This window comes from Bubalus kerabau, chromosome 14 (assembly GCF_029407905.1).
Source record: "Bubalus kerabau isolate K-KA32 ecotype Philippines breed swamp buffalo chromosome 14, PCC_UOA_SB_1v2, whole genome shotgun sequence".
Taxonomy (NCBI): domain Eukaryota; kingdom Metazoa; phylum Chordata; class Mammalia; order Artiodactyla; family Bovidae; genus Bubalus; species Bubalus kerabau.
Window position 1 is genome coordinate 78,169,242 of NC_073637.1, and position 279,325 is coordinate 78,448,566.

A 279,325-nucleotide genomic window follows, 5' to 3' on the forward strand; every position below is an offset into this window, starting at 1 on the left:
AAATGTCCATCAACAGATGAATGGATAAAGAAGTGTGGTACATGTATGCAATGGAATATTACTCAACCACAAAAAAGGAATGATTTGAATCAGATACTTTTTATAGTCATCCTATTAATTACCTTTAGAAATCTTCCCCAAATCCTTAAGAGCTTGTTGTTTTATCTTCTATTTTGCAGATGAGTGCCAAAATCAATTTCTCAGGTGTCTTGAGTATCCAGTACTTTTTTTCTGAATTTTTATAACTGAAAAAATGCATAATTTATCTGCTTTCCTTCTTACTAAATGTAATGTATTCGGTACAGTGAATTTGGAAAACTCAGCTGTGGCCACAGGACTGGAAAAGGTCAATTTTCATTCCAATCCCAAAGAAAGGCAATGCCAAAGAATGCTCAAACTACCACACAATTGCACTCATCTCACACGCTAGTAAAGTAATGCTCAAAATTCTCCAAGCCAGGCTTCAGCAATACATGAACTGTAAACTTCCAGATGTTCAAGCTGGTTTTAGAAAAGGCAGAGGAACCAGAGATCAAATTGCCAACATCTGCTGGATCATCAAAAAAGCAAGAGAGTTCCAGAAAAACATCTATTTCTGCTTTATTGACTATGCCAAAGCCTTTGACTGTGTGGATCACAATCAACTGTGGAAAAATCTGAAGGAGATGGGAATACCAGACCACATGACCTGCCCCTTGATAAACCTATATGCAGGTCAGGAAACAACAGTTAGAACTGGACATGGAACAACAGACTGGTTCCAAATAGGAAAAGGAGTTCGTCAAGGCTGTATATTGTCACCCTGCTTATTTAACTTATATGCAGAGTACATCATGAGAAATGCTGGGCTGGAAGAAGCACAAGCTGGAATCAAGATTGCTGGGAGAAATATCAATAACCTCAGATATGCAGATGACACCACCCTTATGGCAGAAAGTGAAGAAGAACGAAAGAGCCTCTTGATGAAAGTGAAAGAGGACAGTGAAAAAGTTGGCTTTTCACTCAGTGTTGAAGCTCAACATTCAGAAAACTAAGATCATGGCATCTGGTCCCATCAGTTCATGGCAAATAGATGGGGAAAGAGTGGAAATAGTGACTGACTTTATTTTTCTGGGTTCCAAAATCACTGCAGATGGTGATTGCAGCAATGAAATTAAAAGGTACTTGGTCCTTGTAAGGAAAGTTATGACCAACCTAGACAGCATATTAAAAAGCAGAGAAATTATTTGGTCAACATAAGTCCATCTAGTCAAGGCTATGGTTTTTCCAGTAGTCATGTATGGATGTAAGAGTTGGACTATGAAGAAAGCTGAGCACTGAAAAATTGATGCTTTTTTGGAGAAGACTCTTGAGAGTCCCTTGGACTGCAAGGAGATCCAACCAGTTCATTCTAAAGGAGATCAGGCTTGGGTGTTCACTGGAACAACTGATGTTGAAGCTGAAACTCCAGTACTTTGGCCACCTGATGCAAAGAGCTGACTCATTTGAAAAGACCCTGATGCTGGGAAAGATTGAGAGCAGGAGGAGAAGGGGACGACAGAGGATGAGATGGTTGCATGGCATCACCGACTCAATGGACATGGGTTTGGGTAGACTCCGGCAGTTGGTGATGGACAGGGAGGCCTGGTGTGCTGTGTGGTTCATGGGGTTGCAAAGAGTAAGACACGACTGAGCAACTGAACTGAACTGAACTGAACAGTAAATTTTTCAGGACTTGGTCACACTTCAGTCTTGTTATCAGTTAATGATCATCTCCTAAAATGAAAACTGCTCCCAAAACCTAGAAAGGGAAATTCGTGGTTGTTTCCATTCAAGCTGTTGCTTTAGGCTATCTATTATAAACCAGCTATTTCCTTTATAACTTAGTGGCTACTATTCTTTTATTGAAATAATATTCAGATTATTTTTATTTAATTCAGAATGATCTCATAAAATTATCTAAATATTACTATCTTTGGTAGACATAGGGGAAAATATAATCTTAGTTTGTCTTCAATTTGTTTTTCAGCCACTAAGTCATGTCTGACTCTTTGTGAGCCCATGGGCTACAGCACACCTGGCTTCTCTGTCCTTCACTGTCTCCCAGAGTTTGCTCAAACTCAGGTCCACTGAGTCAGTGATGCCATTCAACGATCTCATCCTCTGTTGCCTCCTTCGTCTCCTGCCCTCAATACTTCCCAGCATCAGGGTCTTCCCCAAAGAGTCAGCTCTTCACATAAAGTGGGCAAAGTACCAGAGCTTCAGCTTCAGCATCAGTCCTGTCAGTGAATACTCAGAGTTGATTTCCTTTAGGATTGACTAGTTTGATCTCCTTGCAGTCCAAAGGACTCTCAAGCATCTTCTCCAGCACAATTCCAAAGCATCAATTCTTTGACATTCTGCCTTCTTTATGGTTCATTTCTCACATCTGTACATGGTTACTGGGAAAATCACAGCTTTGACAATACAAACCTTTGTCACAAAGTGATGTCTTTGCTTTTTAATATGTTGTCTAGGTCTGTTATAGCTTTTCTTCCAAAGAGCAAGCATCTTTTCATTTCATGACTGCAGTCACCATCTGCAGTGATTTTGGAGCCCAAGAATATAAAATTTGTCACCATTTCCAATTTTTCCCTCCTATTTGCTGTGAAGTGATGGGACCATATGCCGTGGCTGATAGCTTCATTGAGTTATGCAAGCCCCCTTTTCCATGACAAGGTTGTGGTCTGTGAAGGGGTTGTTTCCAATAGTCTGCCAAAAGGAAAGAAAGAAATTTCGTTCCAACCCATCCCCCTCTCAGAAGCAGAGGCTGTGATTTTAAGACTATTAAGAATTCCTCTTAATCACTCTTCAATGGGAATGTCTGAAATCCTGTCAACAAAGATTTTCTCAAAGAATGTCTGAATTTCTATTAAGTGGAAACTTCATTGTGCATCCTACAACATTGATTTGAATAATTTTGTAGGAATAAGATATAAATATGTTCAAACCTGGAACTAGATGTAAATTCCATTTGCTTGTATCTTTTATATAACTATAAAGCTAAAATCTACTTGTAAACTTAACAGAAAACTCAAAAATCAAAAAAGATTAATGCAAGCAACATTGCTATGATGGATAATGCTCTACTGAAGCTAAACAAGAAGAATATGGTACTATTTGCCACTAATGATTCTTTTTATTTTAGTAGGGCTCTGTTACCATCTCTGTGTACATATGTGTAATTACATATATTTGTATAGATATATACATATTCAGAACAACACAAAAATTACAGAATTTAGAGTTAGAATTATATATAAAATATTACTACATGCCATTTATAAACCATGCTCATCAAATCTAAAACATGGTTCATTGTAAAATCCATCATTATTTTATGTATACTTCTCTTAACCTACACCATGCTCAGCCTAAAATCAAGCCTTGCATACAATGAGTAACTACTCATTAAAGTTAATGAGACCATAATATATAAAGCTGAAGTTCTAGTACTTTGACGACCTGATGCGAAGAGCTGCCTCATTGGAAAAGACTCTGATGCTAGGGAAGATTGAAGGTAGGAGGAGAAGGGGCCAACAGAGGATGAGATGGTTGGATGGCGTCACTGACTCAGTGGACAGGAGTTTGGGTGAACTCAAGGAAGTAGTGAAGGACAGGGAAGCTGGGCGTGCTGCGGTTCACAGGGTTGAAAAGAGCTGGACACCACTTAGTGACTGAACAACATCTCTGTCCTCCAGAGACATTTTCTCTGCTTCTTACAAGCTGTTCCTGTCACAGACAACCTCTTTATAATTAATTCCGAGCTAAGAGATGGTCTAAACCAGCATTTTCTCATCATTAATTCAACAAACACTCATGTAGTATTTAGAATATACTAGCATTGAGTCAGGCAAAAGGGATTTGAAGGTGACCAAAATGTTCAGCCTCAACCTGAACAAGCTTACTCTTTCACAGGAAAGAGATCTGGAAATGGCTGTAAAATGAAAATTGATAAAGTGAAGGTGTGCATGTGGCACAAGGTACAATTGGAACAACAAAGAAAGGATTATATGTACACTTATTGGGAGAAAAGCTGAGAGAAGAAAATACCCAGCAAGGTAGATAGATAAGAAGTGGAACAGGATTTTAGGCAGGAGAAGGACTTGTGAGCAAAGACATGGATAGAGAAAGACATGGATAGTAAGAGAAAGCAGTGTGATTCAAGTTACCATGAATAATTAAGCGAGGGCTAAGAGTGGGTTATACATGAAATGAGAGAGTTAGGGAAGAATCGATTTTAAAGGGCAAGAAAGGTCAGAATGGTAGCCTAGACATGATAGCAAAAGCAGGAAGAGTCATTGAGGGCTTTCATCTAGACATATTGATCAGATTCATATTGGAGCATGATTGTCTTTACTCAGGCTGGCAGTCACTACTGCAGCAATTAACCTTGCACAAAAAATTTGGAGGGCTCTTGGTGAAATTCCAATAGCCAATTCACCCAGAAAAGCAACCCTCTTCTTTCTCTTGTCTTCTTCTGTGGGACACAAAACCAGAGAATTTAGAGTTAGAAGGAAACTTAAATATCATTTTGCCCCGTCATGTCAATTCCAGATTAAGGCAAGAGATTCAATTTAACTCACACATCTTTGTTGTTGTTGCTTAGTCACTAAGTTTTGCTGACTCTTTTGCAACCCCATGGACCATAGCCCACAAGGCTCCTCTGTCCTTGGGATTTCCCAGGCAAGAATACTGGAGTGGGTTGCCATTTCATTCTCCAGAGGATCTTCCTAACCCAGGGATCAAACTCACATCTTCTGCATTGGCAGGTGGATTCCTTACCACTGAGCCATCAGGGAAGCCAGCTCACACATCTACCCACTGAAAAAGAATGAGCCAAAATTCATATTTCTAATTCTAAAATTCTTTCCAGTTTCCCATTTGCTGAACTTTCAGAACTCTGCCTGAAGAACTATGGACAGAGGTTCATGACATTGTACAGGAGACAGGGATCAAGACCATCCACAAGGAAAAGAAATGCAAAAAGGCAAAATGGTTGTCTGAGGAAGCCTTACAAATAGCTGTGAATAGAAGAAAAGCAAAAGGCAAGGGAGAAAAGGAAAGATATACCCATTTGAATACAGAGTTCCAAAGAATAGCAAGGAGATATAAGAAAACCTTCCTCAGTGATCAGTACAAAGAAATGGAGGAAAACAATAGAATGGGAAAGACTTGAGATATCTTAAAAAAAAAATTAGAGATACCAAGGGAACTTTTCATGCAAAGATGGGCACAATAAAGGACAGAAATGGTATGAACCTAACAGAAGCAGGAGATATTAAGAGGAGGTGGCAAAAATAAACAGAAGAATTATACAAAAAAGATCTTCAAGATCCAAATAATCACAATGGCATGATCACCAACCTAGAGCCAGACATCCTGGAACATGAAGTCAGGTGGGCATTAGGAAGCATCACTACGAACAAAGCTAGTGGAGGTGATGAAATTCAGTTGAGGTATTCCAAATCTTGAAAGATGATGCTGTGAAAGTGCTGGACTCAATATGCCAGCAAATTTGGAAAACTCAGTAATGGCCACAGGACTGGAAAAGCTCAGTTTTCATTCCAATCCCAAAGAAAGGCAATGCCAAAGAATGCTCAAACTACCACACAATTGCACTCATCTCACACGCTAGCAAAGTAATGCTCAAAATTCTACAAGTCAGGCTTCAACAGTACATGAACCGTGAACTTCCAGATGTTCAAGCTGAATTTAGAAAAGGCAGAGGAACCAGAGATCAAATTGCCAACATCCATTGGATCATTGGAAAAGCAAGAGAGTTCCAGAAAAACATCTACTTCTATTTTATTGACTATGCCAAAACCTTTGACTGTGTGGACCAAAACAAACTCTGGAAAATTCTGAAAGAGAAGAAAATACCAGACCACCTGACCAGCCTCTTGAGAAATCTGTATGCAGGTCAGGAAGCAACAGTTAGAACTGGACATGGAACAACAGACTGGAAAAGGCATATGTTAAGGCTGTATATTGTCACCCTGTTTATTTAATTTATATGCAGAGTACATCACGAGAAACGCTGTACTGGATGAAGCACAAGCTGGAATCAAGATTGCCGGGAGAAATATCAATAACCTCAGATATGCAGATGACACCACCCTTATGGCAGAAAGTGAAGAAGAACTAAAGAGCTTCTTGATGAAAGTGAAAGAGGAGAATGAAAAAGTTGGCTTAAAGCTCAATATTCAGAAAACTAAGATCATGGCATCTGGTCCCATCACTTCATGGCAAATAGATGAGGAAACAGTGAGAGACTTTATTTTGAGGGGCTCCAAAATCACTGCAGATGGTGACTGTAGCCATAAAATTAAAAGACATTTGCCCCTTGGAACAACAGTTATGATCAACAGCATATTAAAAAGCAGACACATTTCTTTGCCATAAAAGATCTGTCTAGTCAAGGCTATGGCTTTTCCAGTAGTCATGTTTGGATGTGAGAGTTGGACTGTGAAGAAAGCTGAGCACTGAAGAATTGACGCTTTCGAACTGTGGTGTTGGAGAAGACTCTTGAGAGTCCCTTGGACTGCAAGGTGATCCAACCAGTCCATCCTAAAGGAAATCAGTCCTGAGTATTCATTGGAAGGACTGATGCTGAAGCTGAAACTCCAATACTTTGGCCACTTGATGCAAATAAGACCCTGATGCTGGGAAAGATTGAGGGCGGGAGAAGGGGACGACAGAGGATGAGATGGTTGGATGGCATCACCGACTCAATGGACATGAGTTTGAGTAAACTGCAGGAGTTTGTGATGGACAGGGAGGCCTGGCGTGCTGCAGTCCATGGGGTCGCAAAGAGTCGGACACGACTGAGAGACTGAACTGACTAACTGATTGAACTGATCTAAACAAAGTGAAAGTATTCATCTGTAATTTTAATGCCTATGTGAACACCATGCTACTGACAAAGATCAAGATACTGGAAGTATTTTAAGTTATTGATAAAGATCAATCTCTGTATCAATATCTGTATTGAATCAATATCTGTATCATTTTCTTATCATCTGTGATAAATCCTAAGGTTTGAATTGTCAAATCAGACTCCCCCAAATCACAGCAAACTGCATTAATGGTTCAATGGATACAGGCCACTGTCAAGCATTTATAAAACATCCTTTTTGGGAAAAGCTATAACCATCAGATGGTGACTGTAGCCATGAAATTAAAAGCCGCTTACTCCTTGGAAGGAAAGTTATGACCAACCTAGATAGTATATTGAAAAGCAGAGACATTACTTTGCCAACAAAGGTCTGTCTAGTCAAGGCTATGGTTTTTCCAGTGGTCATGTATGGATGTGAGAGTTGGACTGTGAAGAAAGCTGAGCGCCGAAGAATTGATGCTTTTGAACTGTGGTGTTGGAGAAGACTCTTGAGAGTCCCTTAGACTGCAAGGAGATCCAACCAGTCCATTCTGAAGGAGATCAGCCCTGGGATTTCTTTGGAAGGAGTGATGCTAAAGCTGAAACTGCAGTACTTTGGCCACCTCACGCAAAGAGTTGACTCATTGGAAAAGACTCTGATGCTGGGAGGGATTGGGGGCAGGAGGAGAAGGGGACGACAGAGGATGAGATGGCTGGATGGCATCACTGACTCAATGGACATGAGTCTGAGTGAACTTCGGGAGTTGGGAATGGACAGGGAGGCCTGGCCTGTTGCGATTCACAGGATCGCAAAGAGTCGGACACGACTGAGCGACTGAACTGAACTGAACTGACTGATAACCATCAGACCCAGCATTTAAAACTGTCCACTTTCTCCTGCATTTTGACACATTTTGATTTCAGATGTACAAGGAGGTTTTGAGTGTTGTATGCCCCAGCATTTAAAACTGTCCACTTTCTCCTGCATTTTGACACATTTTGATTTCAGATGTACAAGGAGGTTTTGAGTGTTGTATGCAAAAGTATTTCTCACAAAAGGAAGGCAGTGGGAGGGACTTCCCTGGTGGTCTGATGGTTAAGAATCTGCCTTGCAATGCAGGGAACACGGATTCCATCCCTGATCTGGGAAGATCCCGCATGCCACTGAGCAACTCAGCCCATGAGGAGCAACTACTGAGCCCAGGCACCCGGGAGCCCGTGGACCACAACCAGCATGTGCATCACAACAAAAGATGTCGCACGATGCACCTAAAACTCAACTCAGCCAAGAAATAAATTAAAATATTTGGGACTTTCCTGGCAATCCAGTGGTTAAGACTCAGCATTTTCACTGCAGAGAGCCTGGGTTCAATTCCTGGTCAGGATACTAAGATTCCACATGCTGCGTTTTTTTGTTTTACTCACTCAGTCATGTCTGGCTCTTTAGTGACACCACGGACTGTAGCCCACCAGTCTCCTCTGTCCATGGGATTTTCCAGGCAAAAATACTGTAGTCCTTCTTCCAGGAATCTTTCAGGATCAGGGATCAAATCCGTAGCCCCTGCACTGGCAGACAGATTACCACTGAGACACTTGGGAAATCCCATGGTGTGGCCAATAAAAAAGAGAAAGCAAGGTGGTTTGAGGATATCTCCAATTTAAGCTTCCTTACAAAGTTACCCCATCTCCAGCCAGCCATGCCACATAAATCCGTAAATTACAGGCTTTTCTGCAATAAGCAACCTCAGTTCAGTTCAGTTCAGCCGCTCAGTCGTGTCCCACTCTTTGAGACCCCATGAATCACAGCACGCCAGGCCTGCCTGTCCAACACCATCTCCCGGAGTTCACTCAGACTCATGTCCATCGAGTCGGTAATGCCATCCAGCCATCTCATTCTTTGTCGTCCCCTTCTCCTCCTGCCCCCAATCCCTCCCAGCATCAGGGTCTTTTCCAATGAGTCAACTCTTCGCGTGAGGTGGCCAAAGTATTGGAGTTTCAGCTTCAGCATCAGTCCTTCCAATGAACACCCAGGACTGATCTCCTAAGCAACCTAGACAGACCAAAAATGTCCTACTAAATACATTTCCTACATATAGGCTCTTCCTGGTATCTTTCCACCAGTAAATACCATGGTCAAATTTACAAGGAGGTCTGATGAATCTGTTTCTTCCTCTGAGGGTCCTGGGAAGGGGGAGAATCAATCACAAATCTGCTGTTAACATTTCCTTGCATGTTTATATCCTAAGTTCAAAAATCTAACTGGCCACAGGCATAGAGGATTAACTGAGAAGCTCCTAAAATGACCCCATACATATCTGAAAATTCATTCCTAATTGTTTCTGAAGCAAAAAATGTAATCAAAAAGAAAAGCTTGCCTTTTAAAACAATGAACATCCATTTTTTGAACAAAAATAAATATTGATAATTTTGTATTTTCAAGACATACAAATCAAATCATATAATCAATAAAGTTGGTTTTTACGTGTTTTTTTTTGATGAAATGATTGAATCTAAAATGAAAACTTATAGTTTGTTTTTTAAAAATCAATAAAAGACTTATGATTTTGATAATATGAAAAACTACTTTTTGATAATGTGGGAAAAAAAATGGGCCAAAGAACTAAGTAGACATCTCTTCAAAGAAGACATACAGATGGCTAACAAACACATGAAAAGATGCTCAACATCACTCATTATCAGAGAAATGCAAATTAAAACCACAATGAGGTACCATTTCACACCAGTCAGAATGGCTGCGATCCAAAAGTCTACAAGCAATAAATGCTGAAGAGGGTGTGGAGAAAAGGGAAACCTCTTACACTGTTGGTGGGAATGCAAACTAGTACAGCCACTATGGAGAACAGTATGGATATTCCTTAAAAAACTGGAAATAGAACTGCCTTATGATCCAGCAATCCCACTGCTGGGCATACACACTGAGGAAACCAGAATTGAAAGAGACACGTGTATCCCAACATTCATCGCAGCACTCTTTATAATAGCCAGGACATGGAAGCAACCTAGATGCCCATCAGCAGATGAATGGATAAGAAAGCTGTGGTACATATACACAATGGAGTATTACTCAGCCATTAAAAAGAATACATTTGAATCAGTTCTAATGAAGTGGATGAAACTGGAGCCTATTATACAGAGTGAAGTAAGCCAGAAAGAAAAACACCAATTCAGTATACTAACGCATATATATGGAATTTAGAAAGATGGTAATGATAACCCTGTATGCGAGAGAGCAAAAGAGACACAAATGTATAGAACAGTCTTTTGGACTCTGTGGGAGTGGGAGAGAGTGGGGTGATTTGGGAGAATGGCATTGAAACATATATAATATCGTATGTGAAATGAATTGCCAGTCCAGGTTTGATGCAGGATACAGGATGCTTGGGGCTGGTGCACTGGGATGACCCAGAGGGATGGTATGGGGAGGGAGGTGGGTGGGAGGTTCAGGATGGGAAACACATGTACACCCATGGCAGATTCATGTTGATGTATGGCAAAACCAATACAATATTGTAAAGTAATTAGCTTCCAATTAAAATAAAAAAATATAAATTTAAAAAAATAAAAAATCAATAAAAGACTTATGATTTTGATCATATGAAAACTAAATTAAAATTCTTCCTTAAAAATCTTTCCTGCATATTTTTCCCCTTACAAATACACTTTTAAATGCATAAGTATTTTTTTAGTTTTATTGAAGTATAATTGATTTAAAATGTTGTGTTAATTTCTGCTATATATTAAAATAATTCAGTTATGCATATTTTTTTCCATATTGTTTTCTTAAAATACATAACTGTTATCTCAAGGAAATCCCCAGGTTCCAGAAATCCAGAAGGAAGAAGTATTAGATGTGTTAACTCAGGCTGCCCTGGGTGTGGATAATGTGGAGGGTGGTCTTGGAGCTGAAAGGCTCTGGTTTTAATTGGCAACTGCACAAGAGAAGTTCAATAAAAACTCTATTGAAAACAAAGTCAAAGCACCCTTAAAAAGTACATTCTTACTGGACTGAAAAAAAATCTGTCCAACAGCACAGACCATCAAGGAAGTTTGTTTGGGCTCTGGGTAGGAAAATAAAGTTCTCCTTAACAATTCTTAATGTTGAATCTCCCTCACACTGATTTGGGATTCAAATTCACACACATAAATAGAGTAGAATAAGCAGATTTTTTAGTGATGCAGAAATAACCACCAGAAGTAATCATAACTAACAAGATTGTAAGTCGCGAGAAGAATCAAGCTTAAATGTGTCTCAATATACAACACAATGAAATGGTAAATATGTCAGGGAAAGGCTGCATTGTCTAACTTTACTGTGGAAGTCATTTTGCAATATATACGTGTATCAAAACATCATATTGTACACCTGAAACTTACATAATGGCATATGTCAATCATACCTCAATAAAGCTAGGCAATTTTACTTTTTAAAATAAGGCATGTTAAGGAATAAGATTCCACCTATTAATATGCAAGTATTTTTGCTTCACAAACTACAGGCCCAGATTTTATTTTATAAAAGTAGCTGTTTTTGCATTTTTGTAAAATATTTATTCTCCAGAAAACCAAGTAAAATGTAATTAACCCATCAGTATTTTAATGTTTCTGGTGTCCTTGGAACTTGATGTAGTAAGCAAGATCTCACTTCAAAAGGATTTTCCTGTTATGAAAAGAGCATCTTCTATCATTTAAATTACTTCAATTCTTTTTTTACAAGAGCAGAACAAAGTTTTGCAACTGAAATATTCGTTTCATCTTTTTTTCTACAAAAGTGTTTGATATTTTTTAAAAAGCTAAATGGTTAAAAGATAGTATTTTTAAAAAACTGCAATATTTCTTTCATAATTTGGTTAACAGCTAAATGTTAATCTGTCAAACTGTGAAAGAAATATTCGGATATTTTATATAGATGTTTAAACTGGATCACATACTATGAAAGAACACTATTTTTGATGACAAGGTGATACTCGAAGTGATGCAGCAAAGGTTCTGATAGAAATCATCTTTCCAGCTATTTAGGGAGACGGCAGAGATGCAGGAAAATATTAGTGAAAGAAATGGCATATTGTGGTGCCAAGTGTTGTTAAGAAATGCAAAATTTAGATTCTGTGAGTGTAATATATTTAATTAGTTTTGAATTAAAGCAGAGATATAGGGAAAACCTAGAGCTGTCAGATCACATAAAGGGCTTTCAGTTAAATTCTATTCAGCAGGGGTTGAGTTTCTACTCTATATGAAGGCTCTCTGGGGCCAAATAAATGATGCACAGTGTCCTCCTTCAAGGAGTTTAGGTTTATTGATTCAATGATTAATCAGAGAAAAAAATTAATACAAGTGAAAGATATATTTTTAATAATTTAAGAAACTAATAATCCAACAGAATTATCTAGACTTATAAAACTAAGAATCACATATATAGTATTCATAATATTTCAGCAATTTGTAAGAAAATAGTAAACTTGAAAGAAATTTTGGAGCAGATTGCTTCCTAGCAATAAATTACATTTCCTCTAAAGTGATATTCATCAAACATACTGTCTCTGTGTTATGGGCTCAGTAGTATCCCCTCAAAAATTGGTGATAAAGTTCTAATCTCTCCTACCTCAAAATGTGACCTTATTTGGAAATAAGAGTCTTTACAGAGGTCAATTAAAATAAGGTCATTGAGGTGGGCCTTAATCTAATGTAACTGGTGTTCTTATGAGAAGACAGAATTTGGACACGAACACGAACAGAGGAAAGACACAGGGAGAAGATGATCATCTACAAGCCAGGGAGAGAGACTGGTAACAGGTCCTTTACCACAGCCTTCAAAGGAAGCCCCTTGTTATCTTGATGTCAAACGTCTAGCCTCCAGAACTTCGAGAAAATACACTTATGTTGTTTAAGTCAACCCAGCCTGTGGCACTTTGTTACGGCAGCCCTAGCAAGCTAATAGTCTCTCTGCTTTATTCTAATGTAACCATCCTCGTGCATCGGAGATGGACGTTTAGGCTACTGGGAATGGGGAATACTGTCTCACTTTCCATTATATTTTCTAAAAAAAATCATTAATCTAATCAAATAATAAAATGCCAATTAAAGAAAATAATCACAGGAAGAAAAAAAGAGAAAAAGTAGTTACCTCACAGGTCAGAACCAGAAACGAGGACTTTGGGGGAGTTGCTTTATATCATAAGCACCTCATTTTTGTTCAGTCACTCAGTCATGTCCGACTCTTTGCGACCCCGTGGACTGCTGCACGCCAGGCTTCCCTGTCCTTCAGCATCACCCAGAGCTTGCTCAAACTTATCTCCACTGTGTCGGTGATGCCATCCAACCATCTCGTCCTCTGTCATCCCCTTCTCCTCCTGCTTTCTATGTTTCCCAGCATCAGGGTGTTTTCCAGTGAGTCAGCTCTTCACATCAGGTGGCCAAAGTATTGGAGCTTCAGCATCAGTCCTTCCAATAAATATTCAGGGTTTATTTCCTTTAGGATTGACTGGTTTGATCTCAAGAGTCTTTAATCATTTGCATGTATTATTTTAACCCTAAATTCAATAGATGGAGATAGGTAGGTGGGTAATTACAAAGAAAGAAAGAAAAATAAACCAATGGGCAATGTGCCCACATTTAAATAACAATTTAAACAATTTAAATCAACAATGAAGTTTTAATTCTCACTTCTAAATTATTCACAAGGGTATTTTGACTCTCTGAAGTTCATAAACAGAATTTAAATCACCCAAGCAGAAGTAATTTGCTGCTTTTAAGCCAAAGCCCTGACTAGCTAAAGAGTTGCCTCTAGGAATTAACCAGAACAAAATCCTGATTAAACAACTAATTGGCTTGTCTGCTAATGAAAAGAAAATCGAAGCACATTTCTCTACCTTGAGATACAGAGTCATAAAACAAAAGTTTTCAGAACCACCTCAGAGATGTTTAAATCACTGACAGTAAAATTCAACAAGGTGAAGCCTAGTGAAGGAAGCAATGAGAATGTCCAAGATCCTGATCCAAGCAGTGAGTCGCGGCAAGCCACAGGACAGGTATGCGCCCCATGTCCCTAAATCACTCCTGATTCGCTTCATTTCTTGGCTGGGAGAGGGATTTTCATAAACACTGGGATATGTGATTTCTCTGAAGTTTTACCTGCTACCGACTAAGCCATGGACTGTTCGTCTTTGGGGTTTATCCTCATCATTTTATATACTGCATATATTGGCTTTAAAATGGAGTAATGCGTAGAAGACTCTATTACAATTTGGAAAAACCAAGTAAGACTTCTCTTTGTTGATTTTCACTTCTGCCATCATCCAAAATGAAATTGTTTCTCAAATATTAAGCATGTTATATGATCTAGTTCCAACAGAGAAGGTCAAACATCCTGGTCTTAGTAAACCATATTTTAATGGTGGTTTCTCTAGACCAGAAGTTCTCAATGAGGAGTAGTTTGCACTGAGGACAACTATCAGTATTTGAAGATATTTTTTGTTGTCACAGTTTAAGGGTAGGAAGTTATTAGTATCTAAAGGGGAAAGGCCAGAGATGCTGCTATAAATCCTAGAATGTACAGGAGAACCCTTTACAACATAGAACTATCCAGGTTAACACTTTAATATTACCAAAGTGGAGAAACCATGCTCTGGAAAAAATATTTTCTTAAGTTCTAAGTCTGTTCACCTTTAAAATAAAGATAATACCTGCTTTGTAGCCTTGGTATACAAACTAGAGACAGTATAGATAAAGCATATAGTAGGGCAATTCTTATTACCATTATTAATCATTTGTATCCTTATGACAGATTTAAGTCCAAATGATAATCATATGATCAACATTCACTTACAGCTCTCTATAGAACAATTTTCATGAATTACTCACTAGATTTACCTAAAATCACAACATAAGATTTTTAAAGCAAGAATTATTTTCTCATCTAAGAGAACTGGATGAAAGATGTCAAGTACAAACAAGAAGGTACGTCAGGGACTGGCATAGCATGGTCTAATGATTCAGGTTTAAATGAGCCTAGAGTACATAAAATATCAAGATTACCTAATGTTAGCCCTGGAAAATTTGCCTTCCTTTTCTGATTAACACAGACTGTTTTTACAGTGGAGAGAATTGGAGAGCATGTGCTTAGCATGGCTTTACGAGAGTGTCCTTGACATCTTTCTAATTCTTGTGTCAAAATAAATAATCTCACACTTTACGAGTTATTTATATGTTTAAAAACTTATAGACGGTCACAAATGTTGAGCTGGGTACTTCCCTTCCGCTAGCCTTGTTGTGTTTCTCTCTGGGAAAGTCATCACAGCGATGCTTGCCAACTTGCCAACTATCACGATTATTTTCCCACAGAGCACATAAAAAATAGCTAATACATTATTCTCTGGGAGAACATAATAGCTAACAGGAATTACTATGTGCCAAAGTGTTATCCCTTTTCAAGCACTATTGTATTGAATACTCACAATACCCACGGGCCCTGTTATAATTTGCTATTTACACACAACTGACAAATTGCAGACTCTGAATTGGAACCCTGTTCTGTCTGATTTTAGTGCCTGAGAACTAAATCATTAGGTTATGTTGCTACAGAACGGGAGAAATAGTAGTTGAATCAACTTTTCAAAATGCTTAACCTACAGGAGGAAAAAAGAGATGCTAGAGACAAGGCAAAGTAAACAAAAATTCAGGAGTTGTCTGTCCTTCAGAAACATTAATACTGGAGAGCTAGTCAGAGTAGACCCCGGTAGAAGCGCTCTTACACATTCTGTGCATTCTGACGGCCATAATTTATGGATGCTCATCAGGAAGTCTGCTAGCATCACTTATCTTAAAAGTCATATTAGGGAATTATTTGAGTCTACTTTTTCCAATAATATGTCAGTAAAAGGAAAACAGTTTTTTATCCAGTTTCAACAGTGCTAAATGTTAAAATTGACACAAAGTTAAACCCCTATTTTCCTCTACAGAATATAACCTTTTAAAATGACATTTAAACAACATGTTTCTGAAATACAAATAGATTATTTCAGTCCTATAAGGAAATATCTAGGAATGAATAAATCAGTTTGCATTGTATTTTAAGTGTCATTTAAACAGTTAATTCTCAAACCAAAATATCATAGGTAATTCAGATTTGTAAACAGCCATTAAATCAAAAATTGCAAATTCACATTTGTCCAAACTCTCTCTCATACTCCAGAGTAAGGCATTATTCACATAAATTAATATTTATGTACACATAAAACTATGATGAAAATGTTAATGAATAATATGACGTAAAAGTACTTGATTGAAGTCAGAAGGCTTTGTCACTATTTCATAATCTATCCAGAGATCCGTTTTCTAGGCAGTTAATCAATTTCTTATTCAATAATATAAGAATAATAATAGCTGCCTTGCCTAATATGCATGTTGTTACAAGGCTGAAATTAAATCATCTAATTCATTTGCTTTTCAGTTTAAAGTGTGTCTGACATACAGTGTCTAAAAGTAATGTCAAGATTCATATCAAGGCTTATAAGACTCTCAAGACCCCTTCCTTCTTCATTGGCCTCATATCCTCACATTTTTCCCCTTCTGAGCACTTCTGTGGTCTCCCTTCACCTATACACACCTTAGGCTTTTGCTAAATATGCATCCTCTGTCTGGAGTATTTTCCATGCTTTGTCTATCTGGAAAACAAAAATCTCATCTTGATTTGTAAATTCAAGAGTCACTTTCTCTCTAACAGTGTCCATCCTTTCCCTTCCACTCCAGTAGAACTGACCACTCCACCTTTAGCCCCACCTCTAGGGTCCACAAACATTTTCTCATCACCTATAACATTTCATGTCAGTTACATTTGTGTGTGTTTATTCCCCCTGCAAGACTGAGAGCAGCTTGGAAGCCAGTTTTTAGGTGCTTTAACCTTATCTCTCGATTCACTCTGTCCCCATAGGAAAATCTTCAGGTATACACTGGCCACATCCAGCGAGATATACTTACATTTCAAGGAAAGCTTAAGTGTTCAGATAAATGAGGAGGCAGAGGCAAATGAAATCATGGAGGGAATAAAGAAGAGAGCTGTGAGTAAAGACACCAAAGTGCTTTCTTCGCTCCATCACTTTACCTTCTATCACCGAAGACTTAGCTCAGAACCAATGTTCAGGTTATGGGAAGTGAGAACCAGAATTGTGAGAAGCATGTGTCAGGGAGAATCAGCAACCACACCAGAAAAAACAGACTGTGACCAACAAACTGTTGATGTTGAAGCTGATTATCCAATAGTAGAGTCAGGAATATCCATCCAAGTGCAAGAACTACCACTTTTAGTATATCATAAACAAATGATCAGTTTTGATGATTGGCTTGATAATGAAATGAAAAACTCTTATAATTACATTCAACTTCATTTTTATGTAAAATCACATATTCAGTTTAGTTCAGTCGCTCAGTCGTGTCCGACTCTTTGCGACCCCACGGACTGCAGCACGCCAGGCCTCCCTGTCCATCAGCTCTCGGAGTTTACTCAAACTCATGCCCATCGAGTCAGTGATGCCATCCAACCATCTCATCTTCTGTCATCTCCTTCTCCCACCTTCAATCTTTCCCACCATCAGGGTCTTTTCCAATGAGTCAATTCTTTGCATCAGGTGCCAATGTACTGGAGTTTCAGTTTTAGCATCAGTCCCTCCAATGAATATTCAGGACTGATTTCCTTTAGGATGGACTGGTTGGATCTTCCTGCAATCCAAGGGACTCTCAAGAATCTTCTCCATCATCACAGTTCAAAATCACACATATAGTCTCTATTTTTTTTTCTCAAAGGGAGAAAACAAAAATGAAAAGAAATGTCTCAAAACCAAGATGCCACCAGTCTCAGCTGAAGAGTCACAGACCAAAATCCAAGGTAAGACCCAAATTTGTAGGAAAAAAAGTAAAAAGCATATTTCTCTGAAATGTATTGTCTGATGAAGCACACTATTCCTTGACTAGATATTACCTAGGGTGATGCTTGAGACAATGTGAAAATATGGATATTTACAAAAATTATTTCTTCATTCAGTCATTTATTCAATAGATGTCTTCTTTTTTACCTATCACATGCCAGGCACTGGCCTGTGAGTTAGAGAAACAGTGATAAATAATTTGGGTTAAGTTTATGTTAATATAGCAAATAGTTTTTCAGATAAGTGTTATGAAAACAATAAAATAGATGTGGCTTGTGCGTGTGTAAAGGTTCTGTGTTCCTCTGCCAACTCTCTCCTCTAGAAATCTTGTCTCCTCCTAAGGCTGCCACATTCATTCCTACATTGATGAGGGGAGGGAGGAGGGAGGAGGGAGGAGGGTTCGGGATGGGGAACACATGTATACCTGTGGCAGATTCATTTTGATATTTGGCAAAACTAATACAATTATGTAAAGTTTAAAAAATAAAATAAAATTTTAAATAAATAAATAAATAAATTCATATCAGACCAATTTCTTTTTTAAGACCCTGTTCAATATTTTCCAAGTAACCACTGGACAAATATACCTGAATGTTCTACTGCCATCTCAAAGAAAGCATGACTAAAATTGAATTCCTTATCTTCTCTTTCAAATAAGCTCCCTCTCCTGATTTATTTCTATTCCTGGTTCTATCTTTTTTTTCTTTTTCAGTCTCCTGGGCTCAAAACTTAATTGATGTTTTATTCCTCTGTCTAGGCTGCCCTATAAAGAAAATTAGCTACCAAATCTTCTTTCATAAGGGCTCTCAAACCCACTTCATTCCTTTCCGATCCCAACACCAATACTATCCTTATTAGTAACTCATGCCTGCATGACTCCCAGGCCCTAAGTGATCTCTTCTGATTAGAGCTCTATTTCACCCAATCTTTCTCCTTTTTGTCCAGCTCTCAACAGTATTAGCAGATTACTTTTTCAAATTAATCACTATTTTGATCTCCCATCTCTGCTAGTCTCTTCTAAAGAACCTTGAGTGCCTCAATATTGCCTGCACGACAAAATCTAAATTACTTCACCTGACTTTGCAGGATCTAATCAGATCTATTCCCAGTCCCTCTTTCCAGCCCTTCTCTCCTATTTCTCCTGAGTAGGAACACGACCACCAGGGAAACACAAAAATGGTAGAGGAATCACTAGAACAAAATATGCTATTGTTAAACAATAACATAATTATTGTCACAAAACTAGAGTAAATGTCTTAGCTTTTCATATATTGGACAAAGGTCTATCTATGATAATTTTTAATGATTCTCTAGTTTTACTAGAATAAATCTTGGGACTGAGGCACAATTGACTTTTCACTAGCCAAAATTCCTGTCTATAAAGAGGAAAAATAAGAAGAATATGAAAATTACAAACAAGATTGTAAATGAATAATCACAAGAAAGGTTGTAAGTAAACAAATTACTCCAAAGTAATATCAACACACTCAAAAGCTGAAGAAATGGTCCCACTGCCATTATATCTCACTGCTCTTACTTAAGAGAAAGACAAAGTGTCTATGTGAAGAAAATAAAAATTTAACAGAAAACTTTAGAATAATCTTGAATGACTGGAGGAAAATAATATGTTCCCAGTTTGAAAGATAACATTGTGGAAATAAAAATCTATTTTTATAGTTAAGTTATATTTCTATTTTTATTATCTCTCTAGTTTTATTGATTTTGTTTATTTATTTATTTTGAAGTATAGTTCTAGATTTTTATTGTCCTTATTAGAATAAAGAGAATACTTACTTTTCTCTATAGAAATCAGCTATTTTGTCCACTATCATTCTTTTGCATTTTCATCTCCTCCAAGATAACAAAAAAAAAAAAACAGTGTTTATCAAAGAGTCAGCATTTACCATTTATTTACCTAAGAAGAAAGAAAAAAAAAAGTGAATGTTCTGCAATGTTTTTCAATATAAATGTAGCTTAATATCACAAGGAATGATGCTAAAGCTGAAACTCCAGTACTTTGGCCACCTCATGCGAAGAGTTGACTCATTGGAAAAGACTCTGATGCTGGGAGGGATTGGGAGCAAAAGAAGAAGGGTACGACAGAGGATGAGATGGCTGGATGGCATCACTGACTCGATGGACGTGAGTCTCAGTGAACTCCAGGAGTTGGTGATGGACAGGGAGGCCTGGAGTGCTGCAATTCATGGGGTCACAAAGAGTCGGACACAACTGAGCAACTGATCTGATCTGATCTGATCTGAACTCATTACTAAAGCTAGGCTCTTCAATTGTTAGATTATTTGATTTAAAATATTTACTATGATGTGTCACTGAAAGGGAAATATTTAATAAGCATAAGACTCTATTTCTGATAAAAGTTCACATATATAAAATTTCCACAGATAGTAAGACTCCTATACCAAGAGGATATAATTAAAAAAAAAAAAAATGTGTTCTTGACATTTTTTTCCCTTCCATTTTTTGTTTTGCTGAAAGTTTTCACTTTCATCTCAGGTTCAGAGTTGTTAACAAAATAAGCCACTCATCTACAAATAAATAATACAAACATTTGCTAGAGAATTATCTAGCTTACTTTCAATAAACTAACATTAAACAGAAAGAGAAACAGAAAGAGCAGAAGATACACCACCAAACTGGGTTTTGACCAACATCCAGACTAAGTCCCAAGTCACAGCATCTGGAGTCCCAGCTGGGAAAGGGTCCCAGGCAGCGAGGCCGCACCCTGGGTGGGACTTCAAAGGCTGCAATTTGGGGTTCCAGCTTATAATCCCAGGACGCACACCGATTTCAGCATCCATCGGTGACCAGTTTGCAGCTCTGGTTTCATGTTAGTTTTAGCATGTGAAACTTGGACTGTTGCTAAGGCTGGGACCTGGTTGCCCTGGCCCCCTCCAGGTCTCAACAATCTCAAGGCTCCTCCCCCATCTTCTCTACGGTGCTGCAGGTCTTGCACTCCCAGCAAACAGTCTCTTTCAGTCTGGGCAGTGTCCAGGCAGGTTAGAAGCAAGGTCAGAGGCCCACTCTGCTTTGTCTCTGAAGCCTAAACAAGACTATTTATTTAATTTCCCTAACACCTTAATGAAAACAAAATTTCAACCGAAAGACACCTCTCTCGATCCTAATTCCTCTTTGACTATTGCCTCATTCCCACGTCCTCCTTTAGAGTAAGACTGCTTGAAATAGCTATATATACTTGTAGTCTCGGATTCCTGTGGTCCCTTTCTTTTTTATTGAAATATAGTTGCTTTAATGTTCTATTAATTACTTCTGTACAGCAGTGACTCAATTACACATATACATACATTCTTTTCCATATTATTTTCCATTATGGTTTATTATAGGATATTGAATATTGTTCCCTGTGCTATACAGGGACCTTTTTCTTTTTTTTTTATTTAAATTTGACTGCACCTGGTCTATCTGCGGCATGTGGGATCTACTTCCCTGACCAGAGATCAAACCGAGGCCCCCTGCCTTGGGAGCATGGAGTCTCAGCCACTGGACCACCAGGGAAGTCTCTGCACATCTTTTCTACAAAGCCACCCTATGGCTGGACCTTACTGCTTGTCCATTCCACATGGACTAGTCTGCATCTGCTGATCCCAGGCTCTCACCAGCCCTCTCCCTCTCTCTCCTTCTTGGCAAGCACCAGCCTATTCTATGTCCCTGCTTCGGTTTCTGTTTCATAGATAGGTTTATTTGTGCTATAATTTAGATTCCACATTTAAGGGATACCATATGGGGTTTGTCTTTCTCCTTCTTAGTGTGATAATCTGTAGTTGCATCCAGTTCAGTTCAGTTCAGTCACTCAGTCCTGTCTGACTCTTTGCAACCCCATGGACTGCAGCACGCCAGGTGCCCCTGTCCATCACCAGCTCCCAGAGTTGCATCCATATCACTTCAAATGGCATCTTTCATTTTTATGGCTGCATAGTATTTCATCGCATATATGTATCACATCTTCTTTACACATTCATCTGTCAGTAGACATTTAGGATTTTTCCATGTCTTAGCTATTTTGAATAATGCTGCTATGAACACGGAGGTGTGTGTATCTTTTTGAATTATAGTTATGTCTGGATATATGCCCAGGAGAGGGATTGCTGAATCATTTGTTAATTCTATTTTTAGCTTTCTGAGTAACCTCCATCCTGTTTTCCACAGTGGCTACATCAATTTACATCCCCACCAACAATGTAAGAGGGCTCCCCTTTCTCCACACCCGCTCCAGCTCTTGACATCTTCTTATCAACGATTTAAGAACATTATTTAATCTTCAATTTTTTTCAAAAGGAATAGAAGGTTTTTCTGTAGATCATATATGAATTTTCACTGCATACAATGAACTGTGGTTAACAAAGGGAGGTATTGAGGAAGAGAGAAACACCCTACAGTAGAAATCAAATCTACATAAGCCAAAGGAAGAAAAAACCCATGAAATTGTCAAGATGATTCAATTGATTCAAGATGATTCAACTATAATTCTGTTTTATTATCACCTTTTTTAGTTTTTTATTGAAGTATACTTGATATACAATGTTGCATTAGTTTCTGGTTTGCAGAAAAGTGATTCAGTTATACATAGATTGTATATATATATACACACACATTCTTTTTCATGTTCTTTTCCATTATGGTTTATCACCAGATATTGAAGATAGTTCCCTATTCTATACTGTAGGACCGTGTTTGTTATCTACTTTATGTATTGTACCTTGTATCTACTAATCCCAAACTCCTGATTTATCCCTCCTCCACCCCCTTACCCCTTTCGTAAACTTGAGTTTGTTTTCCATGTCTGTAAGTCTGTTTCTGTTTGGACCTGGAGAAGGGAAAGGCTCCCCACTCCAGTATTCTGGCCTGGAGAATTGCATGGACTGTATAGTTCATGGGGTCGCAAAGAGTCGGACATGACTGAGCAACTTTCACTTTCACTGGCTATCTGTATGTCTTCTTTGAAGATATGTTTATTTAGGCTTTCCATCTATTTTTTTTTAATTGGGTTGCTCATTTTTTCTTATTGAGTTCTATGAGTTATTTGTATATTTTGGAAATCAAGTCCTTGTCAGTCACATCATTTGCAAGTATTTTCTCCCGGTCTGTAGGCTATCGTTTAATTTTTTTTATGGTTTCCTTTGCTGTGGAAAAGTTTATAAATTTTATTTGGTCTCATTTATTTCTTTTTGCTTTTATTTCTATTTCCTTGGGAGCCTGACCTACGGAAACACTGGCATGATTTATGTCAGAGAATGTTTTGCCTAGGTTCTCTTCTAGGAGTTTTATATTGTCATGGTGTATGTTTGAGTCTTTAAGCCACTTTGAGTTTAGTTTTGAGTATGATGTGAAGAGGTATTCTTACTTCATTGATTTACACACAGCTGTCCAACTTTCCCAGCACCACTTGCCATAGAGACTGTCTTTTTTCATTGTATATTCTTGCCTCCTTTGTGGAAGGATTAATTGACCATAGGTATGTGGGTTTATTTCTGGGCTCTCTTCTGTTCTGTTGATCTGCATAACTGTTTTTCTGCCAAGATCATGCTATTTTGATTGCTGTAGTTTTGTAATATTGTCTAAAACCTGGGAGACTTATGCCTCTTGCTTTGTTTTTTTCCTCATGATTGCTTTGGCAATTCTGCATCTCTTATATTTATATGATTCCATATAAATTTAAAGATTATTCATTCTAGTTCTGTGAAAAATTCATGGTGAATTTGATCAGAATCACATTAAATTTATAGATTGCTTTGGGTAGCATGGCCATTTTAATAATGTTAATTCTTCAAATAAAACAGTATGAGATATCTTTCCATTTCTTTAAATCACTCTGTTTCCTTTATCAATGGTTTATACTTTTCAGCATATAAGTTTTTCACCTCCTTGGTCAGGTTCATGTCTAAGTACTTTGTTTTTTGATGAGATTTTAATAGCATGAGTTATTTTATAATAGTAATGGTCTCAAATCTGTGGTTCTCACATAAAAATATAAGCTTAATGGTATGAAACCAAGGATCACATCTTCAGGATTATAAGTTTATTCTTATTATATATTATTCAAAGTGTATTTGTAAGCTTAATTTTCATGATTGGTAATAAAAACTCTTTGTGGAAGCTTCATTTAACAGAGGAGCTATTTGAGTAGGAAGGAGAAAAACAAATTTGCAAACTAAGCATGTCTTCAAAAATTTTAATAGGAATAACAGATACTTTGTTTTGAAAAAGTGAAAGCAAAATTATTACTGCTTAAAGATAGCATCTTACACATGGTTGGTATTTTTGTGTTCTTCACTTCAAAACATGCAGGTGCAATGTCATAATATCTGCAGATGTTGATTTCTGATTATAGAACTCTTATCTTCTGCCGAGCATGGTTTAATTTATATCTGCATGGAAATGAAGAATGCAAGATACTTTGGATTCAAATAAAGATAACTTACTAAAGTCCTCTTTTGATTACAATCATCTTTCTTAGGATTACACTTCATTTATGTTACATTAAATGGTTCTTTAAATAAATGTCTTGGTACCAGGAGGGAATATGTAAATAACTTACCTAGTGATTCATGATGCTGTAAAGTGACTCTGTTGTGTGGAAGTGTATCAAAGTTAGGTGCCCATCGCCAGTACGATGTGGTAGGTTGAATAATGCCCCCCTCAAAGATGTCCACACCCCAACCCCCAAAACCTATGAATTTCTTATCTTACATGGAAAAAAATGCTGATGTGATTACGTTAAGGATCTTGAGAATGGGAATATTAGCCTGGGTTATCAAGCGGACCACAGTGTAGTCATAGGGTCTTTACAAGCAGAAAGCAAGAGGGCCAAAGGCTGAAGAAGGGGATGGGATGAGGGGAGCAGAGGTTGCATTGATGTATTCTGAAAATGGGGGAAGGGACCCTGAAAGGACCCAAGGTATACAGGCAGCCTCTACAAGCTGGGAAAGATGAGGAAGCAGATTCTCTCCTAAAACCTCCAGAAAGAACACAGTCTGTCTTAAAACTTCTGACTTACAAAATTTCTGTTGTTTTAAGCCACTACATTTGTGGTAATTTGCTATAGCAATAGAAAACTGACGCATATGGCTTCAAAACACTCCATACTTTTAAAAGTCACAATTAAAAACATTTTTTTCTGTACAGACAATCATGCAATTAATACTAAAGGCAGTGTTTTATACTAGAAAGGGCATTGATTTTAGAGCTTGACACTCCTGAATTCAAATTATAATTCCACTACTTACTAGTTTTTCTGTGACCTTAGTCAAGACATTGGAGAAGGCAATGGCACCCCACTCCACTACTCTTGCCTGGAGAATCCCATGCACGGAGGAGCCTGGTAGGCTACAGTCCATGGGATCGCGAAGAGTCAGACATGACTGAGCGACTTCACTTTCACTTTTCACTTTCATGCACTGGAGAAGGAAATGGCAACCCACTCCAGTGCTCTTGCCTGGAGCATCCCAGGGACGGCGGAGCCTGGTGGACTGCCATCTACGGGGTCGCACAGAGTCGGACATGGCTGAAGCGACTTAGCAGTAGCAGTCAAGATATTAAACATCGCTGACTCAGAGCTTGCTTATATATAAAATAAGGATAATACTGTCACGACTAGGTTGTGGGTATAAATTTAAGTAATATAGGTAAAGCATTGAGCATTGAGGTTTGTAAATTCCAGTGTTGACAGAAGTCAGGGTGTGCAAGTGACGATTGCTCATGCCTGATACAAAGAGCCCCGAGGGTATGCGGCTCCTACCAGCCACTTCCACGTGGGGATACGGGTCACATGCTTCCAGACATTCCATGTCCAGTCTAGAGAGACTGCAAAGACAAATCTTAGCTTGAAGTGTCCCAGTTTTTAAATGTTGACTTTTTAAATGTTCACACCCTTTTTTAAATTCCAGAAGGAAAAACTGAATTCTTGTCAAATTTAACCCATACCACCATCCCGTGGCCTCTAACCCACCACGTGTAGGTTCTCCATGTTGCTCAAACCTGTGGACGTTGACAGCCCTCAACAAGATGCTTTTAGTTCTCCTCTTACTCTTTCCTTCCTCTCTGCTCATGCCTTTCAGCCCAGACTGTGCTACGAACAGACTACAGCTGTGGGATCCCCCCAAACCTTCTGGGTCAAACAGCTCTCCACAACCAAGATCCCAGCGCTCCAGGTCCAGTACAGTGTAGGTCTGCAGAGCATCCCAGGCCTTGCCAGCTCCCTCCATCTCTCCAAACTGACATGGCCTGCATCTCAGCTGCTTCTTAACAGTTTGAACAGAGATCCAGAGAGATAACAGCTCTAGAGCAAAACTATTCTAAAAAATAAAACATGTTGACTTTTTAAAATATAGACCAAAAAAAGAGGGGCAATCCTAGCTTATTTAAACAAGAGACCCTTCTTTGGGCTTCCTGGGTGGCTCAGACAGAAAAGAATCTACCTGCAATGCAGGAGCCCTGGGTTCGATCCCTGGATCCAGAAGATCAGCTGGAGAATAGAATGGCTATCCTCTCCAATATTCTTGCCTGGAGAACTCCATGGACAAAGGAGCCTGCCGCCTATGGTCCATGGGGTTGCAAAGAGTCAGACACCACTGAGCAACTAACACCACTCTTTAGTCCTTGGCAGTAACAATTAACTTGTACAATTTAACTTGCCTTATGTGGGATAGGAAAATAGACAGACTATCTACTGAAATCTAATTTATAAGTATCAGTAAATTCCCCATGTAAGAGCAAACAGCTTGACTGGCATCCAGAAGAGGGACTACTATGGTTAATTTTAGCATTATAGTCCATTCTCTGTGACTGTCAGTCTATTCACCAGCTAAAGGAAAGATGGGAATATAGAAACCACAAAAACAACAACAAAAATGAGTTAAATTTTTATCAAAGTTGTTCCAAGCATATTTCTCTGCTAATAGTCTTATATAGTATATAACTAGAATTATAGAGCTCACTAAGGAATATTCTTTCAAAAATGATACCTAATGTAGTGATGGACAAAAGAAATGAGAAATGAATTAACTTGGCATGTGACATTTCTGAAAATTTAGTCTAGAAAAATATATATATATATCTATACCGTGTCTTTTATGGTTTGAAATGAGGAAGAAAAGTCCAAACCATGCTGGGTTGGCAAGGGACAGAGGAGTGATCAGGGCACCTTGGCTGACAACGGGTCACTGTGAGAAAACTTGCGGATAACTGGAACTGAAAAGGCACTCTGGGGATAGAAGCTGTCCTATGGGCTGATTGCCTTCTCTGACTCTTGTTTCACGGTGAACGTGGCTTCAGTTGTCAAGGTGGCTGTGTTCCTGTCTGCGTATCTCCTCTGGACTGCTGTCCCGCCATCTATTCATTTCGTGGTCCATAGTCCAGAGAGAGTGGTCTGCCGGACTCCGATAACAGCCTTCACTCCCAGTGCGCAGCCTCCGGTACAGCATGCGGGCACCCGGCAGCTGCGGGCGGCCACCCGCTCTTGCTCACCCCGCTCGGGGCGCCCTCAGGCACTGTTCCTGCTGGTGACGTAGCGGAAGTGGGGGGCTGTGTCGGCTAAAAGAGTAAGGTAGGCAGAGAAACCATACTCTGTTTTAAATATCAAACAGAAGAGCAGACTGGGATCAAATACCTCAGTTTCTTTCTTTTTTTTTCTTAACTAAAAACTTGAGACTGTAACCAATGTGAATTGGATGGGTGTTTTTGCTCCTTTATTATTTTTTGGACAAAATGCCATTTTTTGTAGCTTGAATGATTTAAATATATTTGCATAATTCAGTTACATCCAACTCTATGTTTTTAGGCTTCTTTCTACTAAAAAAATATAGGAAATCACATTCTGCTTTCCAAATCCCTGGAATCCTTTCGAGTAAACAAAAGGTCCTGTATACCCCACACACATTAATGCTGTGCAGACAGGAAGGAGTTAATGTAGATATTTTTTTTTTAAAAGATAATTTTAATTTATCGTAGTCTGGCTGGTGGAACACTTTGTATTTATATTGCATTTTTCTCAAATGCAGTCTTTATCTAATCCTCACAGAAATCCCCATGACAAAAGTATTTCTCATTTTATGGATGAGGAAACTGTTATAGAAAAGCGACTTATCTAGTCACCCAGAGAATTAGTGATGTAAGGATTAGAGCTCTCTATTCGGTACCTAGCACCAGTAAATCACCACTTTTGCCCTAATACCCATACATAAAATGTATTTTCTAGATGAATTATTCCCAACAAAATGTCCTGGAAATCAAGCATGACGTTGAGAAAGTACCAGAGCTGATTCTGACACAGTACCAAAGCTACCTTATGTGGATCTGTATTCTTTTTTGTTTGCTATTATTCATTTTTTTACTTATGGAGATGCATGTTAAAGCAAAATCTGCCTAAATGTAAAAATTCCTTCAGGACTTTTTAGCATGTTACGGCTGCCTGGAGGAACTCTAACCTCTGGCCAGATTCAGGGACCTCATCTGACACTCTTGGTCCAGGCTTCTGCCTGCACACCTCCAGCAACGGGGCCGTCACTGCCTCACAAAAATGTGTGTTTCACTGTTAGACAAGTTTAAGAATGTTTGAGGTTTGTTTGTGTGTTTTATAAATTCCATGGATGGATTCCTCCTGTGCCTTCTGGACTGTGTGAAATAATTTTATTTTCTTGTCTATTTAATGGCCCTTCAAAGAATTGGAAATAACGGCTAGGTCACTAGTTAGTCTTCAGTACCTTAGCTAAAGAACTTAAGTTCCTCAACCATTCCTCTAATAGGAAGGTTTCCAGAACTCTCACCTGCTCTGATTCCTTCTCCCTTAGATTTTTAAAAATTGCATGAGCACTTAATGTAAAGTACTCCATTTTTCTATTCGGTGGCACTTCAGGGCGCTCCATCAGACTCCATTGTACATGCATTGCTATAATGTTTGCCAGCGTCCTCCGTGTCATTTCACAATCTGCAAAGATGTAATAAAATTTCAAGTGTGATCAAAGTATTATGTTATAATTAAAATTATTCTAAGGATACTTATAGTCTAGCAACTATAAAATTAATCACAAGCTGAGCCATAAATATAACCTTGGGTGCCCATTAATCATATGCTTCGTAAACTGTGTTATTCACTTTTTAATGCCAAATGTTCATTCATTAACAGGAAAATAACAGTATCATTTATGCATCTAATCAGAGTACTCAGATTTAGTCTTTATTAATTCATCCAGCGACTAGCACTCAGGTATTGTTGGTATCTAATAAGGAGCAGAAGCAGAAGATATTAAGAAGAGGTGGCAACAATACACAGAACAACGGTACAAAAAAAATCTTCATGACCCAGAAAACCATGAAGATGTGATCAGTCACGTAGAGCCAGACACCCTGGAATGCGAAGCCAAGTGGGCCTTAGGAAGCATTACTATGAACAAAGCTAATGGAGGTGATGGAATTCCAGTGGAGCTATTTAAAATCCTAAAAGAGATGCTGTGAAAGTGCTGCACTCAATATGCCAGCAAATGTGGAAAACTCAGCAGTGGCCACAGGACTGGAAAAGGTCAGTTTTCATTCTGGTCCCAAAGAAGGGCAATGCCAAAGAATGTTCAAACTACCACACAATTGCACTCATCTCATATTCTAGCAAAGTAATGCTCAAAATTCTCCAAGCCAGGCTTCACAGTACCTGAAACGAGAACTTCCAGACGTTCAAGCTGGATTTAGAAAAGCCAGAGGAGCCAGAGATCAAACTGCCAACATCTGTTGGATCATCAAAAAAGCAAAAGAATTCCAGAAAGACATCTACTTCTGCTTTATTGATTACACCAAAGCCTTTGACTGTGTGGATCACCACAAACTCTGGAAAATTCTTAAAGAGATGGGAATACCAGACCATATGACCTGCCTCCTGAGAAATCTGTATGCAGGTCAAGAAGCAACAGTAGAACCAGACATGAAACAACATACTGGTTCCAAATTTGGAAAGGAGTATGTCAAGGTTGCATATTGTCACCCTGCTTATTTAACTTATATGCAGAGTACATCATGCAAAATGTCAGGCTGGATGAAGCACAAACTGGAATCAAGATTGCTGGGAGAAATATCAGTAACCTCAGATATGTAGATGACACCACCCTTATGGCAGAAAGTGAAGAGGAATTGAAGAGCTTCTAGATGAAGGTGAAAGAGGAGACCAAAAAAATTGGCTTAAAACTCAACATTCAAAAAACAAAGATCATCGCACCTGGTCCCATCACTTCATGGCAAATAGATGGGGAAACAATGGAAGCAGTGACTGACTTTATATTCTTGGACTCCAAAATCACTGCAGATGATGACTGCAGCCATGAAATTAAAAGATGCTTGCTCCCTGGAAGAAAAGCTATGATCAACCTAGACAGAATATTAAAAAGCAGAGATATTACTTTGCCTACAAAGGTCCATCTACTCAGAGCTATGGTTTTTCCAGTAGTCAGATATGGATGTGAGAGTTGGTCTATAAAGAAAGCTGAGTGCTGAAGAATTGATGCTTTTGAACTGTGGTGTTGGAAAAGATTCCTGAGAGTCTCTTAGACTGCAAGGAGAGCCAACCAGTCCATCCTAAAGGAAATCAGTCCTGAATATACATTGAAAGGACTGATGTTGAAGCTGGAATTCCAATACTTTGGCCACCTGATGGGAAGAACTGACTCATTTCAAAAGACCCTGATGCTGGGGAAGATTGAAGGTGAGAGGAGTAGGGGACAACAGAGAATGAGATGGTTGGATGGCATCATAGACTCGATGGAGTTTGAGCAAGCTCCCAGAGTTGGTGATGGACAGGTAAGCCTGGTGTGCTGCAGTCCATGGGGTCACAAAGCGTCACACCTGACTGAAGGACTGAACTGAAATGAACTGAACTGAATTAAAAGAGATTTGTTTTTGAAACAGAACCCGTAATGTATTTGCTGTTTTAAGAGTTAGAAATTTAACTAAGTAATAAGGTCCCCTGCATCACATATTCCAACCAATGAAAGCATTTTCAGGCCTTCTTTTTACATTCATCCAAAAAAGAGCCACTTGAACCAATGCCTAATTAAGAACCTTATTCCCAAATTAGTTTCTTTATTTGAATCCCTCCTTTTGCAGCAGTTATTTAGTGCCACTGATAAAATATAGAAGGTTGATGACTTTTCATCAATCGTTTCCTCTCTTGAAGAGGAAAGCAGGTGTTTCACACCTACACAGGCTGTCACCAAGCCCTGCTGCAAGGGGGTCAGACAGTCTGGAGGTGTATTGCTGAGGCCCGGGCTGGAGACAGAATCAGCCAAGTTTCTGGAGAGCACTCAGTACTCACCCTTGCGCATTCAGTAAAAAGCAGCCATATCAGAACACTCTGATATCTGCCATGGGTACACATTCCAGGGCCAAATTTGACCAAGTATCCTGATGAGATCTGGCAATTGCTCGACAGTGTGCAAAGAGCACAGTTGGCAGGAAGGCTCATTCCGTTCATTTGTGCAGCTACAAAAGAGGGAATCCTGCTGTCCATGTGCGAAGCTGGGAACAAGTACAATGCCCAGCTCACAGAACTCTACCCAGATGCCAATGCAAGGTTTGCCATGCATTTTGGATTTCTCTCTCATGACGGAGATGATGCCAACAATGTGACCATCTGTTCCCACAAACAAAATAACATGTTGCATGGATGAAAAGACACCCACGCTGACTGTGGTTGATGGAGAGCCTTTTGTTTTCAGTTCTCAGAGGTATTTTTTTTAGTTGTTCTGCTTTGAATCCAAGAATGGAAAATAACTGGTTTCTCATCTTCATCAATAAGCTATGATTGAAGATTTATTTTATAATTGAAATGCTTATCCACAAAGCAAACTAGGCTATAATTAATTTCTAAATAGCCCAGATTTGTCATAATGGAGCATCCTTTTAGAAAGGCTTGGTAATATCTAGAGGAGACCTGGTAAGATGTGAAGATCTGCTTACTTAGTTAAATCCAAATGTTGTGGAATAAAGATAAATTCTTTATTAGATTGGAAGAAAATAACTCCTGCAAAACGATTGGTCATATAATTGGTACTAGCAGAAAAGTAACACAGCAAAGATACATATGCTGTGGATTGAATTAGCAATGGAAGAGGAAGAAGAGGATAATATAACTTATACCCATGTGCCTCTCTAAGAAGTAGTCACTAAAAGTCTCCTAAGGAATATTCTGTTTTACAGATTCTGCCTCTTTTATATTCAGGAGGGCTTTTTCTGAATTCTTTTATTCATTTTTCATGCTCTACTTCAATCCTAATATTCTTTGGGGGACAGGTGTTTCTAGAAATTCATATGTGCACAAAATAACTCATAGCCCTTTTTTGGTCCAGACTCCTTTGATGAGCTCACGTTAACCCTAGTTCCTCTCCATGGGAAAAAAATGCATACACAACATATAGCGTCGAGTTCCAGTCCAGGAATGTACTGGACATCCAGAGCCAGAGGTTATGAACTCTGCTTTAAAATACCATATGGTGATTGCCCCCAATATTTGTAGACATAGGAAAAAGAGTTGGCCATCCGCTTTCTTAGGCAGCAGTACATGGCACAGTGTCAAAGATCTGGAAAATGATTGTGGGAGGTGGATAAAAAGAAATAGAAAGATATGACTTGAGCCAAATACATAAGGGAAATTCTTCTCTCTTATTTCTATCTCAAGTTTCTTAGTACAAAATGACATATGGAAAGTGTGTGTTTCCTATCTTCCAGCCGAAATTACTTTAATTCCAAAACAAAGGTAAATAGATGCAAAATGAAAAAAATCATCTTGGAAACTCCCGGAGTCTGTTGTATATTGTGTTAGTCACTCAGTCATATCTGACTCTTTGCGATCCCATGGACTAGGATCCTAGGATCCCACTCACTAGGATCCTCTGTCCATGGAATTCTCCACACAAGAATAATGGGGTGGGTTGCTATTCCCGCCTCCAAGGAATCTTCCCAACCCAGGAATCAAACCCTGATCTGGCCGCATCACAGGCAGATTTTTTACTGAGTCAGCAGAAATTTTTTGTTTTAATTGCAAGTAATGACTTGAATTTATTCTTTAAACATGTTCCTGAAAAGCTTAGTATATTGAAAAACTTTTAGATGGATCATAACAATTTTGATATTAAAGGACCTGTATGGTGAAAACTTTTGTAAAGTAAGCAATCATCTCCTGAATTATCAGTTTTGCAAACCCAAATCTTCAATACTGTGTTGGCTTAAGTTTTAAAATTATAATGTATTATAATAAAATAAGAATCATTATTTGGGCTTTGATTTCAATTTCCAAAACATAGTACATCCAATTAAAAATAAATTAGAAACTGTGAATAGTGAATTAAATTGTATTCATTTTATTTCTTTGCTCCCTCTGTGTTTTCTTTTTATATTAAGCCATTTACTTTCATTAAAATCTTCTCTAAAATTCAAATATTTACCCATGAATTGATTATTCTCTGGGTAAATTACAATTTAAACTATATTAATTGGAAACTGTATTTGTAGGTTTGAATGAAAAAATAAAAATGAATCTAATACATATTAGCTTGCATTGCTTCTTCAGAAAAGTGGTCATAGCTAAAATGATCAAATCAAAAACCATTTTTATCAATAAGCAAAATTAGAATGCAAAATTCTAAATACCAATGACATCCTTTTTGCCTGTTTTATTTTTCTGAATTTTTGATGAATCAATTTCAGCCATAAATTATGAATACTTTAGCAAACTGAAAATGCCTTTTGAATGTTAATTATTTTGAATATTAATCCTTATTAATCTCAGCTTTGCTAATATCAAAAAGAAATTATACCATGTGAAATTTCTGTTGCATAATGCACCACATTTAAGTGTATTTTTTAATCAGTCTGAAAGTTCTGCATGTTATTAATGTCTCCTGAATAATATCCTATTTTGTTCAGAGGAATCTGAGAGGAAGTGTTCTGGAGAAGACCATCCTGAAAAAACAAAAACAAGCATCATCTGCTGTCCAACACAGCTGTATTAAGAGTGGCATATAGTCTTCTATTTATATGTTGTTTCTTTTCCACAGACAAAGTCTCTGAGAAAAATACACATGAAGATAAGACCATAAACCCTGACTCTCAAAATGCAGCAGCATCAACTGGAGCAAAACCAGAGCAGAAGGAAATGGGGACAGGGAAAGAAGACCCAGTTAGGTAAGAGCTCAATAAAATACCTAACTCTGCACTCTGAACTTCAAACAGCTAGTCCTCAGGACACGACTGAGCGACTTTCACACTTTCCCATCCTCACTTGAGCTGGGCACAGGCCGGGAGGACTACATCAGTCACACGGCACGGGGACCCGGGCCAGAGCTACGGGCGGCGTCTGTCTGTCCAGCTCACTGTTCCTTCGCAGCCCGCCACGGCCGCGAACCAGGATCTTTAGGCACCCAGTTGGACATAGTCCATAGCACACCAACAAAAACATTGTCGTCACATGTCTGAGTCATTAATATCATCTTGCCAACAGCCTACATATTTATGAGACTTGAATTTTTTTAAAGGACTTGCAGAGAATGTATGATTTTTCTCTGAATTCACAAAGAAATAGCTACTTCAATACTGCAAACATTTTATTGTTCCAGAAGACTAGTGTTTCTTTTCATCTGCTAAAGAAAGTGTGATATGATAACCAAGAATAATTACAGAAAGAGATAATCTTTATGCCACTGAAGGAATACAGTTATATAAATACTTCCCACAAAATTACTGGAAATATCACAAAGGAAATGGCAATTTCCATGTGAATCAGCGAATCCACAATAAAACCCAGTTTGAAGCTCCTTAACTTGGCCACCGCTTGGCATGTTATTATGTGTCTGCTGATCCAATTTGAATTGCTTGACTATAGTCAATATAATTGAAATAAGCGTACCCTTCTTATTTAAGAGGCAAGAAGAGCTGTCATTTATAAAAAAGTTAAAAGTACCTTTGCTTCTCCTCCACCCCCTATTCCCACTTCTCTCCCAGCAGCTCTACTGCATTAAACTGTGAGCTGCCAAGAGGTGTTACAATGATAATTTGAGACCCAGTGTATTGAGTTGAACAACAGGCATCAGAAAAAGTGCATTTTCAATAAGCATAGATTTGACTGTATGAGAAGATAAAGTCAAGCTTACTCTACCACACATACAAAAAATAGCTTGACAAAAATTAAACATGACATTTTATTTAGGCAGAGAGAAGATACTTAAACTCTGAAGTAAATATTAGACTCTCAGAACTGGAATAAGTATTTATATTATATCTGTAACGGTTGACATTTATAGACAGTTTACAGTCCTTTTGGTGAGTCACTGTTGTCTTTACTGCAAAGACAAGCAGCCAAGGCACAAAGAGATTAATTAGTTTGCCTCTAGTCATAGGGTCAGCTCTGCCAAGATCAGACAGTGGAAAAGCCAGATCCTGGAGTGGAACTCTCCCTGCCTCCCACCAGTACACTCGCTGCTAATCAACAGCTTAACTTTCTGAACTGATCTCTCTTTCTAGCATTTATTTTATTTTTTGTAACAACCAGGATGATAGGTAGTTTTTCAAAGGACTGAAGTGGAAGCCATAACCAACATTTTTCGGGACACATTCTTCTTCACCTAATAGAGTACTTTAACTTTTCTGAAGTATGAAAATGCAGACATTTCAGTTACCCGGAAAATGGGTCATATCTTAAACACACAAAACTCCTGGACATGGCCTTGTCTGTTACCCCAGAGCGTAGTTCCTTCCCCTTCTTCCTATCTCTCTGTTCTAGTCACACCAGTCCCATTTCAGACTCTTGGACTCATGAACTGATTATTCTCTGGAATGTTTGATTATTCATTTTGCAATATGGGCTTCCCAGGTGACTCAGACAGTAAACAATTTACCTGCAATGCCGAAGACCTGGGTTCAATCCCTGGGTCAGGAAGATGCCCTAGAGAAGGGAAGGGCAACCCACTCCAGTCTTCTTGCCTGAAGAATCCCATGGGCAGAGGACCCTGGCGGGCTACATTCCACCGGGTCACAAGGAGTCAGACACGACTGAGTGACTAACACTTTCACTTTGCAATATAAGCAGCAAAATCTCTTGAGAATTACTGACAGACTGAGTAGACCCATGTTAGTTTAAAGCTCTGGCTTTATAGCCAACCACACTTTTCCTCAGGATGGAGGGAGAACCAGTTACATTGAAGGAGCAGCTTAAAAGGATGACTGGAAATTCCAGCGTCACTTTTGACTAATATGACTAGAAATCCTAATTTTAAATCCCGTGGAGGACTTACCAAAGCCTTCCTCTTTTGATTTCACAGGCATCAAGGGTACCACATCTTGAGTCCTAGAGAGCAGAGGTTTTGTACATAACTAGAAAATATCAATGGTAAAATAAATTTCTATTAAAAGTATTATTTCACAACATTCTCAATGAGTAATAATGATTTTGATATCTTCAGTTATTACAAATCAGCAACTTTAAACCTGGGCAAAACCAGGTTTTAAAACCAGGTTTTAAAAAGCTCCTTTTCCTTGAAAAACATTAAGGATTTGATTGATTGCAGGTGCTAAATATAGAAGCTGTGTGAATGACATTCTCACCTTAACTTTTTGAACTTAAAAAAGTTAGATTATTAATAAATAAAACTTAAAGTCAGGTTTTTTATTCTAAGTGCATATATTTTGTCCTCTGACCTAAGCCATGGGTTGAATAGGAATTATGTGTCCAAGCTGATCGATTAGTATTGGGGAGAATGCTTGTTGTAGATTTTTTCTGTCTTTGTGTGTAAAGTACACTGTGATATTATTGATTATGCCTTTAGTTTCTGTCACACTTAGCAAAAGATATGCCAGAGGTAGATAACAAGAGAACCAACAGGATATAGATATAAATATATTTTTAACAACAAGATTTTGTTGTTCAGTCACTCAGTCATGCCCATTTTTTTGTGACCCCATGGACTGCAGCATGCCAGGCTTCCCTGTCCTTCGTCATCTCCTGGAGCTTGCTCAAACTCATGTCCATCGAGTTAGTGATGCCATCCAGCCATCTCATTCTCTGTCATCCCCTTCTCCTCCTGCCTTCAATCTTTCCCAGCATCAGGGGCTTTTCCAGTGAGTCAGTTCTTCGCATCAGGAGGCCAAAGTATTGGAGCTTCAGCTTCAGTATCAGTCCTTCCAATCTATGTTCAGGACTGATTTCCTTTAGGATGGACTGGTTGGATCTCCTTGCAGTCCAAGGGACTCTCAGAAGTCTTCTCCAACACCACAGTTCAAAAGCATCAGTTCTCCAATGCTCAGCCTTCTTTATAGTCCAACTCTCACATCCATACATGACTACTGGAAAAACCATAGCTTTGACTAGACAGATCTTTGTTGGCAAAATAATGTCTCTGCTTTTTAATATGCTGTCCAGTTTTGTCATAGCTTTTCTTCCAAGGAGCAAGTGTCTTTTAATCTCATGGCTGCAGTCACCATCTGCAGTGATTTTGGAGCCAAAGAAAAGAAAATCAGTCATTGTTTCCCCATCTATTTGTCATGAAGTGACGGGCCCTGATGTCATGATGTTCATTTTCTGAATGTTCAGTTTTAAGCCAGCTTTTTCACTCTCCTCTTTTACCTTCATCAAAAAGCTCTTTAGTTCCTCTTTGCTTTCTGCCATAAGGGTGATGTCATCTGCATATCTGAGGTTATTGATATTTCTCCCAGCAATCTTGATTCCAGTTTGTGCTTCATCCAGCCCAGCATTTCGCATGATGTACTCTGCATAGAAGTTAAATAAGCAGGGTGACAATATACAGCCTTGACGTCTTCCTTTCCCAATTTGGAACCAGTCTGTTGTTCCATGTCTAATTCTAACTGTTGCTTCTTAACCTGCATACAGGTTTCACAGGAAGCAGTTAAGGTGGTCTGATTTTACCGTCTCTTTAAGAATTGTCCAGTTGGTTGTGATCCACACAAAGGCTTTAGCATAGTCAATGAAGCAGAAGTAGATGTTTCCTGGAATTCTCTTGCTTTGTCTATGATCCAATGGACACTGGCAATTTGATCTCTGGTTCCTCTGCCCTTTCTAAATTCAGCTTATACATCTGGAAGTTCATGTTCACATACTGTTGAAGCCTGACATGGAGAATTTTGAGCATTACTTTGCTACCATGTGAAATGAGTGCAATAGCGTGGTAGTTTGAACATTCTTTAGCACTGCCCTTCTTTGGGATTAGAATGAAAACAGACCTTTTACAGTCCTGTGTATAAACAAGACTTTATGTATATAAAGAGATTTATTATAAGGAATTGTCTCCGATGATAATGGAGGCTGGGAAGTCCCAACATCGCCAATCAGTGATCTAGAGACCCAGGAGAGCCAATGACATAGTTCAGGTCTAAATCTGAAACTCTCAGGATTGATGGTACAATTCCAGTTCAAAAGCCGGCAAGCTCAAGACCCCAGAAAGCACAAAGAGTCTGAATTCAGGAAGAGCTCTTGCCCCTGCCAGGAGGAGTCCCTCTCACTCATAGGAGGGTCCGCCTGTTTGTTCTGCTCATGCAGGCCCTCAGCTGATTGGACACACAGCTGTGTACTCCGGCTGTGGCTGTGAGGGTGCTTTGAATGACTTTAACATTTGAATGTATAGACTAAGTAAAGCAGAGTGCCATCTCTAATGTAAGTGGCCCTCATCAGATCAGTTGAGGGCCTGCATGAGTAGAACAAAACAGCTGACCCTCCTGGAATGAGAGACTCTTTCTGGCGGGGACAGGAGCTCTTCCTGCCTTCAGACTCTGTGCCTCCTGGGGTCTTGAGCTTGCCAGCTTTCAAACTGGAATTATGCCATCAATCCTGAGACTTGCAGATTTAGACCTGAACTATGTCATTGGCTCTCCTGGGTCTCTAGGTGGTCCTGGTGGTAAAGAACCCACCTCCCAATGCAGGAGATGTAAGAGGTGCGGATTCGATCCCTGAGAAGATCCTGTGGAGGAGGACTTGGCAATCCACTCCAGTATTTTGCCTGGAGAATCTCATGGACAGAGGAGCCTGGCAGGACATGGTCCATAGAATTGCAAAGAGTTGGCCTTGACTGTCATGACCTGGCTTGCTTGCACAAATACCTGGGACCCTGTGGCTCAGGGTAGGTGACACATACTATTAATTGTCACACCATCTCCATTACTCACATAAAGCAGTTGACACTATACAAGTCCTTGTTTTTCTGATGCTAAAATACGGTCTTTTCTCACCATTTCACAGCCCTCTCCTCTTACCTGCAATGGACTGAATGTTTGTGCTCCTTCAAAATTCACATGCTCAAATTCTAACCCCCAATGTGATAGGGTTAGAAGATTGGGTCTTTAGGAGGTGGACTCCATCATAAATGAAATTCTTGCCCTTATAAAGAGGCCCTTGAGAGCCCTCTTGTCCTCTTTCCACCATGAGAGAATACAAGAATCCTATAAAACAGAAGAGAGCTCTCACCAGGACCCAACTATGCTGGCACAGTGATAGACTTCCAACCTCCAGAACTGTGAGAAATGAATTTCAGTTGTTTATATGCTACTAGTCCATTGTATTTGTTATAGCAACCTAAACTGAGTAAGACATCACCCAACTCTTTAATTTACAGCCTCAGTATGCTTAGACATACACAACAATGACCGTCTTCATTATGCCACAGAAGAGAAATTCTAATGTTAACTACTTACAAAGTTATGCCACATGTTTAAAAAATATTCTCTTTTCTCAAATATAGTTTTGTGAGGATAGAGGAGTATGAATATATGCCAAAGCCAAACTGACATATTATTTATGTCTATTAGCTCTTTATACAAACACAAAAAGGTGAGTAAAGTTTATATTATTATTATAAAGATGTGAATTCATAAAATAAAATCACTACTGTGATCCTGTGATTTTTTTCATCCAACTCCCAAGAAGTTTCTAAATACAGTCTAAAATTAATTTTCTAGCCATAGTAATAATACTTATCTCAGATACATGTTAACCCAGGAGGAGATTTCTTTTCAAGATATCCAAGTATTACATGTCTACCTTTCTGACTCCATTCTGAATCCATTTGTGGTAAACTAGTTTATTTCTTTTTATATTTATTGTTTTTTATATCACTTCATAATTTTTGTAAACTGTTTAGCCAAGGGGAAAATTTTCTGTGCAAATATTCCCAGAAAAAAAGCAACCAACTCATTATCTTGTCAGATGAATCATTTAGCTTCTAAAAGACATGGGGTTCACCCCTGGAAAGTCCCAGTGATGCTGTTTGTCCATTACTAAGAAAAACAGCTTGTTTCTGGCATTCCATCTCAGCACAGTCTTATTTTTTAATATAAAAAAGTGTATTTTGATGGACGCTAATGAATAGCAAGCAAAAGAAGATGTGTTTTGCCTGGAAATGTCAAATAGCTATGTCTGAAAAGGAGACAAAGTTGAATGCCTGATAGGTTAAGTGGCTAAATGATGAACAAGCAAGTGAGTGAAAAGTTCAATGTCATGACTGGGGTGCACTGCAAAACTGACTTTTACCGTCTGGTGTATGGCTTTTCATCACCACCGCTACCCATCATGCCAAGAAGGAAGGTTATTTCTTTGAATAGTCTTCTGTGTTCATAATAGCAATCAGTCTCTATTTGGGTGGTTTTCAAATAGGCAGTACTTCACAGCAGGAACAATGAGTACAGAATAGAATTCAGAGTCTTATCAGCACTCATAAACACTGATGTTTATTGTCTTGTAGCTAGAAAAGGCAAGAATCACTGCCAGAAAGATACTTAAAAATCCATATGTGACTTTATAATTGCAGTAGAAAAGGAATGTCAGCTATCAAGTTTATAAAATAAAATACAATTGATACTTTAAAAATTTATAAGATTGTAGAAACCATAAAATCAGCTACCCATTCACTGATTTTATGAGATGAATAATAAAGAATGATGCACTATTACACTTAGCCCCAATTAAAAGCTGCCTCTATGGTAAGCAATACTTTTATAATTAGGCATTGCAAACACTTTTAACAACAGATTGGCAACTCATTAATAATGATTGCTAACTATATTTCTAGCAATATGGCAGACTAAATATTTATATTAATAGAAAACTCTTTGAGGAGAATTTAATCAAATCTACTAGGTAAAATGCAAAACCTACATTTGAAAGCATTCCCCAGCTAGTGAAAAATAAATTCTTCTGATAGAAAGTTTTAGAAACTGGATGTTTGCCTTGAGGATTTTTCGAAACTCTACAACCTAGATCTGAGTTGAAATATATCACTAGTGAAATAAAACCTGGGATTAAACTGGATGCAAAAACAGATTGGAAATTCTTTCATAAAACTAGAATTCCACCAGGTAACCCACCGAAGGGTAAACTATTTCTCAGAGAGAAAAAGCTTGAGAAATACTTGGTCTTTGTCCTGATTTTGAGTGGGAAAAATAGAAGAAATTTAAAATTGGGAAGGGAGGCAGGGGATGGGGAAGAAAAGAGAAAAGAACATGGGAGGAGATGAAAGGAAAAGGAAAAGGGAGAAAATAAAATATTAGCCACAAGTCAGTATTCATATAGGCCTGGAACCAAGATTCTTATACTATCTGTATCCTAAAAAAAATTGAAGCTAAAAAATATTTAAAATAATTAAGTTTAAAAGCCCAGATATCTTCAAAAATCCAACAAAATTTGGAAGATAGTAAACCTTAAAAACACATCTCAAAATATCCTTATTGATAAAAGTCCAATTTTAGTCAAATTTAGTCAAAAATTACTAAACATATGAGGAAATAAATAACTATGAGCAACACTGCAGAAGCAACAAACTGCAGAATCAGACTCTTAAAAACCTACAGAGGATGAAATTATCCAAAATAGTATATTGCATAAAATAAGTATGCTATATATATATATATTAAAAGAAAGAAATGATTGAAAATAAGAAACATCAAACAAGAATTTGTCAAAACTGACAAGGTATTTTTGCAAATTAACTGAGAAAAACATCTAGAAACAAAAAATATAACCTCTAAAATTAGAAAGTTAGTGAGCTAGACCACAGATTAGAGAGTTGAAGAGCTAGCAAAGTGGATGACAAATCGGAAGAAATCACCCAGACTTCCACCAGAAAAAAAAGGATAAAAGCTATGAGAGCTAGATTAAAATTAACTGTGGAGGCAAGCATGAAAAGATAAAAAATGCATATAATCAGAATTCCAAAAAAAAAAAGATAATAAATAGAATGGTGGAGAATAAATATTCAAAGAGATATTCAAAGAGATTTTATTCCAATCCCAAAGAAAGTGAAAGAAAGTGAAGTCACTCAGTCATGTCCAACTCTTTGTGATCCCATGGACTGTAGTCTACCAGGCTTCTCTGTCCATGGGATTTTCCAGGCAAGAGTACTGGAGTGGGTTGCCATTTCCTTGAAAGGCAATGCCAAAGAATGTTCAAATTACCATACAATTCCACTCATTTCACATTCTAACAATATGCTCAAAATCCTTCAAGCTAGGCTTCAGTATACATGAACCAAGAACTTCCAGATGTACAAGCTGGATTTAGAAAAGGCAGAGGAACCAGAGATCAAATTGCCAACATCCACTGGATCACAGAAAAAAACAAAGGAATTCCAAAAAAAATCTACCTCTGCTTCATTGACTATTCCAGCCTTTGACTTTATGAATCACAACAAATGTGGAAAATTCTTAAAGATATGGAAATACCAGGCCACCTTACCTGTCGTCTGAGAAACCTATATGTGGGTCAATAAACAACAGTTAGAACTGGATATGGAAGTGACTAGTTCCCAATTGGTAATGGAGTACAACAAGGCTGTATATTGTCACCCTCCTTTGTCCATGGGCTTCTCCAAGTAAGAGTACTGGAATGGGTTGCCATTCCCTTCTCCAGGGGATCTTCCAGACCCAGAGATCAAATCCCAGTCTCCTGCATTGCAGGCAGATTCTTTACTGTCTGAGCCACCAGGGAAGTCAGAATGTACATGCAGAGTACATCATGTGAAATGCCATGCTTGATGACTCACGAGCTAGAATCAAGATTCCCGGAAGTAATATCAACAACCTCAGATATGCAGATGATACCACTTTAATGGTAGAAAGTGAGGAGGAACTAAAGACCCTCTTGATGAAGGTGAAAGAAGAGAGTGGAAAAGCTGGCTTAAAACTTAACATTCAAAAAGCAAAGATTATGGCATCTGGCCCCATCACTTCATGGCAAATAGATGCAGAAAAAGTGGAAGCAGTTACAGGTTTTATCTTTTTGGCCTCCAAAGTCATTGTGGATGGCGACTGCAGTTATGGAATTAAAAGACACTTGTTCCTTTGGAAGAAAAGCTATAACAAGCCTAGACAACATATTAAAAAGCAGAGACATCACTTTGCCAACAAAGATCCATATACGCTATCATTTTTCCAGTGGTCGGGTACAGATGTGAGAGTTGGACTATAAAGAAGATTGAGCACTGAAGAATTGATGCTTTTGAACTGTGGTTCTGGAGAAGACTGTTGAGAGTCCTTTGGACTGCAAGGAGATCAAACCAGTCCATCCTAAAGGAAATCAGCCCTGAATATTCACTGGAAGGACTGATGCTGAAGCTGAAGCTCCAATACTCTGGCCACCTGATGCCAACAGCTGACTCACTGGAAAAGACCCTGATGCTGGGAAAGTTTGAGGGCAGGAGGAGAAGGGGACGACAGAGGATGAGATGGTTGGATGGCATCACTGACTCAAATATCATGAGACTGAGCAAATTCAGGGTATAGTGAAGGACAGGGATGCCTGGCGTGCTGCAGTTCATGGGGTCACAAAGAGTCAGACACGACTTAGATACTGAACAGCAACAAACCCTAAATATATTCTGCTGCTGCGGCTGCCAAGTCGCTTCAGTCGTGTCCGACTCTGTGCGGCCCCATGGACTGCAGCCTACCAGGCTTCTCTGTCCATGGGATTCTCCAGGCAAGAACACTGGAGTGGGTTGCCATTTCCTTCTCCAATGCATGAAAATGAAAAGTGAAAGTGAAGTCACTCAGTTGTGTCTGACTCTTAGCGTCCCCATGGACTGCAGCCTACCAGGCTCCTCCATCCATGGGATTTTCCGGGCAACAGTACTGGAGTGGGGTGCCATTGCCTTCTCCAAATATATTCTAGTAAAACTTAAAAGTACAAAAGATTAAAAAAAAAAAGGTATTTTAATTAAAAAATACAGGCCACATAAAATAGGAAAAATAAACTAATACCTGACTTAACTGTAACAGTGGAAACTAGTAGACAGGAGAATAACATTATCATGATTCTAAAAGTAATAGTCTAAGGTTGTCTACCTGGTGAAATTATTATTCAAAAATTAGCATAAAACTGAGATACTTTCAGTCAAGCAAAAAGAAGAGAGCTTAGAAATGTTTTAATGTATACTTTAGGGAAAAAAAAAAAACTATCTGAGGAGGAAATATTCACACAGGGGTAGTCAGGGATCAGACAAGAAAAAGAATTTATTGTAAATATTTCAATAAAAATACCAATTATTCATTTAATTAATAAATAGTTAATTTAAAATTAATTTATTATACTTGATTCTACATGATTATTCTAAATATTATACAAAGAATTCTGCAGTTTGAGAATTGTTGTAAGAGGTAGGAGAGCTGCCTGTAAGTTCAAGGGTGGAAATTGCAATCCAGAAATTAGCTGCCAAAGCCACAGCTGCACCTTAATTTCAAAGCTGGATACTGGCAGTAGAATATAGATTCTGAAGAAGGCTTAAGAAGATCTGCTGATTCTGAGGAAATATGCTCTGGTCTCCTGCCAGATGACAACTTCCTTTTAACTTTCAAATTGCCTACAAAAAGCCTCTCATTGGTGGAATGTAAATCAGAACCCTTCTGGCAGAGGAGTCTTAAAAATAAGGTTCCCAGGCCTTTAGACACTGCAATAACAAGCAAGAGTCAGAAATGCTGCTGATTGCAAACAGACAGTTCAGCACAGAGATTCGATAACAAACGAATGAAGGAAAACATGTGGACAAACGGAGATCAACACTGACACCATGAAATAATTACGGAAGTGAAAGTGTCAGTTGCTCAGCCGTGTCCAATGCTTTGCGACCCCATGGACGGTAGCCCGCCAGGCTCCTCCATCCGTGGAATTCTCCAGGCAAGAATACCGGAGTGGGTTGCCATGCCCTTCTCCAAGGGATCTTCCCAACCCAGGGATCAAACCTGGGTCTCCTGCCCTGCAGGCGCATTCTTTACCATCTGAACCACCAGCAAAATAATTATAATAATGTCTAAACTGAAGGTAAAAAATGAGATAGAACTGAACTATTCCCTCTATAGTAAGGTGATTACATACAAAGAATTAAGAATTCGATCAATTTTAGAACTTCCTAATGAAACACTCATGTTAAAATATATTTGAAAAACACTAATTTAATTAAAACATACACTAAATCTATATGATTTTAATATTATAAGATGATAGACAAGAGACAGAGGGAACACTGAGTAATTACGTCAATTACAAATGAAATTAATGATTCCAGCTCCTTGATGGCTGAGTTTAAAATATAAATTTTTGTTTATTAATAGTTTTTAAAAATTCATTAGGTATATGGTATAGTTGAACAACACAACTGACAAATTAAACATAAAAGAAATTTAGAGAACCCTTATATCCATTAACTGAAGGATAAACGGTTAATTCAAGCTTAAATAGAACATTACAAAAATTCACAATATACTGCCGAGGTACGCTATAAAATCTCCCAGGAGCTCCTTAAAAATACAAATATCTGTGTGCTACTCCCAATGATACTGATTTTACTGGTCTGGAGTGGGTCTTTAACATGTCTAAAAACCTCCTCAGGTAATTCCACCATCCATCCAGAGCAAAGAACCATTTCACTAGGAGTGACCACTTCTCAAGTCTAGACTTACCATGAGTCTTAAATTTTAAAGATTTCACATTGAATATATTTCTAACTACTATGCAGTAAAGTTAGAAGTTAATTTTTAAGAAACTAAAATTTTGAAAAAATGTCATAATAAAAGAAATTTAAAACAAACTTTTAAGTGACCCTTGGGTCAACAAATACATCATGAGTGAAACTAGAAAACATGTAGAAAGGAACAACAATGAAAATATCCCACACCAAACTTACAGAATAATAAAGATACTATCCCCAATGGATCAGATGGTAAAGAATCAACCTTCAATGCAGGAGACACAGGAGACACAAGTTTCATCCCTGAGTCAGGAAGATCTCCTGGAAAAGGAAATGGAAACCCACTCCAGTATTCTTGCCTGAAAAATCCCATGGACAGAGAAGCCTGGAGGACTATAGTCCAAAGGATCACAAAGAGTTGAATACAACTGAGCAGCAAACACACACAGACACACACTCCACAAGTTGTTATTTAGTTGCTAAATCATGTCCAACTATTTTATGACCACCAGGTTTCCCTGTCTATGAGATTATCCTGGCAAGACTAGTGGAATGGGTTGCCATTTCCTTCTCCAGTGGATCTTCCTGACTCAGGGATCCAACCAACATCTGCTGGCAGGTGAATTTGTTACCACAGAGCCACCAGGTAATTAGCATAGAGTAAAACCATTATGTTATGTAATCCCAGAAGTAAAACAATAATTCTGACACTCAATATGGTGCAATTTAAAACTCCATCTTGATCTCAAATAAAGTAATTATTAGTATATATATTATGTATACATTATTCATATCAACATTCAGAAAACCAAGATCATGGCATCCGGTCCCATCACTTCATGGCAAATAGATGGGGAAACAGTGGAAACAGTGGTTGACTTTATTTTTCTGGGCTCCAAAATCACTACAGATGATGACTGCAGCCATGAAATTAAAAGACGCTTACTCCTTGGAAGAAAAGTTATGACCAACCTAGACAGCATATTCAAAAGCAGAGACATTATTTTGCCAACAAAGGTCCGTCTAGTCAAGGCTATGATTTTTCCAGTAGTCATGTATGGATGTGAGTGTTAGAATATAAAGAAAGCTGAGCGCCAAAGAATTGATGCTTTTGAACTGTGGTGTTGGAGAAGACTCTTGAGAGTCCCTTGGACTGCAAGGAGATCCAATCAGTCCATCCTAAAAGAAATCAGTCCTGAGTACTCATTGGAAGGACTGATGTTGAAGCTGAAACTCCAATACTTTGGCCATCTGATGTGAAGAACTGACTCACTTGAAAAGATCCTGATGCTGGGAAAGACTGAAGGCAGGAAGAGAAGGGGACGACAGAGGGTGAGATGGTTGGATGGCATCACCGACTTGATGAACATGAGTGTGAGTAAACGCCAAGAGCTGGTGATGGACGGGAGGCCTGGCGTGCTGCAGTCCATGGGGTCACAAAGAGTCAGACACGACTGAGTGACTGAACTGAACTGATTCATATACATATAATAAATGTGTATGTGTGTACTAAGTCGCTTCAGTCATGTCCAACTCTTTGCAGCCCTATGGACTGTAGCCCACTAGGCTTCTCTGTCCATGGGATTCTCAGGCAAGAATACTGAAGTGGGTTGCCATTTCCTTCTCCAAATAAATGTGTATATTTGGTGACATATTACCTGCTAGAGTCTACATCTGTGCTTTCTACTCTTAAAATACATTAATACTGCTGCCAGAAATTAGATGCGACATGTGAAGATGGAACAGACCAGTATCAGAAACAGCAAGAGCGATGTACTGGTAGGAAGTCAGACATGAGTCAGCACACAAAAGACAAATTTAAGAACATGCATAGTTGTCTTGAGAGAGGTACAAGCCTACAGACATGGTTTGTGGTCCTATTTTAATCACTTCAGTCTTTATCATGGATTAATATCACTCATTATCAGGCAAATCAGCTGCCTGTTGCCATAGAAAACCAGAGCAGACAGAACTTGTGTCTACCTTCTTTTTTTATTTGCCTTAAAACTAAGGAAATTAGACAAATTTTGTAATAATTTTTTCACCAAAATTATGATTTAAAAAAAAATGAGTCTTCTTACTTACTTGGTACAGTGAAGGAAAACATAGGATAATTAATGGATTGATTGAAAGCTTTTTAAAAATTATGCAAGTGGACAAATTCAGATTACTACGAGGCAGGAGAATAGTACCCATGAATGAAGCAGAGAATATGGAAACAAAGGAGTGAGCAGGGTGGTAAGAGACAAGAGGAGGGGACACTGAAGTGAACTTGAGTGTACCCAAGTGCTCTTCCTTTCCACAAAGAGACAATCAAGCTGAGTGCTGCCATATGGAAAAGTGAGGCCAATGTTGTGAATATCATCTGACTTTTTCAAAAAGAGCCCAAAATGAATACTACCAAAATAAATTGAAATTATGTTCAACTACGGGCCAAACAGAACACAGCTACCATCTCTGCTTTAAAAGGGTAGGCAAGTTCTAAACAAGTTCACTGTTAAAAAATATAATTCCACTATAAAGTTAGAGATGTGGTCCACAGGGAAAACATTCATTAATGCTGTTCCCAATGTGAAGCCCATAGAGAAGACAGAATCAAAGTGGTAAGAACATTTTGTGGATTAAAATTAATAAATTTGTGTGTTTCCTTTCAGTATTCTTTTGCTATTTTTAGGATTTGGATTTATATAGTAGTATTTTTAGATATTGTATTTCAGATATTTTGGATATCTTTTGTCTGACATTATTTAATAAGCAGTCTTCCACGTGAATAGCATGTTTTTGTAGCCAAACACATTCTCTTAAATGCGTTTGTAATAGTCCAAATGTGCATCAATAGCAAGAGTCTAGAAAAAAGGTTTTGTTGATTTATTTGAAAGTTCATTGACTGATGGAAGTTGGAAGACCTGGTAAAAACAGGTAAAATGGAAGCTCCCTAATGTGAGAGAGTAACTAGATGACTCATCAAGTTTTTTAAAATCTTTATCTCCTTGGGAAGAAGAAAATGATGGATCTGCCAAGGACTGGCATTAGTAGGAGACAAGAAAATGCTAAGACCAAGGTCTAGAGATGGGAAGGGAGTGCCTCCCTACCTGGTCACAGCAGCAGACAAAAGAGAGGAATGACCCGAGAAAGAGAAAACAGAGATTTCAGTCACGGGGAGCAGAAAAATTGGCAGTGACTTGCAGCAGCCAGAGTCTCAAAAAGCAGCAAAAATGCTATACAGATAAGCCGAGGGAGCAGCCCCATAAGCAACCTAAAAGATAAGTAAGTTAGCCTGTGGGGGTCAGGATGGGAAATGGAGGCTATCAGAGACTCCTATACTTTTTTCCTACCTTTTTGAACAAGGAAGGGACTTGAATGTTTCAGCAAGTCAGCAAAGGTGAGCAGAATTACTTAGCTGTTAGAGTGGGGCAGTTATCAGAGGGGTTGACGATTTTATCTCAGATGTTTGGCGCAGGGTCTGGCACCTAACTATATGCAGAGGAGCTTGACGGGCTACAGTCCAAGAGATCGCAAAGAGTTGGACATGACTGAGCGACTAACACTTTCATAGGCACTTAGAGATAATTGCTTTGTGAATAAGACATCATGCATTTAGTCTACTCCAAGTAGATTTCCAGAAATCTAAATCTAAAAAAAAAAAAGAAAGAAAAAAAGTGAAAGTGTTAGTTGCTCAGTCGTATCTGACTCTTTGTAACCCCTTGAACTGTACCTTTGTCCATGGAATTCTCCAGGCCTAGAGAGGGTAGCCATTCCCTTCTCCAGCAGATCTTCCCAGCCTAGGGATCAAACCTGGGTCTCCTGCAATATAGGCAGATAGATTCCTTACCGTCTGAGCCACCAGGGAAGCCCAGAAATCACAAAGTCAACCATGTGCATGGCATACTAAGTTGTTTCAGTCGTGTCCCACTCTTGGCGACCCCGTGGACCATAACCCACCAGACTCCTCTGTCCATGGGATTCTCCAGGCAAGAATACTGGAGTAGGTTGCCATGCTCTCCTCCAGTGGATCTTCCCAACCCAGGGATTAAACCTGTGTCTCTTACCCACCTGCATTGGCAGGTGGGTTCTTTACCACTAGTGCCACCTGGGAAGCCCAAAATGAACCATAAAACGTATTTTTAAAGATACTGATGGAAATTTTATGAGTACATATAATATGAAACACTGTCAGATTTTATTTTTGGGGGCTCCAAAATCACTACAGATGGTGACTACAGCCATGAAATTAAAAGACACTTACTTCTTGGAAGAAAAGTTATGACCAACCTAGATAGCATATTGAAAAGCAGAGACATTACTTTGCCAACAAAGGTCTGTCTAGTCAAGGCTATGGTTTTTCCTGTGGTCATGTATGTATGTGAGAGTTGGACTGTGAAGAAAGCTGAGTGCTGAAGAATTGATGCTTTTGAACTGTGGTGTTGGAGAAGACTCTTGAGATCCCTTGGACTGCAAGGAGATCCAACCAGTCCATTCTAAAGGAGATCGGCCCTGGGTGTTCTTTGGAAGGAATGATGCTAAAGCTGAAACTCCAGTACTTTGACCACCTCATGGGAAGAGATGACTCATTGGAAAAGACTCTGATGCTGGGAGGGATTGGGGGCAGGAGGAAAAGGGGACAACAGAGGATGAGATGGCTGGATGGCATCATCAACTCGATGGACATGGGTCTGAGTGAACTCCAGGAGTTGGTGATGGACAGGGAGGCCTGGTGTGCTGCGATTCATGGGGTCACAGAGAGTCGCACACGACTGAGTGACTGAACGGAACTGAACTGAAGGCTTAAATACTGTTGTCATTTTAAGTATAGGAATCTTTTCAACTATGGCTATTTTCACCAGTCATGATATGTCTCAACAGTTTTTCTTTTATGCAGCAGGTAATGTTTTCATTTATTGTTACTGTCTTCCAGCATCCCATTGTATCTGGTGAATTTGTTATGTAATGTGGTGAGACAAATCTGAAAGCTTAAATCTCTAGTAATCTTACACCAATAAAAGGTTCTAGGGTTAGTAGTTCAGTTATGTGTAGCTCTTTGCAACCCCATGGACTGTAGCCTGCCAGGCTCCTCTGTCCGTGGAGTTCTTCAGGCCAGAATACTGGAGTGGGTAGCCATTCCCTTCTCCAGGGATCTTCCCACCCCAGGGATCAAACCCAGGTCTCCTGCACTGCAGGCAGATTCTTTACCAGCTGAGCCACAAGGGAAGCCCATACCAATAAACATTCACCCTATTTCTGTTGAGATAAGAGATAGTCTCTCAACCAGTTTATGCGCCAACCACCAGCTAGGTAATTCACTTCCACCTAGCCTGCTGGTTCATTTCATTCTAAGTGTCCACATGCAATTGTTCACCAGAGGTCTTATCTGGGCATCCAGCTCACAAGAGGCATGTCTGAGCCCAGCCAAGCCCTGGCCGTGCAAGACATTGATAGACAGTAGAGAAAGAGCGACACAGAAAGGAAAAAGCAGCACAGGGGCAAGTGAACAACACAGGAGCAACCAGGAGAGACGCTCCACGCGCATCCATCATCCAGTGTAACACATGTCTAGGTCGGGACCCTTTTAATCAGTCTTTGCTCCTATTACAGTGGATGGGCTGAGCACACCGTGTCTCAAGGTGACTCCTTCAGGCGTGCTCCCCACCGCCACCTACTCAGGACATCATGCTGGCAGTGTTCCCTTTCTCTCCTGAAACATCTAATCTCTCCTTTCCCTGCTGGATCACTTCTGTACATTTCTATAAGCATATAATCATGTTGCAGCATTTCTCACATTTAAACAACAGCAACGGAATGCCTCCTTTAATTCCAAATGACCATCAGCTATTGTCCTATTTGTCTGCTCCTCCTTAAAGTCAGTCTCCTCAAACCAATGACCTATATTCACATTTTCTACTTCCCATCCTGTCCTGTCTTCCTGAATCTGTTTCAACCAGGATTTTATTCCTTCATTCCACTAGGGTTTTTTTCTACTTTTAGGGGTGTTTTTACTGGTTTTGTCCATTTTTATCAAAGTCAAGAATGCCCCCTACATTCCCGGAGCCAATGGGCAGGCTCACTTTTGTTCCTTTCTGCTCATCAACAGCAGCCCAGGGTTGACCTCTCTCTTTTCCTTGAAACACTCCCTTCATCCCAGATGCCTCTCTCTGACTGATGCCCGACCTCCCTGGACATTCTCACCACTGTTCATTGGTGATTAGGGTCTCCCTAAACTTGGAAGTCCCCAAGCATGATCTGCAGACCCCTCCTCTGCCCTTACTAAATTCTTTGAGTGTATTATTTTATCTGGTTCTATGGTTTTAACCAACACTGATACCCTCATGAGTCCTGAATTTGTATCTCCAATCTGTCTCTCTCCCTGAGACCTCGGTTTCACATACCAATTACCTACTTAATATCTCCACTATGGTATCTATTAGACATGTCCAAAACCAACTCTTAATTTCCCTGTCTTCCTGCAAATCTTTTCCTCTTACAGTCTTCCCCTTCTCGGTACAAGGCACCTTCATTCTTCCCTTTTCTCAAGCCAAAAAATCACCGTATTTTTTCTCTCATAAAGTCCAGCCGAGGCAATAACAACTTCTGTTGGCTCTTCCTTTGGGACCTGGTCAGAATCTTGCCACATCTCAGCATCCCACCTATAGCTGTTGCAATATCATCCTAACCATCACTGACTTGCACTATTCATCCCTGTAATCTATGTTCAACAGAAAGCCTGACAGATCGAGTTGAAATGCAAATCACCCCTTTCTCCTCCAGACTCTCCAGCGGCTTCTCGTTTCATTCAGAGTGAAAGCTGTCCTCACGATGGCCCAGAAGGCCCTACATTCCCTGTCCCCAAACCTCACCCCCACTTCTCTGCCCTTAGCCCCCAGCACCTTCACTGCCTCACTCTGACCCAGCCATGCTGGAACAGGCTTCCCTCACATCTCTGTAATTCCTCCCTCACTGTTTTCCAAGTCTCAGCTCAAATGTCACCTCATTCATTGAAGGGACCTTCCCTGGCTACCTGATAGGAAATGGCAGTCCCTTTCACTTCTCCCATGCCCTTACCCTGACTTGTTTTGCTTTGTAGCATTTATCATCACTTCACATAGTCTGTATTTTTTAAATGTCTATATTGTCAGTCTCTCCCTTCTAGAAAGTAAGATACCTGAGGGAAGGATTTCATTAAGCTTATTTCCAAATTCCTGTATACTCAATGTCCAGAAGACTCCTGGCATATAGTAGGCCTATGATAAACCAATGAATGACTAATTGAATGAGATCCCCAAATTATATAATTCTGGAGGGATAATAATGTTTTCCCCATAAATATTTACTTCATTCGGAAATGTAAACCATTGCCAAGTTGATTTCTCTTAAGCAACTGAACATTTTCCTCCATTAATATATTTGGTCAAGCTCCATGTCTGATTTCACAACATTTTTATCACAAAATACCATCAAGTCTTTTCCAATGACTCAGAGCAAATTCACAGTTTAATGTGCTTTTAAGCTATTTGGGGTCAAAAACAAAATTGGACTCATGCTTTAACTGCTTCCACAAGTATAAGCGGGAGCTATGCATCTGATTTCCTCTCTACAATTGTTGATTTCAACTGCAATCGTTATAATGACTCGTGTGACTCAGGTCTGGAGAAAGCGCTGTAATCAGGAGGTGACTGCTTTCAATATTCACCTCCAGAGTCTAGGATATGAGTTAAGACTCCAGTGAAAGGAAAACAGTGGTTACAGTCTGGACTTCAGTAGGCATCTGTCCACGTAACAAAAGCACCAAGCTATCGGACAGAGGAGGTTTCCTGCTCAGGGCAAAGCTAATTAGAGAAAGGCAAAGCGAACCAGAGAGAAGTATGGTGGCCACATGCTTGAAGAGCTCTCAAGGCTGTTGCACTTTTCCCCACTTGGAGCTCAACATGGTGTTTTCCCTGCACTAATGAGCAATGCATTTACTCTCATGTTTTTAAAATTAGAATCAGAGGGTTTTTTTTTTTTAAAGTAATGAATGTTTTGCTTAAACTGTACCAACATGTGTTTTGAAAGGAACTGGAAATGTAACATATGGTTCACGTAGATGGAAATAGGCCTTGTTGAGACATTAATCTGAGGGGAAGAGGGGCTGTTTGCCTAGCCATCCCCCCCCGGCACAGCAATCTCTACTCAATCATCAACGATTCTCCTTAGATCGGATATTTGGTTTTAATGGAACCTGACAAAATACTTCACCCTCAACTTTTAAAGACAATTTTGAAAAGACTAACTGAGGAATGTAAACTACAATATGGAAGAAACTGTGTTCTGATTAACAGGCAATTTATACAAGCAACTACCATTAAATTACCATACTTAGCTCACTCCTGATAGAGGGCCTCAATAAAGAAAGTTCTGAAATCAACAACCCTTGCTCATCAATAACTCGGTGAAAAATTTAACCAGGTGTAATAAGTTTCTGTCTTGGTCTCTTCAGATCAGCATCTGGGCCAACACCATTGTTATTATTGTTCAATTGCTCAGATGTGTCTAACTCTTTGCAACCCCATGGACTGCAGCACGCCAGGCCTCCCTGTCCTTCACCAGTTCCTAGAGCTTATTCAAACTCATGTCCATCCAGTCAGTGATGCCATCCAGCCATCTCATCCTCTGTCGTCCCCTTCTGGTCTTGCTTTCAACCCTTCCCAACATCAGGGTCTTTTTCAATGAGTCAGCTCTTCACATCAGGTGGTCAAAGTATTGGAGTTTCAGCTTCAGCATCAGTCCTTCCAATGAATATTCAGGACTGATTTCCTTTAGGATGGACTGGTTGGATCTCCTTGCAGTACAAGGGACTCTCAAGAGTCTTCTCCAACACCACAATTCAAAAGCATCAATTCTTCGGCGCTCAGCTTTCTTTATAGTCCATCTATCACATCCATACATGACCACTGGAAAAACCATAGCCTTGACTAGACAGACCTTTGTTGACCAAGTAATGTCTCTGCTTTTGAATATGCTGTCTAGGTTTGTCATAGCTTTTCTTCCAAGGACCAAGCGTCTTTTAATTTCATGGCTACAGTCACCATCTGCAGTGATTTTGGAGCCCAAGAAAAGAAAGTCTCTCACTGTTTCTATTGTTTCCCCATCTATTTGCCATGAAGTGATGGAACTGGACGTCATGATCTTAGTTTTTTGAATGTTGAGTTTTAAGCCAGCTTTTTCCGTCTCCTCTTTCACCTTCATCAAGAGGCTCTTTAGTTCCTTGGGATCAGCTCCCTGAACTGGGGCAAACATAAATTTAGCAGGCCTAGTAATGAAGCATCTCACCGCCCACTGCAGGCTAAGCCTCTGGTGCCATTTATAAACCATCAGCAGCAGTATCCCAGAAGCTCAGGCTCTAGGTTTTCTCTGGATCCACATATGCTCATGTCAGGTATGTCCTTGTATTTGGATTTGATGCTCTCTTCTGCTTGCAACCAGAGGAGGTTTTCCACTTTTAAGGGCTCATGTGATTAGACTGCTGCTGCTGCTGCTGCTAAGTCACTTCAGTCGTGTCCGACTCTGTGCAACCTCATAGATAGCAGCCCACCAGGCTTCCCCATCCCTGGGATTCTCCAGGCAAGAACACTGGAGTGGGTTGCCATTTCCTTCTCCAATGCGTGAAAAGTGAAAAGTGAAAGTGAAGTCGCTCAGTCATGCCCGACTCTTAGCGACCCCACAGACTGCAGCCTACCAGGCTCCTCCATCCATGGGATTTTCCAGGCAAGAGTACTGGAGTGGGGTGCCATTGCCTTCTCCAGTGATTAGACTGGGCCCACCCAAATAATCTCCCATTTTAAAGTATATAAACTGCAAAGTTCCTTTTGCCACTAACAAGAATTTCCCAGGTTCCAGAGATGAGAGCGTGGACATCTTTGGAAGGGTCACCTTTTCTTTTATTCAAGTTTACAGGCCCAAGCATAATTTTGACAGGTAAATACAGTAAAAGACTGAGCAAAAATTAAACAATGACAATGAAAAGTTTCCAAGACTTGAGTTTTAATTGGCCAAAGAAAAAAGCTGCCTACTCACTGACAGAAATACATATGAGAATTCCACTCAAAATGAAATACTGGCAAACAGCTTCAGAAGATAATTAGAATTCCTAGGCAATTTCCTTCTTCCAAGATGCTTTTTGAGAGGTGTGGGGAGGGGTTTATCATCTCTGGATAGCTTTAAATACTTAGACATGGGCTAATTTAAATTACAGATCTAATTTTAACTCTAATCTGTCCTTAATGTAGCTGCTGATACATTTCCAGTTCCTGGTATGCTAATGACCCCTGAATGAAGGAGATCAACTACCCTCTGTCATTTGCTCATATAGATGATCCCCCAGGTTTAAAAAAAAAAAAAAATAGATGGTGCTTTGGAAGTCCTAATGCATTTTTTCATTGTAACAATATTAAAAGCAACAGATGCCAAGGTAGATCTATAGAATTCAATTTAGATTATAATTTCCTTAAGACCAGTGCTATTTGAAAAGACTGTAGAGCTAATTGTGAGAAACTGTATTCCAAGTTTCAGCTTGGAACTCATCAGTGCTACAGTGCCCTGCACACAGAGCTTCTGTCTCAACTCCCGAGGTGGATCAAGCCACCGAGAGCAGAGGTCCCCAGCCCCCAGGCCGCAGACTGGTACCAGTCCATGGTCCATTAGGCAAGGGGCTGCACAGCAGGAGGTGAGCAAAGCTTCCTTCGTCTGTATTGACAGCCGCTCCCTGTCGCTCGCATTATGGCCTGAGCTCTCTGCCTCTTATCAGAGCAGCGGTTGCATTAGATTCTTGCAGGAGCAAGAACCCTGACTCTAAAGATGGAATATCTGAGATGGCCACAAAATAACGTGCACAATAAATGTAATCCACTTGAATCACCCCCACACCATCCTCCCCCCTGGTCCATGGAAAAACTCTCTTCCATGAAACCGATCCCTGGCGCCAGAAGGACTGGGGACCTCTGACCTAGAAAGTAGCCTCTGATGTGGTTCCAAAGCCCAGGCAGAAAGTCCTTCAGAGCACCGTCGGCAAGAAAATGGCAAAAGCAACAAGGGTCTTGGCTTTCGGGAGTGAGGCAGAACTTCCCACCCAGGCAGCCTCAAATGTCTAATTTCTAGGGACTCACACGTTCCTTGTTTCCAGTGCTTGATGGCAACGTTTTCAGCATCCCTGGTTTACAATATAGGAAAATGTAACTCGACGGATCTCTCTTCCCCTCTATCTGCATCATTAAAGCACAGTCCTTTAGTAAATTTACAGTCAGTTTTGACTGCTAGGAACAGTGGATGTGTGACTCTGGGCGACCCCATGGACTATAACCCACCAGGCTCTTCTGTCCATGGGCTTTTCCAGGCAAGAGTACTAGAGTGGGTCACATTACCCTCCTCCAGAGGATCTTCCTGACCCAGGGATCAAAACAGGGTCTGTGGCATTGCAGGCAGATTCTTTACCCTCTGATCCACCAGGGAAGTCCCTGGGGACAATAAGAAGTATCAGTTTGTACGGCATATATTCTTTTATATAATAATTTTACACATTGCCACTAGGAAATCTGATAAATAGCACATAATGAAAGTAAAAACCATTCATGATCTCAATAGTTGGATATAATACCCGTTATAATAGTCCTTGTTGAAAAGTACAAATGAAAGAATGATTGGATGAACAAGTTCACAGTGTAAGACCAAAAGGAGGTTTGACTCGCTTGTACAAGCTCCGTGGCAGTCTGCGATAGTCTGCCTAGCCCTGGCTCCTACTGTGCTGTGGACTGCTGAACCAAATCATGGATTAACTTAAGAAAAAGAGGCACAGCGCCAATCAGTCACAGCAAAGTTTGAACTTTGCTCAGAACTGCCTGTGAGCAGCGTCAGGGCTTGCGCCCGTAACGTGCATCTGCACTGCCCCCTAGTGCCCACCCATCGGATGTGACGCAGCGACCGGCGTTATCGGACTAACCACAAAGCTGAACGCAGATCAAAGGAAAGCAGTGGCTACCGGGAAGAAGGAAATGATAGAAAAGAAATCAGATCGCGTGCACTCAGCAAACTTCTATTATGGAAAAATAAATGATCAAAAAGCTCTCCTTTTCTCCTCCTCCCCACCCCAGCCCCACCCCCCTCTCTCTTTACCAATACAATACACGTGCTGTTTTTCATTCTGGCCATGTCTGTGGGTGGAATGAAAAGGATCCTGCGATAAAGCTGTGAATTAAAACTTAAATATTATTTATTAATATTTGGATGTAGCTGAAGGATTAAGTAGCCTTGTTTAAAACAGAAATCTGATTGATAGAAAAAGAATAGTATATTAATGGAGAATGAAGATGACATCATAAATCACAAAAAAAATGAAAGACTATTCAAAGAATAATGCTGGGTGGTGAGCTAGTTTTAAGAAAGGGAGTTAGGTCTTCACATAAGTCCAAAGAGCCAAGTAGATTTCAGATGCGTAAAATTTAAACCAAAAAGTGATTTCCAAAAAAAATAGGAATATTGAAGTGAACATTTGGTACATATATAGAGAACTTTCTAAGCTGGAAGAAATGACAAAGGGAAATGTGGATAATTTATATCAAAATAAAAACTTCATTATTTAAAAAACTGAGCAGGAACACAATAAGCTGAGAAAATGTCTACACTTATATAGCCTATGAAAAGCTCATACAAATATATAAGAAACAATACAATTTCTAAACCAGCAGTTAACAAGTAAAAAATGGCTTAAAAGAAAATGTGAAAGCATTTATCTTGAGAGTAACAAAAAAATGCTAATGAAAATTATAAGCCATTTTTCAACCTAACATTAACAGAAATGCTTTTATAAGAATATCCAGTGCTGAAGAAGAGGAGGTAAAAGAAACATTCTCAAATATTGGTTGCATACCTTTAGAAAAATAATTCGCATGTATCAGAAATATTCATGCTCAAAAAATATTCAACCCTACTATTTTGGATAATTTATCTTAAGGAAATATTTAAGAATTCTTAAATGTGTAAGAAGCTTTATGGTCAAAGATGATATTGCAACATTATCTATAAGGATTCAAATTTACAGGCATATTACATGTCCAGCGATAGAACAATACAGAAGAGCCTTAAGAATTGCTCACTGGTGGCTCCTGTCACACTGCAAAATGGATCACGCAATCACTTACCCTCTCTGTTCTCAAAGATGATCACAGGGTCTGTCTCTGACCCTCAAGCCACCTTCATCTATTCACCTTAGAGGGTCGTAAAAATAGTCATTTTCTAGGTGTGCCATGATATGAAAAAGATTAGGAAGCATTTTATAGTGTAAACATTAAATGTGGTTACTAACCATTAAAAAGTTTACAAATTCTAATGTAAAAAATCAGATTACTAATAACAAAAAAGAGAGCACAAAGTTGTTTATATCATATAATCTCAAATACATTTTTCAAATCTATACAGAATAGACACCAAAATGTTAATAATAATTTTCCTTGGCTACTAAACCTAAAATTCATATTATTTTTCTTCCTTCATGTTTTTGTATTTTCCAAGTTCTCAAAGATGATTACTCATTTTTAAGCATTAAAAAAAATGTTTAAGTCTTAAATTGTAAAATCCATAACAAAAGAGTACAAATATACCACAGCGGAAGTAGCCATTTCCAAGGGTTACCTATTGATTTTTTTTTTTTTTTTTTTTTGGTTATATCATGAGATGGCATGGTAGTGTTTGTCCAAAAAGAGAGTTGTTTTAGATAACACACTACTACAGCATAATCTTCCTGTTTTTCTAATCTTTTAAATTACTTCCTCAAGTTAGCTGTGGACACACCTAGAAAGAGTGGGTAATTAACTCTAGATATAATGTGGAAAGGATTCTTGCTTCAGAAGAATCAAATCAAAGGTCTTCTGAGATGTCCTTCAATTTAAGTCTGAATTTGGCAATAAGGAGTTCATGATCTGAGCCACAGTCAGCTCCCAGTCTTGTTGAAGAAAGTAGGGAAAACCACTAGACCATTCAGGTATGACCTAAAACAAATCCCCTATGATTATACAGTGAAAGTGAGAAATAGATTTAAGGGCCTAGATCTGATAGATAGAGTGCCTGATGAACTATGGAATGAGGTTCATGACATTGTACAGGAGACAGGGATCAAGACCATCCCCATGGAAAAGAAATGCAAAAAAGCAAAATGGCTGTCTGGGGAGGCTTTACAAATAGCTGTGAAAAGAAGAGAAGCGAAAAGCAAAGGAGAAAAGGAAAGATATAAGCATCTGAATGCAGAGTTCCAAAGAATAGCAAGAAGAGATAAGAAAACCTTCTTCAGCGATCAATGCAAAGAAATAGAGGAAAACAACAGAATAGGAAAGACTAGAGATCTCTTCAAGAAAATTAGAGATACCAAGGGGACATTTCATGCAAAGATGGCACAATAAAGGACAGAAATGGTATGGACCTAACAGAAGCAGAAGATATTAAGAAGAGATGGCAAGAATACACAGAAGAACTGTACAAAAAAGATCTTCACGACCCAGATAATCAAGATGGTGTGATCACTGACCTAGAGCCAGACATCCTGGAATGTGAAGTCAAGTGGGCCTTAGAAAGCATCACTACAAACAAAGCTAGTGGAGGGGATGGAATTCCAGTTGAGCTATTTCAAATCCTGAGAGATGATGCTGTGAAAGTGCTGCATTCAATATGCCAGCAAATTTGGAAAACTCAGCAGTGGCCACAGGACTGGAAAAGGTCAGTTTTCATTCCAATCCCAAAGAAAGGCAGTGCCAAAGAATGCTCAAACTACCACACAATTGCACTCATCTCACACGCTAGTAAAGTAATGCTCAAAATTCTCCAAGCCAGGCTTCAGCAATACGTGAACCGTGAACTTCCTGATGTTCAAGCTGGTTTTAGAAAAGGCAGAGGAACCAGAGTCAAATTGCCAACATCTGCTGGATCATGGAAAAAGCAAGAGAGTTTCAGAAAAACATCTATTTCTGCTTCATTGACTATGCCAAAGCCTTTGACTGTGTGGATCACAATCAACTGTGGAAAATTCTGAAAGAGATGGGAATACCAGACCACCTGACCTGCCTCTTGAGAAATCTGTATGCAGGTCAGGCAGCAACAGTTAGAACTGGACATGGAACAACAGACTGGTTCCAAATAGGAAAAGGAGTATGTCAAGGCTGTATATTGTCACCCTGTTTATTTAACTTCTATGCAGAGTACATCATGAGAAATGCTGAACTGGAAGAAGCACAAGCTGGAATCAAGATTGCTGGGAAAAATATCAATAACCTCAGATAGGCAGATGACACCACCCTTATGGCAGACAGTGAAGAGGAACTAAAAAGCCTCTTGGTGAAAGAGGAGTGTGAAAAAGTTGGCTTAAAGCTCAACATTCAGAAAACTAAGATCATGGCATCCGGTCCCACCACTTCATGGGAAATAGATGGGGAAACGTGGAAACAGTGTCAGACTTTATTTTTTGGGGCTCCAAAATCACTGCAGATGGTGACTGCAGCCATGAAATTAAAAGACACTTACTCCTTGGAGGGAAAGTTATGACCAACCTAGATAGCATATTCAAAGGCAGAGACATTACTTTGCCAACAAAGGTCTGTCTAGTCAAGGCTATGGTTTATTCAGTGGTCATGTATGGATGTGAGAGTTGGACTATGAAGAAAGCTGAGTGCCGAAGAATTGATGCTTTTGAACTGTGGTATTGGAGAAGACTCTTGAGCATCCCATGGACTGCAAGGAGATCCAACCAGTCCATTCTAAAGGAGATCAGTCCTGGGTGTTCCTTGGAAGGAATGATGCTGAAGCTGAAACTCCAGTACTTGGGCCACCTCATGCGAAGAGTTGACTCATTGGAAAAGACCCTGATGTTGGGAGGGATTGGGGGCAGGAGGAAAAGGGGATGACGGAGGGTGAGATTGCTGGATGGCATCACCAACTCGATGGACATGAGTTTGAGTGAACTCCGGGAGTTTGTGATGGACAGGGAGGCCTGGCGTGCTGCAATTCATGGGGTCGCAAAGAGTCAGACATGACTGAGCGACTGAACTGAGATGTCCTTCAAAGCTTGCCTTCTGCACCTCAATCCACCAATAGTATGGATCATCAGTGGGTGCTAGAGGCCCACATTTCCGGGAACGTGGGCCTCTTTCAACACTGAAAGAAACTAAATCCCAAGAAATCTGTAATATTACTAATGTTAACATATTTTACCATCTTAGACTTGAAAATTTGAAGTTCCAGCTCATAATATGTTTTCTTTTGCTTGCCAAAGAGATTTTTTACAACTAAGGAACATCTGAACCTAAAAGAAAAGAGCAATAAGTGCTATGTGCATAAATTGTGATTAGGAAAATTATGAAAGTGTCGACAGTGTTAGTCACTTAATCATGTCCAACCCTTTGTGACCCCATGGACTGTAACCCACCAGGCTCCTCTGTCCACGGGATTCTCCAGGCTTTCTCCAGTGGTCGAACCCAGGGGTCGAACCTAGGTCTCCCATATTGCAGGCAAATTCTTTGCTGTCTGAGCCACCAGGGAAGTCTATGAGCTCATAGCTATTAAAATATAAAAATAATTTATTTTCATAGACTATCAAAGTGTAAAAAAATAAGGCATTCTTTCCAGGCTAAGGAGGTAAAGGTTTTAGTAGAGTTAGGATTCAATATTTGTAATATTGTTTATATTTTAAATTATATTGAAATGATAATTACCCAGAAGCTAGAAAACATGATTTAGAAATATCCAAAACATTCTTTCCATTTGCTCTACCAGTTCATCTGCTTTGGGGCTGTTCTGGTTTTGATTCATATTATAAACAGAAGGCATTGGAGGTAAGCAGTTAGAATTTAAACAGTTTAATCTTATTCACTGTAACTGGAAGACATTTTGCAAATAGAAAATAACATTAAAGGGATGTATATTCTTTATCAAGAAAATTTTCCAGAATGTTTACCATAGCTCCCATTTTTAATCATTTCTTTGTTTATCTGGCTGCCTCAGGACTTCCCTGCGCCACGTGGGCTCTTTCACTGAGGCATGTGGACTCTGGTTGTGGGGCACAGGCTCAGTAGCTGTGGGTTTGGACTTAGCTGCCTTCTGGCCTGTGGGATCCCAGTTTCCCAACCAGGAGTTGAACCTGCATCCCTTCGTTGCAAGATGGATTCTTAACCATTGGACCATTAGAAAAGTCTCTTTAGCTACCTTTCAAATACAACTAGGTGAAAATATCTACTCATGGAAATTTAAATTTCCATGTGGTCAGCTAAATGATGCTGAGTATGCAGGTGCTTGGAAACGGTAGGCAAGATACTGTAATAATCTCTAAGATAGTATGCAAAAGCCCTTGTCAGAGCTGAGTTAATCACTGACTAGATTTTTTTTTTAATATCACAAGAAGTTTCAGATATTTATGTTAAAGTGAAATATCCCTATTAAAATATTGCTTCTCATAGTATGTGGCTCTTACTGTATAGTAATTAGTTTGGAAATTCTTAAGCCTCCCTTTTTCGAAATAAAAATCTACAGCAATGAAGCGCTTTTGTAAACACAAAAAAGAAATTGAGCATGTTAAAATTTTGTGGGGGTCTTGCTATTTTATTTGACTTGATTTGGATTGAAAGAGAAACAGAGAAGGAAGGAAGGAAAGAGGGTAGGAACAAAGAAAGGAGGGAGGGAGGGAAGGAGGCAGGGAAAAGGGGGAGAGGAAGTGGGGGAAAGACGGGGTGGTGAGGAAGAAGGGGGGAAAAAAGGAGAAACTGTATCTCGATTCTAATTGAGTCTCCTCTCAGAGAGCCTGAGAGGAAAGATTAAAGGATTTACCACCTGCTTAGGTTGGAAGATTATGAGCATTGTGTGAAAAAAAAAATATTCTGACAACCCTATAAATTTAGCAAAAAGGATCTAACACAATGAGATTGACACAGGGGAAATTTAACTATCGAAACTAACTGCAATTTTTCAAGCGATAAAAGACTGGAAAGCTTCAGGAGGTTTTTTTCTTTTTATTAGTTATTGTAGATGTCAGGACATTATTTTTCTTAGGCCAGAATCATACACATTATTTAACAAGGAGCCACAAGTGCTAAAAAATGGTCTATTGGAAATGGTACATGTACGCTATATTTTGACATGCAATAGTCTGAATTCTGTTATTTTTTAAATAAGAGCCAATTAATTTATAATTGAGCTATTAACACAATAAAATCTTAATGAAGATGATATTTAAATTCTGTTGTATTTTCTAACATGACACTAATGTGCAATATTTGGAATAGGAAAAGAGGTTCAACTTGAGAGGACTCTTAAATATATGTTGTCAGTTGAAAAATAAATTATGGGAGTATTCTACTTCACTAACTTTCAAAATGCAAAGCTGTAACTAGATGATTACTTGCCTTGTCATTGATCACTAATTTGAAGAAGATAATATTAGCTGAGAAAACTGAGAAAATAAACCCAGCACCCAGGACAGTAGATTGCACGCTGAAGTACAAGAAGGGACAATAAATAAGGACTGTGCAGCAGGGTCAGAGAGCAGAGAAGAGTCCAGAATGAGAAAGGTGAGAGAAGAGAGAAATACTTTCAATGACAGACTATCTTCATCATGTTACTTGTAAACTTGCTGTGGTCCAGCGTGATCCAGCTTTAAATCGCGAAGCAGCTACAATGCATCACTGTGACCCAGGGGGCCCTGACTTCATCCTAACAGCGCTTTTCAACTTACGGTCACCCTCTACACTGCAGTGAAGATCGCAGGCTCTTCACAGAACTCTTTCCACCTAACACCCGATCCTCAGTACCACCACTACCACTCACCTCGTCATCCACACCCCACCCCTAAGGCTACTTCAGGAAATAAAACAATCCTGGTCATTTATATCTTAACATAAATTATGCCTCTCTCAAAAGCAAGTTGAGCTTAATTCTAATTATGGAATGGAAAGCTTTTCCCCTATTAAGAAATCTTGCATATCATCAAAAATGTGGGACAGTTCTAGGAAGGGAGCAGAGCAAAGGAATCAAACACTAGGCAACTTTTTTCTCTCTTTCTATAAAGGTGTCCTTGGCTCAGTCAAAGCCTCCACCCAGTACAAGCTTGAAATATCATTTCTATTCCATTCATTAAAGAGAATTACTTCTCCTTGACTATAAGGTCATAATAATGCTCACACACAGGTAGATCCAGAAGCATCATTTTGTCCTGATGAAAATTTTATTTAATTTCCAAGGAACATCTAAATAACAAATAACATTTAGAAGAATCTTCAACTATAACTGATTTGAATATACTATATAAAAATATGCCCATGTATTAATTTTCAAAGAATAGTATGATATAAATCTAGAAACTATAGACCACACAGTTCTATGCTTGATCCCATGCAGAACTCTAAAATGGATTGTTAAATATGACTTTTGAACACTTAGAAAACAAAATGGTACTCCTTAAATAGCAAGTGGGAGTTCCTAGAATTTGTCCCATTAACCTCGTTTTAGGAAAGAATTTCACAGTTTTTTATCGTATATTCTGAAACAAGATGGGAAATGTGTTCAGCAAATCCACAGTTCTCTGAAAACATAGACCTACTAAATTTTAATAAATGAACCAGTGTAAACCCGATCATCTGTAATGTCATTACTCCAGACTCTGTATGTTATATTGTGCAGCTCAACATCTTTTTCAGTGACTAGGAGAAAGTCACAGATGATACAAGTCCCAAGTCTAAAATTAAAACAAAATAACATAAGACAGCAAATATATTTGTGGTGGATAAAAAAATAACAGATTGAAATAATAAATTAAAATAAATGAAACTAAAGAACTTGAATCTTATCTTCAAATTTCCACTTACTGTTCTTACAGACTGGGACAAACCTTTTAATTTGCTAGAACCTCATTTCCTCATTTAAAAAGGAGACTAATCTCTGTAGTTTTATTCATGGGGCTGTTGAGAGATTCAAATAAGGCAAGAATGGTAAAAACCCTTTTAAAATCATGCTACTGGTAAGTCACTCGACCCCATAGACGGCAGCCCACCAGGCTCCACCGTCCCTGGGATTCTCCAGGCAAGAACACTGGAGTGGGTTGCCATTTCCTTCTCCAATGCATGAAAAAGAAAAGTGAAAGTGAAGTCACTCAGTCGTGTCCGACTCTTAGCAACCCCATGGACTGCAGCCTACCAGGCTCCTCTGTCCATGGATTTTCCAGGCAAGAGTACTGGAGTGGGGTGCCATTGCCTTCTCCTTTTAAAATCATGAGTGCCATTAAAAAAAAAATTTTTTTTAATGTGCAAGAAACAAATGTAGAATTCCTAGTAGAAGTTTTAAATATACAACCACTTGAATACAAACTGAGGGAGAGCCACTTAGGGTGAGAGGAGAGGCAAGATAGATAAAGAAGATTAAGAATCTGCAAACTATTAGGCAGAAAAGAAATAAGATACAAGGATGTAATGTTTAGCACAGAAAATATAGTCAACAGTTTATAATAATTTTATATGGAGTATAATCTATAAAAATATTATATCACTATTAAGTACACCTGAAGCTAATATTATATTGTGAATCAAATATGCTTTAATTGAAAAAGAAAATAAGAGAACAAACAACCCAATTATCCAAAAAAAAAATGAGCAAAAGGTCTGAACAGACATCTCATCAAAGATAAACAAATGGAAAGTCATATATGAAAATACACTCAACATCATTTGTCTTTAGGAAAATGCAAATTAAAACAAAGAGGTATCACAACACACCTGTGAGAATGTCTAGAATTCAAAATATTGAAACACCAAATGCTGATAATGTCGTGGAGCAACTGGAACTCTCATTCACTGCTAGTGGGAAAGAAAAGTGGTGAGGTCACTATGGAAGACAGTGCAGTAGTTTCTAACAAAGATAATCTTAGTCTGAATACATAATCCAGCAAGCACACTTCTTACCCAAATCTACCCAAGTGAGTTAAAAACTTTTGTCCACACAAAACCTGCATATGGGGCTAATGGCAATTTTATTCATAATTGCCAAAATTGAAGCAAACAAGATCCCTTTCAGTAGGTTAATGGATTAAAAAAAAAAAACTGTTTATTCCACACAGTAGAATATGACTCAGTGATAAAAATAAATAAGCATCAAGTCACTAAAATTTATAGAGGACTCCTTAATGCATACTAAGATATGGCATACGGTCCCATCACTTCATGGGAAATAGATGGGGAAACAGTGGAAACAGTGTCAGACTTTATTTTTCTGGGCTCCAAAATCACTACAGATGGTGACTGAAGCCATGAAATTAAAAGCCACTTACTCCTTGGAAGGAAAGTTATGACCAACCTAGATGGCATATTCAAAAGCAGAGACATTACTTTGCCAACAAAGGTCCGTCTAGTCAAGGCTATGGTTTTTCCTGTGGTCATGTACGGATGTGAGAGTTGGACTGTGAAGAAGGCTGAGTGCAAAAGAATTGATGCTTTTGAACTGTGGTGTTGGAGAAGACTTGAGAGTCCCTTGGACTGCAAGGAGATCCAACCAGCCCATTCTGAAGGAGATCAGCCCTGGGATTTCTTTGGAAGGAATGATGCTAAAGCTGAAACTCCAGTACTTTGGCCACCTCATTCGAAGAGTTGACTCATTGGAAAAGACTCTGATGCTGGGAGAGATTGGGGGCAGGAGGAGAAGGGGACGACAAAGGATGAGATGGCTGGATGGCATCACTGACTCGATGGACGTGAGTCTGAGTAAACTCCAGGAGTTGGTGATGGACAGGGAGGCCTGGCGTGCTGCAATTCATGGGGTTGCAAAGAGTCGGACACGACTGAGCGACTGATCTGATCTGAAGTAAAAGAAGCCAATCTGAAAAGCTATGTACTATGTAATTCCAACTACACAACATTCTGCAAGGCAAACAGTAGAGACATAAGATTCATGCTTTCCAAGGATTTGGGGGAAAGAGGGGTTTTATATGGATAAATAGGTGGACTACAGGGAAGTTTTAGGACAATGAAGCTATCCTATATGATACTGTACTGGATTCACATCATTATGCATGTGTCAAAATCCACATAACTGTATAGCACAAAGAGTAAACCCAATGCAAACTATAGGCTTTAGTTCATAATCATATTTTTCATGATTGCAACAAAGTAGTCGTGTTAGTCACTCAGTCATGTTCCACTCTTTGGTATCCCATAGACTGTAGCCCACCAGGCTCCTCTGTCCATGGGATTCTCCAGGCAAGAATACTGGAGTGGGTTGCCATGCCCTCTTCTAGGGGATCTTCCCAACCCAGGGATCTAAACCGGGTCTCCTGCATTGCAGGCAGATTCTTTACTGTCTGAGTCACCAGAGAAGTCCCATAAACCACATGAATGCAAGAGGTTAATAATAGGGGAAATGGAGGTTGAGGAGAGGCATATGAGGCAGGAGCTCTCTGTGCTTCCTGCTCAAGTGTAAACCTACAACTTCTCTAAAATATAAAGTCTTTGTTTAAAAAGTAATGATACCTGGACTGGCGACTCGTTTCATATATGATATTATACATGTTTCAATGCCATTCTCCCAAATCATCCCACCCTCTCCCTCTCCCACAGAGTCCAAAAGACTGTTCTATACATCAGTGTCTCTTTTGCTGTCTCGTATACAGGGTTATTGTTACCATCTTTCTAAATTCCATATATATGCATTAGTATACTGTATTGCATATTCAAAAGCAGAGACATTACTTTGCCAACAAAGGTCCATCTAGTCAAGGCTATGGTTTTTCCTGTGGTCATGTATGGATGTGAGAGTTGGACTGTGAAGAAGGCTGAGCGCTGAAGAATTGATGCTTTTGAACTGTGGTGTTGGAGAAGACTCTTGAGAGTCCCTTGGACTGCAAGGAGATCCAACCAGCCCATTCTGAAGGAGATCAGCCCTGGGATTTCTTTGGAGGGAATGATGCTAAAGCTGAAACTCCAGTACTTTGGCCACCTCATGGGAAGAGCTGACTCATTGGAAAAGACTCTGATGCTGGGAGGTACTGGGGGCAGGAGGAGAAGGGGACACCAGAGGATGAAATGGATGATGGCATCACTGACTTGATGGACTTGAGTCTGAGTGAACTCTGGGAGTTTGTGATGGACAGGAAGGCCTGGCGTGCTGCAATTCATGGGGTTGGAAAGAGTCAGACATGACTGAGCGACTGAACTGAACTAATACTGTATTGGTGTTTTTCTTTCTGACATACGTCACTCTGTATAATAGGCTCCAGTTTCATCCACCTCATTAGAACTGATTCAAATGTATTCTTTTTAATGGCTGAGTAATACTCCATTGTGTATATGTACCACAGCTTTCTTATCCACTCATCTGCTGATGGACATCTAGGTTGCTTCCATGTCCTGGCTAGTATAAACAGTGCTGCCATGAACATTGGGGTACACGTGTCTCTTTCAATTTTGGTTTCCTCAGTGTGTGTGCCCAGCAGTAGGATTGCTGGATCATAAGGCAGTTCTATTTCCAGTTTTTTAAGGAATCTCCACACTATTCTCCATAGTGGCTGTACTAGTTTGCATCCCCACCAACAGTGTAAAAGGGTTCCCTTTTCTCCACACCCTCTCCAGCATTTATTGCTTGTAGACTTTACCCAGAGGGATGGTATGGGGAGGGAGGAGGGAGGAGGGTTCAGGATGGGGAACACATGTATACCTGTGTTGGATTCAATTTGATATATGCCAAAACCAATACAATATTGTAAAGTTAAAAAATAAAATATAAAAAAATAAAAAGTAAAGATAACAAAGTCTATTAATTAAAAAATCTTGCCAGTAATGATGGCTATTTACACCTGGAAGGCACAACTTACAGTGACAGGCAGTTGCTATCGTCAAGAAAGTTCACAGAGAGATCAAACGGCCATCTGTCCCAAGTAGGGGAGAGAGGATTCTCTTTGAACGGAAGGTTAAACTGCTTGATCCCGAAGAGCCCTATCACTCCCCCTTTAATCCATTAGAAATGATCAAGGTGCTGCTGCTGCTAAGTCACTTCAGTCGTGTCCGACTCTGTGTGACCCCACAGACGGCAGCGCACCAGGCTCCCCCGTCCCTGGGATTCTCCAGGCAAGAACACTGGAGTGGGTTACCATTTCCTTCTCCAATGCATGAGAGTGAAAAGTGAAAGTGAAGTCGCTCAGTCATGCCCAACTCTTCACGACCCCATGGATTAAGGTGCAGCTCTCGTCAAATTACTCCCTTTGCTTCTCGCTGCTTCTGAGGCCACCAGGAATGCCTGTATTTCCACCACAATCTAACCGTAGTGGGAGGGAGTTGTGGTAGTGTGTCTATAATGACAAAACTAAGCTCCCTTCCAGGCATACTGCAAACTGCCATTGTCTGCTGCCACAAGTGTGAGACCGGTCATATTCCACTGAGATTGATAAATTTCATTAGGATACCACGCCTCTTTACTGCAGGGAAAGATTACTTTAAAAATTGACTCCTAAATTAGACATTTCTTTGCTATTTCAGACCCAAGGTTAACATTCTGGCTCTGTGAAGAACAAGAGTTCCTAAAACGTGAAAAAAACGTTCCAAAAATGTTTGCTAGCAATTTTTAGCAACATATGAGCTTTGCTAAATCCTAACAGTTGAGGTGCTACCCTTTCAAAATCTACTGAAAATATATAGATTTTTTTCCCCAGAGAAAAAATATGCATGAACAGTTTTAAAGGGTATGCAATTTCAGGATTTCAAAGAATTTCTGAAACCAAAAAAAACCTTTAAACAATCAATGAAGCCTAAATTAAGAACTCCTGCAGCAGCATACTGAGTATGTGGCAGTTCCCACGCGTATATTTTGCTCATGTTATTTCTTCCACTAACATGCCCTCCCACCCACCTCCTGCTGGGTCATTAATTCTATTATCTAGTCTCACAATAACTAACCTGCTTTACCCGAAACATTTATCTGCTGGTCTCTCTAGCTCCCAGGAGTTCTGCGCTCATTCATATCTCCACGCTTCTGCTCACTCTCTTACCCCCTCAGTTTCCTCCATTACTTGCACTCACATATCAAGTGAGGTGATTTACACAATCATCTCAAAGCTATCTACTTTTCGAAGATTTGTCTGATCATTCCTTGCTGTGCCGTGCTTAATCATTCAGTCGTGTCTGACTCTGTGACCCCATGGACTGCAGCCCGCCAGGCTCCTCACCACGGGGATTCTCCAGGCAAGAATGTTGGAGTGGGTTGCCAGCCCTCCTCCAGGGGGATCTTCCTGACCCAGGGATTGAACCCAGGTCTCCCTCATTGCAGGTGGATTCTTTCCCTTTATCAAGGATTGTGGAAATCACACAATTCTGGAAATGTATTGACAATTACAGGGTTGTTTTTTTTTTTTCATTTTTATACTAAATTATTTGAGAACAAGTCATGTGACTTACCTTTTTAGCATATCGAGATACCTATGAGTCCTCTGTAAACACTTGATTACTTCTCCTTGGAGCTTAGCACGCTGTAATATAAGGTGACGTTATAATGTTACAACACTGGTAGCAATTAGCTTCTGAGTGAATGACTGGATTGTGGAATGAAAAAAAAAGACTGTGGTGAGATTCATACAACATAAAATCAACCATCTTAAGATGAGCTACTGAGTACTAGTTAGTACATTCACAGTGCTGTTCGACCACGACCTCTATCTAGTTTCAAAACATTTCCATTACGTTAAAGTAAATCTTTTATCCGTTAAACAGTTTCTCTCCATATTTTTCCCCCTCCAACGCCTAACATCCGCCAATCTGTGTTCTGCCTCCATGTATCTATCCATTCTGGATATTTTGTCTAAATGCAGTCAGATAATACGTGACATCGTGTCCCTGGCTTCTCTCACTTAGTGTAATGGTCTCAAGGTTCATCCTTGCCGTGGCATGCATCCCTACTTCATTCTTTCTCGTGGACAAATAATATTCCATTATACGTGGATACCAGAATTTGTTTATCCACTCACGCACTGGTGGCCGTTCGGGCTGTTTCCATCTCCTGGCTGTTATGAATAAGCCTGTTATACATGCTTGTACACGTGTTTGTTTACCTGCCTGTTTTCCACTATTTGGAGCCTAAACCTAAGAGTGGAGGTGTGAGCTCATGTAATAATCATGTGGTTAACTTTTTGAGGAACTGCCAAATTATTTTCCACAGCAGCTGAACCATTTATTTTCCCAGTGATATATGAGGTACAAGGGTTCCAATTTCTCTAAAACCTTGTCAACACTAATTTTTCGTTTTTCATTTTGCTGGGTTTGAGGTGGTACTTCTGGATGACTGTAAAACAGAGCACTGTTTTGAATACATCTTTAACATCTGTAGGGGTGAATTTACCGTAAAGCTAATAAGTTTCATGTTTTAGAGCCCCTCACTAAAGATTCGGCATTGAAATTAAGACTCAATTTTCTATTCTTTTTAATTAAAAGAGCCCTATAAATTATATAGTTTCCAGCTCCCCAAAACTTGAAGTTTCCCTGCACACAACCAAAAAAAAATATCTAGTGTTCAAGAATATAACAATAATATCCTATCTCCAGCTGCGGGGGTGCATTCTTTTGTTTGCAGAGTCACCGTATTTGACTTAGAGCCTTTATGACAAATAATCTTACCTCCTGAGTAAGATGTTTAAGAACCTAGTATTACAGATGGCATGACAGGAATCTTAATAATCCCAGTCACTTATCAATTGCAGGACAACCTGAATCCAGCTTATGGTTAGAAAGCCAAGCATAAATTTTTGTTTCCAAAAGGATACATACGCAGTTCTGCTGACAATTACCTCTTCTTCTCCAATATCAAATTAAAAAGAACAGAGCCATAGGGTGTCTGCAATATTTTAAAGCTGTAATCTCTTTTACATTATTTCTGCATTTTGCTTGTAGCCAATAAGATGATTCTGTCACATTCACTGAGAGGAATAGAGTTGCAGATGCAAATTTATTTGACTATTGATGTCCCTGATTTACATAAAAATCTGTGGTGCACATCCAAGATCTGTACTGCCTACAAATAGATCAAATGGCAAGCTCCCTCAACCATGCTTATATGATTTATGGCTAAGCTTTACTCTACGTACTGTTATGCCCTTCAGAAACTCGGTTATTTGAACCGAATGTTCAGTGTAATACAGTATGTGACAGACGATGAAAATTATTTGCACAAGACACGGTAAGCAATTTTGACTGTAAAGCTTGATTACAGTGTTCATCAGGAGGGTGCCCTGCCACTCCAAAAAGCCCTGGCGATTTATGTTATCATCCCATATGCTGTTCTTTGCTTTCCACATTTTCCTCTTAAAGATTCAAGCATATTCCCATAGTTCATCATGTTATTCTCCCCTGTAAAATATTCGCTTTACCTTACATATGAGCAAACTAAGTTTAAGTTAGTGTCATTCAATTTTAACAAGTTCACCTTCTAGTTCATATTGTTAAAATGGGACTAAATGACTAGATTCTTGCTCAGTTGTGTTCCATGTACTCAGAATATTCTCCATTTTTTAAGAGAAGTAACTCACTATAAACCTAGCTTGGCCTCTTAAAATCAAAATACTCACCTTTCACAGATCTCAAAATATTGAGTTCTAAGTATTTGCATTTTCCCTTCTATAGTTCCGTCATAATCTGTTAATAACCTTCTATCACCAGTTTTCATACATACAGGGTTTTTCATCATGTAGGCTGAGTCTCAGTCCATCAGAAAAGGGATACAGTGAAGCCCATCTCATTGAGCTTTGTGGGAAGCGTGTGCTATTCACACAGCCAGCATTCAATCCAAGTTAGAGCGTTCCCCCTGCCCCCTTACGTAATGGGCGCTTAAGTCAATGAAAAAGTATGAATTCTGCCAACATTTACAGACTTAAGCTTGTAAAACCACTCTTACAGAACAATATTTCTCAAACTACTGTGCAAACTATCTGAGGAGCTAGTCGAAATGCAGATTCTGTTTCAATAGGTCTGGGGTGGAACCTGATATTCTGGGTTTCTGAAAAGTTCTCAGGCGATGCCAATACGGGTCCACAGACCACTCTTTGAGGGGCAAGGTTACATATCCATGCTTCTAACCTGACTATGCTAAAGGTAACTAAGCAGGTTTTTTTGTTTAATGAAACTTTCAATTTGGGTAACAGTAAATTTATATACTGTTATAAGAAATAATATAGAAATTTCCCATATACCTTTCATCCAATGCTAACACCTTGCAAACTATAGAACAATAACACAACTGGCATATTAAAATAGATAATCCACTGATCTTACTCAGATTTCCCCTGTACTCGTGTGTGTATTTTATGTAATTTCATCACGTGTAAATTCATGTATCCATCACCAGTCAAAACACAAAACAGTTCCATCAAAGGTCTCTCCTGTTGCTTTTTATAGCCACATGCATTTTTCTCCCTACCCAACACCCTGTCCCTTCCCTGGCCCTGACAGTCACTAATCTGTTGTCCAACTCTATAATTTTCCCATGTTTAAAAAGGTTATACAAATGGAATGGGTTATACAAACGGAAAAGGCTTCTAACCTTTGGAGATTGGTTTTTAATCATTATAATTCCCTGGAGATTCATGCAAAGTATAGTGTGCATCAATAATGCATTCCTTTTATTTCCCATGATATGGCTGTACCATAGTCTAATCATTCAATCACTGAAGAGCATCTAAGTTGTTTCCTGTTTGGGTTTATGGAAAAAAAAATCTGCTTTTGCACATCTGTGTACAGGCTTTTGTGTGAACACAAGTTTTTAGTTCTTGGTGAAAAATGTCCCAGTGTGAAATTGTTGGGTCATACAGTAATCACAGTTAGATTTAAAAGAAATGATGCAATTTCTCCACATTCTTGCCAGCATTTGGCAATGTCACTTTTTTTATTTTAGCCAGTCTGATAGATGTGTAGTGATACATCACTACAGCTTTCATTTGTAATGGTCAATGCTATTCTAAGCCTTTTCATGTGCTTACTTGCCACTTTTATATCTTATTTTTTGAAATGTCTGTTCAAGTCTTTTGTTCAATTTATATTCAGTTCAGTTCAGTTGCTCAGTCGTGACCGACTCTTCACGACCCCATGAATTGCAGCACACCAGGACTCCCTGTCCATCACCAACTGCCGGAGTTCACCCAGACTCAAGTCAATTGAATCAGTGATGCCATCCAGCCATCTCATCCTCTGTCATCCCCTTCTCCTCTTGCCCCCAATCCCTCCCAGCATCAGAGTCTTTTCCAAGGAGTCAACTCTTCGTATGAGGTGGCCAAAGCACTGGAGTTTCAGCTTCAGCATTATTCCCTCCAAAGAAATCCCCAGGGCTGCTCTCCTTGAGAATGGACTGGTTGGATCTCCTTGCAGTCCAAGGGACTCTCAAGAGTCTTCTCCAACACCACAGTTCAAAAGCATCAATTCTTCAGCGCCCAGCCTTCTTCATAGTCCATCTCTCACATCCATACATGACCACAGGAAAACCTATAGCCTTGACTAGACGAACCTTTGTTGGCAAAGTAATGTCTCTGCTTTTGAATATGCTATCTAGGTTGGTCATAACTTTCCTTCCAAGGAGTAAGCGTCTTTTAATTTCATGGCTGCAGTCACCATCTGCAGTGATTTTGGAGCCCCAAAAAATAAAGTCTGACACTGTTTCCCATCTATTTCCCATGAAGTGATGGGACCAGATGACATGATCTTAGTTTTCTGAATGTTGAGCTTTAAGCCAACTTTTTCACTCTCCTCTTTCACTTTCATCAAGAGGCTTTTTAGCTCCTCTTCACTTTCTGCCATAAGGGTGGTATCATCTGCATATCTGAGGTTATTGATATTTTTCCCAGCAATCTTGATTCCAGCTTGTGCTTCTTCCAGTTCAGCATTTCTCATGATGTACTCTGCATATAAGTTAAATAAACAGGGTGACAATATACAGCCTTGACATACTCCTTTTCCTATTTGGAACCAGTCTGTTGTTCCATGTCCAGTTCTAACTGTTGCTGCCTGACCTGCATACAGATTTCTCAAGAGGCAGATCAGGTGGTCTGGTATTCCCATCTCTTTCAGAATTTTCCACAGTTGATTGTGATCCACACAGTCAAAGGCTTTGGCATAGTCAATAAAGCAGAAATAGATGTTTTTCTGGAACTCTCTTGCTTTTTCCATGATTCAGCAGATGTTGGCAATTTGATCTCTGGTTCCTCTGCCTTTTCTAAAACCAGCTTGAACATCAGGAAGTTCACGGTTCACATATTGCTGAAGCCTGGCTTGGAGAATTTTGAGCATTACTTTACTAGTGTGTGAGATGAGTGCAATTGTGCCGAAGTTTGAACATTCTTTGGCATTGCCTTTCTTTGGGATTGGAATGAAAACTGACCTTTTCCAGTCCTGTGGCCACTGCTGAGTTTTCCAAATTTGCTGGCATATTGAATGCAGCACTTTCACAGCATCATCTCTCAGGATTTGAAATAGCTCCACTGAAATTCCATCCCCTCCACTAGCTTTGTTCGTAGTGATGCTTTCTAAGACCCACTTGACTTCCCATTCCAGGATGTCTGGCTCTAGGTCAGTGATCACATCATCGTGATTATCTGGGTCATGAAGATCTTTTTTGTACAGTTCTTCTGTGTATTCTTGCCACCTCTTCTTAGTATCTTCTCCTTCTGTTAGGTCCATACCATTTCTGTCCTTTATCGAGCCCATCTTTGCATGAAATGTCCCCTTGGTATCTCTAATTTTCTTGAAGAGATCTCTAGTCTTTCCCATTCTGTTGTTTTCCTCTATCTTTGCATTGATCGCTGAGGAAGGCTTTCTTATCTCTTCTTGCTATTCTTTGGAACTCTGCACTCAGATACTTATCTTTCCTTTTCTCCTTTGCATTTCGCTTCTCTTCTTTTCACAGCTATTTGTAAGGCCTCCCCAGACAGTCATTTTGCTTTTTTGCATTTCTTTTCCATGGCTATGGTCTTGATCCCTGTCTCCTGTACAATGTCACATACCTCATTCCATAGTTCATCAGGCACTCTATCTATCAGATCTAGGCCCTTAAATCTATTTCTCACTTCCACTGTATAATCATAAGGGATTTGATTTAGGTCATACCTAAATGGTACTGGTTTTCCCTACTTTCTTCAATTTAAGTCTGAATTTGGTAATAAGGAGTTCATGATCTGAGCCACAGTCAGCTCCTAGTCTTGTTTTTGTTGACTGTATAGAGCTTCTCCATCTTTGGCTACAAAGAATATAATCCATCTGATTTTGGTGTTGACCATCTGGTGATGTCCATGTGTAGAGTCTTCTCTTGTGTTGTTGGAAGAGGGTGTTTGCTATGACCAGTGCATTTTCTTGGCAAAACTCTATTAGTCTTTGCCCTGCTTCATTCCGTATTCCAAGGCCAAATTTGCCTGTTACTCCAGGTGTTTCTTGACTTCCTACTTTTGCATTCTAGTCCCCTATAATGAAAAGGACATCTTTTTGGGGTGTTAGTTCTAAAAGGTCTTGTACATCTTCATAGAACTGTTCAACTTCAGCTTCTTTAACGTTACTGGTTGGGACATAGACTTGGATTACTGTGATATTGAATGGTTTGCCTTGGAAACAAACAGAGATCATTCTGTCATTTTTGAGATTGCATCCAAGTACTGCATTTTGGACTCTTTTGTTGACCATGATGGCTACTCCATTTCTTCTGAGGGATTCCTGCCCGCAGTAGTAGATATAATGGTCATCTGAGTTAAATTCACCCATTCCAGTCCATTTTAGTTCACTGATTCCTAGCATGTCGACATTCACTCTTGCCATCTCTTGTTTGACCACTTCCAATTTGCCTTGATTCATGGACCTGACATTCCAGGTTCCTATGCAATATTGCTCTTTACAGCATCAGACCTTGCTTATATCACCAGTCACATCCACAGCTGGGTATTGGTTTGCTTTGGCTCCATCCTTTCATTCTTTTTGGAGTTATTTCTCCACTGATCTCCAGTAGCATATTGGGCACCTACTGACCTAGGGAGTTCTTCTTTCAGTATCCTATGATTTTGCCTTTTCATACTGTTCATGGGGTTCTCAAGGCAAGAATACTGAAGTGGTTTGCCATTCCCTTCTCCAGTGGATCACATTCTGTCAGATCTCTCTACCATGACCCACCCATTTTGGGTTGCCCCATGGGCATGGCTTAGTTCATTGAGTTAGACAAGGCTGTGGTCCTAGTGTGATTAGATTGACTAGTTTTCTGTAAGTATGGTTTCAGTGTGTCTGCCCTCTGATGCCCTCTTGGAACACCTACCATCTTACTTGGGTTTATACTTGTAGTCTTTTAATTTTTACTAATAAGTTTTGAGAGTTTTCTATATACTCTAGATGTTAGACTTTGGTCAGATATGTAGCTTGCAAATATTTTCTCCCATTCTGTTGCCTGTTTTCATCCTTATAACAGAATCTTTCACAGAACAAACGTTTTTGGTTTTAACCTGGCATAATTTATCCATTTGTTTCTTTTATGGACTATGCTTTTGGTGTCAAAGTTAAGAATTCTTTGCCTAGTCCTAGGCATAGAGGAGTTTTCCCTTTTTTTCTAAGAGTATAGTTTTATACTCAACACATAAGTTTATGATCCATTTTGAGTTAGTTTTCTATGAAGCATGAGGTTAAGGATTGAGTTCATATTTTTGCCTTGAATGTCCAGTTGTGCCAGCGTGATTTGTTAAAAGGGCTTCTTCCTCCTCTGAATTGCTTTTGTACCTTTGTCAAAAGTCAACTGGTGCCTTTTTAATGGTGGTGTTAATGTTTTGTCCTCAGACATGAAGGTCTGTCCCCTGCAGTCACTGACTATAGCAGTGAGAATTCCCTGGAGGTCCAGTGGTTAGAACTCAAAGTTTTCACTGCCATGAGATCAGATTCTATCGCTGGTCAGGAAATTAAGTTGCCACAAGCCATGCAGTGCAGGCAAACAAAGAGAGAAAGACTATGTTAGTGAAGCAGTCAGTACAAAGTTCCTCATGAAAATATAATTACTAGAAGAGAAAGAAAATTATTATAGTGTGCTTTCATCCTAAGGAAAGCTTCAATCCAGAGCCAGACTACTAGCACAATTCACTCGCTAAATTTCAGCAGTTATCAGAAACTTGTTCAGTTTCATCTTGCTCTTTATTTATCTAGTTCTAATAGTTTATCTTTTCATTTAGTGGTTTAAAGGTCAGAAATTATTCAAACTTTATCTACACGCCTAGATGCCTGCTTTAACATGTTTAGTTTGGCTCCTTAGTGCTTCATTTCAACTTGATGTCTGTTGAACTGAAGCATTTAGAAGAAGTGGGGGAGAAAAACATGAATTGGGCATTCAGAGGATCTCTTAAATATATGCTCTGTTTTCTCATTTATTTCAACATTAAGCTGAATATTATTTTTTATACTATTAGTTATATGCCTGAGATATGATTGATATATCTGTACTTTCAGAGAAAAGAAGTTGGGCAAATATTTTCAAATCAAAGATATGTATCTCTAATAACCATTCACTGTTCACTTACCTTTAAGGCAAACTCTACCTGAGCACTTTGCCCAGTCAGACACTGAACTGCCAAATTTCTAAATGGGCAGGGAAGGGCATCCTGGTGCTCCTGGGCTTTAAAAGCTGACTACCAGACAAGGATCAAGATACTGGAATAAAAAGATCCTTCATTCCCCTCCATAAATGGACACACCAAAACTACAATTAGATATAGAATAACTATCCTATGAGAAGGACCTGAACACTAGCAGAACAGCTCTTCTACAACTATGGATATAAAGAAAAAAACACACAGAGATAGGTAGGAGCAGGACCCACAAGAAGGAGAGGAATCACAAATGCAAAGGCTTTCCTTCAGGAAAAGGGGTTTGAGCCCCACAGTGGGCACGCCAGCTCTGGGGACCTTCATCAGGGAGACAAGCTTCCATAATATCTGGCTTTGAAAACCAGCAGGGCTTTCATCTAGAAGAGCCAGAGGGCGATGGAAAATGAAAACTTTACTCTAAAAGGGCTCACATGCAAACTCACTCCAAGTCCAAGCAGAGAGGCAGCAGTTTGAGAAGCACCTGAACCCTAAGTGAAGGAGATGTACTGACTAACTTTAAGAGAAGTCCCAAAAAGGCACTGGAACTTTCTCTGGGGTTCAAAATGCTGGTGGATGCCATTTTTTTTCTCCTGGTTGGCCGGACACCGGCATGCTCCGTTTGTGACATTCACTGTCTGTATTGCTAACACCCTCTGCCCATGTGGCAATCCTCTCTAGCACTTCCTCACACAATCAGCCTGCCCTAGTAAGCACCCCTCAATGCAGCTCCCACCTTGCTGCATCTTTTTGGTGGCCTAGGACCAGACTTCCCTGTAGCTCAGAAAGTAAAGAACCTGCCTGCAATGCAGGAGACCCGGGTTCGGCCCCTGGATTGGGAAGATCTCCTGAAGAAGGGAATGGCAACCCACTCCTTGCCTGGAGAATGCCATGGACAGAGGGAGGAGCTTGGCAGGCTATAGTCCGTGGGGTCACAGAGTTGGATACAATTGACCAACTAACACTACTCCTAGGACCAGACTAGCACCCCACAAATTAGCTACTGCTGCTCTACACTGAGTGGGTGGCCTCCACCAGGACAGGTGTCCCCCATCCCGCAGAGTGGCTCCCTACTTACCACACCCAGTTGGCAGCCTTGGACCAGACAGGCACCTCTCCAAAGTGGCTTCCCCACCAGGAGCATACTCCACCCACCAGTGCGCCGAACTGCAGCACCACAAAATAAAGGGCACACAGCCCACATGGGGACACATCTGGAGCACCAGGAGCTAGTAACCAGGAGGGACTGCTTTTCCAGGCCCCAACTTTTTACATAAGGCCACTCCTTCAAGACCAGGAGACATGGCTGGTCTACCCGACACCTAGAAACAAACACACAACCTTAGGATAAACAAGGAGATAGGGGAATATGGTCAAAACAAAAAGATAAGACAAAACTTCAGAAAAAGGATGAGATCAAATATGCATAAGTTATCCACTAAAGAATTAAAAGTTATGGTTATAAAGATGCTCACAAAAATCAGGAGAAACTAGATGAATATAATGAGAACCTTGACACTGAGACAGAAAATATAAAATCCACTCAGAGCTGAAGAATACAATAACCGGAATGAAAAATACACCAGATGGGATCAGCAGCAGGTGGACTTCCAGATCAATGAACTGGAAGACCGAGTAGTGGATATCCCCTAATCAGAACTGAAAATTGATTAATTAATTTAAAAAGTATAGTTTAAGACATATCTGGGACACCTTAAAGCATACTATCATCCACATTATATGGGTCCCAAAAGGAGTAAAGAGACAGAAAGGGACGAAAAACTTATATGAAGAAATAATGGCTGAAAACTTTCCTAATCTGAAGAAAGAAACAGATGTCCAGATACAGGAAGCACAGAGAGTCCCAATAAGATGAACCAAAGAGATATGCTCCAAGACACACTATAACGACAATGTCACAAGTTAAAGACAGAATCTTAAAGGTGGAAAGAGAAAAACAACGAGTAATGTGTAAGGAAATTTTCTCCAGAAACATTACAGGCCACTAAGAACTGGAACAGTATGTTTAAAGTATTAAAAGGAAAAAAACAAGAATACGCTGACAGCAATATTATTATTCAGATTTGGAGATATAAAGAGTTTTCCAGAGAGACAAAAGCTAAAGAAGTTCATCACCTCTAACTTGCATGTAGACAAAAGGTTAAAAGAACATATTTAAGTGGAAAAAAAAAAAAGGCCATAGCTGCAAATAAGAAAATACATGAAATAATCTCACTTACAAACATGAAAATAAAGAAAAGGTACTGGACCAATACTTACAAATCTAGTATGAATGTTAAAAAAACAAAGGTAGTAAAATAAACTATCAGATCAGATCAGATCAGTCGCTCAGTCGTGTCTGACTCTTTGCGACCCCATGAATCGCAGCATGCCAGGCCTCCCTGTCCATCACCAACTCCTGGAGTTCACTGAGACTCATGTCCATCGAGTCAGTGATGCCATCCAGCCATCTCATCCTCTGTCGTCCCCTTCTCCTCTTGCCCCCAATCCCTCCCAACATCGGAGTCTTTTCCAATGAGTCAGCTCTTCCCATGAGGTGGCCAAAGTCCTGGAGTTTCAGCTTTAGCATCATTCCTTCCAAAGAAATCCCAGGGCTGATCTCCTTGAGAATGGACTGGTTGGATCTCCTTGCAGTCCAAGGGCCTCTCAAGAGTCTTCTCCAACACCACAGTTCAAAAGCATCAATTCTTCGGCACTCAGCCTTCTTCACAGTCTAAATCCCACATCCATACACGACCACAGGAAAAACCATAGCCTTGACTAGACGAACCTTTGTTGGCAAAGTAATGTCTCTGCTTTTGAATATGCTATCTAGGTTGGTCATAACTTTCCTTCCAAGGAGTAAGTGACTTTTAATTTCATGGCTGCAGACACCATCTGTAGTGATTTTGAGGCCAGAAAAATAAAGTCTGACACTGTTTCCACTGTTTCCCCATCTATTTCCCAGGAAGTGGTGGGACCGGATGCCATGATCTTCGTTTTCTGAATGTTGAGCTTTAAGCCAACTTTTTCACTCTCCTCTTTCACTTTCATCATGAGGCTTTTGAGTTCCTCTTCACTTTCTGCCATAAGGGTGGTGTCATCTGCATATCTGAGATTATTGATATTTCTCCCCGCAGTCTTGATTCCAGTTCGTGTTTCTTCCAGTCCAGCGTTTCTCATGATGTACTCTGCATATAAGTTAAATAAACAGGGTGACAATATACAGCCTTGACAAACCTCTTTTCCTATTTGGAACCAGTCTGTTGTTCCATGTCCAGTTCTAACTGTTGCTTCCTGACCTGCATACAAATTTCTCAAGAGGCAGATCAGGTGGTCTAGTATTCCCATCTCTTTCCGAATTTTCCACAGTTGATTGTGATCCACACAGTCAAAGGCTTTGGCATAGTCAATAAAGCAGAAATATAGCTACAATAATTAGCAAAGGATGCACAAATTTAAAAGATGCAAAATATGCCATGAAATCTCAAAAACTTATGAGATACACAAAATGAAAGAAAAACGAATCCAAGCATAACACTAAAGACAGTCATCAAATCACAGAAGGAGAGAACAAGATAAGAAGAAAGGAACAGAGAATTACAAAAACCAGCAGAAAACGATCAACAAAATGACAATAAGTATATACCTGTCATTGCTTTAAGTGTAAATGAACTAACTGCTGCAATCAAAAGACATAGAGTGGCTGAATGAATAAAAAACAAGACCATCTATATAATTCTACAGGAGACACACTTCATATCTAAAGATACACAAAGACTGAAATGAAGGGATACAAAAAAAAGTATTACACATAAATGGAAACAAAAAGAAAGCTAGGGTAGCAGTACTTATATCCACAAAATAGATATAAAAACAAAAGTTTTAAAAGAGATTTTTAAAGTATCTTTTAATACTTTAAATATCTTGTATAATGATACAGGGATCAATCCAACAAGAGGAAATACTAATGAATTCAAAATAGAAGCACCTAAATATATAAAACAATATTAACAGACATAAAAAGAGAGATTGACATTAATACTATATAGTAAGGGACTCTAATACACCACTTACAGCAAAGGATAAATCATTCAGACAGAAAACCATAAAAGAAGCACTGGTCTTAAAAGATATATTAGACAAATAGATTTAATACATGTATATAGAACACTCCATTAAAATAATAAAGTATGCATTCTTTTCAAGTGCATATGGAACATTCTCCAGAATAGAACACATGTTAGGCTGCAAAACAAGTTTGAAGAAGACTGGACTCATGTGCAGCCAAAGATGGAGAAGCTCTATACAGTCAGCAAAAACAAGACCAGGAGCTGACTGTGGCTCAGACCATGAACTCCTTATTGCCAAATTCAGACTTAAATTGAAGGAAGTAGGGAAAACCACTAGACCATTCAGGTATGACCTAAATGAAATCCCTTATGATTATACAGTGAAAGTGAGAAATAGATTTAAGGGCCTAGATCTGGTAGAGTGCCTGATGAACTATGGAATGAGGTTCGTGACATTGTACAGGAGACAGGGATCAAGACCATCCCCATGGAAAAGAAATGCAAAAAAGCAAAATGGCTGTCTGGGGAGGCCTTACAAATAGCTGTGAAAAGAAGAGAAGCGAAAAGCAAAGGAGAAAAGGAAAGATATAAACATCTGAATGCAGAGTTCCAAAGAATAGCAAGAGGAGATAAGAAAGCCTTCCTCAGCGATCAATGCAAAGAAATAGAGGAAAACAACAGAATGGGAAAGACTAGGGATCTCTTCAAGAAAATCAGAGATACCAAAGGAACATTTCATGCAAAGATGAGCTCCATAAAGGACAGAAATGGTATGGACCTAACAGAAGCAGATGATGGCAAGAATACACAGAAGAACTGTACAAAAAAGATCTTCATGACCCAGATAATCACGATGGTGTGATCACTGACCTAGAGCCAGACATCCTGGAATGTGAAGTCAAGTGGGCCTTAGAAAGCATCACTACGAACAAAGCTAGTGGAGGTGATGGAATTCCAGTGGAGCTATTCCAAATCCTGAAAGATGATGCTGTGAAAGTGCTGCACTCAATATGCCAGCAAATTTGGAAAACTCAGCAGTGGCCACAGGACTGGAAAAGGTCAGTTTTCATTCCAATCCCAAAGAAAGGCAATGCCAAAGAATGCTCAAACTTCCGCACAATTGCACTCATTTCACACGCTAGTAAAGTAATGCTCAAAATTCTCCAAGCCAGGCTTCAGCAATATGTGAACCGTGAACTTCCTGATGTGCAAGCTGGTTTTAGAAAAGGTAGAAGAATCAGAGATCAAATTGCCAACATCCGCTGGATCATCGAAAAAGCAAGAGAGTTCCAGAAAAATATCTATTTCTGCTTTATTGACTATGCCAAAGCCTTTGACTGTGTGGATCACAATCAACTGTGGAAAATTCTGAAAGAGATGGGAATACCAGACCCCCTACCTGATCTGCCTCTTGAGAAATTTGTATGCAGGTCAGGAAGCAACAGTTAGAACTGGACATGGAACAACAGACTGGTTCCAAATAGGAAAAGGAGTTTGTCAAGGCTGTATATTGTCACCCTGTTTATTTAACTTATATGCAGAGTACATCACGAGAAACGCTGGACTGGAAGAAACACGAACTGGAATCAAGACTGCGGGGAGAAATATCAATAATCTCAGATATGCAGATGACACCACCCTTATGGCAGAAAGTGAAGAGGAACTCAAAAGCCTCATGATGAAAGTGAAAGAGGAGAGTGAAAAAGTTGGCTTAAAGCTCAACATTCAGAAAACGAAGATCATGGCATCCGGTCCCACCACTTCCTGGGAAATAGATGGGGAAACAGTGGAAACAGTGTCAGACTTTATTTTTCTGGCCTCAAAATCACTACAGATGGTGTCTGCAGCCATGAAATTAAAAGGCATTTACTCCTTGGAAGGAAAGTTATGACCAACCTAGATAGCATATTCAAAAGCAGAGACATTACTTTGCCAACAAAGGTTCATCTAGTCAAGGCTATGGTTTTTCCTGTGGTCGTGTATGGATGTGAGAGTTGGACTGTGAAGAAGGCTGAGCACCAAAGAATTGATACTTTTGAACTGTGGTGTTGGAGAAGACTCTTGAGAGGCCCTTGGACTGCAAGGAGATCCAACCAGTCCATTCTCAAGGAGATCAGCCCTGGGATTTCTTTGGAAGGAATGATGCTAAAGCTGAACCTCCAGTACTTTGGCCACCTCATGCGAAGAGTTGACTCATTGGAAAAGACTCTGATGCTGGGAGGGATTGGGGGCAAGAGGAGAAGGGGACGACAGAGGATGAGATGGCTGGATGGCATCACTGACTCGATGGACGTGAGTCTGAGTGAACTCTGGGAGTTGGTGATGGACAAGGAGGCCTGGCGTGCTGCTATTAATGGGGTCAAAAAGAGTCGGACACGACTGAGCGACTGATCTGATCTGATCTGGACTTGTGTGAAACATAATTTCTGACCACAATAGTGTGAGACTAGAAATCAACTACAATTTTTAAAAGCTGTAAAAAAAAAAAAAAAAAAACCACATGCAGTATAAACAATGTGCTCTAAAATGACCAATGAGTTACTAAAATATCAAAAAGGAAATAAAAAACTACCTGGGGAAAAATGACAATTGAAACACCACATTCCAAAATCAGTGGGAGGCAGCAAAAGCAATTCTAAGAGGTAAGTTAATTGTGGTAAAATCCTACTTTAAGAAGCAAGAAAAATCTCATTCTATTCTTAACCTAGTGTGAAAGTCACTCAGTCTTGTCCAACTCTTTGGGACCCCATGAACTATACAGTCCATGGAATTCTCTAGGCCAGAATACTGGAGAGGGTAGCCTATCCCTTCTCCAGCAGTTCTTCCCTACCCAGGAATCGAACCGGGGTCTCCTGCATTGCAGGTGGATTTTTTTACCAACTGAGCTATCAGGGAAGCCCCAATTAAACCTGAAGGAATTACAAAAAAGAACAAACAAAGCTCAAAGTTAGAAGAAAGGAAATAAAAAAGATACAAGCCGAAATAAATGAAACAGAGACCAAAAAAGAAAAAAAGAAATCAATGAAACTAACAGCTAGTCCTTTGAAAAGATAAACAAAATTGATTAAAGAACTCAAATAAATAAAATCAGAAATGACATAGAAGTTGCCCCTGTCACCAAGGAAATACAAAGGATCATAAGAAACTACCAAAATGGACGATCAAGATGAAATGAATAAATTCCTAGAGATTTATTATATTATTTAATTTATTCTATTAATTTATTTCTATTAATTCCTGCAATCCCCCAGGACTGAATCAAGAAGAAGTAGATAAGATAAACTAATTATCAATAGCAAATTGAATCAGTACTAAAAGAAAAAAAAAAAAAAACTCAACAAACAATAGTCCAGGACAAGACAGCTGCACAAATGAATTTTACCAATTATTCAAAGAAAAGTTAACACCTGAACTTCTCAAACTATTACCAAAAAAACTGAAGAAGAAGGAATACTTCCAAACTCTTTCAACAAGATCAGCATCATCCTGATACAAAAACTAGATAAAAATATCACACACAAAAAAATTACAGCTAGTATTCTTGATGAAGATAGATGCAAAAGTCCTCAATGAAATATTAGCAAACCAAAGTCAATACGTTAAAAGAATCATACACTATAATCGGGTGAGATTTACTCCAGGGAAACAATGATGGTTCAGAAAGGCTTTCATAAAAAATACAAAATATAACAAGTGTTGATGAGGATGTGGAGAAAGAGAAACCCTTATTCACTCTTTCTGGGAGTGTAAATTGGTTCAGTTGCTATGTAAAACAATATAGAGTTTTCTCAAAAACATTAAAAAAAAATAGAACTACCAGATGATCCAGCAACTCCACTTCTGGATATTTACCCAACGAAAACAAAACCTCTAATTGGAAAAGATAGATGCACCCCAGTGTGTATTGAAGCAGTATTTACAGTAGCCAAGATGTAGCAGAAACCTCAGTGTCTATTGATATTAATAGATGACTAGTAAAGAAGATGTAGTATATACAGTGGAATATTGTTCAACCATAAAAAAGAAAGAAGTCCTGGCGTTTGGGGCAAACCAGAGAAGGTGATGGCACCCCACTCCAGTAATCTTGCCTGGGAAATCCCATGGACGGAGGAGCCTGGTAGGCTGCATTCCATGGGGTCGCTATGAATGGGACACGACTGAGCAACTTCACTTTCACTTTTCACTTTCACGCATTGGAGAAGGAAATGGCAACCCACTCCAGTGTTCTTGCCTGGAGAATCCCAGGGACAGGGTAGCCTGGTGGGCTTCCATCTATGGGGTCGCACAGAGTCGGACACGACTGAAGCGACTCAGCAGCAGCAGCAGCAGGTGAACCTAGAGGGTAATATGCTTAAGTGAAGTAAGTCAGATAGAGAAAGACAACTATCTTATGATTGCAATTATATATGAAATTTAAAAACTGAACTAAAGCAGACTCATAGATATAAAGAACAAAGATGGTTTACAGGCTAGAGGCAGGTAAGCAGATGGCAAAATAAGTGAAGGAGATTACGAGGTAGAAACTTTCAGTTATAAAATAAGTCGTGGAGATGTAATACACAGAGCAAGGAACATATTGTATTAATAATATACAATAAAGTGAAAGTGAAGTCGCTCAATCATGTCCGACTCTTTGCGACCCCATGGACTCTAGCCTACCAGGCTCCTCCGTCCATAGGATTCTCCAGGCAAGAGTACTAGAATGGGTTGCCATTACCTTCTCCAGGGGATCTTCCTGTCCCAGGGATCGAACCCAGGTCTCCTGCATTGTAGGCAGATGCTTTACCATCTGAGCCCCCATCCTTAATTATAATAAACAATAATATGGTATTAATTTCAAATGGTCACATCTGGTTACTAGACTTATCATGATGATCATCTAAAAATATATATAAATGTTGAATCACTGTGCTGTATGACTGAAACTAATATAATACTGTATGTCAGTTGCACTTCAATTTTTAAAAAGCTGATCACAACTACACACAAACCACCTGAGTTTAGACTTCTGTTCAGCAGTCCTGTACAGGGTGCAGAATCATGACATAAATTCACTTGTCTGATTACAAGCACCCTGAATCCTCCTCCATTCCCTAGTCTGATTTATTTCTGTGCTATTTCTAGTTTCTCTGAGACTTTCTTATGATTTTGCTTCATTGATTCAGACAGTATTGGTTTCTGTTTTTCTACAAATTGCCTTTCTTTGCATTTAAATTACTGAATTGCTTCAAGAGGAATCCCTTCCTGGCAGGAACTCTCCATTGGCATTCTTATGAGGGAAGTCGATCTCTGCTTTATGAGCTTCTGCTCCATCCTCAGGCCCCAGCAACACATACTGCTGCTAAGACAATTGCAGATCTGCCTCAGGGTAATTGACATTTGGTCATGGGGGGAGTGGAGCTGAAATATTTCTACTCTACCCTTGTCACATCAGCCTTTTGCTCTCCACCGTCTCATTCCCAATTTCTCCTGGTAGGAGAAGTTGGAACCCAAAACATTCTTCTTCTATGGTTTAGTAATGAATGGGATTACTGTGCCTTAAAGAAAGGAGATCAAGTTTTGTCCTTTTTCTTGACTCTTTCCTTTATGATGCAGTAAAACTACCTGGGTACAGAATTCTACTTAGAGAAGATTTTTACTTAAGGTTAGTAGGTGGGTGAGTAGACCCACCTATGCCAAAGCCTTTGACTGTATGGATCACAATCAACTGTGGAAAATTCTGAAAGAGATGGGAATACCAGACCACCAGACCTGCATCTTGAGAAACCTGTATGCAGGTCAGGAAGCAACAGTTAGAACTGGACATGGAACAACAGACTGGTTCCAAATAGGAAAAGGAGTATGTCAAGGCTGTACATAGTCACCCTGCTTATTTAACTTACACACAGAGTACATCATGAGAAACACTGGGCTGGATGAAGCACAAGCTGGAATCAAGATTGCCAGGCTGCTGCTGCTGCTGCCGCTGCTAAGTCACTTCAGTCGTGTCCGACTCTGTGCGACCCCGTAGACGGCAGCCCACCAGGCTCCCCCGTCCCTGGGATTCTCCAGGCAAGAACACTGGAGTGGGTTGCCATTGCCTTCTCCAATGCAGGAAAGTGAAAAGTGAAAGTGAAGTCGCTGAGTCTTGTCCGACTCTTCGCGACCCCATGGACTGCGACCCACCAGGCTCCTCCATCCATGGGATTTTCCAGGCAAGAGTACTGGAGTGGGGTGCCATTGCCTTCTCCGAAGATTGCCAGGAGAAATATCAATAACCTCAGATATGCAGATGACACCACCCTTATGGCAGAAAGTGAAAAAGAACTAAAGAGCCTCTTGATGAAAGTGAAAGAGGAGAGTGAAAAAGTTAGCTTAAAGCTCAAGATTCAGAAAACTAAGATCATGGCATCCAGTCCCATCACTTCATGGCAAATAAATGGAGAAACAGTGGAAACAGTGGCAGACTTTATTTTTGGGGGGGCTCCAAAATCACTGAAGATGGTGACTGCAGCCATGAAATTAAAAAAAAATACTTGCACCTTTAAGAAAAGTTATGACCAACCTAGACAGCATATTAAAAAGTAGACATTACCTTGCCAACAAAGGTCCATCTAGTCAAGGCTATGGTTTTTCCAGTAGTCATGTATGAATGTGAGAGTTGGACTATAAGGAAAGCTGAGCTGAAGAATTGATGCTTTTGAACTGTGGTTTTGGAGAAGACTCTTGAGAGTCCCTTGGACTGCAAGGAAATCCAACCAGTCCATCCTAAAGGAGATCATTCCTGGGTGTTCATTGGAAGGACTGATGTTGAAGCTGAAACTCCAATACTTTGGCCACCTGATGCGAAGAGCTGACTCATTGGAAAAGACCCTGATTCTGGGAAAGATTGAAGGCAGGAGGAGAAGGGGATGACAGAGGATGAGATGGTTGGATGACATCACTGACTTGATGGACATGGGTTTGAGCAAGCTCTGGGAGTTGGTGATGGACAGGGAGGCCTGGTGTGCTGCAGTCTGTGGGGTCTCAAAGAGTCGGACACGACTGAGCGATTGAACTGAACTGAACTGAGTAGACCCAACAGTCAGGCCTGCAGAAATAGCATATTTCTCTTCAGTAAGATGTTTCAAATTTTAGATTCAGAGAGAAGTTGGAGAATCTACTTTGGCCTCAAGGTTTAAACTGAATTTCTCAACACAGGTTTTACAGAGCCCTTCATTCTCCACTCACAGAAATCCTAAACCCTTCATCTGCTTCCTTTTTCAAAACTGTTTTACCTTTTAAGTTGTATTCCTAGTGTCGAAGGAAGAGGCCACCATACAATGGTTGATATGAATATTGAATTTACTGCTTTGTAATCAAGTCAGAGCTTGCTTAGAAAGTTGTCTTCCTGAGCAAAGCCAAGAGGTGGTCTTACAGAAGATTTGACACCAGGGAGTTCAAGAAAAATATTATTTTCCCTTAGAAATGTCTAAGGGCTTCCCCGGTGGCTCAGATGGTAAAGAATCCACATGTAATGCAGGAGAGCCAAGTTCAGTTTCTAGGTTGAGAAGATTCACTGGATAAGGCAATGTCTATCCCCTCTGGTATTTTCGCCTGGAGAATCCCATGGACAGAGGAACCTGCGAGCTACAGTCCATGGGGTCACAAAGAGTTGGACTGAGTGACTAAACAGCAGCAGACTAAGGAGAAGGCAATGGCACCCCACTCCAGTACTCTTGCTTGGAAAATCCCATGGACGGAGGAGCCTGGTAGGCTGCAGTCCGTGAGGTTGTGAAGAGTCAGACACAACCGAGTGACTTCACTTTCACTTTCCAAGCAGCAGCAGCAACAGAAATGTCTAAGTCTTCTAGTAATTTCTAGAAATTTCCAGCATCCAGCAGTATCAGTGAGAAATCTCATGCCAATCTTATGTTTATTTATAGACATTTTTTCCACCTCTGGAAACTTTTAGGACTTTTATCTTAATGTTTTGAGATTTAAACCAGTTTGCTATGTTTGAATTTTACTCCTCACTCACATTTGGTGACCTTTTTAAATCTAAAGATTTGTGCATTTCTTTTGCTCTCTCTAAAAAAAGTTTCTCTATAGTTTATTAATTTTTCTTTATATCGTCTCCTTCAGGGACTTACCTAACTTATGTCAGAACTTCTAGTTATATCTTTCATGTCTATTTCACCTCTCTTACCATCAGTTCTCTCTTACCTTGTCTTGCATGTTTTTACATCTCCTGTCTTTCTGTGTTATATTCTGGGAGAATTATTCAACTTATTGAATCTCTCTTCAGTTGTGTCCATTCTGAAATTTAATCAATCTCATATCTGTTTTTGTTTTTATTGTTATTGCTTTTTTGCTTTCTGGATGATTAAAATTTTTTATCTCCAAGTCTCTAATTGATTCTTTCACAATAAAGATTCTGATTAACATAAAATAGATACCCTCTCTTATCTCCATGAGGACATTAATCTTTTACAAAAATTGTTGTCCGTTTTGTTCATTTTAGTTCCTCAGGTGTTTGTTTTCTTTAATGCTTCTCACAGTGCTCATTTTGCGCAATTGTTTGACAGTCTTTGTCTTGTATGATTATCTTAGTACTGAAATTCTTTGTAATTTAGGTAGATTAGTAGTATGCAAAGAGGGATAATAGGCATGGTCTACCTTAGCGGTGGAAGTATTTTATCATGAGCATCATTTGTTATCAGCACACAGTGACAATATAAGGACTGACTTTGAGTTATTTATAGCTTTTTTTTTTAATTTCCCTGCAGACATTACTCCCCTTTATTGCCATCACCTGGGGAAGATCGGTCCCACTACACCCTCTCTTAATCCACCTTCTCAATTCATCCCAGCACATGATAAGCCATTGCTATAGATTCTGTTCCATTAAATGTCTTCTTTCTACAGTGATTGTGGGGAAAACATTGCTAAGAAAAAATAAGTAAGCAACAAGGCTTTATGGTAAAGAACAGCTAATTACACCTAATATATTATAATGACCTATAATGGAATATCTGAAATTTTATCAGCCAGAAAGCTGAATCACTATTCTGTATACCTGAAACTAACAGAATATTGTAAATAAGCTATACTGAATTGTTGTTGTTGAGTCACTAAGTCATGTCTGACTCTCTGTGATCCCAAGGACTGTAACCCACCAGGCTCCTCTGTCCATGAGATTTCCCAGCCAAGAATATTGGGGTGGGTTGCCAATTCCTACTCCAAGGGATCTACATTAATTTGAAGAATTCCTAAGAAGGGTATAACACTAACTCATTGTCTGGGCATAGAGTCCCCAACTCCCTCTGATTTTTGCCACCCACCTGGGATACAGCTCTGCTTCTCCAGCTCAAATTCCCAATCTTACCCGATCTTACTCCCCACCCTGGAGACAATTGCTTCTGCTTTCATCCATTCCATGCAGATTTGGTGCTTATTAACCCCATGTAATCACCTTAATGGTTGACCATGGCACTTGAATCTACCCTCTTCAAGGGTAGAGCATTTCCAGAATCCTTCTCACTTTGCAAGAAATGTTTCCTATGAGTGTTTTGGGTATTGGTTTTCTTCATTAATATAACAACAGTAGCCTATTCTAAGCACTTCACAATTTGTGCAAATTAAATGATATGAACCCATGTGACTTCTCATTAAGAAACTTCTCAAATTTCCTATTTTCCAGCTAGAAATTTCCTGTTTTCCAGCACTATAGATTTTCTTAACCATCATTTTTGTCATTTCTAGAGATTTATGGCATTCAGTCTATTATCTTGATCTAATTTTTTTATCTGCTTCTTAAAATAGCTCTGCCCTTTTTTTCCTAGACATTCAGTCATTCTGGAGTAGTCTGCTCAGAGGGTCATAGCAAAATACCACAGACTGGGCAGTTTAAACAACTGAAACTTAATTTTCTCATGGTTCTGGAAGATAGGAGTACAGATCAGAGGGCTGTCATGGTTGATTTGTTAAGACCATTTTCCTGGCATGTAGGCAGCTACCTTCTCATAATCTCCTCCCATGGTCTTTCTTCTGTAAACAATCAGAGAGAGAGTTCTCCAGTGTCTCTTCCTCTTCTTAGAAGAACACAAATCCTGTTGGATTAGGATCTCACTCTTATGACTCTATTTAACTTCAGCTACCTTTCTAAAATCTTATCTCCCAAATAGTCACATTAAGGATGATCATATTCCTGAATTTGGAGGAACAGCATTCACTCAATAGCAATTTTAATAGATTGATTCTTAAAGAAAACAGCAATTTACTCAGAAGAAGCTGATAAGCAAGAACAAATGTAAGGGCACATGTAAAGTGAAAGAGAGGGATATTAACTAAAGAATCTTCGAAGTAAATATAGAACATGCTGTCTTTCCTGATGAAAAGTAGTGTGCAAAAATATCTGTAGAATAAATGAATGAGACACTCAAAATATACTTCAGCTTCCCCAAGACACCAATTTCAGGAACATTTGTGAATATATTCTTTGATTCATTTAGGTTGGATTTGTATAAAACAAATAATAAAAACATGACTGTTCCTTACTTTACTCTCAAACATGAAATTCATTAGGGAATTTAAGATGTTTATTAAATGAAATATATTAGTATTAAAGACTAATAAATTTTGATATTGATATGCTATTAAAAAATTATCTTTCCAACTGGGCTAAGATTTGGAAAGGGTTGCTGTTCTTATGTCTAGTGATGTGTTTGTGGATATCTGTGCATATTAGTATACATATGGGACTTAACAAATTTTAAATCTCTGTGGCAATATTTCTGTAACACTTTTGCGACTTTAGTCTTAACTAGTCACTTAAATTCTAACAAAGTTAGGCACCACCGTATTTATATACTATTAGAACATGATTAACTAAAAATAAAAATAAGTGCTATGTACACAGTCTCTAGCACTTACAGGTAAACAGAAGAGTAGATCTAGAGAGCAGACTGTTGGAATAGGTTTGCAAACAAGATTTGGGGCCACAGATGCATCATAGGCTGTTCTACACAGATCAAAAATAATTTAGGTTAGGAAGCTGTGGATCATAATATCCATATGTACACTACCATATGTACAAATTAATGTGTACAAACAATACCATATGTAGACATGAAATGTGACAAGCAACTCAAACTTTCCTCAGTATTTAGAGGTAAATGTGAGAAGACAGCAAAGTGAGAATTGGTTAAGCTTTATCTTAATGACCCAACTTTGCTTACAACTGTTTTTATGATAGAGCCAAAGATACATTGCTTAAAATCAGAATTGTGTGTAAATTTCAAATATTTTTATTTAGAAATCTAATCCTACAAAAATGTTCACTTATTCAAATCAGATTTCTTTTCTGCAGATGTAAAATTAGAGGACAGCTCTATGAATTTATCATTAATTAATATCTTTCAGTTGCTAAGTCACGTCCAACTCCTTGAGACCCCATGGACTGCAGCATGCTAGGCTTCCCTATCTTTCACTATGTCCAAAAGTTGGCTCAAATTCATATCCATTGAGTCGGTGATGCCATCCAACCATCTTGTCCTCTGTCACCCCCTTCCCCCTTTTCTTTCACTCTTTCCCAGCATCAGGGTCTTTTCCATTGAGTCGCCTCTTCATATCAGTTGGCCAGAGTGTTGGAGCTTCAGCTTCGGCATCAATCCTTCCGATAAGTATTCAAGGTTGATTTCTTTGAGGATTGACTGGTTTGATGGAGGATGTAGTGCAAGTGCTCTCAAGAGTCTTCTCCAGCACCACAGTACAGAAGCATCAATTCTTCAGCATTCAGGCTTTTTTACTGTCCAGTTCTCACATCTGCACGTGACTACTGGAAAAACTGTAGTTCTGATGATATGAAACTTGGTCAGCAAAAGGATGTCTTTTCTTTTCAGCACACTGTCTACGTTTACCATAGCTTTCCTTCCAAGCAGCAAGCATCTTGTAATTGTGTGGCTGCGTGTCATGGTCCACGGCGCTTTTGGAGACCAAGAACATAAAATCTGTCACTGTTTTCACATTTTCCCCTTCTATTTGCCATGAAGTGATGGGGCTGGATGCCATGCTGTTAGCTTTCTTGAATGTTGAATTTTAAGCCTGTTTTTTTGCTCTGAAGACTAGAAAAATGACCTGCTACTCTCTCCCTCCCAAACCTCCCAAATTAGAATATAATATTCTTTGTATTGAAATATAGTTGATATACGATATTATGTTATTTTCAAGTATACTACACAGAGATTTGACATTTTCAAAAGATATGAAATGATAACCACTAAATCTGGTAACCATCTGTTCCCAAATAAAGTTATTAAATATTACTGATATTTATTAAGACGTATGTTATATCTTGTGTGTTATAACTTTATTTTATAACTAGAATTTTATACCTCTTAATCCCTTTTATCAGTGTTACTCACCTGACCTTCTCTCCTCTGGTAACCACCCATTTGTTATCTCTATGGGCCAGTTACACTTTTGTTTTATTTGTTTGTTTTCAGACTCCACATATAATTGAGATCATACATTATTTGTCTTTTACTAGCTGATTTATCTCACTAAAGCTTAGCTTTCTAGATCCATCAATGTTGTAAAAATGTTAATATTTACTTATTTTTTATGGCTGAATAAAATTATACCCCACACACACACACAATATCTCCTTTATCCATTTGTCTGCCGTGTACACTTAGGTTGCTTCAATATCTTGGCTACTGTAAATAGTGCTACAATATACATAGGGGTACATATACATTTTCCAGTTAGTGTTTTATATTTGGGGACAAATACCCAGAAGTGGAATTGCTGGATCATACCTTAGTTCTATTTTTAATTTTTTGAGAAAACTCCATGCTGTTTCCCATAGAGACTGCGCCAATCTACACTTTCACCAACAGTCTCGAGGGTTCCCTTTCTCCACATCCTTACCAACACTTGCGACCTTTTAATAGCCATTCTGATGTGTGTGAGGTGAGATCTCATTGTGGTTTTGATAGGAGTTCACTGATGATTACTAACCTTGGGCAGATTTTCAAGTCTTTTGGCCGTCTCCATGGCTTCTTTTTGCCTTTCATACTGTACAGGGGGTTCTCAAGGCAGGAATACCAAAATGGTTTGCCATTCCCTTCTCCAGTGGACCACATTTTGTCAAAACTCTTCACTGTGATCCGTCTGTCTTGGGGGGCCCTACACAGCTTGGCTCATAGGTTCATTGAGTTAGACAAGGCTGTGATCCATGTGATCAGTTTGGTTAGTTTTCTGTGTTTGTGGTTTTCAGTCTGTCTGCCCTCTGATGGATGAGGATAAGAGGCTTGTGGAAGCTTCCTGATGGAAGAGACTGACTGTGGGGGAATCTGGGTCTTGTTCTGATGGGTGAGGCCATGCTCAGTAAACCTTTAATCCAATTTTCTGTTGATGGGGGGAGTTGTGTTCCCTCCCTGGTGTTTGGCTTGAGGCCAAATTATGGTAGAGGTAATGCAATAATGGAGACCTCCTTCAAAAGGACTTATGCCCACACTGTTGGATTCAGTGCCCCTGACGCCAGTGGTAGGCCACTGTCAATCCACACCTCTGCCAGAGACTCCCAGACACTCACAGGCCAGTCTGGGTCAGTCTCTAGTGGGGACACTGCTCCTTTCTCCTGTCTCCTGGTGCACACAAGGTTTTGTTTGTGCCCTCCAAGAGTCTGTTTCCCCAGTTCTGCAGAAGTTCTATAACAAATCCAACTGGTCACCAAAGTCAAATTCCCTGGAGGTTCTCAGTCCCTTTGCCAAATCCCCAGGTTGGGAAATCTGTTGTGGGTCCTAGAACTTTCTTAACAGTGTGAGAATTTCTTTGGTAGTACAATTGTTCTGCAGTTTTTGGGCATCTGCTCAGCAAATCTATGGTGGGGCTGATGGCACCCTCTTCCAAGAGGGCTTATGCCACATGCTGGAGTGTCCCAGGTCTGCTGCAGCCATAGCGCCTGTCCCTGCAGCCATCCACTGCTGACCCCTGTCTCCGCAGCCGTCCACTGCTGACCTGTGCCTCTGCAGGAGACACTCAAACACTCAAAGGCAGGTCTGGCTCAGTGTATGTGGAGCCTCTGGGTCCTGGTGTGCACAGAGTTTTGTTTGAGCCTTCTGTGTGTCTCTGGTGGGTATGGGGTTTGAGTCTAAATGCAATTTCACCCCTCCTACCATCTTGTTGGGGCTTCTCCTTTGCTCTTGGATGTGGAGTATCTTTTTTTGGTGGCATCCAACATTCTCCTGTCGATGGTTGTTCAGTATCAAGTTGCAATTTTGAAGTTCTCTCAGAAGAAAATGAGCACATCCTTCTATTCCGCCATAGCAAGCTCTGGGAGTTGATGATGGACAGGGAAGTCTGGAATGCTGCAGACTATTTGTATGGGGTTGCAAATAGTCAGATACAAGTGAGCGACTGAACTGAACTGACTGATATCTTCTTTGGAAAAATCTCTATTCAGATCCTATATCTAATTTTAAGCAGGTTTTTTTTTTAATGTTGAGTTCTCTAATTTCATTTTACAGTTTGGATATTAATCTCTTATTGGATATATTGTTTGCAAATATATTCTCATTCAGTAAGCCGAATTTTTATTTCATTGCTAGTTTCCTTTGCTATGCAAAAGCTTTATAGTTTAATGTAGTTGCATCTATTTATTTTTGCTTTTGTTTTCCTTGCCTGAGGAGACAGATCCAAAAATATTGCTAATACCAACATCAAAGGACATGACATGTATGGAGTTTTGTGGTTTCAGGCCTTACATTTAATTCTTTAATACATTATGAGTTTATTTGTGTATATGTTGTGAGAAAATAATCCAGGTTGATACTTTTGCATGTAGCTATCCAGTTTTCTCAATAGCATTTACTGAAGAGGCTGTCTCCCTCCATTGTATATTCTTGTTTCTGTCATCATACTTAATTGACCATATAAATGTGGGTTTATTTCTGTGGTCTTTATTTTGTTCCATTGATCTATGTGTATGTTTTTGGCCAGTACCAGACATTTTTTATTGTTTTTAACATTATTTTAAAAAAATAAAGTTTTTATTACATTAGCTTTGCAATAAAGTTTGAAATCAAGGAACATGATAAACTCACATTTTTCTTTTCCAGGATTATTTTAACTTTTCAACATCATTTGTGTTTCCATACAAACTTCAAAATTATTTCTTCTAGTTCTATGAAAAATGACATTGATATTTTGAGAACAAAATTTTTGCCTCCATTAGATTTTTTTCATGGCTTTATTTCTGGATGCAATTGTAAATGAATTTTTTTTTAATTTTTATTTCTGATAGTTCATTATTAGCATATAGAAATGCAACAGATTTTTGTATTAATTATGTATCCTTCACCTTTACTGAATTTATTTATTAGTTCTAACACTTTTTTGCTAGTGTCAAAGATTTTCTACATACACTAACATGTCATTTTCAAACAGCAACAGGTTTACTTCTTCCTTTCAAATTAGAAGACTTTTTTTTTTAATTTGAATACTTTTAATTTATTTCTTGTCTCATTTCTGTGGCTAGGACTTCCAAAACTACGTTGAATGAGAGTAGCAAGAGTACACTTATCGTGTTCCTGAAATTATAGTAGAGGTTTTCCGCTTTCACAATTGAGTATGAAGCTGACAGTGGATTTGTCACATATAGCCTTTATCATGTTGAGATATTCCTTCTTTACCCACTTTGTTGAGAGTTTTGCCATAAATGAATATTGAATTTTGTCAAAAGCTTTTTCTGCATATATCCAAATGATCATGCTATTTGTTCTTCAATTTGTTAACATGGTCAATTTGAAGATATTGAATCATTCTTGCATCCCTGGAATAAATTCCTTTTGATCATGGTGCATGATCCTTTTAATGTATTATTGAATTCAGTTTGCTGATACTTAGTTGAGAATCTTTGCATTTATGTTTATTAAGGATATAAGCCTGTAATCTTTTTTGATGTTTTTGTCTGGTCTTTGTAACAGAATAATGCCAATCTCATTGAACGAGTTTGGAAGCATTCCTTCTTGTTCAATTTTTTTGAATAGCTGGAAAGGGTAAGTGGTAGTTTTCTTTAAACAATTGGTAAAATTCACCTGTGAAGCCATCTTGTCCTGGACTTTTGTTTGTTGGGAGTTTTTTTTAATTATTATTGGTAGTAGTATTTATTCACTTTCATTATTGATAATTGGTCTGTTCATAGTATCTATTTCTTCTTGATTCAGTATTAGAAAACTACATTTCTAGGAATTTATCCATTTCATCCATATTGTCCATTTTATTGGTGTATAATTTTTCATGGTAGACTCATAATTCTTTGTATTTCTGTAGTGTCAGAGACAACTTCTTTCATTTCTAATTTTATTTATTTGGGTTCTTTCTCTTTATGTCTTGATGAGTCTGGTTAAAGGTTTGTCAATTTTGTGTATCTTTTCAAAGAAATAGCTCTCAGCTTCATTGATCTCTTGTATCGGTTTTTCCTGGTGGGTGGGGAGAGAGACTCCCCTATTTCATTCATTTCTGCTCTGATCTTTATTATTTCCTTCCTTCTAACTTTGAGATGTGTTTGCTTGTTTGTTTGTTTCCTAGTTTTCAGGTTTGGGGATAGAGTACTTGAGATTTTTCTTGCTGTTTGAGATAGGTCTGTATCATTACCCACTTGTCTCTTAGAACTGTTTCTGCTCTCATTGATTTTGAAATGTTGTGTTTCCACTTCCATTTGTCTTCAGGTGTTTTTTTCCCCCTTTGATATTTTTAGTGTTTCGTAGCATATTGTTTTGGCTACACATGTTTGTGTGTTTTGTATTTTTAAAAAACTGTAGTTGAAAAAAAATTATAGTTGATTTCTAGGATCATACTGCTGTGGCCACCAGATGTATGTTCTCGGGGTGCCCCTATATAATCTGGGAACCCTCCTCTGTTGCAGTAGGCCTGACTTCTGTGGGCATGCTGGTAAGCAAGGCTTTTCCCAGCCCACTTGACTGCAAGGGCCTGCCTCATGCAGTGACTGTGGCCCAGTGGTGGGGGAGGCTGGGTCCCAAATGCCTGGCCCCCAAGACTGAGGTCCAAGGGGCCACAACACTGATACCAGTCTGCCAATGGTCACAGCCCTTCATGGCTGGCTGTACAGGATAGAGGACAGCAGATCTGGTGTCAGTCCACTGGTAGATAGGCAAGTAAGCCTGCAGTTCTAATAGGCTAAAGAGAGGGTTCCTAAATGGCACTGTCCAGCACCAGTGTCCACACAGTGAAACAAGCTCCCCAAAATAGCTGCAGCCAGCATCTCCAACCCTAGAGGGAGTCCCCGTTGCCTCCTGCCTCTTCAGGAGGCTTTTCAAGATGAGCAAGGGGATCCGATCCAGGCTTCTCTAAAACCATTGCCTTTGTGCTAAGACTTAGAGTGTGAGATTTTACATACACCCTTTTGGAACAGACGCTTTGTTTCCACAGTCTTCTGGCTCTCCCACACAGAAGCCCCACTGATTTTCAAAGCTGGACACTCTAGGGCTCATCTCCCCAATGCAAGACCCCCAATCTAAGGAGCCCAATTTGGGACTGAGATCCCCCAGTTCTCAGGAAGGACCTTTGTGATTGTGGGTCACAGACAGAGGGATGTGGGTCCTGACTGTATCATGTCTCCTTTTCACCCACGCATCTTCTTGTGGTTCCTTCTTTATATCTTTAGCTGTAAAATTATTTTCTGCTAGTCTTCCTGTCTTTCTCATAGGGCGTTTCTCTGTTAGATAGTTGCTCATAAATAGTTGTAATTTAGATGAATTCAGGGACTATTACTCCTCCATTTTGACCACACCTTTCCTGGAATTTATTAGCTAATTCCTGTCTGTTACTCAAGACAGAAATCATGGGTTTTAAAGACTTTAACCAACTGGAATTTCTTAAATGAGCTGTCATTTAATTAAGCATTAAGAAGAATCTAGCAAAGTTTGCAAAAGAAAGCCAAAAATCATTCAAGAAGATTTTATTATAGGAAATAAATACATTTAAATGACTTTAGGAACTAATGAATGGAAATCTAAAGTATTATTTAGAGAACAAAGATCGATTCTAAGTACTGATTTTACAAAATACTTGAGACAATAGAGGATAAAAATGACAAAATTTGATCACATTACATTTTTTTCCCCAATCAATTTTCTTAAAAATCACCTATGAAATCTTACTTGCTAAATATATAGAGTCTTCCTTAGTCTAGTCCCCATCTTGCTTTGGGTATAACACTGACTTCCTTTTTCAAACTCTTGGCTTCCCCAACTTTTGTGACATTTTTCTTGTAGTTCCCCCCTAATTGTTGCTTCTCAGTTCCTTTACTTATGCTACTCCTTAAATGTCAGCAAATTCCAAGATTGTGACCTCCCGGTCATATGTAGTTCTATATAATTTGCACCGTTTCCTCTAGACAGGTGATTCTCCATTCAGCCCCCAACTGACTTCCAGATCCAAATTTTCAACTGCCTAAAATATTGATTGTGTTTTAAAAGATCTTGATTATTTATTCACACCTCAAGTTTACCATATGCTAAATTTAATATACTTCAATTTATCTTGCAGCGTTTTATATCTCCATCTGAGTTGTCCATGTGGTATCACAATTACCTACTTCGCTAATTCTATTAGTTTCCTAAGGCTGCCATAACGAATTTCCACAAACTGAGTGGGTTCAAGCAACAGGAATTTACTTTCAGTTCTGAAGACTAAAAGTCTGAAATCAAGCTATTGGCAAGGTTGGCCCTTCGGGAAATTCTGAGGGAGAATCTGTTCCACGGTTTTCTCCTGGCCTCTGGTCATTGCCAGCAATCCTTGGTGCTTCTTGGACTGTAGACCCATCACCCCAGCCTCTGCCCCTATGGTCACATGTCTTTCTCCATGTGTTTCTTCCATGTTTTCACTTGGCATTCTTATAGGGAGGACTCCGTCATTAGATTAAGAGCCCACTCTACTCCAGTGTGACCTCATCGTAAACAGTTACATCTGCAAAGACTCTGTTTCCAAGTACAGTCTCATTCTGAGGCTCTGGACGGACATGAATTTTGGCAGAACACTATCCATATTCACCAAATTTGACATTTCCTCCTGTTACACTAATCCACAGATTTTAACTCAACTCTCTTCCCTCTTCAAATCATACTTTTTCCTCATCACAATTAATTACCATCTTTCTTTTTACAATAACTTTCTAAAATATAGCTAATAATGTCCCTCTTCTGTTTAGAATTCTGTTATGGTTCTTCAGTGGTCTCAATTGACCTTTCAAGCTAAATTACAGGTGATTGGAGATCCTATATTAAAATGTTTTAGCCTTTATTGTCCTCAACAAGGCAACAACTAATACATCTTTCCTCAGGCTTTTGAGTATCTTCCCTTTACGTCATTAAAGTATCATTACTCCTCCTCTGTAGACTCATCCCTGATTACTATCTATTCATTTTGCCCCATCAAAATTTGCCATCCATTTGTGTTATGTTAAAGCTATAATCTTAAACTAGAGTATATGTATCACAGGGTGCACATGAAAACTTTCCTAGAGCCCTATAAACACTAATAGTTTTTAAAGAATCAAGTTCAAAATCTATAATTTACATACATACTCTTTCGTGAAACTGGTATTCCTAAGTCACTTGCAGATGAGTTTTTCTTTCCTACCTTTCCTCTCACATTGGCTTTTCTCTCAGTTGCCAAAGAAAAGCCTGTTTCTAACCCATCCCAATACTACTGTGATACATTGTCCTGGAGTGCAAAAATTTTTGCAATCCCAAACACAGGGACAATTGTTAATAATATAATTTTTTTGCCTCTATCTGATTGAATTTAGGAAGTAAGGAATACTGTTATAATTCTCTTATTTGCTATCAATTGATTTTCGAAATGAGTTTCCTCTGAACCCTTATCAAAAAGAGAAATAAATTGTATTTTAACAATAACTAATTCTTTATTCCTCCATAAGTATATATTCAGTTCAGTTCAGTTGCTCAGTCACGTCCGACTCTTTGCAACCCCAGGGACTGCACCACTCCAGGCTTCCCTGTTCATCACCAATTCCCGGAACTTGCTCAAACTCTTGTCCATCAAGCTGCTGATGCCATCCAACCATCTCATCCTCTGTCATCCCCTTCTCCTCCTACCTTCTATCTTTCCCACCATCAGGATCTTTTCCAATGCATCAGTTCTTCGTATCAGGTGGCCAATGGATTGGAGTTTCAATCAGCATCAGCATCATTCCTTCCAATGAACACCCAGGACTGATTTCCTTTAGGATTGACTGGTTGGATCTCCTTGCACTCCAAGGGACTCTCAAGAGTCTTCTCCAAAACCACAGTTCAAAAGCATCAATTTTTTGTGACTCAGCTTTCTTTATAGTCCAACTCTCACACAAAATCTAAAATGCTTAACCATGTCAATCAGAGATGACTATCAATAAAACTTTACTCTCATGTTTGTTTATCAAAATTTATAAAATATATTTACTGTTTCCTTAATTCTTCACCAAGGAGTTATGAGGAATAATTCTTTTAAAAATATACAATATGAACTAGAATTATCAAGTATAACTCAAAAGAACCTTTGTTATAAAAGCGTATTTCAGGTATACATGTGTTCCCCATCCTGAACCCTCCTCCCTCCTCCCTCCCCATACCATCCCTCTGGATACCTGTGGCGGATTCATTTTGATATTTGGCAAAACTAATACAACTTTGTAAAGTTTAAAAATAAAATAAAATTTAAAAATAAATAAATAAATAAAAATAAAAGCATATTTCATTGGTTCCCTCATACTTCCATACAATTTTTTGTTTATTTTATGGAATATTGTTTCTTCGTCTCCATTTTTTCATTCATTCACAAAATTACCTAAGGAGAAATACATTTATAACTTCTGTATATACATTGGTGGAGAAGAAGATAGGCAAGGATTACTGTGGAAGAAAGCTGGAAAAAAACAGAAAAGGTGGAATAGATTAGCATATTGATGTTCAGCTAACACAAAAAGAAAAATACAGAGTATGTGAAATATAGCTATGGATTAGAAATAGTGACATGCTTTATAATACAATTTTAAACATGTAACTGTGAGATATGTTTGCACAGTACAAACTGGTGTTATTAAGGGCCAATTATATGATCAAATAAGACAGATAATTCAGGAAAAGAAAAGCATTCTCTTTAAGTCTTAGTGCTTGAATTAGACATTTTGACAGTTTGAACACCTGACTTTACAGTCAGTAATCCACCAAGCCTCAACCTTATTTTTTATGGATTTTTTTTAATGCATTGAAGTACATCAAATAAGGTCAAAGAAAAAGGTTGAAAGTACTGGGTTTATTTATTCAACAAACATTTATTTAAAATATACCTTGTCCTAGATCTTGCAAAATATTAAGAAAACATACAGTTCCTGATCTTGAAACTGTCAGTTTATGATACTATCAAAAACAAACATAGCTTCAAAAATCCCAGATATACTAGATCATCAAGATCTTGTTGTAAGAATTATATTCCTGAATGCATCCTGAGTGTCCCAAGCAAGGTCCTATCACATAAAGTCCTACAAACACCAGGAATTGAACACACACACACATATACTTATAGACACAATTCATCTTTTCATATACCCACTACAAACAAGCATCTCTTTCTGAATTCAAATTTTTATTAATGTTTTCATAAATCTAGTCTCCTGTAATAGTAATCTTTGTGAATTTAGTCTCTCGCAATAAAAACTGAGAAATTAGTCTTGATTCTTTATTTGGGTTTATCCAAAAGATCCAGAAAGTTCAAATTCTTTGATTTCTGCTCTACAATACTTCTTTAGTCCATTTTCCCTTCATCAATTCTAACCTGACCTATTAGCTTCCTTCCTTGCCTATATGCATTTACACTGCTCCTCTTCAATGCTCCCGTTATTGCTACCTTTCCAAAACGTCTATCAGCTCATACACCTCATTTGCGTAATATTCTCCATTGGTTCCCAGTAGCCTATAGGTCAGTGTTTAAACCCGTAAGCAGATTAAACAGGAACCATCATAACCTGACCCCACTCACCTTTTCAGACCTAACTACTACCTCTCCTGCCACCCCACCACCACCTGGCCCCTTACATGTACACATTGCCTTCCAGTCACGCCAAAACACTTGTTCAACGTATCATATTTATTTCACATTTTTTAACATGTTGTTCTCAAGGCCAGGAGGGGCCTCATTTCATTTTTCTGTCAAAGACAGTCTAACCCTTCCAGACTTGTGATGCTCTCCCTATGGGGCCAGTCTGATCCCCAGGCCAAGTTCAGTGTGAGCATAGCATTTTCTATGTATGTTTATTACTTCTAATTAGCTACTTATTTACATCCTTGCTTCCCCCATTAAACTGTGAACATCCAAAGGGCTAGTGTCTGTTCAACATATCTTTCTATTTCCAGTACGAAAAGTAGAAACTCAATAACTGTTTGATGAATGAATAAGCTTCTAGGCATACTAAGATTTTAAGCCGAAATTTATGACATGATATAAATGGCAACAAGTTTTCATCAGAAAATAAAAATTTTTTCTTGGTTTTGTGGACTGAATGCCCTCCTATTTCTATATCGTATATCAGATTTTCTTCCACTGCTGCTCCATCCTTGAATGGTTTATAAAGGTCTTAATGGGACACAGACACACCTGAAGAATCTTGATGCTGAAGCAGGACTTTAGACATTTGAAAGAGGTGCAAATTATACTATGATAATTGTAAGGGGAGAAAGAAAGACATCAATGGTTAGGGAATTTGTAAACAGTTAGATATGATATATTTGTGGACCTGGTGGAAAATGGATATTAGTGGAGAGGGGCTCATGTTAGAGTCCTCTTTAAATAGAATGCACAGGTTACCCAGTTCCACTGTGAACCCCATGGGTTCCCATTTGGAAGGGAGATGGAAAAGGCAGATATGGATGTGAGAAGGTGAGCATGGCTGGAACTTATGTGGGTCTATGTAGACCCAGTGTTAGACTCAGAAGGAGGGTCAAGAGTGAGTTAGAGCTTTGAGGATAAACTATGAGGAAACTCAGATCATTATAAAATATACTAGTTTATAAAGTAAGTCCACTCCATACAAGCCTTCAAGCTGCACAGTTTCAAAGATGCAAACATGTGTTCACATGCCCAGTGGTGTAAGTTATTCACACATCTGACATACATTGTCACGTGCATGCATCCCCTAGGGGCGTTTGTACTTTTGTGCAATTTATTGTGCAGCGCTGTGTACCGTACAGTGGTACAGTGTCTTTATTTCAAGCCCAAGGTGTCCAGAAGCAAGTGTAAAAGCAGCGGTGATATAGCCGGTACTGCTGAGAAGTGCCGAGCAGGAACAATGGAAACAAAAAGAAAATAACTGAGAGAGTAGAGTGAGGCTAAAAGATGGCAGACGCCACTTGTTCTTACAACATGAATTGTTCACCCATCAACATGGTTCTAAAGAAGAAGGATGAACTCATGGAACATGTGAAGTCTGCTGTGCCGATGGCATCAACAATAAAATTGAAGAAGCAAGGAAGAGTGATGGAGGAGGTGGAGAAACTTCTCAGTGTATAGATGCAGGATCAGGATCAGTGTCAAGTCCCACTCAGCTTAATGCTGCCTCAAGAGAGAGCTGAAAGCCTTTATGAAGACTTGAAGAAGAAACGTGGTGAAGAATCAGATGGCACACATTTTAATGCCAGTCATGTATGATTTCATCAGTTCAAGGCTAGAGCCGACCTTTACAATGTAAAATAAGTGGCAAGGCAACAAATGCAGATATGGTAGCTGTAAATTTCCTGAAATGCTTTGAGAAATGTGTTTTGAGAAATTATTTATGAAGTCACATATTTGTCCCATCGGGATTTTAATGTGAATGAGACAGGTCTGTACTAAAGAGGGTGCCAGACTGAAGTTGCATCAGTAAGGAGGAAAAGTGATGCTGGGCTATGAAGCAGCAAAGGACAGGCTGACTCTTGTTTGGTGGCAATGCTTCTGGTGATATGAAGCTGAAATCTCTCTTAATCATTCTGAGAATTCAAGAGTCTTGGTGTCCTTTAATGGACCGGGACCTGGCGGTCTGGAGGTGACGATAAGAAAAGTGAAAGAGAAAAAGAGGCTGATACTCCCTGGTTTATGCAGAGAACCAATAAAGTCCTTGACACAGGACTTGCGTCTCTCATGAAGGCACCAGGTGCCCTCTCAAGGTGGGGGTGAAGGCACAGGGCGCCTTCTCAAGAGAGTCTTAGAAGCCCGGCAGGAGAGTGAGCTAGACGGGTGTCTGCATTCCAGAGAATTAGCCAAGGAGAGAGAGAGACAGAAAGAAAGAAAGACACAGGGACCCAAGCTCTGATGGAGCAAAGGTGCTTTATTAGCAGAAATGCAGGCTTATATATCTTTAGTAAGATGATTACTCAGCTATTACACAGGATGAAATTTTATCAATAGCCACAATATGGATACTGTAATACATACAAGGTCACTGACGCTGAAAAGAGTCACTGCATGTCTCATCCCATGACCTCAGTCCTGAGAACTGCATGCAGCTTTACTCATTCTTGGAATAGGAACTGATAAGGAACAGACAATCCTTGAGAAACAGAAAACAGCACGCAGGAATCCTCCTGTTAAATGTTCCCTGACAATTCCCCCTTATTTATTATATTTATAAAAAGGGTCTTGATTAATTGAGTTTGTCATAAAGAGAATGTTTACTAAAGGAGATTCAAGCCTGTCTCACACAGTGACCTCAGTTCCTGGGAGCAGCCTGCTGTCCCACTTTACAAGAAACAAAGGACTTGTGAGAAACAGCACGTAGGAATCCTGTTAAACACTCCCTGACACAAGAGCCTTTATAAACATAGCCATGGACTCTCTTCCTATTGTGTGGAAGAGTACTGTAACCCCAAAGCTTGAGTTACACAGGCGATTTTCCAGAACTGGTTTTTTCCACCACTTTATCCTGGATGTGGAGAAATATTGCTCAGAGAAGGACATCCCATTCAACATGCTTTTGCTGCTTGACAATGCTTGGGTCACCACCACCAACCCCCAATTCATGGACAACTTTCATCCTAGGATCAACGTAGTACCTAGGTCATTCATCCAACCTATGGGCCAGGGAATTATAGTGACTTTCAAGAAATATTATTTACATCACACTTTGTCAGGCAGTGAAGACAAGGAATGAATCAGGAACAACCTCGTGACAACATTGGAAGGACCATAACAACTACAGAGCTTCTCTGGTGGTTCAGACAGTAAGGAATCCACATGCAATGCAGGAGACCTGGGTGTGATCCCCAGGTTGGGAAGACTCCCTAGAGGAGGGCATGGCAACCGACTCCAGTATTCTGATCTACAAGACCATGAAAACACTGATTATGCTTGGCACCAGGCTACAGCTGTCACCAAGAATGGTACTTGGGAGAAACTTTGTCTGCAGTTTGTTCACAGCTTTCGTGGATTTAAGAAGGTGGATGAGGAGTCCAAAGAGGTCTTCAGCAACTTAATGACCTTCACTGAGAAGCTGGAGCGAGGTCTGCAAGAGGACGCCTTCACTGAACTCCTTGCTGTGCAACACAAGAAGCTTACTAATGAAGGCCTGATGGAATTGGAGGCTCAGAGAAAGAACAAAAAGAAACAAGAGTGGAACTCGTTTTTATACAGGGGACTTACTGTATGCTTATTTTGTATGTCTTCTTAGAAGGGAAGTTTATTAAAGCATGCTAGGTATATTAGTTTTCTACTATAGCTTAACACATTATGGCAATTCTGGAGACTTAAAACAGCAACTAGTTACTAGCTCACATTTCCACAGCTCAGAAGTTTGGGTGGGCTTGGCTGGGTTCTCTGCTTTAGGCACAACACAGTTGAAATTAAGGTACCAGCCATGCCTGGCTGGGCTCTTATCTGGAGGCACCAAAGAAGAATCCACTTCTAAGTTTATTCAATTATTGGCAGGATGCAGTTTCTTACAGTTGTAGGACTGAAGTCCTTGCTTCCTTTTTATCTACTAGCCAGGGATCACTCTCAGCTCCCAGAGACTTCATGCAATTCTTATCAGGGGACTCCTTTCTCCTTCAAAGCCAAAAATGGAGAATTTCCCTCCAATGAAATTCCCTGTGTGCTTCAAATCTGACTTTCTGTTCTGTTACCAGTTGGAGAAACTGTCTGCTTTTAAAGGACTCATTAGATTACATCAGACACATTGCTATAATTTCCTTATCTTAAAGTCAGCTGAGCCACATAATGCAACCAATTATAGAAGTAAACTCCACCATATTCATTGTCCCTGGAATTACCTAGGACATGCAAGCCAAGGAGACATCTTAGAACTCTGCCTACCCACTCCAGTACTCTTGCCTGGAAAACCCCATGGGCGGAGGAGCCTGGTAGGCTGCAGTCCATGGGGTCACGAAGAGTCGGACACGACTGAGCGACTTCACTTTCACTTTTCACTTTCCTGCATTGGAGAAGGAAATGACAACCCACTCCAGTGTTCTTGCCTGGAGAATCTCAGGGATGGGGAAGCCTGGTGGGCTGCCATCTATGGGGTTGCACAGAATCGGACATGACTAAAGCGACTTAGCAGCAGCAGCAGCAGCAGCAACCATGTCAACTATACCATTTTTTTTTCTCATGATACCACCTAATGACAGAATCACAGAATCCATTCAGTTCAGTCACTCAGTCGTGTCTGACTCTTTGCGACCCTATGAACTGCATCACAGAATAGTCATTTGCTAATTTTGGATTCTAGTTTTTCAGTGGGAAATCTGTATTGCACGAGCACCACATCCATTAAATTTTATTCTTGAGTTGTTCTATTCAGTTGTAGAAAGGAGAAGCTAACACATTATCTTGGGTGTATGGGGAAGAGGAAGAAACGTAATCCCTCCCCTGTATGTATCTCCTTATAGATCTGACTCTGTCACCTTTTTTTTTTTTCCATTTCATCCAAAAAGCAAACCACCTGCAGCCCCTGTTATTAACGAGTACGCAGATGCCCAGCTACACAGCCTGGTGAGAAGACTGCGTCAAAGAACAGATTTCTACAAAAGAAAGTTAGTGGAAGGTGATATGTCCTCACCTGAGAGCAGTCCCCAAACTGGTGAGTGGTGTTACCCCAAAGTTCTGGGACGAAGGGGATGAGTGGGTTTGTATCAGTATTTTGCAAATGGTTTAACTTGGGCTTCCCGAAAAGCAGTTTCCCCAAGACAATGACTTAGCTAGGAATATTTTATATTGAGGGTGGTGCAGGAGGTGAGACAGCAAGAGAGACAGGGAAGGGAGTTAAGACAGTGAGGGTGTGCTAACGGCAGGGCCACTGGGGCTGACCCAGCTGAACATCTGTGTGGACGACACATAAGAATCATCCTGGAGGAACAGGAAGCTGGGAGATCAGTCCACCAACTCCTGCCCTTCGTCGGCTGAGGTCTGCTGCTGGGGCAAGCTGCTAAAGCGTTGTGCTGTGCCTAGTCACTCAGCGTGCCCGGCTCTTTGTGACCCTCTGGACTCTAGCCCACCAGGCTCCTCTGTCCTTGGGATTTCCAGGCAAGAACACTGGAGAGGGTTGCCATTTCCTTATACTCCAGCACTTTAAGCAAGCCAGCTGGGAGACAATGCCCTGGCAGGGAGATGAACTATTACATAATAGCTTCTTTTTAAAGGGAAAGGTCTAAAATATAGTCATCATAGCTTTATAAAGATATACCAAAAAGAGTGTTTTGAGCTTTACTTACCCACACTGGAAGGACATGAATAAAGCTAAAGAAGCCCAAAACTAAAACCTGTGGAATGGTGTATATTTTTAAAGTTTCTGTTCAATGTCAATCCAAAGTACTAACTACTTATGCTCCAAAATATGTGGGAATGAGGCTTGTATTTAAAATATCCTATTCGCAACACCTTTAAATCATTTAAGTTAAACTTTAAATCTGCTACTTCTTTCCAAATTTCAATGTTTTCGTTACTTAGGTATTTTCACACACGACAATATTGTAAATGTCATAAAACGCCTCATCTGCCTGTGTGAAGGAAGATTACAAAATGTTTTCATTCCAAACAATCTAAACTTTTTCCTCCCTAAGCTAACTTAACCTCTTAAAAAGCTTTTCATCTTTTTTCTCCTGTAAAGCAAAGCCCACAGCTGTGTCATCAACCCAAGAAAGTAGTGCTAAGCTAAAAGAAGAGCATTCCCAGAAGGCGCCCCTGACCGAGTACCTAAAGCGACTCAGACTTCCAAAAAGCATAGATTCCTACACAGGTACCATCAAGGAGTGGACTGTCTCGGTGGGAGGAATGGTTATTCCCAAGAACCCCTGAAACCCAAGCTCACAGATGGCTTCCATGTTCTCTAGCCAGTATTCTGAGCCTGTCTAGAAACCAGTATTTAAACTTATGGCCTGCAATGGATCATTTGCCACTTTCTAGTGAAAAGAAGATATAAAAATATTCCTGTCTGTTTTTAAACAGTCCAAAGCAGGTCCAGTCCCTAATAATCTTTGAAAAGAAGCATTCAGCAATATGTTCATTGAACATTCTCCCCACCAAAAAAAAAAAAAAAATCCTTATAAAATATGTCTTCTTCCATGGGTTCATATTGTGCATTTAATTGGACAAGTCCCGTCCCCAGCCTCCCCGGGGCTGAGGAGAGCCCTGGGTGCAGTCGTGGACTGCCGTCACCGCTGACTCACCCCGTCTCCACCTCAGTCACCCCCGGTGAGCAAGATGTGGGCCCTGGTTCACAAGCCCTGCGTGACCCTGCAGCTTCTTTAAGGACCCGCTTCAGGGTCCTGCTGCAGTTCCAGACACAGTGAGGCTGCGACTTTTCCTCGGGTTCCCCTCCCGTGATGCTAATCGTGCAGTTACTCCGGCAGAGAGACACAGTGGCTACTACTCTAGGAAACAGGAAGGACGCCCTCCAAAGTTAGGAAAGCTGCTAAGATCATCTAACATCCCTCCTAAAGCCCGGCGCCTCGGCTCTAGGGGCAGAACCTCGTGATTGTTTTAAATAGAGCCTCCTACACAAATCCCTTATCTCCAGAGGGGAGTGCCCCAACTTGACCAAACTAAGCAACAGAATTATTTTAATGTTCTGTAGATGCCATGTGGGTTGCTCCTGTCGCTTTTTTTCCAGATCGATTCTATCTCCTGTGGCTCTCGCTTGTCACCATCGCCTTTAACTGGAACTGCTGGTTTATACCCCTGCGAGTGGTCTTCCCGTACCAGACACCACACAACGCACGCTACTGGCTTATTACAGACCTCATATGCGATACCATCTACCTCTTCGATCTGCTATTAATCCAGCCCAGGCTCCAGTTTATGAGAGGAGGAGATATAATAGTAAGTAGGGGCTCTGGAGAAGCAGAAACTGACAAAGGAATATCAAAGACTGAACTACAAAAAACCAATTAATGTTTGCTTGTTGTTAATTTAACGTCTGAGGGCCTGCACGCGTGGGTCTTTAACCACTGGAACCATCAGTTTAGTAACGACCATAACAAACCAACCGCTGAGCTCTCCCCTGTGTGCTGGGGACCGTGCATCTCCCTGTGCTCTAGTTTCCTCATTTTAAAAATAGCAACAGTAGTACCTTCATAATATTGATGGGGAGACTGAATGAATTGATGCCCATAGGGCGCCTGCAACTGTGTCTGCTGCCTGTCTTCTTTCCGCACTTCACTTTCCAGACTCATCACACCTCATTCCTCAGCATCAAGCGCCCTGTTTGATCCACCTGAGAAAGAGCATTCTCACCCTCATCTTCAACTGGATTTATTCTTACTGTTGAGGGAATTTCACAGTTAATCCAATCAATCTAAGACAGAAAGAGAAGAATAAGTTTTCACAAGTACACACCCAAATCTCTTACACTCCCCTGCCCCCCAGGGCCCCTCCCCAGCTCACTAAAAGGATGCTTCCTTTCCAATGCACGTGCCCTGTGATATCTTTGTCACAGTCCTGGGGAGCGCTGCACAGAAACAGACCCTCCAGGGCCACCCTGGGGTGAGCACAGCAACCAAGTGCATGGCACCCTGGGCTCATACATGTTTTTGAAGATAAGAGGTAGGTTCCTTGATTTACTGAATATTTTCTTTTGAATCCTTAGATGATTTTAAGTTATCAAAAAGCTGAAAGGAGTAGTTTTGCTTTTGTTTTGTCTTTTTTTTCCCTTTAAAAATACCATTTGATAGGGAATCCCTTCTAATCAAAACCACAATGAGGTACCATTTCACGCCAGTCAGAATGGCTACGATCCAAAATTCTACAAGCAATAAATGCTGGAGAGGGTGTGGAGAAAAGGGAACCCTCTTACACTGTTGGTGGGAATGCAAACTAGTACAGCCACTATGGAGAACAGTGTGGAGATTCCTTAAAAAACTGGAAATAGAACTGCCTTATGACCCAGCAATCCCACTGCTGGGCATACATACCAAGGAAACCAGAAGGGAAAGAGACATGTGTACCCCAATGTTCATCGCAGCACTGTTTATAATAGCCAGGACATGGAAGCAACCTAGATGTCCATCAGCAGATGAATGGATAAGAAAGCTGTGGTACATATACACAATGGAGTATTACTCAGCCATTAAAAAGAATACATTTGAATCAGTTCTAATGAGGTGGATGAAACTGGAGCCTATTATACAGAGTGAAGTAAGCCAGAAAGAAAAACACCAATACAGTATACTAACGCATATATATGGAATTTAGAAAGATGGTAATGATAACCCTGTATGTGAGACAGCAAAAGAGACACAGATGTATAGAACAGTCTTTTTGACTCTGTGAGAGAGGGCAAGGGTGGGAAGATTTGGGAGAATGGCATTGAAACATGTATAATATCATATAAGAAATGAATTGCCAGTCCAGGTTTGATGCAAGATACAGGATGCTCGGGGCTGGTGCACTGGGATGACCCAGAGGGATGGTATGGGGAGGGAGGTGAGAGTGGGGATCAGGATGGGGAGCACATGTACACCTATGGTGGATTCATATTGATGTATGGCAAAACCAATACAATATTGTAAAGTAATTAACCTCCAATTAAAATAAATAAATTTAATTTAAAAAAAAGAAATCTTTCCTAGGAAGAATTCTGAAGGCCAGAGCTAAAGTTATTGCAAAAATCTATTCAAACCATTCCTTGTGCGGGCCTCAGAGCACCAGTTAGGCCGGCACTCCTCTCAGCACACTGGCAGGCTAATGAACGGCAATGACGGCACACAAATAAGAAGGAAACAGCACGCGAGAAAGTGAGCACTAATCTCAACCTCCATTAGATGCACAAGAAGGGGAGAAAAATCAATGCTTGACAAATGGAAAATGACAAAATCAGCAAGGAGAAACTTTATTTTCAATTTTCAAAGACATCTTTGCACATAATGGAGTGTTATAACCAAGAAAAATAACCAAGAAAAATACACTCAATGAGCTCCATTTAAAACTCATTATCACAAGCCACAAATATAGAGCAGGAACTAATTGCTTTGTTTGTTCAAATGAAGTTTAATGGTTTCTTTAACTCAGAGTAGGTAGTTTTAGACTTTGAAACTTTGATTACATGTCGCTAAGAGGATGATCCAAGTCAAGTAGCCAACCTGAAAGTCTCACTGCTGTTGAGCTATCCATGTGACCTTTATGTTACACCACCAAGTTATTCATTCACTCAACAAACATTTATTACGTACCTACAGTTACCAGATATTCCAGGCAGAGTACGGAAATATTAATTCCTGAAAGGCTTGAGGGAAAATAGATACCAGATTGAGTGCTGGAGACCGCAATAGAGGGAATGGTGAGTGTTTGCAAGTTCTCCATAGTATTTATGTGCAATATCTTTCTTCTGAAAATGGTGCTCCATAGAGAGCAGAATTTTGATTCAAGGACCAAAAAAAAAAAAAACAACTTATTTAAAATGTCCTTCATTGACAGCAGGAGTAGAGCTGGGAATGACCGTGGGGGTTATTTAGATGAGATTTGCACTCACAACACTATGCTGAGCCTGCCAATCACAAGGATCCATGGAAACCCTCAGCACCTTCTGTGAAAGAGGTGAAAGTGTCAGTCTCTCAGTCATGCCTGACTCTGTGACCCATGGACCATAGCCCACCACGCTCCTGTGTCTGTGGAATTCTCCAGGCAAGAATAGCCATTTCTTTCTCCAGGGCATCTTCCCAACCCAGGCATCGAACCCAGGTCTCCTGAATTGCAGACAGATTCTTTACTTCTGAGCCACCAAGCAAGCCCTTCTAGTGACCACGTCTATCAGGCCTGCCCTTAGAGTCAACTGCCTTTGGTGATTTAGTTCCTATTTATAAACTGATCTGAAGAAAATTAACCACTCTCTTCTCTTTGCTCTGAAGATTTTGTTCATACTTCTGTCATTTAATTGGTATATAACCATTAAGCTCACTATGATGTAGTAGAAATAAATAGTAATAGACTAGGATCAAGTTTCACCTCTGAAATTAACTTAGAATAATACTTGAAGAAAATAAATTCACCCTTTCATTGTGTACTATCTTTGTCATCCATAAAATAGAACTATTACACCCACCTCATAAACTTGTTGTGAAGATTAAATAAGACAACGTGAACACCTAGCCGTGGTCCAGCTTCTGGAAGGTGTGCAGTAAAGTGCTGACTGAATCAAATGAATGAATGTCCACACACTAGCTTCCTTTTGTCTCCTGTTTGTATATGTGGTCTCCTTTCTTACCTGATAAGTCTCCTGAGAGCAGGGACAGCATTCAGTTCATTTCCCTATTTACCTTAGGAAATCAGAGGATATATTCCAGATATATTTGAAGGAGTGAGTGAATGGCAGTCTTAGCTCAAGGATCTTTTTTTTCTCTTGAATAACTATTTAATCTACATTGTAGTTACTTTATGGGCTTCCCTAATCGCTCAGATGGTAAAGAATCCATCTACAACACAGGAGAACGGGGTTTGATTCCTGGGTCGGCAAGATTCCCTGGAGGAGGGCATGGCAACTCACTCCAGTGTTCTTGCCTGGAGAATCCCATGGACAGAGGAGCCTGGTGGGTTACAGTCCATGGGATTGCAAAGAGTCAGACATGACTAAGTGACTAGCACTTTCACTTTTCACATTTTAAAAAATAAGTGCTTAATTGTCCTCAGTTAGCATACTGATCTTCAGAAGGCTAACGATGCCAAATATATTTAATGTGCCAAGAAGAGAGGTTTTAGAAACCCCAGACGGCATTTTCATATAATCTAGCAAGTTTTCAGAGAAGGCAATGGCACCCCACTCCAGTACTCCTGCCTGGAAAATCTCATGGATAGAGGAGCCTGGAAGGCTGCAGTCCATGGGGTCACTGAGGGTCGGACACAACTGAGCAACTTCACTTTCACTTTTCACTTTCATGCATTGGAGAAGGAAATGGCAACCCACTCCAGTGTTCTTGCCTGGAAAATCCCAGGGACGGGGGAGCCTGGTAGGCTGCCGTCTATGGGGTCGCACAGAGTCAGACACGACTGAAGCGACTTAGCAGTAGCAGCAAGTTTTAGCACACTTCCATTTATTCCATCATAGGATCAGAGACAACTCTGAAAGCAAAGGTACGAATATGCTAAGAGAATTCTTCAGAGTTGAAGGATATGGTTACACTTTAATGTAACTTCTTAGCACTTGAAATGTCTGCTTGTTCCATATAAGCTTTAAAGCAACTGACTCATCTTACTCAAGCTTGGTACTTGATTCAACATAAACTTATATATACATATCTATGTCTACCTGTGGCTCAGGATGCCATTTTGTTTCAGAGAAAACAATTGTTAAATAAATTTGTTGTTTATTTTCTAATACACTTCTGTAAAATTTGATAAGTAAAATGAGGTGGTGGGACAGGAATTGGAAAGTTAGCTAACCGATTTTCAACACTGTTCAAGAGCAGCTTAAAACTTCTGAACATGGACAGCCTGGATAATAATGTTAGAGGATGCTGCTTCCATGTGTCCAAGTTATAATACTTTGGTTGAATAATTAATAGTACACAGTTTCTTCCTACCTATAGCTAAAATCGAAAAATATAAACTCAATAGTAGTAGTAATAGTAGTCACTCAGTCTTGTCCGACTCTTTACAACCCATGGACTGTAGCCCTCCAGGCTCCTCTGTCTGTAGGATTTCCCAGGCAAGAATACTGGAGGGGGTTGCCATGCCGTTCTCCAGGGGATCTTCTCAACCCAGGGATCAAACCCACGTTTCTTGAGTCTCTTGCAATGACAGGCAGATTCTCTACCACTAAGACCACCTGGGAGCCCCCATCAGTCCAATATTAGCATTAATTCCTTTAGGTCTGAATATTAATGAATGTCTTTCTATTCCTCTACCTCTTATCACACATTTAGTGCTCACCCATTATGTGTTAGACATTGTGTTAGGAACTGAAAAATGGAGGACAAAGATATGGTCCTTATCTTTTTAAGTAGCTCAGAGGATGAAGGAGAAATAAACAAAAGAAAAACGGTGGCGTTTTGTGATGTGAGTCATGACATAGGTGAGCCCTGGGTGCTATTTGATACAGAGAAAACCATACAAAGGAGGGAACACTTGGCCCACATTCTGAGGAATGAGTTGAAATTGCCTGCACACCTTTGTTCCCCTAAGATAAAGGAAAAACTATGTCCCAAGCTCTGGGAACAGCAGAGTCAAGGCACCAAGGTAGGAACTTTGGTGATGTACTTCTAAACAGAGTGAGTATGACGTGCTGCAGGAGGCGAGTGGACAGAGAGCAGAGCTTGGTGTACATGCAAGGGAGCAGATTTTTTTTTTTCCTTTAGGTCCTGTGACATCATGAATCAATAGAATTGCTAGTGATCTAGAGCGATCATCTCACTGCCCCTGTGGAATTGATCAAAGAGAGCATGACTCAAGGCAAGGAAACCAAAGCCAGAGGAGAAAACAGGCTTGAGAACAGGGCTGCCCAGGTGGCGTGAATGGTAAAGAACCCACCTGCGGTTGCTGGAGACCTAGGAGATGTGGGTCTGATCCTTGGGCATGAGAAAATTGTAGGAAGGAGAACCAGTAGAACTTGGTTGCTGGTTGGATGAGAGCTGAGCGAGAGGGCGTGGTGTGGGCTCATTGACTAGGGAGATGAAAACGCGCGCGTAGGATACTCAGCTGGAGAAGGAGTGTGATCAGGCTTCAGGGGAAATGGAGATGATGCTGCATTCATGTTTGCTGTAGGCTAACTTTGCGATTAGCACAACTGATAAGTGAGGAGCCACTTGTTGGACAGGTTAACAGCTCCAGAAAGTGGTATTAAATGGAGGTAGAGGTTTGGTAGCATCAACATACCTAGTAACTTTGAAACTCTGCAAGTGGATGAAATTTCCCAGGAAGTATAATTAATATGAAGAGAAAAGAGAAGAAGGCTGAAACCTGGGAAATATTGACTTTTAAATGGTTAGTCAAAGAATGCAAGCGGGACACTCAAAAGTTGAAACTGAAGAAGTAAATTCTGTATGGACAAGACAAAATACGCTCCATATTCCTTTACTGACATTTAATAGAATTTAAATATGGCCACTCTGTTTTGTTTTGCTTAATAAAGACCCATATTTTGAATTACACACTTGCACATACACAGAAGTATATTGCATAATTATTGAGAAGAAGAAACTCAGCCTAATACAACTTCATCTGTATAAACTTTGTTAAACAGGCTGCAGTTTTGAAAGGAAGCAGTTTTTTTTCAACTTCTTCAGTTGAAACTGAAGAAGTAAAGAATGGCATTACAGATTCTTGGGAAAAAGAAAGTTTAATATTGTCCCCAAAAAGTCAACTGCTTCAAAAGTTTTCTTCATCTCTTTGTTCCTTTACCTGTTCATCCACTCAAATATTTATTGAGCTTTTAATATTTATAGTCACTAGTTATACACAGTTGCTAAACAAAATCAACCCTGTCCAGAAATACATTATCATTCACAGAGTAGACCGATTTTAAATAAATGGGAATGAAAGGTATGTGTGATTTCAAAACACAGTGAATGCCATAAAAGAAAAGTGAAAGTGAAAGTCACTAAGTCCTGTCCGACTCTTTGCGACCCCAGGGACTGTGTCCATGGAATTCTCCAGGCCAGAATACTGGAGTGCGTAGCCTTTCCCTTCTCCATCGGATCATCCCAACCCAGGAATCAAACCGGGGTCTCCTGCATTGCAGGCAGGTTCTTTACCAACTGAGCTATCAGGGAAGCCCCACCATAAAAGAATGATAGTGTTATAAAGGACCCCCTGGGTGTGCTCATTAGGAGATCACTGGTGGCTTTCAAAACTGTAGCCTTGGTGGAATTGAAGAAGTAAGCAAAAGTCAAATCACCATCAAATTACCTTTTGCTGAGGAATAAATATGAGGGAAGTGCATAGAACAAAACAAGGTAGGCAACTCTCTAAGAAGCTTGAGTGTGACAAATAATTAGAAAAAATACAAAAAGAAAACAAAGCCAAGGAAGGTTTATTGATTTAAGATATGTAAACAGGAAGCATATTTATAGGCTGAAATTGGAAGGGCCTAATGGAAAGAAATAGTTATAAATATTTTTAAGTGAGAATGTATTTAATGAAATTGCATAAAATTAATATGAATTATAATATATTTCAGGTGGATTCAAATGAACTAAAGAGACACTACAGGAATTCTACAAAATTTCAGGTAGGTGACTTACAATTCCAAAATCCAATATCATTTTGAGTTTAAGTCCATCCACAAATTTCTACCAAAAAAAACTGCTTCCTTTCAAAACTGCAGCCTGTTTAACAAAGTTTATACAGATGAAGTTGTATTAGGCTGAGTTTCTTCTTCTCAATAATTATACAATATACTTCCATGTATGTGCAAGTATGTAATTCAAAATATGGGTCTTTATTAAGCAAAACAAAACAGAGTGGCCATATTTAAATCCTATTAAATGTCAGTAAAGGAATATGGAGTGTATTTTTGTCCTGTCCATTCAGAATTTTAGCCTCCAATTCATGTAGCAAGATGATGTAAAAGTCAACAAAATTGTTTCTACTCCTATTTCATTCTTGTTCATATAACATAAAATACAGTATGAAATAACTCAGGAAACTCTGCTCAATATTCTGCAATAACTTAAATGGGAAAAAGAATTTGAAAAAGAATGTACATATACATGGGCTTCTCTGGTGGCTCAGACAGTAAAGAATCTGCCTGCAATGCAGGAAGATCCTCTGAAGGAAGGAAGGAAATGGCAACCACTCCAGTATTCTTGCCTGAAGAATTCCATCGACAGAGGCTACGGTCCATGGGGTCTCAAAGAGTCAGACACAACTACACAACTAACACGTATACATATACAAACACATACACTGCTGTTGTTGTTCAGTCGCACAGTCATGTCCAACTCTTTGTGACCCCATGGATTGCAGCATGCCAGGCTGCGTCTCTCGAAGTTTGCCCAAGTTCATGTCCATTGCATCAGTCATGCCATCCAGCCTCTCATCTTCTTATGCCCTCTTCTCCTTCTGCCCTCAATCTTTCCCAGCATCAAGACTTTTCCAATGAGTCAGCTGCTTGCATCAGATGACCAAAAAACTGAAGCTTCGGTTTCAGCATCAGTCCTTCCAATGAATATTCAGGGTTAATTTCCCTTAAGATTGAGTGGTTGGATCTCCTTGCAGTCCAAGGGACTCTCAAGAGTCTTCTCCAGCACCACAGTTCAAAACCATCAATTCTTTGGTGCTCAGCCTCCTCTACAGTCCAGCTCTCACAACCGTATGTGAACACTGGGCAGACCATAGCTTTGACCATATGACCTTTGTCAGCAGAGTAACGTCTTTGCTTTTCAGTATACAATATACATGTATACATCCAACACCAGGCTTTCCCTGGTGACTGAGCAGTAAAGAATCTGCCACCCAATGCAGGAGACACGGGTTTGATCACTGGGTCAGGAAATCCCATGGAGAAGGAAATGGCAACCCACTCCAGTATTCTCACCTGGAAAATCTCATGGACAGAGGAAGATGGCAGGTTACAATCCATGGGGTCACAAAAGAGTCAGACATGACCCAGTGACTAAACAACAACATACATGTATATGTATAATTGAATCACTTTGCTGTACACCTGAAATTCACACATTGTTAATCACCTATACTCCAATACAAAATAAAAATATTTTAAATAAGATAAAATCTCTGGAAATTGTTCAAATGGCATACAGCAAATTAAAAAAGAAGCAATTATATAGATAACATGGCACCTTCTTTTTTTCAAATAATTGTATAATATTATTTTTTCACCCATATGTAGTTTTTCAGCAATAATTATCTGTTGTTGTTGCTGTTCAGTCACTAAGTTATGTCTGACTCTGCAACCACATGGACAGCAGCACACCATGCTTATTCACTGTCTCCAGGAATTTGCTCAAATTCATGTCCATTGAGTGATGCTATCCAACCATCTCATCCTCTGTCTTCCCCTTCTTTGCCTGCCTTCAGTCTTTCCCAGCATCAGGGTCTTTTCCAATGAGTTGGCTCTTTGCATCAGGTGGCCAAAATGTTGAAGCTTCAGATTAAGCAACAATCCTTCCAATGAATATTCAGTGTTGACTTTCCTTTAGAATGGACTGATCTCTTTGCAGTCTAAGGGACTCTCAAGAATCTTCTCCAACACCACAGGTAAAAAGTATCAGCTCTTTGGCACTCAGTCTTCATGGTCCAACTTTCACATCAGTACGTAACTACTGGAAAAACCATAGCTCTGACTATATGGACTTTCTTTGGCAAGGTGATGTCTCTGCTTTTTGATACACTGTCTAGGTTCATCATAGCTTTCCTTCAAAGAAGCAAATGTCTTTGAATTTCATGGATTCAGTCACTGCAGTGATTTTGGAGCCCAAGAAAATAAAATCTGTCACTGCTTCCATTCTTTCCCTTTCTACTCACCATGAAGTGATGGAGTTGGATACCATGATTTTCATTTTTTCAGTGTTGAGTTTCAAGCCAGCTTTTTCACTCTCTTTCATCCTCATCAAGAGGCTCTTTTGTTCCTCTTCACTTTCTGCCATTAGAGTAGCATCATCTGCATATCTGAAGTCGTTGATATTTCTCCCTGCAATCTTGATTCTAACTTGTGATTCATCCACCCTGGAATTTCACACGATGGGCTTCCCTGGTGGCTCAGTGGTAAAGAATCTGCCTGTAATGCAGGAGATGCAGGTTCAATCCCTGGGTCAGGAAGATCCCCTAGAGAAGAAAATGGCAACCCACTCAAGTATTCTTGCCTGGGAAATCCCATGGGCAGAGGAGCAGGCTATAGTCCATGGGGTCACAAAAGAGTCAGTCACGACTTAACCAAACAAAAACACAGCGTGTAAGTTAAATAAGCAGGGTGACAATATACAACCTTGTTGTACTCCTTTTCCAATTTGAACTAGTCATTTGTTCCATGCCCAGTTCTAACCATTGTTTCTTGACCCATATACACGTTTTTCAGCAGAGTGTAAGGTGGTCTGGTACTCCTATCACTTTAAGAATTTTCCACAGTTTGCTGTGATCCATACAGCCAAAGGCTTTATTTAGCATAGTCAATGAGGCGGAAATAGATGTTTTTCTGAAACTCCCTTGCTTTCTCCATGATCCAACAAATGCTGGCAATATGACTTCTGATTCCTCTGCCTCTTCGAATAATTATTTACAAGGTAGTTTATTATCTTTTATTGTTTATCCTAACTCTGAGAAATAGGCAGAGAGTTGAGGGTGATCCAAGGTTACCCAATCTGTATGACTGAACTCCAACTTCCCATTTCAAGGACACTACAGTGGCCTCAGACTTTGTAAAATATACAGATCTAGGTTTAGGTGCCAGATTGTCCCTGTTGGCAATCTATGGTGATTGCAATTTCTTTCAATCTGTTTTCATCTCCAACTAATTTTCTTTGCAAAAATTTCCCACATACTTAGACATAGTCTTAAAAGATCTAAACTACTTTGATGAACTCTACAAAGAGAACTAATATTCTTTGTAAGTGCTACAAAGCTTATTTCAAACTCTTAATCACTTTCTTGAATTTGAATAAATGCAAATTAACTCACATATTTAATTTGGGTTTCTAAGTGTAAACTTTCACGTCTAATTAAGGTCACTTCTTTTGAATTTCCTTAGCACATCCCACAGGTCATGTGTGAAGTGAAAGCTAATCAGTTGTGTCCAACTCTTTGTGACCCCAGGGACTATACAGTCCATGGAATTCTCCAGGCCAGAATACTGGAGTGGGTAGCCTTTCCCTTCTCCAGGGGATCTTCCCAACCCAGGGATCAAACCCAGGTTTCCGACATTGCAGCCAGATTCTTTACCAGCTGAGCTACCAGGGAAGCCCAAGAATACTGGAGTGGGTAGCCTATCCCTTCTCCAGCTGATCTCCCTGACCGAGGAATCAAGCTGGGGTCTCCTGCATTGCAGGTGGACATATAATACATGTCTTATGGCATTGTGTCATACCTATTTTTGTGCTTGGTTATCCTATCATTGACTGTTAATTTCTTGTGGACAGAAACAGTATCTTAACTCCAATGTGCTTTGCAAAGTTCCTTGTACAGAGTACAGTGTTGATCATTAATTCAATTTTCTACAATTCAGTGAGAAATAAATCATCTCTATCTACACAAATCCATGACAATATGTTAATATCAAGCACAACTTATTGACTGTCTGCATGGGAAAAGTCAAATGGGCCTTCAAGCAATTGGAGGTTGAAATAGCACTAGACAAATCAGCGATTCCATGCTCCTGCTTCCTCATTTATAAGACATTATTATAGTAACTCTATGTACACCTCTCAACTTGTCAGGAGGCTCAGTATCTGTAGGATAAAATCAATAAGGTTTGATGACATTATGCATTTTAAGCCAATACTTCTAGTAAATCCTTTGTTTATGGTAACCAATCTGGTTGATTCAAACTGAGAGTCCCATTTCTTTCCAATATCACTAGGCTTTGAAATTCTAGTACACAATCAATTACTTTAACTTTTCATTTCATATGTATGGCCTTACAGAAAATTCTTAACTGCTCTTAATTATCTTAAATAAATTAAATGTTTCTTTAATGTACCCTATTTTTCAAGATAACATAAAGATGAATGAAAATGAATCATTATCTTACATAAAAATTTTTATTGTTATCATTGAAATCAAGAAAGTATGCAAGTATGATGCTTTCATTTCACAATTACCAAGGTAATATAAAGCCAGAATAATTTAAATACATCACATATTTAAAATATGTTTTTAGCTATAATGGTACTTTCAATATCTTCTCCCATCAGAACTGATAATTAATTGTAAATGGAACTGATTTCTTTCCTCTCATCTCTGTTAGCCTGTACAGTCTGTGACAGATATGCTCCCTGCTGTTTGTTGTAAACAATATGATCCAAAGTAGAGAGCAGTAGAAAGAACTGAAGCATCTGGATGTACCACCAACAATATAATCAGCCTGACCACTGGAGAACTGGTTGAAACATAAAAATTTATCACTACAATGAATGTCCAGTTGTTTCAAATAAAATCAATCATGAGCTTGAGCTTCAGTCCAAAAACCCCAAGTTCAAAATACTATTAAAATATATTCTAACAGTAGCAACCATGCCATCTCTGAAATACATGTGACAGCTCAACAAAATTCCAGACAAATGCAACGCCTAAGCTTAGCAAGACCAGATGCATGCAGCTGGCAATGAAATTCATTGGCCAGAAGCTATGAAATAGTGCTCTTGTTTTCGTGGTGTTGATCTACCTTTCAGTGACACCATGCATATCTAACTGAAAACAATTTTATATTAAACAGCAAATAATTCACAGTGACTAGTTAACTTTTACATACACTGATATGTCAATTTATGTCCAAAACCTTATGTAATCACATCATAATTATGAGTATGTTCTTCCAACAGCTGGATATGGCATCAATAATGCCCTTTGATGTTTTCTACCTCGTCTTTGGGTTTAATCCAATATTTAGGACAAATAGGATGCTAAAGGTAAGATTACTATATTTAATTGTCTTCTTCTTATAATAATGGAACTCTTCAAGTAATTTAAAATATCCCAATTGTTTCCAAAAACTGTCCTCCCTTTTTCTGCCCTCATCAATGCTATAAATTTTAAAAACTGAATGAAGGGAAAATATCATTATTTCTACTGATAGAAGTTGCTTGCTCTTGGTTGTTTTGAGTCTGTACCTCATAACAGGTATTTTTAAAATAGGAATGCTTTTGTGTTTCTAAATACAGCTATAATTATGAATGAATATTTTATAAATCTATTCTTTTCCACTTGTCACTTTTTATTACATAGTCACTGAATGCTTGGAACACTGGGTTTAAAATGAGGGTGTCAGATGAGATGACCGCTAAGCTATCCTACTCATCTAAAATTCTATAATTATAGAAAAATGCAAACACTTTTGCATAACAAAAGTATTTATATAGTTAGAGCTCAAATGTTCATTGAGAGGGAACTAGTTAAATCGCAGTACTTCTATACAGTAGAAGACTTTGTAATGTAAAAATAAAGAGGGAGTTTTCTGTGAACTGGTAGAGAACAACCTCCAAGATAAAACAACAAAGTTAAGGAAAAAATGTTAGTTACAAAACAGTTTATAGAACAATGTTAAGTCTTGCAACAGAAAGAAAACATATTCTATTTTTCTGTATTATGTAAACAGTGGACAACTACCAAAAAAAATCTAATAAAAATGGTTAACTGAGGCTGGAGAGGAAATCAGGATGCATAGGGGCAGGAATGGGGCTTCCTTTCCTAGCGGTAAAGAATCCACCTGCCAGTGCAGGAGACATAAGAGACTCGGGTTCGATCCCTGGGTCAGGAAGATCCCCTGGAAGAGGGCACAGAAGCCCACTCCAGTGTTCCTGCCTGGAGAATCTCACAGACAGAGGAGCCTGGCGGGCTGCAGTCCACAGGGCCACAAAGAGTCGAACAATACTGAAATGACTTAGCAGGCAGGCACGGGGGCAGAATAGGAGAAAAGACTTTGAAGGTATGCATTTCTTACTGTTCTTGAACTGTATTAATAAATTACCTGTTGATAAAGATTCTAAGATATAAATATTTTATAAGTCATAGCTTTATCAGGTACCTAAAATGAGTCTGAGGAGAGTCAGCATGTGGAATTTTGTAGAAATCTTTAATAATAGCAATAGTAGCTTGCATTCCCAAAGACAGCCTTCTTAAAAGGAATACCACGGATTCTTTCAGTTTTAGGCGATTATCTCTTTGACACTTTGGGAAGACAAGATGGCATAACCTGGAGGCTCGAGTGGATCCTGACGCAGCAGCAACTGCTGCTTGCTGGATCCATGCTTGGTGCTACACACTTTGTTAAACTTTTATTCATTGTCTCATTTATTCCTCCAAACAAGCTCTTTCTGGAGATGAAAATGAGAATAAGCAGGGTTTAAAAAAATCTGTCCAGACACGCAGCTGGTGAGTGGCAGTATCTGGAGTCTATCACATATGTTTTGACTCCAAAGTCTTTACTATCATCAGATGAGCAAGTGAACTTCAGGCTGAAAGGCTCTCTTTCCACGTTCATGATTTTTCCACATCAAGAGGGATGTTACTCTATAGTCTCACACACTCAAGACTACTCTAGGGACTTTTGTTTTGACCACAGGGTGTGGTTCTAGACTGAGTAGAATTTAACATTCCTAGCAGCTTGGTGGGCTGGCCATCCATCATCAGTTTTCTAGTGTCAAATGGACATTTCAGGAGCCCACTTCTCAGATGAGCAACTTTCAGAGAGTCTCTGGTTCCTATGAATTGGGGAGTTTTGTATCATAATAAAATCTTATAAAACGCTACATCTTCACACCCCATCTTTGCATCCCTATGGTGTCCAAAAGATACTACCACTATCTGTAGTAGGTTTTTAAAATCTAGGAAGTCCTGAAAGTCAGCATTAATCTTCTTATCATAGCCCCACAGTCCAGCCATTTCCACAGAAGTGTGTCATTTTAGTTTGCAGTTCTCTAGAGAAAATATCATTTGTCTACCCCCAAAGTATATATGAAAAAACAAATTAAGAATATGAATTTTCTCTACAGTGAACACTTAAGCAAAACTTTAAAATGTGTCTTTGTGCAAGCTTCTATCAAGAGCACAGTAAACAAGTTACCACAAATGGAAATTATCTTAATCTGAGTGCTGAATGGATGTTTCCTACTCAGGAATTCTAGAAAAACAAATCGTTTGTGCATATTCCGAGATTAGTAGTCATTGCTATTATACCTGTTTTCTAGTTCCCAAATGTTCTATTATAGTCATACCTGCATTGGATGAAATTGTGAACCAAATACTCTTTGAACTTAATAACCTCTCATAGCCCTTCCAATCTGTAAGGTCCTATGAGTCTAAGCATATTATACGATTAAATGCATGAAGTCATGTAAGTATGCAACCTCTTTTGGAGTCATGTTCTCTGATGTCCTCATTTTACAGATGAGGAAAATGAAATACAGAAATATTAAGTGACTTTTGCAAGGTCACACAGTTAATAAATGGAAGAGAGGAGATTGGTGTTCACCTCTGGATTTCATGCTCTTGCATTTTACAGCCTATAAATTAAAAGAGAAAGTAGGGGGTGCATGTAGGGAGTATCTGCTGAGATGGAAGTGGGTGTAAGCAGAAGAAAACCTTGAGGCAAATAGCAACTGTTCAGACGCATCTAAACCCACTGTATCTTTGAACAGTGTCATGGATAGAAAACCAATGCTAACAGTTACTGGACTTTAAATTTTGTTGAAATAAATACACATTTAATGCAACTTGCTTATATGTAATGCCAGTGTTGAGCACCAGGACTTAACACCTGTTTGTGACTTCAATGTATTTTATTCTTCTTCTCCCATTTTACTTATATGTTGAAGGGAGGTGTGATTTTTAATTATTGTGAGACAAAGTTCCACTATATGCTTTAAAAAGAAAAAAGGAAAGAAATGTTTTTAAGCTTGATTTTCTAAAAGCATTACAAATAAGACGTAACTAGAGAGTAGAAATGAAAAAAAAGCAAGAAGCTCTATAAGTTTGGCACCTTGCTGAAACGCACTGCCCAGAGGAAAACACCACTTAAACAGATCTCGGTTTTTGTTTAAGACATGAATATAATTATTTTCAGTAGCAAATAAGGTTTATTTCATATTGTTTTATTTAAATGTAAGAGATGTATTTAAGACTAACACACTTTTGGATTCCTTTGCTTGTTTCCTACACAGTACTCTTCATTTTTTGAGTTTAACCATCACCTCGAGTCTATAATGAACAAGGCGTACATTTACAGGTAAAGTATAACTCAGTGTACTTTGGGGCTGGGAGAGAGCGCAGTGCTATGACATTTCAGACAGAATTAGGGACGAATATGGCCTCCCTGCAAGAGAGTAAGGAATAATCTCAGATTTGGGGCCATGTAGAATATTGGGTTATGTTCTAAAACAGATCTGAACACTTCAAAGTGAGATGAAAGTATGAAACTTAGATTTAGAAGAATACCTGACCAAAAAAAGAGGGCATATTACCTGCTTCCCTCAGAACAAGGTCAGAGAAATGTGTTCTTTTCCAAGCTGACTTTGCATCTCTCTCCTGACAATTCATTCCAATCTGAATTTTCATTCATTCGCTGTTCTGAACTTAACTTGCCCAGAGACCTCTAGTCAGTCAACTGTAGCATGAAGTCCCATGAGCTTTTCGGAGATACCCAGTGAAATCAGCATGGTGTATTTTATGGAACTCAGACTGGAGAGGTGACCCTGGAGACATGTCTTTCAGGGAACTGACTCATGCCATCTGTGAGAAGAGAAGAGGTTTTTTTTCCACTCTGTCAGTCCCAGTCAAGAGACTGAAGTCTGAAAACCTGTGACGGCACCATCATTTTATACTGTACTAATGAGAGCTAACAGTTCACAAATTTAAAGCAAGGAGATTCAGCAGAGACTTTAAGAAAAAGAAAATGTTAAAATAGGCTGTATTCCAGAAACAACACAAGCCTCACTTTGCACTTCTCATTGACAGAGTAATTCGTACAACTGGATACTTGCTGTTTACGCTGCACATTAATGCTTGTATGTATTATTGGGCTTCAAACTATGAAGGAATTGGAAGTACCAGATGGGTGTATGATGGTGAGGGAAACAAGTGAGTTTTATTTTTTTTATTTTTTTATTTATTTTTGATTGGAGGATGATTGCTTTACAATGTTGGGTCGGCTCTGCTGTACAGCAGTGTGAATCAGCCACGAGTGTACATCTAACCCCTCCCTCTTGAACCTCCCCCGTCCAGCCTCACCCCACCCCCAGGTCATCACAGAGCACCAGGCTGAGCGCCTCTGTGACCCAGCCACCTCCCAGGAGCTAGGAGCATCTATTGCGCACACCCCCAGGTTATCACAGAGCACCAGGCTGAGCGCCTCTGTGACACGGCCACCTCCCAGGAGCTAGGAGCATCTATTGTGCACATAGTGACATGTATATCTCACTCCTGCGCTCAGTTCACCCCGCCCTCTCCTTCCCTCCCATGTTCACAAGTCTGTTCTCTATGTCTGCGTGCAGGGTAAGCGTTCCTTTTGAAGGAAACTTTTACTGACTCTTCTTAACTTCTATTCCAGTGGGAGTTTTCGTAAGCCAGTGTTTTTGAAACTGTAAAGCACAGTCCATTAGTGGACAGTAAAAACTCTGTAGGAAGTCAGTATGCTTTTGAGTGAGAGAGGGTAGAATGAATAGAGGATGACAGAGTAGAAAATTGGCTGTCATTCCTAGTAGGGGTGTGTTGTGTGTGTGCGTGCATGTGTGCATCTGTGTGTGTGTGTGCACGCATGTGTGCATGTGTGTGTGCATGTGCGTGTGCTTGTGTGTGTGTGCACATGTGTGTGTGTGCGCGCATGTGTGCATGTGTGTATCTGTGTGCATGTGTGTGTGCGTGTGTGTGCATTCACGTCTGTGTGTGTGGGGGGGTGTGGGTGTGGGTGTGTGTGTGTCCTGAGTTGACCTATAAAATTCATTTCTTATTCTGGATCAAGATCAGAGAAGTTGAGAAGCCTCTGCTATAGATAACGGAGTGGTAAAGTAACTTTTAATAACTCCAACACTGATGTTAGTAGTGAACAATGTTAATTATTTGGAGGGCAGGTGCAATGACTAATTAGTTTACCACTGAAGGGTTTTATGGGTTATGAGTCAGCTATAACCACTAACTCAATTAAACGCTTACAGACCATAAACTAAACTTAGGATAAAGTTTAAACAAGGATCATAAACTAAACTTGATAATTAGATGTGCAAGTACTCCGAGATTAAAAGAGATTATCTGAAAATTTTGGTGCAGTAGAATCACAACTCAATAATGGCAGCTGAATTATTTAATAGTGAAATTTTTGGTAAATATAAAGGCCTGGCATAAAGTGGCCGCCACTGACTTTCTGCTCCAGGGAAATGAGTTTGAGCATACTGTAAGGCAATGTCGTTACTGGAAAATAGCAGGTCCCAGCATGACTTTGAAGGGCAGCTCACAGCAGCCTTGGGAAGGAAAGCAATTACAGGAGGGAGGAAAGATAACTCACGGAATTACACACCAGCTAGAGTGAGCAGGATCTGAATGAGGGATGGTAACAACATTTTTTGAAATTTTAGCCAGAACTAATTTTAAAAATTTAAAGTCATAGGGCCCACTGACTGGGAAACTACACACACACACACACGCACACACACAGCAACAGAAGAAAGTTTATAACCAAATCTATAAGTAATTTCCTTTAGAAACTACATATGTATTCAGCTTAATAGAACTATATAGAAAACTGATTAAGATACCAACGATATTAAATATTGTCTGCTGCTGCTGCTGCTAAGTCGCTTTAGTCATGTCGACTCTGCAACCACATAGAAGGCAGCCCACCAGGCTCCCCCGTCCCTGGGATTCTCCAGGCAAGAACACTGGAGTGGGTTACCATTTCCTTCTCCAATGCATGAAAGTGGAAAGTGAAAGTGAAGTTGCTCAGTCGTGTCCGAACCTTAGCATGGACTGCAGCCTACAAGGCTCCTCGGTCCATGGGATTTTCCAGGCAAGAGTACTGGAGTGGGGTGCCATTGCCTTCTCCGAAATATCTTCTAGAAGTATATAATTAAATATCATCAGATGCATGAGTCTGATTACTGTTTTACTCAAATTAGAAAAATTTCTGCCATCTAGAAAGAGGAGAGCTATTTCTCTCTTCATCCCTGGATGCCTCTCTGCAGCATTTTTAGAGAATATGTCTTGCTCTCAGTGCTTAGAATATTAAGTATACAGCACATGCTTAGTATATGTCAGGTCTTAGAGAAGACAAGAAGGGAGTTTCTTCACTCTTTCTCTTCCTTCTCGCCTTCTTTAAATACCTAACATATACTGAGTATATGAAAGAGAGAGAAAGGAAAGAAAAAAGGAAGGAGCGATTAAATTTATATTATTATAATAAGAAGAAAGAAACCTCAGCTTTGACCCATAAGAAGCTAAAGCTAAAGTGTGCTAATATTTTAGACATCTAATTCCAGCTATAGTGTAGACCAGATATTCAAAATGCCCTCTCATTAAAATACAAGAAGATAACCTACTTGAAATGTTTGTTGTATTAGGTATTGTAATTACTTGTTATAAGACACATTTCTATATAACATATTACAACAGTTCCCAATGATTGCTAAATTCTTTAGAAAGTAAAAGGAATCTCTGAAATCTAGAAAAATATTATGTGTCCTGAAGCTGGAGTTGAGTGGTGAGATTATCAGTAAAGAACAGAAATAGAGAGGATAAATTCTTAATCATTAGAAGAAAAAAAATGGTGAGATGCTAAAACAATTTAAAATATATTAGTTCAGTTCAGTTCAGTGGCTCAGTCATGTCCGACTCTTTGCAACCCCATGAATTGCAGCATGCCAGGCCTCCCTGTCCATCACCAACTCCCAGAGTCTACTCAAACTCATGTCCATCGAGTCGGTGATGCCACCCAGCCATCTCATCCTCTGTCCTCCCCTTCTCCTCCTGCCCCCAATCCTTCCCAGCATCAGAGTCTTTTCCAATGAGTCAACTCTTCGCATGAGGTGGCCAAAGTACTGGAGTTTCAGCTTTAGCATCATTCCTTCCAAAGAACACCCAGGACTGATCTCCTTTAGGATGGACTGGTTGGATCACCTTGCAGTCCAGGGACTCTCTTAAGAGTCTTCTCCAACACCACAGATCAAAAGCATCAATTCTTACTGATAAAATATATCAGTAAGCAGAATAAGTTAGTATGGACTAAATTCACCAGCTGAAAGAGATTATCAAACTATATCAGTCAAAATAGACTTCGAAACAAAAATTATTTTAGGGAAAAATTAAGTCACCATATAATGGTAATAGTTTCAATTCGCCATCAGTATTTCCCAGTTCTAAATGTGTAATGCACCTAATGCAAAACAGTTACAATGAGTCAAAGAAACTTGAAGAGCAAAAATTACTAGAAGGAAGAGAAACTGGCAAACACACCGTCAAAGTCTGAGACATCAACACACAACTATTAACCGATCAAGCACCAAAGACAGTAAAGATAAAAGATTTGAGAACCTCACTAATAAGCTTGTATTAGGAGATGCAAATGGAACCTTGTACCAAAGAATTAGACGCTACTCATCCTTTTACAAAAATTGTTATTGTTATAGTTGCTGTACAATATTATGTAAGTTATAGATGTACAATACAGTGAGTCATAATTTTTAAAGGTTGTGCTCCATTTATAGTTATTGTAAAATATTGACTATATTCCCCACATTGTACAATATATTCTTATAGCTTATTTTATACGTAATAGCTTGTACTTCTCAATTCCCTGTCCCCACATTGCCCCTCCTTCGCTCCCTCACTCCACTGGAAACCCCTAGTTTGTCCTCTATGTCTGTGAGTCTGCTTCTTTTTTGTTATATTCACTAGTTTGTTGTATTTTTTTCAATTCCTCATAGAAATGATATTATACAATATTTGTCTTTGATCCATTTCACTTAGTATAATACCCTCCAAGTCCATCCATGTTGCTGCAAATGGCAGGATTTCGTTCTTTGTCATAGCTGGGTGGTATTCCATTGTGTCTATATGGAAAAGATGTGTCCATCTTCTTTAACCAATCATCTATTAACGGACACTTAGGTTGCTTCCATATCTTGACAATGGTAAACAACACTGCTATGAACATTGGGGTGCATTTCAGATTGGTAGGTTTTTTGGATATATACCCAGGAATGGAATTGCTGGGTCATATGATAGTTCTATTTTTAATTTTTTTGAGAAACCTCTGTACTATTTTCCATAGCAGCTATACCAATTTACATTACTACCAATAGTGTACAAAGGTTTCCTTTTCTCCACATCCTTGCCAACATTTGTTATTTTTGTTCTTTTTGATGATAGAAATTCTAAGATGTATGAGGTGATATCTCATTGTGATTTTGATTTACATTTCCCTGATGGTTAGCAATGTTGAGCATCTTTTCACATGTCTATAGGCCATCTTCAAAAACAGAGACATTACTTTGCCAACAAAGGTTCGTCTAGTCAAGGCTATGGTTTTTCCTGTGGTCATGTATGGAAGTGAGAGTTGGACTGTGAAGAAGGCTGAGCACTGAAGAATTGATGCTTTTGAACTGTGGTGTTGGAGAAGACTCTTGAGAGTCCTTTGGACTGCAAGGAGATCCAACCAGTCCATTCTGAAGGAGATCAGCCCTGGGATTTCTTCGGAAGGAATGATTCTAAAGCTGAAACTCCAGTACTTTGGCCACCTCATGCGAAGAGTTGACTCACTCTTCGCATGAAAAGACTCTGATGCTGGGAGGGATTGGGGGCAGGAGGAGAAGGGGAGGACAGAGGATGAGATGGCTGGATGGCATCACTGACTCGATGGACGTGAGTCTGAGTGAACTCCGGGAGTTGGTGATGGACAGGGAGGCCTGGCGTGCTGCAATTCATGGGGTCGCAAAGAGTCAGACACGACTGAGCGACTGATCTGATCTGATAGGCTATCTGCATTTTCTCTTTGGAAAAAGAAGCCACTCATTCTTCTTAATCATTCATGATAGATTACAAAAAAGTGGTCATTTTCTGGCCCAAAGAGCAAGTTTCAATACATTTTTCAGCATTGCTATCAAACAGCCTGCATTCTCTGCTCCTTTAGACAGGAGGGCTCTCACCCAAAACCAAAGCTCTAATAATCCTCTTGAAAGTGAAAGTGAAAGCCGCTCAGTCGTGTCCAACTCTTTGCAACCCCATGAACTATACAGTCCATGAAATTCTCCAGGCCAGAATACTAGAGTGCGTAGCCTTTCCCTTCTCCAGGGGATCTTCCCAATCCAGGGATCGAACCCAGGTCTCCCGCATTGCAGGCGGATTCTTTACCAGCTGAGCCACCAGGGAAGCCCAATAATCCTCTTACCAAGTGTCAGGGACACATCCTTACCAAGAAAATGCCTTTAAAAGTAGCAAATGTGTGTGTGCTGTTTTATTTATATATATACATATATATATATATATATATATGTATATGTATATGTGTATATATATAATGTATAAATAATTGTTCTTGTTATTGTTTAGTCACCCAGTCACATCTGACTCTTTACGACCCCGTGGTCTGCAGCATGCCAGGCCTCCCTGTCCCTCGCCATCTCCCAGAGTTTACCCAGTGGCTAAGACTCTACACTCCAATGCAGGGGGCCTGGGTTTGATCCCTAGTAGGGGAACTAGATCCCACATGCCCCAACTGAGACTCGGCACAGGCAAATAAAATGATAATAAATAATTTGTAAATGGCAGTTGTTAATACACCTGCATTTCCCACCGTTTTAAAGCAGCACCTATCTCTTCTCTTACTTCATATTACTCTTTGACCTCAAAAGCATAAAGTCTTTTTTTAGTTAACCCTTGTGATGGCTCCTGATGACATATAATTTGGAGGTTGCTTATGAGATCACTGGACTTGTGAACCTTGTCCTAGTTAGAATTATGCAGCAACTGTAGGGTATAAGTGAAGCACTGTGAACATTTAAAACAAGAGGCATTTATTACAATTCTATTAATCTTCATCAAAATAACAATGTCTGTTCATTTCAGTAGAAGACAAGAGGTTATTTTCATTTATACTAAGTACATGGCAGCCTTCATCTGACTGTGAAATATGACAAAGCAGGAAAGGGCTTACTTAGCTCAAAATCAGAACATAAGTTGCTGCTGTTCCTAAATCATGCCCGACTCAGACCACATAGACTGCAGCATGCCAGGCTTCCCTATCCTTCACTGTCTCCTGGAGTTTGATTGGAGTGAGGTTATCCAAGCACCTCATCCTCTGTCTCCCCCTTCTTCTGCCTTCAATCTTTCCTAGAATCAGGGTCTTTTCCAATGAGTTGGCACTTCACATCAGATGGTCGAAGTATTGGAGCTTGAGCAAAATATTCAGGGCTGATCTCCTTTAGGATGGACTGGTTGGATCTCCTTGCAGTCCAAGGGACTCTCAAGAGTCTTCTCCAGCACCACAGTTCAGAGGCATTAATTCTTCGGTGCTCAGCCTTCTTTGTGGTCCAACTCTCACATCTGTACATAACTACTGGAAAAACCATAGCTTTAATTGTAAGGACCTTTGTCAGCAAACTGATGTCTCTGCTTTTTAACATGCTGTCAAGATTTGTCATAGCTTTCCTTCCAAGGAGCATGTATGTTTTAATTTCATGCTGCACTCACCATCCACAGTGATTCTGGTGCCCAAGAAGATAAAATTTGTCACCATTTCCACTTTTTTCCCTTTTATTTACCATGAAGTGATAGGACCAGACACCATGATCTTTAAGCCAGTTTTTTCACTCGTCTTCATCCTCATCAAGAGATTCTTTAGCTCCTCTTCATTTTCTGCCATTAGAGCAGTATCATCTGCATATCTGAGGTTGTTGATATTTCTGCTGGCAATCTTGATTCCAGCTTGTGATTCCTCCAACCTGGTATTTCACGTGATGTACTCTGCATAGAAGTTAAACAAGCAGGGGGACAAAATACAGCCTTGACTTACTCCTTTCTCAATTTTGAACTACTCTGTTGTTCCATGTCCAGTTCTAAGTGTTCTTATCTGCATGCATGTTCCTCAGCAAACCCGTAAGGTGATCTGATACTCCCATCTCTTTAAGAATTTTCCACAATTATTTGTGATCCACACAGTCAAAGGCTTTAATATCATCAATAAAGCAGAAGTAGATGTTTTTCTGGAATTCCCTTGCTTTCTCTATGATCCAGTGAATGTTGGCAATTTGATCTCTGGCTCCTCTGCTTTTTCTAAACTCAGCTTGTATACCTGGAAGCTCTCAGTTCATGTACTGTTGAAGCCTAGTTTGAAGAATTTTGAGCATTATCTTGCTAGCGTGAATGAGCACAATTAAACAGTAGTTTGAACATTCTTTGGCATTGCCCTTCTTTGGGGTTAAAATGAAAACTGACCTTTTCAAGTCCTATGACCACTGCTGAGTTTTCCCAATTTGCTTGCATATTTGAATGCAGCACTTTAACAGCATCCTCTTTTAGAATTTTAAATAGCTCAGCTGGAATTCCATCACCTCCACTAGCTTTGTTTATAGTAATGCTTCCCAAGGCCCAGTTGACTTCACACTCCAGGATGTCTGGCTCTAGGTAAGTAATCACACCATCATGGTTACCCAGGTCATTAAGACCTTTTTTGTATAGTTCTGTGTATTTCTTTCCACCTCTTCTTAATCACTCCTGCTTCTGCTAAGGCCTTGCTGTTTCTGCCTTTAATCATGCCCATTCTTGCACAGAATGTTCCCTAGATATCTCCAGTTTTCTTGAAGAAATCTCTAGTCCTTTCCATTCTACTGTTTTCCTCTATTTCTTTGCACTGTTAACTTGAGAAGGCTTTCTTATCTCTCCTTGCTATTCTCTGGAACCCTGCATTCAGTTGGGTGTATCTTGCCTTTCTCCCTTGCCTTTTGCTTCTCTTCTTTTCTCATCCATTTGTAAAGCCTCCTCAGACAACCACTCTGCCTTCTTGGCATTTCTTTTCCTAGGGGATGGTTTTGATCAATGCCTTCTGTACTATGTTATTAATCTCTGTAGTTCTTCAGACCCACTGTCTACCAGATCTGATTCCTTAAATTTATTTATCACCTCCACTGTATAATTGTAAGATATTTGATTTAGGTCATACCTAAATGGCCTAGTGGCTTTCCCTACTTTCTTCAATTTAAGCCTGAATTTTGCAATAAGGAGTTCATGATCTGAGCCACAGTCAGGTCCCGGTCTTATTTTTGCTGCCTGTATAGAGCTTCTCCACCCTTGGCTGCAAAGAATATAATCAATCTGATTTTGGTGTTGACCACTTGGTGATGTCTCTGTGTAGAGTCATCTCTTGTGTTGTTGGAAGAGGGTATTTGCTATAACCAATGTGTTCTCTTGGCAAACCTGTTAGCCTTTTCCCTGCTTCATTTTGTACTCCAAGGCCAAATGTTCCTGTTACTCCAGGTATTTCTTAACTTCCTAGTTCTGCATTTCAATCCTCTATGATGAAAAGGACATCTTTTTTGGTGTTAGGTCTTGTTGGTCTGCATAAAATCAGTCAACTTCAGCTTTCTGGCATTTGTGGTTGGGGCATAGATTTGGATTACAGTGATGTTGAATTGTTTGCCTTGGAAATGAGCCAACATCTTCCTGTCGTTTTTGAGGTTGCACCCAAGTACTGCATTTTGGACTTGTTAACTATGATGGCTACTCCATTTCTTCTAAGGGATTCTTGCCCATGTTAGTAGATATCTTGGTCACCTGAATTAAATTTGCCCACTCCTGTCCATCTTAGTTCACTGATTCTTAAGATGTCAGTGTTCACTCTTGTCATCTCTTGCTTGACCATGTCCAATTACCTTGCTTCATGGACCTAACATTTCGGGTTCTTATGCAATGCTCTTTATAGCATCAGACTTTACTTTCGCCACAAGACACATCCACAACTGAACATCGTTTCAACCTTGGCTCAGCTGTTTCATTTTTTCTGGAGCTATTAGTAATTTCCCCCCACTCTTCCTCCATAGCATATTGGACACCTTCCAATCTGGGGGCTCATCTTCTGGTGTCATATCTTTTTGCCTTTTCATACTGCCCATGGGGTTCTCCAGGCAAGAATAATAGAGTGGTTTGCCATTCCTGCCTCCAGTTATTTGGTATCCAGAAATGTTCCCAGTCTCCCTTTATCCATATATACCACAATTTATTTATTTTCTGATACAAATTTCCCAATGTGCAAAAAATTCTTAACAAATCCCTAACCTCAGTCCCCGACACAAAAATCATCAAATGAACGAGTAAAAGAGGAAGCAAGTTTGTCATGGGAATAATAACTCTAGATGGGGTGAAGGAGTTGGAATGTCCATACTTTAGTGCTTGGGAAATTTAGGATAACTTACTCCCTTCCCTTTGTACACGAGGAAGATGCTATGCTATGCTAAGTCACTTCAGTCGTGTCCAACTCTGTGCAACCCCATAAATGGCAGCCCACCAGGCTCCCCCGTCCCTGGGATTCTCCAGGCAAGAACACTGGAGTGGGTTGCCATTTCCTTCTCCAGTGCATGAAAGTGAAAAGTGAAAGTGAAGTCGCTCAGTCATGTCCGACTCTTAGCGACCCCATGGACTGCAGCACACCAGGCTCCTCCGTCCACGGGATTTTCCAGGCAAGAGTACTGGAGTGGGGTGCCATTGCCTTATCTGACAAGGAAGATGAGACAAGGGTAAATGAAGTTATTAAGTCAGGGTCCCCTAGATACTTCAGTTCAGACACTAGCAGGAAAAGAAAGAAAGAGTGGTCTTTACACTAGACACTTAGACTCCCTTAAATGCATCAAAGCCACTCCAGAACAGCAGATCGGCAGACCAGAGGGAGATGAAAGGCAGCTGGTGGCGTGACAGGGAGGAGTCCGCATGGGGATTACATGGACGTAATCACAGATGCAGCTTCCCATGCTCTTCAGTCTTGGGTTTGCAAGATCTTTCACTTATTCTTTCACAGCATTTAACAAATATTATTAAGCTCCTATTTGTCATGCCTGTTTTTGAGGAGTTTATCTTCTAATGAGATTAGACTCCTAACGTTCTCCTCCAGATTCAGTGTCTTCAGTGAGAAATTTACAGAAACCTGGAACTGGAACTAAGACAGGTGGAGGTAGTTAAAAGGTTCACTCATAAAGTATGGAATTGGGTACTTTTAAAAGTTGCATGTCCCACTACACATCCACCACATTGGTTAAAATTTTTTAAAACTTCATATTCTTGGGTTAAACATATAAAGCAACTGGAAATCTCATACACTGTTGGAGGGATAAAATCTGACAGTTTGTTTTACAACTAAATATAGCACCTACCTTAAAAACAAAAATTCCAACCCTAAATATTTGCCCAAGAGAACTTAAAAATATATGTCTATGAAAGAATGTATATAAGTATATTCATAGAATGTCTATTCATGAGAACCAAAAGCTTGAAACGTCTAGGTTTTCATCCACAGGAAGATGGATAAACATACTGTGCCATAGTCATGCAAGGGATATGCTTAGCAGTAAAAATGAATAAACACACAAAAACCCAGCTAAATCTCAAAAACATTATTCTGAGTGAAAGAAATCTTACACAACCGTGTACACATGTGTGATTTCATTTGCGTGAAATTCTAAAGCAGGCAAAGCTCATCTGAAACAACAGCCACCCCTGGGGGCAGGAATTGACTGGGGAAAAGAAATGAGAGAAATTTCTGGAGTGATAGAAATGTCCTCTATCTTGATGGGTTTCTGAATTACACAGATGTATGGATTTCTCATAATTCATCAAATAGTGTCAGATGGTATACTTAAGATTTGTGCTTTCAATGTATGTTCAAGTTTTTTTAAATAACTATATCAGTCTAGAACTGTAGTAATACATATATATATATATATATATATATATATATATATATACACACACACACACACACATATATATTCTGAAGTACTGTATTTAGGAGGAAGTGTCTGTCTGCAAATTACTTTGAAATGCACCCAAAAATAAGATGGGTTGATGGATGGAAAGTGGAGAAACATGTGACAAAGAAGACAAAGTAAAATGTTCATAATATTAATAACATCTATGCTGTGAATACAAGGGTGAAATTCTTTCAGTTTTTTCTGCTTGTTTGAAATATTTCAAAACAAAATGCTGGGGGGAAGTTTCATGTTGCATTTGTTTCACAGAGGAAGAAGTTCTATTTTCATACAAAATTATTTTTTATGGTTTTATGTCAAATTTTGCCTTGGTGCTTTAACTTGAGGCTATATATATATATATATATATATATAGCCTATAAGATAGCTCATGTATTAAATCAGCCACACAGAATCTCCTTGAAAAGATCTATCTGCCCAGGGCGTAAATATTAGAGGTGGACACACTTGACTAATTAAGCTAATCCTGGAAGATCAATATGGTGCCATCTAATTAAATTACAAATCTTACCTTTGTTTGTGCATGCCTGGATATAAGACATGACTGAGAAAAGAATTCCAAGGTAAACCACAAAGCATCAGGGCAGAAAACTTCCAAATAACGTTGCAGGCTTTTTCATCATGAAAAAAATGGTTCAAGGCTGACCCTTCAGATTTGGAAAATCAATGCCTAAATTTTACACTTGTTATTTTGTAACATCTGTAAATAAGAAAATAAGAGAAAGCAATTCCTATATTTGTTCCTCTCAATCCTAGAGGGACTTTGTAGGGCACAGTAATCCCAATAGTTGGAGTTGGCTATGTAGGGAGAGAATCTGGTCCATGTCCCACTCGTGGGTTGCGCTGGGGTCAATAAATTTCCTTAATTCAGAGACCCACAGGCCCAGGACTTGTGATCACGCTAAGTCAGGTGATGAGAAATTATAAACTGGAGTTGAAAATTAAATGCAATCCATAAAATTAATTCCATACTTCTTCAAGGTAGTTCTCTTTGACATCCAGTTCACTCTAGTATCTGTAAGTCCAAGAAAGCTTGTTAGAAAAAATGTTGCAGACTAGTGATACTTTATTCTCTTGGCACAGTGGTTTCAGATCCTACCAAAGAGTTAATTATTTGTCCGTTCTTGTATGTACCAGATAAAACAAACAAAAAGACTCATGTCCTTCAAAAGGTATTGAATTTCAAAACAAGTGATTTCTCTCTAGGTCTGTTTTTATTTGAATACTGACTTTAACTGCAGTTTGATTCCTTCTTTGTAAACCTCAACTTCTTACTGTTTGAAGACCTGAAAAGTATAACCTATTCTCACACACACACAGAAAAGGCCATCCTTGTTCAAAGATAAATGCACGTTTGCTTAAAGTGCAAGCGTTTATGCGGCACACCCGGATAAGAAATGAAGGACTGGCCAGGCCAGGATTCTGTAGCAGTGCTGCTTTCCTGTGTACTCTGGAAACCAAGATAGCTGGCTGCAGCCCACTAAGTCTGCATGCCTCTCTGCAACAATATCTGAAAATGGCCTCTCTATATAGGACATTTTTCTTCCAGGATTCAGTGGAAATATCTGATCCAGACCAGGTTATCAGAGCTATATGGAATATATCAAATAGGCACCTAATTGTGTGGGCTTCCCAGGGGCTCAGTGGTAAAGAATCCACCTGCCAGCAGGAGACATGGGTTTAATCCCTGGATCAGGAAGATCCCCTGGAGAAGAAAATGGCAACCTACTGTAATATTCCTGCCATGCAAACCCCATAGACAGAGGCATCTGGCTGGCTACAGTCCACGGGGTTGCAGAGAATCGGACACAACTTAACGACTAAACAGCAACAAACAGTATCTAATTATGGACCAAAATTATAATATATATACAATGGGTTGTAATACTAATTTCTCTTCCCACCTCACTCGGGACTCCATGAAACCCTTAGCCACATATAGCCAAGTGAATCTCACATGTTCTGTCCTCATCTTTATCATATTCGTTTTTGTTGCCCTGGTCCCAGATTTTCTTCCCATCTGGGCTATAATGATCTGTCTCTCCATTTGCAATTGCTAAAGTTTAGTACAGAATCTTTATAAAGTATATTTCTGAGCATACTTGGTTTTCTTCAATACTAAATTTCTAGAAAAATTAGCTATTACACTCAAGAGTAATTTCCCTTTTAAGATAGAACTCAGTTCTCTGTCTCTGTCATGGTTTATATATTCAATCATATAGTAAGATATGAGTAGAAAAGAGACAGGAGGTATATACCCACCTGCTCTATCTTCCATCAGTAAAAAAACAGCTGGTTCTAAACTATAAAGGTCTTTTCAATCTCCATAAACCCCCTTGATATCTATGATATCCCTCACTAGTCACTATGAAGTAGTTTAAAGGTAGCCTCACACTTTTCGCTGCTCCTCTCATTGAAAGGTAGATTTGAATATCCCTTCCCTTGAATCTGGCTGGTCTTAGAGACTTGCTTGGCAAATATATGTGGCAAGAGATTAAGACATTATAGGGTTTCTGAGTTACAGGAAGCCTTACAAGCTACTGCCTGAGCTTCTACCACTCGGGGGGAAGCCAGCCAGGCAAGAAGTCCATCTACACCAAGACTTCCATGCTGTAAGGAAGCCCAAGCTAGCCACACTCACAGGCTGAATGAAAATACACAGCCAGCCCCAGCGGGTGCCACCATCCCAGCTCAGACTGTGAGAGGAGACAACCTGGGTGTTCCAAACAGACATGCACGACAGAAGAACTCAGCCAACAGTTGGAACCACGGCCTCAGGACTCTGGCCTCAATCACGTCCTCCCAGCTGTCTCCTGGCATTCAAGTCTCCTGAGGGTTCACTCCTCATGGAGTAGATGAGCCGTCTTAGGGGTCTTCCACAAACATCTGACCCACAGCGTCACAAGCCTAGTAAAATAGTTGCTGCTTCATACCACTAAACTCTAGGGTGACTTGTTTTGCAGGGAGAAATAAGTGGAATGACTAATAGACACCTTCTTTGGCTTTGTTTAGTCATTTCACAGTGTTTATCAAGAAGTTTACCTTAAAAGAGAAGTTTACTTTAATACACACGGTAGTTGCTAATGCTGCTTAAAACTAGGAAATCTTAATTGCGAGGGAATGTGTTAAAATCTAGTATTATAGCAATATATTCCCAAGCATAATGCATTTTACTGCTATAGTAAAAAGCAAAATGCATATCTTCTCTTTTCACAGGTATCTGAGATGTTATTATTGGGCAGTTCGAACTTTGATTACCATTGGGGGCCTTCCAGAACCACAAACTTCATTTGAAATTCTTTTTCAACTGTTGAACTTCTTTTCTGGAGTTTTTGTGTTCTCCAGCTTAATTGGTCAGGTAAATTGAGATGTGAATCCCTAGATACATGATGCTGTCATTTTTGAAACCCTATCAATTTTTTATAAACTTTACATAGGAAAAATAAAAATCTATATGGTGCTTTTTAAATTTTACTAACTTTCATCTCTTTTAATGAATTGAAGGGGGCTGTAAATGGATCAACATTGCCTTTCCATTTTTAAACTATTAAATCTATCAGAAAACTTGTACACAATGAGTATCTGTTAGACTCTCAGGGAGTCACATTTCTAAGTTTTTCTGAAAACCTTTAGAAGCCCTCTTTTTTTTTACTTAAACTTCAAATATTGTCATAGTATCCCTGGATTAAAGTCAACTTCAGAGGTCATTTAAATCAGAGGTTACCAAATGTCATCTAAATTAATTAAAATCCTTGGTTCATAAATGTTTATTATGGCATCTTCTTGTCCTTATTCTCAAGGAATCACAGTCTTGTGAGAAAGTAAATCAAATACCCAAATAACTTTATTGCAAGATGATTGGCATTTGCCAAGGTTAGAGCCCAGCACCTTTGAGATTTCTCAGACCACAAGAAATAAAAAGCTCAACAGCACAGCGTCTTTAGAATTATACTTCCTTGTAAGGCGCTTTACACATTTTATGTCTGAAAGCAAAACCCCATCTTGAGATTGTAATCACAAAATGATTATTACCACCAGATAAGCGACTGATTCCCACTCACTACACTAACAGTGTTATGAATATAACCCATGCTTTAACAAAATTTAGCAATGAAAATTATTCCACTCCAGCATTCTTGCCTGGGAAATCTCATGGGCAGAGGAGCCCGGCAGGCTATTGCCCATGGGGTCGCAAAGAGTCAGACACGACTGAAGTGACTAAATAACAACAAAAAGCTGATCACAAATAGTCAAAACTCAAATCCTACTTCCATGAATGTCAAGGAGCTGCTAACCATGATAAGTTCCAGAGGGGAGTTTGAAAGCTCTGTATTAGAGCAGAAAAAGGAAGCTTCCCAGGAGGTTTCATGGAGGAGAAAATGTCTTTGCAACATCTTAAAAAAGCAGATAGGATTCGGTAGTTAAAGAGAGAGAGTTCAGTCAATCAGAAACTATGTGTGAAAGATGGCAATAATAAAGCACCATATACGTTTGAGGAAACAGAAGAGTACCAGAATAGCTGGAGAGAAAGACACCTGTAAATAAGGTTAGAGACGTAGTAAGGACCAGATAGTTTAAGGGCTCTGAATGTTGCAGATGTTGAACTTCATCTTAAGGGCAATGGAAAGTCAGCCAGGGAAGAATTTTGAACAAAGAGATTTATGGAAGATCAATCAAAATATAAATTGGAAGGGTTATACTGTTTTAAGGGCTTACCAGGTGGCTCTAGTGGTTTAGAAAAAAAAAAATTCTGCCTGCCAATTTAGGAGAAAGAGACACAGGTTTGATCCCTGGGTCAGGAAGATCCCCTGGAGGAGGAGAGGCAAGCCACTCCAGTGTTCTTGCCTGGAGAATCCCATGGACAGAGGAGCCTGGCGGGCTAGAGTCAATAGGGTTGCAAAGAGTCAGGCACAACTGAAGCCACTTAGCATGCATGCATGCATACTGTTTTAAAATACAGGTTTTATTATCATTTACAGATGGTGAGGGCAACAGATCAGGAGACGATTGACACTGAAAAGATAGTCTGTTATACAAATAGATCCAGGAGGAGATGGTCACTCCTTGCCCAGAGGCCTACTTAGGAGGGAACCAGAAAAGGAACTGATCAAGCAGAGTAACAGCATTTAAGATTGGCAAGTTTGTATCATTTCAACAGGCTCTGGATTGTAGGGACTCTCTCAGTGGCCTGGCAATTGGACCTGAGGTAATTGCAGCAGGTGGAGAGTAGCCTGGAATATGAGAGCCAGTGAAGAAGGCTGCTGAAGTCAGGGCCCAGGATTGGCTATTTTGCATATGAAAGGGGCTCTCCCATTTGAGTTGGTTGCAATCTTTGTGTGCTCAGTCTTGTCCTACTCTTTGCAACCCTGTGGACTGTAGCCCACCAGGCTCCTCTGTCCATGGAATTTTCCAGGCACGAAATACTGGAGTGAGTTGCCATTTCCAGCTCCAGGGGATCTTCCCGACCCAGGGATGGAACCCACATCTCTTGCATCTCCTGCATTGGCAGGCAGTTTCTTTACCACTGCACCACCTGGCTTAGCTAACTCTGGGAGGGATAGTCCAAGAAATCGAAGCATCAAAATACAAAAAATAAAAAAATATGGTGAATATATGCCACTTCAACCTGAACGTGGTAATTGAGTAGAGAGAGAGATTGTAAAGGAAACTCGATTTAGAAAATATTTCAGTTTGGAAGATGAACACTATGCAGTTAAAAACTATGAGTATAAATTATCATAATCTTAATGCTTGGGGAGACACATTAACAGTGATTGAAAATAGGAAGTTTGTTTATAGAGAAAGACAATTAATTTGAATATAAATGCAACTAATTTGAATATAAATGGCAAAGATCATATTATTTTATAACTTCTAAAATCTATGTGAAGTAGCCAGATCGCCTTCAGTATTTTCTCAGTTTTGCAGTTGAGACAACTCTAGTTTAAGGAGATTAAAAAGTATCCCGAATTCATACATGTAATTCAGAAGTCATAAGATAAGACCATATAATAACAATAAAAATAGTAAAGTCTGGCATATTTAGCAGTTACTATGTTCAAGGCAATTCTTACAAGATTAAAAAACTATGCCCAGCTCCAGTTAAAATTCCATTCGAAGTGGTCTTTGGACTAAGAGTAGAAGCATCACCTGGGAAATTCAGAATTCAGGCGTCACCCCAAACCTACTGGGTCAGAATTTGCATTTTAATAGTATCTTCAGAAGATTCATATGCACACAAAAGTTTGAAAGCGCTGCTTTATTCCCCACACCACACCTGCCTGTACCTTGACTGTGACGTTCCAAATGGATCAGTGAGAACCACCAAGCCACGAGAAAATGGAGTAGAGCCCAAAAGAAAGGTTGAGGCAGGAGATAGAGGTTTGTGCCTTGACTCGTACAGTGAATAAAAGATGCTGAGAAAAACAGAAACAAAAGTCAGAAAGTCCTGAACAGAATCTCCACTGATTCAAAATTCCCACATATAACCATACCAAGAACTACACCCTGGATAATCACATCACATTTTAGCTGCAGTATTCTATTCTCGAATACAGCTCATAGAGACTGACATCTTCCTCCTCCAATCTGGAACACACATCATAGAATATATGTCTTCTTCACCTATACCATCAAAATCCAGCCTTGCACATAAAGCATTCAGATTACTGTCACTACAAATCCTCTGCCCTCAACACCAATCGATAAGGCTTTTAATTGTCCTTGGGTCTCAATTTAAAACTCTATTAAATCTCCCAACCCAGCCTCTAATATCCCAATTCTCAAGGCCTTAGGTGAGTGGGTAATGTCCATCATTTGTCTAAAATGGCTTGGAAAAAGGGGGTCTAGGCATTGAGGTTGATGATGAATAGCCCTCAAGGGGTAAGTTCCGAACTGGAAAAGGTGTGTACAGTTGACTCTCTGCATAGCTCCTCAGTAGATGCTCCCAACAAGTAGAAGAACCTGTTAACTCTAAAAGTGGAAACTGAGGAGGGCATCGCAGCAAAAGAGCCATTTTTGATCTGGACCTCAAAGAATGAGTGGTTTTTCCATAAGCAGAAAAAGCTCAGCTACTAGAATGAATGAGCGAAGTCTTAAGAGTGTGAAAGCGAGGCCCAGGTTTTCCTCCCTATTATAAACCCACAGTCAAAGCAAATTTACAACCACTCGCTTCCCTCTATGTGAGAGGAAGAGTCGGGCTATAGATCTTTTTTGTGCTGAGACCTTAAAGATCAGCTTTTAACCTAGAGTGGGTTTTTATGGCTGAGTTATAAACACCCAAGAGCTAAAGCCTGACACTTCCTTAAGCGTTGTCACGTCTGTAGATGATGCGTCAGGAATTTCAGCACATTTCAACTTCTGCTGAATACTATGCCTTAAGCATGATGAGATTTGATTTTATCTGTCTAAACAACACAAAGGGAAGTACAGAGGTTGCAGTTTCATGATGAATTGAGTCCATATAGCCAGCCACACTGCAAAATCTGAAGGATGCTTGCAAAACGAGATTCACCGAAATGGACTAGCCATTCTGCCACGTAATTAATTGCTTTACCTTTCTTTGCACATTTCTTGCATAAGCACAAGCTATATATTTTTAAAATAGCAACTAACACCTTTGTAGTAATATGCAAGCTTGCAAATAAGAACGTGTGCAGTCACATGCATTATGAGACTGAATCCTCACAAAAGCCTCACACGGTAGGTAAAATAGGTTCTATTGTCCTCGTTGGGTCATAAAGGATATGATTTGTCCAATATCTTATCAGCAAATGGTTGAAAGTAAGATCCAGTATCAGTGTGTTAAAAGATCAGGTAGTCAGCATTAGAATGGACTGTGTCATGTGAGGACTCTTAATTCAACTGGGCTTACAGTAACTCTTCCACTTCCTCTGCTGGGTGTGGAGTGACCGTATTTGTGGTTTTAGATGCAAGACGTAATTGGGGCAGCTACAGCCAATCAGAACAACTTCCGCATCTGCATGGATCATACCATTGCCTATATGAATACTTATTCGATTCCTAAGATTGTGCAGAATCGGGTCCGGACTTGGTATGAATATACGTGGGCCTCTCAAAGAATGCTAGGTAAGCATTGCGAATTACTGATTAAGTCCCTGTAAACCGTGTCCCGTAATGAAAATCCTGTAAGGCAGCAGCAGAGACTAATTGGATTTGAACAAAAGATTGGGAAACAACTAAATAATCTTTAAAGCACTCACTTAATACCATGGGATTTTTTCCTCAAATCAGACATAACTTACTGATTATGCAAATCCTGGAAGGCTTGCTAAATTTTCTTCAGTGTCCAACAGATGCTAGATATTACACACATTACCTCATCTAATCTTCACCCAGAAAAATGGGGGAAATTAGGTGTTACCAACCCCCTTTTAGGAGACAAGGAAATGGAAGCTCCTAACTGAAAAAAAAATTGGCCAAGGGCACAGAGCCAGCAAATGGCCTATACTGAGCTCAGATGTGCACCTGTTCTCCAAACTCTTGCTCCTCTGCAATATCATCCTCTTCCCAGAGCTCAGCGCTCAGAGCAGCGATCTTTCAGGCCACTCTCAGCTGCAGGTCTCTACCAGGAGACCCTTAATCATTCACGGTGCCTACTGTTAGTGCCATAGCACTGGAGGTAAAAATAACGCTTACTAAAAGATATAAAGTAAGTTAAAGATAATGTGCTACTTAACAATAATCAGATTCAACTTTCAGTTTGCACCTCACCCTATAAAAATAAGAACTGGTGCTACTGAGAAGTAAAAAAGGCTATTGCCTTCAAAATGCAAATTACAGTGTGATTCCCAAATCATGAAAGTTCCCAAAAAGCAGGTAAGAACCACTGGTTGTTGATGGTTTTTTTCTCCTCTCTACTGGTCTTAAGAGATGCCAACCACAGGTTTAGAACATCTTCCCGAATCTAAATGACAAAAATCAAATCTTTTCCTAAGCACCCACAAATATTCCTGAGGGCGTCTCATGCAGGGGGAGGAGCAGGGAGAGAAAGGGTGGCAGACCCATTCCTTCTTTCCCTGTGGACCCTGCTCCAAACCCTCGGCTTAGGAAGGACCTAGAGATAAGCAGCCCTTGGAAACAAAGAGCTGTGTTTTTATAGGAAGGATTTTCATATTTAGAATATGAATCAATATTTGAATATTGATTTGAATATTTGAAAATTTCAATATTTGAATCAAAATTAGACAGCATGTAAGAAACATTAGACAGATGTAAGAAAACATCACACGTAATCAACTCTCAGAAACCCATACTATACTATAGACTAAGAATGGGTAGTCTTATTCATGGACCATTTTATCAGCCTAAAGGCCCATGATTTAATTCACAGGTAGAAAAATCTTTAATGTATTCACATAGTTCATTGAGTTTATAAGCAAGGAAATAACAATCGTTTGAATTTGCTCACTTATTACATTTTTTCTTTAGATTCCATTCCCAGCTCAGCCACTCAGCACTTACACACAAACAAGACACTTAACACTTTTTTGCTCTAAGTTTCATTTCCACTTTCCTTTCTTCTTTCCAGAAAGCAGGAATGAACATACTTAGGGTTGTCCCAAGCATCCAATAAGATCATGACAGAACTCTGTAAGCCACGTGGTACTCATTATACTCAATTTTCTTTGCCATCCCTAGGATGTTAAGGCTGTGGAATCAGAAGATGGGAACCAGATCCTTTTCCCACCTCAGTTTGTTCACTAGTCTTGGCCCCATCCTCTCTAAATTTTATATCTAAAGTTTCAGCAAGCACAAAGTTCCGGAATTATTCAGAATTGTCGTGTCGTCAATAGTGAAAATATGTTTCTTTTCCGTTGTGATGGGGCATGCCAGTCCAATAAAAGTAACGAAAATATAGACAGTGGTGCAGCTGTTTATTTACAAAACAGGAGTTGGCATTTTGTTACTCTTATTGTTGTAATGTTTAATGAGCTTCAGTATTGTTTATTAATGACTCTTCTTTGTGGGTTGATGTGTTTATCTCTATGAAGATGAGTCCGATCTGCTGGAGACGCTGCCGACCACCATGCAGCTCGCCCTCACTGTTGACGTCAACTTCGGCGTCATCAGCAAAGTCGACTTGTTCAAGGCAAGTGCTTCTCCAGTGCGTAGGAAGGCAACACATCAATTTCCCGATAAGTATCAAAGCTCTTCCTGAATACAGCATTTATGATTTTTGCCCTATTTTTAATAAAATGAAAGTTATCTGGAGACTTTATGTGAAATTAGAGTCAAATAAACTATGGGTCTGTCTTCAGCAGATGACTTATTCTTTAGCAGCCTCTCTCCTAATTGGTGTCAAAGAAGAAGAGCTCTTCAGGCTCTTCTGGCATTAATTTAAATACAATTAAATTCTACAGCTCTATGTCTTTGCTACTAAGCCCGTCATTTCCCATTTACGAATATGCCTTGGCAATGCATGACAATCAGGCCCCAGATTAGCTCTGGATTGGCCTGACAATCAGAGAATCAGCGCCTAATTATGTCTCTAATACAAATGATTTGGATTCAAACGTTTTACATGGCCAAATTCAAATTTAGAGGTCTTTTTTTGTACAGAAAAAATGTATAGCAAAGAAATTTTAATGTTTTGAATGTTTCTAATTTTCTAATTTGCCTCTTCTTAATGCATTATATTACATGTAAGTGTCTTTCACCTAACACTTATTCTGTGTGGGGCACTCACTGATTCATCTGTTTAATTAACTCATTCAACAAACATTTTATTCAGTTCTTACTTAAATGTTCCCGGCACCATTTTAGCTACTAGGAATTCAATGGTTTTTAAAAAAAAAATACTTGCACACATGGAGCTTATATTTCGAAAGAGAGGAATAAAAAAGCAATATAGAACATGTGTGGAGGTGATAATGCTAGGAACAGAATTAAGCAGGTTAAGGAGAGTAAGGGTGGTATTGGCCATGAAAGGTTTGCTCTAGGGAAGTGCAACTGAGTATTGGGGCAGAGGACTGCAGGAAGCAAGGGAGTGAGCGTGCAGCTACTGGGAGCAGGAAAGGAGGGATAGACGGAGAGGGTGCCCTGCAGGAGGATGGATGAGATGAAGCTCTGATCTGCAAGGCTAAAGGCAGAGTGGTGTGCAGCAAGAGGAGGCAGAGGAGAGGAAAAACTGGAATGATCAGTCAGGGCAAGTTAATGGAGGGCTTTGGAGGCTGTGGCGTAAACTTCGGGTTGTCCTCTGAGATGCAGAAACCACTGAAGATCTTGAGCAGAAGGTGACCTACTTGAGATCTTTTTGAAAGAGATTTTTTCCTGCTGTCTGGAGAATAGACCACAGAAGCAAATATGGAAGTCAGGGAAGCCAAGGAGGGATCACCATCTACAGAATTCTATAGGGATAATGGCGCTCAGACCCAGAGTAGCTGGAGCAGAGTTTGTGTGTCTGTGTGTGTGTGTGTGATCAGTCGCTCAGTCGTCCAACTCTGTGTGACCCCATGCAGCAGAGTTAAGAAGTGGCCCAATATTGGACGCATTCAAAGAAAGAGCCTATAGTTTTTGCTATTTGATTGTGTGAACAGAGAAAAAAATCAAGGATAATTTAGGATTTAAGCTGAGGAACAGTAAGAACAAAGATGCCATTTGCAAAATAGGAAGTTTTAAAGCAAGCATAGAGTGAGAAAGATAGAAACAGATTGTTTGGAGATGTGTTAGTATGAAGTGAGAACCAGAATTCAGATGGAATGTCATGTAGGCAGTTTGATAAATAAATCTGAGTTCAGAGGAGAGGTCCAAGCTGGAGCCATAGATTTGGGCAAATCAATATACTGATGGATTTTAAGCTAAGGACTAGATACGATCCCCTATTATGTAATCCACACAGAAAGAGATGGCTTGAAAATAGGTGAAAGATACTTTTGCATAAAAGATGAAGAGGCAGACCCTGTATGCTGGAATGGTTAGGCAGGGTCACTCTCGAGATTAGCTTAACCCAAGACTGCAGGAAACTAGAGATGTGTCAGTATCCTAGACCCTTTTCTTGGGTGATAGGTCCTGTTCTAAATTTCCATAAGGATTTGAATGAAGATATAAACCATGTGATTTTCAAATTGGCAGATGAAACAAAGCAAGAGGAATAGTTATAAATGTGTTAGATGACGAAACTTAAAATTAACTGAATAGTTTGAAACAATGAGCAAAACCAAGGTTAACTTCCATAGGCATAAAGGAAAAATCGTGCATTTAGTCCTAAAATTATAAAAGACCAATAGTTTTATAACAATTTTTTTAATATCTGGGAGTTTTAGTTGACCTCAAGCTACATGTGAGTCAATAGCGTTATATACAATATTGCCCTAAAATTTAACCTAATATTAATTTTCCTGATTATGGCAACTACATTTCTTTTAACATATATAGTAAATAACCAGTTTTAAGAAGTGAAGTGAAAGTCACTCAGTCGTGTCTGACTTTTTGTGACCCCATGGACTATACAGTCCATGGAATTCTCCAAGCCAGAACACTAGAGTGGGTAGCCTTTCCCTTCTCCAGGGGATCTTTCCAACCCAGGGATCAAACCCAGGTCTCCCGTAATGCAGGCAGATTCTCTACCAGCTGAGCCAAAAGGGAAGCTCAGTTTTAAGAAGGACTTTGACAAATTAGAGTATCTTTCAGGGGATAAGAAGTATGGATTGAGTAGAAGAGAACCAAGAAGATAGCAAAAGAATGATTTTAGAAACAAAATTATTCTATAATGGTACAAATCAGACCAATGACCGCTTATAATTGGGAGTAGGTAAGAAGATATTAACTATGAGGAGACATGAGGGAATTTTATGGAGTGATAGAAATTTTGTCTTACTAGGGAAGTGCCACAATGCATGCATTTGTCAAAATTGATCCGTCCTTTAAAATTTATACATTTCGCAGCATATAAATTATTCTTCAGTTAAAAAAAGAATGGCTTCAAAAGAAAATGTATACATGCTGAGTGTATTTAGTTATTGGGAAAATTAATTCAAGAGCAACAGTGATTACATAGAGTAATGTTTGTTAAATGAACAAGGAATAACATTTACTCTCCCTATTTCGGCAAAATAACACTCAACTGTAAATCCCATTTCTAAGCTGAAGATACAGCTACTGAAATAAAACATTCTTGGGGAAAAAGTCTTGGTCCTAATGGTCTTGATCCCCACAGGAGGGGTCTTAGGAGGAAAGAGAGAGGACGGAAGGGAAGGTGCCCTGGGGTCAATTCCTGGAGATTTTAGAATGTGGTTTCCTAATTGGAAAGCAGTTAGAAGCATCATGGAACGCGTTCAGTTTTCTGATTTTCTATCAGGGAGGCCAGGAAAGGGATTTCTACCTTGGTTAACAGGTGCCTCTAAATAAATCGTTTTCAAGCTGCAGCTTGCAATTCATTCGGGGATCATGAATTCAATTAAATGGGTCATAACCAGCATATAAAATAGACAAGAAAATATCAGAGTGCTACACACATAAATAAGGGTAAGCATTATACTACAGAATTTTTTTCTCTGTTATTTATTCTTTTAAATATACATATACATATCTATGGGCTTTCCAGATGGCGCTAGTGGTAAAGAATCTGCCTGCCAAAGCGGGAGACGTAAGAGACGCGCGTTCAATCCCTGGGTCAGGAAGATCCCATGGAGGAGGGCATGGCAACCCACTCCGAATTCCTGCCTGGAGAATCCCACGGACAGAGGAGCCTGGCAGCTACGGTCCATGGGGTCGAAAAGAGTCAGACACCAATGAGTGACTTTCACATCAATGACTGGCTTAATTGAGACTAAGTGAGAACAACCGGAGCTATGTTTAAGAAAACAAAACCTTTAACTGATACACCGATGACTTTTATATAATTATCTCTGACTTAGGAAGTTATCAGTTTCCAGCTTTAAAAATATTTTTCTTTTGTTTTTGCATATATTTTTGGAAATCCATAAAATCAACAATATCTGATTGAGAAAAAAAGGTTAGATCATCACATGTTGCTACCATTATTCATAAACATAGATTCATTCTTCCCTGACATTTCCATTAAAGATGTAGTTCCTTCCAGAAAGAACCCATTTCCATCTATATTTCTGTTAAATGAAAAAAGTTATTTTTTTTCCCTAAAGCCAGTGAAGTAGAAAATAAGCAGGTATGGAAAAATTCCTAAATTTATTTCTTTTCTAAATCTTATGAAGACAATCTTTGTAGTTGACACAAATTTGTTATTTTCTTAGGGAGGAAATAGAGTGACTAGGGAATCCTACACCCTTAGCTCATAAATTATACCCAAATGACGCGTCGCTTCTCATTCAGTCAGCGTTCACTGAGAGTCACCTCTGCCCTCGAGGGTCTGAGGCACAAAGGAGAAAACCTTTGTGTTCACCGGGCGGCTTTGGAGTGAAAAGGGGTCGGCCCCCAGGCAGGGGCCTTGTTGTCCCTCGTTAGGACCAGAGCATGTGTCGACAACTACAGACAGTCTAGAAAGGTCGGCTGAAGCCAGGCCAAGGCACGCAGGCCCGACCCTGCAGGCCAAGAAAGCTGGAAAGGAGGAACCCAACAGCACGGATTTCAGTTTTACAAAGACAAGAAATGGGGATGCTTCGAATAGAACAGAACATCGAGGGATAACAAAAAAAAGGTGTCAACAGTTAACAACCTCCATATCTTGAATTCTCCCTGAAAATGGATCTTCCACATCTTTAAAAGGCCAGCAGGCAGGAGCAGAGAGAAAAAGAGACAGAGAGTGTGCACATAAACACACACACACACACACACACACGTACATGCACACACACACGTACACACACACACACACATACACACACACACACACACACACACAGAAGGATACCAGGACTGGGGGCTGGCAGGCATGCTCTGTGTCTTTCCAGTCTTCAGGATTAGAGTAAATTAAAAGTACTTAAAAATCACTTAATTCACAAATACCTAGTGTGAGATGCCCGAAAGAATACTTTATGCAGAGTTGGACATGACTGAGCGACTGAACTGAAAGAATGCTTTAAGTTTGTATCTTGAATCTTCAGTTAGAAATTTCATAAGGACTCTTTGCACTTTGTAAATGTGTGAAGGGATGCAGATGCTGTAGAATTTGTTTGCAATGTAGCACCAGAAAATAAGTCTATGCTAAATAAATTAGAATAAACTAACAAATTAGAATAAACTTGTTTCAGCTTTTCCAAAGATATATGTCTGTTGCTTTAACTGTGCATTGTATTCAATTTTTAAAAGGACAGTTCAGTTAGGTTCAGCCGCTCAGTCGTGTCCGACTCTGCAGCCCCATGGACTGCAGCACGCCAGGCCTCTCTGTCCATCACCAACTCCCGGAGCTCACTGAAACTCATGTCCATCGAGCTGCTGATGCCATCCAATCATCTCATCCTCTGTCATCCCCTTCTCCTCCCTCCTTCAATCTTTCCCAGCATCAGAGTCTCTTCAAATGAGTCATTTCTTCAAATCAGGTGGCCAAAGGATTGGAGTTTCAGCTTTAACATCAGTCCTTCCAATGAATATTCAGGACTGATTTCCTTTAGGATGAACTGGTTGGATCTTCTTGCAGTCCAAGGGACTCTCAAGAGTCTTCTCCAACACCACAGTTCAAAAGCATCAATTCTGCGGTGCTCAGCTTTCTTTATATTCCAATGCTCACACCCATACATGACTCCTGGAAAAACCATAGCCTTGACTAGACGGACCTTGTTGGCAAAGTCATGTCTCTGCTTTTTAATATGCTGTCTAGGTTGATCATAACTTTTCTTCCAAGAAGTAAGCGTCTTGTAATTTCATGGCTGCAGTCACCATCTGCAGTGATTTTGGAGCCCCAAAATATAAAGTCTATCACTGTTTCCATTGTTTCCCCATCTATTTCCCATGAAGTGATGGGACTGGATGTCATGATCTTCGTTTTCTGAATGTTGAGTTTTAAGCCAACTTTTTCATTCTCCTCTTTCACTTTCATCAAGAGGCTCTTTAGTTCTTCTTCACTTTCTGCCATAATGGTGGTATCATCTGCATATCTGAGGTTATTGATATTTCTCCCGGCAATCTTGATTCCAGCTTGTGCTTCATCCAGCCAGGCATTTCCCATGATGTACTCTACATATAAGTTAAATAAGCAGGGTGACAATATACAGCCTTGATGTACTCCTTTTCCTATTTGGAACCAGTCTGTTGTTCCATGTCCAGTTCTAACTGTTGCTTCCTGACCTGCATAAAGGTTTCTCAAGAGGCAGGTCAGGTGGTCTGGTGTGCCCATCGAAGAATTTTCCAGTTTGTTGTGACCTACACAGTCAAAGGCTTTGGCATAGTCAATAAAGCAGAAGTTGATGTTTTTCTAGAACTCTCTTGCTTTTTCGATGATCCAACGGATGTCAGCAATTTGATCTCTGGTTCCTCTGCCTTTTCTAAATCCAGCTTGAACATCAGGAAGTTCAGGGTTTACATATTGCTGAAGCCTGGCTTGGAGAATTTTGAGCATTAATTTACTAGTGTGTGAGATGACTGCAATTGTGCAGTAGTTTGAGCATTCTTTGGCATTGCCTTTCTTTGGGATTGAAATGAAAACTGACCTTTTCCATTCCAAAGGACAATGTGCTTATATTTCTTTCCTTTTAACCTTGTGAAGTTTGTTTATTTATTAGGGAAACAGTGAGTGTCCTACTGCTTTAATGAAATAATGTAAGTCATGCTGGAGTATCACAGATTATAATACGGACAATGTTACATGAAGGTGGTCCGTGCTGCCCCTGATCTTTCATTCCCAGGGCTGTCACCTCATACCTTGCTGTAACCAATTGTCTCATGGCCCCTGTATTAGGGTACTGCAGAGAATCAGCCTGCCAATGGTGGAGATGCAGGAGATTCAGCTTGTCCCTGGGATGGGACGATCCCCTGGAGAAGGAAATGACAGCACACTCCAGTACTCTTGCCCGGAGAATCCCATGGTGGGCTGCGGTCCAGGGTGTCGCAGACTTGGACACAACTGGAGGGGGGGATTTATTTTAAAGAAGGGCTCATGTAAAGAGGAACAACAGATCCAAAACCTTCAGGACAGGTCAGCTTGTTGGAAACCCTGGAAAGTGTTACTGTTGCAGCTCAAATCCAAAGGCAGTCTGGAGGCAGATTCCCCTGCTCCTCGGGGAACTTTAGACTTTTTTCTCTGAAGGCCTTCAGTTTATCGGATGAGGCCAACCCACATAATGGAGTGGACCTTGCTTTGCATGTATGCATGCTTCGTTGCTCAGTCGTGTCCAACTCTTTGTGACCCCATGAACTGTGGCCCGCCAGGCTCCTCTGCTCATGGGATTCTCCAGGCAAGAGTCCTGGAGTGGGTTGCCATGCCCTCCTCCAGGGGATCTTCCTGACCCAGGGATCAAACTCTTATCTCTTATGTCTCCTGCATTGTCAGATGGGTTCTTTACTTCTCAAAAATCATAGCTACTGTTTATTGGGTTCTGATTGCACTGTATTATCTTCTTTGCTACCTTCTCTCAGTTAATTCTCACAGCATGTCTCTGAGAAAAGTTTTATGACCCCTCATTTTACAGAAAGTAGAAACTATTTACCTGACTGAGGCCAAAGAGAGCAGGAAGCAAATTTTTACTGCACAGGCTACAGTCTTAGCAGCTCGGTGATGAGACCTTTCAGCTCCCCACCAGCCCTGTCTAGATAAGTGGTAAGATACTGAGAAAGTGTCCCCGGAGTCAAAAAACAGCAACTTAGCATCCTGCAGTGAATGTCACAGACTTAGACTCGGCACATTGATTAGTTTCACACCAGACACCTAAATTTACACACTCTTTGCTACTCTCCTACTAAGACCTTGTAGCTCAGGTGGTTTTCTCCCTCTTGTTCAAAGCAGGCAGAACTAAAGTCACAGAATTTCACTAAAACTTTGCTTCAATCAATTGTGGTGAATTAGTAAGATTTTCTCCTTCTGCATGGGGTGATCAGAGTTTCCAAAGAGCTTCGAGATGAATAGTCATTTTTTGACTTTTTTTTTTTTTTTTTTTTTTTTTTTTTTTTTCACAAAAATGGGTCTCTTTTTCCAGCCCAAACTCAAGTATTAAGCTAATAAGGAGTGATTCATTCCTATGAGGTTGGACAATTTCCCTTCCTATCTGTTGATTTATTACTTTTGTATTGATTTTTAAATATGTTTTATCAAATTAAATGCTAGGGAAATCACATTTTGTGTCTACCACTAAAGTACCAGAAATGGGAGAAAATTTAGTGAAAGTTCTGTTGCGCCACCTAGTGTGTAGAATTAAGATTGCATTCTTTAGAAACTGAAAAAGGATCCCCCTGCTTATTGGTACGGAGAGGGCAATGGCGCCCCACTCCAGTACTCTTGCCTAGAAAATCCCATGGACGGAGGAGCCGAGTGGGCTGCAGTCCATGGGGTCGCTAAGAGTCGGACACGACTGAGCGATTTCACTTTCACTTTTCAGTTTCATGCATTGGAGAAGGAAATGGCAACCCGCTCCAGTGCTCTTGCCAGGAGAATCCCAGGGACGGGGGAGCCTGGTGGGCTGCCGTCTATGGGGTCGCACAGAGTCGGACACGACTGAAGCGACTTAGCGGCAGCAGCAGCTTATTAGTAGGACTTCCCGGATCGGCTTCCCGGAAGCCGATAGCTCAGCTGGTCAAGAATCCACCTGCAATGCAAGAGACCCCGGTTGGATTCTTGGGTCGGGAAGATCCCCTGGAGAAGGGAAAGGCTGCCCACTCCAGTATTCTGGCCTGGAGAATTCCATGGACTGTATAGCCCATGGGGTCGCAGAGAGTAGGACACGATTGAGCGACTTTCACTTTCCCAGATGGAGCGGTGGTATCCATCTGCCAATGCAAGAGACACAGAGACATGAGTTCCATCCCTGGGTTGGGAAGACCCCAGGAGTAGGAAATTTCAACACACTCCAGAATTCTTGCCTAGAAAATTCCATAGGCGTCCAGGGGTTTGCAAAGAGTTGGACACGACTGAGCACACAGAGCCCCAGCTCCAAGGTAGGAAAGGAAAGACACCAAACTGAAAATGGAGGTACCACCGGCCTGTCAAGGAAAGCGCGAAGCGTCTCACCATCTGCTGCTCCGGTAACAATGCAGACTGCTTCCCAAACAGGACCCCTCAGGGGCGGCTGTGACTCGTCCTTGTGTGGCAAGCAGAGCCTGGAGAGGCTGTGATGTCAGAGACAGGAAGCACGCGGAGACGAGTTTCGTCTGTGACGGCAGACTGTGCCAGGGGTGGGATGGGAAAGGCACTTCCCCTCACCCAAGGGTCCACCTGTTCACATATTTCTTCCCAGGGGCCTGAAATCAGAGCATTACAGGAGGCTTACTACTTTTCATTTTTAACTATGTTTAACTACGGTGGTATCAGTAATACTGTTGCGGCTGCTGCTAAGACGCTTGAGTCGTGTCGGACTCTGTGCGACCCCATAGACGGCAGCCCACCAGGCTCTGCCTTCTCTGGGATATGCAGGCAAGAACACTGGAATGGGTGCCGTTTCCTTCTCCAATGCATGAAAGTGAAAAGTGAAAGTGAAGTCGCTCTGTCGTGTCGGACTCTCATCGACCCCATGGACTGCAGCAGCCTACAGGCTCCTCCGTCCATGGGATCTTCCAGGCAAGAGTACTGTAGTGGGGTGCCATGGCCTTCTCCAAATACTGTTGCTAGACTTGTTGAAAGTATTCTGACGTTGAGCTTATAACCCAGATGAACTCCACTCAGCGAAACACGCTGAGCAGTCACTCGGTCTAAAGCACCAGTGGGGTGCCTCAGACCCTGTACCCCTATGGCCACTGCTCTCCACTGCCTCCCAGAAGGCAGGCAAACTACACAAATGAGATGACATCCTTGGCTGTTGTGTGATAATTCAGTAACTCAAAACATACAAAGCGCTTATATCAACACATCAGATATAAGTACATTATTCGTATATTATGATTATTACTACTGTCCCTGAGGGATAAAACTGATTCAGCCACAGAGGAGTTTTCACGCAGGTAAAACCAGTGTGTGGTCATGCTGGGTCCTAGGAAGATGGATTAGATTCATCCTGGGGGTTGCATCCAGCTTGTGACTTCTCATGTTGACTATGATACTGAGGCTCCTAGCAAAAGAGAATTTTTGTTAGTTCTCAGGGAAAGCCTGATGGAAATGACTCTCCTCGTGTTTGCAAACATGAAGCATAGGGTTCAGTCTAAGATCACTTAGAACTCAGTAAGTTATGCCATCATAATGCCTTGCAAATTATTTATCACATTTGACTTTGCTGCTCCCAAAGCTACCAATCAATAACATGACTGGCATAGTCGATAGTATGGGCGACTGGGTTCAGAATTCCTGCCTAGATGTATCACCCATCCCTGGCTTAGTGGGAGTGCAGTTTCAGATGGGACAGAGCAAGGCCTCTTTTAACAAACACGGCTGAATTTAGAAAAGCCTTGAAGACGCTTGCTTATACTTGAGGGTGACTGAAAGTCCCAGTAGTTATATATTACTGATAGTATCTTGAGTTCTTTTTCAAATAACTTAGGGAGAATGAGCTTAGAAATGAAGAAATCCTTCAAGACTGAGAAGGTTAGCGCCCAGAGATAAATTTTACCAACTTGACAGTTGTGTTCAGAGTTTGCCGGTATTAAAAGGACTCCCTGGGTATGGGAACACTCATCTAACATATAGCTCATGTGTTGACTAAAAATAGAATTTCTCCCAACTTCATTCAAATCTCCAGGAGCCTTATTCAAATATGAATCCAATTTTATACGGCACTGAACTTCCCATTGTTGAAAAGAGAATGCTTTCTAACAACTTCATGACGGACGTCAGGCCTTATTTATTTAGTACCTGGCATGCCCCCAGCCCTGGCAAGACACCGGGGAGATGGAAGCCACTGTCTTGCCCTGTTGCTCAGAGTGCGGATTAAACAGCGCACTCCCCCCGCACACGCCCTGCTGAGTCTTCCTCCGACACAGATTCCACATGTGACCTCAGCTGAAGAGTCAATAGACGTCCTGAGCCTGTGTTCCCTCATCTAAAATCCAAGAGTGTTGACAATGTGTTAATGAATGTCAGGCCTCACAGGGAGGTTGAGAGAATTAAACAGATAGAAAAAAAAAATTAAACAAAAAATATAAGAAATACAATGTAATGCAAATGTATGATGAATACATACAAAAGTGAATATTGACACTCTCACAGGTACGCTCACTTTATAGAAAAAGGAACATTTATGAAACAATGGCTGTGTGCTGACTTTCTGAGAATCAGAAATTTTTCCTAATTACTTCTATAAAGGAAATAGAGCTGCACTATAAAGAAAAAAATGCCAACCCTGGGATGTGATTCTTTTTAAGCATATGATAATGGAACAAACTGTATCTCAAGAAAATAATCATTTGGCAGGAGAGGGGGAGGAGATAATTATCCTCAAATACATCATAAGATATAACAGCTTCATAACGCAAACTTTGTTTCACTAAGAGAGAAAGGAAGGACCTAGTCCTAAATCACAGTTGCCCCAAGGCCAGTGGCAACCTGCCCACAAAGCAATCATTAGGGTCCAGAATCAATTGATGAAGTTTAAGTTGTAGATTTTTTTCTAACACACAATTGCTATGGCCTATTTACATGAATTAATACATATTTTATGCAAGTATGTTGATAAAAATATATATTTGTAGTGGTTCATATGTTTTTCTCTGAGGAAATCCAAGACATAAGCTAAATTCTCTCCTTTTAAGTATTTGGGCGTTTCTACTGAGGAAAGCACTAATCGTTTGCTAAGTTATTTTAAGGTTTATCTCCTAGTTTCATCCAATACTTTCTGTTAATTAGGTTTCTTTAGAGTGCTTTCTGCCTGAGTTAACCTGAAAGGTAGAAGAGAAAGATGAAACGTGGTCCTTCTCGAAGAGGATTTTTGTTCCTACAACCAATCCTAGGATGTGTGTTTTGCTTTATTTTTACTATTATTAATAAAAGTTAAAGTTGAGGTCTAATCAGTTCTTCTCCCCAGTTCCATTCTCCTTTCTCCCACCCCAGAGGTGGCCACTAAGATAATTTTAAGAATAGCCTTCCAACCCTCATTTTTATTTTACTTTTTATCTATAAACAGTATCAGGCAGTATGAAGTATCTATAATCAGTGACAGGCAGTATTATTGTGTTCAGTGTTTTTTTCATAGTTGGAGTCATAGTGAACATATTCTATAGCTTGTTTTTGTGCAGAACACATTATTTGTTGAATTGAACCACATCTAGAGAGAGAGAGAGCCGGTGTGTTATTTTAACCACAGTATGCTACTGCAACCTACACACCGTCGCTACTTTTCTCTGCCCACAGATTGTTCTTTTGTTGTTTCCAGTCTTTTCAGTACTGAAAATGATACTGCCACATACATCTTTAAATTTATGGAATTAATGCCATAGGAAAACAACACAAAATAATTAATAATTCCTATTAACATAACATAACACAGTTGGGAACTTTCATCCAAGTTCATTCCAGCAGGAATTGTTTAAGGAATATAAACTTTACTTTGGCCTCCGTTCAGTTCAGTCCAGTCAGTCCGTCGTGTCCGACTCTTTGCAACCCCATGGACTGCAGCACACCAGGCTTCCCTGTCCATCACCAACTCCCGGAGCTTACTCAAACTCATGTCCATCTAGTCAGTGATGCCATCCGACCATCTCATCCTCTGTCGTCCCCTTCTCCTCCCGCCTTCAATCTTCACCAGCATCAGGGTCTTTTCCAATGAGTCTGTTCTTCACATCAGGTGGCCAAAGTATTGGAGTTTCAGCTTCAGCATCAGTCATTCCAATGAATATTCAGGACTGATTTCCTTTAGGGTGGACTGGTTGAATCTCTTTGCAGTCCAAGAGACTGCAAGGCCTACACGTTATATTGTATTTTGGCCTATATATTACAATTGTAAAAGTTAAGGCCAAAAACATCAAATTTCAAATTATGCACATTAAAATAAATGTAAGTAGATTTTTTAAAAGACCTTCTCTTTCTGATCATTTGCAATGCTGTTATTCTCCATGCTTGGTAAGTTGCTTCAGTCGTGCCTGACTCTTTCTGACCCCATGGACTGTAGCCCGCCAGGCTCCTCTGTCCATGGGATTCTCCAGGCAAGAATACTGAAGTGTGTTGCCATGCCCTCCTCCAGGGGATCTTTCCAATCCAGGAATTGAACCCAGGTCTCCTGCATTACAGGCAGGTTCTTTAACATCTGAGCCACTAGGGAAACCCATTATTCTCCATCACTTCAGTTCAGTTCAGTCGCTCAGTCGTGTCCAGCTCTTTGCGACCCCATGAATCGCAGCACGCCAGGCCTCCCTGTCCATCACCAACTCCCAGAGTTCACTCAGACTCATGTCCATCGAGTCAGTGATGCCATCCAGCCATCTTATCCTCTGTTGTCCCCTTCTCCTCCTGCTCCCAATCCCTCCCAGCATCAGAGTCTTTTCCAATGAGTCAACTCTTCATATGAGGTGGCCAAAGTACTGGAGTTTCAGCTTCAGCATCATTCCTTCCAAAGAAATCCCAGGGCTGATCTCCTTGAGAATGGACTGGTTGGATCTCCTTGCAGTCCAAGGGACTCTCAAGAGTCTTCTCCAACACCACCACACTTCAAAAGCATCAATTCTTCAGCGCTCAGCCTTCTTCACAGTCCAACTCTCACATCCATACATGACCACTGGAAAAACCATAGCCTTGACTAGATGAACCTTTGTTGGCAAAGTAATGTCTCTGCTTTTGAATATGCTATCTAGGTTGGTCATAACTTTCCTTCCAAGGAGTAAGCGTCTTTTAATCTCATGGCTGCAGTCACCATCTGCAGTGATTTTGGAGCCCAGAAAAATAAAGTCTGACACTGTTTCCACTGTTTCCCCATCTATTTCCCATGAATTATTCTCCATAGGTATAAAAAATTGAGAGTTACCTTCATCGCAGTGATAGTCATTCCTGCTGGAATGAACTTTGATGAAAGTTCCCAACTGTGTTATGTTAATATGAATTATTAATTAAGTGTTGTTTTCTTATGGCAATAATTCCATAAATGTAATGAAAAGACTGGAAACAACAATAGCACAATCTGTGGGTAGAGAAGTCATGCTTAAGCTTTAAGAACTTCCAAATATATTTCTAATGAATTTTCTCTAAAATATCGAAAACATGAACTTTCTTTAGTGGGATAGATCTTAAAATACTGTTTTTTCCCTAATAGAGTCCTGAGTGATCATAACACCAATTTCTGAAATGAAATTTCTCTGAATCAATGACAGCACTGAAAGAAACAGAACACTTGAGCCGTAGAGTTAGAGAAGCTTTACTAAAAGCAAAATAATAAATTTTAGAAAGAAATTAATGTTTGTCATTTGCCTTAACAAATACGATAATCTGAGACATAGTAGGAATAAAGACAACATAAATAAAAATTATACATTTTGCTCTAAGCAAATATATAACAAAGAAAGAAGCAGTACATTTCTCTCTCCCTCAAAGGACCTTTGCATGTCTTTTCAAATATAAATCACACTCATCAAATGACTCAGCTTTGTGGCCCACATTAGCGCCTTCTTCCCATCTCCCCTGTCTCCTGTCTGCACTCCCAGGCAGAAGTAAGTGCCCCCGCCTCTGAAAAGTTTTATGGATATTTACATGACATAACTTACAGCATGATTAACTTTTACCACAAATTACTGTTTTTCTGTTTACTTAAAACATTATTCCCAACTAGACTCACTCTCTTTCACCTCTGATTGGACCAAGGGCGTGGTTCATAGCAGCTTCTCGTCATTACATTACGTGTTGGACTGTGTTAAGAAGGTATTCCTATTGGCTTCAGCCTTTCTCTCTATTCAAGAGAACCCAAAGCTATAGCTTCTCAAATAAATTGTTAAATCCCAGCTTCAAGTTCATCTGAATGCTTCTAACCCATGGCTATTTGAAAATACTTCAATCATAAATCATTAACTTTCCTTATCAGTCAAGCAAGCCTGAGGTGTAAATTTTATATGGATCTAGGTCAAGTGTTTGCTATTGAAATTATTATGGAAACCTATGATTGCTAATGGAGAAGGCAATGGCACCCCACTCCAGTACTCTTGCCTGGGAAATCCCATGGATGGAGGAGCCTGGTGGGCTGCAGTCCATGGGGTCGCTAAGAGTTGGACACAACTGAACGACTTCACTTTCACTTTTCACTTTCATGCATTGGAGAAGGAAATGGCAACCCACTCCAGCTGTTCTTGCCTGGAGAATCCCAGGTACAGGGGGCATGGTGGGCTGCCGTCTATGGGGTCGCACAGAGTCGGACACGACTGACACGATTTAGCAGCAGCAGCAGCATGATGGCTAAAGAAATGATTATCCAATCCATGAACTGGGGGTAGATACTTTGTTTTTCTACCTGGGATTAGTTATCTGAAAATAATAATGTCCCTAAAAAATGGACAAGCACAAAAAGAAAGCAGCTACATGCTAACAGTTCTGGGAGGAAAAACTAAAAATATTTGATGAAAGTCAGTTCACTCATTCAGTTGTGTCCGACTCTTTGTGACCCCATGACCCCACTGACTGCAGCACACCAGGCTTCCATGCCCATCACCAACCTCTGCAGCTTCCTCAAACTCATGTCCATCGAGTCAGTGATGCCATCCAACCATCTCATTCTTTTTCGTCCCCTTCTCCACCTGCCTTCAATCTTTCCCAGCATCAGGGTCTTTTCAAATGAGTCAGTTCTTCGCATCAGGTGGCCAAAGGATTGGAGCTTCAGCTTCAGCTTCAGTCCTTCCAATGAACACTCAGGACTGATCTCCTTTAGGATGGACTGGTTGGATCTTCTTGCAGTCCAAGGGATGCTCAAGAGTCTTCTCCAACACCACAGTTCAAAAGCATCAATTCTTCAGCACTCAGCTTCCTTTATGGTCCAACTCTCACATCCATACATGACCACTGGAAAAGTCATGTATGTAGCTTTGACTAGACAGACATTTTTTGGCAAAGTAATGTCTCTGCTTTTTAATATGTTGTCTAGGTTAGTCATAGCTTTTCTTCCAAGGAGCAAGCATCTTTTCATGGCTGAAGTCACCATCTGCAGTGATTTTGGAGCCCCAAAAAATAAACTCTCTCACTCTTTCCACTGTTACCCCATATATTTGACATGAAGTGATGGGACCTGATGCCATGATCTTAGTTTTCTGAATGTTGAGCTTTAAGCCAACTTTTTCACTCTCTTCTTTCATTTTCATCAAGAGGCTCTTAAGTTCTTCACTTTCTGCCATAAGGGTGGTGTCATCTACATATCTGAGGTTATTGATATTTCTCCTGGCAATCTTGAGTCCAGCTTGCGCTTTATCCAGCCCAGCATTTTGCATAATGTACTCTGCATATAAGTTAAATAAGACAATATACAGCCTTGATGTGCTCCTTTAACTATTTGGAATCAGTCTGTTGTTCCATGTCCAGTTCTAACTGTTGCTTCTTGACCTGCACACAGATTTCTCAGGAAGCAGGTCACATGGTCTTGTATTGCCTTCTCTGGAAGAATTTTCCAGTTTGTTGTGATCCACACAGTCAAAGGCTTTGGCATACCAGAAGTAGATGTTTTTCTACAACTCTCTTGCTTTTTCGATGATCCAATGGATGTCGGCAATTTGATCTCTGGTTCCTCTGCCTTTTCTAAATCCAGCTTGAGCATCTGGAAGTTCATAGTTCACAAACTGTTGAAGCCTGGCTTGGAGAATTTTGAGCATTACTTTGCTATTGTGTGAGATGAGTACATTTGTGTGGTAGTTTGAGCATTCGTTGGCATTGCCTTTCTTTGGGATGGGAATGAAAACTGATCTTTTCCAGTCCTGTGGCCACGACTGAGTTTTCCCAGTTTGTTGGCATATTGAGTGCAGCACTTTCACAGCATCATCTTTCAGGATTTGGAATAGCTCAAGTGGAATTCCATCACCTCCACTAGCTTTGTTCGTAATGATGCTTTCTAAGGCCCACTTGACTTCACATTCCAGGATGTCTGGCTCTAGGTCAGGGATCACACCATCGTTGTTATCTGGGTCATGAAGATCTTTTTTGTACAGTTCTTCTGTGTATTCTTGCCACCTCTTCTTAATATCTTAATAGCTTCTGTACCATTTCTGTCCTTTATTAAGCCCATCTTTACATGAAATGTTCTCTTGGTATCTCTAATTTTCTTGAAGGGATCTCTGGTCTTTCCCATTCTATTGTTTTCCTCTATCTCTTTGTGTTGATCATTGAGGAAGGCTTTCTTATCTCTCCTTGCTATCTTTGGAACTCTGCATTCAAATGGGTATATCTTTCCTTTTCACCTTTGCCTTTAATCAAATCCCTTATGATTATACAGTGGAAGTGAGAAATAGATTTAAGGGCCTAGATCTGATAGATAGAGTGCCTGATGAGCTATGGAATGAGGTTCGTGACATTGTACAGGAGACAGGGATCAAGACCATTCCCATAGAAAAGAAATGCAAAAAAGCAAAATGGCTGTCTGGGGAGGCCTTACAAATAGCTGTGAAAAGAAGAGAAGCGAAAAGCAAAGGAGAAAAGGAAAGATATAAACATCTGAATGCAGAGTTCCAAAGAATAGCAAGAAGAGATAAGAAAGCCTTCTTCAGCAATCAATGCAAAGAAATAGAGGAAAACAACAGAATGGGAAAGACTAGGCATCTCTTCAAGAAAATCAGAGATACCAGCAGAACATTTCATGCAAAGATGAGCTCGATAAAGGACAGAAATGTATGGACCTAACAGAAGCAGAAGATATTAAGAAGAGATGGCAAGAATACACAGAAGAACTGTACAAAAAAGATCTTCACGACCCAGATAATCATGATGGTGTGATCCCTGACCTAGAGCCAGACATCCTGGAATGTGAAGTCAAGTGGGCCTTAGAAAGCATCACTATGAATAAAGCTAGTGGAGGTGATGGAATTCCAGTGGAGCTATTCCAAATCCTGAAAGATGATGCTGTGAAAGTGCTGCACTCAATATGCCAACAAACTGGGAAAACTCAGTCGTGGCCACAGGACTGGAAAAGGTCACTTTTCATTCCCATCCCAAAGAAAGGCAATGCCAAAGAATGCTCAAACTACTGCACAATTGCACTCATCTCACACGCTAGTAAAGTAATGCTCACAATTCTCCAAGCCAGGCTTCAGCAATATGTGAACCGTGAACTTCCTGATGTTCAAGCTGGTTTTAGAAAAGGCAGAGGAACCAGAGATCAAATTGCCAACATCCGCTGGATCATGGAAAAAGCAAGAGAGTTCCAGAAAAACATCTATTTCTGCTTTATTGACTATGCCACAGCCTTTGACTGTGTGGATCACAATTATCTGTGGAAAATTCTGAAAGAGATGGGAATACCAGACCACCTGATCTGCCTCTTGAGACATTTGTATGCCAGTCAGGAAGCAACAGTTAGAACTGGACATGGAACAACAGACTGGTTCCAAATAGGAAAAGGAGTTCGTCAAGGCTGTATCTTGTCACTCTGTTTATTTAACTTATATGCAGAGTACATCATGGGAAACACTGGACTGGAAGAAACACAAGCTGGAATCAAGATTGCCGGGAGAAATATCAATAACCTCAGATATGCAGATGGCACCACCCTTATGGCAGAAAGTGAAGAGGAGCTAAAAAGCCTCTTGATGAAAGTGAAAGTGGAGAGTGAAAAAGTTGGCTTAAAGCTCAACATTCAGAAAACGAAGATCATGGCATCTGGTCCCACCACTTCATGGGAAATAGATGGGGAAACAGTGTCAGACTTTATTTTTTTTTGGCCTCCAAAATCACTGCAGATGGTGACTGCAGCCATGAAATTAAAAGACACTTATTCCTTGGAAGGAAAGTTATGACCAACCTAGATAGCATATTCAAAAGCAGAGACATTACTTTGCCAACAAAGTTTCGTCTAGTCAAGGCTATGGTTTTTCCTGTGGTCATGTGTGGATGTGAGAGTTGGACTGTGAAGAAGGCTGAGCGCTGAAGAATTGATGCTTTTGAAGTGTGGTGTTGGAGAAGACTCTTGAGAGTCCCTTGGACTGCAAGGAGATCCAACCAGTCCATTCTGAAGGAGATCAGCCCTGGGATTTCTTTGGAAGGAATGATACTAAAGCTGAAACTCCAGTACTTTGGCCACCTCATGCCAAGAGTTGACTCATTGGAAAAGACTCTGATGCTGGGAGGGATTGGGGGCAAGAGGAGAAGAGGACGACAGAGGATGAGATGGCTGGATGGCATCACGGACTCGATGGACATGAGTCTGAGTGAACTCCGGGAGTTGGTGATGGACAGGAAGGCCTGGCGTGCTGCGATTCTTGGGGTCACAAAGAGTCGGACATGACTGAGCGACTGATCTGATCTGATATCTTCTTTTCTCAGCTATTTGTAAGGCCTCATCAGACAATCATTTTGCATTTTTTGGGGGGGGATCGTCTTGATCACTGCCTACTGTACAATGTCACAAACCTACATCCATATTCTTCAGGCACTCTGCCTAACAGATCAAATCCCTTGAATCTATTTGTCACTTCCACTGAAATGCAATGTAAGGGATTTGATGTAGGTCATACCTGAATGGCCTAGTGGTTTTCCCTACTTTCTTCAATTTCAGTCTGAATTTGGCAATAAGGAGTTCATGGTCTGAGCCACAGTCAGCTCCTGGTCTTGTTTTTGCTGACTGCATAGAACTTCTCCATCTTTGGCTGCAAAGAATATAATCAATCTGATTTCAGTGTTGACCATCTGGTGATGTCCATGTGGAGAGTCTTCTCTTGTGTTGTTGGAAGAAGGTGTTTGCTATGACCAGTGCATATTCTTGGCAAAACTCTGTTAGTCTTGTCCTACTTCATTCTGTACTCCAAGGCTAAATTTGCCTGTTATTCCAGGTATCTCTTGACTTCCTACTTTTGCATTCCAGTCCCTTCTAATGAAGAGGATTTCTTTTTTGAGTCTTCGTTCTATAAGGTCTTATAGGTCTTCATAGAATGGTTCGACTTCAGCTTCTTCAGCATTACTGGTTGGGGCATAGACTTGGATTACTATTGTATTGAATGGTTTGCCTTGAAAATGAACAGAGATCATTTTGTCGTTTTTGAGATTGCACCCAACTACTGCACTTTGGACTCTTTTGTTGACTATGAGGAGTAGAAAGTCTAATGAAAGTAGAAAATCCAAAATCACTGTGTGAGGTGAGATTTTTGGAACATCTACAGATTTTTCTTTAACCTATGTTGTAGATAAATTTTTGGCTTCTCTGGTGGCTCAGATAGTAAAGCATCTGCCTGCAATGTGGGAGACCTGGGTTCGTTCGCTGGGTCTGGAAGATCCCCTGGAGAAGGAAATGGCCACCCACTCCAGTATTGCTGCTTGGAGAATCCCCAGGGACAGAGGAGCCTGCAAGTTACAGTTCATGGGGTCGCCAAGAGTTGGACACGACTGAGCGACTAAGCACACACACATAGATGAATTATAATTATTTAGACAGAGAACAAATATAGACATATTTTCAAACAAATCAAATTTGTTTCTTACACTACTGAAGTGAATATGAACAGTCATTTATTTAACATATATTGTTTTTATATCTCTTAAGTACAGTTAAAGAAGAGGACAAGTTGGGGAAGAAAAACATACAAGTTTGCAAATGTAATATCTCACAATAGTATGAAAGATGTTATTAAAAAGAAAAATATGTGGCAAATATTTTATATGTCAGTGTTAATATATTAATAATCAATTGTTATTACCATTACATTACCATAATCTTTAATACTTATCATTTATTAAGATTATGTTCAGTTTTACATGAGTAAAATTTTACTATTACAAAATTAGTACCACTTAACTCCCATTTAGCAGACTAGGAAAATGAGGCCATGAGATATGTAGATACGTAGCAATAAGTAGTGGAAACAGGATTAAAACCCAAATATATCTGCAGGAGTGCATGCTTAGTCACTCAGCTGTATCTAACTCTTTGTGACCCTATGGACTTTAGCCCACCAGGCTCCTCTCTCCATGAGATTTTCCAGGCGAGAATACTGGCATGGGTAGCTAGTCCCTTCTCCAGAGGGATCTAATATATCTGACCAGCATTTAAATTCTAACCATTATACTGTAGGTTTTTTTTTTCTATATTTTGTCCTAAGACAAGTCCATATCTACTGGCAACTATTATTTTAGCATCAACACAGACAAAAATCTATTAGTGTTTATTTTCACTGCTTTTTTAAATCTCTTGGAATATTTGCCTCTTAGCTGGATCAATAAGGATTACTTTTCTCTTTATTATTTGTCTTTAGGGCTGTGACATGCAGATGATTTATGACATGCTGCTAAGATTGAAGTCCGTTGTCTATTTACCTGGTGACTTTGTCTGCAAAAAGGTGAGTGCCTGCAACTTTTCAAATGCATGACTCATAAATAAATATATTTGAAGAGTTCAGATATAAATCAGGAGAACAGTTTAAACAAAATCTGCCTAGGGTGAGCTCCAAAGTATGAAAATAATCATGAGATACAATTCTGTAAAACAATAATGTGCTTTCAGAGTTCAAAACAGAATAAGACAATATGGATTTCATTACTTATAGCATATGAGTGTGGGTGGTCTGAAAAGTCGGTTTGTGTATATGGAAGTCATCAACTGTCATACCCCATTAATTCCAAATACCTTCCTTTAATTCTACCTTTTCCCTTAAGAAGTGAAAGGTGGTTCTGCCCCTTTTATGTCTTCAGCAAACTATCAGTTACCTCCATTTAGCTCACCCAGTTAGTGGATAATCAATGCCATATTTTTTAAATTTTACTGTAATTACAAAGTAATACATGGTCATTATTTTTAACATGGGAAACACTTAAAAGCACAAAGCCAAAAACTCCAGCATCCATAAATAACCACTATTAATATATTTCAACCTATCTCTTTTATGAATAGATTGATGGATAGTTAGAGCTTGTTCCATAAAATTAGCATCATACCTGCCTTATGGGTGAAACTTGCTTTGTCACGTCACAATATATCATAGGAAGTAATCTACAACCTCCTTTTTAAAGCTGCATAGTATTCCAGTCTATGAATGTATCATAATCAATTTCCAAGTGTTTGCTATTATAAATAACTCCAAAATGAGTATTTTTGCACATCTCTGATTACTAACTTAAGGGAGAGAGAAGGAATGATGACCTTGGGTTTTTCATCTTGAGACATTAAATCAGTTGTGAAGGCAACAATCAAAATTAAATGTAGAGAAAGATGAGTAGTTCAAAGAAATGAAAGGTGATCCAAAACCCTAGGGAGTTTACAGACAAGTGGGGGTAAGAAGCACTTACATCCCCAGATGATGTGGTAAATGCGGTGGGAGAAGTAAGCACAAGCTGTAGCGGGACATAGGTCGAGAATGCTTCTCCCCGGAGCGCTGGTAAGAGCTCCTGGAGAAGATGCTGGTCAAGCAAAGTCCTGAAAAATGAATCGGCATGAACCAGGAGAAAGAAGAAGCAGGAGTTCCAGATCAAGGGAAAAAGTTCACATGAGCTCAGGCAGAAAGGAAGGAACTGTCTACGGAGAGAGTGTATGGAACTACAAGTCAAAAGCTGGAAAATATGAGTGTCATTTATTCAGTGAAACTCAATAAATAATTTTGAAATGCTATGGGCCAGGCACTGTGCTAGATACTGGATATACTCAGTATATATCAGAAAAGGGTGGTTCTTGCCCTTCAGAGGCCTACTGTCTGATGCTGGGGTATTCAGTTCACAGTCTACATCAGATTCACCAGAATTTAGAAGTCTGGGCTCCATCCCCAGCAATTCAGTTGGTCTGGTAGAGCCCACATATCAATACTTTTTAGGCCTCCCGGGTGATTCTCACGTGCAGCCAAAGTTGAATATCACTGTCTTGATGGAAGAGATGAACAATGAACAAATTAAATAAATGCGTAACTCCAAAACGTGCTAACTTCTATGAAGGGAATGCAGAATTTGTGTGGTGGCAAAGGTACTTAATTTAGATTGGAGGACTCAGAGGTGGGGAGGTTGTCAGATTGTCAGACATAATCTTTGTGAAAATCTAAACAGAAATAGTTCTCTAGTTTAAAAAAAAGAAAAAAACTAGAGAGGACAGTTTTTTAGATGAAGACTTGGGGACATGAGGCAGGACAGAACTTGACAAACTTAAGGAATTGAAGCACATAATCAACTAGCATAATGGCAAAAGACAAAGTCAGATAGAGGGAAGGTACTTTAAGTCACCCAGGTGAAGAGGTGGAAATAATGTAGTCTGCGAGAGAGGATATGACTGGAGGTACATCTTTAGGAACCAGCATATAACAGAACTGATAATCATAAGAAGCTCAGCAAAGGTACATGAAAAAGACCAAGGTTGTAACTTTGAAGAAAAACAGTATTTATGGAAGAGGTCAGTGGAGAAGAATCATGGAGGGCAACTGAGAAGGAGCTCTCAGTAGTAAAAGAGGAAAACATGGATGAGACATTGTGATATTCATGAAACCAGGAATACAGTGTGAAAGCGTTAGTCGCTCAGTCATGTCCCACTCTTTGCGACCCTAGGGACTGTAGCCTGCCAGGATTCTCTTATCTGAATTTCTCCACGCAAGAATACTGGAGTGGGTTGCCATTCCCTTCTCCAAGGAAGTCTTCCTGACCCAGGGATCAAATCTGGGTCTCCTACATTGCAGGCAGATTCTTTACCATCCGAGGAATATATAAGCCCACACAAATAAGCCCAGATTAAAAGTGGGCATACTGATGATATGAAATCATTTTCATGAAAATGGAAACTGCAAACCACAGCTCGATTTAAGGACTCCTTTCAATCAATGATGCATTAGGATGGCATGGCCTTAATGCACCCAAATAGCCTTTCAATTTGTTCCAATAGCAGCAGGGACTGAAAATTGAGACAACTCATAGAAACTTTAGCACTCATGCCCCTAAGCAGTGAAAACTTGCTTAACAAAGTGTGAAATGCAGAGTAGATGCAGCCTTTTGGCTTCTAATTTCTTCTTTGCATCACATCCATCACTTAATAATAAAAACGGATCAGTTGAACACAAATGAAGGAAGGGAAAAAAGTAAGCAGGGGGAAGAGCAGAAATGAAAAGACATGAGACCCAAGCCACGTTTCTCTGCTTCCGTTTCTGTTTTAAAGAAGGGATTTAATTAATAGTAAACGTAGAGATGAAAAGTTGTTACTTGACCAGATTTTAGACAGCTGAATTCAGCTTTGCTTTTGCTTTATCATTTCCACAAATCATTGTAGGAAAAGGGAAGAAAAACAAACAACAAACATGTTCATTAGAGGTCATTTAAATAATTGAAGAAATGGCAGGGCTCAGACTGAGTCTGCTGACCTACCTAATCCTCTAAGCATCTCCTAACACTGGGTTCGCATTCCCAAGTTTCCCCAAAGGAATTAGATACATATGCTTGAAAGTGTGAAAGTGTTAGTCACTCCGTCGTGTCTGACTCTTTGTGACCCCATGGACTGTAGCCATCCGGGCTCCTCTGTCAATGGAATTTCAGGCAAGAATACTGGAGTGGGTAACCATTCCCCTCTTCCCAACCCAGGGATTGAACCTGAGTCTCCTGCATTGCAGGCAGGTTCTTTACTGTCTGAGCCACCAGAGAAGCCCCAATCCTCTGGATGGCTCCTAAACTCACTGAGTGGCTAGCTTGGACTGCTTCAAAGAGTGTTGGGAGTTTTCCCAAGATTAATTTGCAAGAATTAATTTGGGTGTCATAATACCCCTGCCAGCCTTGGAATAGCCTTTCACAGGGGAACTCTGAAAATTTTAAATGCTCTCTCAGGAAGAGTTACCCTATTGTATATGAAGTGCTTGCATTTCTATACTTTCTCCAAATTAGCACGTAAACCAACCACAAAAGCTTGGTTTGGTCTTATTTTGCACATGCTGTCAGACCTACTTCTCTAAGGAATGTCTACTTCATTTGAATGCTAATTAAACTTGCAGGAAAGTCTTAAATTAGCCTAGAAATATGCAAGAAATAGTGAAAGTTTTGGTTCGGTGATTATGCCAGATCTCCTTGAAAAATTATTGAAATGATCATTAAAAAATAATTAAAAGTGCTGAACTATATTTAAGTACCCATTATGTACTTCTACCTCCAATCAGCTGTAAAAACTGCCTTTGAAAAATCATTCCAGTTCCTTGAGAATGACTTCATGCAAAAAATGAAGGAATATGACCATGTTCTAATCATTACTTCTTGGAGTATTTCTGGAAAAACTAATTTTCAGACACTGTCCCTCATTTTAAAAATAACTCATAGCTATTTTGTTGGGTTTTAAAGAGATCAGTCTTGCTATTGGATTCATCATTAAATATGTTCTATATGTATAGATATACTATATCATATTTAATACACATATTATATAGTCAGGTGACATAGGTGTGTTGCTGATTCTAATGCTGTCATCTGCCAGCCTCACAAATTTGCCCAAGACACTTAACTTTTCAAGTCTCTACTGGTAGCTCAGATGGTAATGAATCTGATCTGCAAAGCAGGAGACCTGAGTTCAGTCTCTGGGTCAGGAAGATCCCCTGGCGAAGGGAATGGCTACCACTCCAATATTCTTGCCAGGAGAATTCCATAGACAGAGGAACCTGGCAGGCTATATAGTCCATGGGGTTGAAAACAGTCAGACATGACTGAATGACTTACACACTACCAAATTTAAATAAAACTAATGATATCTTTCCTATATGACCTCACTGAGATTTTTGCAAGAATTATATAAGTTAATATCTATGAAAATATTTTGCAGCTATAAAGTAGCATGTTCTGATCAAACAAACACAGGCATAAAATAAAGAGCAATGTAAAATCTGACATTGTGAGTTTAAAAATACTTTGCAAAATGCAAGATGTATTATTAGTATTGATATTATGGAAATAACTATAATTAGATCCATCTGTATTGGAATTTCTACTCAGATCTACATTTGGGAATAAATATATGCTTAATATTCTCCACAATGCAGAATTTAAATATACTTTTTGCATTGCTTCATCCAGAGATATGCATTCTAGGCTTCCTTTTGCTTCTAATTACTGTCATGGAGCATTGGTTACTCAGCCAAATATTAGCCAGTAAGTCAATCTGTGCCTTTATTTTCTTTCTGTAAAATGGTAAAATAATAATATCTATGCTAACTTCCTCATAAAAGTCATAGGGAGATACAATGAGAATGTCACGGATGTCAGCTAAGAGGTAGAACCTAAAAACTTCAAATTTAACCTAACAGTTAGAATGTGACAGTAAGTAATTATCAGGAAAATAACCCTTGGTATTAAAGAACTTCCCAGAGAATGGTGAAATTATAAATTATTCATAAATGAGTTGTCTACGTCATAATTCCTATGCTCAACACTGGAACAAAGGAGACATTGTCTCAGTCTTTGCAGAGCAGAAACTATAATCAACCTTGTTTAATCCTAAATTAATTTTAGTGTGTTCTAATCTTATGAAAATATGATTAACAAGAATATTTGATGAACTCAAATAATCTAGTCCCCTCCTAAGCCAAGTATAAGAGAATTTATTGTATTTATGCTATTTTTAATAGCTCAGATTGATCAAGACTCAACTCATTAAGACATATAGGTACTATTATCCAGTTTGCCTAGTATTATGACAACTGTCTTATTTAAAGTTTAACAGCTTTTCTTGACCCAAGTGCCATTCAGGTCTCTTGTAAAGCATATTTATTCTTTTTGGATCCTGGAGTGAGATGTGTTCCAAGGGTCCCACAGTCACCCACTAGTTTGGTGATTTGCATGACTCAATGTAAAATGGTATTTATCAACTAAGATTTATTATAGTAAAGCATACAGTGCAGGAAAAGCAAGAAAAAGACATTTATAGGCAAAGACTAGAAAAACAAGGTGCAGATTTACTAGGTCCTACTTCCACGAGGGTCACATGAAATTCATCTTTATCACCCGCTGTGGACAAGGACAAAACATCTCTGCTAGGAAAACTCAACACAGTCTTGGAGTCTAGAGTTTTTAAATGGGTCTGGCCACATAGCTACATGACCAGCCATAGTTCAGACTACAAACTAGACACCAAGTACACATCATAAATCTTCGTGTTTACATTAAACAGTGTTGACAGCCGGGTACATCCCGCCACGCTGCCTGAGGCATACAGAACAGCATCATTAACCAGTGGCTATGTGAACACTCCAGGAGTTTAGTTCTCGGGGCTTTGAACAAGGGTCATTGCCCTGGTTCCAGGGTCCCCAGAGATAAACAAGAACTGAATAAAAACAACCTGCTGCATTAACACTTTCAATGTGGAACAAGAATAATAGCTTAAGGGTCTCCTATGCCCCAATTACTAAAATGAGATCTCAGAGCTATAGGCAAAAGAGTAGAGTTCATCTTTGAATGACTGTAACCCATACTCTTTGCATAAATTAAGCAACTTCTTCAAAGCAAAGCAGTGGTCACCAAAAAATAAAAAAGAAAAGGTTGCTGTTCTTACAATCTCTAATTTCCTCTCTCCAATCCCATTCCTGAAACTATGTGCTAGCTAAAATATCTTTGACTCTCCAGTGACGGCACACAGTGCTCTCATTTTGAAGAGTATCACTTTCCTTATCATTTCTTTTCACGTGATATATCAAACTAATGTCCATAACCCCCTCAAGTCTTCAAATAATTGCTTTTACACTTCTTTCCTTTATGTTTATTCATCTAGAGGAGTGTATATTTCTTTAATTTGGGGCATAATTGTCAAGAATAAAGTGACTATCATTTCCTCTTTTTATTTGGCATACAGGGAGAAATTGGCAAGGAAATGTATATCATTAAGCAAGGAGAAGTCCAAGTTCTTGGAGGTGCTGATGGCAGTCAAGTTCTGGTTACTCTGAAAGCTGGGGCAGTGTTTGGAGAAATCAGGTATCCAAAAGACACCTTGTAAATGTTGAAGACTGTCATTTGTCATAAAAGAGAAGTCTTAAGTCGTAAAATTCCTGCTCAAATTCATCAGTGGTTTTATTGTGCTGACAACATGGATAGAATAAAGATTTTCACATTTCTATTTATCCTTTCCCTTCCTCCAAAGAGCATTTAAGCCCAAGACTTAGGTCAGTGCCTGGCATAAGGCATTTACTCAATATATGTTGAACAATGGATGTGTGCATGAACGAATGGATGAATGATGAAAGAAGAGATTGGGACAGCTAGGCATCAGATTGTTGGAAAGCTGGGGTGCCAGGATAAGACAGTAGTTTGAGTAGGTGAGTGATAATGATTATTGCTGTGGGACAAAATTACCTGAGTCCAAATCCCCATCCCTCTACTTAGGAACAAAAACCTTTGTTTCTTTGTTTCTTGAACCATCTGTCCCTCATCCTAATAAGCTGGATAATATTAACACATATCTTAGAGGATTGATAAGTGAGTTAATTCATTAAAGGCACTTAGAGCAATGTTCAGCATCTATTAGGAGCTCAATAGATATTAGCTATTGTTATTATTATTTGCTATTGGCCGGGAGAAGTTTGTCCTAAAGGTGAGTTCCCCAAGAGTAAGAATCAGTTCAGTTCAGTCGCTCAGTCGTGTTCAACTCTTTGTGACCCCATGAATCGCAGCACACCAGGCCTTCCTTCAGTATCCTATCATTTTGCCTTTTCATACTGTTCATGGGGTTCTCAAGGCAAGAATACTGAAGTGGTTTGCCATTCCCTTCTCCAGTGGACCACATTCTGTCAGACCTCTCCACCATGACCCGCCCATCTTGGGTTGTCCCACCGGCATGTCTTAGTTTCATTGAGTTAGACAAGGCTGTGGTCCTCGTGTGATTAGATTGACTAGTTTTCTGTGAGTATGGTTTCAGTGTGTCTGCCCTCTGATGCCCTCTTTCAACACCTACCGTCTTACTTGGGCTTCTCTTACCTTGGACGAGGGGTATCTCCTCACCGCCGCCCTTCCTCACCTTCAACATGGGATAGCTCCTCTAGGCCCTCCTGCGCCCGCGCAGCCACGGCTCTTGGACCTGGGGTAGCTCTTCGTGGCCGCCGTCCCTGGCCTTGGGCTTGGGGGCGTGGGGTAGCTCCTCCCGCCCGCCGCCCCTGACCTCGGACGCGGGGTAGCTCCTCTCCGCCGCACCCTCTGGCCTCAGACGCGGGGTAGCTCCTCTCGGCAGTTCCTGCGCCGTCGCAGTCTGGCACTCTCGGCCACTGCCCCTGACTACGGACGTGGGGTAACTCCTCTTGGCCACCGCCCTTCAGGCATGGGGTCCTCTCGGCTTCTAGTTGACCCTCAATATCTATCAGGATATTGGTTCCAGGACCCCCACAGATACCAAATTTCACCAGTGCTCAAGTTCCTTATGTAAAATAGCATAGTAGAATCAGCCATTTGTGTCTGTGGGTCCCTCGTGTGAGGGTTCCACACCCCAGGATTCAACAGACCAGCCTGCACAACCTGTGTGCAAATGCACAACCTGTGGATACAAAGGTCTGATGCTACAGACAGCAAATTTAAGCATTTTATGGGCTAAACATTTCATATATATTATTACACTCATGTATTCCTCTGATAAACCCTTGAGTGCCTCGGACATGCTAGACTGTCAGGTATTGCTCTGAACTCTGGGAATGTACTGTGTAAACAGTGAACAAGAGCTTACAGTCTTGTGGGATAAAGGTCGCAATAAATAAACAACTAACTAGATAAGATAAACTCCCGTGGTGATAACTGCTATGGAGGTAAGAATTGTTGGAAAGTGACTAGGGATGCCACTTCACATACAGTGTCCAGGGTGTCGACACCTCTCTGGACGGATAGTATTCCAACTGGGCCTTGAGAGAGTAAATGGAGCAAGCTTCCAGACGTGGCAGAAGAGCCTCCCGGATGATGCAACCGCAAGTGTGGGAGGCTAGAGGGAAGGCGGCCATGTCTGGCTGAACATCCAGAGGTCAGTATGGCTGGAGCTCAGTGAATAAGGGGCCCTGTGGAGCGATGAGGACAAAGAAGTAGGCAAGGACCAGACTGTACAGATCTTTTAGGCCATGGTAAGGGACTTGCATTTTATTCGAAATACCAATGGATGCCAGTGGAGGATTTTAGGCAAAAGAATGATACAATTTGAAATGTGATGTTAAAAGACAATTCTAACAGCTATGCGGAGAAAAGGCAGCAGCAGAACAAGAATGAAATACAGGAGATCAGTTAGAAGCCAGTTGCAGTGGTTCGAGTGAAAGATGAAGGAGTCTTGAACTAGGATTTTGGCCCTTAAGGTAGAGTGCACTGTCAAGCAGTTATTAACATATCCATTTCACAATTGGGAAAATTGTAATTCCAAGGCATCGATTATCTTGCCCAGGATAATATAGCCAATAAGGAAAGGAACAATATTCAAACACAAGTTTCATGGATCACGGTCAAGTGATCTTTCTACCATACCAGGAAGAAAGGTGCTCATTCAACCTTTTATTTCAGAGCTGCTAAGAAGTTATCTTCAAGGTTCCAGAGATATGACTAATTTCAGATGAGTTTATATGAGTATGACTAAAGTTTCCTTAGAATATTGAAGCATGCTATTTCTCTGTTGATAATGTGGATTCTCTTTTTTAATTTTTCCTCCTTGCTTAAAACAGGGTGGGCATGCCTGTGGGGGTCCTGCTCTGTTGCAGGAGTGAAAACGCTTCCCAGAATGTCCAGGTCTTTGTGTGTTCTTTGCCTGTTTCCTATTGCTTCCTTACTGGGAGTCCTTGCAAAAGTGATTTAATATTTTAATGACTTAATAATCACTGCAATCTTCAAGGTCACAAAACAAGCAACAGTCTAATCTAAAACATTGCAGAAATTAATTAGGTGACCTCTCTCAAGGGTCGAGTACTCCCTGAAGAATAAGGCTTTATAAATACAAGTACGTTAATTGCTGATATTATCATCACAGGAGGAAATACTCTAAAAATACAATCCAGGTGCTGCTGAGCTGCGATTGAAAGGACTCTTAGATTCTTGACAGCAGTTTCTCAAATAAATCTCCTGTTACGCACTGGGTTTGTAAGGCCAAATTGAAACCAGTAGACCAGACAAGCTCTAAATTTGCTGAATAATCTGGTTAATTCAAGCAACAGGGAGATTTCTGCCTCGATTGTCTTCTTGGCCGTGGTTGAGGAGAGATAGGATGCGTCTGCTTCTTCCCAGATACTCCCAGGCTTCGCAGGCCCAAAGCTGTCATATGCCCCTGGCACTCTAGTTATTTATTCCAGCAATGGAGGCTTGCCTGCCAAATATCTAGATACTGGAAAGATCTAGCAATCGTGTTTACTACTCAAAAATGCTGTGACCTTTGTAAAAACTAGCTAAGTCCAACAGCATCATGTAACTTTTTGAAGAAGGTTCTTTTTTCTTTGGAAAAAAAAAGAAAGAAAAAAGAACCGAGGGCTTTCAAGGACATTACATACTAATCCAGAAGAGCAAAGCCCTGACTAAAATATAGATTTACAGCCTGTCATGGAGAAAACCCAGACCACACTTCCAATTAACATCTGAAGAGTTCAGACACCCCATTTTTAACAGAGAGACCCAGGGTCTGCTGGGCGATGGCCTTGTAGTAGTTCTGACTCCACTGTTGGTTTTTTTCACAAATACATTTATTACCAAGTCTTATTCCCTGAATATATTTAACCACTTCCTCTCCTTCTTCTGCATCTGTTAAAAATCTCACTTTTCCTGAAAATGCATCTGAAATTTTTCCCTTGCTAGTGCTCTTATGATTTCAATAGGAATCCCTCCGGTTTCAGATTTCTTTGGATAACCTCCCCCTGGAAAATATCTGTTCGCCTCCCAAGACTTCAATTCACATGTCACCTCCCTGAAGCCAACTCTACTGCTGCTGTTTAATCGCTCAGTTGGGTCCAGCTCTTTGCAACCCCATGGACTTCCAGGAGCCCTGCCAGGCTCCTCTGTCCATGGGATTCTCCAGGCAAGAATACTGAAGTGGGTTGCCATGCCCTCCTCCAGGGGAAGCCACCTCTAACCTCCACCAAAATAACCAGCTGCTTGCTCCCTGTTGTTCCATAGCGTTTCATGCATGACTTTACAACAGAAATTACCACTAATTTATAATTAATTTGCTCAAACAGATCTTAATAGACTAAGCAATTAAAATGTAACAACTAAGACTTTCCATCTTTAAGTCACCAGCAGCTATAGAAAAACTATACAATGTGTTGATTCTCGCTGATATTCTGCCAACCAAAATAGTTTGCAGGTGCTATTCAGAAATCTCTAATTAATTAAGTAGTTAATTGCGATTTGATTTTAAAAAATTTTTTTAAATTATATTCGAGACACCGTACAGCATAATGTGAAGTGCCTCAAGGAAGGCCACACCTGGCCTGGTGAACAAGAAAGGTAAACAATCACCTCCTCCAAGGGCCTTACAAATAAGAGACGAGGAAACAGCAAGATTCCAATAGCAGGTGATAAAATGCTCGGATTGCACGCAATGATGGAGCATACACAGGAGGTTATAGACTGCAGAGGTTTCACAAGCATCAATCCGTTAGATTTAGCAGTTGCTTTGGGAGGTGAAGGCAGACCTTTCAGAGCTTCTCAAAAGACTTGTGGGACAATATGTGTGCATGAAGGTCAGTCCTGGTAGCCCATACAAAGTGAAAAAAGAAAGAAAGAAAGTGAAGTTGCTCAGTCGTGTCCGACTCTTTGCGACCCCATGGACTGTAGCCTGCCAGGCTCCTCCGTCCATGGGATTTTCCAGGCAAGAATACTGGAGTGGGTTGCCATTTCCATCTCCAGGGGGCCTTCCCAGCCCAGGATGGAACCCGGGTCTCCAGCCTTGTAGGCAGACTCTTTACCGTCTGAGCCATCAGGGAAGTCAAACAGTATATAAAAGATTGTTCACATAATGCTTGTAATGGGTTGAACGTTGGCCCCCACAAAGACATATCCATGCCCTAATCCCTGGAACCTGTGAGTCGGCGGTGGGGGGAGGTGGGGAGAAGAGCTTGCAGATGTAGTTAAGCTAAGGATCTCAGGGTGAGATCATTCTGGATTTTGTCGGATGGACCCTAAATCCAATGACAAGCGTCCTCACATGAGACAGAAGAGAAGACACACAGACACAAGGAGGAGAGGGGATGGCCACGTGAAGATGGAGGCAGAAACTGGAGTTACACAGCCACAGCCAAGGAACTCCTGGAACCACCAAAGCTGGGAGAGGCAAGACGGGATTCTTTCCTAGAGTCCTCAGAGAGAGCCAGCCCTGCCAACATCCTGATTTTGGACTTCTGGCCTCCAGAACTGTGAGAAAATAAATATCTGTTGGTAGTCACTGGTTTTGCAGGAATTTGTTACAGCAGCCCCAGGAAACTAATATAAAACTAAGCTCTTTACACTGTTAACCTTTGAAATTTACTGGGGAAAAAAAAAAGGTTTGCGTGGCACCCCTTCAACTCACCCTACATGGCAGGTCCACACCTACCAGTTTCACCTCCAAAGTGTGTCTCCGATCATTTGTACCTTTCCTTCTCTGCTCCCACACTTCCGTCCACACCACCTCCCTCTCTCACTGGACAACTGCAGCCGCTGCTCCAAGTCTCCCACCCCAACCACCACGCCCTCTGTAATCCAGGCCCCACTCGTAGGCTGGGGGGTCTTTCAGAAACAGGGATGACCGTGTCATTGCCTTCCTGCTTAAAACCACTCAATGCTGTCAGTGCTTTCCTAGAAATAAGATCAGAGAATAAGATCACAGCTCTTGCCTGACTTCCAAGACCCTGCAGAATCCAGCTCCTGCCTACCTCTCCACTGCAGGGTGTACCACACTGCCCTTGCCCACTTTAATCCGTACTTCAATTCCTTGAATGTGCCAAGGAATGTGCCACATGCCAATCAACTGTGGAGGGTTGGTTTATTTTTTCCTAATTTTAAATTTTAAAAATGAGGTAATATTGGTTTATGACATTAGATATGTTTCATGTATACATTACATTTTGACTTATACTGCTGCAAGCTTAGCAACAAAAATGTAGTTTTCATCTGCCTATATAGTTGACCCCTTTTATCCATTTCACTGTCCTCCAAACCCTTGATGGTAACTAGTATTCTGTTCTCTGTATCTATGTTTTTGTTTGGTTTATTCATTTATTTTGCATTGGTTTTGTTTTTTATATTCTACATATGAGAAAAAACATATAGTATTTGTCTTCTTCTGTCTGATTTATTTCACCCAGTACAATACCCTCAAGGTCCATCTTTGTCACAAATGGCAAGATTTCATCTTCCTATGGCCGAGTAGAATTCCGTTGGATGTATCTACCACGTCTTTTCTTTTTAATTTATATATTTTTAATCGGAGGAGAGTTGTTCACAACACTGTGTTGATTTGTTGGTTTCTGCCATACATTAACATGAATCAACCATAGGTATACATAAGTGCCCCCTCTTGAAGCTCTCTCCCACCTCCCACCCCATCCCACGTCTAGGTTGTAACAGAGCACCAGGGTGAGCTCCCAGCATCTTATAGCAAATTCCCGCTGGTTATGTATTTTATGTATGTATACCACATCTTCTTCATTCTTTCACTAATGGACACTTAGGCTGTTTCCATATCATGGCTATTGTAAATAGAGGTGCAATGAACAAGCATAGGGGTGCATATATCTTTTCAAATTAGTCTTTGTTTTCTTTGGATGAACATACAGAAGTGGAACAATTGGATCATATGGTGGTTCAAGTCTTAATTTTTTGGATGAATCTCCATGCTGTTTTTCCATAGCAACCATGGGGAGTTTTTACCTCTGCCCAAATGCACTACCCACCCCATTAACCTAACCTCAGGTTGTTTTGGGACCTCTTTTATTCTCCACTGTAGGGACCTCCCTGGTCTCCTTGCCATATGCTCTGGTTGGGCTACATTCCTTTCTTTCAGAGCACTTCCCTTTGTAAGCATGCACTCACTGGTGCATTTATTTCCTCAGCGTCTTTCTTCCTTCCTCACTAAACTGTAAGCACCAGGACTCCTCTGTGTGGTTGTGCTGGTCACCCTCTGTGTCAGGATGTCCAGGGAAGGGCTGGGAGGTCTGCAATGCAGCCTGTGCGCCGCTCCCGAGTGTGAGCCCTGCTGTTGCAGTCCCCTCATGCACAGGTGCCCTTTACTTTGCAAAAGGGGGCATTTTTCTGGCCAAGCTTGACCTACAGGACTGCATTTGCCCAGAGAGGCTGTATTTTTCCACTGTGCACAAAGACACAGGCCCTAGCTGACACCACACTCAATCTGCTCTTGATCCCCAGCCCTTAGGGCTGTGCCTGGCCCACATAAACGCCTAATAAATAGCTATTGAATAAATAAGTTAACATCATTATCTTTCTATCTTTGTAAATGTACTAACGCACATTCATTTTGTCATGAACATGCATATTCGGCCTTGTGCCCTTTTTATCAGCTTTTATTATTAAGAATAAGACTGCTATGTTTGTCCTTGTAAAGTCATTTTCCTTTTCTTTTATTTCTTTGAAGTTTATTCCCCAAAGTGAAATAACTAGGTCGAAAAGTAGAAACATTTCTATAACTTTTGGAATATATGGGCAGATGATTTTCTAGAAAAATTGAACCAATTTATGATACAACATGCAATATAAAGCTATTTTTCCCTAGCATCAGTGATATTACCTCATTACTCTCACTGGTTTTGCATTTTAATAGGTTGTTTTAATTTTCATTTCTCTAAATAGTGCATGGAAAATAATAGGTCCTTAATAAATATTTTCTAAATGAATTAATTTCCTCTGGGCCTATTTATTTTCATAAAAGCAATCATTTACTTTCCGCATTTCTTTCATTGTACAACATTCTTTTTTCATCACACATAACAAGTTATTGAGTAGAATTTATGCAGTGATATGTTTTAGGAACTGACTCATTTGAAAAGACTCTGATGTTGGGAATGATTGAAGGTGGTAGGAGAAGGGGATGACAGAGGATGAGATGGCTGGATGGCATCACCAGCTCAATGGACATGAATTTGAGTGAGGTCCGGGAGTTGGTGATGGACAGGGAAGCCTGGTGTGCTGCAGTCCATAGGGTGGCAAAGAGTCGGACACGACTGAGTGACTGAACTGATGTTTTATGTACTCTGGATTTCATTTAAAGTATTTAAGTTCTGACTTCCACCAGCTATATTGGTCAAATCACACCTGCATATTTAGCAGAATATTTAACAAATATTTACTCTAAGCCATTGTGAAAAGGCAAAATATTTTGCAAAATAATTTTAAACTTCTTTGTTCCCTCAAAACAAAGTTTGCCTGTTTCTCCTAACCACTCAGTTTTCAAAGTGTGAGTACCAAGATAGAGTTCTGGGCTTCTCAGGTGGCGCTAGTGGTAAAGAACCCACCTGCCAATGCAGGAGACAAAAGAGATGTGAGTTCGATCCTCGGGTCAGGAAAATTCCCTGGAAGAGGACATGGCAACCCACTTCGGTATTCTTGCCTGGAGAATCCCCATGGACAGAGGAGCCTGGCGGGCTACAGTCCATACTGTCTCAAAATCAGACATGACCGAAGCGACTTAGCACACAGGAGCACATAAGGTAGAGTTTTAGTTATTTTGAACTATTTTAATTCCATACTTTTATTCTTCATCAGAATAACTCTGTTATCCTTTCCTCCACAACACTGCTTTTCCTAAAATACAGAAATAATAGATACATTGGAAGTATGAAAGGGGTAAGAAGACTGATTAATACTGAAGGAGAAAAATTTTACTTCCATCTTTTTCTAGCTCAATACTGTGAATACTACCTATGTTTTTAAAGACGTGTTTGTATTTTCACCACATTTTTCAAGAGACAGTGTCTTTGATTGTGTAACATCTTTTTCCTCAGAGCAAAGAGCAACCCTCACCTAAGTTTCACAATATTCCTGTGAACAACTTTGTTATCAGTTCAGTTCAGTTCAGTCACTCAGTCGTGTCTGACTCCTTGCGACCCCATGGACTGCAACACGCCAGGCCTCCCTGTCCATCACCAACTCCCAGAGTTTACTCAAACTCATGTCCATTGAGCCGACGATGCCATCTAACCATCTCATCCTCTGTCGTCCCCTTCTCCTCCCGTCTTCAAATTTTCCCAGAATCAGGGTCTTTTCCTATGAGTCAGTTCTTCACATTAGGTGGCCAAAGGATTAGAGTTTCAACTTCAGCATCAACCCTTCCAATGAATAGTCAGGACTAATTTCCTTTAGGATGGACCGGGTGGACCTCCTTGCAGTCCATGAGACTCTCAAGAGTCTTCTCCAACACCACAGTTCAAAAGCATCAATTCTTCAGCACTCAGCTTTCTTTATAGTCCAACTCTCACATCCATACATGAATACCGGAAAACCATAGCTTTGACTAGACTGACCTTTGTTGGCAAAGTAAAGTCTCTGCTTTTTAATATGCTGTCTAGGTTAGTCATAACTTTTCTTCCAAGGAGCAAGCGTCTTTTAATTTCATGGCTGCAGTCACCATCTGCAGTGATTTTGGAGCCCCAAAAAATAAAGTCTGTCACTGTTTCCACTGTTTCCCCATCTATTTGCCATGAAGTGATGGGATCAGATGCCATGATCTTAGTTTTCTGAATGTTGAGCTTTAGGCCAACTTTTTCACTCTCCTCTTTCACTTTCATCAAGAGGCTCTTTAGTTCTTCTTCACTTTCTGCCATAAGGGTGGTGTCATCTGCATATCTGAGGTTATTGATATTTCTCCCAGCAATCTTTATTCCAGCTTGTGCTTCATCCAGCCCAGCGTTTCTCATGATGTACTCTGTATAGAAGTTAAATAAGCAGGGTGACAATATACAGCCTTGACGAACTCCTTTTCCTATTTGGAACCAGTCTGTTGTTCCATGTCCAGTTCTAACTGTTGCTTCCTGACCTGCATACAAATTTCTCAAGAGGCAGGTCAGGTGGTCTGGTATTCCCATCTCTTGAAGAATTTTCCACAGTTTATTGTGATCCACACAGTCAAAGGCTTTGGCATAGTCAATAAAGCAGAAATAGATGTTTTTCTGGAACTCTCTTGGCTTTTTAATGATCCAGTGGATGTTGGCCATTTGATCTCTGGTTCCTCTGCCTTTTCTAAATCCAGCTTGAACATCTGAAAGTTCAAGGTTCACATACTGTTGAAGCCTGGCTTGGAGTACACTGATACTTGTTATCAGTACCAGTTTAAACCTGTATTCAGATGTTCTCAGAACTCCTCATAAAGTGACCATCTGGTAACCAGTTCTATGAAAATCAAGGATCTTTACCATTGTTTGGAAGAGCAGAGAGGGAGTAAAGAATCTAACGCTCAGAATTTGGCAGAGCTTATCCTGGCCAGCCTAGCAGGCTTCCTCCCTGATTTTTTCTGACATCCATAGGCAAATCCATAACCTTAAAACAATAACAATGGCTTCATTAGCAGCGCTCGAGTTAGGATATAAAGAAAAGACCTCATGACTGGAGGTCAGCTCTGATCTTGGATTTCAACAGCGGAAAGCATAAGTATCTGTTCTGGAATAAGTCACTTCAGTGGACTCTGGACCTCAATTTCTATGTCAATAAGTGTAGGCTGATAACCTACCTCACCAGGTTGATGTGGTCATTAACGTATGACATCGTTAGCTATTTTCTAGCAGAGTATCATATATCTTCCTGGGTAGTTGAAGGGATATAAGTAAAGCATGGAGTAAAAAGTGCATGATATTCTTTTTTTCCTTTCTCCTTTCTTAGAATTTTTACCTGGATTCTTCATTGATCATCCATTTCTAAGGCCAATTCAACTCTGAAATAAAGACCTCTTGGGGCAAAGAGGGCTACATGTTTTGTATCTGTGAAATCTGAACCCTCTAACCCTGATGAAAATCCATACCCAGAGATTTTTCTCAAACATGAAGGTTAACATGTGTTTGCCTTGCAGTAATTTTATGAATATCAAAGTCACGGCAAAGAGCAAGCAGCCTGGGCAGAGGTGACATAAGAACATCCTCTGATATTTGCTAACCCACTAAAGTTTCATTAGAATTTATTTTTAGTGAAATGGTAAAAATATTCAAGCAACGAAGTATTTTCCAATAACACTGAAAAAATTTAAAGAGTATCTCAAAAAAGCCTACTTAGGTGACCTAACCTCCTACCTTCCAAATATAATCCTGTTGGAAATTTGCTTAATGAGAGTAGATATTTGAAGTTGTGATCTCTCACTTGGCATGGGATATGATTGCTATTCTTTCCATAGACAGTATTTAGAGTTGGATTTATTTCTACTATAGGGAATAATTCTATGTGAGAAAATGCTTTTAGTCAAGAAACTTCTTCATTTTAGGAAGCATTCTCATTTCTTACAGTTATCAAGGCATTAATCATTCTGAACTGTGCATCTCTGTTTAAGACGTCTGTCTGGGTTTGCATCCAACTCATCAACAATGAGCTGTGTGACTCTGGGCAAGGTTCCAAACTGAGGTTTCATTTCTTCATGAAATAAAAGTTAAAAGGAGTAATAATAATACATAATTACTTCATAGGATTTGAAAAGCATTATATGTATTAATATACAAAAAGAACTTAGAAAAATGCCCCCAAATATTAGCTATTACTATAAAACTGTCACTATTACTAATATCATTATCAATATTTTCTGGTTGACTAGACAACTAGAAAAAGTCGGATAACCTCACTCATGCTTCTCCCACTCCTGAATCGCAAGAAACTTGAGGTCAGATAGTTTTTTTTTTATTGAAATATAGCTGATTTACCATATTGTGTTAGCTTCAGTTATACAGCAGAGTGACTCAGTTATACATATATATGTATATATCTATATTCTTTCTTTATCCTTTTCCATTATAGTTTATATAAGATATTGAATATAATTCCCCGTGCTCTACAGTAAATAATTTTGTTTCTCTATTTTATATTTGGTAGTGTGCATCTGTTAATCCCATACTCCTGATTTACCTCCTGTCCCTTCTTGTTTGGTAACCATAAGTTTGTGTTCTATGTCTGTGAGTCCATTTCTGTTTTGCAAATAAGTTTATTTGTACTAATTTTTAGATTCCACATATACATAATATAATATTTGTCTTTATCTGACTTACTTCATTTTATATGATAATGTCTACGTCCATCTATGGTGCTGCAAATGACATTATTTCATTCTTTTTTATGACTAATATTTCATTGTGTATGTGTGTGTAACACATACATCCATTCATCTGCCAATGGACACTTGCTTTCACGTCTTGGCTATTGTAAATAGTGATGCTATAACACTGGGGTGCATGTATCTTTTTCAGCGCTTCTGTCTTTTCCGGGTACATGCCCAGGAGTGGGATTATTGAACCATATGGTAGTGTTTTAAGGAACCTCCACACTGTTCTCCACAGTGGCTGCACAAATTTACATTCCCACCAAGTGTAGGCAGGTACCCTCTTGGTTTGAGGACAGATATTAATCATCTTTATAACCCCAGAACTTAGCACAGTATCTAGGTCATTATGGAGTATGCTATTTCTACACACTCCTGATTTATCTCTAATTTCTTTTTTTCTTTCCTTTTCAGTTCATACAGTGGATTTCTTATATGTTTCTGCATGATTGGCCTCCAAAGTGTAATGGTCCGTACAATCTCAAACTCTTAGAAAAAACTACTAATCAAGAGAACAGTTGAGAAAGGCATTGTTTAGGAGGATTATTTTTCTCTAGATAGTCTGGGTACCACTGAAAACAAAGAGCGAGGAGTACCTTATATGCACTATACTGACTGCCCTCCCCGCCCACAGAATTGCTCTGATGGAACTGGACTTTGGAATGACACACGGCGTTTACTGAGGACCGCATCACAAACGGTGCTGGCAAACTTAGTTTCGCATCTGTGATAAGAATATGAACTTGTTGTCCACCCGTTTACGTGGTGGCCTCTCTACTAAAGCCCTTCAGGAGGTATTTCTGTCTTAAAACTAAGAACTGATCGCTTTTTATGATGTAAGAGACTTAAAGCCAAATTTGAAGCCCTCTGGTGGCAGAGTTTGCAATCTTGTATAAACCTCATTTCATGTTTCCATTTTTGTTTTTCTTTTGCTCTTAGGCTCTTTTGTATTCTGCTTATCCTTGTGAATGCCTTCTGCGTAAACCAGCTCTGCTAAAAAGGGCTGTGATGGTGTGTTCCAGTCATATTATAGTTGGTGTGTGCTGTGCACAATTTATGATGCCATACGTGGCAGGCCTGGAAAAGAACTGGGAATGAATGACTGACAAGGGACCATCTGAATATTCTAGCTCTTTCTGATGTATACACACAACATGTACCTATGTATACATAGACACATATATAGGCATGATTGTTTATTGTATATGTGCATATTACATATTATATGTATATGATGTATGTATATTACATACATGTATAATATGTGTGTATATTATACATGTATAATATATATGTAAATATGCTATATACGTACATATATAACCTCCATATTGCTACTGATTCCTGACATTTATCAAGTTTTGCACATACAGGTCATCTCACACTAAATATATTTATACCTTTTCCCTCTGACATTCCCATCACTGATTTCATTCACTTATTCACCTTTCTCATGCTAGTAATATAATGGTTAATTTTGTATGTCAACTTGATGAAGCTAAAGGATGCCCAGATAGTTGATAAAGCATTGTTTCTGGGTGTGTTTGCGAGGGTGTTTGGGGAAGAAATTAGCATTTGAATCAGAGACTGAGTAAGGAAGATCACCCTCAGCAATGTAGGAGGAACCACCCGATCCACTGAGGGCCTGAATAGAACAAAAAGGCAAAAAAAGGGCAAATTCACCCTCTCAGCTTGAGCTAGCGCATCTGCCTTCTGCCCTCAGGCATCAGAGCTCCTGGTTCTGAAAGTTCAGACCCAGACTTGCGCTTGCACCAGAGGCTCCTCTTTCTGCTTTCTCAGGCCTCTGGACCCAGACTGAATTGTACCACCAGCTTGCTGGTCTCCAGCTTGTATGTGGCAGACGGTGGGACTTCTCAGTCTCCATAACCACGTGAGCCAATACCCACAATAAATCTCCTTTTATATATACATACGTGTGTGTGTGCGCGTGCACACGCTCGTGTGAGCACACGCATGCGCACTTGCGCTCACGCACACACACACCCTAGTTTTTTCTGTTTCTCTGGAAAACCTTGAATAATAAAGTTTATTATACTTATTGATACTTATTACAATTACATACCCCAAATTAGGGTTTAAAACTTCTCAGCCAGGAGTTTTACCTAATTACACCTTCATAATTGAATGTCAGGAGTCCACAAACACCTATTTCTCCCTAAAGATAATGAAACCTATAGTAGGTGCCTAAAGATGGTCTTGCTTCCCAAAAGAGAGATTAAGTATCTTACTCAGAAATATACTTAATAAATAGCAAAGTTCAACTATAGTTCAATTTTTAAAATTTTAAACATTATAAATAAATAAATGGTAGAGTTATCTGGTTCCAAAATCTGTACTCTTCGCACAAAACCATATCATGCTTTAGTGTTTTTCCTTTAGGCCTGCTGAATACATGATAGGTGCTCAATAATTACTTATGTGCTTGGAGGAAACATCTAAAAGGTCCTTAAGTTCTTGTTTAAGGTCCCAGCAAACAGAGGCAGACCTGGGATTAGAATCCATCCCATCGTTTTCTGAGCTGTTGCTCTATTCGCTATTTTTGACCTGGGGACACTTATCATTAACCTCAGCTGTTCACCCTCCAGCACGTGCTCTTTCCGAAACACTGTGGGCTTGGAAATATTTAGAGATCTTCTTACTAAGCTATTTAGTGAGCGAAACTTTCCATTGGTGGAATGCTGGAGAAGCATTTTGTGGACAGAAGGAAAAAAAAGATGCTATTTTAAACATTGCTGAGAGAGTTTGGGCAAAATCCATCTGGCAGACAGACTATTTCTTCCGTTCAAAAACTCATCAAGCCCTCCAAATGTGTAACCTGTAGGCAACTTTAATTAAGGCTTGAGAAATCTCAAAATAACTTGACATTTAAATATGTTATTTTCTGTTCTGCTCTCATAGTCTGACACACACAGAGACAATCTCAGGTCCAAATTAAGTTCCAAATTAAGCCCCTCAATGCCATCTAGCCCTGCCTAGGCACTGGATTACTCTATTCCAAGGAGATAGGACTGTGAATGAAATAGGCTTATCCAATCACTGTCCTTCAAATGTTAACATCCATTTCATAGATAGGTAGGAAGACAGATGATAAAATAGATGAATGATACAGTAAAATTTCTTTTTCTTCCTCAAAAAAGAAAAGAAATTGAAGGCAGAGCTTGTCTTGGGGAGAACCTCAGGAAAGGACTATAAAGTAAATAGGGTTTTTTTGGCCATGGAGAAACAAACTTTTAAGTTTTTAATGTGAGATCTTGAGCAAAATAAGTAGGCCTTAACATGGTCAACATGTGTGGATTCCAAAGAAGTAGTTTCCATCTAGGAGGAGTAAATCCATTCTTAAGTGACCTGAATAGTCTTAACTCAAATTTAACATGAAGTTCAGGTAGGAGTCTCTGATGCCCTATGGTGGCCTAACAATAAGCTTTTCTTCCCTCTATTTTATTTATTTATTTTTGCCCTCTCTGGTTTTAATTGAGCATTTTATATAATTCTCTTTTTCTCTTAACATATCTATTATGATTCATTGCAAAAAATTTCAGTGTTTGCCATACACATTTTAAAATAAGTTTACCTTCACATTTACACTACACCAGTATCACACGTTGCTGCTGCTGCTGCTGCTGCTAAGTCGCTTCAGTTGTGTCCGACTCTGTGCGACCCCGTAGACGGCAGCCCACCAGGCTCCCCCGTCCCTGGGATTCTCCAGGCAAGAACACTGCAGTGGGTTGCCATTTCCTTCTCCAATGCATGAAAGTGAGAAGTGAAAGTGAAGTCGCTCAGTCATGTCTGACTCTTAGTGACCCCATGGACTGCAGCCCACCAAGGCTCCTCCATCCATGGGATTTTCCAGGCAAGAGTACTGGAGTGGGGTGCCATTGCCTTCTCCGGTATCACACGTTACTTCATGGCAAATCACTTCATGGCAAATAGATGGGGAAACAATGGAAACAGTGACAGACTTTATTTTCTAGGGCTCTAAAATCACTGCAGATGGTGACTGAAGCCATGAAATTAAAAGACACTTGCTCTTTGGAAGAAAAGCTCTGACCAACCTAGGCAGCATATTAAAAAGCAGAGACATTACTTTGCCAACAAAGTTCTGTAGAGTCAAAGCTGTGATTTTTCCAGTAGTCATGTATGGATGTAAGAGTTAGATCATAAAGAAAGCTGAGTGCTGAAGAATTGATGCTTTTGAACTCTGGTGTTGGAGAAGACTCTTGAGAGTCCCTCAGACTGCAAGGAGATCCAACCAGTCCATCCTAAAGGAAATCAGTCCTGAATATTCATTGGATGGACCAATACTGAAGCTGAAGTTCCAATACTTTGGCCACCTGATGGGGAGAACTGACTCATTGGAAAAGACCCTGATGCTGGTAAAGATTGGAGGCGGGAGGAGAAGGGGGCAACAGAGGATGAGATGGTTGGATGGCATCACCGACTCAATGGACATGAGTTTGGGTAAACTCTGGGAGCTGGTGATGGACAGGGATGCCTGGCATACTGTGGTCCATGGGGTCACAAAGAGTCAGACACGACTGAGGGATTGAACTGACTGACATAACAGGTAATCCAGGAGTCTTATAACTGCCTTCCGTACCAGCCCTGAAGACATTAATGTCGGTCATTTCACTTATCCCTATGCTCAGTCACCCAATACACTGCTACTTTATTTAAAGTTATACTTTAGATCAATCAAAAATAAGAAAAATAAAACTTTTATTTACCTCTACTTATTCCTTCTCCCATGTCTTTAATTCTCTTTATAGACCTAAGTTTTTAATCTGTATCATTTTACTTCTTCCCAAAGAAATTCTTTCAACATTTTTAAAAAGTAGTTCTGCTAATGTCAAAGTCCTTCAGTTTTTGGTTTTCTGAGAAAATCTTTGTCTCTCCTTCACTTTTGAAGAATAATTTTACTATGCATAGAATTCTAGGTTGATGATTTTGTTCCTCTCAGGCACAATATTTCACTCCACTCTCTTCTTACCTGCATGGTTTCTGATGAAAAGTTCACCATAATTTTTATTATCATTCCTTTATAAGTAATGTTTTCCCTCTTATCTCTTTTCAAGAGTGTCTTTGGTTTACTACAATTCAAATATGATATGCTAAGGAATGGGGGTGGGAATTTCTTCTGCTTGGTATTCTCTGAGCTTCCTGGAACTGTGGTTTGTTGTCTGTCATTAATTTGGGAAAGTTCTTGCTATAATTACTTCAAGTTCTTTTTTTAGTATTAGAGATTGGTAGGTGCTTCTGTGTGTGTATGTGTGTGTGTGTGTGTGTGTGTGTATATAATACTTTTTGAGAATGTCTCACAGTTCTCGGTGTTCTGCTTTTATTTTCTTTTTCTCTCTTTGCATTTCAGTTCAGGACTTTCTACACATCTCATGTAATCTTTTCTTGGCCATACTCAGTCTATTGATGAGCCCATCAAAGTCACTATTCATTTCTGCTACAGTATTTTTGATTTCTAACATTTCCTCTAGAACCTGTCTTGGAATTTTTATCTCTCTGCTTACATTACCCATCTGTTCTTGAATGATGCTTACTTTTTCCAATAGATCTTTTAACATATTAATCATGTTATTTTAAAGTCTCTATCTGATAATTCCAACATCTGTTTTACATCTCAGTCTGGTTCTGATGCTTTCTTTGGCTCTTCCAGCTGTATTTCACTTGTTTTTTAGCGTGCTTTGTAATTTTTGTTAAAAGTTGTACATGATGTAATGGGAACTGAGGCGAAAGGTTTAGAATGAGATGTTATAGTACTCTCATTAGTAGTTGAGCTGTGTTTACCGTTTGCTGTAGCTGTGGGTGCTAGAGCTTCTAAATGTCTCTAGCGCCCTTGTTTCCATCTCCTCTGTTGCCTTTGGCCTTCCTTAAACACTCCTCCTCAGAGCAAGTCTGCATTTTTCAACTATAATCCACTCTTTTTTACAGAAGCCCCTTTGACATGGTGCTAAGGTATGGGGGAGAGCTCAGACTTTAGGATTAAATCTCAGTCTTTTAGGGCACTTAATTCCCTGGGATGCGATCTTCACAGGTCCTTCTTATCCTATTACATAAGACAGGAAGGCTAGAAGTGCCTAGAGGGAGAGAAATGCCCTTCCTGAAGGTGGATAAGACTCTGGTAATCTTTTTCCCTGGATGTAGGCCTTTGTGATGGAGAAAAAAATACACTCTGGGAGTTTTGTTTTGTTTTGTTTTTTAACAATGATTAATTGTCCCCTTTTACTGCCAGACCAGCAAGCAGATCTTTCTTGGCTCTCAACCATGAGAATTTGCTGGAGTTTCTCAACGTCAAACCCATAAAAGTATCAGTTTCCCCCTCATTGCGACCCTCTGAGTTTCTCATTCTCTTGATAATTTACTCTCAACCTATAGCAATTTGTCAAAATTACCATTTAAGTGTTCCCTACCAGTTACAGCTCCAAGGGCTTCTGCCCAGATGAGCAGGTCTGGCCATGACCTTCTGAAATCATCTGATTATCCAGACTGGGACAGGGATTGACCTTGCAACCTCAGTTCTCTGACAGGTCTGAGAAAAGTCATTGGGTTTTCAGTTTGTTCAACTTTTTCAAGTGGTAAAGACAGGAATGACAGCTTCCACGCTCTTTACATGCCACAGCTAAACTCTGTGTTAGTTTTCTAATGATTAATGGCCAGTCAGAATGTTCCATTTTCTACAACAACAGCTGGAGAAATACACATGGTCTGATATCAATCTTCAGGCCCAAGATCCAGGCAGCTTCTCACATCTCATTGCCCCCAAAGGCAGGGCTGTGAAAGTGTGAGCATTTCCATTGCCAGACCGCTTGCTCAGTCCTTCCCAACTCTGGAGATTGTTTTCATTAATATGAGACTTCTTTCTCCATTCCTAAATGGTTGACTCCAAGAGGCTGAATCTCAGGGAGTGTTACCATCTCACTGCAGAGCCTGTAGTGTTTTGTTTTTTTTTTAACATTTGAAATGTGCTTTTTATTGTCTTGTTTTCAAAGATCAACCCTCATTTTCTAGATGACTGCTGAATTACAGATGTTATATTCATTTGTTTCATTCACTCCATTGTTCATTTATTTGATAACTATGTATTGGCTACTTCCAAAAGGCAAAATGCCCCAGCTATACCCTGAGAAAGACTAGGGATCTCTTCAAGAAAATCAGAGATACCAAAGGAACATTTCATGCAAAGATGGGCTCGATAAAGGAGAGAAATGGTATGGATCTAACAGAAGCAGAAGATATTAAGAAGAGATGGCAAGAATACACAGAAGAACTGTACAAAAAAGATCTTCACGACCCAGATAATCATGATGGTGTGATCCCTGACCTAGAGCCAGACATCCTGGAATGTGAAGTCAAGTGGGCCTTAGAAAGCATCACTACGAACAAAGCTAGTGGAGGTGATGGAATTCCAGTGGAGCTATTCCAAATCCTGAAAGATGATGCTGTGTGAAAGTGCTGCACTCAATATGCCAACAAATTTGGAAAACTCAGCAGTGGCCACAGGACTGGAAAAGGTCAGTTTTCATTCCAATCCCAAAGAAAGGCAATGCCAAAGAATGCCCAAACTACCACACAATTGCACTCATTTCACACGCTAGTAAAGTAATGCTCAAAATTCTCCAAGCCAGGCTTCAGCAATATGTGAACCATGAACTTCCTGATGTTCAAGCTGGTTTTAGAAAAGGCAGAGGAACCAGAGATCAAATTGCCAACATCCGCTGGATCATGGAAAAAACAAGAGAGTTCCAGAAAAACATCTATTTCTGCTTTATTGACTATGCCAAAGCCTTTGACTGTGTGGATCACAATCAACTGTGGAAAATTCTGAAAGAGATGGGAATACCAGACCACCTGATATGCCTCTTGAGACATTTGTATGCAGGTCAGGAAGCAACAGTTAGAACTGGACATGGAACAACAGACTGGTTCCAAATAGGAAAAGGAGTTCATCAAGGCTGTATATTGTCACCCTGCTTATTTAACTTCTATGCAGAGTACATCATGAGAAACACTGGACTGGAAGAAACACAAGCTGGAATCAAGATTGCTGGGAGAAATATCAGTAACCTCAGATATGCAGATGACACCACCCTTATGGCAGAAAGTGAAGAGGAGCTAAAAAGCCTCTTGATGAAAGTGAAAGTGGAGAGTGAAAAAGTTAGCTTAAAGCTCAACATTCAGAAAACGAAGATCATGGCATCCGGTCCCATCACTTCATGGGAAATAGATGGGGAAACAGTGGAAACAGTGTCAGACTTTATTTTTTTGGCCTCCAAAAATCACTGCAGATGGTGACTGCAGCCATGAAATTAAAAGACGCTTACTCCTTGGAAGGAAAGTTATGACCAACCTAGATAGCATATTCAAAAGCAGAGACATTATTTTGCCAACAAAGTTTCGTCTAGTCAAGGCTATGGTTTTTCCTGTGGTCATGTATGGATGTGAGAGTTGGACTGTGAAGAAGGCTGAGTGCCGAAGAATTGACGCTTTTGAACTGTGGTGTTGGAGAAGACTCTTGAGAGTCCCTTGGACTGCAAGAAGATCCAACCAGTCCATTCTGAAGGAGATCAGCCCTGGGATTTCTTTGGAAGGACTGATGCTAAAGCTGAAACTCCAGTACTTTGGCCACCTCATGCGAAGAGTTGACTCATTGGAAAAGACTCTGATACTGGAGGGATTGGGGGCAAGAGGAGAAGGGGATGACAGAGGATGAGATGGCTGGATGGCATCACTGACTCGATGGACGTGAGTCTCAGTGAACTCCGGGAGTTGGTGATAGACAGGGAGGCCTGGCGTGCTGCTATTTATGGGGTCGCAAAGAGTCAGACACGACTGAGTGACTGATCTGATCTGATCTGATACCCTGAGAGATATAAAACCCACAATTCTCGAACATTCCAAGTGAAAAGTGGTATATGAATGACCATAGCTATTGTTTCACTAAGCCACGTTCAACTCTTTGCAACCCCACAAACCGTAGCCTGCCAAGGTTCCTCTGCCCATGGAATTTTCCAGACAAGAATACTAGAAAGGGTTGCCATTTCCTTCTCCAGGGGATCTTCCCAACCCAGGTATTGAACCTGTGTCTCCTGCTTGGCAGGCAGATTCTTTACTACTGAGCCACTGGGAAGCCCTAATGACGGTACTACAGAGGAATTTATGATACTGAGAAATAATTTGATCTGGAAACTACTTATAGGAAGAGACTGAATCCACCTAGTGTTACCAAAGTATCATTAAGATTTGCTGTCAGAGCTTTATTGCTCAGAGTACAGGCGAAACAGAATGTACCTTTAAGGAAATTAACTAAGAAGACTTTAATAAAGGGATTTTTGACAGAAGTCAGTCAAAGAAAATTAAAAGACAAATCTAAGAGTACCCAACAAGAGATGCTGATACACCTCAAAGCTAGCTACAAGGGAGCTGTTTTCACAGCCAAGCCTAAAGGGGACAAGGGCAGGGCATGTTATCAGGGCCCAGAAAGAAATCTGTGGGAGCTGTTCTTCTAGGAGATGGCCACGTGTCAGGGGCTGTGGATTTTTGGTAGCAACTGCAGCCATTGCTAACCTAAGTCCTGGCAGGGCAAGAATGGGGGAATAAATGCTCCAAAAGCACTCTCTACCTGCTTTCTGACTTCCTCCTCCTATTTCCCATTGGCTCACCCCAAATCAAAGTCAGAGAGCAAACCCACAATTCAGCTTCCTGGAGGGCAAAGAGGTCAGGAGGGATAAAATGTGAACCTGGAAGAGCAAATAAAGGATTCCCACCAAAGAGAGGCAGCACTTCTGGAATCTGGGAGGAAGAGTCTCCTTGGCTCTGATGGCTACAAAGCCTTGATTTGAGGCGGGAGTTAGATGCCAAACAAGTTAAAAGCTGTTGCCACTTCTATTGCCGCCACATCCTGACTCTCTCCACAGAATCACCTGACCTCTCACTCCAGGGAATGACCCCGAAGCAGTATAAATGGCTCTGACATGTGGTATTTATTTTTTTAAAGATTTTGGTGGAGGGAGATAGAATATGGTGGCAAAGATTTGCTTTTCTCTCTTACAGCCTTCTAGCGGCAAGAGGAGGAAACCGAAGAACAGCCAACGTGGTGGCCCATGGCTTTGCCAATCTTTTAACTCTGGACAAAAAGACCCTCCAAGAAATTCTAGTGCATTATCCAGATTCTGAAAAGCTGCTCATGAAGAAAGCCAGGTACCACCTTTGAAATCTCATTAGAGAAAAAAAAAAAAACCCATTAGAGAGGAGTTGGCTTCATTTGACACTGTGTTCATGGCTGCAGTTAACTGTTTCCAGGAGAACCACCTAACATACTATTGTTTATGTGGTTATGCATTGAAAACTTCACAGATTAGGCAAAAAGATAGTATTTCTGGGAAGTTCTTCCAGAATCGTCACAATGCTATCTAAAATGGCCTTTCTCTCCTGCCCACAGAGTGCTTCTAAAGAACAAAGCTCCAGGCACAGGGGCAACCCCCCCAAACAAAGGACTTGCCTTTCTCTTCCCACCGAAACAAGAAACACCAAAAATGTTTAAAGCTCTTCTGGGAAGCTCTGGAAAAGCAGGTCTTGCAAGACTACTCATGTTGAAGAGAGAACAAACCGCTCAGGTAATAGGACAGAGGGAAAGGAGGGCTGTAACAGAGACCCCGGGGACGAAATACACTCAGACAAGCTCCTACTTTAATCCCATGTCAGACACTGGGATAATCTGGATTCATCTAATGCATATAATTGCTACATTATACACAGCACTTACTATTATTTACTGTATACCCATGTATCATCACAGTTAACCCCCTGGGTTTATTATGACAGTTTTAGTGTTTTGTGACTATATATATATATATATATATATGACAAAAGGTGAAAGGGTTAGTTGCTCAGCAGTGTCTGACTCTTTGTGACCCCATGGACTATAGCCCGCCAGGCTTTCTGTCCAAGAAATTCTCCAGGCAAGAATACTGGACTGGGTAGCCACTTTAATCTAGACTGATTTCTGTTGGATTCTATATTCCTCAGACGGTTAAGAATCTGCCTGCAATGCAGGAGACCCAAGTTCGATCCCTGGGTCAGGAAAAATACCCTGGAGAAAGGAATGGCAATCCACTCCCGTATTCTTGCCTGGAGAATCCCCATGGACAGAGGAGTCTGGTGGGCTACAGTCCATGGGGTCACAAAAAGTTGGACATGACTGAGCGACTAAACCCAACACCGCACTTCTGTGTATATGGCATCCCTGGCGGCTCAATTTGTGTTTTCTGTGTTTGTGAAACTGCTTACTCACTACAGTGTGTTTGTAGCCTCAAAACCAATATTTAAGGTGTTTGGGGGTCATTCACAGGCATACATGTACAGAGTAGCAAAAATTTAAGTTTCTGAAGGCACATGTTTTCAGCTGGATTTGAACAAGGAGACACTCTGCCTTCTGGTTTCAGCTCTCACACTGTGAATGAATGAACTTTTCATGGTCTATTTATTGTCATGTTTTTTTGTATTTTTGTGCATTCCCCCCCCCACACACACACTATTAAAAATGGCCCTCAAACATAGTGCCAAAGTACTGTGTTCCAAAGGGCAAAAATGCAGTGATGTGCCCTACAGAGAAACACGTGTATTAGATAAGCTTCATCCGGGCATGAGTCAGAGTGCTATTGGCTGTGAGTTCAATGTAATGAATAAACCATACATATTAAATAAGGTGTTTCTAAATAGAAATGTATGTAAAACAAAGTTATGTATTGAGGAGTTGACAAAAATGTTAAAACCAGAGGCTTGTAGGATCCTAAACCTGCATTACCCCAAAGAGCAGGGTTTGCTAGTTCAGTGTTCATGGCAGCTTTATAGAACAAAACCACCATGAATAATGAGGATCAACTGTATTTATATAAACATATATATACCTATAAATGTGTAAGGCATTTTACCAGCCGTTAAACATTTTCACCAGTATTCATTCAATTACTATCACTAAGTCAGAAGTAACCTCACAGAGGGCATCTCAGCCTTCATGTTATAGCTGAATAAACTGAGATCCAGATCAATTATTTAGATAAGATCACCATCAATGACAGAGCAAAAGTTACTAGTCAGAAATTCAGACTTCAACACCTACACCAAGCTGTCTCCTAATTCCTAGAAATGTCATGAAACTGAAATGTTTTCGTTTTTCTCTTTTTTTTTTCATATTTCTTTGATTCTCATGATAAGTTTATGAGGGCAGATCCCGAAAAACAGAGCAGAGATTCAAGTTTTCTGAATCTAGTTATTTTGTTGTCTCTAAAACAGTAAGAAATGAGTATCTGTGACTCCGAAAATTGGTAAAGCAAATATTATAAAGTCAATCACACTCAAGAGATTCAAACTTGCCTCTTCCTTTTCCACACACACAACACTGTGATGGAGGTCAGGGTACACCGGATGCCTCGTTTAATTGGCAGGAAAATAATAATCTGTGTAGAAGACTTATGGGGAAAACAACTCTGTGTGTTAAGTAAGGCTCTCAACTCCGTATATGCGCCTTCATACCCTGTACAAGCCTCTCTCAAACTGATCTCAAGCATCACCAGCAAAGAGCATGGTATGTTTCTTAATGTGAAATTTCTACAGATGACACTAAATGCCAAAGTTTCTAAAACTATATCAAATACCCACAGGGCAAATGGAGAAGACTATACTAGGAAGGAGACATGAATTTCTCCCTGAGATGCTCCCATGAGCTTATGCAGGAGGAAAACCATAGTTCTAGAGTGTTTTTAGAGCATTATTTGGTATTGGGCTAATACTTTTTTATTAAAAGATAAATATTTAAAATTTTATCGTCATAAAATAAGTAAATATTTGAAGAGCAAAGCGTCTTGAGCACTAAGTCTAATAATTAAGAGACCATGGGGGCCAATAGGGAGCAAATTCCTTGGCAGGAACAGAAATGTAAGGCACACTAACCCTGATTTCAAAGGTGACAGCTCAACCCCATTCTCCAGCACATCTGAAAACTTAGTTAAAGGATAGTCAAAGGCAGACAGGATTCCCATATTACGTCAGTCTTTTGACTGCGATCCTTAGGTATTGCATAGTAATCAAAAGACTCCAATATCCTCGATTATGATTTCAGTACCAATCAATTCTTTTCAATAACTTTCTTCTAGCGAAAAGATGAAAACCAGGAAGAAGAGGATAAAGGAAAAGAATCTGAAGATAAAGGAAGACCAACAGCAGAGAAACCACTTGAAACATCCAAATGTCAAACGAGTTCCATTACAGCGGAGGAAGCGCCCCAGGCAATTAGAAAGGCGGTTTTACCCAGAGGAACCACCCGTCAATCACTCATCATCAGCATGGCTCCTTCTGCCGAGGCCGGGGAAGAGGTTCTGACGATCGAAGTCAAAGAAAAGGCTAAACAATAAATATGTGATGATCTTTAGATACACTCTAGCTAGTTCCCCGAGAGATTATAGCCAGGATAGGAGTTTAAACTAATGACAAGAAAAGACCTTGCCGGCACCCTTGAGAAACCACAAGCAAATCTCTAGCTTAGTTTCTAGGGCATATCTGAGACTGTGATCTTCTGCAGTGGCAATAAGAAGATTATTAAGGAAAAAATCCCTATTCTCCGTTGTCATCAGCTTTGTGCAATTGGTATTCTCCTAATGGTACCTAGAAGGTTATTTTCTTTCTGTACTTTCTTGATGATGTTTCTTCCCTCCGTTTTGATTAGGTTGGTCTTGGCTCTGAAATGATTCACTAGGTTTTTCTCTTAATTGTGTGTGTGTGTGTGTGTTAAAGTCTTGCATTGCACTTAGTCTTGGTTAAATGTTCTATGTATATGACTATTACCTCTTACTTGGGGAGTATGAGATTTTAATAAAATGTCAAACATCAACTGATTTTTATCCAAGCCAGGGTTATGTCAGTCAAGTATCAGATCAACCCACCAGGTGGGATTAAAGGAAGCAATCATTATGAACTCAATGGATATAAAACCCACCTTGCAGAGGAGTCCTCTAAGACCACAGCTGGTTAGCAATACTAACAATAGTGGAAGTGAAAGTGTTAGTTGTGTAGACTCTTTTCAACCCCATGGACTATAGCCGGCCAGGTTCCTCTCTCTGTGGGATTCTCCAGGCAAGAATACTGAAGTGGGCTGCCATTCCCTTCTCCAGGGTATCTTTCTGACCCAGGAATCGAACCCAGGTCTCCTGCATTGCAGGCAGATTCCTTACCCTCTGAGCCAAGAGGGAAGCCCAAACCCACAAGCAAAATCACATTGCAGCAACATGTTGGAAAAGCTATACCCTTTACTAAAGACAACGCTTTAATATTTTCATTCATATCAGCTTAGAAGACTCATCTGGCTCAACAGACTCAAACAAGGGAAATCAGATTGTCCCCATCTTCCAGGAGGCTAAAGCAACATTTCTCAGAAGCTTGCAGGCATTTGCTTCAGAAGATGCCAAATTTGAGCTTCTTGTTTTCAGCTTCAGTAAAAACTGATGAGGTTAGGAAGGCAGACTGTACACATGTCAGATTGACATATCCCTACAATTTCCGGAAACTACATGTACAGCTGTTTACAAAATCTCCGAGTTAATTAAGTGCACTTTAGGAAGTTGTCCTCATGAATCAGCTAGCATTAGCATAATTACCAAAGTCTCATGCTGTGAGGAGGCTAAAAAAGCCAGGCTGCTGTCGGAAGTAATAATACATATAGAATTCCATTCTAATAAATGTCATTACTGTATAACATTACATTCAGTATAATAAGGCTATTTCCAAGTCTCAGAAGATGGTCACCGTAACAGCACTTTGCTGAGAGTGTTTTAACAAATTATATTAGCCAAGAAGCCTACAACACAGACACATTCAGCAAACTGTATAAATTAATCACTAGAATAAAATGTATCATTTGTTACTCACCATTTTTATATGCAAAAATATTAAGAGTATCACAGAGACATGACAAATTTTACAAAAGGTTGGGTGGTGTTTTTCCAGAGTTAAGCAAACAAACAGAAATTGTTAAATAGTGCTTATTTGATAAATGGGAATTTGTTGTGGAGAGTGATTACAAGAGCCAGAAAGAAACGGTAAAAAAAAAATTTTTTTTTAAGGTAAAAATCAGATCAGATCAGATCAGTTGCTCAGTCGTGTCCGACTCTTTGCGACCCTATGAATTGCAGCACGCCAGGCCTCCCTGTCTATCACCAACTCCCGGAGTTCACTGAGACTCACGTCCATCGAGTCAGTGATGCCATCCAGCCATCTCATCCTCTGTCATCCCCTTCTCCTCTTCCCCCCAATCCCTCCCAGCATCAGAGTCTCTTCCAATGAGTCAGCTCTTCGCATGAGGTGGCCAAAGTACTGGAGTTTCAGCTTTAGCATCAGTCCTTCCAAAGAAATCCCAGGGCTGATCTCCTTCAGAATGGACTGGTTGGATCTTCTTGCAGTCCAAGGGACTCTCAAGAGGCTTCTCCAACACCACAGTTCAAAAGCGTCAATTCTTCGGCACTCAGCCTTCTTCACAGTCCAACTCTCACATCCATACACGATCACAGGAAAAACCATAGCCTTGACTAGACGAAACTTTGTTGGCAAAATAATGTCTCTGCTTTTGGATATGCTATCTAGGTTGGTCATAACTTTCCTTCCAAGGAGTAAGCGTCTTTTAATTTCATAGCTGCAGTCACCATCTGCAGTGATTTTTGGAGGCCAAAAAAATAAAGTCTGACACTGTTTCCACTGTTTCCCCATCTATTTCCTATGAAGTGATGGGACCGGATGCCATGATCTTCGTTTTCTGAATGTTGAGCTTTAAGCCAACTTTTTCACTCTCCACTTTCACATTCATCAAGAGGCTTTTTAGCTCCTCTTCACTTTCTGCCATAAGGGTGGTGCCATCTGCATATCTGAGGTTATTGATATTTCTCCCAGCAATCTTGATTCCAGCTTGTGTTTCTTCCAGTCCAGTGTTTCTCATGATGTACTCTGCATAGAAGTTAAATAAGCAGGGGGACAATATACAGCCTTGACGAACTCCTTTTCCTATTTGGAACCAGTCTGTTGTTCCATGTCCAGTTCTAACTGTTGCTTCCTGACCTGCATACAAATGTCTCAAGAGGCAGATCAGGTGGTCTGGTATTCCCATCTCTTTCAGAATTTTCCACAGTTTATTGTGATCCACACAGTCAAAGGCTTTGGCATAGTCAATAAAGCAGAAATAGATGTTTTTCTGGAACTCTCTTGCTTTTTCCATGATCCAGCAGATGTTGGCAATTTGATCTCTGGTTCCTCTGCCTTTTCTAAAACCAGCTTGAACATCAGGAAGTTCACGGTTCACATATTGCTGAAGCCTGGCTTGGAGAATTTTGAGCATTACTTTACTAGTGTGTGAGATGAGTGCAATTGTGCAGTAGTTTGAGCATTCTTTGGCATTGCCCTTCTTTGGTACTGGAATGAAAACTGACCTTTTCCAGTCCTGTGGCCACTGCTGAGTTTTCCCAGTTTGTTGGCATATTGAGTGCAGCACTTTCACAGCATCATCTTTCAGGATTTGGAATAGCTCCACTGGAATTCCATCACCTCCACTAGCTTTGTTCGTAGTGATGCTTTCTAAGGCCCACTTGACTTCACATTCCAGGATGTCTGGCTCTAGGTCAGTGATCACACCATCGTGATTATCTGGGTTGTGAAGATCTTTTTTGTACAGTTCTTCTGTGTATTCTTGCCATCTCTTCTTAATATCTTCTGCTTCTGTTAGGTAAAAATAGGACCTCTAAAAAGTCTGATAATAGGGAAAAAAATAAATCAGAAAAGTCCTGAGCTTATGAATAATATGTTCCCCCTTATATTCTATAAAGAAAGTAAAATTAACCTCCATTATGCTCTTCCTCTGTCATTTATTTTCTCTCCCAAACTATCCTTTTAGATAATATCTTCATTCTACCAGACTCTCAGACTCAAATCTAAGAATAATTAGCAATTCTTCCATTGCTTATATAGTGCACCAAATCCTGTCTCTTTCTTAAATCTTACTAATTTCCCTTTCCTTTTCAACTTCAATGCTAACCATCCAGTTCATATTTTCTGTTCAATTCAAATAAATAATCACTTTTTACCCACTATCCGCTTTAATCACATTATCTTTCTTGGTCCTTCTGCCATGGCTAAAGTCAGGCCTTTCTCAAATACAACTATCTTAGACTGTTTGGGCTGCTGTAATAAAAGTACCACATACAGGGTAGCTTATGAACAACACAATGTATTTCTCACAGGTCTGGAGGCTGGGAAATGCAGGATCGAAGCCCAACATGGTTCTTAGAAGGCTCATTCTCACTGTGTCTACACAGGGTTGAATGGGCAAGGGATCCCTCCAGAGTCTCTTTTATGGAGGCACTAATCCTATTCGTAGGATTTGTGGAAGTGACAAATAGTTTCAACAGATTAGATCCAAAGAATTATGGGTGGAGGTTCTTAACATTATACAGGAGACAGTGATCAAAACCATCCCCAAGAAAAAGAAATGCAAAAGGCAAAATGGTTGCCTGAGGAGGCCTTACAAACAGTTAAGAAGAGAAGAGAAGCAAAAAGCAAAGGAGAAAAGGAAAGATATACCCACTTGAATGCAGAATTTCAAAGAATAGCAAGGAGAGATAAGAAACCCTTCCTCAGTGATCAATGCAAAAAAAAAAACAGAGGAAAACAATAGAATGGGAAAGACTGGAGATCTTTTCAAAGAAATTAGAGATACCAAGGGAACATTTCATGCAAAGATGGGCACAATAAAGGACAGAAATGGTATGGACTTATCAGAAGCAGAAGATATTAAGAAGAGGTGGCCAGAATACACAGAAGAATTACACAAAAAAGATCTTCATGACCCAGATAACCATGATGGTGTGATCACTCACCTAGAGCCAGACATCCTGGAGTGCAAAGTCAAATGGGCTTTAGAAAGTATCACTACGAACAAAGCTAGTGGAGGTGATGGAATTACAGCTGAGCTATTTCAAATCCTAAAAGTTGATGCTGTGAAAGTGTTGCACTCAATATGCCAGCAAATTTGGAAATCTCAGCAGTGGCTATAGGACTGGAAAAGTCTGTTTTCATTCCAGTACCAAAGAATGGCAATGCCAAAGAATGTTCAAACTACCACACAATTACACTCATTTCACATGCTAGCAAGGTCATGCTCAAAATCCTCCAAGCTAGGCTCAACAGTTCATGAACTGAGAACTTCCAGATGTTCAAAGTGGATTGAGAAAAGGCAGAGGAACCAGAGTTCAAATTGCCAATATCCATTGGATCATAGAAAAAACAAGAGAATACCAGAAAAACATATACTTCTGCTTCATTAATTACAGTAAAGCCTTTGACTGTGTGGATCACAATTAACTGTGGGAAAGCTGTTAAAGAGATGAGAATACCAGACCACCTTACCTGGTGGAAACCTGTATGCAGGTCAAGAAGCAACATTTAGAACTGAACATGGAACAGCAAGCTGGTTAAAAATTGGGAAAGGAGTACGTCAAAGCTGTGTACTGTCACGCTGCTTATTTAAGTTGTATGCAGAGTACATCATGCAAAATGCCTGGATGGATGAATCACAAGCTGGAATCAAGATTGCCGGGAGAAATATCAGTAACCTCAGATATGCAGATGACACCACCCTTATGGCAGAAAGTGAAGAGGAACTAAAGAGCCTCTTGATGAAAGTGAAAGAGGAGAGTGAAAAAGTTGCCTTAAAACTCCACATTAAAAAAACTAAAATCATGGGATCTAGTCCCATCACTTCTTGGCAAGTAGATGGGGAAACAATGACAGACTTTCTTTTCTGGGGCTCTAAAATCACTGCAGATGGTGACTGCAGCCCTGAAATTAAAAGATGCTAGCTCCTTGGCAGAAAAGCTATGACAAATCTAGGCAGCATATTAAAAAGCAGAGGTATTACTCTGCCAACAAAGGTCAGTAGAGTCAAAGCTATGGTTTTTCCAGTAGTCATGTATGGATGTGAGAGTTGGATCATAAATAAGGCTAAGCACCAAAGAACTGAAGATTTTGAACTATGGTGTTGGAGAAGACTCTTGAGAGTCCCTTGGACTGCAAGGAGATCCAACCAGTCCATGCTAAAGGAGATCAGTCCTGGGTGTTCATTGGAAGGACTGATGCTGAGGCTGAAACTCCAATACTTTGGCCACCAAAAGAGCTGACTCATTTGAAAAGACCCTGATGCTAGGAAACTTTGAAGGGGGGAGGAGAAGGGGATGACAGAGGATGAGATAGTTGGATGGCATCACCGACTCAATGCACATGAGTTTGAGCAAGCTCTGGGAGATGGTGAAGGATGGGGAGGCCTGGCGTGTTGCAGTCCATGGGATTGCAAAGAGTCAGACACAAACAAGTGACTGAACAAGAAAATAAATTCTGTTCACGAGAGCTGAATACCTCCCAAAGCACTTCCCAAAGGCCCCACCTCCTAATCCTATCGTATTTGCGGTTAGGATTTCAATACACAAATTTGCTGCAATTGGGGAGAGGCAGCGGTGAAGGACACTATTTAAACCATGGCAACTACTTTTGACCATGGTGTTTCTCTGCTCAGGGACCTACTAATTCGGCCTAGTGATTAAATCTTCTTTGTCCAAATGTGATTACCACTATCCCAACCATACTCTCCACTGAAGCTAGTCATCTTGCTTTTTCTGGAACCAACACCCGCCTGTCACCCTCTGGCATTTGTCCATGCTTCTACCACAGTAGAAGCATCATTCTTCCTCCATCACTTACCTCTTTCCAGGACTTCCAAACCTCTCCCACTGCTGATGGCTCCAGTTTCAAGGGATTATCACACAGTAAAGCCCTCCGTTGTTCTTTCAGTTCAGTTCAGTTCAGTCGCTCAGTTGCGTCCGACTCTTTGCGACCCCATAAATCACAGCACACCAGGCTTCCCTGTCCATCACCATCTCCCGGAGCCTACCCAAACCCATGTCCATTGAGTCAGTGATACCATCCAACCATCTCATTCTCTGTCATCCCCTTCTCCTCCCGCCTTCAATCTTTCCCAGCATCACGGTCTTTTCCAATGAGTCAGTTCTTCGCATCAGGTGGCCAAAGGATTGGAGTTTCAGCTTCAGCATCAGTCCTTCCAATGAACACCCAGGACTGATCTCCTTTAGGATGGACTGGTTGGATCTCCTTGCAGTCCAAGGGATTCTCAAGAGTCTTCGCCAACACCACAGTTCAAAAGCATCAATTCTTCGGCGCTCAGCCTTCTTCACAGTCCAATTCTCACATCCATACACGACCACAGGAAAAACCATAGCCTTGACTAGACAGACCTTTGTTGGCAAAGTAACGTCTCTGCTGTTCAAAGTAATGTCTCTGTTGTTCTCTAACTTCTGCTTAATTTTATATTACAATAAGGTAAAGACTAGCTCTTACACTTTATTTCTATAAAGACAGAAAGCCCAGGGGTTGTTTGTTCTTGTTTTCACCTTTTTATTTTTTTAACTTTTTTTAATTGGAAGATAATTGCTTTACAATGTTGTGCTGGTTTCTGCTGTACAGCAACAAAAATCAGTATATATATTGTGTATACACATAGACATACATAAGCATATATCTGTCCCCTCCCTGTTGAGCCTCCCTTCCACCCCACACCCCACGCCACTCCTCTAGGTCTGCACAGAATGCCAGATTGCGTTCCCTGTGTCGTATACCAGCTTTCCATTACTTATCTATTTCACACATGGCAGTGTATATATGTCAATGCTAGTTTCTCAATCTGTCCCACCCTCTCCTTGCCCCACTGTGTTTTTTTTGTTTTTAAAGAGAGAGATTATTAATACTGAATTCATGGAAGCAGACTACATAGGACATCAGCATAGAAAAGAGGCTTGACTTCACTCATGCTCAAAGAAATATAAATCAGAATGAAAAGGGAATATACCCATCAAATGGGAAAATATTTGGTAGAAGACAATAATACTGAGTGCTGGTATGTAAATTTGGGCTACTGTTCTGGCAGTACATCTTAGAACCCAGCAGTACTGGCTCATATATACATACATCCCAGAAAATCCTCAAGTAGGCCCATATAATAAAATGCAAGAGGAAATGCATTGCTTGTAGTACACAAGGACCTGAAGGCAACCAGATAGGCCATACTAGCAGAATGGATAAAATTTTATATATAGGTGTGTGGAGTATGGATGTGTTTTTAATGAAATTTTATTTAGCCATTAAATTAATGAATTAGATTTACATCTAACAACATGGATAGGTCTCTTTTAAAACTAGTGTATTTTTTTAAGTAAGAAAAAAGAATGAGACCTTTAGTTATACCATGCATCACATTTTTATAAAGCTGACCTAATCAAGACTATTGGGGACAAATCTGTAGCCTGAAAAAGCCAAGTTTATTAACCTGCAGCAACAGGGGAGACCAATCATCAGAGGAAACATGAGGGTTTCACCAAGCACAGAAAAGGATGATTTATGATAGGATCTTGGGGAAAGGCAGAGGTTTGCTCTCGTTCAGTCATTAAGTCATGTCTGACTCACTGTTATTCCATGGACTACAGCGCACCAGGTTCCTCTGTCCCTCACTATCTGAAGGAGTCTGCTCAAATTCATGTCCACTGAGTCAGTGATGCTATCTAACCATCTCATCTGCCACCCCCTTCTCCTTTCACCTTCAAGCTTTCCCAGAATTGGTCTTTTCCCATGAGTCAGCTCTTCACATGAGGTGGCCAAAGTATTGGAGTTTCAGCTTCAATATCAGTCCTTCCAATGAATATTCAGAACTGATTTCCATTAGGATGGACTGGTTGGATCTTCTTGCAGTCCAAGGGACTCTCAAGAGTCTTTTCCAACACCACAGTTCAAAAGCATCAATTATTTGGCACTCAGCTTTCTTTATAGTCCAACTTTCACATCCATACATGACTACTAGAAAAACCATAGCTTTGACTAGACTGACCTTTGTTGGCAACGTAATGTCTCTGCTTTTTAATATCCATTTGGGTTGGTCATAACTATCCTTCCAAGGAGTAAGCATCTTTTACTTTCATGGCTGCAGTCACCACCTGCAGTGATTTTGGAGCCCAAAAAAACAAAGTCTGTCACTGTTTCCATTGTTTCCCCATCTATTTCCCATGAAGTGATGGGACCAGATGCCATGATCTTAGTTTTCTGAATGTTGAGCTTTAAGCCAACCTTTTCACCCTCCTCTTTCACTTTCATCAAGAGGCTTTTTAGTTCTTCTACTCTTTCTGCCATAAGGGTGGTGTCATCTCCATATCTGAAGTTATTGATATTTCTCCCAGCAAACTTGATTCCAGCTTGTGCTTCATCCAGCCCAGCGTTGCTCATAACATACTCTGCATATAAGTTAAATAAGCAGGGTGACAATATACAGCCTTGACTTACTCCTTTCCTGATTTGGAACCAGTCTGTTGTTCCATGTCCAGTTCTAACTGTTGCTTCCTGACCTACATACAGATTTCTCAAGAGGCAGGACAGGTGGTCTGGTATTCCCATCTCTTGAAGAATTTTCCAAAGTTTGTTGTGATCCTGTGGCCACTGCTGAGTTTTCCAAATTTGCTGACATACTGAGTGCAGCACTTTCACAGCATCATCTTTTAGAATTTGAAATAACTCGGCTGAAATAACTCAAATTTGAAATACCACTAGCTTTGTTCATAGTAATTCTTCCTAAGGCCCATTTGACTTAGCATTCCAGGGTGTCTGACTCTAGGTGAGTGATCATACCATTGTGATTATCTGGGTCATAAGGATCTTTTTTGTATAGTTCTTCTGTGTATTCTTGTCACCTCTTAATATCTCCTGCTTCTGTTCAGTCCATTCCATTTTTGTCCTTTATTGTGCTCATCTTTGCATGAAATGTTCCCTTGGTATCTCTAATTTTCTTGAAGAGATCTCTAGTCTTTCCCATTCTATTGTTTTCCTCTATTTCTTTGCATTGATCACTGAGTAGCCTTAGGAGAAACTAAAAGTTCAGGCATCCTGATTCTGGACTTCCAGCCTCCAGACCATGAGAAGATAAATGTCTGTTGTTAAATACCCATTCTATACTATACTATTCTATAAGACAGCACCAGGAGACTAACATACTTAGTTTCATGAACTAAGGAGATAGCTGTTGGTTGGAGAAGCAGGAAACAAGAATGAGAAATATCTTGTGGAGATTCAAGAGGCAGACCTGATAAGACAGGTCTGTGGAGGTGTGAAATAACCATTCCAGGGGAGCCGCAGCTGTGAGCAAATGTACGGAATGCCCACCTTAAATTACATCAGCTCATTTGCTGGGTACATGGCAAACAGAGTTCCCAGCACCTTAGTTACAGAGAAGAACAGTAGTTAAAAACTGGATTTGTAATTTCCATGGGGCTTCCCAGGTGGTTCAGTGGTAAAGAATCTGCTTGCCAATGCAGGAGATGCAAGAGACGCAGGTTTGATCCCTGGGTCCAGAAGATGCCTTGGAAGAGGAAATGGCAACCCACTCCATTATTCTTGTCTGGAGACTGGAGAATCCCATGGACAGAGGACCCTGGTGGGCTACAGCCCACGTGGTTACAAAGAGTCGGACATGTCTTAGCAACTGAGCACGCACACACACACACACACACAACCTCCACAGATGTTGACCACACTTCTCTCAACAAACTCTGATACTTTCATTCATTCTATATAAAACCACAGGGCCTTATCATCTCCTAGTTCCTAGCAGACACCAAACCCACAACCCACTGTTGGTAACAATTCCATACTTTGCTTAAAAATGTAAAATATGTGATGGGGACAGTGAGAACCTGGTAAAAAAACATAGATGGGGGAGACACTTTCCCTTATGAATTTCAAAAAATTTTTCTGATTAAAAATGAAAAATTTGAAAAAAAAATGAAAAATTTGTATAAAGTGGGGTTGCCCCCACCCCAGGATAGCATAACTAATAGTGTGTGTTCAATAAATGGTAGCTAAGTGAATGGAAGAAAAGTTATGACCAACCTAGGCAGCATATTAAAAAGCAGGAGACATGACTTTGCCAACAAAGTTTTGTATAGTTAACGCTATGGTTTTTCCAGTAGTCATGTATGGATGTGAGAGTTGGACCATAAAGAAAGCTGAGCGCTGAAAAATTGATGCTTTGGAACTGTGAGAAGACTCTTGAGAGTCTCATGGACAGCAAGGAGATCCAACCAGTCCTTCCTAAAGGAAATCAGTCCTGAATGTTCATTGGAAGGACTGATGCTGAAGCTGAAACTCCAATCCTTTGACCACCTGATGCGAAGAACTGACTCATTGGAAAAGACCTTGATGCTGGGGAAGATTGAGAGCAGGAGGAAAAGGGGATGACAGAGGATGGATGGTTGGATGGCATCACCAACTCGATGGACATGAGTTTGAGTAAACTCCAGGAGTTGGTGATGGACAGGGAGGCCTGGCATGCTGCAGTCCATGGGGTCACAAAGAGTCAGACACGACTGAGCAACTGAACTGAAAGTAAATGGAATCCCCAAATGAAGTGTGGTGTTCCTCCACCCAGTGCTGAGACCAGGACCAGACTCTTCAAGTCTACCTTTATCACTCTGCCAGGCCTTGGAGTTCCTGTTGAGATTTCTGCTGAAAAATATCTGGCTTTTCAAGGCATGGAGCCCTCCAGGTCTCATTCTTCTATACTCTTTTCATTTCTCTCAGCTGAGAATTTATCAATACCCTGGAAGTGTTCATTCAGGCTTTCTCTTTCTTACCCAGATCCCCTCAAGAAGTAGGACGTATTGTCTAATATTCTACACTCGATTTCAAGTAACATTAAGTCTCTCTGCCGCTGACAAAGCCTTCCAAGTGCTACGGGCGTAGAACACCCCCCAGCCTGGTCCCCAAACTCCCCACGGATATGCTCTCTCCTGCCAATTCTCCAGACTCGTGCTGCAGCCCCGGTTCCACTTGCTCAGTACTACGGGTCCGCACTGACATGTCTCCCTGCAGGACCTTCTTCCACCGTCTCCTTGCCTACACAGTGTGCTCTGCAGGCAATGCAAACTAAATCTAGCATTGCGTGTGTGCATGCTAAGTCACTTCAGTCGTGTCCCACTCTTTGCAGCCCTATGGACTGTAGCCCTCCAGGTTCCTCTGTCCATGGGATTCTCCAGGCAAGAATACCAGGGTGGGATGCCATGCCCTCCTCGCTAACTTGCCCTTGATCATTATGAGTACAAAGATTTCCAGTGTTAGGATATTGGAAAGGGCTCAGCACACTCCACAGAGCATTCACACACTTCACAGGGATTTTATCGAAAGGTAATGGATAGCATGGAGAAAGAGAAAAGTTGCCCAGGCAAGCACCGGAAGGTCTGCCTAACCTCCCATGAACACACTCCCTGTGTCCTTAGTCCCACACGGACCTGACCACATCTGTTTTAGGACTGAACTACCCACATCTATGTAAGGAACCTAAGCTTCAAGAGAGTTCAAAGTTGAGGTTCCCAATGGGGATCTTATATCCCTGGAGCCACATATACGAGGCAGGCTGACTAACCAGTGAGATCACTAGAAAACTTTCAGTGAAAACTAATTCTGGCAGTCACCCGCGGAGTTTGGCACTTTAAACACCACCTTATAAATCCCACCACCCTTTTCTTGACCAAGAGTCAAAACCCAGACATCCAGTGGTCCCCAGAGATAAAAACTGAGCTTTCCCCTGTTTATTCTCTCTTCTACTACTGCTAAGCTATCCATCTCTCTTCTCTGGACCCTTGAGAGCCCATGATCGTTAATCATTTGACTAGTTGACAAGCAGCGGTTGACTAACTGGCTAATTGGTGATGCAGAGATATATGAAAGTTCTTTCCCCATCCCCACCAGAATCTTAACCTCAGTAATCAGTCACCAAAGGTATATGCAAAATGCTGGTTGAAAGGAAGGTATCCTGAAAAGGTCTGCAGAGAAGGAACTAGAAAGTGGGAAGCCACTCAGCAGGCATTCTACCCTTTATGAACATTACATGGCCAAACACGCAATGTCTTTTTACAAAAGTGAATTTTTTTCCTGTGGGCTCAAGTGTATTCAACAAGCAATTTCCTCTGATTTCTTGAAGTCATCCTCAAGCGTTATTTGATCAAAATTAATTACAAAAAATACCTCTTACCTTACTTTCATCTGTGGCCTTTAAAACTCAGCACAATCTATGAGCTTTCCTCTAGTCTTAAAAAAAATGCCTAGCTCCCCTTTGCATTGTTAGACGAGATCAGTTTCCTTTGCTAATTAAAACTTAAGGACTTAAAATAATGATTGTTACTGCAGAAGGGGTAGATACAGAGGAAGGAAGGATTTGGGCCATTTTTGCAATTTATCATCCAGGTAGATTGCCCAAAAAAATACAGAACACCCAGTTAATGACTAATTTTTTAGTATAGGTGTGTCCCATGACATATTTAGGATATATCTATACTAGAAAATTATTCTTTGTTTGCCAACAAAGGTCCGTCTAGTCAAGACTATGGTTTTTCCAGTGGTCATGTATGGATGTGACAGTTGGACTGTGAAGAAAGCTGAGTGCTGAAGAATTGATGCTTTTGAACTGTGGTGTTGGAGAAGACTCTTGAGAGTCCCTTGGACTGCAAGGAGATCCAACCAGTCCATTCTGAAGGAGATCAGCCCTGGGATTTCTTTGGAAGGACTGATGCTAAAGCTGAAACTCCAGTAGTTTGGCCACCTCATGTGAAGAGTTGACTCATTGGAAAAGACTCTGATGCTGCGATGCGTGCTGCGATTCATGGGGTCGCGAAGAGTCGGACACGACTGAGTGACTGAACTGAACTGAACTATCTGAAATTCAAATTTAACTTGATGTCAAATTAAACTTGCATTTTGTTTTCTAAATCTGGAAACCCTACACACAGACTATGTCAAAGATAAATAAAACCTTTATTTAAAATAGAACGAGAACTTTGAACTTGAAATCATTTTTAAAATCTACAACTATCCCACATGTTGTATTAAAATGAGCTAAAATCCCCAAGTACACCCACAGGAGAGGAGTAACTTGGTCCCTCTCCATAGTCTAGGGAACATCTTGGCTTAACTGGTATTAATTATCCCTAAAATAAATATAACATACTATGTTTCATTTCAGTTATGCAGTACATGAAAAATGCCACATAGGATGCTAACAAGAGAAGTGTCTATATTTTCTGTAATTTGGACCTATTCTATACTAAAAGTAATTCTTTTACCTACCTAGGAGGAATTTTTAAAAATCTTCAGAAGATATTAATCATTATGCTGTCCTGAAATTGATTATGTCTAATCAAACAAAAGATACTTGAAGTTCATGTTTTAAGCACTTTACCCATATACACTATAGTAAAATTTGGTGCTTTCCTCTATGAGTTTTTACAACTGGCAGTATTTTTCCTAATATAACTTTTGTGACTAGAATGGTGACATTGCAAAGGTCAAATAAACATGAATCATTAAGAAATACAAGCTGACATTTCTAGACAATAACTGTCTCAGATGAGGAAATACAAAACACAAAACAAAATCCAGGATCACATCAGATATGTGTGTGATGGCAAAATCCAAGAAAAAAAGATACCACATTGTTTTTCAAACAGGAAAATGACGGACAAGCTTGATAAAAGTAGCATTCACCCGAAGAAGGACTTTTTGAAATAAACAGGTGCATTTCCTGAGATTTCATACAGCATACAGGTGGTTAAGTCTGCCATTTTAGGACCATATTTATACTCCAAATTTGACAGGAAACTTTCAAATTTATCTTGTCCTTCAGAATTGGATTAACCACAGATTTCATTAAACTAGGAATGTTAAAGATGAATACAGTTGCAATTTTGATATACCATTTGTAAAAGTGAGTAAAAAGATTCAATTATGAAATAAAAGGGTTATTACAAGCACATGTTCATTTCCCCGTACCAATAATGTTCCCATCTCACTCTACTTTCTGACTTCAACCCATGAACAGTGTCTATTTTTTAGTCTGGAGTCTCTTCTTTACACGATAAAACTCTATGTAACCATCAAATCCCAGATGAAATGCCAAACCACCCATGAAGTTCTTCCAGATCTCTCCATTGTCCTAACTGCTACCCAGATTCAGAAGAAAATCTCCCCACTCTAAACTTCAATATTTTCTCATATGCATTAACTTCTACCCCTCTATGTGCTCCAATACATACCAGATTCATTCATTCTTTTGGTGATTAGTACGAAGGGCCTAGTTAACATCAAGTTCTTTTCCAGACAGTGAACAAAATAAACAAAAATCCCTGATTTCCTGAAATTAACATGTCAGTGGGTGTAAATAACAAGAAAGAAAATAAATAAAACCCAAACACGGAAATAAAAGGCCTAGGAATATACATCCCTAAGGAATCAAAAGACCTGTATTCTGAAAACTATAAGATGTTGATGAAAGAAATCAAAGGTGATGCCAATAGATGTTCTTGGATTGGAAGAATCAATACTGCCAAAATTACTATACTACCCAAGGCAATCTACAGTTTCAAAGCAATCCTGAGGCGGGGGTGGGGGGTGGGGGTGTGGTGGACAGAGCTGGAGGAATCAGATTCCCTGACTTCAGACTATACTACAAAGCTACAGTCATCAATATAGTATGGTTCTGGTGGGAGGGATTAGGGACAGGAGGAGAAGGGAATGACAGAGGATGAGATGGCTGGATGGCATCACCAACTCAATGGACGTGAGTTTGAGTGAACTCCAGGAGTTGGTGATAGACAGGGAGGCCTGGTGTGCTGTGATTCATGGGGTCACAAAGAGTCAGACACTACTGAGCAACTGAACTGAACTGAACTGAACTGGTACAAAAAGAAAAATGTAGATCAATGGAACAGGTCAGAAAGCCCAGAAATAAACCCATGAACCTACAGCAAATTAAACAATGACAAAAGAAGGAAGAATATACAATAGAAAAAAGTCTCTTCAATAAGTGGTGCTATGACTGTTTATAATAGCCAGGACATGGAAGCAACCTAGATGCCCATCAGCAGATGAATGGATAAGAAAGCTGTGGTACATATACACAATGGAGTATTACTCAGCCATTAAAAAGAATACATTTGAATCAGTTCTATTGAGGTGGTTGAAACTGGAGCCTATTATACAGAGTGAAGTAAGCCAGAAAGAAAAACACCAATACAGTATACTAACGCATATATATGGAATTTAGAAAGATGGTAACAATAACCCTGTGTACAAGACAGCAAAAGAGACACAGATGTATAGAACAGTCTTATGGACTCTGTGAGAGAGGGAGAGGGTGGGAAGATTTGGGAGAATGGCATTGAAACATGTAAAATATCATGTATGAAATGAGTTGCCAGTCCAGGTTCGATGCACAATACTGGATGCTTGGGGCTGGTGCACTGGGACGACTCAGAGGGATGGAATGGGGAGGGAGGAGGGTTCAGGATGGGGAACACATGTATACCTGTGGCAGATTCATTTTGATATTTGGCAAAACTAATACAATTATGTAAAGTTTAAAAATAAAATAAAATTAAAAAAAATAAGTGGTGCTATGAAAGCTGGACAGCTACATATAAGAGAATGAAATTATAATATTCTCTAACACCATACACAAAAGTAAACTCAAAATGAATTAAATATCGAAATGTAAGACAGATACTATAAAACTCTTAGAGAAAAACATAGGCAAAATAAAAACAAAAATAAACAAATGGGACTTAATTAAACTTAAAAGCTTCTGCAAAGCAAAGGAAATCATTAAACAAAACAAAAAGACAAGCCACAGAATGGAAGAAAGTATTTGCAAGTGATGTGACTGACAAGGGATTAATCTTGAAATTGTACAAACAGCTACCTCTTGCAGTTCAGTATTTAAAAAACAAGCAAACCAATCAAGAAATGGGCAGAAGATCTAAACAGACATTTATCCAAAGAAGACATACAGATGGCCAAGAGGCACATGAAAAGATGCTCAACATTACAAATTACTAGAGAAATGCAAATCAAAACTGCAAAGAGGTAACACCTCACACCAGTCAAAATGATGATCATGGAGAGGGTGTGGAGAAAATGAACTCTCCAAACTGTCAGTGGGAATGTAGATTGGTATAGCCACTATGGAGAACAGTAAGGAGGTTCCTTAAGAAACTGAAAAAGAACTACCATATGATCCTGCAATCCCTCTCCTGGGCATCCATACAGAGAAAACCACAATTCAAAAAGATATATGCACCCCAATGTTCATTGCAGCTTGATTTATAATAACCAGGAAATGGAAGCAACCTAAATGTCTTTCCACAGAGGAATGGATAAAGAAGATGTGATATATATATATATGTGATGGAATATTACTCGGGCATGAAAAAAGAATAAAACAATGCCATTTGTACCAACATAGTTGCAACTAGAGATTATCATATGAAGTGAAGTAAGTCAGACAGAGAAAGACAAATATCATATGATATCACTTACACATGGAATCTAAAAAAATGATACAAAAATGAATTTATTTACAAAACAGAAACAGACTTACAGGCTTTGAAAACAAACTTATGGTTACTAAAGATGAAAGTTGCAGGGAGGAAGGAAAGCTGGATAGGAGCAGTTTGGGATTCATACATACACACTACTATATATAAAACAGATAATCAACATGGACCTTCTGTATAGCACAGGGAGCTCTATTCAGTATTCTGTAATAACCTACATGGGAAAAGAATTTGTAAAAGAATGAATGTATGCATATGTATAACTGAATCACTTTTCTGTACACCCAAAACTAACACAATATTGTAAATCAACTATAGCCCAATATAAAATAAAAATTAAATTTATGGGAAAAAAAAACAAAACAAAACCTAAGCATGGAAAGGAGACACAGAATGTCCTGGAGAAAGAGGTACAATTTTAAATAGGATGGTCAGCAAAGGTCTCACTGACTGATGCTGGAATGAAGATTTGAAAGAGGTGAGGGAGCAAGGCTCCCAAGTGACCAGGAAGGGTTCTACAGGAAGGGGAACGGCACGTGTGAAAGCCCTGAGCCAGGAGGATGCCAGGCGTACTTAAGTAAGAGCAAGAATGCTCACACTGTGGGGGCAGAACGGCCAAGGCGAAGACCAATAGGAAAGATGTCTACGGAAGAAGGAGGAGGGGTTCATGCCATGAAAGCCATTGAACACTTGGAAGGTTTAGTGGGTTGAAGGTACTGATGGAGAACGATTTGTTGGAATTTTACTACTAGAGGGAGTAAGTTGGAAAGTGGGTTGTTGCTAGAAAATGGGGTACCTGAAATTGAGATTAGGAAGGGCGTGGTAATTGATAATGACAAGGTATGACTTAGGAGTAAGGGCTGAGGTAAGGGGGAGAAAACAATTACTACAATGAGGGACAGTGTGGTCTGGTCTAAGGATCTGATATTCAGAGCTGGTTGTCTTAAAGAGGAGGAAAAGGTCATCTGAAAGCAGAAAGGAGGACTTAGGGGTACATGTCACCTGCTTCCAAGCCCAGCGGTGGATCAGGAAGAGAAAAGAACCACTTGAGAGGGCTGCAGAGGAGGTAAGAGTCTTAAAGACAGCCAGGTTTTCCTTAGAATAGAAACATGAAGGAATTGTTCAGAAAATGCAGGTATGAATTGTTCAGAAGATGCAAATGAATGACTCAGTTCCCAAGGACAGAGGCATCTGAGAGAAGAGAGGTGTGGTCAGAATATGGGTTCACAGAGAAGCCATGAGGAGATTAGAGTGAGAGACGTGAAGACAAAGCTGTGAAGAAGAGCAGGACCCACCCTGGTCGTGGTTGGCACAATGGGTGCTGGAGGCCAGGAGGGAGGGGCATCTTGCCAGAACCAGTGTGCAGGGTCCCTTCCGGACTCTTGTCATAGCTTGCCTCCTGAGGAGCAAGCACCTTTTCCCTGCATGGCTGCAGTCACTGTCCCCAGCGATTTTGGAGCCCAAGAAAATAATCTGTCACTGCTGCCCCTTTTTCCCCTTCTGTTTCCCATGAAGTGATGGGACACTTCCTCCTTGGAAGGAAAGCTATGGCAAACATAGTGTATTAAAAAGCAGAGACATCATTTTGCCTGCAAAGGTCCAAATAGTCAAAGCTATGGTTTTTCCAGTAGTCATGTACAGATGTGAGAGTTGGACCATAAAGAAGGCTGAGCACCAAAGAATTGATGGTTTTGAACTGTGGTGCTGGAGAAGATTCTTGAGAATCCCTTGGACTGCAAGGAGCTCAAGCCAGTCAATCCTAAAGGAAATCAACTCTGAATATTCATTGAAAGGTCTGTTGCTGAACCTCCAATACTTGGCCACCTGATGCAAAGAACTGACACATTGGAAAAGATCCTGATGCTGGGAAAGGTTGAAGGCAAAAGGAGAAGCAGACGACAGAAGATGAGATGGTTGGATGGCATCACCGACTCAATGGACAAGAGTCTGAGGAAACCCCGGGAGTTGGTGATGGACAGGGAGGCCTGGCGTGCTGCAGTCCATGGGGTCACAGTGTCAGACACTACTGAACGACTGAACAACTGTACTGTTGACCAAGATGACCGAAGGGAGAAGGAATGGTATGGGCGAGAGTCGGTCGGTGCCTCTGCAGGTCCCCGCGGTCCCTGTGCATCACGCAGAGGATGTTCGTATGGACCATCAAAGCGCCCCGCACCTCCGAGCCGGAGGGCTCCTCTCCCAACCCAGGCAGCGGCTGTCGCAGGCCGCAGGCAAGCAGGCATAGCACACCGCGGTGCGCGGGGTCCAGGACCGGCTCTCGGCCTTCAGGGCTCCAGCGAGGCTGCGCGCTCTGCAGGCTGCACTGCATCCATGAGGTCCGCGGGCGAAGACCCAGTCCTACAGCGAGCTGCTGGGCGGCCGCCTGGTCAACCGCTGCACCCGTGCACCCGCAGGGCCTGAGGGAGCCCGGATTCCGTGGCCCTGGAGCAAAATTTCCTGCCCATCCTGCCCCCAGTGACCCCACCTCCTGGGACACAGAAATAAATGGTGTGGAAACTGGGGGGAAAAAATAGGTAAAGTCTCACAAAAAGCCTGCCTCGCCTTGCTCTTTTCTTGTTTTAGCATCATGTACTGTCTCCTTTCTCATCGGTTCAGTTCAGTTCAGTTCAGTCGCTCAGTCTTGTCCGACTCTTTGCCACCCCATGAATCGCAGCACGCCAGGCCTCCCTGTCCATCACCAACTCCTGGAGTTCACTCAGACTCGTCCATTGAGTCAGTGATGTCATCCAGCCATCTCATCCTCTGTCGTCCCCTTCTCCTCCTGCCCCCAATCCCTCCCAGCATCAGAGTTTTTCCAATGAGTCAACTCTTCGCATGGCCAAAGTACTGGAGTTTCAGCTTTAGCATCAGTCCTTCCAAAGAAATCCCAGGGCTGATCTTCAGAATGGACTGATTGGATCTCCTTGCAGTCCAAGGGACTCTCAAGAGTCTTCTCCAACACCACACTTCAAAAGCATCAATTCTTTGGTGCTTAGGCTTCTTCACAGTCCAACTCTCACATCCATACATGACCACAGGAAAAACCATAGCCTTGACTAGATGAACCTTTGTTGGCAAAATAATGTCTCTGCTTTTGAATATGCTGTCTAGGTTGGTCATAACTTTCCTTCCAAAGAGTAAGCGTCTTTTAATTTCATGGCTGCAGTCACCATCTGCAGTGATTTTGGAGCCCCCCAAAATAAAGTCTGACACTGTTTCCACTGTTTCCCCATCTATTTCCCATGAAGTGATGGGACCAGATGCCATGATCTTCATTTTCTGAATGTTGAGCTTTAAGCCAACTTTTTCACTCTCTTCTTTCAATTTCATCAAGAGGCTTTTGAGTTCCTCTTCACTTTCTGCCATAAGGGTGGTGTCATCTGCATATCTGAGGTTATTGATATTTCTCCTGGCAATCTTGATTCCAGCTTGTGCTTCTTCCAGCCCATTGTTTCTCATGATGTACTCTGCATATAAGTTAAATAAGCAGGGTGACAATATAGATCATAAACTCTTTGAGGTTACTAAGAAATTTTACTCACTTTGACTTCACCTGTTGATTGCTAGTACTAAACGATTTGGGCTTCCCTGATAGCTCAGTTGGTAAAGAATCCGCCTGCAATGCAGGAGTCCACGGTTTCATTCCTGGGTTGGGAAGATCCCCTGGAGAAGGGAAAGGCTACCCACTCCAGTATTCTTGGGCTTCCCTGGTGGTTTAGCTGGTAAAGAATCTGCCTGCCATGCGGGAGATCTGGGTTCAATCCCTGGGTTGAGAATATCCCCTGGAGAAGAGAAAGGCTACCCACCAGTATTCTGGACTTTCTAGACTAGAGAATTCCATGGACAGTATAGTCCATGGGATCCCAAAGAGTCGGACATGACTGAGCAAGTTTCACTGAACTATTCAATATTTATTCAAAAACAAGCAAATACTTTTTACTGGCTGGAAGACGTGGCTGAAGACTAATCCTATCACACTCAGTCTTCTCTCTGAGAACTCTCTGGAGCTCCCCAACCCGAGATTCTTGTGTCCAGTCCTAGATGACCAAGCGCTGTTGTGAAACCTGGCATGCTGTGAGTTTATGAAAAAATCAAAGATACTAGGGCTCTCATTTACCTATTGTAAGAGGTCACAATTTTGCCTATAATGATATTTGCTTCCTGATCATTTCCTTTTAGAGAAAAGAAGATCAATAGCCAAGACAAAGTGTAATTCTTCAAGGACACTGCAACCTCTTGAGAGTATTCTGGAGAAGTTGGCCAAACAGCCACGTGCTCAGTCGCTCAGTCCTGTCCTGCTCTTTGCGGCCCTGTAGACTGTGGCCCACCAGGCTCCTCTGTCCATGGGATTCTCCAAGCAAGAATCCTGGAACAGGTTGCCATTTCCTCCTCCAAGGGGTCTGCTGGACCTCGGGATTGAACCCGCATCTCCTGCATTGGCAGGCAGATTCTTTCACCACTGAGCCACCTGGGAACGCTCAATGACAAATGACAAGGGTGCTGGTCTTGCTCAAGGGTGACAGATGAGAAGGCTTTGGCAATGCTGGGAGTCTGTGCCATTATCAGGTGTGAGTCAGCATTGGAGCCAGGAAGGAATTGACATGGAGCTAATTAATAGATGATTCAGTGTGGAGGCAGGGCTGTGGCAGGCAAAGTCTAGAATTCAGAAACTGACCTAGAATCAGAACTTGGCAAGTGGGTAACCAACAGCAGAGTCTTTGCCATAAGGTGACCACCACCTATTCCATCAGGCCTTCACCAAGGCCACTGTGGCCACAGCAACTTTGGCAATGGGGTCCCTCCTACCCACCCTAATGTAAGGCCCTTCTGTTTTTCAAAAACCTGACTTGGATTGCATCAGAGCTGCTAAGTCCATTTTGTGGCATCCCATTCCTTTAGCCTAAGCAGGGACGCCCTTGAATGCCCCCGGGGGCTGGACAGGATGCAAAGCCACCCGCCACCCCGTCTCCTCTCTCCCCTCTTGTCTCACACTCTCCCTCTTGCACTTTGCATTCCAGCAAACTTAAATTCTTCCCATTCCCCAAACATTCAACTCCATAGTTGCTGTTGATATGACACCTTCATAAATGCTTTGAACGTTCATCGTCCAGGGAGGGTTCAGGTCTCAACTTGAATGAGGGTGCACATCCTGGGAAAAGTGCTCCTTGGCAGCTAGGTGGGTCGGGTCTCCCCACTGACCTCACACCCCTACAATTACTTAATCTTTTCTCTCTCTTCCAGCCCATTATTTCCATGAAGGTGGCAACTTTGGCTACCGAGGTCACCACTGTTCTCCCAAGACCTTGCCCAATACTGCAACTCGATAGAAGCAACTTAAAAGAAAAAGTTAGGTGAATATACTGTCCTGCCCAACAACCGATAAAATATGAGTGCACAATTCTCATGTGAGCACCCTAGTTAAGCTGAGAACCTTTCCCTTACTGTCCCCTGAAAAACACCTTGAATACACTCAATATCTTTAAGTGATTACATCCCATAAAAGAATAAACCCCCCCAAACTGTTTAATTCAGAAAAACACAGAATACAGGCTGATTAAAGCACTAACTTTATTTCTAACTTTTTGACCAATATCATTTGAAGAAAGAACAAAAATAAAAACAAGGTACTACTGTAACACATCAAGAAATGACTTTATCCAAATGGAAGATATACTTAACATCAATTCATATATTAGTAACTTACACACTTATTATCAAATATGACATAAAACCACAAAATAGTCTCTCGAAATCTCAACCAAGCTTCTGGTTTACCATATGTGTCACTTCCATGACTACCAACCACACATATAAAGAGACTAGGAGAAATTTTATTGAAGATGATTTTCCAGAAAATTTACACAATTAATAAGGCAAAGTATGTTAAATAAGGCATAGGCAACAAGGGGGCCCTGAATTTACTCTGGAAAGGCTGCCTAAGGCACTACCAAAGTAGAGAGCTGTAAATCCCTGATCTGACTTTAAATGTTTCCGATCTTAAAGTTTTCAATTTCAAGCACAAGCTGACATGACCATGCTAATTGCTATTCTCTCAGTACAGGCAGATGTGAGAAATATTACGTCCATCCAAGGCAATGTCACCCTCGTATATGTTTGTAATGTATCTGTTTGTATGAGGTGTAACAGTCAACTTGGCTATTTTTTCTTTAAATGCATTTTAAGGACTAATGGCACTGGAATGAATGGTAGCACTAAAGGGAAAAGGACTATTTTAATATAAAACAATACTAAATCAGCCTGTGATGATGCAAAATGTTGAAGCTATAAGAATTTTATAAACGATAATTTAGAAATTATCAACGCTTTTATTCAAAACTGCAAAAAGGTATCAATTCCCCTAATCTACTGGAATCACAGGTCTTATGAATAATAGCACTTACTGATGAACCAAATCAAGAATGCATAATATAAAAATAATTTTCAAAAGGGAACAATTCTGGTTAAAATCAGAATATAAAATTATGAGGACCAAATCAGGGATAGCGGTGACAGGACACTGGTTTGGCCGATGAAAGCGACGAATGCTTGTGACCAGCAGTCCCCAGGTGCCCTGTGCAGGCGGCCCCGGTGCCGCCAGGATGGGGCTCAGGAGACTGAGGAGGGGACCCGGTGACCCCTGGACCTCAGCTTCACACGAGAACCTCTACTTCTGTCTTGCAGTATACCAAGATCACATGCAAATCGTTTCTTTTAAAGGCCGCGTATGTTTACAAAAGAAAATTCTGAAAACCAGAGCAAAATATATATGCTGTTCCCCAGCACCAAAGAGAACTCAAAGCAGGGCATCTTAGACACAGAGGCTGCAAACTCCTGGGAGAATCAGCAGTTCATTCCTCTCCTGACAGACGTCAAGATGACTTGTCATCTCATGAGTCATACTATAGGGTAAGAGACGACTAGTTAGTAAGTACCTTCAGGTTAACAATGCACATCCAGAGGCCAGCTAGCTGAGTGGAAAGTGTTCATCGCTCGCCGGGGGCGGGCACCCACGGCAGCCAGCAGATGCCCTCTCTGTTCCCCGGGGGCGGGCACCTACGGCAGCCAGCAGATGCCCTCTCTGTTCCCCGGGGGCGGGCACCCACGATGGTCAGCAGAGCCCCTCTCAGCCTGACCTGGGCAACGAGCGGCTTCCGAGAAGCCAAAAGCTGTTCATGGCTAAGGGCTCACTTCCTTCAAATATTTCAGGGGACAAAAGACTCGTGCGGTGGCACATTTTCAGTAAGCCTGGAAGGCACGTCAGCCCAGCACAAGGCGCATCCCATACGGATCCGTGACCGACATGCAGTCCTCAATAACCAGATGTTACCTCATGACCGGCCAGCACACAGACATGCGTAGTGCCTGGCACACAGGTCCTCAGTAAAACCTTAATCTATTCTGAAAAGGTAATGTTTGCTCAGGATTATATTCCAAAGGGTAAACATCAGGAAAAGAAAATATACTAAAAAAAAAAAAGCATGGAAAGTCCATTCTATCCTATGCAGCAATTGGATTTTTTTTTTTTAAGTTATAGTAGGTTTTTGCTTAATACCATACATTCTGGGCTTAGGAAGCAGCATGTTATTAAAATGTAAAATAGGATTTTGATTAATAACCATTATCATGAGTTTTAAAAAATCAGAGTAAAAAATCACTTTAACAAAAAAAGGAGAAAATATCTAAATGAATCTATATAAATGTAGAAATCAATGTATGTGACCTTGGAAGATATAAAGGAAAATATAAAGCTTGCCTTTTTTAATAAGTAATGTCTTTCATTAACTAACAGAAAGTGGAATTCCGAATTTCCCCTTATATGTTTGGTCCTTATAGCTTTTCCTGGACAAACCCAGTCTTACCCATTTTAACAAACTCCAGTTGAAATCATCTAATAATGCTGAGTCTAGGACAAGCTATCATTAATGCACATACAGAATCCCGAGTGTCACATACAATCAATGAAAAGGTCAAATCTGACCACGTTTACAATATTAAATAGTGAAAATGAAAGATCCAGGAAGGCCAATAAAATGGCTTACAGGAAGTTCCTTCTACTTGTTGATTTTACAGCTTTAAGAACTGAATATGTATGTGTCTTCCTTTCTAATTTGGGACTTTTTATGAAGTCTTATGAGGATGCATTCTGTTTTGAACTGTGCATGTCTAAGTTGCAGCAAAACTCAAGCACAAGTGAAGGTAGTTTTATCCCATGGAAAAGCATAAAATATAGTTCTAGATACAAATTCATTATCATCTAATTTAAGAAACTCTGGTCATCTGGTGTGGACATCAGCTTATAATACATATATTGCCTAGAGCAAAGCACAGCAACCTGTAAATTGCATCATTCCAACAATTTCCCATTCTTTCTATTGACAAACATTCAAAAACAGCATTTTCATCATATGAAAGTAAACAACCACAAGAACGTGTACTTTTCTCACACCGGCTCCTAATCCAAACAGCCTCACCGCAATTACTGTAATGACTGGCAATCACTGGGTTGATTGGGCAAAGCCTAAGTTAGCGCTTTCCTCCAAAAAAAGTATAAAAAGGATGCTTTAAATAGACATACTCCAGAGAGAGCTAGGTTTGCATTGTAAATCATAGAGTTTGTGAGAAGGGTGTAAAATGACAGATTCACGATTTGAGATGGAGAGAAATCTGTTGCTCCACACAGCACAAAAGAATTCTGCTCAGACGACCAGAGCTCCTCTCATTTCATAGCCGGGTTCTTGGGAGGAAGGAGTTTGTATGTGTTGAAGTAGCCCACCACCTGCTGGGGGACCTCCGCCAAGACACTCTGAGCAAGTGCTTCTTTTGGAGCCTTGTGAACAGATAAAATCAAAGCAATTTTATTAGCAACCAAGTTTTTAACTGGGATTTTGATAAAAGACTAAGAATTCCTCCCCCACCAGGAAAAAGCAGTTAGTTCCCAATTTCTAGGCTTGTATCTTGTCTCGAGAATAGGCCACAAAACACACAACAAACCGTTACTCGGGAATGCTTTAGTATGCTCACATTTAACAAGTCCTTTTTTGGTGCCTGCATTTTGGCATTTAATGATGTTGGTTCTTTTGCTTTTCAACTTTTAAATGCGGGTCTTTCATTCTCTGGGTATTAATTTTTTTAACTTTTTATTTTCAAATAATTACAAATAGTGCAGAGAGCTCCCATGTACCCATTACCCAGTTTCCCCCAAAGGTAGCATCTTTTATAACCATAGGACAATAACAAAACTAGGAAGCCAACATTGGAACGGTTCTCACAACTTATTCAGATTTCACTAGTTTTATATGTACTCATTTGTGTGTGTGTGTGTGTGTGCCTGTGTGTATACAGTTATATGTAATTTTATCATGGGGGTATATCTGTGTAGGGAGAAGGCAATGGCACCCCACTCCAGCCCTCTTGCCTGGAAAATCCCATGGGCGGAGGAGCCTGGTGGGCTGCAGTCCATGGGGTTGCTAAGAGTCAGACAGGACTGAGCGACTTCACTTTCACTTTTCACTTTCCTGCATTGGAGAAGGAAATGGCAACCCACTCCAGTGTTCTTGCCTGGAGAATCCCAGGGATGGGGGAGCCTGGTGGGCTGCCAGACGTCTATGGGGTCGCACAGAGTTGGACAGGACTGAAGCGACTTAGCAGCAGCAGCATATCTGTATAACCACCGTCACAATCAAGATACAGAACAGTTTCACCATCACAAAGATCCCTAACACTGCCACCTTTTTTAATATACACCCACCTCATTCCCCTCCACCCACTCCGACTCATACACTGGCTGGTGGGAACGTAAAGCTATGACATAACTTTACATAATTATGTAAATGACATGATTTACATTATATGACATTTTTGTCATATTCTGATTTCACCAGTCTGTGTGTACACAGTTATATGTCGTTTTATCATCGGGGTCTATCTGTATAACCACCATCACAATCAAGATACAGAACAGCTTCATTATCACAAAGATCCCTAACATTGCCACCTTCTGCGTACACACCCAGCTCATTCCCTTGCATCCACTCCGACGCACACCCTGGCTGGTGCGAGTGTAAAAGGACATAATTATGCCAGAAAAGTTCAGAAGCTTCTTTAATGACTAAAATGCAACAACCATACAACTCAGCAACTGCACTTATGGGTATTTATCCCAGAAAAATAAACTTATGTGCACACAACAACCTGCTCATGAATGTTTTCAGCAGCTTTGTGTATGACAGATGAGAACTGGAAACAATTGAAGATGCCCTTTAACGGGTGAATGGTTAAACTGGTATACCCATACCACGGAATACTACTCAGCAATAAAAAAGCAATATATTCAACAAGTGGGAAGACTCTTAAGAGAATTAAGCTGAGTGGAAAAAAAGACAATGTTGAGGTTATATACTATGTGATTTATATAACATTCTTAAAATGGCAAAAACATAGAAATGAAGCCAGACTGGTGGTTGCCAGGGGTTAAGGAGGGAGTGAAGGTGGCCGGGAAGTGGTGTGATTGTAAAAGGGCTACGTGAGGAAGCCTGCTGTGATGGACCTTGATTGTATTGTCAATATCCTGGTTATGATTCTGGACCATAGTTTTACAAGATGTTACCATTAGAGTAATCGGGGTAAAACAGTCTCCTCAGAGGTTTTTCATCAAATCAACTTCTAGTTTGGTAAATTCATCATATACTTACATAGTTTTTCTCTTGTTACATTTGTAAAGATAAAATATATTTTAAAACAGCAGTCACAACAACATCGTTTTAAGTAATTTATCATAGGGACTATAAGAGGTACACAAGAATACAACCTTGAAAAATAAACAGCCAAATCTAATCAAGGTTCTTCAAATGGAAAATTCACACACTAGCTCAGTGTTGAAGAATCTGCAGGAGACCTGGGTGGAGGAAAAGGCTACCCACTCCAGTCTTCTTGCCTGAAGAATCTCATGGACAGAAGAGCCTGGTGAGCTGCAGACCATGGGGTTGCCAAGGGTGGGACACAACTCAGCATACATGCATGGCGACTGCAGACATCTACTCTTAACTGCCCGGCTACGGACAGGCAGAGTCTGTTCAAACACCCTGGAGTGCGTGAGGGGCAGGGAGGCCTGGTACTCACATTCTGGAACTGCCTGAAAGGCACAAACTGGACAATATCCCTGACGGCTACTTCACCGGTCGGGGAGCGGAGGCTTCCGCCGTCACCATCTAGGAACTCCATGGCGCCGAAGTCCGCGCCTCCAACGCCGACAATGATGATGGACATAGGCAGCTTGGCAGCATTAACAATGGCCTGTCTGGTCTCATCGAGGTCTGTGATCACGCCATCAGTAATGATCAAGAGCACAAAATATTGCTGCCAAAAAAAAGACAATGATGTCCGCTGAGCCAGCTGAGCTTCCCAAGAATAAAAGCAACGGTTAATGACATCTCCCGCCTGATGAGTCATTTCGTCGCTCATTTTCCTTGTCAGTCTCTACCCAGGATACCATCTATATGAAATTTTCCAAGATTCTCTCATGACAAGGAAATTAACTGATACGAAAACTGTAGGTTAATTAAAAGTGCAACAGACCACAGAAGAAGGTTGGCAAAAATACACAGAAGCAAGATGAAACTTTCAGTTAGCACAGAAACATTTTGATTGAACTGGAGGATTGGGTATGTCAAAGTACCTGTCAAGGGAGCAACTGGCAACAACTACATTCTTAAAAGATCAAATATGGAAGTAGAATTATTTATCAAGCTAAAATATGCTTTTGAATAAATGGATATGGTTCAGGGAGGGGCAGAAGGGAATCTTTCTCTCAATCCTGCCATCTCTGCTAAATCATTTTAGAGAGTGATACAATGGGACATAAAGTTGTGACTCCATCTTTTGGGTCATTTACATCTGGAATGGAAAGAAGAATTATAATAGAATCTATCATGTGCTGGGTGTTTACGGTTTATCTCCTCACACTTCTTTCAATAACTGTATGAGGCAGTTATCCCTGACTTATTTCTGAAGATACTGAAGCTGAATGAGGTTCGTTCTCCAGGGTCGAACAGACATTTTGCAACAGCAACCGAAGTGGTAAGTCTCCTCAAGCCTTAACTTGCTAAATCTACTCAAAAATATTTTTTTTTTCCAGAACCTACCCAGGAAAATTATTTCAAAAGATAGAGAACAAACTCATTAGGTATAAAGGTTGTTTTGCTGTTCTCTTGTTTTTAACGATCACCGATTTAACAGATGTTACTCCCAAACCAAGGAGGACACATCATTGCCTCATGCCCTGCGTTTGCATCTTGACAGACCAAATAAACAGGAAAATGGCACTGGGACCAACTACCAGCCTACGTTCTCCCTGCCCCCTGGCAACAGGGCACTCACAGAAGCTGTCTGTTGCTGTGCGGCTGCAGCAGCAAACCTGGCCACGTGATTTATGATTGGAGAAAAATTAGTCGGTCCATAGAGTTTTATCTGAGGAAGGCAGGCCCGATATGCCTCTATAATGCCTTGGACTCCTAGATTAAAAAAAAAAAGCAGGATTAAAAATTCTCAAGCACAATTTAATTGTCTACTATTCACCATAGTGGCTAGTTTAATTTATATACTAACATACAGTGCTTTAAAGAGTCAAAAGTTCCATATTTAGGAGTTCTCTAAGGTATATATTACAAAACTCCATAGCGATGCTTCATCACACACACACAAAAAACCTATAAACTTTACTCTCCCCCAGTAGAAGGCATTTGCTTTCACCTCAGCCAAATTATTCATTAGTCTTCAGTAGGGTTGTTATACTGTTTAATTTTGATATGTTTTGAGAATGAGACTCTGACGGAAAAAGAACCATGCAAAAGATGCTGCAACATACAACTGATGACAAGGTAAGAAAAAGTAACTGATAAAAATGGAAAACCTTTGCATATATGACCAGAGGGTCTACAAAAATGTCAGACAGCTATAAACTTAATGTCAATTCTAGCCAAGGGTTTATTGGATAACTTACAGATTAAGCGTGGTATAGTGGACTGCACTAATTGCAAGTATTCACTTCCAGGTTGTTTATCACATTTTGCTGCAGAAACACTCAAGCGTGTGTTTGTGGGCTGCGGCTCAGGCCTTCGGGGTAGCTTCGCTCAGTGCAAGTGATCGGACACGACAGCCAAGTCTAAGCAGATGTTTCAAGAATTTTTACTGCCGGTTTTTGCCAGCTCTCTTGCTTTTCCCCCCTGCTATGGGAACAGCGTATTCCAGACTGCCTGAGGCCCAGAATGAGAAGGAACAGGGGGTGCAGCGGTCTAGCCAAGAGTCGAGTGATTTGTCAGGTGAGCGAGACATAAATCATTGTCATTACAAATTACTGAGACTTGGAGACTGTTGATTACCGCAGCACAGCCTATCAAGAGCTGAGGAGCATTCCTGATTAAGGCACTGCTGATGAATCTGCCCTTAATACACAACAGTGTCCGGGATGTAGGTAAGAGACTAGAAAGCCTATAGAAATTCCCCCACAGTACTTTGCTGAGAGTATCAAGAAAATCTGAAAAGACTTTTTAATGTCAACCAAAATGGGTGTCCTGCTTTTAAAATTTCCCATAGAACATAGATTAATAAGGAGGAACAGCATATATTTGGTTTAAAAGCTTAACAAGATCAACTCTCTCCACTTAGAATATGAGTGCCAATAAACTCCTTAGGCACTTTGAATTTAAGAATAAGTGGTCTTATGAACCACCTTTGAGAATGTAACTAATTCATACACAGAGATGATTTTACAGGCATAAGGTGAGGCTGTAACTAGTGGTTAGTCAATCCAGTAGTAACAAAAATAGTATTAACATAAGCCAGCAGCAGGATCTTTCTGTAATGATATATGCTATAGGAAAATTGAACCCATAACCAAAGCAACAGTAATATTTTCTTCCATTTCTATCATCTAGCTTGCTTTCAATAAGGTATACAAAGCTATTAAATGTGTTCATAAATATCAACAGCCTTCAATTCCTCAACTAAAACTGAATTATGCTAGTATCTTTCCATTGCATTAAAAGAAGAACTGAGACATGTTTTTTTATGGGCAACTAAATTCAATGACTAATTAAGAGAAGAGGATTAAACTTCCTTGTCTTAAAATAAAGTTGTATTGTTTTCTGTGTGACATTTCCTTTGTCTGAAACCAAAACGATCCTTTCTTTTGTCCAGACTAAACCGAAAGCAGAAAAGCTGCACTTCGTGAGAGCCCACAGACGGGCTCTCATTACTCAGAGTGGATGAACTTCTAAAACGAATCATCCCATGATCTGTCATCCATATTTACTTGCAAAACATAAAATCTAATTACAACAAATTATAAAAACTGTTCCAATTTCATCATAAGCATGAAGCACATTTTTTAAAAAGAAAAAATTACTGAAAAAAAAAAAAAGAAATAATGGCTATTTATTGTGGGTATGAAGTGCCCATACCCATTCTATGGGCTGACTTTTCACTCTTTTGACAGTGTCCTTTGATTTACAGAAGTTTTAAATTTTAATTAGTCTAATGTATCTATTTTTTCTTTTGTTGCCTGTGCTTTTGGTATCATATCCAATTAACCATTGCCAAATACAAAAAAAAAAAAGAAAAATATTCCCAGTTTCATATGGCTAGGGATATAAAAGGCCACCAACCACAGCCGCTGAACGTGCATAAAGGATGAGAAAAGAGTTTTGCAAAAAAAGGAGAAAATCCTAATACAAACTACTCCCAACAAAATATTCATGCTCTTCTACTTTATGAATATCTTAAGAGGAGGAGGGAAGGACATCGTCTTCTATTAGAAATCTATATATTTTGCAACTGTTAAAAGGACCCGATGCAGAAAATTAGCTTAGGGTCTACACTTTTATGCCTCTGCCCCCACCTCTTTCCCTCCTCCAAACTGTTCAGTTTTATATTAATTTTGTGGGAGATTTGGCATTGCTCAATATGGTAAAATGGAGAAAGAAATGACAATCCACTCCAGTATTCTTGCCTGGGGAATCCCAGGGACGGAGGAGCCTGGTTGGCTGTCATCTATGGGGTCGCACAGAGTCAGACACGACTGAAGCGACTTAGCAGCAGCAGCAGCAATATGGTAAAAAGGAAGAGGCACTGGGATATTTGAGGGATAAACAGAAAAGTGGAATGACGGCAATATTTGTGCCTGTTTTCCACACAAAGGAAAGCTACTCCCAGAGCTTAATTCTGTGTTTCTTTAGCCTACGTCCACCTCCTTACAGAACCTGTGTAACAAGTAATTAGCTGCTGGACACTTTCTTCATAGAAAGTTAACTGTTAATCTGAGAAAAACACCTGCATATTAAATGATTCATTTTATTGAAGGTTTATTTTTAAATCAACTTATATGTGAATATAAAATGATTACTCTTACTGATCTACCATCAAGACTGAGAAATCTTTTATTCTATTAGACCTCTTAAGGTAGAAGAATTTAGCCAGCAGTCTTCATCATTACCATAGTGATTTGCCTTCTTACCACACTAACCACCAACTTGGTATAAAATTCTACTTTATGTGATAGGAAATTCAATATACCACAAAGTGAAACCTAGAAAGGAAATCTGAGTAGCTTTCAATCATAGAGAAAAAACAACTGACAAAGACTTAGTAAGCCTTTCAGTTTAAAAATTCATGTTGATTTTTAACTTACCATTACAGTAGGGATTGGATGGATTAAAGTTTATTGGAAATTCATGAGAAACCTGTCAAAAGATGAAAGAAGGACTGATGAGGCTTGTTTTGCTTTGCTAGGAGGCAAACCTTCACAATGAGTTCTTCCTACCTGCCACTGCGGTGGGACCTGTGCTCCAAAGCCAAAAGCTGGAAACATCTTATCACTAAAATGAAAATTTGAAAAAAGCAGAAGGTCATTTGTATCTTTACTCATAATAAGACAATATGAGCTTACTTTTAAAACATTCAAAATCTTAGAAAAATATAAAAATAAAACAAAGACTAGAACTAATGTTAATATTTGGAAACGCTCATCCTGGAGAAGGAAATGGCAACCCACTCCAGTACTCTTGCCTAGAAAATCCCATGGACAGAGGAGCCTGGTGCAGGCTACTGCCCATGGGGTCGCAAAGAGTCAGACACGACTGAGCAACTTCACTTCATACATATTTATTAATATGGACTTTATGACTCAGACAGTAAAGAATCTGCCTGCAATGCAGGAGACCTGGGTTCCATCACTGGGTCAGGAAGATCCTCTAGAGGAGGAAATGGCAATCCACTCCAGTACTCTTGCCTGGAAAATTCCATGGACAGAGGAGCCTGGCGGGCTACCATCCATGGGGTAGCAAAGAGTCGGACACAACTGAGCAACTAACACTTAACACACCTCTACTTATGTATCGTTTATCATTTCACTAAATAAATATGTAAATAAATTAATAAAGCTTTAAAAAGCACAAGTTTTTCCTTTGTCTACAAAAAATATTCATTTGGCAGCAAAATGTGACCTCAACTGACAAGAGGTTATTTATGGCCTGTATTTATTTATATCACTTAATATGAATAAGATATCGTACGTTTGGCCACAGAAATATGGTACAAATGCTACATATCATAAAACTCTCCATTTCTGCAGCAAAATATATGAATATTTGACCCAAGGGCTTAGAGATAATTTGGACAGAATATACAATATCATGAGAGTGGCTGCCAAGTGTTCCACTGTACGGAGATTCTCCCCCAACGGACAGACACCAGCGGCTGGCCATAGCAGAACCCTGTGACGATGATGCTAACATTTCTACTAGCGGGACTGTTTTTATATTAATTCTCAATGGTTCTTTTTGCACCGAGGCTAGAACCTGTGTCACAGATGTTACAATATGTTTCCCAGTTGACAGTCTGCCTTTGACTTTAAAAGAGCTTCCCTTTTCTAGTTATTAACGTTAATGACTGTGAACACCCAAAACTTCTTTCATGATTGTTGCCTTCTCTGTCTTGCTTAAAGGCTGTCCTCACTGCAGTATTATAGACAATTCACATATATGTTCTCTTAGGACTTCCAAGCCTTGATCTTGATATTAAACATGTAATTCATCGGGAGTGGCATGTCAAGCAGAAACTGCTCATGTGGATCCACCAGCATCCATCTCTCCCCCTTTAACCATGGATCCCGTGGGCCCCTAGTGACCACATTCTCCCAGCCCCAGCCTCTCCGGGCTGGCAGTGGTCGGGGACGAGGTTCTGGCCGGATGTGTGAGTGGAGGGGTTTGCAGCCACTTCTGAATCGCACCCTTGGGGAAAGCACATGCATCCTCAGTCCCTTTGTCTTCCTCCCACTGGCTGGAGAGGACGAGAACTCGGACCCAGGGTGGATACTCTGAGCGGCAGCACGGCCCTGTCGGCCCTGAACTGCTTATCTCTAGACGTGCAACAGGAACGAGACACAAATCTCTATTTTGTCAAAATCACGGTGTGCTGGGGTATCTATTTCTGCAGTTCTGTCCATAGTCTGTACAGAAGTATCCTAACATATACAAGCACAAGTCATGGATTCAAATCCAGTTTGTGAGCAGTTTGACAGTTGTTACAACCCCTTTCCCTCAAAATGCCATCTCTATCATATACTTAAATTGACAGACATTCTTGGGTCTATTTCAAGATTGCGTGTTTCTACTGGTCATGTAGTAGTTCCATGCTGTTAATATATACTTAATATTGTACACATGAAACATATATAATGTTGCTGTGCTGTGCTTAGTCACTCAGTCGTATCCGGCTCTTTGCAACCCCATGGACTGTAGCCCGCCAGGCTCCTCTGTCCACGGGATTCTCCAGGCCAGAATACTGGAGTGGGTTGCGGTGCCCTCCTCCAGGGGATCTCCTCAACCCAGGGATGGAACCCAGGTCTCCCACACTGCAGGCAGATTCTTTACCAACTGAGCCACCAGGGAAGCCCAAAGTGAAAGCGTTAGTCACTCAGTCGTGTCTGACTCTGTGACTCCATGGGCTGTAGCCGCCAGGTTCCTCTGTCCATGGAATTCTCCAGACAAGAATACCACAGAGAATAGCCATGCGGTGGGTAGCCGTTCCCTTCTCCAGGGGATCTTCCTGATTCAGGGATCAAACCTGGGTATCCCACATTGTGGGCAGATTCTTTACTGTTTGAACCACTAGGGAAATAAATCATATATGTATACATATCAAGTTCTAATATCTACAAGCACAAATTTCCTTTTTTTTTTTCCTGAAAAACTTGGCTATTCTTATTCATTTTGCCCTCTAGAAAATTATAAGAATCATTTTGTTAAGGTTCCATTGGAATTCTGATTAAAACTGAATAATCCAGAGAGAAACGTTCTATTTTCATCACTGTGACATCTGCCTATCTAGAATCATGGCATATCTTTCCTTCTTTGTCCATGGGTATAATTCTGTAGTTTTCTCTCACTAAATATCCTAGACCTTTGACTAAATTTATTCTCATTTTTTATTGCATTATGAACTGTGATCTTTTATTCACTCCAGTTTCTTCAACTGGTTTTTGCTGGTTCATGAAAAATTGCTGATTTTTTATTTTATGTTGTTTGTAACCACCTTTTGAACTTTCACTACTTTCTAACATTTTTCACTTGATTCTCTCAGGATTGAATTCATTCCTTATTTATGTATGAAGCTGTCTTGGCTGGTGCCTTTGTGAGAAGAGCTCTTTGACCAGTTCCTGGTCTGAGTAGGTTCTCTGCCTCTTTGAGCCAAGTTTGGTAATTTGTAGCTTTCTAAAAGAATCATCCTTCAACCTAGATTTTTCACTGAAATAGTATAACATGTTACCAAACATTAACATACAAATGTTTAATGATTTTTTTTTCTGAATTTATGCTTATGATCTCTGTCTTATTACTAATATTCTACGTGTTTTCTCTTTTCCTTGGGGATCAGTGTCAACAAAGGTTTTCCTAAATTTTGTTGAACTTGCAAAGAACCATCTCTTCATTTAATTTATTAACTTGGTGTGTTTAAGTCATCACTTTGTGTGTTTAGAGGAAGCAGAGCACAGCAGAGTGGTGAGGACAAGTTTCCAGAGCCAGACAGCCCAGGTGCGGTTCTGTGTCTGCCGTTACCCGCTGAGGGACCCTGGACACGTGACTTTACCCTTCCTGCCTCAGGCTTCTCATCCGTAAAATGAAGATGATGATACCACCTATCTCACAACCAAGCATGAGGACTAGATGAATATCATATAGAAAGGATTTAAAATTTTCCCTGACATATAACAGCTAACACGTGTATGGAATCTCCTACTATTATTGTATGTATATTTTTCTTTCTATCCTTGAATTTTACTTTGTTGAAAAGCTAGTTCATTTATATTCAATTCTTTTTTAAAAAATAAAAGTGTCAGAAATCTTCCTTTATAAAGATGCCTGAGTACTGCCTGGGTACCTCAGTTGGTAGAGTAATCAGACTTTTAATCGGAGGGCATAGGTTCAAGTCCCTGGAGATGCTTTAAAAAAAAAAAAAGAAAAAAATGAAATAAGAGGAGTTCCCTGGTGGTCCAGCATTTAGGACTTGATGCTCTCACTGCCGTGGGCTGGGGAACTAAGTTGCTGGAGACCATGCATAGTCTTCTCATTACCCTTTATTTCTAGACAGTCTGTTATTACACTTTGATTTCCTCTTTGATCTAAGAACTACTTAAGAGTTTTTTTAATTTTCACGTGGTAAGTTTTTTTTAGTTAACTTTTTGTTTTAACTTCCAAGAAGCAGTCTGAAAAAGTTAACCCTGTAAATTTACTACGTTTTTTATCTAAGTCCCATTACAACTGTGTTTCTTTGAAATTTTTATCATATTTCTAGCTATTTTCAATTGAAATACATTGATATTCTATTACTAACCATATCCATGCTTATATTTTCATTTTGGATTATATAACAAAGTGTCTATAAAGTAATTTTTAAATTGCATTTAATGAGTTTTGTCTTAAATTCTATTAGGCTGGTATTGGAACTGCTACCCTTGCCTTAAATTTGTTTGTCTAAGAATTTCATCTAAATGGCAAAACAGATTAATGAAAAACTCTATCAATATGTATGGACTTTTATCATAAAATGATAGACAAAAACAAGTGAAAATGTATACTGTACCCTAACAGATACAGAACAAAAAATTAATAATGTGGATTTTTTTCTATTGTTTAGTATACCTTCAGAAGGACCTATTTTAATCTATTCAAAATCTATCCATTGAGAATCGATTCAAAATATTTTGTAACAATTATATCAAGGTATCCTATAGCACTTATTGAAAATCACCATTAAGAAACTAATTTGACAACAACCGCCTAGAAAATAGACATTAAAAATTAGTGTCTATGAGTGTTTACAAAATGTGTCTTCTGGACTTCAACCACAGAAATAACTTATCCCTAATGAGTAAGCCCCAAGAAAACCGGATCAAAGAAACAAAAGCCTTGCCAACAGTCAGCTGTTAGAGAAGGACGCTACGCATAATACATTATAACTAATCACAGCCAGAGATTAGAGGCCAAAGGTAAACACTGACTTCACAAAGGGAAAAATAGAAAAGATAAGAGAAATCTTAAGGAGAAAGTTACTTCTCCCCAGCACGGTTATCCCATCAACTACATCAGAGAACCAGCAGAAGATCCAGACACTGCCGTTTCTGGGGAGTCATGCACTGGAGTCATACTCACGCATCGTAGTCCTGAATGACCAGTCCCACAGACCAGATTGCAGTCAAATACTCATTCACACCATTGGGGCTGATGTAGTGAAGGGAGTTGGGAGAACGCGGATCACCATTGGAGCCAGTGAAGTCCACTCCCACCTGCCAAATAACAATTGCGGTCCTTACTCAAGGGAAGGCAGGGACAGCCTTGCTTGATGTCCAGGAAAACGCACACACTGAATGCTGACAAAGAAACACTCACCCCTGAGCCTGCTCAGATTTGCTAACAAGTCCCTGAGCCGACAGGTATTTTCACGACAATTAAACAGTTACAGCCTCAGCCTGAAGCAACCTGCTATTCCTAATTTTCTAGGCGTCTTAAATCATAGATTATTATATCTATGACTTTAGACATAGAGGACTTTTTGGTACATTTGATTAATGTTTTTTATTAATTAAATTACTGCAGGATAATCACTGATTTATACACACATGCTTTTTTTCAGGTGGAAAAAGTTTTATCGACAAGGCCAAAAGCTTCTGGATCAACCTAGACAAACTCTCTGCAGAGACCATATTCAACAGATTGTATACATTTCATCACAAAGTCAGTTTGGCAGTAAAAGAAAAAACACTGTAAAATAGAGGGAAAAAGCCACATGTTACAGTCTACTGTGAAAAATCCAGTGTGTTACTCACAGTAAAATTCAGCTGGCAGCCTCCCATGATATAGTCAAGGAATGTACATTCCACTGTAATCTAAAAATAAATAGTAAACAAAATTAAAACTTACCTACTTTTTTAAGAGAAGCAAAGAGCTCCCTGGTATACATTTTTAATCATCTATAAACTGAACAGCACAAGATACAAACACATAGAACCCACCCCTACATTTGAATTTAAAGCAACCTACCCCTACATGTCATGAATCTGTAAGATTCAAGATAATTATAGCATGTTATGGGAAATAGATGGGGAAACAGTGTCAGACTTTATTTTTTTAGGCTCCAAAATCACTGCAGATGGTGACTGCAGCCATGAAATTAAAAGATGCTTACTCCTTGGAAGGAAAATTATGACCAACCTAGATAGCATATTCAAAAGCAGAGACATTACTTTGCCAACAAAGGTTCATCTAGTCAAGGCTATGGTTTTTCCTGTGGTCATGTATGGACGTGAGAGTTGGACTGTGTAGAAGTCTGAGTACCGAAGAATTGATGCTTTTGAACTGTGGTGCTGGAGAAGACGCTTGAGAGTCCCTTGGACTGCAAGGAGATCCAACCAGTCCATTCTGAAGGAGATCAGCCCTGGGATTTCTTTGGAAGGAATGATGCTGAAGCTGAAACTCCAGTACTTTGGCCACCTCATGCGAAGAGTTGACTCATTGGAAAAGACTCTGATGCTGGGAGGGATTGGGGGTAGGAGGAGAAGGGGACGACAGAGGACGAGATGGCTGGATGGCATCACTGACTCGATGGATGTGAGTTTGAGTGAACTCTGGGAGTTGGTGATGGACAGGGAGGCCTGGCGTGCTGCGATTCATGGGGTGGCAAAGAGTCGGACAAGACTGAGCGACTGAACTGAACTGAAGATTAGAATATCAAGAGCCAAAGATGAAATGCACTGGTTTTAAGAAACTAGTAATGAGTTTAATATGTTGAGACTTTAATAAGTTTAAAAACAAAAGCAAAAACTCCCACTCATTTAAGAAACTCTTGGATTTTTCCCCTTCACTTATAACATCTCATCTTGAAATTATAACCAGGACTGATGCACTGAGTTAAGTCATTTCCACTGATGCACCAGAAAAACACCAATGGTGCCCAGTATTTCCTAAGATAAGGAAAAACTTTAATTTTTCCTTTGTTAGAGAGCTGTCAAATCTTGGAAGCAAAGTTACTTGAAAGAATTCTCTACTATATCCTATTTTCTTCTCTAAAGGGGCCCAGATGCTCATGTATTTTCAACTGTTCAAAGTGTTTGTGTGATATACACCATATTGATGGAAGAACTTAAAATGTGATCTCATTACACTATAAGCTGTCAAGAGCAACCGACCTCACACTGTTTCACACTGATCACCCCTGAATTCTTGTAGCTTTTCTTCTTTTGCCTCTTTTTTTCATTTATGCATTCAAATTCAACCTGTAGGAAGAAAAGACAAAATGTTCAATATTATTAGTGATATTAGAAAATGCCAATGTAAATTTAAGTGAATGACTTTTTTCTCTTAGAAACAAACCATCTACTGATATAGGTCTGTTACAAAATACAACTGTGAAACAATTGCATGCTATATTATATATATGAAATATTTATCAGTCCCATTTCCTAAAAGCACTTCTAAAATTTTGTACCTTTTAAAATAGTTTCTAAGTATAAATGTTTCCTTTGTAGATCATTTCCTTATAAACGCTCCAAGTAATCATCCTTTTTCTTTATAACAAAAGAAATAAAATATTATTTTTAGCTGTCACCCACACAAAGTACAAAAACATACTGCTTAAAAAAGAAAAAAAACAACCATCAGAAAACAGAAATATATGAAGCCCAACTCTACGGTAAAATACGCAGCAAAGATCATCTCTTTCCACTGGGAATATGCATAGAAACAGATCTAATGTCTTCTTCCCACAAACAGACCATCTTCCCTTCCAACTCCTACTCACTATGCCTCTGGAAGGCTTGGCTCGGGTCATCCTTCTCCATAGCATCAACTCCTGTTCTGGTCTTCTCTGATTGCCATCTCTCTCATTAAGCTTCCACAACTACATAAAACTTACATACTTGGCATTAATCTCAACTGTTTCATTTCATTAATTTTTTTCATAGCTAGGGTACAGTCACTTCCAAGTTATACCCTGAAATTCTCACTGTCTTGCCAAATATTAAGAGACACTCAGTGAATACTGGCTAAGTCACCTCTTCTGATCAATAGAAAGCAACTTACATACTTTAGCCAGAGGCATTACTAATTTTCTAAGAATCAAACATTTAAAAATACCTTTGAAACAATGATACCAAACAAAATGATGTTTAAAAAAAAATCTCTTGATGGTTTAGGATCCTGCCAGAGTTTCAGTCATTATCATACACACTGCTGCTGCTGCTGCTGCTAAGTCGCTTCAGTCGTGTCCGACTCTGTGCGACCCCATAGATGGCAGCCCACCAGGCTCCCCCGTCCCTGGGATTCTCCAGGCAAAAACACTGGAGTGGGTTGCCATTGCCTTCTCCAACGCATGAAAGTGAAAAGTCAAGGTGAAGTCGCTCAGTCGTATCTGACTCTTCGCGACCCCATGGACTGCAGCCCACCAGGCTCCTCCGTCCATGGGATTTTCTAGGCAAGAGTACTGGAGTGGGTTGCCATTGCCTTCTCCATCATACACACTAATTATTGAATATTAGAGATGCAGAAATGCCCTAAACAGAACTCTCACTGGTAAAAGGCTACATTACTTCACTTCATTTATCCACATTTTTACAGTATCCACCCAAGCAACAAGCACTGTTCTAGGTCCTGAACACAGAGTTGATAAGCTAGAGTCCTGCCTTTGAAGATCGAGTGGGTGAACCTTGTCACTGCAACAGTATTAAAAGCCTCATTCTATCATGGGGGAGGGAAGGACCAAGTTAGCTCGATTTAGGAGAGTTCCACATGCTAAGACGGCATCCTCTCCTCAACTGCACCAAAGGAGTGAGCTCCTAGACCCCGAACGCTTTATTTTTCCATCAATTATCTCATGTAATTCTGCCAACAACCTTGTAATGTAGGATTAATGTCCCCTTTTAGGAACTGAAGGGGCTTCCCACATAGCTCGGTTGGTAAATCAGCTGCCTGCAGTGCAGGAGACCCGGGTTCGATTCCTGAGTCAGGAAGATACCCTGGAGAAGGGAATGGCAACTTGCTCCAGTATTCTTGCCTGGAACATCCCCTGGACAGAGGAGCCTGGCGAGTTATGGTTCATGGGGTCGCAAGAGTCAGCCACAACTTAGCGACTAAACCACCATCACCTACATGCTCTGTGAAGTATTACACAGTTAGTTTCTGATTCATTCTCTTCTAAAAACAGGTCATTTACTGGTTCTGCAACATAACAACAAACTGAAACCAGCGAAACAAAGATACACATCACTCCTCATGTTTAGTTCTTTTAGGAAGCTTGCTTTATAGAAATGTTCAGATTGTCACAATTTTCCATTATTTCTGCCCTTAAAAATAAACATATATATCTTTCAGCAGAATATTTACAGCTGAATTTTACTGTTGTTTTTATTTAAACTGTTAATTCAACCTTTGCATTTAAACCATTAGGCGTGGTTGGAAAAGCCCTTCTTACTTCACACGAGTACTTCTGCTACACAAGTACCTGGGCTTTGTGACCACAGGGGAAGAACAGGACTGTGAGCTCAGTCACTCAGTCATGTCGGACTCGTTGTGACCCCATGGACTATAGCCCACCAGGCTCCTCTGTCCACGGAATTCTCCAGACAAGAATACTGGAGTGGGTTGCCATTTCTTACTCCAGGGGATCTTCCTGACCCAGGGATCAAATCCACATCTTCTGCATTGGCAGGAGGATTCTTTACCCCTGAGCCACATGGCAAGCCCATAGAGATAGGACTAGAGATCTCTGTATGACCTACTGAGAATTCTAGTCCCACTATGTTAGCTCAAAACTCATTTCTCCCAATTATGTAAATCAAAAAGCTATTAAGTTTTATTTATTCATTTAGTATTTAAGTTTTGATCTAAAACTATCAGTATCTTCTTTTGGGTCACTTCACTCACATAACTTGGTAAAAAAGACCTTTCCATCTGACCATAATCTCTTACCTTTTAAACTTCATGTTTGGATTTTCAAAAGCAAATGCTATATACAAGAGCATTATTCAGGTCACTAAGCAGGTAAAAACATTTCAGATTATTCTAGGTAAGCTAAAAAGAGAATTAACTTATTTCATTCAAACTAGAAAGTTAAGTAAGAGGGAAGCAGTTTATAAGTTTTATTTATAAAAAACACTCTGGAATAGTTTTTAGGCACTTTGCCATAGAGACAGGAAAGTTTCAGAAGCAATCGTAGAAATATGTGGGGATGCTAACTAACAAACTGAATGCAATTAAGGCAAACAAATGATCCTAACAAAATCAGTCCATTAGATGGCAGCTTAATACTACATAATTTGAAGTAGTATAACTATGCTTTTATCCTTCCTTTGGGCAAGGACATGTCAGAGAGGGAGAGAAGGTAAAAGCCAATTTCTAAAGTATCCAAAAGGAGAATAAATGTCCACAATTTAAGCCTTGGTATTTGTCTCATGTAGATATTAATTATTGTGGCCAATGAAATGCCAAGATCTTTAAAACGAAGGCTTTTCAAACAAACCACATAATTTGTCCATAGCAAAAGGAAACCAAACCTCCAAATACAAATGTAAACTCACCCCAAGCAAGAATTTTGAATCATCTGACTACTTAAACAAAATCCACAGATTTCAGAATATTACATATTATAGAGTAAAAGCAAGGAAAGCTATTTGCTATTTCAAGAGAAAAAAATGAAGTAATAAATACAGGGCCAAGTATAAGGTATACTCAAATAACAAAGGCACGACTCACAGGTGAGCTTCTGGAGGCTTCTTTCAGTTTTGTCATTGTGGTTTGAAAGGTTCCAATGAGATCATGTGACCCATCGTTATCATAATCATAACACTCTACCTATAAGGAAGCATAATATAAATATATAAAAATATATACAATCTTGTTTAAAAGAACCGGTTGCAATAAATGGGACTTACCAAGAAGTGCACTTTTAATTCAAATAAGTGAAAATGTTTAATACACAGTCCTACTTGGAGAAGCAGGAACTAAGTTCCTAGAGGAATAATACTGAAACCCTTTCAAGCCCTGGCTATTCTTGGGATGGGATTCTAAGACAGATTGCAGGCACATGAAAAACACAAATACTGTTGAAATTCCATGTTGACCAGTTTCCAGTTCTTGCATATGCCCTTTACAAGTTCTAATAAAACTGAAATGCAATTAGACCTTCTCTCTTGCCCACTTTTCACCTTGCTATTTTACAGTGGCTAAAAGCCATTATCTATCTGAAGGAAGAAAGGAAGTCAGTATCCTAGGCAGCTAAAAATCATATAATTAAATTCTAGATGGTTTATAACTATGGAAAATGTATTTCATTAGCTGCAATCTGGTGAGGCTTGGCTTCTTTTAGGAGTTCGATTCAATGAAGTTGGATTTGCATCATTCTGAGGATCACAACTCCCACAATGAAAAGGAAAATTCCAGGAAAACAGTATTTAACCCACTGAGGAAGTGTCTACACTGGGCCATCACAACGCTGTTTCCATATAAGACAAGGCCAAGTCCAGTCTGAGCTATGGCTTCCATTAAATGCTCACTGTTTCTGAAAACACATGGAAGAGATCTGACAGTATCTGATTTCCATGTTGGCAGATGCTGTCAAAGAGTAAATATTCACAAGAATATCTGAATATTCATTGCAGTGAGAAAATTAACACGGTGTGAACTCTTAGCAAGCAGAAGTGCTCACTGTGATCATAAATAACTTAAGTTTTTATACTGCTTTATAATTACAAACATTTCTTCCTGCAAACATTCATTACATGTACTGCACACAGCATCTGCTGAGGATGTCAGGTAGACAGAAGAATTTAACAGTCTTAGAAGATGACCTATCTTGTGTGGTAACCGACAAAGCAAATCTGTGCCAAGGAAACTTTTGAATACTTCTAGAGCCTGTGATTTAAGATAAAAGTCTATAATTGAAAAGCAATTTGCATTTACCCTATGCTATAATCCTTTACAAAGTTATATTAATCATCAAGCTAAAACACTCAGGATTTATATATAGGCACCAAGCAAGGTGATTTTTCTTCCTCAGTTCTATGAAAAGTGAATTGAGTGCTTATCAAAACAGGAAGTCTTTCATTCCATATATTTTCATTATTTTTCAAGACTAAAAATCAAATGATCAATAAATGAATACAAACTAGGTCTAGAATTGCAATTCTGAGTAACAGTAAATGCTTTTATTTGTTTCCAGTACTTCAGTCACTAACTCTTGATCTATACATCTGATACTCATTTTTATTTTTTTCATACTCAATTTTTAAACCAAAAGCCCTTTATCTGACAGAAAATTAATGATATCAATAATTTTTCTAGAGGAATTAAAATTAAAGTTAAAATAATATTTTAATAATTTCATTTTTAAGAGGTTTTTTTTTTTTAATACAGAAAACAGAACATTGGATTTTAGATTTGCATTCAGGAAACTCCAATTTATACCTAAGACAAGAAGATCAGGCTTTGATAAGACCAAGATTTTATTTAAACAAAATTTATGGAAGAGCTAAAACAGTTCATGTTTAGACTGTCCAAAACTTCTGGGAATGCAAAAACATTTTTAAAATGTAATTCCTGATAACTCACTATAATAAACACGTAAGAAAAGTTCACTGTTGCCCCATCAAAGACAAATGTTAGATGTTAAAGGAAAATGTGACATTTATTATGCTGACATGTGTTCAGGTACAGTTTGAGGCAAAGGGTGTAACGATTTATGTCATTTAATTTCTCTTCTCAAGAATTCAAAAACCAGTACTATTAGCTGTTTTCAACAACAGCTTCAGTAGTCTGTGAACCTGAAATGTACACATATATACATATGTGCATATGTATATATGCAAAAGAATGCACACATCACACAATACTACATTCACTAATGCATTCTCAGTTTAAACATGCATGGTTATTCTTCATTCACAGACTCTTATGAAAATAATAACCCATGCTAGAATGGTAACACTGGGACGTTCACACTGCAACAAAGAAATTACCAATGATTCCGACTCTATTCTCTGTTCTATAACTCTTTACTACACCTCTAAGCAATTTCCAAACACCAAGAGAATCAGTGATAGATGACTTTCTGATGACTGCAAAGAAATACAGAACTAAAGAAAGACAGAGATGGGGTGGCAAACCAACCGGCGTATAGTGAAAACAAGTGGAGAATCTTTTTAAGAATGAAGACGTTCATCAGAGAAAGCTCAAAAAATCAGTTTACTTACTATAATAAAATAGCCCTGTGAGCATGAGGCTGTGCACAAAAAAAAGAAGTTTAAGAAATATTGTTTTGTTGTTAACATGTTATTACAATCAGAGTTTAGGCATTTTTTCCCTAGCCTTTCTTACTTCTTAGATCTAATGAAGCCTTAACTTATTACTTTTAATGTGAAAAGCAAAAGGTCTAGATTTAATATAACAGTAAAGAGTGTCAACCACAGATTGGTCCTCTCCGTGGGGGCTTGCCATCACCTCTACAGGGATTAAATCAAGTGACGCAGCAGCTGCAGACCTTTAATGGCCCCTGGAGGAGTTTAGGGTGGAGAGCAGAAGGGAGGCACTCTGTGTTCAGGAAAAACTGGCAGGACAGGTCTTCAGACAGTTAAATACTCGCAGGAGCTGATTTTATGAAGCCAATTCTTGCATCTCCGCATATCTAGAAAAACACTAAAATCCTTCACGGTCACGACGGTTTCTCATGACTAGCAGAAGCTTCACAAGACTCGTAGAAACCTTTAGGGAAAACCTGTGCTTGATTGCATGTATTCCCCCCTTTACCAAAATCACATAAACACTGACCTTTCCCCTGCCTCTCTGGAACAGTTTCTCAGAGCTCTCCGAGGTGCTGTCTCTGCAGCCCTCAGATTGTCCCAAATAAAACTTAACTCAAAACTCTCAGGCTGTGCATTTTTTATAGTTGACCAAAGTAATGTACAAAGCTACTTTTCTATTTATTTTGTACCAAAATTTTCAATGCTGTTTGAAATATCACACAAATCATATTGATCTTTCAAGTTCTCTGAAAAATGAGGAAAAAATTTATGGATCTAAGAAATGAAATGGTTTTCAATAATAATAGCATCTCTACTGTGTTTAACAGTTTATGAAACTTTTCACGTACATTAATTTAATCCTGATTTTATTTTGCCATATAGACATTATGTTCTCCATTATATAAGTAAGGAAGTTAAGTAAGGAAGTTAGATAACCTGCTCAAGATCCCTTAGCTGGTTAAAGGTCTAAGTCAAGACTTGGACTGTGGTTTGACTCCAGGTCCCTTCATGACCTTTCCTGCTTTCACCATACTAATTATCAAAAGAAAAAAAAAAATAAAACAAATAAACAAAAAACTCACCCCTGTTTGCTGACCTCTGCAATACATGAAAAGGCTCCTATCGGGAATCTTATGTAAAAAGGTGACTAATATAGAAGTGTCTTTAAAAGAATATATCTATATTGGCTAGAAGTAAAAACATTTAAAAAAATTCTTAGCTATCTGCTGCAGTTCCCTGCTTCTACTTTGCTTTCCTTTAAAAACTCTAAAACTAAAGCCATCCAAATGTTGTAATAAATTATACCTTCCTCTGAGCTCTGGGAGTTGGTGATGGACAGGGAGGCCTGGCATGCTGCAGTCCATGGGGTCACGAAGAGTCAGACACGACTGAGCGACTGAACTGAACTGAGAATCAGTGATGGGGAGTGTCGCCACGATTGTGCTCTGCGCTGAAGGCAGAAGGAAGCTCTGGGTTCTCAGTTAAAGTAATACCTATTTTTATTGCAAGGGACACACCAAAGGCAAAGAGTGCAGTTAACCGTTTCTATTCACAGAGCAGAAGAATCGTATTAAAAAGTAGGGAAGACTTTAATATTTTATTTTTAAAAGTGAAGAATAAAATAAAAACCACAATGTTTGATTAAGCATTCAACAGGTCAACAGATCACTCAAAATGTCTCTGCTCCTTTAGACTGACTGCTTATCAGAAACATTTCTATTTTAGCATTCCTAAATATACATAAAATTCAAACTTACATCATTTACTTTCTTTAAGTACTAGCCAATGAATTAATTTATAAAAGCAGTGAGTGTGTATGTGTGTACATAATATATATATATAATTTCAAATTACCTTAATAGTTTTATCCATATCTCCATAGCACAGAGAGTTAAGAGAGATCTTAAAAGGCCTCCAAACAGGATTCAAGTTGTTTTTAACAACCTATTTAAAAAATAATAATAAAGGTCAGTTAGAAAAACATTCCATTCATCATCAATGTTCTGCTCTTGTCTTTCCCAGGTTCCCACCAGGCACACCATTCATCCTTCACCTCTTCACCCACCCAACTTCATCAGTGAAAATCTAGCCAGGACCATATTGTACACCTGTTATATGAAAAATGTGAGGGACTGTCTAGTCAATACACATTCTGAGAAAGAAAAAAAACTGGGAAATATATCCAGCCATTACAAGATGCACTTACAAATTACAGAAGATTATTGGTTTTGTTGGAAACCAGAGTTTTCACTGCAGGACACAAGATTCAAATATGGAATAAGAAAAGTTGGGAAAGGATCTTGCTATGTTCGATTTGAATGAGAAAAATGGTGTAAATTTATGATTTTAGGTTTTTTTAATGTTTAATATATATAAACATATATACACAAACATATTTCTCATTTATGTCCACTGAAAAGGTCTAAAAGTGCTCAACAGTAATGAGCACTCATACCCTGCTGTGCAAATCCTACCCTCTTAAAGGAAAAATCAGGCTTCCTAAGAGAAATAGTTCATTCCAGACAGGATAGGGTAAGTACAAGGTCAACTGACAACATAATTTCACATAAAATAAGATAGTGCTTAAAGACTAATTTGTTGTTGTTTAGTCACTAAGTCGTGTCTGACTCTTTGTGACCCCATGGACCATAGCCAGTCCATCTCCTCTGTCCATGGGATTTCCCAGGCAAGAATACAGGAGTGGGTTGCCATTTCCTTCTCCAGGGGATCTTCCCAACCCAGAGATGGAACCCACGTCTCCTGCATTGGCAGGAGGGTTCTTTACCACTGAGTCACCTGGGGAGTCCTGGGAACATAATAGCCAAATGCAAAATGTGAACCTGGAATGGATCCTGTATTACACAAAACAAAACACATAAAAAACGTGTTTGGGGAAATTGGGAGGATCTGAAGATGAATGGTATAGTAAATAATGTTACTAAATCAATGCTAACTCTCTCAGTTATGCAGGTGTAGAGAAACGCCTTTGTTCTTGAGAAATACCTGTAGCAGTTAAAGGTGAAGAGCCACGATGTCTGCTGCCTACATTAGGATAGTTTTGCAGAAGGGCATGGACGTGGGCGTGAACAAGAGAGAGCACACACCCGTGTGCAGGTGTGACCGTTGGATAAATCTGGTGAAGGACACACTTGCATACGTTTCAGTGACCTTTACAGGATTTTAAAAGTAAGGCAGAGGGACATCCCTGGGGGCCCAGAGGTGAAGAATCCACCCACCAACGTGGGAGACACAGGTTCAGTCCCTGGAGCATCCCACAGGCCTTGGGGCAACTAAGCCCGTGAGTGCCGCGACCACTGAACCGCACGCCTGGAGCCCTCGGCCCACTGGAGAAGCCAGCAGTATGAGAAGCCCGGGCACCACCCTAGAGAGCAGAGCCCACTCACTGCAACTGCAGAAAGCCCGTGGGCAGCAGCAAAGACCCAGCTGAGCCAAAAGTAAAGAATTTAAAAACAACTAAGCATAGCAGCACCTTCTCATTAAAAAAAAAGAAACGAGCACGCTGACCTTGTGTCTCTGCCAGTTATATGCGTCTGAATTCAGATGAATATTTTTATAAATACATACATTTTTAAAATTCAGATTACCACAATTCCAAAGGAAACTTCAACCCTACTTTTCAAATTCAGGTATTCACCTCCGTTCGATGAACCATTAGCCAATTTCCATCAGATGTCTGCTTGTGGAATTCTAGGTAAGGATCTGACTTCCCAAATAGATCCTATATTAAAATAAAAAGCAAAGCAATTATTCTCCTCCTAAAACATGTGAAACCACACTTTGTATATGTGACATGTCTGTAGTACCTGAAGTTTAATTCTATAGTACAGATATATATATATATATATATATATATATATATATATATATATATATATATACAGTATAATACAGCAGTAAATACAAATCCCAATACATTCCTCACAAACATAAACCTGCTGAAGTCTACGAGGAGAACTTTTAAGGCATTCCTGATAAATGCTCATTATCCTTACACCCTTACATCTCAAAACACATGATGGCTTTAAAATACAGTGATCAACAGAACCCATTACCAACACAGGACGCTTTTAGCTTGTTTTCATTATTAGTAGCATTCACTCATTCACACAGCACTAAGTAGTCTTTTATAAATGATCCCATACAGTAGTCGTACTAGCTCCACGAGAGACAGGACAAACTGGATTCAGAGGAGTTAAAGACTTTGCCAAAATCACACATCTAATGAATTGTTGGATCTGAGCCTTGATTTCATATCTTACCCTTCTATGTCCAATACCCGTTCGGTAATCCCACACGTTTCTTTACACAAACGCAAGGGAGCACAGACAAGGAGACACGTGAAGTGCACAACAGAAGTGCTTGGAGAGCACAAGGCGCACCCTATTTCCTCTGTAATTCACCACGGCACAGCTCTCCTGTACAACGCGCAAGCACAGTGAGGGTTCAAACGTCCCCTTATGGCCATCTTACACACACACACACACAGATACTCTTCCACAGGGAGATAAAATTCTGGAAAGATGCACAAAGGTAAAAGATAGTAAGATTGTGGATGACTTTACTTTCTCATTTTCATTTATCTTCATTTTGAAATTTCTATCCTCCTTAGCATTACTACTTATTATTTGTGAAAGTGAAAAGACATTGGTTAAGCCCACAGGAATGTAAGCAGATACATTCCTAAACTGAAGATTTATTTCAGTCTTGAATTTACTTCAATATTAAATTAAGAACTAAGATAATATTATTTCCCTCCTCAGCATAGTTTAATGTTAAGAAAGGAACACATCCCTCATAGTCAAAAATAAAAACACAAAGACTACACAGAACTTTTAAAATTTAACCTGCTCTCTAAGAAGAATTTAAGCAATGTAATAAGCCTCTCTATGCTTCATTTTATAAAACTAGGAACAATATTATACCTAGAGAAGCTAACTTTCCCAAAAGCACATGAACGTCCTCTGTCTCTTTTATCTTAGAGATAATCTTTTGAGAAAGGTAGAATATCATTATTACTATAATGAAGGTCAAAAAACAGACCCTGCTTGACCGTTCATGAAACTGTCAACAGTAGAACTAAAACAAGAAGTAAAAGACCCCGACTCTGATCTCCAGGATAAGTTAAGTCAAAAGAACAAGGCAGAGAAATGCATGGGTAAAATTAATATATCATGCTACACTTAATCAAAGACTGGGGCTGGGCTGGGGTGTGGAAATGTAAATATACACATATACACAGGCGTGCACACTCATATCTACCTATATGACATATACATCCATATCTATCTATTTGTACATTTATATACACACAGAGAGACACAGGTGTACATACACACAAAAAAAACGCTTCATTTTTTGGAAAATGAAGGATTAAGCCATTAAATATAAATTTTACAAACGAATAAAATACAGCAAGAGAAAAAACTGCAGCGTGGACAGGGAAAGAAGCTAAATTTCTTGAATATACCTTGTTTTCTATTGGGTTTGGAACCATCTTGTACATGATTATAAAGCAAAATTAAACCCAAAAAATTTTAAAGCAATCTCTAAATATCAAAAGCAAAATTTGATTATGTGTTAATGTTACAGCATAACCACTTGGAGAATAATTATTCCTTTAAAACCCAAGAATTAAATTCGTATAATTCAAGTGGAATATATAACCCTAAAGGCAAAAAGAAAGCTCAAACTATTTCCAGTAAAAATATTTTTGCTATAACATGTATATTTGTATTCTTAAACTGTTAGATATTATATAGGGCAAAACATAAGCAGTTATGTTAGTTTCCTTATGAGTCAACATTTGAAATAAGTAAAAATAGGTGCAACTACAGAATTAAAGAAATAACAGCCTTGTAATTTTACATTTGAATTGGAATTTGTTATACAAGTTTACGATTTAGTTTTCCTTAAAAAAGAAAAGACTTTCCAATAGCTATCTACTGAAAAGTCCTAGAAAGAATGAGCAACAGCAATCAATAAACATTAAGCACCCCTAGTACCACATCATGGACTCACCATAGAAAAGCTCCCTTTAACCTGCCAATCTGGGGCAGAAATTAGATAAAATAAGCATGGAACATCTGTCATGCCACAGAGCTAGAAGCTAGCCAAAGACTTCTGAGACCGTGCCAAATGGCTCAGGAACAAACTTAAATAGGTTCCCTCCCATAGGTCAAACTTAGGATACTTTAAGCATCAATAAGTATTAATAGAGTTTCTAGAAATACTAAAAAAAAAAAAAAAATTTTAAGTTCTTCTGTAAAAGTCACATTTAGAGATATTTATTCTTCTAAAAAATAGTAAATATTAAAAAAAAAATCAAACACCTCAGCTTGCCTTTTCTGGACAAACTATCTTGGAATAAATAAATACCTAATGTGAAGAAAGATACTTCTCTTTAGAGAAGTATTCTCGCTAATAAAAGAAGCAGCAATGACAGCATGAGAATAACACTATTTTAAGGCTCTTAATTGGAGAAGGCAATGGCACCCCACTCCAGTACTCTTGCCTAGAAAATCCCATGGATGGAGGAGCCTGGTAGGCTGCAGTCCATGGGGTCGCTGAGGGTCGGGCATGACTTCACTTTCACTTTCACTTTTCACTTTCATGCATTGGAAAAGGAAATGGTAACCCACTCCAGTGTTCTTGCCTGGAGAATCCCAGGGACGGGGGAGCCTGGTGGGCTGCCATCTATGGGATCGCACAGAGTCGGACACGACTGAAGCGACTTAGCAGCAGCAGCAGCAGCAGCAAGGCTCTTAATAAGACAGTATATCTAGGTAGTTACCATCAGTGGTCACTAAGACCCCCAAAAACAAACTTGACAATGTGAGCTTCTTGATGGAATTAATGTCACCACCTATGAAATTCATACCAATTCAAAATGCCACGAGATCATACCTCTAGATTCAGTTTCAGCTGATAGATATCAGGAAACAAAATATGGAGAGACAAACATATTACATGACATCACAGGGATTTAATTAGCATATACTGTGTGTGAAAACTTCTATAGGACAAAGGAGTCAGTTTATTGAATAAATCCATGGATGGATGGATAGGACGGAGGGAGAGAGAGAGAACAAGAGAGCAATAGAGAGAAAGGGAAGAAGTAAAGAGAAGGGGAGAACGTAAAGATTAAAAAATGTAAGAGACACATTAACCAACTGTATTCTTTAAAAAGTCCTTAGAGATACATCTACATTTACGGATGCAGTGATATGCTGTCTGGGAGGAGAGAAAGTAGATAGGGGTAGGGATGAGATAAAATTGGTCATGAGTTTTAACATTTTTAAAGATAGGTGGTGGGAACACGGAATTTTTTAGAAATACTATTCTATTTTTGTGTATGTTTAAATTTTTCCAAAATATTTTTTAAAAAATAACTGACCTCTGGTCTAAGATATTTGCAAACTGCATTGTAAGGTAGATGAAAATGATGAAGAATATTGATTGCATTATAGAATTAAATACAAAATTCATTCAAAGAATTATTCCAATCCAGGGTATACACTACACTTAAGTGTTCTTATTAGTACTCATCCTAAATTTTGAATGCAGAAAGGAAAGTGAAAGTGAAAGTTGCTCAGTCGTGTCCAACTCTTTGTGACCCCGTGGACTATACAGTCCATGGAATTCTCCAGGCCAGAATACTGGAGTGGGTAGCCTTTCTCTTCTGCAAACAAGAAAAGGCTTTGCTGAATTCTGATTCAATATCTGTGCTTCAGCCATGTCCAACACTTTAAGACGCTATGGACTGAAGCCCGCCAGGCTCCTCTGTCCATGGGATTCTCCAGGCAAGAATACTGGAGTGGATTGCCAAGCCCTCCTCCAGGGGATCTCCCAGACCCAGGGATCAAACCCACGACTCTTATGTCTCCTGCATTGGCAGGCAGATTCTTTACCACTAGCACCACCTAAGAAGCCCCAAAGAGGAAAATCTAATCAATAAAGCATGGAATTTTTGCTTTTTTCCTTAAGTAATTCAAATACACTCTAAAATATCTCTTACAATAACGTTAATGCTTGTATTAACTCTTCTTTTAAGCTATACAAACTCTTCGGTTACATCCAGAGGAAAAAGGTAAAGAGAAATATCTTCTGCTTAAACACACATCCAGAAAATAGAAATTGGAAATAACACTCTAAGTGATGCTTTAGATGACAGAGTTCATAATATTAATTGCATTATTATTTTCTCAAAAAGTGACCAATGTGAGGGGAAAAAAAGATGATATCCTTGTTGAAATCTGCATCACCCACCTACCTTATTATCCAGTTTTCTTGCTTCCATTTCAAACAAGACAATTCTGTTATCCTTTATTTCTTCAGCTGAAATCTATGAGTAGACAAGGTAAGTAAAAGAAAGTGTTTTGGGGATTCTGATACAGTCATGAAGTACTGATTTACTCTGTTATCTAATAGTATACAAAGTCTACACTAACACAGGGTAGTCTAAAATAAGTAACAAAATGGTACCATTAAGAAAGATTTGTCATTATTTCCTTTATGCATGTGAAATAAATATATTTTCAAAATACGCCTAATTTACATATGCAACTTTCTTTTTAATGTTGTTGCCAAAACTGGATCTTCCTTCTTCCGATGGAAAAAATCAAAGCCATGCACAGCACTAGCGAGAGCTCTCCAGAGATGAAGAAGCATGGGTAAGTTATACCTAGAGAACATTACACATTCAAATATCAGCTCCGTATTTTTCATCCAAGGTAACTGAAAGACTTACTCTACTCAAAAACAAATTCCAGGCTGTGATGGTCCCAAAAGCCATAAAGCTAACTACTTGTAATGATCTCTGTTCCCCACATAGAAGTCAACACCCCCAACAGACTGGACATTCTTATGGCACCTAAACTAGAGCAAACTACTCAGAGAAATGTGTTTGATAGTTGCAATAATCCTCAAACACGACTCTCTCAGGGAGTCATTCCCAGGCAGAGCTAAAGTAAGACAGCTGTCTCTTCAGACAGCTGTGACTACCCGGACAGCAACTCTAGAACATTTAGAACATTTAAAAGCATGGCACTATATAATTTGAAATCTAAAATAAGATAATACGTATATTCACTTTCCCAGGTCCAGCAATCAGCAAGGAAAAATTTAGGCAAGAGGACAGATAGCAAAGTGCACACGCATGCGCGCACACACACACACACACACACAAACATGGTTAAGAGCTGAGCGGTTCAATGGCCATGTCATACTACAAGATCATTCGCGAATCAAAACCACTACGGAAAGTTTCTGTCATGCCGAGGGGCCTATGTTTGATTTGTTGAGAGCCAAATTGATCCATTCACATTATTACGTAATTTCCTCCTAATCTGGGAATCGATGCTTCCATCAGGAAGAGGCAAGCATTAGCACGATGCGTGTGACTTTCTTTTAGGCACAGCACAGTTTCCATCTGCGATCACTCTAAGGCAAGTCAAGGGTGGGTGGAGGGCAACATTCAGGATCAATTGACAACGCCTGCTGTAGAATCTGTCTGTCTGATATACACAGTCTCAGCTTGTCCTCTTGTGCTAAGTCTCAGGAGGCAAAAGACTTGTATTTTAAAGGGTCTTATTTTACCGTAATGCTCCCTTTTCCTGCAGGTCTGCCATTTTTAAGCACCAGTGGTCGCGTTAGCTTCTTACTGGAAACAATCTGTTAAAATCGGAAAGTGATACAAAGGGCTATTTCACTTCAACATGTAAACGTTTAAACTAAACAGTTTTCAAAAGACAGTTGAGAATAAAGTATAGAAAGTTATTAGAAACGGAAACATTAAGTTCATTCCTTGAAGATTTGGAGATTACAAAATGCACCTGCACCCAAATGGAAAAGACTCCCAAGGAGCCAATCCTGGCAGATAAAATCTCCCCACACCACTAGTTTCTTTATCAACCACTTCAAATTCTTCCTTGCAAAGAAAAAAGAGGGCCAGATTCTCATCACATATACAAATCCCTAAACTGAAACGAAACCCCTATAGGAAACAGGGCTTACCTGTCAATTTTTCAACTGACATATAACTTCAATGTATGATCCTCATAAGATATCATTTTGATTAAAATAATACAGTAAGCACACATACTCTCACACAGGTATGTTTCTCAAATTTGCTATAATTTTAAATATAGTAATTTTTTTCCAAAAAATAAATACTTCTTTAATTTTCTTTTTGATACAACTATCAAAGTTTTAGAAATCTGACCAGCTCCATGTTGTCCTTGAGACACAGGAAATACAATGATCTCCAAAAAATTCAAGACTAAAAGATAAACTCATAAAAGACAAATCTTAGATGTCACCCACTGAAAAAAAATAACCCCTCCCTCTGAAAGTCCCATAAACATGGTCACTGGCTCTCCTTTGAAGTCAAACTAAGCTGGGAGCACAATGGTGAGCCCACAGACACACCTGTGCTCCGACCCAACCTGTGATATCCTAGAAAGACAGAAAATTAAGCAACTACAATAAAATATGGTGAACATTAAGGTAGAAGGAGTAGAGAAGACCATCAAGTGAGCACAGCAGGCTGACCCAAATGACTCTAGGGTGTCAGAGAAGGCTTTCGAGGGGGCGTTGGGTTCATACCCAAGGCAAAAGGAGGAGCAAGCCAGGAACAGGGACTGTGCTGGGCTATCAAGGGGTCAAGAGGCATCGGTCATGCAAGTTAGAACGTCAGAGAAGTTGCCGTCACCTTGACAGCATTTATGACCTAAACGTAAGAATAACACTGTACTGCAGACAAGCGGCTAGAGTAACGGGACTATTCATTCAAATGGCAAATGGAACATCTTTAACTCATAAGAACTAATATACACTCTGCAAAAAACCCATGGTCCCTACCCTCATAAAAAGTAAGATAAATTCCATAATGTTTAAGGCAAACATAAGCTCAGTTGCTCAGTCGTGTCCAACGCTTTGTGGCCCCATGGACTGTATCCCTCCAAGCTCCTCTGTCCATGGGATTTTCCAGGCAAGAATACCAGAGTGGCTTGCCACTTCCTACTCCAGGGGATCTTCCCAAGCCAGGGATCAAACCCAAGTCTCTGCATTGGCAGGCAGATTCTTTACCACTGGTGCCACCTGGAAAGCCCAACAATTAAACTAAAGAGAATTTATCAAAAAACACCTGATGCTTTGGTTCAACTGTAGAAAACACTTGTACCATTCATACTCACTTGTCCAAGGGTACATTCACATTCTCCCAAGAAGTCATCATCGCTCAGCTCGACAGTTTTGTTGTCGATGTCATAAATCCCAAATTTCAATTTCTGAACCACTTCAAAGTAGTAATCAATAATAAATGTCTTAGAGAATTTGGGGTTCAAGCAATTCTTAATCCTTTCTGTGCGCTCAACCTATATTCACCACACCAAAACAAAAAAAGTTTCTTTAGATGAAAGGTGCATTTGTTTATTATCTTTATATACTACATGTGACTAAATATTGGCATGATAGCTAAAAGAAGCGTCTATATGTATATGAAATATTTCACAATCAAGGACTAATTTGCCTGAAAAACTGCACTAACAGATGAGATGGCTTTATTTTTTAAATAAACTTTTCATATTGTCAAAAAAGCAATTCAGGCGGCTTTTCAGCTGCAAGTATTTAATATTACCTCATACCACTGTTGACCACTCGTATTCAAAAATAGCACACATAGAGGGTCTGACTTTGACCCTATGTCTTTATCCAGAAGATTGTCACAGGAAATATTCAGCTCCACCTTTGTGACGCACTGGGCAGCCATCTCTTGAGCTGTGAGAAAAAGAAAGAAATGAGTAAGCCAGTGAAGCGGTGCCTTTAACAAGCACACGCTTTCCTTGGGATTTCCCTCAAGGTTCAGCGGCTACGACTCTGTGTTCACTTCCAGCCCGGGTTTGATCCTGGTCAGGGAACTCAGACCCTGAAAGCTATGTGAAGCAGCCAAAAAAAGAACAAAGAAAAAGGCACACGCGTTCCTAATGAAACACCTAAATTCTTAAGACACACAGTCAGAACAGGATAACAGAGTGGACTTGCTGGAATAAGACTGTTGTATGTGTCTCCAGGGGACTAAGATGCCTCATTACCCCGTGCCAATCATACTGCTTCCGCCAGGTTATCTTGCTGGGATAAAACTCATTTTACAGTGTGACAATAAAATGCAGCTTTCAAGATGGCAAATAAGATATATTAATCTTCTTATCATTTCCCTGTACGTTTTACCCTTCAGAAAAAGTCCAAGTATAATCATGACCTTTCACGTAAAGGCAAACATAGCCTTCTGCTTCAAAACGAGACAGATTAAACCTCAACCTTAATTTTATCTATGTTTATTTGACAAAATACTGAGTGAGATACTTGCTGTTTTCAAGGAATTTTGGCTAAGACCCAGACCTGGGGAATAAAAGACCCTCACATACCCCTGCGCCCCTCCCTGCATGTTTTCAAGCAGTGGTCCTCAAGCCTGGCTGCTCTTGGAATCACCCGGGGTGCTTACAAAGCCCCTCAGGCTGGTGGCCCGCACAAAGAGATGTGCTCTAACTGGTTTAGGGTGCAGCCTGGGCGTTGCTCCTTGGATAATTTCCATGTGCAGACAAGATTGACAAACTACCATCTACAGAGCATGCTCAGCTGCTTCAGTAGTGTCCAGCTCTTCACTGGCACTATGGACTGTAGCCCACCAGGCTCCCCTGTCCATGGGATTTTTCAGGCAAGGATACTGGAGAGGGTTGTCCCTCCTCCTCCAGGGGATCTTCTCAACCCAGGGATCAAACCAGAGTCTCCACTGTCTTTTGCATGACAGTGTGTGTCCGTCGCTCAGTCATGTGTCTGACTCTTTGCAACCCAACTCTTTGCAACCCAACTCTTTGCACGGCACTATGGACTGTAGCCCGCCAAGCTTCTCCACCCATAGGATTCTCCAGGCAAGGATACTAGGAGTGGCTTGCCATTTCCTTCTCCGGAAGATCTTCCCCACCCGGCGATCGAACCCGGGTATCCCACATTGCAGGCAGACTTTTTACAGTTTGAGCCACCGGGGAAGCCTAGGTCATTACAGCCTGCGTTACAGGTGGTTTCTTTACTGCTGAGCCACTGGGGAAGCACAGAATAGTTTTTATTCAATTATATTAAAATTATATTAAAATGTTCAGCTTTTTAAAGAGCAATAGGCAGTCTTTCATGATGGAAGAAAATGAAGCAACTATTTTGTATCCTTTAGTATGGAAAATAGGAGACGTTCCTGGAACAAGCGGTTGGGCAGAGGAAGCCATGTGACAGAGAAGATAGGAAGGGTCCCCAGGATTAGACAACGGCTTCTCTGATGGTACAGATCGCTTACTGGGGAGTCATCTGGTTTCTAAATGCAAATAACTCCTAGAAAGCATCTCGGTCATTCTCCGAGTCACCCGAACTTTCCTGAATCAACACTATATAACACAGATCAGTCAAAGGCATTGAAAATTAAGGCCTAATATCTTAAGTAGGACCTGAGGTGTGAAATTTAAGGCATATGGTTTTTCCCACGACCTCGCTGAAAATCCTTCAGTCTCGTCTGCTCCCGCGTTTCCATCTTCCCTCGGCAGCAGAGTCCGCCTGCGATAACCCCAAATCTCTCCAAGGTGGAGGCACAGCATCTTCCTTCACCCACAGTCACAACTTCAGGTATTCCGCAGCGCTCCTCTGCCTACTGTAAGAGTCTCCTAAGAGTCTTCCCATTGCCATCTTCCCTCAACTCACATCACGATTTTATCAATTCTGATGAAAAAAAAAATAATAATAATAATAACCATTACTGGCTGCCCAGGGCATACCCTAGTCCACTCAGCTCTGCCTGGAATTCACAGCTCTGTTTACAGCTGTTGCATCCTACCCAAACAGCTGTTTCTCACGGTTGTGGGTTTGCAGCATGCAAACTGCATGTATATTAGACACACTACAAAGTGTAGCGATTATTATTTTATTAAGTACTCAAGTATTTCCGTTGATTGTCTACACATTGGTGGCTCATTATTAAATAGTAAGACATAAAGCACCTTTTTCATCCTTGCTTATAAAGAACATCTTGGAATGATAACACAATAACCTCTGGAATTTACACAAAATGAATTTGCCAAAGGAGTCAGCCTTGACTACAGGTAAGTGCTAATTTTCCTAAATCCTCTCGGTAGAGTTTATTTATCTGAGCAACTGCAATAGTTGCATGGGGACCAGTAACAATAACATTATTTGCCCTAAAGCAATCGGGAGGGAAAAGTCGGTGCCCATCCACCAGTGCCTTTAGTACACTTCAGTCTTTGGCTACAAAATGAGGAGTGAGTGAAAGTAGCTCAGTTGGGTCCGACTCTTTGTGACCCCACGGAATGTAGCCCGCCAGGCTCCTCTGTCCATGGCATTCTCCAAGCAAGAATCCTGGAGTGGGTTTCCATTCCCTTCTCCAACAAAATGAGGAGTCTGGCAGTCCTAAAATGTCCTCAAAAGTTTCTCCTGGTTCCAGCATCATGACTCACTAACTGATAGCCATAGCATGTCCTGCACGACCTCCTCTGAAAGGGAACCAACCGGAGCCACCCTGGGGCGGCTGGAAGGCGGCCCAGCAGCATCAGCAATGCATGCCTGGACAAGGGCTCTCGGACTGCGTGACTCAAAACAGCAACGGGGATCCCCCTCCAAACAAAGTGGGAAAAGGGTCAGATGGCAGAAAATCCAAGAGCTGCCACCCTACCTGGAAGCCCCAAGTCAAACCAACAGATGTAAATACTAAGAGGTTACTATATACCTGCTGCTGCTGCTGCTAAGTCGCTTCAGTTGTGTCCAACTCTGTGTGACCCCACAGACAGTGCCCACCAGGCTCCCCCATCCCTGGGATTCTCCAGGCAAAAACACTGGAGTGTGTTGCCATGTCCTTCTCCAACTATATACCTATCACTGTGCTAAGGACACGGGGCTGGGGGGAGGGGTGCTGCAACAGTGGAAGATCTTGGAGCTCAAGATAAGCACACTGGGCACCCAGTCATTCAACACAGGATCTTCCATGTGCCGTAAATGCAGAGGATGGAGGGATGCAAACAGAAGACAACATAAACCCCTGGCTCTCTCTGTATACAAAGATATCCAAACCATTGCTCAGACAGAGCAACAGAACACCTCAGAGGTTTTTAATCCTCAAAACTGAGGATGAAAACTATATTCCACTATAAAAGCATTTGCATTCATACTGTCACTTACTCCCTTTAAGTAGAGAGAGACCAGGGGAGCAGAGAAGGGAAGGACAGCAGGAAAGGAAAGAGTTAACAACTCCATTCATCTAGATAATCTGTGGGTTTGCTTTTTGCAGTTTTCAAAGTGCTTCCAAATAATATATTTTATTCTGTGCTCTCCAAAAAAAATCCTAGCGAACTGGCCAGGACAAGGACCACTGCTATATGGTAAGAGGTCAATAATCATAGCTGTAACTATAATAGTAAGCCTGCAAATAACTAGATTGCCTCTGAATATGTTGATAATTTTTAGCACATTATTATGTTTTCAAAACAATGCATAGTATCCATTTTAAAAAATGAATTTATCCAAAAAGGTTAATTACCCTAGATAAACAAGCTAATAAGTAGCAAGGCCAAAGAAAGCACTTAGATTATTCCCCCCTCTTGCCAGAATGCCCTGAGGGCACCGAAGCCTCTAATTAATCATTATTTAATACAGCAGCAATATTCTCTTATTAATTTCCTTATGACCTTTTAGTTAGTGTGTCAAATTAATATTCAGCCCGGCACAACTTTAGGATCGTACAAAATTACCAGATTAATATTTATACTATAACTATTACTATATTCTGAAACAAATGTAAACAGAATAACAGTAACTTGCCAAAGACTTGGAAGAGCTGAAAGGTTTATATTTACATGACAGCAGTTTCTCTTCAAGACAGCCCATGAGATTGTAAACTACTTCAGGCTAAGAAAGTATTTTCTCTGTACAGTCCCCAGACATGCAGATCTACACAGGGTCATGGGATCTCAGTGTTCTCAGAGGGCACTGCTGGACCAGCTTCAGGCGGCAAAACTATCCTCAGAACACACTTCACTTAACAGCCGAGACTCTGAGATCAAACACCTCACAGTAAAGAAAAGTACACTGAGTTTGCCCAGTATTCAAAAGATAGGGATGCCCACTTTTTTATTTAATCCTTGCCGTGGGATACTACACATGGAGATAGGGAATGAAGTACAGAAGCATAAAAACAGAGAGAAGGGCACGTGTTCTTTTCAGCGTGCAAAAGGAACCAACAGGAGCTCACCAGGACAGAAGGGAAGCACTTCGGTGTCAGTCACACCACAGGAGGGCAAGCGCTGCTGGGCCTCGGGGCTCTTTCAGTCGGGAAAGCTGAGTCAGTCAATCACTTTAACTCCTAAGGCTCCTTCCCGTTAATGTTCTATGATCCCAACTTAATGACAGTGAATAAAGCACTTGTTTAGGAACTAGTACTAAAGGAGTACCAGCTTGCTCCTTGGAAGGAAAGTTATGACCAACCTAGACAGCATATTAAAAAGCAGAGACATTACTTTGCCAACAAAGGTCCATCTAGTCAAGGCTATGGTTTCTCCAGTGGTCATGTATGGATGTGAGAGTTGGACTGTAAAGAAAGCTGAGCGCCGATGAATTGATGCTTTTGAACTGTGGTGTTGGGGAAGACTCCTGAGAGTCCCTTGGAGTGCAAGGAGATCCAGCAAGTCCATCCTAAAGGAAATCAGTCCTGAATATTCGTTAGAAGGACTGATGTTGAAGCTGAAACTCCCATTCTTTGGCCACCTGATTCGAAGAACTGAGTCATTGCAAAAGACCCTGATGCTTGGAAAAGATTGAAGGCAGGAAGAGAAGGGGACGACAGAGGATGAGATGGTTGGATGGCATCACTGACTCAATGGACAGGGGTTTGGGTAAACTCTGGAAGTTGGTGATGAACAGGGAGGGCTGGCGTGCTGCAGAACATGGAGTCACAAAGAGTCGGACACGATTGAGAGACTGAACTGAACTAAAGGAGCTCCTACTCCTTTAAAAATATTTTTTTTCTTAATTTTTTTTAAGGGGAACAGAAAATTTTAAGAACCAAGAAGAGAAATAAAAAAGATACGGGTTATTAAACTCTGTTTCCCACTATTAAAAAAGCTATATCTGAAAAAATATATATATTCAGATACTTTCCCACTGAAGGAGGCGACTTCACTTAAAATTGTTATTCAATTCTCTATCCCAAGATGACTTGAAAAAATAATCCACATCAACAAACAAAACAGAGGGCTCAGTCTATTAGGTACATGCAGCATAGTAAGGAAGTGAATTTTACGACCATCCACAGAATCTCACATTATTAAACTCTCAGTTCATATCATGGCAGGAATGAAGGAATCAGCTTTTGGCCACTGTTTTTTTATTGAACTTCCAGATTCTTCAATCATCCTGAATAAAACCTAAACTAACACTATTGCTGATACTTGGACATGCAGAACTGGGGTCAGCAGAGGTTAATATGAAAGAGTTGTCATTGACCCCTCTTTCTTTAAACTGTTAGTGCACTTTTACCCTATCCTACCCACCACAAAGTGAGGAATCAATTAAGGCCCCTTCCTTGATTTCTCTAGAAAATTTCTGAGATACACTAGCCTGAGCTATCATTCAGTTTAGTTACCATGTTCTTCAGGTTGTCCTGCTTTACTAATCCCCTGGTTGCTGTACATACATTTTAGAAATGTCACTGGTTATTATACTTTCAAGCATATCAAATGAACAGTTCACCATAAGTAGTGAGTGAAGTGTTAATAAAAGAAGTAATGATCATATCATATTGCCTCACCTTATGAAACATGCATCTTGGCAAAGTTAGCTACAGAGTATACATACCTTTCCGTATCTCCAGTGGATCTTCCTGATAGTTCAATTGGTAAAGAACCCGCCTGCAATGCAGGAGACCCCGGTTTGATTCCTGGGTCAGGAAGATCCCCTAGGGAAGGGATAGGCTACCCACTCCAGTATTCTTGGGCTTCCCTTGTGGCTCAGCTGGTAAAGAATTTGCCTGCAATGCCAGAGACTTGGGTTTGATCCCTGGGTTGGTAAGATCCCCTGGAGAAGAGAAAGGCTACCCACTCCAGTATTCTGGCCTGAAGAATTCCACGGACTGTATAGTTCATGGGGTCGCAAAGAGTCAGACACAACTGAGCGACTTTCACTTTCACTTATATGTACCTTACCTACTAAGTGAATCATCTTTTACCAAAACTCCTTTGATAAAAATCAGAGCTGCATCAACTAGCAGAAAATTCCAGGATGCTCAACCAAAAATTTAAGGTTCCCTGGTGACTCCATTGTAAAGAGTCTGCCTTCCAATGCAGGAGATGTGGGTTTGATCCCTGGGTAGGGAAGATCCCCTGGAGAAGGAAATGACAACCCATTCCAATATTCTTACCTGGAGAATCCATGGACAGAGGAAACAGGTGGGCTACAGTCCAAGGGGTTGCAAAAGAGTCAGACATGACTTAGCAACTAAAAAGCAACAGAGACTCAGTAAAGCTACTGGCCAGATATTCAGCACTGGTTGGATGTTATTTTAAGGCACAGCAACCTACTGGCATTCCTTGGGGTTCTCACTTCCCTCTGAGCGTTTTAAGAACTGCCTACCTTCTTCAATCTACCAGAGGCTGGACCAGCCATTAGAAGGTCTCACCCTCTGTATTACCCAATGATGTCCAATTCTGAAAGCGTGCTTTCTAAAACCTGGCTCTCTTATTTCTCTTCTTAGCTGGGCACATGTACTATTTAACTGGGCAAGACAGGTGTTTTCACATTTTAACACTTCATGCTCCTCTCTCGTTCATGGTGAACAGTGATAATGAAAATTCTTTCCTTTTAGAGCTGCAACAACTAGAGTGTAAAACCTTCCTTGGTCCTCAAGATTTAAAAGTTTGTAATGCTGAGAAAGAACCTGGGATGTTATACATTTCCTGATTTCAAGAGTATTCGTTTTCTGGATGCTGAGTGCATACATTTCATCGGTTTTAACTTTCTGGCCAACCACTTTATATTTCCCAATCATGAACAGTTTGATAGTACTGTTCATTCACTCCATACTCATTTAACAAATACAGAATGCCTGTGTGTCAGACACTATTCTAAGGGATTAGGCGACAACAGTGAACAAAGCAGGCAAATATCCCTACTTTGATGAGATTACACTGTAGGGAGATAGATAGTATGCTAGGTGCCGGTAAGTGCTAAAGAGAGAAATAAAGCACAGAAGGGGAGCAAGAAGTATTGCAGATGGGTGTAATATTTATATATTTTTATCAGATTATTTTGATAACATCATTAAAAAAAAACTTAAAATTTTCCCTTCTTTTTAAAAAAATCCTGACTGCTAAGCAGATTGTACACTGTTTTTTTTTTTGTTAAAGGTTTTTAGGGAAGATAAAACCTTAAACTTGGAGTGTGGATGTTAGGTTATATCTAACAAGCAGTGCGTTATGATACTGTGTGATAAAGATCCTGCTGGTGAAATAACATGCTGGAGAGTTGGAGACTTGGATTACTTCCTACATGGCTCACTCAAGGGGTGTTCTTCCCTTAGACCTGGAATGCAGAGTCTCTAAAGAAACACTTTGTTCTTATAAGGCCATTTACATACTTGCTTTCTGTTGAAATAACTGAAAATGTTAAATCTAACAGTTGTTTTTGTCTTAAATAGAGAGTGTCACATATATTTAAGTTGTGTATTTTTATTGCTGTTGTTGTTTAGTTGCTAAGTCATGTCCGACTCTTTGTTGACCTCATGGACTGTACCCACCAGGCTCCTCTGTCCAGGGGATTTCTCAGGCAGGAATACTGGAGTGGGTTGCCATTCCTTTACCAGGGGAACTTCCCAATTCAGGGATCAAAGCCACATCTCCTGCATTGCCAGGTGGATTTTTTTTACCACTGAGCCACCAGGGAAGCCTGCTTTTTTTAAATATAAAATAAGTCAAATACCAAGAAAGGGGGGAGGAGGGAGGGACAACAAGTTTCTCCATACAGTCTCAGATATCTATTTTAACATGTCCCACCTATCACCTTAGGGTATAGGGACATGGTCAGCTAAATGCTCAGGATATCGAGGTAGCCTGGTGACGACACATCTTGCAGCCATGCTCTTGCTTTGGCAATTTTCACAGGAACCAGACATAATACATCCACTTGTGACATCCAAGTGTACCATCCATTTCAAAACTGAAATACATCCATTTCAGAATTGTTTGCTAAAATGAATATGTAGTAATTTCCTGCTATTTTCATGGGGAAACTGTGTTAGTATGCTAGCCATCTAATTTATATTGGTAAATTCAACTATCACATAGGCTAATTTTAAGGTCTTTTTAAAAATTATGACTGCACACTCATGAGCTGTTATATATTAAAAGAGTAAACAGTCTCTCCAAAAGAACCCCATTTTCTCCCCATTTCAACTTCTAAATAGATTCAAACCAGAATAACTGGCTGAATTGTAGGCATAATCTTACCTAAATATATATAGTGGTGATCATTTTGTAATGTAATGTATAAAAATATTGAATCACTGGTGCACCTAAAATTAACATAGTACTGTAGATGAATTATACTTCAACTAAATAAATAAAATGTATATATAATGTCTGCCTTTGATCATCATATTAGAAACTCAAATAATGTAGTCAAATTAAATCTATGATACTTTACTTTTAGATGTTAATTTAAACCTTCTTCTCAGCCAATCTTTTACTAAATCTTCTACCAAATATTCTACTTAATTGTCTGGACTTTAACTAATTAGCAATCCTTAAAAGGTAAGAAAGAACAGGAAGGGAAAATATTGGTGGAAAGGAAGCTGGCCTATAGGGTGAAGGTAATAATGGGTAAATTAAAGGAATGGCTAAAGTTGGACTCTTCAACTTGTTGAACGGCACCAATAGAAGTAGTATTAATCCTTGTTGAGAGAGCTACCTGAAAGATCATGCTTTTGATGTACAAGAGTAGCCAATCACAAATCCTTGAAGGTCAAGTGTTATTGAATCAACTTTCACATCCTACTTTAACTCTCTAGGTTTTGCTGACAGGCATATTTTCCAGTATAGTAAATCATTGGCTAAATAAAGTTTTGAAAAAAGAAACAGAAAAGTAAATTATAATAATAGTAGGAGAAAAAAAAATCACAGGAATCACTGGAAACAAAAGAGGGCAAGTAAACTGTGTCCAAAGCCACACAAGAACTGACAGGAGCTAGGGTGCGGTATGAGCTGGGTGTCTGGACCCACGCTACAGAGGAAATGCTCAGGGCAACAGTGAGAGCCCTGTAAAGAGGCTATACAAATTCGCAACATTTAGGCTGCCTTAACTTTGAGTGAAAATGAAGATCATTGTCTATAAAGTGTCCACAGCTACAGGTAAAATTAGAAGTGTCCAGCCATTTACCAATCCTTAAAAGGCAAAGCTGAGCGCTGAAGAAGTGATGCTTTTGAACTGTGGTGTTGGAGAAGACTCTTGAGAGTCCCTTGGACTGCAAGGAGCTCCAACCAGTCCATGGTAAAGGAGATCAGTCCTGGGTGTTCATTGGAAGGGCTGATGTTGAAGCTGAAACTCCAGTACTTTGGCCACCTCATGCGAAGAGTTCACTCATTGGAAAAGACTCTAATGCTGGGAGGGATTGGGGGCAGGAGGAGAAGAGGACGACAGAGGATGAGATGGCTGGATGGCATCACTGACTCAATGGACATGAGTCTGAGTGAACTCCGGGAGTTGGTGATGGACAGGGAGGCCTGGCATGCTGCGATTCATGGGGTTGCAAAGAGTCGGACACAACTGAGTGACTGAACTGAGCTGAAGTGAAAAGGCAAAGAGGTGCTTTGTTTTCCCCAACCTGAAATCTCCTGTCTTTCTCCTTTCTTCAGGCGCTCAATCTGGGAGAAGAAATCCTGAAAGGCTGTGCCAGGCCCTGTGGAAACGCGCTCCCCCTCACAGGAGGGGAGCCTCAGCACAGTCCCCTCCCAGACACCTCTCAGAATGTTTTCAGCCCAGAGTGGGATGTGTTTTTCCAGTTCATCAGCTATAACAAACTGCCTTTTAAAAAACTCTCATGAAAGCAGAGGAGTGGCCCTGCGCCGCAGATCACTGGCATGCCCATAATCGCCACCATCCGTGCCATCTGTCCTCAGCTTTCCCTTCTGACCCTGGGCTGCACAGATCACTGGCGCGCCTATAATCGCCACCATCCATGTCATCTGTCCTCAGTTTTCCCTTCTGACCCTCTTCTGCCTCCCTCTGCCTCTGCTCTAGGTCCGCACAAGCCGTGTCTGGCTCTGGCTGGCAGCACTCAGAGGTGCAGTCTGCCGTCCACAATTAATGACAACGGTGGGATATATGTTGCTATATATAGTTCACCACTATGTGCCAGACACTTGGCTAAGTGTGGTCCAAAAAGATCTTATTCAATCTTCATAACAACCCTATGACATAGGAGGTATTTTATCTCTATTTAACAAGTGCAGAAACAGGCCCTAAAAGGCTAAGCAACCCGCCCAAGGTCATACAGCTAACAAATCTCAAAGAATAGATCTCAAACCTTGGTATCCATCTTATCCCAAAGAGTAATAATATTCTTCGTTGTTGTTCAGTCGCGAAGTCATGTCTGACTCTTTGCGACCCCATGGACTGTAGCCAGCCAGACTCCTCTGTCCATAGGATTTTTCCTGGCAAGAATACTGGAGTGGGTTGCCATTTCCTTTTCCAGGGGATCCGTCCAACCCAGGGATCAAACCCTCCTCTCCTGCATTAGCAGGTGGATTCTCTACCATTGAGTCATCAGGAAAGCCCCAAAAATGTTTTTTAACATTAGGCCATAAAGCCTGGGTGCAGAAATCATACAGATCTGAATTTCAGCTCTAATGCTACTACCACTTAACCCTTGTGCAATTTGGAAATTTATGCAATCTGAGTTTCCTCGAGTATGAAACGAAATAGCAATACCACTTAAGCTGATGGTTGTGAGCACTCAATGAACTAACATATAGGAAAGTTGTCTAGCAGGGTTTGTGCCATCCTGTAACCAGTACTCGGTGCACTCAATGCCACTCTTCCTCCTACCTGATTAGCAGTTACAGAGGCAGCCACGAAAAGATAATACCGAGGATAAACAGAAAGTGTGGATCACCATCACAGGTAACGCCAGTGATAGGTTTGCTCGGTCTCCCAGAGGTTCTGGTAATGCAAAACAAACCTAACCGCACTTCCTCCACGCCCTCGGTGGTAGTGAGCCCAAAACACTAAACCTTAGAAATTCGAAGCCGGAGCCGGAACTGGAGCCGCTAGGATACGCCTTCCCGCAGCCTCCTGCGTTACCCCACACGAGTCACTTTTGTCCACCCCACGATCTGGCAGCTCCCCTGGGGTCCCCCGCTACCAAGGCGCGTCCCGCTCCCCCTGGTACTAGCGAAACACAGAGCCGGCCCGAGTCCGCGTGTCTCCCCGGGCCGCAAGCCCGCCACCCCGCCGGAGGAGGCTGTGGGTTCCCGGGCACCAGAGGTCAAGCGCAGGCGGCGCCTCGTAGCCTGGAGCTGAGCCCGGAGCTCCGGCTCCCCCGGAAGACGCTGGGCAACTCTGGCCCTGGGCCGGTCGCCGATCGCCCGTCCAGCGGCTGCAGAGGCCCCATGCGCCCGGCCTACGCCGGGCCGCGCGGAGCCCAGGATGCGCCCACAGCGCGAGGGCGGCCCGGCCCAGTCGCGCGGATCCCCGGCTCTCCCGACCTGGCTCCTTCTCCTCTCCAGGGGACCGCTGGGTTCCGGGTACCCCGTCACACCGGGCCCGAAGCAGAGGAGAGTCCGCACTCACGGCTCGGCCACAGGGATGGGAGTTACTCCTTAAGGACCCGGCAGGCGGACACCGCACAGTCTCCCAGTCGCCGTGAGTCCAAGGAAACCCGGAGGATCCGCCGAAGGGCGGGGCGGGGCCGAGGGGCGGACCGAGGGGCGGGGCAGGGCCGGGGCTGATGGGCGGGGCCCAGTCGAGGGGCGAGGCCGAGGGGCGGGGTGGCGGGGCGGGGCTAGGGGCGGGGATGATTGGCGAAGCGGGGCGGGGCTGAGGGGCGAGGCGAGGCTGGGGCCGGCCGAGGGACGAGGCGGGGATGGGGGCGGGGCCCGGAAGAGAGGCGGGGCGGGGCCCGGTTGAGGGGCGGGGCAGGGCGGGGCTGAGGCCGGCTCCGTCCACCTCGGCCACTGCCTGCCCGAAACTGGTTTCTTACTGAAAACCCCTAGGAAACTTAAGGCTTTTTAAGTAAGTTATCCGGTACACCAAAATAAATTCCTGAAAATACAAGAATTTACATTTGAGAAAATTTAGACCGCATTGTGAACCAGAAAAGAATCAGGTTCAGCATGAAAGTAGACAAGTGCTAACTCCTACCCTCTGTTACGTTGAGAAGACTCTTGAGAGTCCCTTGGACTGCGAGGAAATCAAGCCAGTCAATCCTAAAGGAAATCAGTCCTGAATATTCATTGGAAGGACTGATGCTGAAGCTGAAACTCCAACACTTGGGCCACCTGATGCAAAGAACTGACTCATTTGAAAAGACCCTGATGCTGGGAAAGATTGAAGGCAGGAGGAGAAGGGGACGATAGGCGATAAGACGGTTGGATGGCATCACGACTCAATGGACATGAGTGTGAGTAAACCCCCGGGAGTTGGTGATGGACAGGGAGGCCTGGCGTGCTGCAGTCCATGGGGTTGCAAAGAGTTGGGCACAAATGAGCGACTGAACTGAACTGAACCACTGTTAGAGCGCTTTCAATGTGCACACTATCGGAATTATTTGATATTCTTAATTTCATTCAATCCTCACAGTTTGTGACGTATTTAGTGCCTACCCCCATTTTGCAAATGAGAAAAATACGAGTAACTTGAGATTTGATAGCTAAGTAATTGGCCTACTGCTCGAATTCACAGATTCAAAGTAATCTCTAAGCACCCCACCTGACTGTGACTTGATGCTGCCTGAGTTAAAACAGATTATCAGTATTATGGAAAACATTGCTACATTTGACTACTTGAAATTTGAACTTCCGCCCAAAAAAAACAGTTTAAGATAACAGAAGGTTGAGTCCAAAGACCGTCCTTAGGCAGGATACATTATTGTTATATAATCCTAAGGAATGTAGAGAAGGAAAAAAAAGTTTGTCCTTTCTTCCTCCTTGAGAATTCCAGACCCCTCTCTCCTTGGGGACCCCTAGACTCCCTATCAACCTGCCTAGGAAATGACTCCCTCAGTATCAAAGCAAGTGAAGATTCCTTCATTTACTCAACACCTCCTGGGTCCTTGTTTCTTGCCAAGCATTGTTCTATAGAGATGGGATAAACTAGCAAAAAAACAGAAGCTTCTATTCTAGAGGGAGAACAAATAATAAGTTATTAAAAAGAACCAAAATGATTTCAGATAACCATAAGTGCTGTGAAAGAAAAATCAAAATGGAGTCGATATTGCTAAAAGAGCTTCCTAAAATGGAGCCAGGAACCCTTGAGGGAGTGAGACATGCACATCTCAGCTCAGGTGGACTCTTAGTAGGAGCATCCAGACCATCTGCCCAAAGTCGATGAGACTCAAGATATTTATCTGACCCTAGTGACAGCTCCCCATTAAGAATAAATATCTTCTTTTCTGCATCAGAATCAGCCATAATTCTCACCAGACAACTTTAACAACCTCGTAGTATCTGCCTTTATAAGCCCCTGACTCTCTCTCCAGAAGCACTCTTCTGGTTTTTACCCAAGTCCTTGTCTCCCAAATTGCAATTCCTAAGGCCCTTGAGTAAAGCTCATTGTTGCAACCTTGACATGGATTATTATTCACATTATTGTATTATGCAGAAAATAATACAGAGTAATGTGATAGAAGCTATGGCAAACCTAGACAGTGTGTTGAAAAGCAGAGACATTACTCTGCTGACAAAGTTCCGTATAGTCAAGGCTCTGGTCTTCCCAATGGTCACGTACAGTTGTGAGAGCTGGACTGTAAAGACAGAATGCCAAATAATGGACGCCTTCGAACTGTGATGCCAGAAAAGACTCATGAGAGTCCTCTGGACAGCAAGGTGATCAAACCAGTCAGTCTTAAGGGAGATCAACCCTGAATATTCATTGGAAGGACAGATGCTGAAGATGAAGCGCCAATATTTTGGTCACCTGATGTGAAGAGCCGTCCCATTGGAAAAGTCCCTGATGCTGGGAAGAAATTGAGGGCAAGAGGTAAAGAGGGCTTCAGAGGATGAGATGGCTGGATGGCATCACTGATGCAATGGACATGAACTTGGGCAAACTCCAGGAGATGGTGAGAGACAGGGAGCCCTGGCGTGCTGCAGTCCATGGGGTCACAAAGATTCAGACACGACTGGGTGAATGAACAACAACACAATGTGACAGAAAGGGACTTGAGGATAATGAGAGCCTATTCAGACAGGGAAGGCCTCTCTAAGGTTACGGTATTTTATTTAAAGAGCCAGTCATGTGAAGAGGATCTGAAGGCAGAGGAAAGACAGCAGGGGAAAAGGCAAGTCTAGACTTAGCAAACTGCAGGAACAGAAGCAATACCTTTGTGGTTGGAACATAGCAGAAAGGAAAGAGAAGTATCTTATTTTGTTTTTACTAAAAGATTAGTAAAAACAACCTTTCTGTTTTGGTTTTTATTCTGTTTTAACAGTAAAGTGAAGGTCCTTGGGTACTTTAATTTTGTTGCAAGTTTCAAAATTTTCAGAATACCTAATATCAATACCTAACTTTGATGACCTCTGTCTCCACTACCACTGGGAGCAGAGACAATGAAATGGTTTTGTACTTTTAGTACCCAATAAGCAGTCTCTCATCTAAATGGACAGTGCCGTTGCTGATTAACTTATTTATTCTTCTCAAACTATAGTCTTAATTCCATTCTACTTTTGTACTTATTTATGCACTCATTTATTCAACATGTATTGAATGATTATTATGTATCAGGCATAACAAGGTTCTAGAAACAAAGAACAAATAGACATGGGACTAAACACCTGCCGGAGATTTAAAAGGATGCTAAAATGAATGAGAAATACAATATATATATATATATATATATTCTTTTGGTGTTCTTCTACTTCACTAGTTATTCCTTCTTATATCCTTTGGGTTTTGATCCTCCTATTCCCAGTTCTTACACTGGAGTGCCCCAGGGTTTAGATCTTGACTTTTCTTTTTTCTATCTTCATCCAAACGTTTAGCTATCTCATCTAGCCTTACAGCTTTGAAATTCATCTATATTCTTTTTAAAAATTATTTATTTATAATGTATTTTGTGTGCATGGCCTTTCTTTAGTTGCTGCAAGTGGGTGCAACTCTTCATTGTAGAAAGTGGGCTTCTCATTGTGGTGACTTCTCTTGTTTCGGAACACACGCTCCAGGGCACATGGCTTCAGTAGTTGCAGCACTCGGCTCAGTAGTTGAGACTTGCAAGATCTAGAATGAGTGTTTAGTAGTTGTGGCACATGGGCTTAGTTGCTCCAAAGCTTGTAGGGTTGAACCCAAGTCCACTGCGTTAGCAGGCAGATTCTTAACCACTGGGCCACCAGGGAGGTCCTCCATCTATATTGTGAAGTTTACCAAACTTCTAAATCCTGAAACTCTAGATTCCAGCTTTCTACTTTGGGGGTGTATTAGTTATCTACTACTCCATAACAGATTACTCCAAATTTAGGGGCTTGCAATTAAGTAGTCATTTATTATCCTGCTACTGGGCAGGATATACCCTGAGAAAATCATAACTGAAAAAGATACATGTACTCCAGTGTTCATTGCAGCACTATTTATAATAGTCAGGACATGGAAGCAACCTAAATGTCCATCAATAGATGAATGGGTAAAAAAGATATGGTATATACATACAATGAACATTCAGTTCAGTTCAGTTCAGTCACTCAGTTGTGTCCGACTCTTTGCGAGCGGAATATTACTCAGCCATAAAAAGGAATGAAATTGAGTCATTTGTAATGATGTGGATGAACCCAGACTCTGTCATACAAAATGAAGTAAGTCAGAAAGAGAAAAACAATATACATGGAATCTAGAAAAATAGTGTTGATGACCCTATTTGCAGGGCAGGAATAGAGATGCAGACATACAGCAAGGACTTCTGGACGCAGAGAGGGAAAGGGAGGGTAAAATGAATTGAGAGAGTAGCATTGACATATATACCCTATCATGTGTAAAGCAGATTGTTGTACAGCACAGGGAGCTCAGCTTGGTGCTTTGTGATACCAGGAGGGGTGGGATGGGCAGGAAGGAGTGAGGAAGGTCTGAGCAGGAGAGGATATATGTATCCATTTATCTGATTCCCTTTGTTGTACAGCACAAACTAACACAACATTGTAAAGCAATTATACTCCAATAAAAACTTAAATTCAATGAGATATGACTAAGGAAAGAAAAAAGTTATAACCAAACTAGACAGCATATTAAAAAGCAGAGACGTTACTTTGCCAACAAAGGTCCATCTAATCAAAGCTATGGTTTTTCCAGTGGTCATGTATGGATGTGAGAGTTGGACTATAAAGAAAGCTGAGCACCAAAGAATTGATGCTTTTGAACTGTGGTGTTGGAGAAGACTGTTGAGAGTCCCTTGGACTGCAAGGAGATCCAACCAGTCCATCCTAAAGGAGATCAGTCCTGGGTGTTTATTGGATGGACTGATGTTGAAGCTGAAACTTCAATACTCTGGCCACCTGATGTGAAGAGCTGACTCATTGGAATAGACCCTGATGCTGGGAAAGCTTGAGGAAAGGAGGAGAAGGGGACAACAGAAGATGAGATAGTTGGATGGCGTCACCGACTCGATGGACATGAGTTTGAGTAAACTCCAGGAGTTGGTGATGGACAGGAAGGCCTGGCATGCTGCAGTCAATGGGGTTGCAAAGAGTCGGACACTACTGAGAGACTGAACTGACTGATGACAAAAATAAAGTTGTCATTTATTATATAAATTCTGTATCTCAGGAATTTCAGAGTGGCTTAGCTCTGTGGTTCTGGCTCATCATCTCTCATGAGAATTGCAGGCAGGTATTCTTCAGGGTTGCAG

The 279,325-nt window shown here is 40.1% G+C and overlaps 2 protein-coding genes and 2 long non-coding RNA genes across 7 annotated transcripts; 1 reads left to right on the top strand and 3 right to left on the bottom strand.

Annotated features, from left to right (window-relative positions):
• The first annotated feature begins 13,830 nt into the window (after positions 1-13,830).
• On the top strand, positions 13,831-204,543 carry CNGB3 (cyclic nucleotide gated channel subunit beta 3). Its single transcript, XM_055546721.1, has 18 exons — positions 13,831-13,941; positions 17,711-17,792; positions 33,900-34,026; positions 110,408-110,553; positions 111,580-111,708; positions 112,582-112,790; positions 120,076-120,126; positions 125,393-125,479; positions 128,729-128,793; positions 129,522-129,644; positions 143,741-143,882; positions 148,453-148,612; positions 150,538-150,635; positions 171,884-171,967; positions 178,411-178,529; positions 200,857-201,003; positions 201,245-201,419; positions 203,958-204,543. The coding sequence occupies exons 1-18, from the start codon at positions 13,831-13,833 to the stop codon at positions 204,213-204,215; spliced, it is 2,313 nt and encodes a 770-aa protein (XP_055402696.1). The 3' UTR covers positions 204,216-204,543.
• Positions 24,101-71,238, bottom strand: LOC129627106 (uncharacterized). Its single transcript, XR_008702420.1, has 3 exons — positions 71,219-71,238; positions 66,557-66,634; positions 24,101-24,236 (listed from the first exon to the last, which is right to left on the bottom strand). It is a non-coding gene; the product is annotated as an uncharacterized LOC129627106 (long non-coding RNA).
• Positions 103,177-118,500, bottom strand: LOC129627105 (uncharacterized). Its single transcript, XR_008702419.1, has 3 exons — positions 118,428-118,500; positions 113,041-113,265; positions 103,177-104,375 (listed from the first exon to the last, which is right to left on the bottom strand). It is a non-coding gene; the product is annotated as an uncharacterized LOC129627105 (long non-coding RNA).
• Positions 204,544-226,875: 22,332 nt separating the features above from the next.
• On the bottom strand, positions 226,876-274,188 carry CPNE3 (copine 3). 4 transcript variants are annotated; one of them, XM_055546725.1, is made up of 16 exons: positions 274,069-274,188; positions 261,821-261,960; positions 261,378-261,557; positions 259,780-259,854; positions 258,455-258,526; positions 253,820-253,903; positions 252,019-252,108; positions 247,622-247,720; positions 244,063-244,149; positions 242,704-242,763; positions 242,030-242,163; positions 237,142-237,196; positions 237,010-237,061; positions 233,703-233,836; positions 232,446-232,682; positions 226,876-230,154 (listed from the first exon to the last, which is right to left on the bottom strand). In XM_055546725.1, exons 2-16 carry the CDS (start codon positions 261,950-261,952, stop codon positions 230,044-230,046), a joined length of 1,602 nt encoding a protein of 533 aa, XP_055402700.1. In that variant the 5' UTR covers positions 261,953-261,960; positions 274,069-274,188; the 3' UTR covers positions 226,876-230,043. The 4 variants fall into 4 exon arrangements, with proteins under 4 accessions (XP_055402700.1, XP_055402699.1, XP_055402698.1 ...); XM_055546724.1 differs by having other exon boundaries at positions 274,037-274,177; XM_055546723.1 differs by having other exon boundaries at positions 273,984-274,159.
• Between the last annotated feature and the right edge of the window lie 5,137 nt (positions 274,189-279,325).

Bases quoted from the DNA above. Each gene is read 5' to 3' on its own strand.
- CNGB3 (XM_055546721.1), top strand. From the start codon at position 13,831: ATGTTTAAATCACTGACAGTAAAATTCAACAAGGTGAAGCCTAGTGAA. The intron at 13,942-17,710 runs GTATGCGCCCCA...TTTTTCTCAAAG, and splicing joins CGCGGCAAGCCACAGGACAG to GGAGAAAACAAAAATGAAAA. The intron at 110,554-111,579 runs GTGAGTGGTGTT...TCTCCTGTAAAG, and splicing joins TGAGAGCAGTCCCCAAACTG to CAAAGCCCACAGCTGTGTCA.
- CPNE3 (XM_055546722.1), bottom strand. From the start codon at position 263,758: ATGGAAACGCGGGAGCAGACGAGACTGAAGGATTTTCAGCGAG. The intron at 258,527-259,779 runs GTAAAATAAGAC...GTCTACTCATAG, and splicing joins CAGGAAAAGGGAGCATTACG to ATTTCAGCTGAAGAAATAAA. The intron at 253,904-258,454 runs GTAGGTGGGTGA...ATTTTAATATAG, and splicing joins CAAGAAAACTGGATAATAAG to GATCTATTTGGGAAGTCAGA.